This window comes from Anser brachyrhynchus, assembly GCF_964034855.1.
Source record: "Anser brachyrhynchus genome assembly, chromosome: 1".
Taxonomy (NCBI): Eukaryota; Metazoa; Chordata; class Aves; order Anseriformes; family Anatidae; genus Anser; species Anser brachyrhynchus.
The window spans coordinates 141,426,104-141,714,461 of NC_137694.1; the positions used below are offsets into that span (position 1 = coordinate 141,426,104).

Consider the following 288,358-nt stretch of genomic DNA (forward strand, 5'->3'; position numbering starts at 1 on the left):
ACATTTAACCCCAGGCTCCTCTTATTCACTTCACATTTCTACGTCCACCTCCCAGGCCCCTCTCATCAAGATCTCCTGCCTTCTGAGTATGTTCCTCCACACTTCTGTGTGAAAGGGGCACACATCAAGTGATTTGATGATCTGCTCTTTCGCGTGGAAACACGTGATCTTTACCCTGCTCCTTCACACAGAAGCACATGCATATGCATGTACACATACACCACAGTAAAAGGCCAGCTCAGTGACACCTTCAGAAGTGACAGTAAAGCAAGAGCAGATAAAATGGGTAAAAGACATAATTCTACCATGTTCCAGCATTGGACTTTGCAAATGTAGAGATGGCATTTTGAGTTTTATTGATGATGCAATCAATTTGCATAGTTAATGTTTTTAAGATGCACAGCTAGTGGCAAAAACATAGTAGGTGTTTATTATTTTGACTGAAGAGTGTTTCTTTATTTTCCTGACCTTTTAGATGAATCTCTAAGCCAGAACACAGCATTTTTACATGGACAAGACATGTGACAAGTTAATTAGCCACTGAAGAGAAGACTGTGGAGCAATCAGACATCGTTATGAAGTCTGAACTGAGCTTTCTAAATAACCCAGGGTGTTATCTCCCATTCTGGTCTCCGAGTTTCCTAGCTCAAATTCCTGACAGGAGTATACAAAGGGAAGGCCACCCTTACTTGCAGAAATTCCTCCTAGGTTTTTACATTGGTTGTAGTGCATATAATGGACACAATCTCTGGATTTTAGCTAGAACCTGGTGAAAAAGAGTTGCTTCGTAATTTAGAGCAACTGGATAGAAACAACAGTTTGGAAAAATTTGAATTATATAAATATGACAGTAAGATATATATTTGTGTATATATATAAATTTTAGTTTAACAGTAGCGAACAGAGTAGTCCGGCTGAACAACATCATAAGATATGTTAACATTATAAGACCTCTTAGAAAGTAGCTGAGATCTCCAAAGGCAATGTCTTAAGAGCAGGCAACTTGCTGCCAGTGCTACAGACTACTGGTTAAATGGTTAAATGACAGACAAACCATATGTATTTCTTCATCCAGACTGCCATACCAGGACACTTTCCTGTAGAAAGACCTGAAGAAGGCAAGTGGAAAGGAAAGGAATGGGACAACAAAGACTATTCCTACCCAAAAAGAAACTAGGAACCAGCCCATTGCATGACTTTACTCCACTATACATGTTAGCAATTTGATGAAACCTTTAGAGAAGGGCAAATTACCATGAATTTCCTACAGTGTAATAACATGCTTGTGTTATAACATGTTTTAGGAGTAAATTCTCATTCCACCATAATGTGTTCATCTGCTCACATGTTTCTGAAGCATGTTAAAGCAGCATGTTAGACCTCAGATGCCTACACCGCAGCCTGTATCACTTCCCATTTATTTCCGAGTGACCATCAGTAACAAGTGTTCTCCTTAAAATCCTTCCACACCCATTTCCTGCAAAACCATATCCCATGCAAGCCTTCAAATGCATCTTCTTGATCCCCAGCTCTTGGCTCAGACATGGGTTCCTGACCCGCACCAGCACCTAGCTAGCCTCTGGCATCCCTCACCACACAGCCCTTTCCTCACCAACAAAATTCTTACCTAATAGACACCACAAAGGTTCTTCCCTTCATCAAAACTACCAAAGGCAGGATTGCAATTTATAGGGGTTTCTTTTAGTCTTCCTACGATGCATTGTATTCCCTCCTACACCCACCTAGACAAAAGTGGAGCAGTGAACTTAATTTAAGTGCGCTCACAAGTGCTGCATTTACACAGCCTTGGGTTTTATGTTGCACTGAAAGGAAACTGTGAAAGTCCTCCACAACACTGCTGGAGGGCCAGCTGCTACCTAGAACATTCCACAGCCTTTAGTGGCTTGCACACCAGCAATCTCCAGTCTACATGAGTATGGGGGTGGAAAACCCCTATGGAAGTAAGTAAATGGGATAGGATTCGTGTGACTAATCGTTTACACCAATTGCAACAGTAGCATCCCTAGGTTCCTCTTTCTGCCATTGTGAAAAAAAATAACAGGAACCCCCTTAAGCATAAGTGGAGAGAAATAAGCATCCTTCATACTGAAGTAGACACCTACAATAATGCAGACAACCAACTTCTTAAAATATTCCCTCCCTTGAACTGGGAGCAATTATGAGCCGAGAGGCTCAGCTGCAGCCATCAGCGTTACAGATGAATGAAATTAGCTGAGGTGAATCCCACCCATACGGCCTGGTGTACTCCACCACTGTGTATTACAGATCACTCATTGGCAGGCTACTGTTTCAGCACAAGCATAAATGTACTTCAGGGGATGGTATTTCCAATTAGGCAGATGAAGATTTTAATTTCAGTTTAAGTGAACCGACTAGGGAGTTCACTGCAATGTTTTGCTCCCCTGGTGATAAAAATAAATAGAGTAGCCAAAACAATTCTTCAACATCTAAGAGGTACTTCTGAAGCCCTGAACAGAACCTGGGACATGTCCACACGTTTGGGCAGAGAGAGAGTCACCAATGCAGCTGTGCTTTCCTGCTAGCAGCAGCAAACGGTACTTGGCCTAGTTCATTTTTATAAAATGGGAACATGACTGAAATTGTACCGTCTCGCCCCAACAGAAAGATAGGTCTGCGTCGGTGCTCAGAGCAGAGCTGAAACTAAAGTTGGATCTTTTGTAACCCCTCAAAGTCCAGCCAAACATCTCCCTCATCCAAAGATGGGCTGGCCCTGGTTTGGGTTTTGTCTTTTAATCAATTTTACCCTTGCTGTGAGAGTTCCTGTCTTTGTGATGGAGATCTCTGCAGGGCTCTGCCCACTTTTATTACCAGCAGAATAGGCTATTGTCATGCACTCCACATAGGGACTATATTTGGGCAGGTAATAATTGCCGTTTTTGAATGTATTACACCACAGTCTCCTCTGATGCCTTTCCCTCCATGTGGGTAATTCCAGCTCTGGATTTTTCAAAACAACAAATCTCAGTTCCTTAAAGGACAACTTTTGAGAAATGGGGCAACATGCAATAAAATCAAGAGAAACTGGAACTGATAGGCCTGGTGTTAAAACAAGAATCCTGCTAATACGCTGCCCTCAGGGAAGGACCCTTCACTTTGTATATCCCTATTTTCTCTTGCTCTGTCAAAATCTGAATTGATGAAAAGCAGCTGAGAGTCCTTGGCACCACAGCAGTTTTTCACCACTCTGTAAGATGCAGCCCAAAGTGAAAGAAATTATTAATTTTTTTTTCTTCCAGCTTCAGGCTTTTTGAAGCTTGAATATGAAAGAAGAGGCAGCAAGTCTTTAACACGGTGAAAGGAAATGTGTGTTTGTATGGTTTGACAGCTCCTAATTAGTTTTGTAATATTTATACAATGCCCAAAGCATTGCCAGATCCTTTTCTGTAAAAATAAATGGATGCATAAATGAAATCTTCCCTCTGAAATGAGAACAACACACACAAATTGAACAGAAATGTTCTCATCTAGATAGCTGGCTGATTGAAAATTAACATCTCTTTTTAAAGTGTAAATTTGCTGGTCACTCCTCACTCAGGGCCACGCAAGCAAATCTGCATCTGGGAAAGGGCGCCTTCTGGCACTGTCAGCACTTGCATACCCACACATTTCTCATAGAATAATTTTCCTTTAAAAAACAACAACAACAAAAAAAAAAACAACAACAAAAAAAGAACAAGCAAACAAAACCTGGCTTTCCCAGTGGAAGCCTTGAAAATATCACTGAGTCTTCAAGTTAATTGGCTTTATTGTCAATAGCTCTACAGTCTGAAATGGCTATCTTGCTAATGAAGTGTTTCATATAGGAGCAGACCGTGTGCTAACATGCACCCAGAACACATGTACACTTGCATGTGCAATTTTAACGCTCAGTGCTAATGTAAGAAACAGTATTTCCAGCGTAGTGAAGCCTGTGAAACGTTTTCAGAGCACCCAGCAGCGTGGTGATGCTGCCATCAAGTGGACGGCCGATCTACACTTTGCGGAACTGTAAATGTCTTCCATGAATGAACTGTAAAGATAACTGTATTTTGGGCCTGTGCGAAAGATTTTGGAGTTTCTTAACAATGTACTGACAAACGTCTTCAGCTCCCAAGCTGATACAAGATGTGCTTGCAGGTTAATGCTGCAGGTTTAACTGTAAACACTCTCAGATTCTCTGGCAACCTTCAGTTGCCATAATAATATGGGGGAAATTTGTGCTTCACATATATGACCAGGTGATATATAAAATCCCAAATTCCAGCAGATGTCTGGCTACCCAGAGGTAGGAAAGGTGGTATAGGGGTCCCTTCAAAATGTGATGACACAAAAAGATTGGTCAGTACATATAAGCTGTGAGAAAACCATCCAAAACAAAAGTTCAGGTACGGTCCAAAAGTCTAGCTCTTGAGCGTGCTCTACCTCATATATTTTCTGGCAGTAAAGGCAGTCTGGTAGCACTTTTCCAGCACTCTACAGCAAAGTTTATCAAAGCTTTTATCTTTATATAGATATTCCCCATTGAGTAAAAAAAGGCTGCTCACTGAGACATTTGAGTTCTATTAGCCTGAACAGGCTACTTGAATCACTGTCCTTGAAATAGAGTAGTTTTAAGGAACAAATGAGCTTTATGCTTTTTACAGCATTTATTTCTTAACTAAGATATACCAAATATTTTTAAGTATTTGAAGGGAAAAAAAATCTTTTTTTTCCCTCCATTTACAAAGATATTTCTATACAGATAGGTGAAATATGAAGCACATTTACTAGTGCTTTTTACCACAACGCTATTACTGAAAATAAATAAATAAATAATAAAAATGGAGCTGCAGACAATGCTCCCCTCTAGGGGCAGAAAAGGAATTTGCAACACTCACTTCAGCAGCGTATCATTTGTAAACCACATTAGCGAAATAAAACAAGTAAGGCCCACCAAATCAAAGCCCATCGGAATTATTAAGCTATACCCTACAGAGAATATTGCTGCCTACAAAATCTATCTAAAGAGCACATTGTGTTCTTATATTCAGGCAGAAGAGTTTTAATAATGCACATTATAGAAGCCTATTTATTACATTTTCCCAGCAAAATATATCCCATCAACTTCCAACCCAGACAACATATCATCAAACGCAATATGCAAAGAAATCTTTTTTTCTTTGTAAGTAAACACATTTATCATGAAAATATATGTACTGACAAGTGCTAAAGCTGGAAGTTTGCTCCGCTGATCAAACTGGGTATATTTGGAAGTCAAATAAGATGGAAGGTCAGCATTGGCTCAGCTGCTTTCCTCCTCTTCATTCAGGCAGCCAGATGCAAGGTTGCAAAAGCAATTCCGGCATCGCTGTCAATGACAGAGGGTCCGATCCTCCCTGCACAGATTACTCCTACGTACAGTCTGGGAAGCTCGCAATTCCTCCTTGGAAACAAGGGGAACGCAGAGCTAACTGAGGGCTGTCTCCGCAACCCCATATCCTGAGGACCAAGCAAGCCTGGTGGGAGCTGCAGGACATGAGGTGCATGCCCCAGCTGGGACCCAGTACCTCCAACCAGCACACCATCACCAGGACGAGAATCTTTGCCCCCAAAAATCTCCATGGTGCCTATCTTCTTGGGGAAAGCCTCACTGGGTAGTGCTGATGAGCTGGTACCTCTGTGGGGACTTGTGCAGGGCTGGTAGTGGCTTGAGGGGGCTGAGTGAAGGTCATAGACACCATGGTATGGATAAGGATGGGCTTCTCCAACCACCTCTTGGCACTGCATCCACTGCTCCCACTGGTGAAGCACCCATCCTGAAAGACTGCGACCCCTGAGGTAGCACAGCTCTGTGCACCTTACAAAAGCAGTCCCCCGACTTGGGCTTGAACAGAACAGGATATACGCTCTTTTATTTTTAAAGTTATTACTTGCAATAGTGGAAAGAAAGCTATTTTAAAAGCTTTGCGCTCCATTTCTTATCACATACACCATGGTTAGTGGGAATTTATTTCCACACACATGCGCACCCCCACACAATACTCTACCAAAAAAAAAAAAAAGTTACATTTTTTTTAGGCTACAAATGCATTCTGTGTCTTTCTGTAGCCTATAAATACATCAATTCCAAAGAGCCTTAGCCTAATGTTTTCAGAGAGTGAGTATCCATCCCACCTAACTGCACAAGTGCCTCCCAGAGGTGTAAGTAAGGCTGCTACTGAAGTCCTCCCTCGTCACTGCTGCTGTCATCCAGGCTGTGCACCCAGGTTTCTTTTCTATGAATACCAGGGGAAAAGACATGGAGGGGGTGATGATAAAGTCTGGGTCAAGCCCTAATTGCCTAACAAATCAGTGTTCTGCTGCGTTTCTTTAACACTGCAGAACCCAGGGCTTTCCCCCCCAAAAAATCATACCAGCTGCAAATTCGGCACACTGTATGATGTTTTGCTCCGAGTTGACTGCTAGCCTGCTCTGGGCTTCACCGACACAAGTAATTTACACAGATCATCAGGAATCTCTTCTGTGGCAGCCCCTGGTGTTGTACTAGGGCAGTCCTGGCAAGGCTGGCTTTAAGGCCAGCATTAGCTATAGCTATTTTCACTTTCATCCATCTAAACATGTATGTGTTTATCCTCACATTGTTTCAGGAGTTTATTATTGCTGTGAGCAATAACTTGGCAAAAAAAAATGTGAGAAAGAACAGTGATACATATAGCCACAGAGAAAATCAGGGGAAATGAGGTTCTTTTCCTTTGTGATTACCTCTATCACGTCTAAGCCTTTTCAGCACTAGAGCAGTTACAACAGTGACGGTCTAAAGCTGTAAGACATATATAAGGATACCTTACCTCTCCTAAATCTCATTTCCTCTTTTCCTGTCAAGACAAGGGATTTAAGGCTAGAGTCAAATAATAAATAAATAAATCAGGACAACAACACCTGAAATAAAACTGGGGATGCTCTAAGTGCCTGCATACAGAAGGATAATACCCCAAGCCCCGACAGAGAGAGCTTGGGGCTCCCATAGAGCCAGCCCAACAGAGCCAGACACAGCAGGACAGGAGCACTCAGATTTGTTGAAAACCCCCATTTCAAGGCACTTCAGCACTTAATGCCATGCCCCCAGCCTCTTTGATGGGTCTCAGACGTCACTACACGCTCATATAAGACAAGCTTAGAATAGTTTTTTTCTTTCATCTCTTTTCAAGTGTTGTCCGTATGACTACACTTTCAGAGAAAGCCCTGTTGAAGATACACAGCAGTCTTAATTATTACAGCCTAATTACTTTTAATGAGCAAATCACTGTACACTGATTTGGGATTTGGCCTGAGAAGAACTTCAGACAATCCTCTAATGTTACTGATACTATATCTAATATCTAGGTTATGCAATAATGAATCTTGACAGTATCCTCTAATCAGATGAGGAGCACAACCCTGAAGAACTCAGATGCTGATTTGCTTCTATGCCAGTGTAATGCACCAGCTTTGTTTTCAGGAAAATACTTGCTAAAACAGCTCCACAGTGCTTCTAACATACATTGTTTATCCCTACAGTGATTCACCTTTTAGCACAATTAGCGAAATTGAAAAAGTAATAACAAAAGCTTCGAGGGTTCAGGATGTACTGCCCGAGAACAAGATGCCAGTCTCTGGCCTTTGGGATGGTTCTCCTGCAATCAGCACTGCAGCTGCAAACACAAATAGTAAGAGAGAACAGATCTTCACCAAAAAAAAAAGCTGGACTGAATCATCAAATCTGTTGAGAATATGCCTTCCATTTAATCAAAGGAAATATTTAAGCACCAGCAGTATTCAGAAGCCACAAATTAATTGGTACTTGGAGGCAGTGATTATGTTTTCCACTTTTCTTGATATTCACACAAATATGTGTGAAGGACTGGTTGCCTGGCTCTACTATGTGTGGGGGAAGTGGCATGCCCCACCAGTACTTGCAGAGCTAGTTGGGAAACCGCATCAGGAGAAATGAATCCAGGTTATTACCTCATGGTATACAGCAGGGTGCCGTCGTCCTCGAGGCGCAGAAGTTTGTTTGGGGTTGTCATGTTGTGAGCAATAGACTTTTTGCCATTGTGGAAAAAAGTGTCTGGCGTCCAAATCTTGCTGGCGAGCAGATTGTTAAGGGGGAGGCGCTGCATAGGACCTTTGAATCGAAGTCTTTCATCTTTCCAGCTTTGTCGGAAAAAAACATCAATGGTGTATTCCTGGCACAAAGAAACAACCGGGTCATGGCAGGGTCAGAACAGCAGTGATGGTTCTGAAAAGGGCTTTAGCCCAGTAAATACAACCGAGTTGGGAGCCACATGTGGGAACTTACCATCTCTGTGTCTGACACGGGACCAAAACTGGTAACATAGATGTCTGTTTTCACCTGTGTTATTCTCTCTGTAATAAATATAGGCTCTGAGTCAGTAATTGCTTTAAGATGCAATTCGTGCTTCTGATGCATTTCTCTTTTAACAACTTCTGAATCACTCCAAGATCCCCAAAAGATTAAAATTAAGAAGACATTTGAGGAGGAATTTCTTCCACGATCAAATGCAAACATCGACCTTTGAGAGCCCGGGCTCTCTGCTTATGATCAGTGGAAAGAAACAGGCCCTTCAAAGGTGCAATTCCCCTGAATGACAGCTTTCAATGCCTGCCACAGGATGAAACGAAGTGTGCCTTGGAAAGGCCTATTTCCCTCTGCTGAAATGGGTGATTTGCTCAATGGCAGACATCTACATTATAGATGTCCAAAGCTAGGTGAAATTAATTCCACCCTCAGGACTCTTAGGTCTTGCTGGCATCTTTTCAAACCCAGGACTAATTTAATTTAAGAGCAGAAATTTCAGAACTTCGTTATGTAAGATAGGAGCATCGAGCCCTATTTTCAAGTATCTCTGTGTAAAGTGAGAGGAGAAGGAGAGAAAGGAATGAAAGCAATGTGTTGGTCTCACAAGAGGAAGCGGTGGGGGTAGCCAGATTAAAAAAGGGCCAGGAAGAAACATAACAGATGGTTTACACATGGGAAGAAGATGAGAGAAATCTGGGGGAAAGAGAGCTGAGGGAGGGCTCAACAAGGTTAGGATGGCAAGTAACTATTCACATGTTACGGTTTTAAAATAGCTGCTGTAGAGGTTATCGAAATGACATATCAATAGAGATTTGCTGTAGCTGTCTAAATACGGATGGTTTGAGGTTCTGTTTTTAACAGATTTTTGTCGCTGGCATAATTTTATACATGCTGACCAGCTAAGGAACCCTGCAGCAACCTGCTAGCACCCTGTCTCGCTCACCTTAAAAGAGAGAAAAGGAACCCAAAATGCATTCAATTACAGAAAGCATGCATCATGCTTGCTTTCCTCATCCAACCTCAAAGGGTTGATGACTGAAATAAAAGGATGTCAGTGACCCCTGTACGCAGCCCTGCTTGCCAGGAGACAAGTCTGTTTTCTGGGCTACGTTTAGTTAATGAAACACCTCTCTCTGATCGAGGCTGCACCAAGAGCAGGCGCCCATACGTGAGGGTGGCAGGGGTCACTGTGTGGGACCATCGCCCACGTGGTTCACCGGCCACAGTCAACATGTTATTCTACCTCCCAGTCCCGGGCGCAGTCGGTTGTCATAGCCATCCAGCAGACCATCCAAGATCCTGGTGAATATGGTAATGTTATCATTGGCGTCCTCTTTTCCTGGTGCTGTCGGCGTTTGCGAGAATCTATTTCATGCAAAAGAAAAGAAACACATCAAAAGCTGTGTCAACTGCAAGGGACCTCAAGGAAACATCAAGACGAGAGCCTCTGAGCTTCCTGCCCTCTCCCCTCCCATTTCACCTGCTCCTGGTTTTTCCCAGGGTTAGTTCTTCAGTCTCAGGAAACTGTGTCAGCTCATGGCGGGGCTGGAAGAGCAGCACGGGTTTTCCTGGAGACGCTCCCTCAAGTCTGCCTGAAGGCACTCTTTAATCCTTACATGCCAAACAGCTTCTAGTTTCCACATGTTACATAACTTATCCCCAAAACAAAGGACAAATTCTAACCTCATTTGAGGATTACGAACTCCCACAGATATCACTGGGGTACCTGAAAGGAATACTGCAACACCAAGACAACAATTCTTCACGCCTCCTCTCTATTCTGCATAAATTAGCCCCCACATACCTTGTAGTATGCAAATAACAACAACATGTAGTGGGCTTTGCTCCACATATTTGCAACAGATTTTTTTTTTCTGCATTCAGTTTGAACTTTTTTTTTTCAGTGAGTTATGGACAGATGCATTTCAGACAGAGTCCTTCAAGCCAGCAAAATATCAATGATTTTTTATTTTAAACTTGTCTGCTCAGGTACCCAAGGCTCAGACCTACAAAGCTGGCTTGCATAGAAGCACCTACAAGGATTCCCCAGCTTACAGCACAACTAAAACTTGCATTTTAAAATCCATTTCATTTTAAAGACACTCAGGAGAATCCCCTTCCTACTAATGCCTTTGCTTACCTCAAGAACAGATAAAAGACACGTAAGTTTATCCATAAACAGGCTTCACTTGCAGCAAGCAATAAGACCCTCTTAAGATGGCAAGTTTTCTCAGACTAGGTGTGTATTTAGAATTAAATCTCTGCTGAAACCGCCAAAAAATGCTTCATCTGTGAAAGAGGGCACATCACCCCACTGGTAGCCATACCCTACCTTATGCACCCTACTGAGGTACTCTTACACTCTGTCAACCTGACCTCGATGTGAACTAGTGACCCAGAGATAAAAAAGATAATAATCTTTGTTTATTTATTATCAATCCACAGGGAAATAAATCTGCAAATAAACAGAGACTCTCCAAGCACTCCTCTGAATGGATTGCCTTGCAGAATGCCTGTAAAATATGCATGATACTTACCTAGCAGAACAAGATTTATAAGAAAGATAAGGGACCTCAACTTGTACCTCCACAAGGTTTACACTAATGTGACCTTGCTGACACCCATGCACTCAGCCTGGGCACAGCCTGGAAGTTTTTGGGACACAAGACGAGCTGCTGGTGGCCACATAACCCCCCGCCACTAGTCAGACCCAGATTTGAGGACCCACTGTCCTGTGTCTGTCCCCACTACATCTTGTGTGCCTCTGCTGGAAAAAGAAAGTTTTGCAGAGCCTCTCAGGAAAGGGAGCAAGGCCAGGCTGGTCTGATTCCCAGAAATGTTGAAGCACATGGAAACTCTTGGCCAAGAGTGGCTCCTCACAGCATGAGTGAGGTTGGCAATGCTGCCACCCTCAACAAGCTCATCACGGGGAGAGCCCAAAGCCACCATAAAAGGACATTCCCTTTGCTGCAGGCAGATGTGCATCTGTGAATCTCACCCATTTTTTAGGCTGTCCCATCTCTCCGTGGTCTGAAGATCAAACTAATCACCAGTTTGCTCTGCTATGCAACAGCATTGCAGACATGTTTGAATAAAATGATATGCAGTTAATTAAGTGGATGCAAACTGATCAAAGAAACATTATACATCCTTGCACGCTGGGCCATTCAAAACAAAAGAATGGCCCCAAAGAATGGTGGGATATTTTTTTGTCAATCATATCCAAATGGATTCACTGTTTAGTAAAGGTGTTACATACACGTGGCAGCTTAACAAAAAGGGGCAGGAGATGGAAGTCACACAGGTTCTTCCTATGCAGCTATCATAATTAAAGCTTTGGTAAAAGCACTACTTAAAGCTTTTCTCAGTTTCTCTTTAGCCCGTTTTCTTGAGAAAGACACCCGCATCGTGCTGTCTGCCTGTTCCACCGTATCAACATAGGAATACTTTTCCATTTTCCAATCCATCTGACAAAGAAGTGGAGAGATCAAACTTAATTTTGTTCCCACAAGTTTCATGAGAAGCAGTGACTAGACAAGGGGAGAAAGATCTAAATTAGTGCCTCATTAAGTAAAAATGTGAGGTCAGCAGCCGCCTATTCCCTCTGGCTCGCTGACTGGGCCAGTCAGCATGCGTGTAACTCAAAAACAGCCTCAGCAAAACTAGCCCACCTCCTCCCTGCTAATTAAGAGATACGGAGGAGACTTGCAGGGTGATTAGGAAAGATACTGGGAGAAACGGACTGCAGAGGTAAAATGTAGGTATTGCAATGGGAGATGGGAACAAGGGATGCCAAATGTGGAACCTGGGTAATTGTAAAAGTACGGTGCCGAGGACACAGCACACAGAGCTTCACTAGTTTCTCTGCTCTTGAAAAAAGCTTGTTATTTTTAGTGCTTACGTCTGAATTCAAAGCCAATTGAACTCAGAGGAAAGATTCCCATTGAACTATTTTTGGGGAGATGGGACAAAATATATCTAGTTCTCATAAACTCTCTTCTGCATCTAACATGAGTAATTGATGTTGCTTCTTTCTATCTTGACTACACACATCTTTCCCCAGAACATTATACACACCCCAAATACTGAAATACTTGTATAGCCCCACAAGCAAAGCTAATTAATAGATGACAAAGATGGGGAAATGACTACCATGAAGACTCATAAAAAGTCGGCACCTCATCTGCAAAACAGCAATCCAATTTAGATTTGGCAGATCACTTCACCCAACAAAGATGGCATCTGATGCTGAATTTCAGAGAAATGTCAGTATTATGTGAAGTTGCGTCTGTACATGGATTACTGTTTGCCATTAATGCAAATGTTATTTTTTATTTCATAGAAAAGTTAGGGTTTTGTTTGCATTTCTGAGGTTGCAGGTAAAATAGCAATTCACTTTTTCGGTTTAAGTGCTGAGGTTGTCTTTTACAACATCAGAGCTTTAAGACTGGACTGGCAAAGTTGCATGCACCGTTGTCTATTAGATACTATAGCTGTATGAATGGTGAGAAAAGAGGTGATATCCTGAACCAGTTGTTTCCACACATGTAAAGGTTAGGTTTTATCAGCAAATTAGTAGGTAAGCACATTATTGTCTTGCTGCAATCAAAAATGTTTTTGAAGGAGACATTTTCAGTTATGGAATATAAATAAACCTTGAAAAGAACCTTAGGAGATGCTAAGAAAATTCAAAGATAATTAAATTTAAAGCTCATTATTGAACATAAACTAAACCAACCAGGAATACTTCTCATTATATTTATTTAATACTGCAATTTCATGGTGACTCAAAAAAATCAGAAGCTACAGAAAAGGCCATCAGTGTAAAATCTAATAACTCTCTGAAGATGCTCATCTACCTCTTCTGATGAGTTCATCGCTTACCACTTTAAACATCATCTTTTTTGCTATCTAGTCAAAATCGTGACATGTTCTATTCATAGCTCTGTTGTAATAAGAGGAAAATGTATTGTAGATATTTCATGATTTTCTTGAAACTTTAAAAAAAAAAAGTAAGACACTAGAAAAATAACTGAGGAATATTTTGCAATTTAAAACTGTTTTTTTTTTCTCTCTCTCTTAAAGTAAAGTTTCCAAGAACTTGCTTTAATAGGATTGGGAATTATACGAGAACTTGAGACAAATTAACAGTTTGTGGAGAAGACAGTGGAGAATGCATTTGCACACTTCTGGATACTGTCAGCTGGCCAGATATCAAAGGAAATAAATATACTTTTCTGAGCAGGCTTCTTCCCATCCCTTTCTTACAGATTCTTCAGATCTAAAAACGCTGATATTTTGTGAATTTGAGCCCTGAAAATTCAATTCTTTCACAACAGATTAGGATACGGGAAAGAGATGGCAGAAAATACTGAAACAGTCCTTGCAGATGTTTTAGGAATAATTTCATTATTTTATTTACAAGGAGCAGTATTTCACTACCTGCTGGGAATAGGCAATTTATGAGCAGTGTGATAAAAGCCTGCATCCCACAGGGCAGTATCCTATCACCCTCACCCTTCTTACCCCTTAATGTCCATTTCAGCATCCTGAGCTTTTCCCTGAGGTGTTACACACCTCCCAGTACACCCCGTTTCCCCCAGCTGCTGAAATGCAGGCTGGCAGAAAGGCAACACGTGTGGGATGACCTGCAGGTAGCACCTGCTATCTGGCCAGTCAGCCCAACATTGGCAAAATGGTGATGCTCAGCAGAGGGATGAACCTCTGCCTGCCTCCCCCGAGCAGCAACTCCCTTGCTTTTCCAGTTGTGGGAACTGGCTGGCGGGTTTGCAAATCTATCTGGAGCCACGGAGCAGGAAAGGAACACAGGATACAGAAAAAAAAAAAAAAAAAAAAAAAGAAAAAAAGAGCATGACCATGTAAGCATATGATAATATTCAGAAAATGAGTCTTAAAAATCCTAGGAAGAAATCCCCAGCATCTGTGACTACTCAGAAAGGCATAACCCATCAGAACAAACTGCTCAGGGTTGCAGAGACGAACTTGAAGCAAATGCCACAGCCTGAAGGAGAGGTATGTTTAGACTAAATAGCAGGATTATGTTCTCAGTGATAAGGACAGTGAGCTAGTGGGAAAGTATGTGAAACTACAGACCCGCTGCAGAGCGAATTCTCACCGCGCACGGAAAAGTGTTGCGTTGGCTAGAGCTACGTTTAATTGGGATCTTCTGTTTCCCGTGTTTCTACTATTATAAATATTATTAGCAGATGGTGACTGAACTGTGGTTACACCAACAACATCCATCCCTGCTGGTTTAGGCTCTCGGACAGATTTCTGAAATCGCATGCCTAAAACGCAAGCGTGCACAGGGACTGTCATCAGCTTGTCCCCAAAAATGTCCCCACATGCAGCCTGGGGCTTGTAAAAATGAGCCAAGGCACAGTGATGCTGGTCAGCATGCGGCTGATCATGTGCCACCTTGTCCTTGGGACATCTCCTTGCTAACCAGCAGCCTGTCACCCATCCTCAGGGCTGGGAAGGGCAAGATACTCAGCAGTGCCCCAGCACCCACAGCATCTGCCAGGACAGGACCTTGCACAAACTGATTTCCTCCCCATGGGATGCATGACCCCACGAGTTCTACCTCACTACGTTGGTCTTGCAGGGCATCAGTCTGAAGGGGGTGGAATCCAAACAATTTTGAATTTCCACCAACCTGCTGCCAGGAGAGCACCCACTTTCTGCCTGCTTTTGACAGCCTGATCCTTCAGACCTTGCAGGCATGAAACTGTGACTGAATTCAGTGCAACCCTTCACGTAAAACAGATGGAAGGAATCAGACTCCCATCTCATCTGAAAACACTCCATACAATTATATTTGATATCTAATTATTGTCTAACCCTAACGTGCTCTAACTTTTGTTTAGCCCTGAAGTGGTCAGCCAGTTGGACTAGATGATCCTTGTAGGTGCCTTCCAACTGAACTATTCTACTCTACTCTACTCTATTCTAAATAGTTCACAGTTGTCTGGAAGGTACATATCTCCAAATATTTCAGTAATATATCTTAACTCATTCGAGCATGATATAACTTGCGGCTGAAGTCACACAAGCTTGAAAAAGCCTTGACTTGTGCCGGACTCCATGCAGAAGTAGGGTCATAAAACTGTTACACCAACAGGGATAGGGGAGTCACATGCTCTTCTTCTTCGACCTATATCCTTGAATTTTAATTCTGTAATTTTTCCTTAAATAATTTCTACCAACTATGCCTACAGTCCTCCTCTACAGCCTACTGATGAGGATAACACTCAATAGTCATTCCACATTTATGTTAACCATTAATCACACACTTTTGCTGAGATTTCTGAAGTAGCCTAGGAGACTGAGATACATAATTCTTGTTTATTTTACCAGGCATTGTGCATCAAAATCCCCAAAGGTGGCCTTAGCTAAGTCATCAAAAACTGTATTTATGATTTAATATAATCATGGAATGACTATGGTGGATCATACACAAATCTCCGCCTTCATCTATAAAGTCCTGTTGCATTTTGCTTTTTAATTTGTGGTCATTTAACCAATCACTTTTGTTTAGCACATTGCTAAAAGCACTGAAATGTGGCAGTGTAATCCAAACATGGATGAAGATAATAAAAAACAATCTGGTAGCAACAGCAAGTATTATCAGTATTAGGTTCTGGATCATAGCAGTTAATAAAGCAGCCTACATGTAAATTGTACCGTTCCATCCTGAAGAGTCAGTCCCAAAGCACTTAGCAAATTACACTCTGAAACTGCTTCTGCTTCTGAAACAGAAGCGCTGGAGCATCCTCTGTCTTTTGAGCAGGGTCAAAATTCAGCCCTAAGGCAGCATGTGAATGGCGCAGTGGATTGGTGCTGCTTATCTCTGCAGGCCCTGACTACAATTATGAAATCAGAAATTGGGGTTGGGGGGGTGAGGGGTTGTTACATGGTGATCTTGTTGTAGTGCACGGCAGCTTTTTGACTAACTAACAGAAAACGAGTGTCCTACATTCCTGTAACTGTCCTGACAGGTTATGGGCCACAATGATTCAATGATTCCTACCTGGAACTTGTGTTCACAATTTAGTTGGGAGTCAAAAGGGAGAGTTAAGCCCTCTTTGTTTTGCAGTCTCTATTCTTCTGTTTGATGAGCAATGCAGTTATAAGATAGACAAATCCCACACCAAAAGGGTCACGCCAAACTAGTGCAGTTGACACCTTCTGTAGGGATAGGGGCAGTCAGGAAGGACTTGAGGCAACAGTCCTCAAGATTTCCTCAATGTGGTAATACTTGGTTAAACCCTACCGTGTCAAGACAAGTTCAACACCAGTCCCACACCACCTAAGCACTCTTCATTTCTGTCAAGAAGTCCAGTGAGAGTTTTGCCCTAGGCTGCAGTGAAAGCAGGACTGAGCTTTTCCAAGGTGACTAAATCAGTCAGTTTTTGCAGCAATTTGCCTTCCCTGTGGGTGGAGGTCTGCAGCCGTTCATACGTGGTACCATGGTCACAGGTTTCTGAGCACCTACTTAAGACACACACTATAGACAGGGCTGAGTCTTGCTTACAGTACAGAGAGTTGTCATTCAAGGTTTTTGGTCTTCTAGTTCCAATCTGGAAAAAAATACTTTGATTGAAATCAGAAGCTGATTTGCATCTCCATTTTGTACCTTCTTTTAGCAAAAAAGTGATGGGTATGCTTGTGAATCAGCACACTGGGAGGATTCTTTTTTTTTTTTTCTGGTGAAATCATAAATAATTGTTCTCCTCCACAAAAAAGAATCAACCTACGTTTCCAGAGCACTTGCTAAATGCTTCTTCGGGGCTCAGTGGCATAGTCTGATCTTGGAAAGTTCCTAAGACATCTTGTTTTAGGGAAAACATGTAAATAGGGGTTTTCTGTTTGTTTTGTGTGTGTGTTTTGAAGAACTACAGTAGGAGTACTTCTTCAATACAGTTTTCAGAATCTCACCATCAAGAAAGCACCCAAAGCAAAACTGAGAGAGCAGAATTCCTTGCTATGCACCTCAGGGAAATGTAATTTCTAATTACTCTAGCAGGTTTCCAATTCAGCTGTCCTCCTGAGTGGCCATAATCTTACTCACTAAGAAGCCTGTACCAGCTAGGAGCATGCACTGGGTCCTGCTGCTGTTGCAGTCTTGCACTGCTGCCTGCAGCCTGCACCCGCCAGGTGAGAGGGAAGGTGTAAGCCCTACTTGGTGCAACTACACCAGCAGCCAGAGTTGCAGCCCCCGGCCATGCCACGGCCAGCTCAGGGAGCTCAGCAGCTGAAGGCCCAGGCTGAATTTCCCTGTCTCACCCCTGCAAAAGTGATATGAGCATAGGGAGGCGATAGGAGACAGTAAATTGGAGCAGGAAGGCAAACCACTCCTTTTCTCCCGGCGCCGGTACATTCAGATCAAATGCAAAGCTTGCTTGTTTTGTGCTGCTGCTCCACACCACATGGAGCCAAAGCTTTTCATTTCTTTCAAAAAGCCACAGCAGAAATTCAAAAGCGATTGGCAACTTACCCGAAGTGGCTGGCTAAACTCATGGAAACGCAGAAGAGGAAGAAGTTTTTGATCATGATAAAGCCAGAGATCGTTCCATTGTCCATTCCAGAGGAGATGAGTAACGCAGGTGGTTGCTTTGGTAAAGGTGCAGCTGCTCACTTTGTTCTCACGCTGCAACAATACAAAAAAAGAAAAATTATTACACGGAAGAGCAGCAGGACAGCCGACTTCAGCTCGCACTGCATCTTCTCCTCTCAGTGTTTTTCACAAACTTCTCCAGGCTTATGTAAACATCATCTGTTTATGTAAAATTCTATATCTTCAAGGACATGTTTTACCTTCTGCTGACAGCAAACTGCAAAACAGGAAAAATTCTTAGTGGCCCAGTTTTCCTTTACATTCATTCGTCATGTAAGTAACTAAAGAAACATTCATCGCTTCCCAAATGCCAGTTTTGACCATTTACCTATTTCAACAACTTCCACATGCCTGCAAACCCCGGGCTGTGTGCAGCCTCCGCATCCCTTCGTTCCATCGCAATTTTTTCCCATTAAATACCCGGCTTCCCCTTCCAAAATCCCAGTTAAAATGCCAAGAAACACCTACTGCTTCTTGGAATTCACGCTGCTGATGCACGGCTTAGCAAAAAGAAGGGGGGGTGGGGGGTGTAAAAAAGTGACCTTCCTCCCAAAGGCACATAAACCTCACGCTAGCACCAAGAATGCCAGTAACGTTGCTGCTCCAGCGACCGCTGCTTCTCGGATACCTGCCTCAGCCACCAGACCACCAATTTCAGCATCGTGCACTAACGTTTGCCTCCATGCCCTATTAAAGAAAAAAAAAAAAAAAAAAAAAAAGAAAAGAAAAAAAAAAGGCAAGCAAAAGCCAAATAAATAAATAAATAAATAAAAAACCCGGAGGGCAGCCGCCTGGATTTTCCACCTGCACCCTGTGCCCACCGGCAGCAACTCGCTCTCCCCTCCCGGCCCAGAGCCAAAGACGCCAAACCCAAAGATGCCAAACCCAAAGATGCCAAACCCAAGGATGCCCAAGCCAAAGACGCCCAAGCCAAAGATGCCAAGGATGCTAAAGCCGAAGCCGAGCCGCCCCCGCGCTGCCCCGCGGCGGGTCCCGCTCGCTCCGCTCCGCGCCGGGGGGACGCGGCCGCTGCTCTCCCGCACGGCACCTGCCCGCCCGCGACCCCCGACTTTTTCCCTCCTTTCCCATCCCTTCCCTTCCCCTCTCTCCCATCCCTTCCCCTCCCTTCCCTTCCCATCCCTTCCCCTCCCCGCCGCCGAAGTTTGCCGCGGCCGTGCGCCGGCCCGTCGGGGCTGGGGGTCCCGGCTCTTACCGGCCGCCCGCGGGGGGCTGGTCGAGGGCGAAGGGGGGCGGCGTCGGCCCCAAAGTTGCGGCGCGGAGCGGGAGCGCCGCCGCTGCCTCTCCCGCCGCTGGCAGGCGCGGCCCCGCCGCAGCGCCGCGCCCGCGCCCGCACCGCCCCCGCGCGCAGCCCGGCGGCGGGAGCGCGGGTCGGTGCGCGGGGGGCGCGCACCCCCGGACCCCCTTCCCGGGGTCGCTCCTGGAGATGGGGACCGTCCACCGGCCGGGGAGCGCGGTGGTACAAGGGCGGGCGAGGCAGCGGGAGGCTCCCTATGTACCCATAGACATACCCATAAACATGTATAGACACTTATATCCGTGTCCACAACGTGAGTATATCCATAGACATCCCCCTATATGCATATAGACACATATATCCGTGCCCACAACACGGATATATCCATAGATATCCCCCTATATATGTATAGACACATATATCTATGCCCACAACATGGATATACCTGTAGATATCCCCCTATATATGTATAGACACACATATCCATGCCCGCAACCTTTCCCGCAGCCGGTGGACCCGAGCTATGCCATCCCAGGTCTTAAATGGAGAAGCTGAGATTTGTGTGCCCACTCTCCTTTGGCGCAGTCTTTGCTTTGCAAGCACCGGTGTTTCAGGAGGCCTGTGGTGATTTGGGGTCTGGTTCTGTAGGAAAAGGGGTGTGTTGCTTTGACACCTCGACACAGGCAGCGTTACGCTTAGCACCTGCTCAAGCTCGGGCTGCTCACAGAGAATCGTAGCATCATAGCATCATCAAGGTTGGAAAAGACCTCCAAAATCATCTGGTCCAACTGTCCCCCTACCACCATTATTGCCCACTAAACCATGACCCTAAGAGCAGAGCAGCTGGTGCGTTTTGACCCATCCAAAGGATGCGACGAGTGCATCGTGGTTCCTGTTTCCCTGGATTCTTTGAAGTGCGTGCAATACTTTGTAGCATGCACCTTATGTAGGATAAAAGTGATTTAAATGTGTACTGCTAAGACTGTACTTTGAATTAATACTCCAAACTCAGTTATTAAATGAGATAATGTCTAACTTTCAGGCAACTTTATGGTGCAATGAAGCATGTATTTTTCTCATATCCATTAAAAAACTCTGAGAAATTAATCCCACCAACAAAATCAGTGTTGAATCTGTAGCTCATTGCCACCAATGGTCTTGCTATACATACACCTAGTTCATGGTTTGCACAACTTGTGTTGAAACTTGGTCCTTATGAATTCAAATCTTAATTTTTTTTGGTTATATGTTGCGCTTAACTGTGTCCGGATTTTCAAGCAACGCGTGATCCTGAATGCAGAGCCAATGACATGCGCTGTTCCCCAGCGCTCCTCAGTGACTTCAGTAAATATGAAGTTGTGAATGAATGCTGCTATCAGAAGTGCTTTCTGCACGCTTAAAAATATCTAAGTAACATGAAGCGGCAGTACTTTCTCACGATAATATTCTTGCCTAGGAGGGCTTAAATCAGATTTTTTTCAGTGCTTTGATTTCTAGTGCGAACTATTTATATCTCTGTATAGGTGACGTTGTAAAAATATGTTATCTTTAAATAATTTTAGGAAAGAAAGACGGAGAAGTATTGGCCTAGAAATTCCCTCTGAGCGGGTGGGAGCTGCACGCTCTTCCGCTGCTTGCTCCGGTTCGCGGAGCCGAACGTCAGTTCTTCTAACTCGCTGGAGCTTCTCCTCAAAGCCATATGCTGCGGATTCACTTCATAAAAACGAAGGGAGAAGAAGGCATTTAAATCTCCAGGATGCGAAACAGCGACAAAAATGTTAGACCACACATTGGCTTCAGTTTACAGGGGAAAATAAATAAATAAATAAATAAAAAATAAAAGGGAAAAAAAATGAAAAAAAAAATAAAAAATAAAAAAGGAAAAGCTCCCCCCCGCAGCGAAACGGGGAATGTGACGAACACCCTCTGAATTTAGGGTGCGCCCAGCCGACCCCCCGGCCTGCCAGAGCCCTGCTGCAGCCCCCGAAGGGCCGCCAGGGGGCGGCCCCGCTCCACCGCACCCCGCTCGGGGCTGGGAAGGGAACGGTGCTGCCACGGAGCCGGCAGGGAGAGGGGCTGAGGCTGGGGGCTCCCGGCAGCATTTGTCTGTTTCTTCTTTTTGTTTGTTTGTTTGTTTTTTTTGTTTTGTTTTTTTTTTTCCTATAGTCTTCTGTATGGCAACAGCGTAATGCAGACCTGGTCCGGTTTGCCAGCTAATTATAGCTAATGACGTGGTGTCTCTGACACGCGTTGTTTATAACGCAAGGTATTAACTCCCGGGCAAAGGTCCCTTCTCGAGAGCTTGTCAGACATTACTTGTGTAGGTTTTCTAATTGGATCCCTGCAGGATGGCGGCTTTGACCCGTGCTGTTACAAGCCATAGAGAGATCTTCGCTTTGAAGGCTACGGCATTGTGCGTGTCCACCGCTGTGTGTTTTTCCAGGCACTCCCCTGTGATTCGCACTGACCCTATTTGTATTCTTCCTCTCCTTGTTCAGTTTTAAAGGATGTGTTGAATCTAGTATGTGAAATAATTGCTTTTTATTGTGGTCAAGGATATATATTTTTTTTTCTGTGCTGGTGTTTAGCAAAAGCTGGTGTAGCCTTCAAAAAGCTATTTCATACTGTGATTTTCTTCAATATTAAGAGAAGTTTTGCATGGTACCTCTCTGAGATTTCTCCTCCCCCATCATTAAGTAATGTAGCTTATTTGCTGAAATGAGTGCATGTGAGCTAGATCACTCTCTATATTGGAAAAAAAAAAAAAAAAAAAAAAACAAAAAAAACAGCACAGGCAAATTGTGCTGTGATTTTTCCCATGACACAAGGGACCACCTGCACACTGGGGAGCTCACCAGGAAATGTGCACCAAGTCCTAACGCTGTGACGCTTTGTGCTGGGAGGTAGCTGGTTTCTCCAGCAACCACAGGCAGCTCTGTCAGGGACCAAGCCATTCCTTCTCCTCCCTGCAGAGCTACAGAAAGCTCCCAAAGTTGCACGGAGGTGTGATGTGCTGTGGGCACTGACCCAAGCAGTAGGCTCCTAGCAGGCATTCTCTACCACCAACGTTTCACTGGGGACATCATGTGGAGAGGGCTGCCTGTTTGCTTGAGATCTTCTGGCATTGGGCCTCTTAGCCAAGACTCCTCAAAAGGCAGTACTCGGAACCGTGATTTTGGTGATACGAATCCTTTCCCAACAGAGAGCAGTCTGAATTCATCAGTCATTGCATGAACTAGCCATCAGCTAATACTGGTCATTCTCAACACAGAGGCTGAAGGAAGGGTGGAAACCTCGTTTCCACTCCCATTTTTCTCAGTATCTCTAGGGTTCACAGGCAAGTGTTTTCTGCTCATCCCTGGTGAGACCCACAGGTGGTACTGGGTGCAGTGCTGGCCTCCCCCATACAAGAGACATGGACGTACTGGAGAGAGCCCAGCAGAGGGCTAAGAAATTGGTGAGGGGACTGGAGCTTCTCTCTTACGAGGAGAGGCTAAGAGACCTGGGACCATTCAGCCTGGAGAAAAGGAGGCTCAGGAGAATCTTATCCACGTGTATAAGTACCTGATGGGAGCGAATGAAGAAGAGGGAGCTGCGCTCTGCTCAGTGGTTTTGACAAGGGGCAATGGGCACAAATCTAAAATTGTGAAATTCCATCAGACACTTTTACTATGAGAATGGTCAAACAGCAGCACAAGCTGCCCAGAGAGGCTGTGGAGTCTCCATCTGTGGAGATGTCCCAGACCCGACATGAACAGCCTGTTGCATCTGGCCCTGCCTGGCCCTGCCACCAGCCACCCTGTGGCCCCCTGACAAGGAAACGGCGTCATCCTGGGAAACACTCTATTACTCCTCCCAAAATGGTATCTGGTAGTGAAATGATATAAATAAACTCAGTGACATGAGAGAGATCAAGCCTGATAGATTTTGAAGCATTTTCTGTACTTCTGAATGATAAGAAAGGATACTAAAAGCTTCTTTTTTTTTTCTTTTTTTTTTTTTCCCTCTCTCCCCCCACCCTCCCCCCTTGTGCATGCCCTCTCTACGATGCTGTGGACACCTGTAAAACACGATCAGTCCATTACTCTTGTCTGTCAGGCCATGCTGCAGACAAAGCTGCATTTAGGACCTGGTGTTTTGTTTGGTTATTTCATGCTTAGCATCGCGGTGGCAATAGAGAGTTACTTAATGGAGCTTTGTGAAACACAGCTGGGCGCAGCGTAACGCTGGGGAGGACTGCTTGGAGACAGAGTTGGTCCCCTTTTGTGTGACAGAATGTATCAGAGGTACCACGGGGAGAAAAAGGCACGACTGCCCTCTCTGCCCCAGCAAAACTCTAGCTGGCTGTGAGAAGGGATGCCTTTAGAAAGCAGCACTGATGCTTCCATCTGCTATTTGTTCCAATTCCCAAATCTGCAGGTTCAAAGGTCTAAAAACTTCGTCTGAGGCTAATCCTCAGTGGGTTGCACACATTCAGTTTAAAAAAGAACAAAAGGCTGCATTTTCTGCTCATCAGTTCATCCTCTCTGTTGTGGGCAAGCTACGCTCCAACCCATTTCCACGTTAGACTAACAGCTGAGCGAACATTGAGCGTGTGCCTGAACACTGCTGTCATGGATTTATAGGATGCCCTGAGCTTCCCAGTGTTTCAGGAAATCAGACTGGGCACTATACCTTACAGAGGTATGGGATAAGAACAGCCCTATTTCTCAAAAGTGGCTGGCAAGAAATGTAAATGAGTTCGGACCTGTATTAGACACTTTGCCCCATTAGACATGGGAAATGATATGTAGAGGCAACTCTCCCCCTGCCATGGGAGTGGAGAACATTTCCAACATTTTCCAGTCTATTGTAATGTTTTAAACCCTTGGATCAGAGCATTAAAGCAAGGATTGCCTGTTACTTACAACGGCATCCCTGTCGTTCTCTACCCGCACCCCCCTTCTTTTCCCCAAAACCTACCTTGCTGTCTGACTCCTTACCAATCCCCTCCCCCTTCCAGCTCCGGTTCTTCCTGTGGGCTAGCCCATCTGGCTCAGATTTACACAGTTAAGTGTCACTAGTCAGTCAGGAGCATTGGGCCAGGGCCAAAGGTGGAGCTCAGGCCCTGCACTGGCCCCTCGGGGCCTTTTTGGGGAAGCTCTGAGCACAGGCATGTTCCCATCGCTCACTCGTGTCAGTCCAGCTTGCCGATGAGACAGCCCTTTTCTCCTCTGCCCTGGGAAAGAGGCACTTTCCTTTACACCAGTGGACAGCAATGCAAAGAGAGAGTGTGGGTCAAACCTGCTCATGGGTGGTTTTCACATGAAAGAGCTGAGGTATTATCCACATTTCTGCCAGGTTCAGATGTGAAATCCTCTCCCTGTTCATGCAGAGCCTACTGAAGCCTGCCCTTCAGATTTCAAGTCAAAGGGATTTGCAATGTGCGCCACATCAAGAACTGATAGTTCATTGTCCCAGTTTGGGGGAGAGAAGGGGCCACGCAGCAGCAGTCCCATCCTATATCCTGAAATTCCCAGGCAATTGCCTGGGCATCTTCCACTGCTCCAGAATTTAAGTTTTAGGCACGAAATACATAAACCCTACTTTTGCATATAAAGCGGTAATAATGCAAAGGATGAGTAAGTGTTCTTCTAAACATGTAAAATGCTTGTGACTAATGTGTTCAGCTAGATTATGCTAAACACTGGTGATACATGCTTACATCTAAAATGTTGCAGTTTTCTGTGTATGCTTAGATATTTTTACTGCACACAAGTGGGCATCGAATAAGAAAGCTTCTGAGCTGAGACTTCATGATCCTATAATATATAAAATACCTTTAGTTAATTTCTTCAAAATGGCTAAATTTGCTGGTTAGTATTTTAGCTGGCTAGAGTAGCAGTTATGGCTATACTTGAAAAATAATGGGCCATTAAGGTAGCACTGTATTTCATTGTTAAGGCCTCAGTCCTCCCGTCTGGTGGTTCAGGTTCATCTTTTCTGTAAGTATCACAGCACATGGTGCACTTCTTGAGAGGACAGAGTACACCTTCAGCTATACACGTGACCAGAAAAACAACTGACTCTGTATTCTGAAGCATCTAAGAAAGCATTTGATGGAGAATAACCACAGCGATTCAGATTCATGCATATGATTCATAAAGAAAGATTAATCAGGCTTAAACTAGAGGATACAAGTCGTACATCAATATTCAAGTTTTTATGCATACGCTACTATACATGTAATTCCTTCATAGCAAGAAGGAGAGAACAAATCTTAGAAGGAACAACACAAAAATCATTGAAATGAGATGGACAGATTGATGTTGATAAATTCCTCATTAGGCATTTATTCAAGCATCCATAATAGATGGAAGGGGAACGTACAATATAGGACTGAAGTAACATAATGTACTTAGTGATGTTACGAACAGAGTATGTGAAGTTTAGAAATTGGTTAAATACAGACAATTTTATTATATTTACATATGTATGGATGGATATCTCTGTCATATTTAGGTTATAAACTATAAATATTTATGCCTATTGATACATATTTGTACATAACAAATCTACCTGTCATCTGGGTTTTGGCTATGTAAATGCTAAGATAAGATTGGATTAGCATGTTTTAAGTTGTTTTGATGAACTCACATCTTTTTTGCCTGCTATAGTTGCCATATGTACTGCATTTCTCTGTGTTGTTTATACGTGCACTGGGCATATTGACAGAACTCATTATTTCTGTCTGTGATCAACACAGGTAGCTGTCAAAGATACCAGCAAATATTAGTTTCCACTCTTGTAAAATTTTATAAATGCTTTCAAGTCACCCTGTAATGATTCATAGTAATAATTAGCTGCTGCTACAAAAAATACATTAATGCATACCATTTGGAAAGCTGTAGACACAACTTACATTTATTTTAGGATTTGCAATATACTGCTTTTCAGGCTGAATTTATTGGCAAGGGTTAGGTGGGAATAAATGTTCTTAGCACTTCCAAATCCCATTAAAGCTGACTTCTGTTATATAAAGTGGTATAATTAATAAAATTTCAAGAAAAAATAGTTTTTAAATGGTTTGATCTAGAATTACCAGTTACAGAGAATGGAAAGAGCTGGGGAAAAAAAAAAAAAAAAGATAAATTTAATAACCCCAAAATGCCCTGTTTTGGAAAAGATATTGGTAGGGATTTCACAGTGATCTACATATCACATTACAGGATGATAAATATTAATGATTGAACTATATACCACACCAATGCAGGTGATGTCAGTCCTACAGCTTTGTGCAAAATCCTTTTGTCAGTTCCAGTGCACTAGAATTCAGAAAATATACAAATTATAGCATATATTATGTTTATCGGTCAATAAGCCAGATCTTCATGTACTATAAATTGGTTTAAGTGAAGGGCAGTGGAACTAAGTCCATACATCAGCTGAGGTTATGCCTTGAGTGTGACCCAATAACTATGAGTCAGTCAATGAGAATTTGCTGAAAAATGAGATTTGAGCAAATATTAAGTAAAGGTTTCTTTTTCCTTTTCTTTTTTTTTCTGATTTTTTTTTTAATTTATTCAATAAAACATGCAGGTGGCTTGCTCATGAAAAAACTGCACAGGAGTCTAAAATCTGGCAGTTGAATTAGCCACAAGGGGGGGAGGGGGGGGGGAGGGAAGTAGACAACTACTCTGGAGATACACTGGAGATATTAAGCATTTTGGTTTTGATACTTCTAAAAAAAGTCGGAAGTAATTTGGGATGGAAGAGGAGGATATTGGCACAAAAATAGTTAAGAACAGCTGTGAGGAACTGGCAGGCAACCCATGCTAAATATATTCCCTTTGGTCAAGAGAAACACAGATCAACCTTTTGCTATAGGCAGGCATTATCTCTGTGGACTTAGGGAACTTCGTATGGGTGTTCCTTGTTCCTCTCCTGGCAAACCGTTCCACTTCTACAGAACTGATTAAGTTTTCAGTGGGTCAGCCGTCCAGTGGAAATGAACACCTGCATACCAGCCCCTCCAGCAGCTTTCCTTGGCCACTTCTGCTGTAGTTTTGGAAGGAAGAAAAGAGGCATGAGGGCAGGAGGGACAGCGTGGCACACTCTCTTCAGGTCCCCAGGCTGCAAAAATAGGTATCAGGATCACAAAGTACATCCCAGCAGCCCTGCATTGATACACTCATGGTGTCTGGCCTTGTTTTGAAGCCCAAACCCACTACACGAGATGCAAATTTTGGAGAAACGGTACTATTTGCGTAAGCAAGATGAGCTGGATTTATCACCATGCCTTTCACACCTTCAGCAACTGAAAACTAGTGCATTAGATTCAAATTTCCAGCTATATATTTGAATGGATGTCAGACAGTTGGTCAATTGTATACAAGCAACTTCACCTACTTGTCTAAGCAGCATCACCTGTGGATTCAGAGAGCTAACACCCAGATTAATTTTAGCATCTCTATGTTCACACGATAGCAGCCAGAAAGCGGGAATGGTCAATGAACCTACCATCTCAGGTGAACAGACGAGGATCAAAAGAATAGCTTCAAAGAGAAAAAAGTGAACTAAATAAAAGATGACTGCTGGAGTGATTGCAGTTTGATCTACTGGTGTTTTCCCAGTTTGCTAAAGAGACACAAAACAAGAACCACCAAATGCGAATCAGTTGCTTTTGGTGTAGAGAGCACTGGGGCAGAAACCTGGACATGCTCAAGACAGCAGGAGGGAATGAGTTTTAGGTGAATAATCCAAGAAAGGAGACCTCGAGCCTGTCAGTAGATTTTCCACTCTAAATGTGTTTTATCATAAAGCACCATTTTGAAATCAAATCATGGTGCGTGTAAAACAGCTTTTTGAGTTCCAGCATCGTTGCTTGGGGAAAGCAAGTTTGCTTTCCTGCTCATCCTGCTCATCCTGCCACCGCCAGCACCCCAGTCACTAAGGCATTCACCCAGAGGTGGGTCGACCAGGTTCAAGACCCTTTTGTAAACACCCGTCTCAAGTATCAGTTTCTTAACGTGATGATAAACCCATTACTCTGGCAGCTGACTATTAACTGTGTGTCTTATTTCATGGATGACCAGCTTGGGCTGCCCAAGGTTTATAGAGCAAAGATGATCACTTACAGTGGTAGATGAAGTTGGTGAGAGCTGCAGTTTCTCAGCACCTACTACAAGGCAGTGCAGTCTCCAGTAATGTGCATAGGGTTGCAAGCCGTGAATTTTAATCCTTACTCTGCCACTAATTCACTGTGTAGCTCCAGGCAAGTCCCTATCTCTTCAGCTGTAAAATGGGAATAATAATAATGGTCTCCTATCTTTCGACAATGATAAATTCATCTGTGTTCTTGAGGCATGCAAATACTACAGCGATGAGTGGCCCAGAAAAGACCAGGAAAAAATGAATAATTCTGTATTTACTGCAGGCTTTGGGTATGCAGTAAATAAGGCACTACTAACTGACTGGTGAAGATTACTTTTCCAAGTAGCTGGTTATTCAGTAGGTGCCATGTAATCCGTACTTACTTATCCTGTGTAATGAATGATAAAGGGTTCTCTGGAAAAATTTAAAAAAAAAAAAGAAAGGCAAAATACATTTGAAAAAAAAAAGCTTAATACTGATGTACAGGAAAGCACATTTAGGATTTCATCGTCCATTCAGATTATAGTGTTCTCTGACTTTAAAGCACTTGATTTTGGCAGCCATCATAACATACTTCTAAGGCAATTGTCTTCTGTGCCGGCATGTGAATAGGTCTGTAACTTGCACCTTGCCACAAGAACTTTACTCAAAAATAGCATTTTGACTCTGCAAATGTATCCATTCTTCATGTGCAATTATTTTTGTCTGAAAAATAGGAAAAACAAATGGCCTTATTTAAATTTTATTTTATTACTTCTTAATATCTGTTCTGATGACACAAACCCTTTCCTGTTTCGATATTGCATTTTTTTTCTGGATTCTCAGATCCCTTGCAGCGTAGACAACCTATTTGATTTCTTCACACTTTCTATAAAAAGGGATCTTCTTTCAACAAATTGATTTTTGCCATTAAAAAACAGCAAGGAAAATAATGAAGACCACTGTACCCAGTGGTTTGCTTACACTTCAAGTCAGACTTTATTAGACCAGTCTGACCATGTTTAATCTTCAATTTAACTGCTTAGTAGACCATTGCTATCACATCTGTGAAAAGCATGTGCAATACACAAAACAAGCTGCCAAATGTCCCTTCACAATTACATCATTCAGAGATCTGTATTGTCGTTCTCTGTTTTGTATTTGTGTATACGATGTGTCATTGCAGCAGTCCCCTGACAGGGCTCATTTGAGTACAGTCAGAGTCACGTTTACTTTTCTATATATGAGGAGATCTAAACTCTGCCAAGACAGAACTTGCACAGATTTGTTGGGCTTATTTCTGCCCCATTTGTTGATGCTAGATTTAAAATCTGGACTTATCAAATTAGAATCATGATATCTGAAGTAGTCTTGACATAAAGGGGAATCATCCACTGCATAATACTTACAGCCTTTCAGTGTGTCTAATAAAGGAATATGCTTTATTGAACTCTAATTCTACACATTTCTAGACATTTACTTGATTTTCTTATCTGTGGTATCTGAGAGCTACTTGACATAATAGGAACATACTATATAAAACAGAACAATATATGACCCTAAAGAAAAATTTTAAAGGATGTCTTTAAAGCATTTCTTCTTGCTACTTATATTGAGAATCTTCATGAGGAAATATTCTGGAGCAAATTATTTCCATAAATGTCTCCTTCCATGTCCTGATCTTATGAACTGTGCACATGATTCATTCTGGCCATGTGAATTTGTTGCAACTGAACCCACATGCAAAGTTAGTGCTGTGATTAACTCAGTAGAAAGATGTTTGCAACAATCTCCCTCAGGTTTCTACTTTCCACTTTACAAACAGTGCTACCAGTGATGAGCAGAATACAAACAATAGGCACAAAATTATTGTCAGGGATGGCTGCTACCTCTAGTCACTTATGAATTAAACATCTGCTGTCTCACACTGAAAACGTTTTAAGAACATTTTGCATATGAAAAGGATGACTGTAAAAGAGATTTCAGTGAAGAAATCTCTAGGTTGTTCTAAACACAGAAGCCTTGCTGCTCAGTAAAAGTCTGCCAGAGGTACATCACCCTTTGCGTTGCTGCCTGATAGAATCCGATGGCCTAAATTTCTTTTAATATATTTTGCTTAATGTTCCTATGGGCTAGTTTCACATCTTCAGATACACCTAGATATAAGAAAACACAGGAAAATAAGTAGAGTGGGGATCATCTGAACATGAATTTTCATCCAGGCTCCCTCATGACAGAGAGGCCAGTTGAAAATACCCATTTCCCTTAACCACTCATGATGATACTCAGTGGAAAAAGCCTCCTACCACAGAAAAATCCTGGAAAACTAGGAAAAAAAATAGGAAAAAAAAACCTAGGAAAAAAAAAATAGGAAGAAAAAAAATAATAGGAAAACTAGGGCCACAAATAATGCTGCTGTTGTGAGGTAGGGGACGAACATGACTGCAACAAGCAGAATTTCAGCAAGAACCATGCTAAATATAAAGAATTCAGTGCTGGGATATATCAGAATGATTGTAACCTGGCTGTACCTGGAGTTAAAACTCATGTCTTCCTGGAACAGCACCCTGATGCTTGAAACCAAAAACAATTTGAAACTGTGATGTCTGTTTCTTGGTGTCAGGGAAAGAGATTAAGGAGAAAGAGACATCCTTCATATCATGGAATGTACTTTGAAAAGGTCACAGTGAGACCAGAGAAAAACCTGAATGGAGGGAGGATGGACCGTATATCACCACTGCAGGGCTGGTTGCAACGCAGAGCTGTGAGCCAGTACCACAAGCATAAGAATGATGTCTAAACCCAACATAATCTGTGGTGGCAAGCAGTGGCCATGCAACAATGTTTTTTTTTTTCTTTTAATTTTTTATTTAACCCAGCTATGACTGCACACAGGTTGATGTTTTGAAGACTGGATTTTACTCTCAAAAGGAGCTTATGCTGGTTTTTTTTGTTTGTTTGTTTGTTTGTGTGTGTGTGTTTGTTGAGACACACTGAGATAGTTGAGGGTGTCTCGAGGCCACTCACATGACAGCAGGGAGCAATGTGCCCCATTACACAGGAAGACTGAACCGTTCAGATTTTCCATCTTTGCGGGGATAAAAAAAAAAAAAAAAAGAACAGATATGGCTGCTACTACATGACTCTTAGGCCTTCAGATGCCTGCATAAATAATAGAAATCTTCCCTGCTATTCTCTCTGTTGCATGTAGATGCTCCATGGTATTGGTCACTGTGGCTTGGGCAGTTGCTAAAGTGGGTCATTTCAGTTCAGTATATTATTTTATTTTTCATTTTCCTCCAATCTTTCCTTATATCTATTTCCCCAGTGGCTGAAAGATTAACGATTAACCTCCCATTAGGGAGGAACAAGAAGATGGCTGCAGCATTATTTATTTATTATTCTTTTTCTTAGCTGGAAATTGAATCATCGAATCCCTATTTAAGACCCTTCTAATAAAAATGTCAGTTATCATAAACTAAATGTTCTTTAACAGTACCAGTACATAGCTAGCCAGTAGAGCTGAACAGCAAGAGGGGAAAAAAGCAAACTCAGGTTTAGAATTGTGCATATCTACACATGGAAACAGAAAAGCACCTTACAAAGATGAATGGATATATCCTCAGTGTACCCTGGGATATGGTCAAGTCTTTCTGAGTGACAAGAGGGAAATATTAACAAGGATTGCCATGTGGTTTGATAGAGCCAAAATTTAAGTTGTCCTAGATGTGAGATAAATGCTTCTATTTGTAAAATCTTCTGACTTCTCTTAACGAATATATGAAATAAAAGCCCTAAAATATCCCATGCTGACCATGTCTCCCAGAAGATGGTGCACCAAGGTCTTCAAAGATCATTGGGGTTCCCCACAGTTCAGGCTAACCAACTTATTTACTCTAGTTGGTAGATGCTGCTATCCAGTATGGTGGGGTTCTATCCCATACATTGAATTTGTTATCAAAATAGTTCTTGTAAGACACAATACCCATCCTAAGCAATTGCTGCACTCTCCTCCATGTTGGCTTTCCCAAAGTCTGGACTTAATGTAGATTTTTTTGTCCCCTTCTATTCCTCTGAGCTACGTGGGTGAGAGAGAGGCTTGCCCCAGATTCTCTTCACTTGGGATATCATCAGCTCCCTGTCCTCTCATCGCAGTTCCCAATGCAGGAATGGTCAGAGAGCTCGAGCAGTTCCTGACTTCTCTGTATCTTCCTAACTGAGAACCCTTCTAATATCTGAAGTGTTAGGCAGCAATTCAGGGCTAAGTGACAGCTCTGAGTTGGGTTACAGCAGCGAAGCCATGCCCAGACACTGAATACTATTTAGAGAACAGGAGGAGAAGACTTGGGGCCTGTCCGGCCACAGGATTCAACAGTGCATCACCTGGCATTGCACAGGCTCACGTTGCTTTCTGGGCATGGTGGGGAGGCAGTTGGCTTACATTGACCCTTCTCAGCCCAGTCTGCAGTGTGCTTTGAGTATTCGCAGACTAAGCTGCATAAAAGTTAAAAAGAGTGACACCCTGCATGTATGAAAACCCTAGTCACTCTTGGGGTTTTATCACAGTTCAAAGTTGATGGGAATATCAAGAGCTTCTATTCATCCACAGGCATCCATAAGAGATACTTCCTAAACAAACATATGACCTAACGCAACCCTACCCCTGAAATAAGGGGCGGGGGGGTGTGGGGGGGGTGACAGCAGCATATTTGAGGTGTGTGCAGGCAGGGGCACGTGTATGTGTGTGTGCTACCATGTTCTTCCAAGGCAGAGTTGTGCATTTTTCTGGGGGCTGTGTCTACATTGGTATCCCTGGTCTGCCAACCTGTGGTGGTTTTACCCAGCTGGGCAGCTGAACTCCACCACAACCACCCTCTCATTCCCCCCTCCCCAGAGGGAAAAGGGGAGAAAATATAATGGAAAAGACTCAAGGGTTGAGATAAGGAAAGGGAGATCACTCAATAATTGTTATCACAGGCAAAACACATGCAGCATAGGGAGATTAGCATCATTTATTGCCTATCACTAGCAGACTAGAACAGTGAGAAACAAACACCTTCCCCTCCATCCACCCTCTTCTACCTCCTCGCCCCAGACGGCACAAGGGAGTGAGGTTTGCGGTCAGTCCCCAACGCTTCCTCTCTTCTGCTCCTTCACGGTCGCTCCCTGCCCCTGCTCCCCGTGGGGTCCCTCCCACGGGATGCCGTCCTTCCTGAACTGAGCCTGCGGGGGCTGCCCACAGGCAGCAGCTCTTCAAGCACTGCTCCCACATGGCTCCGTACCATGGGGTCCATCCCCCAGGAGCAAACTGCTCCAGCACGGGTCCCCCACGGGCGGCAGCTCCCCCCAGACCCCCTGCTCCTGCGTGGGCTCCTCTCCACGGGCTGCAGCTCCGGCCCGGGGCCTGCTCCTGCGGGGGCTCTCCATGGGCCGCAGCCTCCTCCAGGCCACATCCACCTGCTCCACCGGGGGCTCCTCCACGGGCTGCAGCGTGGAGATCTGCTCCGTGTGGGACCCATGGGCTGCAGGGGGACAGCCTGCTCCACCAGGGGCCTCTCCACAGCCCGCAGGGGAACTGCTGCTGCCTGCCTGGAGCACCTCCTGCCCTCCTGCTGCACTCACCTTGGGGGCTGCAGGGCTGCTTCTCACTCCTCTCTCCCAGCTGCTGTTGCCCAGCAGTTTTTTACCCCTTCCTTACATCTGCTCTCCCAGAGGCCCACCTGGCTCGGCTCCGGCCAGCAGCAGGTCCCTTTTGGAGCTGACTGGAGCTGGCTCTGATCTGACATGGGGCAGCTGCTGGGCTCTGCTCACAGAGGCCACCTCTGCAACCTTCTGCTATCAAAACCTTGCCACATAAACCCAATACACAGCCATACTCCACAATGGGACAATAATACATCACGGCCTTCCACCCTGGCCAAACACACAGAAGAGCACAGGACATAAGCCTGGGAAGGTGCAGCATCTGGTGCATCTCCACTGTGCCTGACAGAACTCCAGAGGTCCCAATGGGCTGCACAGCTTGCCACAACCTCCAGGGTAGGCATATTCACGTGTGGCACAATCTGGCCTGTAGTTTCACATAACTACCTTAATTTAACAGAAAAGTAGAGAGAAAGTTGTTACTCTTAACAATGTTTTCTTTTTCTTAGGATTAATGCTTTTTAAGTATTGTTCTAAGTGAATTGTATGCATAAGCGCCAGTGAAAACAGATTAGGAAAAAAAATTACTAAAAAATATTGATTTATGTTACAAGCTAAATTAATCTTTCCAGGAGAGAAACTGGAAAAGACGCCAGAACATGCCACGCTGGAGCGTAGAAACTGTCAGCCCCATCGGTTCCTCTTTCTGTCTAGCATCAATTACAGTGGAGTTGTAGTGATTTCATTTAATACTGAAGGGATCATGTTAAGGAAGGAATAAACATTGATGAAGTATGTGTTTTGTTCAATTTGCTACTGTTTTAAAGAATGAGGTTTTAAACTTTCTGAAAGTTATTAGATTGTATGCATTCAATGAAAAGCAAGAAAATTTGTAAAGCATAATATGACACTGATTTCTAAAGCAAAAAAGAAATTGGATCTAAAGATCAGTGAACTATAACTTGTTTTCATTATGGACATTTCTACCAAGAGATTGTGCTAAGATTTAAAGCTGCTGCTAAATATACAGACACCTAGTGAAATGGCAAATCTCCGTACAGCTATAACCTTGTAAGAGTGGGAACATTGAATATCCTATTCAGTGGTTTCCTGTAGAAACTTACAGAAAGTGAGAAAGAAGAGGGCAAGTACTTACAAAGCCACCAGGAGAGAGGGCAGTTCCCTCAAGCCCAGCAGTAGTGAAGACCCAAGAAGGCATCGAGATGCTCCCAGGGTCCAGCACACCCTGGCAGCCTCAGTGTGCTCCTGCTCAGCTGGGGCTCCACGTGCCCAACTTCAAAGGGACTCAGGGTGGTGCTGAAAGGGAACAAGAAGTAAGTGGGTTGTTTTGGAGCAATGAAAACCTTTCTGGTGCAGAGGAATTAGTGTCTCATTTGCTCAATGACCAAAATTGCATTCACAGGCACACAACTTTCAGTGGGAAGTCAATTCCTCCGTAACTCTTAAATATCAGCAATTTCTAGTTCAACGTTAATCTATATTTAAACATGTACATCTATAAAAAAGAGTTATGCATGCCAAAATGAAGGGTATCAGAATGTCTGAAGTACTGTAAAATGGATGTTGAATTGATTTATTTTATCTAAAGCACTCTTGAATATAGAATTGCTTTCATGGGGGGAAAGTACCACCTATGTTTCCTAGAAAACAGAACAAAATATTGGGTGAGAGGAGACACATTCTCCTCCTTATCTGCCAGGGAAACCTTACAACTAGGACTCATGGGATAGCATTGACAAATGATTTAATTCCATGATGCTTGACCCATATTCCTTAAGTGGGATTTTTAAATGGAGATAAAATAATACCCACTTTCTTCTCTGAGGTTTCAGGTGCCTCAATATTACATTGTCTAATATATCTACATATATGCAACATTTGAGAGCTTTGAAAGAAAAATGCCAGTTATAGCTTAAAACCACATTAAATCCTTTTAGCCTTTTTACGTGTATAGTACAATTTCTGAAGATGATGAACAAAGCCAGGCAATTTAGAGAATCTAGTGGGTGAATAGACACTGAATGAATATGAACAAATGAAGGAGTACGAATAGATGTTGTTGTTGTTGCTGTTGTTGTTTTCTGGCTATAAAAAAAAGTATGTCAGACTTTTCCAAACCTCTTCATAAAATTCTTGATGAGCTGAGGTATTGAAAAATGTATTTTGGATTTCAGCAGTCTTTTTTTTCACGCTAAAGCACTTCATCGTGTTTTAAAATATAGATAGAGGGAATTTTGAAACATCACTTGAATAAAAATATCTCAACTACTTAATTCTTAAAAGTCAATATTTTCCTTTTTAGCAAAGTCAAGAGGACACTGAGAGTTTTTCGGTGTCACTAGAAGTTCATTTTGCATTTTAAACAAAAGTTTCAGCTATGAAAGTTCCACTGAGCCTTATTAAAATCATTAAATTAGAATAAAGGACTCCTGCAACAGATGGTGGGATGTCCCAGTATATTTAGGACAGTTTAGATGTACAGTCACATCTCAAAAACCTGTAAAATAAAAATGCTGTTAGTTCCTCTGATTCATTTTTAAAGCAAAGACTATTTCCGTGTTTTCTGACCCATCGAACATTTCCAATTTTTTTGTAGCCTGCCATGACTGTTTAACTAAACTTTACAGTTCTCTCACCCTCACACTTGACATGAAGTAGGGAAAACGAAGAGATGCATACACTCTGTTACCATCTTGTCTCTCTTTTAAATCAAAACTTCTGATGTTTAAAGAAGAGTTGTGGATGACAGAAAGTATAGCTCGAGGCTATGATACAATGCACTTAAAGGTCCCAAAAGAAATATTCTTAACAGTTATAACCAGCTCTGAAACATAACCTAGGAATGTAAATGTTAGGGCTGGGCTCTTACATTCAAATTTCCTGACACACTGTGGGCTGACAGCCTTTAAATTTATAAAGACTTCCTACCTAAACAACAAAAAGAGCTAAAGATCACTTAGAATAATTATTTTGATCTGTAATTACAAAACAGTAGCAACCTGTGAGGAAGTATTATCATGCATAGACCCAACTGATTATTTCTTCTGATCATACACATATTCAACATTTTATTTTTTTTTTTCAGTGTACAATTTGGAGGCTAGTTTTGTCTGTACAAGTACATAGTCTGTGGTGTGTGTGTATGTCAGGGCATTCCTAACCCTATTACACACATTTCTGTAAAACAATATGTACATTCACCATGTGGTTTAGAATGGATTGAGAAGTTATTCTTCACAACACTTTTTCAAATAAATATAATACTTGGGTATTTAATGGAAAAACCTTTTCTCCTCTCTTTCTATAATTTTATTTTCAAAACAGAACAAAAGAAATAATTTTTTGGTCTCCTGTGGCTGTCCACAATCCAAGGAATGATCAATAAAAGCCCTAAATTCTAAGGAGAACAAGGGCACCTTAAATTTTGGCACTAAAAGTACCTGAGGGGTACCTAATGGGCCCTGTCAAATGGATGTGCTCATTGGCATGGCTATTGTACAACAGCACCAAGTTCAGCACAGAGCTTGTTAGCAACACTACTTTCATTCAAAACTGTCATAACTTTGGGTCAGGATGAGCTCTACATTGTATAATGCAGGTCATAGAGTAACATTTAAAATCCCCAGCTGGACACAAGGATGAGACTCAAGGCTCCCTTCTGCTTCCCATATACCTTTGCGTGGAAAAGCTAAGGTCCCTCTGTGGGCAGCTGGCCTTTACAGTCTTGACCTGTCCAGAAGTGGTATCAATTATTCTTCATTAATTAATTTTTATTTTACTCGGACTACTATCCCTCATTCTGAAAATGAAAAAATAAAGTAAAATTGGAAAGAACTGAAAGAAATTGAAGAGGTTGAGAGAGTGGGTTTCTTTGTAAGTCAGAATTTCGAATTTCTCATGCTACTGAAGTTGAAATGCACTCCAATTCACATCAAAGGTGCACAATCCTTCTACCGAGAAGTATATCTCACACTTCTTATAATTAGGACACTTGCTGAATACATATATATTCTGGTCTGTGAAAGTGTAGAGAGGGTGTGGGATTTTTTTTTCCCTACAGGATTTTATGCACACTAAATGCATCTGAAAGTTTTTTTCTTCCTTACTTTCTTAAAAGAATGCATGTATTTTGTGACAGCACTCTAATAGTTTGGGAGGGTTAAAAAGGATGTCAAACTTTTGATCATTCTGGCATGTATGCAAATGCTTCAGGTGATGGGAGAACAAAAACCTGAAAAATTCATGCAACTGCATGAATTTCTGGGGTGAAGAACTGCTGACATAAGGACAGAGAAACAAAATCTTTGGTTTATCTGTGGAGAGTATAGTAATGCAAACAGCAGGACAGTTGATGATCTGAAAATTATTTTATTTCTGAGTGACAGTAGAACAAGAATATGTATTTCTGATCACACTGAACATAAAAATTCCCATATTGATTCAAGCCAAAGCTGCATCCAGTTGAGTCTCCTGCATCTGAAAATGGGCAGTAGCACATACTTTGGGAAGAGCATAAGAAACAGGACAGATGGAAGGTAATTCTTTCCTAGGTATAACCTTCCAGCTTCAGGCAGTCTGAGGTTTATGGACTTCCTCAGCCAGAGGGTGCATTCAAAACATTGATTTTAATAGCCATTGATGGAGCTCCCTTTCATGCATTTGTCTAATGGATTTTTGAGCCCATTTATAACTTTGGCCTCCACAGCTTCCTCTGGCAATGAACTCCACAATTTAATTATGCATTGTGTGAAAAAGGACTTTGTATTGCTTGCTTTAGACCTATTGCCTGGCCATCTGAGTGCTCCTTTTTTTTTTTTTTCTTTTTAATAGTACAAGCAATAACAAATAATCATTTATGCAGTCTGTGACTTCAGATACATCTATCATATCTCCCCTCCCCCATCTGCTTTCCAGACTTAACAGTCTCAGCCTAAGTCTCTTCCTTCCTACTGATGCTATTTCATACATCTAATCCTCCCTGTTGCTCTTTCTTGTACCTTTATCTATCTCTCAAGCTCTTTGAGCAGCACAGTGCTAAGTTTACAGGATGTGGGTAGACCACAGATTTATACAATACTGTACCAGTTCTGTTTTTTTCTGTTAATTCCCCTCTTGTTCTTAGCACATGTTTACCAAAGAGAAAGAGAAAGAGAAAGAGAAAGAGAAAGAGAAAGAGAAAGAGAAAGAGAAAGAGAAAGAGAAAAAGAAAAAGAAAGAAAAAGAAAAAGAAAAAGAAAAAGAAAAAGAAAAAGAAAAAGAAAAAGAAAAAGAAAAAGAAAAAGAAAAAGAAAAAGAAAAAGAAAAAGAAAAAGAAAAAGAAAAAGAAAAAGAAAAAGAAAAAGAAAAAGAAAAAGAAAAAGAAAAAGAAAAAGAAAAAGAAAAAGAAAAAGAAAAAGAAAAAGAAAAAGAAAAAGAAAAAGAAAAAGAAAAAGAAAAAGAAAAAGAAAAAGAAAAAGAAAAAGAAAAAGAAAAACATACCTTGTAGAAAAAAAACTATGGTATAGAACAAAATGGATTTGAACTAGAAGTATACACCTTCAAGAGCATCAGTGATTTAAAATGTGATTAAATAGGAGTCTACATCTTGACATATCCTGACTTCATCCTTCCCACCTTGCTCTTAAATGCCAATGAACAGGCTTGCAGACTTGCTAATTCATTGGCATGTTTCTGAGCAACACTAAACTTCCCAGCTCTGGCTGATGTCAAAAGGAGTCAAGAGTGGCTAGCCCTCATAGAATTGGACCTGAAAAGCATTGTTCTGGTAACTGTTTATGCTATGTGACGTTGTCACTTCCATATTATTTGTGGAGCTTGATGCTGGGAAAAATGAATTTCTAGAGAGGTTATGAAAGATCAGGGATGCTATAATGTCATCATAATTACATGTAACTTGGGCATCGGCATTACATAAAAGCATATTGAATGCTTACTTAACATAACATTTGAATAAATCATGTTTAAAATCATCATGTTCACTGAAACATTTATTTCAGCTAGAGCCACATAGTTTAAGCTTCTCATACATAAACATTTTTGGCATTATTTATGAAAACTTGGCTTGCATCCACTTAATTTATACTTTCCGAAATAAAAGATAGCTGTGTGAATTGTACATTTCTAGCAGAAACCTCCATCATCTGATGCTTACTAAGGTTTCAGCAGATCTACAATGGTAATTCAATAACTATGTCTATAATATCCCAGGAGTCTTAAACACAGTTTCCCATTTTTACATTTGGCATTTCAGTCTGTACTTTCTTATCTTGATAGGCTGAAATAATTTGTTAGTGCCTATCATGCTGGGTGACAGTGATGCCCTGGAATATGCAACCCAGTTAGCATGGGTTGAAACTCCTCAGAAAAGAGAAAGTGAATTTTTTGACTCATTGGTGTGGGTGCCTCACTGCTTCTGAAGTTTCTCGAGGGAGGGTTGGCAAGGTGGGCTGAGCAATCCTGAGGTAGAAGCCCAGAAGCAGCTGTTCTCAGGAGGAAGTTTAACCTGGAAGCTTTGCATCTGGCTGTTACAATCAGTAGTTATTGCACCAAAGCCATGTAGTACAGGCTTAGTTTGGACTCTGTGGTGTATGCTGGGTAAATCAACAAAAGTATTTTCTTCACTTCAGAATAAAAAAGCCTCTAGTATAATAAGGTATGCATTCTCCAAGTCTGTGGAGAGGGAGTTCAGCATCCCTTTTGTTTTTTATTCTGTTTGTACATGGCTTGTGCAAGGTGTGCAGAGTTCTTTTTAGAGTAGGAAAGGAAAGTATTCTCAATAGTAGTGTCAATGTTCAGATGCTTTCAGAATCTGAAGCTGAAATAGCTCTTTCTTGTTGTTAGCATTATCTTCTGAGCTATAAATATTAGCCTTTTTATCTATATTTTTATGCTGAATCTTTTTAGTAGATACACAACATCAAGAGTACTTGTTAAGCATTCTGTGATTCACTAACATTGCTTTGTGCCCTGGCCTGAATCCAGAAGGGGCTATTACATTTCACTCTCCTAAAGATTATTTTCAAATGAATATGATATTTAACTTATTTTTTGCTTTTATATGATCTTGTAAGATTTGAAAGGTGTGACACAAAATGACGATTTATGTTTAAAATTTAACTTACATTTAGTTAAAAGAAACTACCAATTCCAGCAATAGAGTACTAATATAACAGCCTTCCTGTTTCTTTGCTGCCTAACTTCCATTAGCAGAGATACTCCTTATGGAGCTCCAACTTAAAACATGTATGACATCTTCATCCGATAAGCTTTTGGAGGGCAATATGCTCAATGTACTGAAACAGATCTAGCTTTCCTTCCCATTAAATCACCATGGGTGGGATTTACCTCATGCAATATTACACACCCATAAGTTAGACATCTAAGTATAGGCTCTGTTCATAGTTACTGCGTAGTTATGAAGGGTGATTCATCTACACTACTTCAGTCTTTTTCAGCCTTTGGAGTTGCTTTCAGTCTTTGGACTGTTGTTTGTTTGTTTGTTTGTTTTTCTTTTCCATTGATTATTAAAGTAGCCTATGGTAACTGTCTGACACATTTAATTTTTGATGTTTACATCAGTAAGGAGGAACCCCAGTGAGAAACATTCTGAATTGTGGTATCATCTAGAAATTGTTCAGGCTTTGAAAAAAGACCAGAAAGCTATTATTTTGTAGTTCAGAAAAGTTCTAACCTTCCAGTATAGGTTGCTCACGGTATCTTTTCCTGTATTATATTGAGTGAGACTTCAAGGAAGCTGGGGGAAAAAAAAGGGCAGAAATATGAGCTACTATTTTTGTTAGTTTAATAATCCTAAATGCAAAACATTAGCTCTTTCTAGCAACAAAACCTCCACCAGCAACAATACTAAAACCATATGCCCTCCATTTGATTTACCATCAACGACTGCCTGGCTGCACACAGAGCCTCTCTGCTAATAGTGGCTCTAGGCAAGTGCATGTATAATATTCAAAGCAGTTTTGTTCTTTTATTAAAGTTGTGATAAGGATGCAAAGCATTTTAATGGGAATAATCAATTATATAATGATATTCATATACAACAAAGTGCTTTTAATATAAGTACTTTTAATGTGGTGCTTTTGTGATGGGGGAATTACTTTTGTAATACTTTCAGAAGCATGTCTTCTACTGGTGCCAGGCAGACAGCAGTAGGAGACTTCTGTAGGAGATGAACTCAATTTACTCATCATTCACAAGAAGGCATTTTTCAATGCAGAGACCAAAGGGTTTTACCACTCTGCTGAATAAGAGAATTTCAACATCAAGATGTGTCTACATTTTTCTATGAGAAGAAAAAAATGGAGTGCATTATCAGTCTGAATAAAAGCCCATTGTGAAACTTCAACGTTTAAAAGATGACATTTGATTCTTTCCTGATACATTTGCCTAACCGTTTTCCCAATCTCCCTTGCTATTACAATTTTTCTTCCAAAAAAAGAAGCTAAGTAAATTCTATCCTGATATTGGCATTTTTGCTGATGGATGCTAAAAGTTATAAGATAAACGGTGGCCATACAAGATGTTTGCACTGTTTTGAAATTTTTTAATAAATATATTAACAGAAACTGTAAATTTATGTAAGCATCTTTTTATCTAATGTGTATGGATATATTTAGCTAAGGGAATCAAAACCAGACACTTCTTTTATCTATACTGTACATGGTAATGTGGAAATGATGCCCTCTTCCACCCATAGCTCATTTGCTATCAATCCCAAGACAGTTTTCTTGATATCAGCTAAGATGCATCTTCATCTGTCATTCCTTTGGCTATGTTTGGGAGCACAGTCCTAAAGGAAGACTAAGGCTAAGCATGCTCCCTCACTCTATATCCAACCTCTGCAAATGTAGAGTGCTTACTCCAATACCTTCCAGCAAGTGGCCTTGTACATTTTGGGAAAGAACCCAGACCTCTTCTCAACACTGACCATGTGACTCTACCAAAAGGAGATATATGACCATAGTCAGGGGGTAAATTTGGGTCAGTCTTGGGGCTTGAGATGGTCCTTTGCTGTCCTTCCTCCCCTCCTCTCTCCTTTGCTAAACTCAAGAAATTACACCAAGCCTACACTGAATCACGGAGGACTGGACAAGAAGTGTGGACACCATAAAAAAGTATCCTTGAGAATGGCAATCTAACCACAAAAGTGTGGTCTCAGGCATGCAATACTGTGATCTTTAAATTTAGAGCAATGTGGCTTGTGAATCCTGATGCCTAGAAATATCAAAGAACAGGATTCACGTGAAGATTAGATGTAGGTGTCTACATGAGAACTGCGTGCTCCCATTGTGTCAACAGAGATCCAGTCAGCTCAGTGAATGGAACCTACATATCGGAAGCTGGGGATCCTTGTCTTGTATGGGATCTGACCCAGGAGGCTCAACTCAGTTCCCAGACACAAGCATCCCTAGCCGTTGAGATGGTCCAAGGTATCCACCTTGGACTTCAGTCACCTCTCCAGAAGAGCGTAAGTCTCCTCTAGGTCCTGTGTTACATCACAGCTCTACACAGTGTCTCAAGTAACTCAGGGCATCTTAAATGGACTAGACGGTGGCATCTTAACTGGAGAGCTGCCCAGCTCCACCAGTTCTGTATTAGATGGCTGGCTACTACAAGGGGATTCACGTCATGAGAGAGACTCCACATGTCCCCACCCAATGTACATAAGAATAAGGCATTCACAATATTCAGCGGTTAACGTCCTTTATCCAGTGCATATTTAATGTGAAATGCATAACCACTCCAGGAACAGGGACCAAACCCAATATCTACCTTTCCCATGTAAGTGGAGCTTAATGCATTCATACTCAGGATCATTTACCCCATGCTTTTAGTTCTTCTCTTTAACTTCTCTAAGCAGACAGGTACAGTAATGCACAGAGACATAAATCAGATTGGAAGATACAAATCAATATTTATTATGGAGTGCCCCTTACATTCATCACGCCTTATCAGAAACTACTTAGCTAAAGCTTATATTTTATTGCTGATTCCAGCAAAGCCAACACATTCCAGACAATATCTCCTTGTGTTCCCTCTTAAACCCCTTAAACCAGTGGCATTATTTCAGGAGAGCCCTTTGCTCCCACATATTCTGAAACAAACAAAAACTGTCAGAAAGAAAATCTCTTCTCTAGTCAAAAAATTCAAAATGTGTTCTGAAAAGTAAGGTGGATTTCAGTTGGAAAAGCTCAGAAATACTGAATTAAGCTTCAAATCCTCTATTTTCCCTTTTTTTAAATCAACCTCATTTGTTCAAACACATTAAAATATTCAAAATCTCACATCTCACAACGTATTTATTTTTATATTGAATATATTGCATTCCACTTCAGTAGATTTTTTTAGTTCAGCTTACAAAAAATAATAAAATAACTGAATTGGATAATGTTCATCTGGATCAATTAGAATTTTTTTTCTGAAAATTATTCACATAGCTTGATCGAAACTATATTGTTGTATCATGTTTTTCACAAAAGCAGTGACTACTTTTTTCCTTTTTCATTTCTTGGCAACCTAGTCATGGATCTATAATTAAAAACCACTTAGACAATTTCCAAAAGATTATTACAATGCTGTCATGCCAGGGGTTGAACAAGTCAATTTAAAGATTTTTTCTTCTATCCCTAGTTTCTACAATGATGGTCTGAAAACCTTTGAGGCCCTAAACTCTGTTTTGGCAATGGACACAGGGCATGCAAATGATATTCTCTCTTTCTCTCTTTTCAGGAATGCAGTTGAAGAAAACAAAAAATTATATGCAATTTACGACACAAGGTGAGTAACAAAAAGTACTTTTAAAATGTGATTATTATCTATAAATGGGATGTTAATTCTTTAACAGTTACCAACTACTGTCAACATTTATTTTAAAACCTTATTTTTCCTGAGCCACGACATAATCTTTAAATTAAAGAATAATACCAAATATTTTAGATCATCATGCTCAAAGTTCTATATCTACCTAATAAAGTTTCCCCTTTATAGAGAGAGATTACCCTTTGTATATAGAGAATATGACAGAGAAATTTACTTACACAGCCATCTTAATTTACATGTTATCCCACAGATGGAATATGGCCCATGATCCCACTCTGTGTATTATGAGCTTAACTGTGGCTGTTTCTGATGCCAGTGCTTTGGGACCGAGAGAGAAGGGCTAGCTGGCACAGGTTGGGGAAGAGGGGATGCATTAAAAAAGACGACGAGGCACTTCCATGAGCACAGTGCTGCGCCTTGGCAGTGAACGGCTGGGGATGCAGCCTCTGTATAAACACACCTCCACACTCTCCACACTCTGAAACATTTCCTTTCCCCCTCCTTAGCATAAGTTTAAAAAACAAACAAACAAACAAACAAAAAAAACTACCTAGACAGCAAGACATAAATCAGAGTTTCACTTTATTCAATCCGTAGCTTTTTCTTTGTTACCCTGTATTATCACTTCCAGAATTCTTCCTAATCTTAGCAAATCAGGATTGATGCCAAATCGTTTCACTGCACTTGCTTCTCATTGCTTATCCTGTTTTATGTAGGAGTGTTTGCATGTATAAATGGCTTGTTGGGTATTTTTGTTTGTTTGTTCTGTGTTTCTTTGTCTTTCAACTTTTCCATTGTTAAAATTCAAAGGGACACTTGGATGAAAATGTCTGGAACCTACATTTCTTAGTGTTTTAGCCAATCCTTATAGAGATACATCAGCTAGAATCCTGATTTGATCTTCCTTTAAATATACATAATACTAAATATAAGCAATTCAAACACTTGTCTTCCTCACTCTGTATAATGTCCTGCACAATAGGGCTTCGGTTTTGACTTGGAATTTTGGCCACTCTAGTAAAAAAAAATGCATAAACAATAATTATGGCAAATTAAATTCATAATGTTATTGCCTAAATATGAAAACACAAAGAAAGGGGCTATAGCATTCTATTTAGTCCAGCCTTACAGAGAAAAGGTAACTGCTTCATATTATTTTGTTAAGAGTAATGTGCTTCCGACAAAGGGATTTAGATGAAAACACTCAAGTAGAAACACTTAAGAATGAAGTCCTATGTAAAATAACTCTTCTTCAACTGCAGCTGCAGTAAAAAAAAAAAAATCAAAACTCAGTTACTTGTTTTTCTAAACACAGACTGTGTCTTCATCAGGACAGAGACTTAAAGAATTGTACTTCCAACACACCAAGGCTTCTCTAATGCATTTGTGTTATTTCAGCGCATAATCATTAATCTTTATGATGAAAAAATGTGAGTTATAAAGAGCCTCTATTATTTCTTCCTCTGCCAAGGTGTCAATGGATTTTTATTTTGATGTCTGACTCATAATGTGCATAATCCAGAGGTTTTGCCTCCAAAGGAATGGAACAGTGCAGGAATGCTATTTTAAATTCATTCAGATAATGCAATTTTTTGTTCTATTTTCTTGAATATGAAGAAAAATAACCATCTGAAAATTAAACAGAAGTTCAAAACAATTTGGGTCAAGCCTCTTATCAAAGGCAGATTTTTGTCCCCATTACTCATATTGATTAATACCTCATTCTTGTGTGGCCCACTGAAACATTAAGATCTCTACTACATCAGAACTGTTGACATAACAACATAAATATTTCAGTATAATTAAATGAAAACCAGCAAATTATACAACCAAAGGAAATGGATTCATGCAACACTGCAATCTGCCTGGCAGAAATGGGGACAATGAGTATAAACTCAGTGTAAACTCAACATCAGCAAATATTACATACACTTTCTGACAAATATAGATAAATATACATTATATACATTATAAATTAGGTAAATATAATACTGTTTTCCTCACATAGCATACCCAACAATCATTGCTCATTATTTGAAGAACCAGAGTGCAGCACATGAAACTGTCCAAGTGAAGAGCATTCCCTAAGCCCTGATGCCGTGCATCCACTCCCCAGCCTCCTGCTGTCACTCTAAAGCTCAGTTTCTACTAAGATACTGAAGGAAGAGAAGCAAGAAAGCTGAGCTTTCTGAAGAAAGCATTAAGTTTCTATTGAATATTGTTTTGGAAAAAATGCCCATCAACTTTTAATTAAATAAAGTAAAAAGGAAACCAGGTTTGGAAAGGAAAAAGGAAAAAAGGAAAAAAAAGAAACCTTGAAAATTTTCTTGTGGATTTTTTTTTCCAGCCAGTTTTATTAATTACACCTTCTCAGCAGGTTAAACCAGCAGGCTATTAAAATTGCTGCAAGGCAGAATAGGTAAGCAGCAGCGTGAGTCTCAGCCAAGTAAGATTAATGTCCTGTGTTCCTCAGAAGACAACACTTCAGCTGTAGCAGCAATTCTTCCTACATTTCTTTAGTTTCTGTCTGTCTCTGTTTTGTACCTCTGAACCCTCTGTGATTGCAGTTTGCTTCAGGATAAGACTGGATCTCTGTCAAAATCGGTTAAATGACAGAGAAGCCAGAGAGGAAAATGAAAAGAAAATGTTCTGATAAGTGATTCTGACCTCAGCGTGTAAGTTGGGTTATGTTCATTTTGTCAGGTAAAGCCTCAGTACCACTTTCCAGTGTAAGAGCTCAGTGATGTATTGCATGATGTGATCAAATACTTCTTCCCTGATTCTCAAGCCAGTCCTTCTCCTACAGTCTGGTGACTGATAGTGGCAGTCCTGCAAATGCATCAGTTGTAAGCAGACCTCTCTCCTTCTCTAGGCATTCCTGTCATTGCCTCCTCTTCTGCATCTCCACTAGTACTGATAGGGATGAACGAACCTAGAATTCGTTCCAAAATTTTGAGTGACTCTTCATTCCACTCCCAATGCCTTCAACAATTTCTATCCTTTAACCAAGGCTGAGCGTGCTCTGCTCTAGCTCCTTCTGAAAGGAGATGATGAGTTCATCCACACAGCACGTTAGGGCAAATCAGGGCTGTGCTCATGAATTTAATTGTTTGATCATTCGCACTTACTGTGCTTTGGTTCACTTCACAGAGCAGTCTCAGAGCACATGAACTGGATTCCTTTCTACAAAACTAAGGTGGATAACACACTCCAGCAGCATACCAAACGTGGTCCAACAGCAAACGAGAATTTCAAACTGTTTCTAAGAAAACACACCCAAAATGTGTATAGCATGGATGCTGGGTCCTCAGCAGCAGCTGTTCTGAGCTACAGAGCAGCCTCAGTACTTGCTAACACCAGCATAGCCAAGGAATCCATTGCAACCCCACTCACCCCAAGAACTTATTTCACATCGAGGCTTGGCAGATGTACTCTTCCACATGTACTTGCATCAGCCCAAGGGCAGTCCTTTTGCTCCTCCACACATAATGCTTGCCTTTGCAGATTAGACTTAATCCATTTTTGAAGTGGCCTTTACCAATATTGGCAATGCCAAGGAAGAAAACAGTATTACCGTGCTTGCCTTATTGATCAAAATTTGATCGGGAGCATAGATCTTAACTGTCCAGCGGCCTAAAGGCTAGAACACTGACCACAGCAGAAACCATGATAAATTTTAGTCCCTGAACTACAACATTCGAAGTCTCATCTTTTACAGGAAGAGTTTTGCTGGGACAGAAAGACTGTATGTTAGAAAAAGAGCACGAGTGAGAATGAATTATGATTGCAGCTAAAGGAAGCAGAGAATCAGGTTCCATTTATTTTATCCAGTAATTACTTCATGAATTACTTGATTATGAAACAATGGGACTTTATAGATAACAGCCAAACCAGTAGGCCACAAACTCATGTTAACTCTTTCCCCCTCTCACCTATTTAAGTATTTGCTGTGAAGTAAAACATTTCAAACAGAGATTAAAACCTTACCCTGATGTCCTGCAGCTCAGGCTGATGTCAGGGACATGTCCTCAGATGTTCTTCGATCTAGCACCTGCATGCTCTGACTGGGTGCTTTGTTTTTCTGAATAAAAGCACCCAAACTCCTTCCTGACATGTTTTGAAATAAGCTTCTTGCTTTTTGAAAAGAAAAGTTTAGGAGCTTAATTCCAGGAATAGAGTAAAGGTGGTGAATTTTGGGGCAGGACAAGGAACCTATTTCCGTGCCTTTTTCTTCCTACTGACCACATTAAACAACTCTCCAAATGTCTTTGCATCCATCATTTCCTTAAATACTCTGTGCTGTGTGGAGCTTGTCTGAGCCTTACCTCCAGACTGGTGCTGCAGAAGATGTGTTCTGAGTCTTTTCTGTGCACAAAATCTCAAGTGCCATTTTCACAGCGAATGTCACATGTACAGAGTAGTTGAGATGATTTTTACCTTTCATGAAATTCATTCTAAATTTCTCATTTGTAATGTCATTCAGTTACTGCTAAGCATAATTGAATTCAAAATCCCAAAGAAGAAACGCTCCAAAACTCTCTACTTTCTTGTCCCATCAGCTCCAACCTGGGTTATCTTTAAAATACCCACAAATATATGGAAACAGTTGCTCTGAAAGCTCAGAAAGACAAATACTTAAATGAAGTGATAAAACGTCAGACTCTACATCACTTTTGATTCATTCATACCTCAGATGTGTTTTCAAAGTACCAGAATAGTGCATTAATCAGAAGTACTGTTCTCTAAAATATTTTATTTCTGTTATAAAACTGACAACCTATTTAAGAAAAGTTATTAGTGTTCAAATACACTTTTAAATCACATTAAATTCTTCGTAAGAAATATTTTCATTGATGTTAATGTTCTCTTCCAGCATTTAGGGAGAGAGAAATGGGTTGGTACCCTTCCCTAACTTCACTTTCTCTGAAGTCTTTGAAAGAACCAGTGTTCAGGACTGCCCATCCATAGTATTAAAAACAAACAAAAAACTGGATCCAGGTTCCTCAAATCAGTTATGTGTGTATATACAGTTGTTTGATGTTTTAGCCCTTGAGTCAGGTATACTTCAAGTCACAACTCTTAAGTTTTTAAATGGAAGCTAGGATTTCACCTACTTTGTAATCATAGTAATTATGGCACTGTTAAAAACAAAACAAACAAAAACAAACAAACAAAAATAAGCCTAACAACTTAAAATGAAGTCAGGAGATTTGGCAACACTCAGTTCCTCCACATTTTTCCTCATGGCCTATAGGCTACCACATTGTTTTCAAAGCTGGGCCTGCTCTCCCCTTTATTGTAGGTTTCTTATTAACTGCAGAGGCAACAAGGTCAGTATGTATGACATGGATTGCACTCATCTTTCATTTTAAGAATTTGTTGGGGGAGAAACAAAAAGCCACCCGTGCTTTCTCACCCTTACACAAAACCACAGCATTGAAGTGTCTGTCTTCTTCCTTGCAGTTTCTCTGAGGGAAGAAGAGATGGATAAAGTAAAACAGGTTGTAAGAGAAGAAATGCAAAAAAGATATATATTGTTTCCCTCCCCTTGACTAGTAAAATTTTGTGCTCTGGGATAGATCGGTGCCCACCGATCCCGGTGTAACAAGAACCCGGAGCTGGCTGGGGACATGTTTACACTGCCGGTAGGGCATGGCAGAGAGGTCCCTGAATTGGCATTGACAAAGAGCTGGCTCTGGAGCCGAAAGCAATATAGCCAAGTCAGCGGGCTTCTGTTTCCACGCCAATTAGTCCTGCTGAAAGGCCTAATTAACCTGGAAGGAGGTTAACAATAACAACAACTGCGCTGCCTCCACCCCAACTGGCATTTCGCAAGGAGCACCCAGAGCCTCGCAGGCAACCCAACAGCCAGCAGGCAGCCCCCGCAACACGCCTGTTTGGCACGGGGCCGCTTCCCTTCATTACCCCGGGGTAATTAACGAAGCCTGGGAGCCGGCGGGTTTGGCCCTCAGGAGACACACGACGACGGCCACCCGACAGGCCGGGTGCCCCCACACGTCCCCCTGCCGTGTCGGGGGACACCCCCGTGCCCCCGGCACCCCCCTGGAGCCCCGGGGCGTTGCTCCTGAGGGGCTTCGGCCACCTAAGAGGCGGCGCGGGGGCGGCTGCCCCCTCAGCCCCGGCCCCACGGGGTGCCCATGATGGGGCAGTGGGGTGGCCATGATGTGAGGGGGGGCTACCAGAGGGCGCCGCGAGCTGCCCCGGCTGCCAGTCTGGGGGCTCGAGGGGCACGCGGGGAGCCGCCCCCCGCCGTCCCTGGCTGCTGCCGGGCCCCGTCCCCGGCGAGCCCCCGTTCCCCGCAGGCGCCCTCCCCTCCCCTCCGCTCCCGGCAGGCGGGAGGGCACCGGCGGAGGGCGGCTTCCTCCGGGGCTCGGCGGCTGTGGGGTGGGCGCGGGCGGCTGCTACGGTGTCTGGGCGGGGGTGGGGGCTTTTTTTGGGGGTGGGAGGGCGGGGTGGGGTGGGGGGGAGAACGGGGGACTGTCGCCTCCGCCTCTTCCTCAGCGGCAGCCGGGGCAGCCGGATCGCGGCGGTGGCGGCGGCTGCTGCTGCTGCGCGGAGGGAGCCCGGGAAGGAGGGATGTGGGGCTTTGGGGGAGGCAGGATCTTCGGGATCTTCTCCGCTCCCGTCCTGGTGGCCGTGGTCTGCTGCGCCCAGAGGTAGGAGGCAGCGTGTCCCGGCGGCGGGGGACCGCGCTGATGGATGGGCTCTGCCCCCCGCCCCGCTCCCCAACCTCGGCCCCTGCCTCCCCCGTCTCTCTCGCCCCCACAGTGTGAACGATCCCGGCAACATGTCCTTCGTGAAAGAAACTGTGGATAAACTGCTGAAGGGCTACGACATCCGCCTCCGCCCGGATTTCGGAGGTGAGTGGCACCGGCCGCCGCTGCCCGCACCCCCCCGTTTTGTCCCGGGGCTGCCCGGCCCGGCCCGGCTCGGCTCGGCTCGGCTCCCCGGCTGACCGTGTGTGCTCTGCCCGCAGGTCCGCCCGTCTGCGTGGGGATGAACATCGACATCGCCAGCATCGACATGGTTTCCGAGGTCAACATGGTGAGTGAGTGCGGGGGTGCCCGTCCTCCTTCCCCCCCTCACCGCCGCTCTGCCCGGGCAGGTCGAGCCCGGCCGGGTGCTGAGCGCAGCCCCTCTGGGTCTCCAAACTTTCCATCCCTGTAGGACTCGCTTTTTCGGATTTCGCTCCTTCCCCTCTCGGTGCGAGCAGAGCGGGGCTGGGGCTGGCAGCGGCCGCCCCCCGCCCGCTCGGTCCGGGCTTCTTGGGGAGGGCGAAAAGCGAAAAAAAAAAAGGGGGGGGGGGGGCTCGGCGGCGGCCAAGCTCCCACCCGAGCACCGGGGAGCGATGCTGACAGCTCCAGGAGCGGGCTGCACGCCGGAGGCATCTCGCCTTTTGCTCCTCCGAGCGGATTTTCGGGGGCTGTCGGGTTGACCGAGGGACCGGCGTGCGTTCAGTGCCTTGCTGCAGCCCGGCCCCCGAGGCAGCGCGGCTGGGTGGGCTGGCGCCGGGAGGTGGGTTTGCCGTTTCTTGTCCTGATCCTGAATCCCAGGTGGAGTTTTCGAGCGTTTCTGAGCAAATTCCCTGTTCCTCCTTCGTCTCGGGTTCTTCCTCCTAACCTTCCTTTAGCAAATCTAAGGTAAAACGAGCGGGCTGCTCCGCGGTTCTGTAGTTACGTTTATGTCATTGCAAATAATCCTCTACATTAAAAAGCGGAGCTCTTTTTCAGTAGATAATGATGCTAACACAAGCTCTACCTCTCCTTCAACTCATTGTTGCAGCGTTACAAGCTGACAGAGCCTGACTTTGTAGGTGATCTGTGTGTTTTACTTAATTCTGCCCCTTCCTTCCCCTGCTTTACCCAAAATGCTGACATAGAAACTTTTTGCTGTGCTTCTGATCTTTTACAGATGGTTTTTGTAGACATACAGCCTGTTTACGGTTCAAGCGCCACCAACATCCTCCTAGATACTCATTTAGGGGGGCAATTGAGGTAGCTCTCATTTGTAAGAGTTTGTTTTAGGCTTCCTGCAAATTCAGGCAGCAGCAGGGACATCTCTTATATTCCACAGGCTCTCCTGTACCTGTAGCATTGCTTCTTAATAAAATGAAAGCTGAGTCCTTGAAGAGTAATTCAGAAGTCTGACTTCACTGTTCTCACTGCAACCTTCCCACCTTTGGCTATGCTTCGTTCTTAGCAAAGCAGTGAATTACAAATTGAATTTATATATAACGTTCTTCTATGTGTGAAGTGCCGCATTGGCAGTAAATATGAGAAACAGACCAAGATGCGAAAGAAAACTACAAGATATGCAGTGATTTTTTTTTCCAGCTATGGGAAGAAAGCCTGTTACATTTAAATAATTTGTCCAACCCACCGTAGCAGGGATATGAAGAAAAATTACATATGCTGCCTGTTATGCTGCTAGACTGAGCATTTAGATCTTAAATGAGACAGGAGCTCCTTGAGAGGACAGGTGAGCCAGCCTAGCACTTGCTTTAGTTTCTAGCAGGGGCACAAGTTAGTGCCTGCTGTTTCCCATGACTTGGCAGAGCTCTAAAGAAATGAAGAGTTTCCTTCTATGTCCTCTAATGGGGCAAGGCAAAGTCTGAAAAAGAGTAATGCTGATCTTGCAACAGAAACAAATAACTGTTTCTAAAAGGAAGTACTAAAGTACTGTTGTTACCAAAACTGTACGTATTTACTTCAGGAAAAAATGAGCAGAAAGGGCTTCTGGTTAGTGAACTACAGCTGGACTTCCAGTTGGTCTTGTCGCTTCTGCCTTGGAAAGAAGTCTTCTATGACTAAGCCTAGCTGTATTCAAGCACTGTCTGAGTTGATTAATTTCAGTTATTCAGGTAACTTTATACTCATTTGCAAAGATTCTTGTGTAAATATCAAGAAGCAGTGAATAAGGAAGAAAAGAAGGAGCTTTTCAAAATTGCTGATGTTTATGTTTTAAGATAGTACTTTGGAGGGGAAAAAAGTCACTGTTAGTTTGAAGACATGTGTCTCTGGTGAACTTCACGCTAGTTACCAACTAAACTTTTAATCTTTGACATATTCTTCTATTTAATGCCAAGCAGATATTTTTAGCTTCGACCTTTAGCCTCATTAACTATTGAAATATCTTACAAGAATCTCTCTGAACTGTGGTAGCATGGACATTAATTCCTTTGATTTAAATCTAGACATTGGTGTAACCTTTTATAAATTAGCTTGTTAAAATTCATCTCTATATTAAAAATAAAATAACCAGGGAATTAACATTCTTCAATTTTATGAATATAAATAAAAAGTTATTACAGCAAGTTTTATTGTACTGCCTTCTAGGCAGCCTGTAATGTAGCCTTCAGTGATGTGATGACAATTCTTTGTAATAAGAATTACAGCTTGTGTCATACTCTTCTATTTTTAATCAAACTGTAGCCTTATTCTCAATGAATCTTTAGTTACTAGGTATTCACTTCACTTTCCAATGGTTTAAAAAATTATTTGTGTATTTTTGGTCTTCCTGTTGAAAATTATTGGAAGTCCTTTGCCCTCCATAAGTCCAGGTTAACCTCCAGCTATGTTTTAGAAGAGACTAATTGAATAGTAATATACATCATACTTAGGTTACATGGAAAAGTTAACATTTTTCTTTACTTATGGTGCTGTAACGCTAAGCTGGATCAAGAGAACTGATGCAAGTATCAGATTGTTTTACTGCAAAGTTCTAAATCACCAGTTTCTATTTGATTTCATAATATCTTGAAAACATCGGGGAGCTTTATTGTTACTTGACCATACTATTTACATCATACTGAAAACAAAATATTTATGAAGTAAAAATAATATGCTTTCATGTTTATACTTTTACATATGTGGTAGCAACAATAGATTAATCAAGTTGAATGTACGAAGTGCATTTTTCAAGGAAGGGCTGCAGTCTGTTAGTGACCTGCATGTATATATATGTGTAAATATATGTATATGTATACATATATATATATATATCTCCATGAGTGCTTTATTTCCCTGCTATACTTATGCATGCTTTCACATGATTATTTGCCTATTTCACAAACTTTACCTGAAATTGGGTACTTAGCCACCTACCTATTTTTGTGCATACCTACAATAATTGCATTTAAAACTGCTGTAAGTGCATGTAAATTGTACGCTAATGTATATCTCTAAACAAAATACTAATTGATAATACTAGAATATACTGAGAAAATACTATAAATCCTTTTACCAAAAAAGAGCGCTGAAGATTACAGTTGTCTTATTACAATAGTTTAGCTTTATGATACATAATTTTACATGATTTTGGTTGATTGTGTTCTGTACTTTCTCTGTTTTGGAGGAATGTTTTCCTTGGATGATGCAAATTGAAAGAGAGTTTTTATGCTTTTTACTAGTCTGTCAGCCTGTTTCTGATCAGACTGCATCCACAATTACTGAATTTTTATAGTCTGTTTTTTTCTTTCATTGTTGTTCAACATTTGGTCTGTGAATCAAACGTGTTAGTTCCAGACATATAATTTCCAAGCAGCCAAATACTCCCATAGCGTTTTATTCCCTAAGAAGTTAAATAATCAATACATTGATTCTCCCAACAACCCCTCTTTAAACTCATCATTGTAGCTCGAAGACTAAGGTGCTGTGCTTTCATTTTCCCATCATTTTAGGATGTGGTTTATAGCTTATGTGAGATAAAGCTATAAAGTGGATAGAGAAAATGAGGGGATCAGTACAAAAATGAACCCTTCTCCTTAGAGATAATGTTTTGCAGAGAACGGTGTGATCTCCTGTAAGCAAGGAATCTTGTGCTACTGCTCGCTAAACTGCTCTTGCATTCTCTTTGTGCATACAGGGGACTTCAGAGCTGTTGATCCAGGATTTTTCAAAGGCTCTAATTTCAATAAAATTAAACCAGGAAAACCCAGGAGGCATCATTGGCTATATAGTCCTCCTGCTGTTTTTGAGAATACTGTACTAAGAAAATTAGTTTGACATAAAGTCAGATCATAAAGCTTATGAGTTGTTTCTGAAAAAGATGTAATCTGTTCTGTGCTAGCACTGTAATTTTTTATTTTTACATATGTTCCAGTATAAAACTTCAAGTACACATATGGACTCCATTGGGTGCCTGCTATTTTCTAAGCAGTTTTGACATCTTTCTGACAAACAGTGTTTTACTTGCTGCTTTAAGGTCAACTGAAGTTCTTACATAGGACAAATATTGTCTATGTTCCTTAGATAGCGATGCATAAAGAATTATTTCTAGGTAAATTAATTCATACTTCACCTGAAGTACTGGAGACACCGAACCTTCATGCTTCCATTGCTGTGACTTGTCTAGTCTTTCTTCAGATGCCTGAAAAATAGGGTGTGACTCAGTTCTTGTAAACTGAGATGTATACAATTAGTTTTCTAAATGTGAGCTGGATTGGTACGCTCTGCGACTATAGTTAATGGAGATGTAGGACAGAATTTGTCTGCTTAGGCAAAGGTGTCTGTTGTCATTCTGTCTCTCATGCATCATACTTGCCCTCCAATTTCCAATTCATAAGTTCTGTGTCACGTCTGCATGCTCTGTGCAGCTGTGTTGGATGTCATACCAGCTGCTGAAGTTTAAACAATTGTCTTATCCTTGTCAATACAGCCAATGGAGAGCTATTTAGCTTAAAATAAAGAGGACACTTAAATAGTACTTCCTAAATATTTCAAATGCCCCAAGGTATCCATTTCGGACTCTGACTACCTGTCCAGAAGGGTACAAGACTCCTATAGGTCTTATGCTGTACCTTCCAGCCCTATGCAAATGTTTTTACACAATCCAGGGCATCCAAAACAGCACCAGACAGCCACATTTAGGTAAGTGAATTCTTTCCTTATTAGGGAATTCCAGCCCTTAGGCTGCACATCCCAAGCTCATCATCCAGGTTCCTTCAAGAATCAGGAGGTGGAGGCAGACACTGAGTCTTCGGGCAGCCGCAGTGCTAGGCATGGCGAAACGTAACCTCTGTTTTCTATCATAAACTTAACCTATATTTCCTGCCATAAACATCTACCTTCTAAATACTTTGCAAGCAGAATATCAAAGTTACCTCATGCAGGAAATTGTGACTGATTTGTGGTGTATTTGCTTTGAAGATTCAGATGGAGAAATTGAGTTGTAATAATAGAGTGATTATGTAATTGTGGCTATTACAAACAAGTTTTCTAGCTAGAAGATTCATGTGTGCAATGCTTATAACAAAGCACAGGAGTTTAAAATAAAATATATAATTTTATACACTTTAAAAATTTATTTTATAATTTAATTTCCATAGGGAGACTAGTGGATCATAGTGAGTAGATATGATATACATTCAAAAATGATTTTTATGATCTGTATGTACGTATTTGATAGATAATACAGGGGGGAAACGAAGAAAAAAAGAACAAACAGAACAAAATTAAACAAAAAGAAACCCTGCCCGAGCAGGGAAGCATATCTTGAGGCCAGCATAACCCTGCAAAGACTGGTGTCACTGTGCTGGTGATGCGCCAGCAAGACAGCTAGGAGGCAGCAGCAACTGGTACTGCTCGAGGAGAACAGCCTATCTCAGCAGGTTACACTGACCTCTACTTGCCAACTGGCAAGAAGAGCATCCTTCCTTCTAATCCTGTGTCTTGGCTCCATGCGTTTTTCTTCTCTCAGGGAGTATCCTTGGGCTCGCCCAACGTGCTTGTCTGTCTCTCTTCACTCCTGGGATGTTCTCTAGCTCTTGCTGAAAGAGGGGGAAGCGCTTGTAGTGGACGGTATGATAGAAGTATGACTCCTGTTTGGCCAAGGAAATTGATGATAAGCTTCTGGGAAAGTAGCTGCTGTGGTATGCAGGGTTCTGGCTGTGAAGGAGAAGAAATACCTGTTTTGGGAGAGACAAGGGGGTAGTTAATGTTGCTGGAGGGTGACAAGGGCTTTTTAAAGGCTAAATCCAGTTGCTAATATTGAATCATCCTGACTTGCATGATAGATATGATCTTCAATGATATCAACCTGAAATACTTGCAAACATTTCAGGGGACAAAAACGGAATTCAAAATGATCTTTACAAATAAGAGGAATGGTCCTAAATAAAGAATGTAGTATTAGTGGCAAGCACAAAGTGCTATGTTTTGTAAGAAAGGAAGAGTCTGGTTCTTAAAATGAGAAAAAAATGGATAGGCAGCAAGACAGAAAAAGAGGATGTGGAGGCTTTGCTGAACTAGAGTCTAAAGTACATGGAAAAAGTTAATCCAAGTCTGAAAAAAGACGCATCTTGTTCTCAGGTACGTGAATAGGAGTGTTACTCACAAGACATGGGTTTCTCTGTCCACTGTTGGTGAAGGCTGAGCAGGAATGCTGTGTCCAGTGTTTTTGCACTGGTTTTCAGGGAGATGTTAATGAACAGGAGATACGAGAGAGGGAAACAAATGTGTCTAATTAAAGTAATTAGAAAGCAATGCGTATGTGGCAATGTTGAAGTAAATGGATTTGTTTAGCACTGAAAAATAGGATGGAGAAAGGACATGCATTTCCTAGTATGTAGGAAGCTGATGGTGAGAGGATGACAATCAATTGCAATTTAGAACCAATAGGAGTAACACTTGAAGAAATTAATTCATTTCAGATTATTTTTCAGCCAGCTGCTTTGTTGTACCATCTCCTTTGTTGCAGTTTTTTTAGGAAGAGACTGGAAAAATACCTCTTTGATGGTGTTGCTCTTGCCTCTAGAAGGGTTAGGCTTTGAGATCTTTTCCAGCAATGTATTTCTGTGAGTTTGTGCTCCGATTTAAGTATTTGTCAGTGTGGGCACCTCTGAGTTGCACACGCAAGCTTGTCTTCATGCTTTTTCAGATGCCACTGCCAGCCTTATGCTGGTGCTTTAGAATACCAGGAGTCTCCCACAAGTCATTTATAATAATATGCAACTGTCATAGGGGTGTGCCAGGCCATCCGAGGTGTCATTAGTTACCAATGTGTGTATAGCTTCATCATGTTCTCAGCATCTTTGCACTGATTGCAACAGGTGTTGAATATATGTTCTTTAAAATATACTAGTCATAAAGAAAAAAAAAGTATGAGGTCAGGACTTCCGTGCATATAACCATAAGTAATTTTTTACTTCTGTTGACAGCCTTACTGAATGGCCAAGTGATGAAGAAGTACATTCAATTAAGTTATGGGAATTGAAAATTCAAAGAAGCTTTATGGATTTATACCCACTATGTCTAGCATTTTTTTCCGTTCCATTGAAGACAGAAAAAGGTAGAGAAAGGAAAGCGTGATATTTATATGAAGATCTTTATTCATGCACTGAATGCTTATTCATATTGACTGTAGTCATACAGAAAGCTTAGCAGTTTCATAAAGGCGCTGCAGACAGTCTCATGCTGGGCAGAAGACAACAGCAAAGATAAGAACATCCCATGGCGCATCTGACTAAAGGTCCATCTGGCCAAGTATCCTGACTGTGATGCTGGCTGGTAAGGGACACGCAGGGAAGAATAAATGTATGTTAATACTTCTCCAGTGTACACTTTTGACCTCCTGTAATTCATGATTTGAGATTTCCTGAGTCAAAGAGAGCAATTCTTCTTTAAGCGTAACCAGAGAATTAGGATCCTTTAGTAATACACTTTTTCTCACAACTTTCATTTTAATACAGATTTGATTATATAAACATTTTTAACTGATGTAATATCAAGTGCAATCCATTAACATTGAAAAAGAATAAAAAGTTTCTGTGGAAGAGGTTGGGTAATATTAAGTTTCCATTAGGGGTTTAAGCTTGTCCAGGACAAACTTTCGTTTTTCTCCCCTATGACGCACTCATAAAAAAAATAGCTGGAAGAGAAATAATTTCAAAAGGAGAGTTCATTTAGTATTTGTAATTGAATTTCACAGTTCCTTATAACTATTGAGATTGCAATGAAAAAAATGCTAAGTCTAGGCATGTCTAATTCATTATTCACTATTACAGATTTGAACCAATAATTTTGGCAAAATAATTTGTTCTCTTAGCAGTTAGGAACCAGTTACAGGTTGCTGTGTTAATGTAACCTGCAATATGAATCTAATATTGCATGCAGCAGAGAGGGAAGGTAGAACAGCTGTGCTGGGAGGTCTGCAGTTACACTGGGTAATTGGCAGCTCAGTAGCAGTTAATGACTTTTTTCTTTATACTAATATGAATGTTGAATTTTCATTAGTTCATGGGTATGTCTCCACGGCACAACACGGCACTCTGCAGAGATGCCGGGGTGCTTGTGGTGTAGCTAGTACGGTTTCTGGAAGCTGTGAAGTGATGCCAGCACAGGGCTCAGTACCGGGTAGTTGTGTCAGGGGGAGCTAGGTGCCAGAATAGGACTTGTTTCTCACATCTCTGCATGGGTTGTATAGCGTCTCATTGGAGCTGCCCCTAACAGAGGGGGCGTAAGATGGTGCCTCTCTGGAAGTACTAGCAGGGAGGTGGCGGGGGAGACAACCAGATTTGATTGTCCTAGGATAGATGCTCAGCGTTTAGTTACTGTTGAGAGGAATTCAGCCTGTTGTTCCTCCTTGTCCAGCCTTTTTGAAGGTAAGTGGAGGGTGTACTGAAGTGGTACATAGCTGATATTCAGCAGCAGCAAGTAACACTGCCCAGCAGTTTAAGACCCACATAAAATTCTGTGTCTAATTTAAACTACTGAGGGTATTTCAGGTAGACTCCATGCACGTTCTGAATTAAAATACATGTAGGACATGGATGATAACCTTTAAAAGCAAGCTCAAATCCATGTGATTAAAAATAACTCATCCTGTGAGTTTTTAATTGAGATGTAGGATAGCCCCGCTATCATTCTGTGCTGGTCTGTTAACCCCCCTGGTACTTGAAAGGAAGAGCTTTATTCTCGAGTCACACGTGGCTGTTTGCTGATAGCATCAGGGATGTTTTAACATCTTCCATTTAGATGCTTATTTATCCATCATGGGCTGAGCAGGGGTCTCATTGCTTAGGTACAACATCAAATGCTGTGGGTGTAATGCAGTTCGTGTGCTACGTGAGCTCTGTTGGGCACGGCCCTCCACTCCTTAGGGCTGGGCTGTTGCAGAGCCCTTTCGGGAGCTGAGTCCTTCTCCCATTTTTAATGGGGAATTAAGTCTGGAGGAGTAAGAAATCAAATCTAATTAGAATACTAAGATGTAAACCAGTGGAAACATTTTTCTGCTTAACCAAAAATAATTCTGTGAGCAGAATTTCTTCTTGGTTTCTTGGTGGTTTCTTGGTGGGTTTCTTGGTGGTTTCTATGCCACTGTAGCTTTAAAAATGCACTGAAATTTTAAAGTTGAAAGTAAGAGATAAAAAATAGACTTAAATATGGAGTTTTAAAATGCACCAACTCAAGATGGGAGAACTGAGTAATACAGAAACTCTTATTATTTGTTACGGATACAGAAGATGAACTTAAGCCCTTTTTTGTAACGTAACACAATTACATTGCTATGTTTCTTTGCAGCAGAAGTGGTTAGCTGTAGCTTCTGACCTCTTAGGCTATTCAGATAATGACACATGGCCTTTCTAAGCGTTTTCCAAACAGGTAATACAGGCTTTCTGTTTGGGTAACAAAAACATCTCCCAAACTAACTGTAATTTTGCATAGCAGAATGTTTTCTGGACTTGCAGAACAGATGTGACTCAAAATTCTTTCCTGGAAGAAGTCCGTGAGCTACAGATCTGCTCGATTTAAGAGTTGCCACTGTTGCTAGTCTCAAAAATGTCAAGACTTCAATGCATGAGCTCGTTGCTTGAGGTCCGGCATGCATTCATGGTCTGTTGAAACATTAGCATGGTTTTGGCTTGGTGTTTCCCCACATGGTGCTTGGGTCCTCTCTAGAGATGAGTGCAGGCTAGGTCCGTTCCCAGCAGGCAGCCTGGGTGCAGCTACTTGCTCTGTGAAGTCAGTCAGTTCATTCAGACAGGAGCAAGCTGTGCAATGCCATGCCACTTGTCCTTTGGATCAGAAAACTCCCTGCTAGCTATTCCCTAGGATAGATATAACCAAAAAGTGCAGTTCATTGCATCCATCCAAAATTATCTAGTCATCCTATGTAGTGGAGGAGAAGTGACTCTCCAGAGGGGGATGCATCCTATCTGGCTGGCAATGGCTGTATTAAAAGATAACTTGTTGTGGAGAGCTTGCTTTTTCCCATTCTTTGTACAGGGAGCATGGCTTAGGCCAAATGCCTGTCTTTGGTTTCTGGAAGCAGTTGGTGTGAATGCCACCTGCATGTCTTCTCGTCTCTGCCTTGCCATCTGAGCTCTTTGTTTCTCCGTGGTAATGTGTTCCTAAAGGTAACGTGGTCAAATAACTCCCTGTGCTTTAGAAAACTGTTGTCGCAAACTTGTTTCTCAGGGATGAGCTCTGCCTCTTGGTCTTGCTTGTCTTCATACCCATTTGCAGTGATGTTTCATAGAATGCTCTGTGTTAAGCTGCGTCACATAGCAGAAAGCAGGTAGATGACCAGTAGCTAGAAATGTGGAGAGGAAAGGGCTTGAGGTGGGATCCGAGCTGGCTGTGCTGGCCAGTTAACATGCACGTAAACCAGATGGAGATGTTCACCTCGGTTTGGGTAGATACGGCCTTTCCATGGAGGGTTTCCAGGGTACTGACCTATCTTCATCAATGCAAACTGAAGGAATGCAGGTGCAAGTTAGTGGCCTAGAGGAGGTGGACTGGGCTTCACCTGAGCTTTGTGTGGCAGAGAAAGCAGTTTGTCCTTGGGTAATAAAGGCCTATGAAATGTGAGGAGAAGTAGTTAGCAGCACCTGCATGTTTGTGTGATGAACGCGAGGTGATTAAGAGAAATCAATTCTAAGGAGGGATGTTTCATTTCCTTTTAATCAAAAAATGGTGTCTCTTTTGGCATTTCTTCCATCTTTTCTTTTTTCAGAAAAATGGTTGAGCTAGTTTGGGAATAGATTAGCTATTTTAAAAAATGTTGATGAGCTGCCTTCAATTCTTTTTATAAACCCTTCCTCTTAAGTGGACAGAAAAAAAAAAAGATGAAGAAAAGGATGGGCAGTGAATTAGAAAATGCATTTAAGATAGTTGATCAGCTTATCTTTCCAGTAGACTCACTTTAGTCACATGCTCATATATTATTAACCTGACCGTAAAGTACTGCATCAAGGTTGAAATGGTATGTCTTTCCCGGCATACCCATTTATGTGGTGTGAGGTGCTCTCTGAATTGCATGCTGATGCTGTAATTTGGAAAGGGAAACCAGAAGTTTGCATAAAGTAATATCGTTATCCATCAGGGAAGTGTTTCTTCATGTTAAAAAATGTATTTTTCAGTTCCTGAAGAAGATACCTTTTGCTTAGCCTTCCTAAAGAGATCATCTAGCCCTAACAGTTGTGATATTATCCCTTTCCTTCATTAGTCACATCTAAAAGGATCTCATTTATAATATTGCCTTATATTGCTCTAATTACCCACAGAGACAAATGCATAATGTCAAGTAACCTGCTGGCACAAAGGTTTCTATATGTGCAAAGTGATTTGACTGGAGGAAGTAAAAAAAAAAAAAGAATTATTCAACTCAGGTTCCTTTTAATTTGACTGCTGGTGCTAACTGAACAGCAATCTTTAAGACAGAAGTCATAGTCATTTATTAGTACTTTTCTCTAAAAGTCCCTGAACGATTTTTTTGAATAGCTCAAGAAAGTGACCAAATCTCATGTGACTCCTGTACGAATCTTTTGCAATTTTTCGTTCTCTTCTCTCTTGACTCATGATTATCTACATCTATTGTGCTTTAAAGCAGGAGGCTGCATTTTTTGTGATCATTGTTTTTCTAGTCCTTTTCCTAAGGTGCGTAATCTAAAAAAGAAACCTGAATTGGGAAAGACAGATCCCTCCCTCTCCCTGGAAACACTGCTGAATTAAACTAAGTATGAATGTAGCTTTCTATTTTCTGGCATGTAATTAGGAAGTCATTATGAGCTTGACTACAGCGCATGCTTGCTACTGCTTGGCATGGCAATAAATGAGTTATAAAATCTTTTGCAATACTCTATGCTGTTTGATTACAGCATCTACAGAGCATCATGTGCACGCTGCTTTGTGTGGCATTGCTGATATCCATACATCTTTTTATACACCAGTACCTTATTGTGACCTCCTTCATGATAATGAAATCAAAGAAAACCTGAAACAAAACGTTACGATGAATCAATACTTAATGGCAGATCACTTGTGAGGAATTCAATTAAAACGCAGAGATAATGCAGTAACAATGCTGAAGATTTAGAAGATGGATTTAGTTAATTGCTTCTAGAGGACACAAAATGAAATACTGTCTTTCAAAGATGAGTGATAAATCTTCAGATACATAGAAGTAATGGGTATGAAAAATTGACTAGATGTAGTGTTGATGAAGGCAATCAAAGGATGAAAGTGTCAGTGTCAATCTGTCATTAAATTGTGGCCATCTATCACAGCAACCATATTTTGTCCTAGCTTCTCCTGAGACTTCTGCTTTATTTCCTTCTTCTTCTCCCTGTTCTCCTGCTCCCATCTTTTTCTCCCTGTTGTCTCTTGCTGAATCTTCATGTCTATTACTGCCTAGTCATCTTTTTGTCAGAAGTACGGCATTTTTTCACCAGTTCTTGCAGCACACCCAACTCAGTGCCACTTAGGCTTTTTCATATTCTTCAAAATGCCCATTCCTACAGGAGGGCTTTCCTGCCTCATCACTCAGCTGCTGATCATTTTCTGTGTCTCCTTATCTACTAGTGTGTTGTGGCTATCAGTACAGGCTTGTTCAGTTCTTTGAAAACAGAAAGTGCTTATTTTTAGTGATGCTGTTTTGCTGTGTTTTACTTTTTTGCTTATTTTAACTCGATTAACAGATGCCACGTAAATAAGTATGAAAAGGGACAAATATCTTTGAAAGACTAGAGTGACAAAACTTTTGTTGAAAAAAAATTCTCTGGCTTACATCTGCCTGTGCACTTGCTGTATTGTGCCATGCTATCAGCTCTGACTATTTCTCAAACAAACCTAGGGAACACAAGAAAGGAAGGTGTGTGGGGGGAATTGTTAAATTTTTGGATTGCTGTAAGATTGTAGTTCAGCAAAAGTTTGATTTAATTTGGTTATCATTGCTCGGCAGGGACAGGATGCATTTCTTGTTTTCCACAGAAAACATTGGTAAATAGGCAGTTACTCACAAGGAGCTGTAGTCTCCACATGATGAAAAACATGTATTAAGTATTCCTCCAAAACACTTATTTTAGCAATTGACTGAAAAAAAACTCCAGAGTAGACTATTTTGGCATATTATGTCGCATTAGACTTCTGAGGAACGCATCTGCCTTTTCTTTCCAGGGAAAACAGTGTCAAATCTGGCTATTCCATACAGTGGTGCGATTTCAGTAGTGTCCCATATCCGTCAGCTGTCACACAAACTGACAGAAGCAAAGCAATCCAGCACGAATTCTGATATACTGACTGCAGTCTTATCCCATTGTGTCTTCATATGATGGCTCAAAAGTTACAGATACACAAATCTTCAAACCAAGACTGAAATTTTTAACGTTAGTTATCATAGACTGCATTATTAGGTGTTTTGAAGTAGCCATGCAGTCCATCCTGTGTAAGTTCCCTGAAAAGCTAGGACCACAGCATTGTGAGTACTGCTGAGCATGTTAAAAGCAGAAGACTGATATGTAATTGTAAGTCTAAATCCTGAAAATACTTTTTCTAGCTTCCCGCTAGGTAGTGTTTGGAGAGGCACTTGTCAGTACCAGCAGAGGACAGATTTGTTGTGCCACGTGGTGTATTTGAGATGGAGTTGACTGGGCAGGGTCATATTTATGTGGTCCTTATGCTGGTGCAGTTCTTGCCAGGAGCTGTCCTAGTTTAGCCACTTCAGGATGAAGAAGAGCAAAAAGCTGATCTAAGACAACTTTTCCCATTTTTCCTTTCAGCTCTTTGGACTGGAAACTCTCTCTAGTGAAGACCCTCTCAGTACATTTTCAAAACATCATTTTCTTAATCCTTTTAAAGCAAAACTCCCACTGAAAAATACTGAAAAGGAATTAAAAAATAAAATTGTTTAGCTTAGTGTGTCCTGTCTAACAGCATGTCCAACGCCGTTTTTTTCCCTTGGTTTCCCTTTGTGGGAATAAACAAACCATAGCCTTAGACACTGATAAAAAGGGAGAAAAACTGTTTTATTAATTATTCACTAATCTCCAAAGGCTCAGTGTCCTTTAGAGTTACTGTACATCCCAAAGAAATTATTAAAGACTTTACAGCTTACAGCTTTACAACTGTTACTGTCAGACCGCAAAAACTATCCCTGGGACCAAAATTTCTTGGACCCCTGTGCCTCTATTTCTTCTGTTCCACCATGACTTCCACCATGACTGCCAGCTTTCCCTCAGCTTCCACAAACAGGGCGCCTGGGCAGACACTTGTGTGAACGACCTACTCCATGCAGGTACACTGAACAGCTTTGGAAAAGGTTCCCGAGTACTGAAACTCGAACCAGCTCTACCAGTAAGTCATTGGAGTGCTTTCTGACTTGGCTTTGGCCTCCTGAGCACGTCCCAGGTACTGCTCAGGAGCTAGGGCCAGCCAGAGACAGGTTCTGGCACAGGGGTAGCGTCCAGCATCCCTTTTCTGGAGGGTGAGAAAGTTTAATAATACGGGCTCGAGTTGTTCTTGCCAGATGGCCTCTGTGCCAGAGAACATGCTTGGTATTCTGGTCGTGTTTAGTTCACTGGTAGAGACCTGGCCATTGAGTCTCTTTGAGAATGTATATCATGACCTGTAGGCCTAATAAATTCAGCTCTTTTTTTGTACCAGAGGTACCAGCTCTACTGCATGGATCCTTACTGAACACCCCCACTAAGTCTTGCCACTTGAACTTCTCAGTGAAGGTGAATTCTCAGCTGGAATTAAATCAAGAGCCGGTAAAAATCACCCACGGTTTTCTGTGGAAACAGCTGTGGCTCCAGTGATGTTTGCAGGTCAGCTTTACCTAAAGATATTTTTTCTGCACCAAATGCAGGACTGTGGACCGATAATTGCTGCTAGAGGGGCAGGTTGCCTCTCCTCAGCTGGCCTTGCCTGGCCACTCTGTAGGTTTGTCACCCACATGCTTCTTATCCTTGGCACCGTCACAGCCTTTCTGTGGTGTGAACTTCCCTTCACTGTCCCTTGCAGTGCTCCAAAGAACAATTCAATATTAGGAGTGCATGAGAGATGAGGGAGAAAATTACTATAAACATAGGTAAGCATTTGCTTGATGTGTGCTAATCAGGCCAAGTATTTGTTTTTAATGCTGTGTAGAATTATTTTGCAGGATATGTAAGCGAAAGTTGTAAGCTATCATCTTGGGAATATGGCAGTGGAGAATAAAACCCTCTGAGATCTCTGTTTATCTGTAGGATTTCCATTAAAAATGCCTTTTCCGCATGAAGCTAATGGGACCTGCCTGTAATCTCTGTAGGCTGGCCTTGGAGCTGCTAACACTGTCTAGACGGTTTGTGCAGTTTGAGGTATACCCAAATGCTTCTTCTTGGTTGTAAACAGACTGACAAGTGGTACGTGTGCAGGGAAAAGATTTACACAGGCAAGGTACAATGCTCTAAGTCTGTAAGCGAATGGATTACCAGAATGTTGTACTAACCATGCATTTGAAATAATTGTTGAAATTGCTTTTCATTGGTAGGTCTCAAAGCACTATGTATAGGCATTAAATACTCTTACGATGTGGGGCCACAGAAAAGAGAGGAAGTGTGTCATGCATCATTCAGGAGATGCGTTCCAGTTTTTGGTCACAAAGGCTAGCACAGTGCAGCACAACAGGTGCAGGTCTGCAGAATGAAGCTGGGTGCCCAATGTCCACATTAAATGCCTTTGTTGGGAGTGTACTTTGTCGTAATAGTAGTTCTGGTTTGGTTCAGTGGACGGCACAGCAATTTATCCTTGGAGCTTTAGGTGTACTTATGGAGGGCAATTCTGGTTTGGAGCCATCCAAAAGGCGGAAAGTTTATGTGCTGCCAAACAGCTTTGCAGCATGAGCCAAAGCATGGTAAGGCAGAATGGTAGGAAGATTCACTTCCAAAACACGTTCTTGATTTGGACTGCAGTGCTAATATAGGTAACGCAAAGCCCTACTGAATCCCATTTTTGGAATGGATTGTCATTTGATTTTGGGACACTGAAGCACATCCCCATCTGATGTGTCGTTTAGTCATCACTTAATCAACATCTAGCTCTGAAGTTATATCTTCATCTTTATTCTCATTTCTCTGCTGTTTATGAGAAGCAGGGGTAAACAGATGTAAGAATTGCTGTATCAGCTCATACCAAATGTCTCTCAGCCCAGTATCACATCTCTGACTGTGGCTAGTAGCAGATGTCTAACAAATAGCATAAAAAGTGGTACTTCCCTGGTAAAATCTTCCAGCCTCCACGATTTTCAGTTCAGAAATACCTAGTTGCAGTTGGTATCTTAATATTTAAGCTAAATGATATTTCCTAAATGAAGAATATCTATATATGCAGTTTTTGGTTACGTTTGTCCTTGTAGATCATACTTTTTAGAGGATGTTGTTGTAGTGCATGTCATCATAGTTGCTGGTAGTGCTCATTAAATCCCTAAAGCTGTCCAGTGTTAATCACCAACATTACAGTGAAATCTCCCTCCTATCATTCACTCACATTTCTGGAAGTTGTTTGCTTTCATCAACCGTTCCCTGTGAACGCTAGAAAACTTCAACATAAAGACAGTGTAAAGTATCATGTGTCTGCAATTTTAAAGGGGAAAAACTAAACTCTCCCCTAAACACTTCCATCTCAGAAATCTCAAAGCAGCAGTTCATTTGCTTTAAACTGCACTAGTCCTCAAAAATCTTTGTGAAGCAATGTCTGAATTATGTTATTGTGAATTCAAGAAGAGAAAATCTGAATGTCTTTGGATAGTCAGTCATGGATTAATTTGTGTCTGAGACTACTTTTCTTCAAGCTCCTTTTGCCTACAATATTGGATTCTGTGATATAAGGTATGGGACTGCGTAAGCCCTGAGAGGAGAGTTTCCGATGACTTCAATGAACTTTAAAAAAAGAAACTGTAGTGCATTTTGAAAGCTATTGAAATCTGTATTTTTAATGCAGAATGGGAACCGAGAGCAGAGATGGGTATTCTTTCAAGAACTTGTGACTTCTCCCTTTCCAATAAGACAAAGGTTCAGAACGAAGTCATCATGAAATCTAGGGCAGAAAGTCAATTAGAGATCAGGATTAAATATTGCATGTCCTGAGATGGACAATGTAATTTTTATTTGCATCATAAAAAGGTGGATGGCAGGATATTTCTCCTGTGGCCAGGGTGTTCTTGAAGTATGGCACCTATAGGCATGCACCCTTATTCTGGAGCTGGCAATGAGATCCCGGGTGTCACAGATCAGACACCACCTATGGTTCCTGCTACACGTGCAGACCTTTCACTGACACAGTTTTAACTGCTCAGCATGTGCTTCCTCATTTTCTTCACCTCAGCATCTCCTTCACTGGAACTGGTATAGATTTTTCCAGGTAAGTCAATCACTGTAGCCTAAGGTATGATAAAAAGCAAGAGGGGAACAGAGGGCGGGCAGACAAAGGGAGAAGCTAATCCTCTCAGCAGTTCTCTCATTCTGTTGTGATGCTGTGAACTGCTCAATTTCTTCTCTGGTGGGTTATTTCACAGTATTCCAAGACTAGTTTGCCAAAACTTGCTGATCAGATGGTGTAAGAGAAGTCCTGAGTGCCTATACGTTCTCCACCCATCCTTAACCATAGCTGTGAGCTGCCAGAGAGCAGCATGGATTCCTGCTGCGATCAAAGAGGCAGACAACGGGCAGAAAGTACCTTTCAAGGAATTAGAGTCCTTAGTCTTGCATGGTATGCAGAACCCCTGTGGAAGACTTCCAAAAGAAGTCTGAAGATTAAGAGAGGAGGACAAGAAGTAATAGACTTCCTGGGACAGACAATCTTCTCTTCAGGCCACTTCCAGATACAAACCATTAATTCAGAGAGCTGTGTGGAAACCAGACTGTCCACCTAATGGCATTTTTATTATTAACACATTTGCTTTGGCCTAGACTCAGCCAAAAAAAAAAATTTAAAATATTTTCAATGGAACATACTTTAAAAATCATTTTTGGGATCAGTCAAAAGGGGTTTTATCATTTTTTTTTCAAAGGAGGATTAATTTTATATGAAGCTGTATGTAAGCATTTACTGAAATGTTTCAACAAAACAGTTGTTTTCTTCAAACATCTTAGTTTTTTTTTTCTAAATGATATTTTGTCAAAATCAATATATTTTGGCAAAAAAACGTGTGATCTTGATACCATAGTGCTTTCAGCAGTGTGGAAGCAACTACAGTACTATTGCAATCTATTTACTATGTTGATAAGTGCTCCCAGCAATATAAAGGTGCTCTTGTAAAAAGACCTGGCATAGGTGTGCCTGCTGAATCTCTTTAGTACAAGTTGGAAAAAGGCTTAGAATAGCCTGTATTTACTTAATACCATGTAGTAGAGTAGCAATGACATCTAGCTCCAGGACTGAAGAAGCATATTGAATCCTGAGCTTTCTTGTTCCTGTCTTCACCATTACTTCAGACTGCACACGTAACACCAGCATTTTAGCACACGATGGGCACATTTGCTTTGTCACCACATTCCATGACATGCTCTAGCAAATTTCTGCTGAAATCGATTTATTACATAGATACGCTTATTTGTTTATTGCTTATCTTTTTTCCCCAAGAGGCTTCTGTGGAACAGTTTAGTCTTTCACAGTGGGATCCAGTTGCACCAGATATTTTCAGAGAAGTAAATTTAAATATGTATTAAAAATTTCTCTGAGGATTTATAGTTACGATTGATTAGCTATACTAATCAGGCAGACTTTTATGATCTTTTGGAAAGTTGCATCCACTCAATGAGGGTCTACTGATTTGAAAGTACTGTTTGTTCTATTAAGTTATCTGAATTATCATATTAAGAATATGTGGGATGATACCTGGTCCTTCGCACTTTGGACAGGGGCAGATGTGGAGGGGCATTAGTGTTTTTTGCCTGATGAAGCCCAGGATGAGAGGTGCAGCAGCAGGACTGGTTATATCAGCCAGCAGCGTGGTTACGGGTATACCAGTGGGTTCTTAAACTGATCATAAGCTGATTGAACTGAAGCAGACTTCAAATGTCATTTTCTACAATGGGATTTTAAAAGTTGTTAACTGATGCATGCTTATATTGGGCTCTTAATTCCTAGGTAAGACCACAGGTATGACAAACTCACAGGATGCCCTAGGCTCTCAGGGTAGACTTACTACTGGAGTCATACTGGGATAGTTTTATACTCCTGAAGATCCTGCTGTCATGCTTACAGTCCAAGCTCAGGAAGGTAGCACCATGTGCTTGCAGTGATGTGGCACTTGTAAAGAGCATGTCATTGCATTAGAATGATTGCTGCTGTAGCAGCAAGTCAGCTTTAGAAATTACTCTTAAATAGAGACTGAATCTTCTGTTTGATGCATAATTTTTCCATTTGTTTTTCCTATGGATTTATTTAATGTTTTTATACACTTAAACCATCACACATAATATATATTCTGTATCTTCAGTAACATATGTACCTATATGTAATAGTGAATTATTGTGAGGGGGAGAATAAATATTGTAACTGAAAGCCTTTCTTGAAGTTGCAGCATATTCAATGCTGACTTCCAGTTTGACTGCTTGTTACAGTAGCAGAGAGGAGCACATCAGTGAGATGCCTTCTTGCAAGAACCTCTTGAATTGCTCAAAAATTCTTCTTTTTGGTGCTGACACGACATGCATATCAGACTCTGCCTTTCTTCCTCTGTCAGGCACCTGATGTAGTTTCTTAGGTGAAATCATCGTATGACCCAATATGTATGCCTCTGTCTAGAATACCTTAGTTTTGAAGTTAGGAATACTGTGTCATTTTACATTAGTTGGGAATTGGTATTTGAAGATGCTGTATAAAATTTCTTCTATACAAATAAAATTGTATTCAACTATGCTACATTTCACTAGTTCAGTTTAGATTCAAAACCGTAGAACAAAGTTAGGGATCTAGTTAATCAATCCTTTCTTTGACAGTCAGGTTTTGTTCGGGCTATTCTTTCTGGCAAATGGTATGTTTTCTTCCTCTGCATGTGATATAACCGAGTGTCTGAATGGTATCACTTAAATTGTGTTAGTTACATATATGGGGAAAATATTCCATGACGTGATGCAGGCTTGGGGAAGAGTGACTGGAAAGCTGCCTAGCAGGAAAGGACCTAGGGGTGCTGCTTGACAGCTGGCTGAACACAAGATAGCAGTGGGCCCAAGTGGCCAAGAAGGCCAACGCATCCTGGCCTCCATCAGAAATGGTGTGGCCAGCAGGACAAGGAAAGCAATTGTTCCTCTGTAACAGGGACTAGTGAGACCACACTGGGACTAGTGACCCAATGCATTAGATTCTCCGTACTCTGTGCATATTAGGGTAAAATACAACTAAAAATTATTCAAAAAATTATTCATTTACTAGTGCTTAGACCAGCTCATAATTAAAACTTGTTGATTGCTTAATGGCACGAGTCATCTGAGTTTTCATTTGATTTTCCATTATATCTCATAATTTTAGAAATAAACAAGCACTGTGAACATTTTACGTAAGTGTGTCCTGGCCTGTTGTCAGTGAATTTTTGAAAATGACATTTTGCTTCTTGTTCAAATCCTGTTTTTGCTTGAACAGCTTATAGGTATTTCTGTAGTGTCTGAACTACTTCTACTTCTAAGGTAGGCATTTGCCTCCAAGGTCCAGTCCTGTATTGCACTCAGTCTTCTGCAAATCCAGTTAAAGTTTTAGAAAGGAAAAATCATGGATAATTCTTCCTCAAAGAGGAGTATGTAATAGGAGCCAAAATTAATGTTTGTTAAAGAGTATCTTTCTTTTAGACCTGCAGTGCTGGTAAAACGAACTCCTGTTTTCATCCCTGCTGTGAACGTTTTTTTCCCAAGTACTTACTTGCATAAGATTTTAAGATTAAAAAGAAGTGTTTATTTTGATATATATTTCCTTTTACCAGCGTTGCTCAATATTTTTAATAATAAAGTAGATGAATGGAAGCAATTTTAGAGGAGCAGCACTGAGGAGATGTACTTTGTCCTTTCTTTCCTGCGATTACACTATTGTATTAAAAGTTTTCAAAACCAGCTGTAGACTTTTCCTTACTAACATGCTGTGGTTAAAATTGTAAGGTATACTTTTTCATAATTTTTACTTCATTCTGATAAAAGTAATAGCAATTTTAACATTATTCCTTCTCTCTGTTATTAAAAATGGTCTTTTATGCTTTGAGAGCTCAAAAGAAATCTCTAATGCTATTGTCAGTGAAGTTTGTCACAAGTTCTGGTGCTGTGGTTGTACGTAGCACATACCATAATGCAGCAGGGCAGCCACTAAAGGAGAAAACCTCTAAATATGCTGTGACTGAGTTCCCAAATCCCAGAACAATCCAAAGATTCTCTGGAGGCACGATGTAGATTTTCTGCTCTGTTAATTAAAAACGATTTCTTTAATGTAGAGAACCTGCCTTGATTATAGTCATAAATTTCTAATCCCTTCGTTGTCATCTTTTAGAAGTATGGATGATTTCTGAGTAGAGTTCTTCATTTTGGCTTAAATGTTTTTATCGTGTTCTTGCATGGAAAAGTGAGCAAACGCAGCATCACCATTTGGGAATAGAAGCTATTTTAAAAGATAAAGCTATCTTGCTATTTTTATTATTTTCTGTATCAGGGAGAAGCAGAGAAATGTGGAGTCAGGAAAAAAAAATAATTCTTCCTTCAATCCTAAATGCACTGCTTCCCCCAGAAATTAGATCTAGTTTGAAATCCTTACTGTCCCTCAGAGGCACTAGATTAAATCAGGCTGGGGTTACTTAAGGCTCCTAGTTAATGCTTTGGAGAGATGGCTGAGGGAGCTGATGACACTCTTGGTGTGGAGATGTGGAGGCCTTGGCCTGCAGCGGGCCCTCACCCCAGGGGACCGGTGCCCCTCATCATAGGCTATGCAGTGGTGCAGCACTTTTGGCCTTTCAGTGCCTTTCCCCTCTTCCTAATACTGCTGCCCATCAGACCTGCTTCAAAGAGAATTGCTTAGGTTACCAGGAAATTTCCTTTAGGTTTATCTACTGAAAAAAAACGCCGAGGTAATGACAGCATTCTGGCTGATTCTAGTCATAGTTTTGTGGGAGACATTTCTGCTTCATTTCTGGTGACATTATGGCACAGCAGTACAGAAAGATGGAAAACAAGGGCAGAGCTTCACCAGAATTGTTAAAACTGGCAGTAGTATTTTAAGGCGTAAGTTCTGCATCACCATGAGGCATACTGTGGTCAGCAGAGTTAAACGCATGCCTAATGTGAAGTGATTTGCTAAATGCAAGTAAATAAACGTGCTTTTCCCACTTGATGTAATTGGGAAAAATGCTCTTTTAAAGGATTTATGTGTGGAAAAGTGTACTAGATACATTTTCAAGATTCATGGTCCTTTTAAAGATACAATTTGATAAATGAATTCATAATTATGTAAAAAAATACTTTATGACTAAAGTCTTATTTTTCCCTTACACTGTTTTCATACTTTGCTAATTTGAGAACAACATCGTTTTTGTGTACTGCATTAACTGGCATCTTCTTCTGTGTCACATGATATTTTTTGCATTTAAAATTTTAAATTGAAAAAAATTGAAGTGAACATTCTGTAGGAAGATGAGAAAACAAAGTTAAAATAATTGCTAATAATTAATTAGAAATTATTTACTTCTCAGTGAGGAAATGCCAAATTGACTTAAAGTTTAGCAGACATCAGCTCAAGCAGAAGAACAGCTTCTCTGACCACCTGATAAATTAACACCCTTATCTCAGGATAATCTCTTCGTGTAGTGCAGAGATATTGAAAAGATAAAGAGCAATTCAGTGTCATTCAAGGAGACATAATGTGTATATATACCATACAAATAATCTATATAGCAGTGGTTCAGAACAAATGTGAGGGAAAGGCTGTCAGTGGGAGGTTTTGGAGCAGATTTACAGTTAAGCAGTGGAAATCTCCGTTTGTAACTGCGTACCAACATACGTGCGTATGAAAAAGCAATTTTGAAACATTAAGTGACCAGATTACTGGGAATACTCAGTATCTTTTGCCATCTCTACAATATGTATGTAAACAGAAAACTCTCTCTTTGTTCTGCATTATATTTTTTTGTTGTTGTTGTTCTTTCATATAATATAGTTGGTCTCATGCCCTTTTTCTCTGTGCACCTGCATTTGTTTTTTTTCTTTCCTTTTTGACTGATTTGTGTGTGCAGGTTTCAGATGAGGCACTGTGTTCTGCACCACTGACAGGCTCTGGCTCCAAGGTCGAGACATCAGTAAATTTCACCTGTTTAATAAGATCTAGAATGAGATCAAACAGAATGAGATGAACAGCAGCAGGCACCTTAAAAGAGAGTTCTGGAAGGATCTGAAGTCATGAGCTGTGTCAAGACCAGAGAACCCCAGGTCGACAGGAGCTCTGAGGGAAACAGATACATGGTGTTTTTTGTAGGTGCGCATCAACGTATGGGAACTACTAACGTATGGAAAAACTTCATAACATTCAGATTTTGTTTGTTTTCTAAACTCATTTTTTAAGTTTGAGTAAGAAATTCGGGATGTACATATCTCATTTGAGTATAACACGTTTCCTCGATACTATTGTGACCCATAGTACTACAAAATGATTGAGAATGTAGAAAAGTTAGACTTCGAATATTTTCCCTTAAGAACCTCCTCCAATGTTTGTTGTCTTCAATAAGTTTTTCAATCAGGATATAAATCATATTGGTGACATGATCTTGATCTCCAACAATACAGCATGGAATTGGGGCACTGCAAAATCTATACTCTGTGATAAATTTCGGAGCCAGTGCTAGAACTGAGAGCTGGGCTGGATGGGAGTCATCTGGCAGAAGGAGCAGCGTGGAGTGGAGGGGTGGCTGTGCTTTGGTTTAAGGCCATGTGCCAGGTGCAGAGTCTAACGATGTCTGTTGCATGTTGAAACCCATTACAAAGGTAAATTGCATTAGTGTTTGTCAGATAAAAAAAAATAAAAAATAAAAAAAAATTGCAAGGTGTTTTATGGAGTTTGAGCAGTGAGAGTTCACATTTTCAAGTATTTTCTCCTACTGTAAGGACTAGAAATTATATATATATATATAAAAGCCGAACAAAAACAAAACAAACAAAAAACTTGCATAATTTATATGACTCCAAAACCAGAGTTTCTTTCCTGTACCTTTCCTTTTTATACTGACCTCCAATCCAAAGTTATGTGTCTCTTCTGTAGTCAAGAAGCCTATGAACCCATAAGCATATAACGGGTAAGAAATCAGATAGGTAGTCAGCACTGAGAAATGGAAGTGCAGGAGTGAACTTGAAATGGTTTCGTGACAAATTAAAAAACAAAACAAAGAAAAAGTGTGTTTTAAAAGTCACAGGAGTTTGATAGGATTTATTTTTCCATGAATTTTCCGTGAAGCACGTGTTGTCTTTGAGTCTTCTCCCATTAGGCTGGTCCTTTAAAAAGACTTGATATAGGGCCATACAAAGTCCTGCTTGACATGAATTTGGAATAATGTGGGTAACTCATAAGTGACTGAAAGAAGCAAGTTATATCACCTCTGTGAATAGTATCTAAATTTCTTTAGTCTGCTGTCAGGTCTTTGTATATCGTAATAAAGAGCTCATTTTTCGGTTCCCCTGGTTGAGGAAAAGTGGGAGGATTTCGTTAAAAAAGTAGATAGTCCTTAATTTTCTATCAGTTTTACTTACCAGGTATGTGTCCAGAGAGCTTATAGGTATTTCTAGCTGTATGTCAACAACAAGCATATCTGAAAATGTTGAAGAAAGGGGTCCAAATTATCTGAAAGATGTCATGATACATTATTCCTCCTCTCAGTGAGACCTCACAGGCTAGACAGCTCTAAAGCTGTCATTTTATTTAAATTGTCAGACAATTTGTAGATAACGGAAACAGGGCAGGTTGCATTGAAATCGTTTTACCTGTATATCACTGAGAAAATGAAATAAATAATCCTCCTATTGGCTTATATTTTAATAGGAAGTCATAATGTCTGCATAGTGTTTATCAAGAGTATAGTCAGCGTAGTTTAGTATCATTATTACCTGAAACCTGGCTGCAGTGTGGAATGCTTTGATTTGAAGACATCTTTCTTTTTATAACTAAGAATTTTACTTGTATATAGGCAATAGGCACCCTTTTTTCGGACAACGAAACCAGATTAAGAACTGATAAATGCCCATGTCATATGCCTACAATATCACATATTTAGAGTTGGTGTTTATACTTCAGCAGGCTCTTCAGTGTTTGTCCACTCAGCGAACTGCTGCTGGTCATTTAACCAACAGTGTATTTGTTGAATGGATATGAAATGATGCAATATGCAGTGGAACTGTGTTAAAAGTTGCAATCTTACAATATTTGTTAATCAACAAAATTACTCAACTTACTTTGGTAACAGTTAATATAGTTAAATTGAAACAGGGTTGCAAAGCACATTTAGGAAAAGCTTTGCTATATAATGAATTGTTTAAGGGAAAGGAGGACAAAAGTGACCTGGGTCATCTGCTACTTTGAGCTTGTGAATAGTTTTAGCAGGACTACTTTATACCATTTACTTGATGTCCATCCCCGTTTGTTTGAAAAATAAGGGATGGAGTGATAGCTGTGGGAAAGTTTGAAAAGACCGTGATTTGTGTTTGCAGAGGTTTCGTTCTATATGGTAAGCTGCTGTCAAACCCCTTCACAGGCTGATGGATTTGGGCATATTTAATCAGGATAATTGGTTACATTTGGGACACAATTTTTGATTTGAAGGATGTAGGAAAAGCTATTTTAAACTTTGTAAGTTTCTACATACCAAGCTGATCAAACTGAAAGTTTATCTCAGTGATCAGAGGGTTGGACTAAGGCTGCTTCTGGAGTTTAGGGAAGAGAACATGACTGTAGACCTCAATTATAGATGCTCCAGTTTTAAAATAAAATAAACCTCTGCTTTTACTGATCCTATCAGTGCTACTGCACACTTACAAGTGATGGATCACAAATCCCACTTCTGATTTTCACATGCCAGGGTGAGTAAACCTAATTTAGTGAAAATCAGCTTGAATTACTGGTGCTCACAATTACAAAACGTTGAAGATCTGTGAAAACAATATATTGAGAAGAAGTTACTAATAAATAAAAATACGTGGGTCAACATTTGGTACGCCATTGTCCATGGCAGAAGGGATACATTTGGTACAGGAGTATAATGTGCATGCAAAATAAATTGTTTACTTTGACAATGGTGGGTATTTTAGAAGGTAAAGGAACAAAAAGAATATTAGTGGTTACAGAGTTCAGGAACAATTAATGCTGATAAAAAATATTATTTTTATTGTCCCTGTTTCTTTAATGGTAGCACCCATCACATCTTATGATTTTAATAGTTTTGTTGTTGGATCAAATGTGTCAAAAATTTTGCCTGGATCTTTAGTACGTAACTCCTTTTTCTGCCTTTCATCATCCTGCTGTGATGGATAGTAGGCTTTTATTGAGTGACTGCATGGAAATAATGCTTTGACTTAACCCTGGTTATACCAGGCTGGGATTTGGATTGGTTAAGATGGAAATATCTTCTCTGCCTTCTTTGCCTCTGTAGAAGAATATGTAAAATAAGGATCAAATGCTTTGAATTTTACAGATGATGTTTGTACATGTTTGTACTCCTTTTAGTAATGTTGGGATATGGTGCCATCATTTATATCTTCAAAAAATGTAATTAGGTTTTGAATGATTGCTTTCATAAATGCTCAGCCTGGGCTGCCTTTTTCTTGAGAATTCTGACAGTGGACTATCAAACGGTGTAGATATGTTCAGTTTTTCTGCTGTATTGCATCCTGCAATGTTTTCTTCCTGAAATGTTTAGTAAAGTTTTAATGTTTAGTTAACAGTTCTTATTTACCTCAGTGCATACTGCAGATGATAGGCAACAACCGCTTACGTATATTCTTAATATATATATATACATGTAATAAAATTCTTAAAAATAAAATAAAAAGTGCCTAGCTCTAAATAACCAGTCTAGGAAGATGCTGGTTGAAATGATATGCCTGCTGAAATGCAATGAATCATCAGAAATTTTTGGTGGAACTTGGATAGAACTTGGTCTCAAAACTCTTTCTAAACTTTATGCAATTATAAAAAATATCCAGTAAAGTAATTTCCTCCACACCTGAAATATGACTACTTAGTTCCATAAGATATAGTTTCTTGTACTGGGCTTGTAATAACTTTTAGGTGAGAGGACATTTCAAATGAACGACATAGTAATAGTACAGATATGGGAAGATAAGTTTTAAAAAAAAAAATCTCTGCTACTTTTGGAACAAACAAAAACTGGTGTTCAAAATGATCTTAGTACTCCTTGCCCTTTGTCTTCATCTTTGTCTTCATCTTCTTTGCTGCTGTCTTCTAGCAGCCAGTTCTTTAGCCAGAATACTTGTCTTACATTTCTGGAGTTCTTCTGCTTTTGTTTCTTTCTTTTCCTCCCAATTTAGTAAAATGTCAGAGTCATCTTCTGCCAGAAATTTTTAGACTTAGCTTTTCTGAACAAGACAACAATAGGGCAGCATTAATGTCCCTTTCCTAAAAATATTCCACATTCAAACACAAAATTGATATGTGGATAGTTTCTGCTCCATTTGCAACCATCTACTTCCATATGGTGAACATCCTCACATTGTGGAAGCCAAAATTGGTTGGGAAAGGGTATATTCCTCCATGAACTTTAATCTCAGTGGGACTTATGCCCTCAGGAACATTTCGAAACACATGATGGCTGAGCTTACTGGTTTACTTTTATCACCATCCTGTACAGCTGTTGTGTTTTCAGGACTCGGGACTTAGCTAGTACCTCTGTGTGATGATGCTGACCTATCTCTGCAGCTTTCAAGCACCATAGGCACAAAAGCTGTTTGTGGGACCGTTTAACTCTCTGTTGTTATTGGCCAGGCGTATTTGTTGAGTTTACTGAATTCCCCTGCGTCTCACCTACTGTGCAGAAAAAAATGTTATGTCTAAAGAATTTCTCTTTTGCAGTCCATCAATTTACTTTTGGAGGCAGACCTGGTCAAATACCACCCATGATGTGAGTACGTAAAAATGCAGTTTATAGCATGTAAATGCTAGAACGGCCTTATCAAGCAGATCACGATCTGCCAAATTTAATCTGTCAGTCTTCACTGATGATCCACTTGGATTTTAAGGATACATGCCCTTTGCACGTGATCAGGAGATTAATGTGGGACTGTTTTAGTCTCGAAGCTGAAAAAGAGGTCCCTACTCAAGATACGTCAGTTTAAATTGTATGTAAGGCCTTAGATTCTGGAAATTACAGTGGGTGATTTGTCCATTTAAATTCCCATACTATAGACTAATGGTTCCATCAGCTGTGGTAGGAAAATTAGAAGTGAGGTTCTTGAGATTTTGGAGAAGGCACTGTTTACTGCACTGCACGGAGCAGGCACTTCTCATATTTATACTACTATTGTGTGTGCCTTCTACAGACATTGAAGCAATTTCTGTTTTACCCATAGAAACGCTCGGGGCATAAGAACATTAAGCTTGCTAACTGGAAGTCATGCCTTTTACATAGTGATTAGTAGTATAGTAGTAAAACAAAGGTTCAGCCAGTCTTAGGCTGATGAACCTTAATTTAAGATCCTGCTTCTGTCTTTCTAATCCCCCTTGTTAGTAATTTGCTCTTAGTTCTCTCAGTGGAGGGAGTTTTTACTCTGTCTCATCCTGTCATTGGAAGGGCTGGGATTCAGTAACCTCAATGGTATTTTCCTTTCTGTGCTCGTATGCTTGTTAGTTCCTTTAGAGTGAAATATTCTATTCTGTTCTATTCTATTCTGTTCTAATCTTTTAGTGGATTTATTTAAATGCAATTAGTATTTTACCCAGTTACACAGTAAAGAACTCCACCATGCCATGTGTGTAACATGAACAGTTGGCAGGATTTGGTCAGTAAGGAGGTAAATAATAATTATAACCTTCAGGGCTAGGGCTGTACATGCCAGTGCGTAGGCTTAAATTATTTGAATATTTGCTAATCTTGCTTAATTGCTTTGTGTCATGAGAAGTGTGCCTTTCCCCAGTGAGACTCAGAACTCCAAAACGCTGAAAATATCTTCATGGAAAAATGTCAGTAGGCTAAATTAGCCTGGACAGTCCTATAACTGCAGCTATAGCCTACCAGTCTTCAAATAACTAGGCAAGAGTTTCTTCAGAGATTGTTCTTGTGTTGTTTATCCCCGCTCATTGTACTGCGCGACATAAAGAAAACACAGTTTTTATTTATTTATTTATTTATTAAAGCATTCTTCTCATACAAATTAAGATTTTCCATTCTAAAATTGATTCTTCTAAGACTGTTTGACTTTGATCAGTCTGATCTGTACAACTTGGGTAACAAATCTTCAGTAGCAAATGCTTCTATGAGCTTTTTGCAGCCAATCCACAGATGGAAATATATGGGATGAACTGTAAGCAGTGATGCTTGTTTAATGACTGCTGTGCGTAGAATGCCCAGGTGGTAGTAAATGAGTGAAACTGATGAGATATGCAGACACCTGTACAGGTTTATGTGTAGTAAAGAGTTTTCACAGAACATCTCATGATGCCAGTCTGTACATGAGCCAGTGTGTGCTGCTCTGTCCTTCACCTTGAACACCATTCCTGCTCCAGAACGTGCTTGCAACTGGGGAACTTTTCTGGTTATCCAGAAAAGAGGTAGAATTTGTAAATCAGACTTTTTGGCAATTCAGTCATCATGTTCCAGCTGGAATGGTAAGGTCAATGCCAGCTCAGCAGTTGCAGACAGATTTTCAAATTAGAAACCAGAGTTTTGACGAGGCTCTGTTCCTTTGGAGGTCTTGGAATTTGTGTTGGGTATTTTGCCGATCAGTACTCACGATGTCGATGGATCCGTCTAACAGATCTTCTGTTGTTACTGTTACCTCAGTATATCATAACACTTCTTTGTGATTTTGGTGTTTATGGTGGCTCAAGTTCTAACATATGTCAGGTAGCAAAACTGTTACATCATAGATTTTCTTCCTCTTGAGCTTCATTATGCTGTGAAAGTCCTGATTCTCTGTGCCCTCCATCCATTGCATGTTTAAGTAGACAGGACTGTGATTGACATGGCCATTGCCATCACTGCCTCTCTGCATTGACTGGAGTCTGTTACAACTTGTCTTACTTTTCTTGTTTCCCTTCCCCTGGCTTCGCTTACTGTATCTAAAATGGTCTGATTTCTGTTCTGTTACCAACTATCTGCTGTAGCATTCTTCAAAACCAAACATTTAACTTCTTAGGGACCAAGAAATCAGACCAGTCAGTACATTATAATACAGGCATTCTATCTCTAATACTTTACCAGGACATTTCATAAAAATTCATACAGAAATAATTTACCCCTCAAAACAAACAAGTAAAAAACAAAGAGAATTATTTAATATCTAAATTATTGCAAATAGCTTGGTTATGTGTTTTTCCAAAAAAAAAAAATAAATTCTGGGATTTTCCTAAATTTTTGTTCATTTTTTTTTTCCAAGTCACATCTGTGTTTTAATGACAAACAGTATGAAATTTCACTATGGAAAAAGAAAGGATAGTGTGAGACTCTGATATTACTACCCTTACCGATCAGTCCTTTTATATTTGGGGTCCTTGTGTGTTAGTGATTGGTTTACTGTAGCAGAGTAGAGGCACTAGTGTAGCCTTCCGTACAGTTGTCCTATGTAACTTTAGCAAGTCTGTAATGTAATATGATCGTTCTGTGACACAATTTGCATTAAAGGATTCCCACCATACTTTTCCACTCTCACATACACCTTTGGTTGCTTTCCCATTCAGAATACAAAGAATGTCCTGATGGTATCCCTCTGTGAAGTGCACTTCCAAAATCCATTAGGAAACTTCTGTTTTAAAAAAATAAAAATAGTTAGATAAATTTTGCCCAGAGAGTTTCAGTCCTGCTGAATGACTTTTTTTTTTCTGCTGTTTAATTTACTTAAAGACAGTTTTTCATAATAAACGCTTTAAGTACTTCTTTCTTTGTATTCAGCCCCTACTGATTCAGAAAGTATCAATCACTGAAATAGTTGTTAAAATTCTTAGTGAGTAGATGTAATTTAAGAGACCCAGACTGTCCAGAGGGCAGTAGACATAGATCACTGCTAAAAATGCAAGACTTGTAAACTAATTTTTGCCAGCAGTTAATCAATAGCATGAAAAGTAGAAAACTTCTGGCAGGGTAGTAAGTTTAATTATTCTCCTTTTCACTATGGTAGATAGCAATTCCTCTTAATTTTTGTTGAAAGGAACAGAGTTTCATATATTACTACAAAATTTTCTGGTCATGACATACCAGGGGTGATCAGATTTGGCTTTTTTAGGTTTGGATTTTTCCCTTCTTTTGGAACTGGAATGCCTATGGTGCATTTGATATCGTTTAATACATGCTATTTAACAGACGTGATAGTGAATATACACTTAAAGAAACATTCATGTTATTCTTGGAATTTGTTTCTACTCATTACAACACCAATCCCTATTTTTCTAATACATGCATGCGTGTAAGTATTTTAAGTGTTTGACTAATCCTTTTCTTATTTTTTTTTTTAACTGATTGAGGGTATTTTGGGATTGCCTACATGTGTCCAAGGGGATTAAGTGGATTGTAAGAACAGCCTTTTCAACCTTTGCTGTGCTACCTGCTTACCTTGTTGCTGATTCCTGGGTTGCAAGGGAAGCGAATAGGTTTCCAATGAAATCATGCTAGGATGCTAGTCACTCCCACTCTTAAAAATGGAAGAAGGCAAGGAGGCAACTTTGACCCTAGAAGATTTGTTGCAGAAAAAATGAATGCTTTTGCTATTGGGATGCAGGAGTATGCATGCATGCCCTTAATCTTTTCTCAGTGTGGAAGAAAAAGATGCAGTCCAGGTAGGTAGTAAGATGATGTATTTGTTCTAAGACTGAAGTAGGGAACCCAAAGCAAAGCAAAACAACAGGCAAGACTTTTACAGCACAGCAGAATGATAATGTTTTAGAGCATATGAGTCTTCAAAACAAAACAAAAAATGTGCCTTTGATTTACGAAGAGCAAAATATAAGAAAATTCTGCATGGTTATCTCTCTGTGGCAGCTAAAGAAGATTGACTGGGTTGGAGCTTCAAGAAGTACCTCAGGTGATTGCAGTTTCAGATGCATATGCATTTTTGCTTATTTCATGCTGCTTCAGCACCGTACAAAATAAAGTCATTGTCGCTTAAGTGAACATACATAATACAACAGACTTGGTTGATGAATTACCAAAGTCCAAAGTCTTCCTTGTGTATATTCACTGGAACTGTGCCACAGATGAAACTGGAGCTTGTTTTTTTTTTCTTCCCATTGCACTAAATTATTTTCTGAGTTATTATTTTGCATCAAAAGGCAAATTCTAATAATAGAAATCAGCTTGCTCAGTCCAACATCCTAAGTGTTTTAGTGGCATAATGATTTCAGCTATTGTGCTTTATCAGCAGTATGGTCGGGGATTTTGCCAGTCTAAGAGTACATGGTATGATATAACACCACTGACATACTAGCTGTAAATTTTTTTAGTGTTCCTTAAATGTACAACATTTAAAAAACTACTAAGCATAAGATTGTTGTCATTCTGTCCCTGAATTGCTTTATTAACTTGCTTAAAGAAATTGCCAGTAAAAAGGTTTGCTTTCTCATTCTTCATTAATCTGAGATTTTACGTGTGGCTTAAATTATACGTGATAGAAAAGAGAGAAAGGTGGAGAAGTTTAATTAAATTAAATGACCAAGCTGTCTCAGTCCAAACACATTTGGTCACAAACCATGCCAGCAATTGCTGAAGAAATGTTGAGGCTGACTCCAACTGAAATACAGCTAAAATGTAATGTCTGAACTTAACAACAACTAAACAAACAGTTCCTTTGGTCTAAACAAAACAGAAACTCCTTAAGTAAAGACCTGGTGGATAATATCAGCAACCTAAATAAATAAATAAATGTCCAGCTATTAATGATTCAAGTTTTGGTTTTGTGTATTGTAAGGACACACACCTCTTGATTCAGTATTTTGCTATGAATTCTATAAATGGCTTGTAAAGTTCCCCCAAGATGCATCATTTTTTTCCACGTTGCCAGACTTTCCAGGAGACCAGCACAGTGCACATCCATTAGTTCCCTTACTATACAATCAGGGGTGTTAGGGTACTAAAAGGTTTTTCCTGAATGCCCCATGACTTGTAAAAACAGGTTTCCCCATATGTGCACAAAGAGCTTATTCAGAGTTTTGTGGCTCTTGCTGTCTTAGGTGACGGTCAAACTCTTCCATGTTTCAGAGCTATGTATCCTTTGTTAAGCTCATCCTTCACCCCAGACTGACTAAAAATAATGCCGTGGAGACACTATTTTTCAGATGAGATGGCGTGTGTATTCTGCATATTTCATCTGTATATTATATATTCTTCTAAATAATATATGTTTTTGTTTGTTTTGTTTTTTAAAAATGCCTTAGGCTTTATTCTTTTCCTCTCTACCGGTTCATGAGTAGAACTGTATTTTTGTTCATTTTGATTCTTATTTTTTCTTCAAGGTTTGCCTCTCTTGGATATTTTATTATATTGCTATTACAAGTGTTATGATGCTTTGGTACATCAATGATATTTGCCTTGGAAGAAATTTTTATTATGAAACATACATAAAACAACATAAGGGAAGATAAATACTCCGTTGTGTATTTGCTATCAAGAGGCTTGAAAATGTTTATTTTAGTAATCTACTCAGTAGAGGTAAAAGCCTGGTCGCTTAACATATATTGCCTTTCTGCTGGTGAAGAAATACCAGGATTTACAAACAGATTTAAAAATTGAGGACAGTGCATTGACATTTTGTTTCAGCAAAAAGTAGACTCACCCTTGTGGGGAACTGGGGATGTGGTATCAGCAGTATTTTCTCCAGTGGGCACAGCTGGCTTTGCTGTTTTCTCCCTCCTGTGGCCCCAGGTACTTCTCTTGCTTTTGCTGCAGCTGTGCAAGGCTCATGACTGTCAGTGCCGTGCTGTGTCCAGTCTTCTTGATCACTGTTTCAGCTAACCTGCTGCACAAAGAAGCTGTATTGTAGTCACGTTGGCGCGACTGAGGGACAGCATGCAATGATAAATACAGACACAGAAAGAGGAAACAAGCTTTTATAGGTGTATGGGAGGATGATTTCAATTTTATTCATAGTTTCTAGTTTTGGTTAGCATGAGACAACTTGCATGAGGTTTTGCAAAGTTTCCCAGAACTGGGATCCACTTTCTACAAGGAGTTCTGGTTTTCCATCTAGAAAGAGTCGCTGTTTTGGGTTTAAGTTTACCCTCCAATATTCCCTTTAAAATATTTCAGCTTTGGATTGTTGTTAGGGCAGTAGATCTTGTTTGTTTGTTTATTGCTCTATTCTTGTCCTTGTTTGAAGGAGATTTACTTTGTCACATAAAGATGCTTTTTGGCTTATGTCATCTGGCTAGCCAGCATTTTTATTTGTCTTGGGCTATAAACAAAGTATTTACACTAAATATCTGTTCCTATTCCTGGCAGAAGTTGGTAGTGCTGAACTGTACTATTATCTCTGAACATGTATGAATTAAGCGCAGCATTTTCCTGAGATAGACAAGCAGAACTGCTCATCACAGAGAAGCATAAATCCAAACAATCACTGTGGCCATCAGTAGCTCTTGAAAAAGGCTGTATACAAGGGTGCACAAACAAACGTGGGGTAGGAGCAGGCTCTGTTCACCCAGCCAGCGGCCACGCTTGCTGAGGACACTGAGCTGCTCTCACTCACGGCGGGAGTGCACAGCACCGCAGTTGGGAAGTGGCTGCTCTCATATCCCTGCCTGCATGCTCCTGAAGTAAGCTTTACTGGTTAAAGACACTTGTCTGGTGTCCTGAATTGCTTTGCTTCACTGTGGGTTGGGCTGAGAGTGTTTGTTGTTGAGTTGCTGAGTAACGCCGGAAATCTCAGGAATTTTACCACTTGTGGTACGCTGCCCATCTTCTTGATAACTGACCCCGTAAGCCAGCCGCTTTTGATGCATCGTTCTCTTCCACCATCCTGTGTCCTGTTGTGCTCCTTCTCCTCTGGCATTTGTGTCTTCTCACCTCTGTATTCTTTTTTCATCTATTCTTTTGTCACCCTGCTGTATGTATTATACACGGGAAGCATGGCACGCTGTCTCCGTGACACTGACATGACTTCCGTGGCTGCCATGCTCTTCACTCTGCTTGCTTTTTCTTTAACTTTCCTTGGCGAGGGAAGTACTTTGGCTTAGGGACTGTCTCAGAGACTTCTGGTGGGGAGTTCAGTTTTCAATTAATCCTGTACTGCAGTCCTAATACAAATCGGTGAAAATAATTAACAGCATCTTCTGAATTCTCTTGTGATGAGAACTGCATTTAAGTACAACGCATTCAGCATATCAAAGGAGTTTTTAAATGGGTGAAGAGAGGCCCTTAAAAGATAAGCTGAAAAAAAGAAATTCTTATTGGGCTACCATACGGTACTGCTGTGAGAAATTGGTTTACAAGGAAATTACATCAGTGTCTTGAATAATCATATTTAACATCACAGAAACATCACTGATTTTTGTTCACAGTGCATAACAACACAATTCTCTTCAAGGAAAACCTTGCATTTACTCATTTTAGTAAGTAGAAGCTACTAAATAAATATTCTACTATCAAGGACAAATTATATGTATTTTAATAAAACTTAACATTGAAGTTTATCAGATAAAATATCAATGCTGTGTGAAATGTGTAAGTAGATGATATACATTATACTTACAGCTGTTTGACGAGAAGTAATTTTTGAGTATAGTGAAAGTGATGCTTTCATCTGAAAAAATCATTTTTCTTGAAATCTAAAAATAGCTTCTTATGCAGATAGATTATCTAGCTATGTTGCATGGAAACCATTTTTCTCTATTATCGTACTTATGTAAGCGTACTTTCCCCCAGACGCTTGCTTCAGGCTGAAGAACACAATTGTATTTTTGTTAAATTAACAATTTAAGGTCAGGTTCTTTCTATTTCTGCTACCTCAGAGATATATGCAAGTCTTCTTTCACGTAACCTCTGTACCTTTATATCACATACTGAGCTTCTGTAACATAATGGAAGGTTTCTCAGTAAGAAGATTTGGAACTCCAGCTTCCATCTTCTGTCCTTGGGTTGATAGAGATTACAACTTCTGTTGTGAGCTCTCTGTGGATCCTAAAAGATGGTATTAGTATAAAAAATTTAAAAGTTGAACATAAGTAATTTGAATTTTTCCTTATCATTGATGAAAACGAACCCATTCTCTTCTGTTGTTAACAGATAATCTCAAGAGGTACTGAATGAGGTCTTATTTTGTTGTTATTGTTCTTGTTGTTGTTCCGCATGAATAGCTTTTGGACAGACCTGGAGCTGTTTGGATAGTGCATTTTTCAGTGCTTTTGCATCTTTGAGTTCCAGTTATATTTAACACTCAATTTCATCTTCTTTTAATGATTATTTCACTGTGAGGGAAATGCTTCTGTATTACTTTTAGTTATTGAAATATAATCTGAGCATATTTTTGTTTCTGAACATATTTGAGCTTAATAAAGACTTCCCTTTAGGAATTTGTTTTCTGTATCTTTTCTGTGCAAGACACTGAGACAGAGCACTTAAAGAGAAATTCTCACAGGTCCATGGATTTTCTATACTACTTCACAATTTTCCATTTTTGTTTCCTCTCCCCCAGCACTTGGACAGTTCCGTGTGTCCACCTCTGCAGTTTCTCAGTGTTCCCACAGTCTGCATGTATTGATTTCTTCTTTCCCTCCTTACGGACCTTCAGAGATACGGAGCCGCAAAAAATAAGACTGTGGTCCTCAGTGTTTATTAACACAGCATCTGTATCTGTCACTGCTGTGATATGCCTTTATTATAGATGAAGAGATAGTTCAGTGTTGGGGTTTAACTGGGTAGGAGTGTATGCCCTCTGAAGAAACAAAAAATGAAATCTTTGTGATATCGATCTTGAAGCAAACCATTTGGCTGAGACACAATGTCACTAAATGGTGCTTCTCTCCGTAAGGCTCACCGTTGCTGGAGTGTAGGAATAGGATGACTGCATACAAAAAAGACTGTGCTGAGAGTCTTAAAGACCTACAAGAGAGTCTAGGCTTGTTCAGAGATCATAAATTGGTTCAACCCTTTTATTTTAAGAGGGAACACTAATGTGCAAATTTTGAGATACATACGTACATATGTTATGTATTTGTGTTAACTGCTGTTTGAAATCTTTTTTTCCACTCTTTCTAGATATCTGTTTTTAGCATCTCCATTAACCATACATTAGGATGGTAATAGCAGGAGTAGAGTTTTTCCTTTCCCCAAAAGGAAAACCATGGAACCCACAGATCCCCCAACTTCACTTAGATGTGCCAGCTATCAGCCATTTTTGTCATATACATCTGATCCTTATCACAGCCTGTGAGCAGAAGTGCTGCGATATCTCATCCTCACAGAAAAGACTCCAAGATATGACTTGAACGCCGGTCCCTGGCAGTCATGTGCAGGGACTGGGTTGGTAAGCACCGATTATTTTCTGGCCATCTTGGCAGCACCTGGGAGAGCACTTGGGTCCATCAGTTCAGACATAAGATGCAAAAGGCTAGATTGTGTGTATTAACGTGCTAAACTTCTCTCAGTTCAGCGGGCTTCCATTTTTCCACTGCAAACTTGAAGGAAGCTTAGCTGATCCAGGCACTTGTGTCCTCCTGAAAATGTCATGCTGTGGCCCTGCTGCCTGGAAGACGTCCTTCCATATTGCCTTGAGAATGTCTGTCTCTGAACTGGTTGGAAAAGAGCTCAGTTCCACCATTTTAACAATCTTGTTAATTCAGTGTTTTCTCCAAAGCTGCGTTAGCCTGTAGTTAAGCATAAGGATTAGGACTGCAAATCTTTAGTCATCTCACATCCTTAAAAAATCTTTCAAAGCTCATAAGATTCTTCTTACTTTCCTAATTGCCAACAAATAACATCCCAGAATGCCTTTCTGCTTCTTCTGATGACCATTTTCAGCTACATCTCACTTCAGAAGAGGTTTATTTGAAGTTTCTAGAACAGACAATTTTTGGAGTTGCAACATGGCAAAAAGTGCTAAGAGTCTCTTCAAAACATAATTAACACCTATTTATCCTGAGTCTCGTAGCTTACAAGTGGCTTTACCAAGGACTCTCAAATTTTGGCCAAGAAAGGTCTGCTAATGAGAAACCTCTGCAATACATGAAAAAGAAACAAGAGCATTTTGTGTTAGGTTTTTGTTGTTGATGTTTGTTTGTGTTGTTTATTTTTTCTTGTCTGCTTTTTTTTTTTTTTTGAGGATTTAAAGACTAGAGGTGGAGTTGCAAACACTGGAAGGAAAACAAAGAACCCAGTGGTGAATGATTGCATCTTCCTCTCGTTCCTTTGCTTTATAGCAGAACATGCTCTAAGAAAAAATTTGCTGTATTTCTGATTCCTGGAAGAAATATGGTATAGGACTAAAGCAACAAATCTCACTGAAATATTTTCCCTATTATTGGAAGAAAATCACAAATGCATAGCTTCCTCCCTTAAAAAATCATATTTAAAATATCAAATCAGTAAAGCATCCCAGTTGTGCACTTTCTTCCAGTTGCAGAGCTTTTAGTCCCCCTGCATTTTCCATTCACCTACGGAGATGCAGCCTGACAGGACTGCTGTGCACAGCTATTAGGTTTAATTGCCATGGCTTTACTTTGCCTTTCTTTAACCAGAACATGTTTGTGGCTAAAAATAGTGCTATTATTTTCTGATGCAGATATAACATATGTAGGAGCTTAACAGGTTGCATACTGTTTGCCAGAAGAATAGTGATTTACAAAATATTTACAAGGGAACAACTCTCTTTGTCAAGAACCTAAGAGTTCTCACCTAGGACATTGTTTTAGATGGTCAAATCATACTTGTGTGTTTTTTCTTCTAATTTTTACTCGATAGGCCTTCCCCTCTTAATCCCTCATTTCCTGTTTCCTTTTTTAAATTAAGCATTTTTATTGGCAAATGATGCATTTCTGCATACAGGAAAGAACAATGCAGACCTCATTAAACATAAATGCTCGGATAAAATTAGATTGTTACTGTTAAGCATTTTATATGCCCTATGCAAAGAACAGAGGACAACCCAAGGACTAGAGGCATATGAACTGTGGTGCCCGGTCCTGCGTCCCTGAATGGGAAACAGCTTTGCTGGCTCACCACTTTGAAAGTGAGTACTTCAGGCCAGCTACCTATAGCCAGCTACATCTATTGCAGTTGACAGACTGTTTCTCAATGGATTTTTTGGCAAAGTGAACTCAAGGTTACTATGCAGTGAACGTGCTCTTACTGAGAGTAAACTAAAATTTGCTAGCAACACGACTCAGTCCATCACCACTTGCCAAATCTTTTTTTTCTTTCTATTTGTTATGGTAAATTAATTATCATATCAAACAGCTAGATTTCTTTTCTTCTCTGAATTCTTGTTCACACAATGTGCTTGATCTCCTGCAAGCTGGAGTGTGCCAGAAAAAGAATGACTTTTGTTTTCTACTAGAATATAACCCCAGTAATACGATGCACAGAAAATAATTTAAAACTCCTCAGGGTAGCTCTGTACCCTGGTTCTCAGGGATAATAGAAATATTAATATTGTCGTCTTAGATATCAAAGATGTGGGCCGACCGATGGGGTTCTCATCAGTAGTATGACAAGTCATCTTCTTGTTGGATGTGTATGTATGTATATAGTTTTAAAGTGCAATTTTCACGGTTTGTGAAGAGAGCAGAACCAGCCTGGAAGCCCTGAGGGAAGGCAGTCTCCTGCTCATGCCCAGGACAGGTGCCAGCATTCAGTCCTGTACCGTTATTATGGATAAACAGGTTGGGACACAGCCTCAGGGGCCTGATTCCTAGGAAAAGCAAGGTACTGGAAGCCCAGGCCTTTGTCACTGCGGCAGGGAAAGGTATGGTGACCCTGCACTGCTGGCTTGGCCTCAGCTGTGTGAGAGCACATGTGTGCTGCCCATCTGCTAATGGACCACACTGTCCTGCAATCAGCCATCTCACAGCTGGGCCTCGAGCTGAAGCAGGAGGCACGTCTTCATTCCTAGCCAAAGCCAACAGGGAGGTGTCGAGGGAGATTGGGGAACAGAGACACCAGGCACTGCTCGGGGTGGCTCGGGCCTTGTTAACATCTTAACATGTAAAGAAGGAGTGGTAACAGGCTAAGGGAATTCAAATGAAAATGTGGGGAGGGAGGAAGCCGTATGCATGCCAGAAATGGCAGAAAGTGGCTTGTGGAGAGGAATGAGAAGATGGCAGAGTGCTGAGGGAATAGGGAATTTGCAAGGCCTTTGACATTAGAAAATGCACTGTTAGGAAACACGCACGTGTGTGATTAGCAAAGTCTGCTGGAATATTTCTGTCTGCTTCTTCTAATGTGCCCCTAAGGAATTTTATTTTATTTTTTTTTCAGCTGCTGATGTGATAGAATATTGTTAGCTGAAAAGAGCTTGTGGCCATAACCCGTTTATCATATGATTAAGTATTTCAAAACAAACAGGTAGCTTGGAAAACACGTGACATTCTGCCAAGTATCTGAGAGCTTAGGATACAATTTTCAGGCAAAAATGATTGAATTGTACCTTGAGACCGGAGTCCTACATGCCAACTACTGTTTTCAAAGGTTTTAGCAGCAGAGGTCTCGCTAGGAGAGTTTCTATCTTCCTACATTGCTCCAATTACAGTAAACAGCACTTCAAATCCTGAATAAAACCAACATTCAGCATTTTGTCTGTGGATTTTCAAGTTTTAATTTGCTTAAAGACCATGATGTTAGCATCCTGAAAAGCAGTGTAATTACACAGAGCAAGAAGAGTCTGGCTGAGACCTGCTCAGGAGCTAATTTCAGAAGCCCAGGACTCCTGGAGTGCCAATGGACGTATTAGAGGGGGTTGCCATATTATCACTCTCCATAGCTTGTGTAGAAAATCGGACCTATCCTTTCACCAATGCAAAATTCTCCACAGCCCCTGCTGATATAATTCTGTTTGTGTCTGGAGGAAGCCTTGTCTCAGGATGAAGTGGTAATTTATTCTCTGTGGCTTTGGCCTCCCAGCTGAGCTTCCTCACAAGGGTGTAATTTAGGCATTATTCCACAAAGCACTTAGGTGTGCCTTCAGCTTGGAGCGTGTACGTTGTTCCCTTTACTTCACTGTGACCTCTGCCCAGGCGTAAAGTTAGGAATGCACTGAAATGTTTTGGACAGTGTGAATTTATTTAGCTAGGTTTATAAAGGAAAAAATGTTTTTAAGCGCCTTTTAGCATTGGTGCCTTAGCCATGTTTGTGATGTTCCTAAGACTTCATTAAGGAACACAAAATATTTTTTTTGTGAGGTTCATAAGACTTCATCGGGGAAAACAAAATATTTTTTATAAGCTTTAAGTCACACTTGATATAGTGCTGACTAGCTCTTGGAACCTGGAATTAGAGAAACGACCTGCAATGCGAAGGATCGGAGCTGTCCATTTTTCAGTCTCTTCCTAAAACTAAACACATTTAAAAGTCTCCTGAAGGGAGCTCTTCAGATGGTTAGCACATTGTATCAATAGGAATGGTGATTGTTATTGGTTACTCCGTGTTTTCTGGAGTGTTTCTACAGGTTTTCAATTTGCAGCTATTACAATTATACTAATTATGCACATAAATATACCCTGCACTCGTAGACAGATTTCCTTTTGTTTGAGAAATGTACATACTAATGGAATCTTTTCAATACAAATTAAGCTAACATGGACTATTTAAGTTAATTTATATAATAGACTTGAGCTATGAAGCTTAGCATTTTGGTCTTGAATATAAACAAGAATGTCTGGGATTGCAGTTGCTACTTGTGTGAAGCCTCCCTACTGTGAAGAGGTAGTGAAGTTTTGTTTAGATTTTTTTAAAGTTTACATTTAGATCTAAGCCTACACAAAATATCTATAGGTGTATTTTGGTAGAAATACTATTCAGATCCACCCCCCACCCCCCCCAGCCTTTTTTTTTCCCCCAAGATGTTAGACCTGTGAACTGCAAACATTTCAGGAGTTTGTTGTACTTATACAAACAGCCTTGTCTATAAGCAGATAAGGAGAATGGACACAAGATACCAGCACAAAAGGCTACCTCCCCTCTCCTCTTCCTTCCAGAAATAGGAAGGAACCCAAGTCAGAAGGAGAGAAATCATGTTAGAGGCCATAAAACTGCCCACTGATCTTAGGACTGGAAGAAGGAGGGACTTCAAAGTAGTTTCCTCTTGTTTCCTTTCATGCTTGACCTCCAAGATACCCACCCACCTCTCTGCCAAGGAAAGGAGGAGGGGAATAGCAGTGTGCAGAGACTGTGCAGAGAGGGAATAGATCAAGGCCACAACAAAGTAGGGTGAACAAAAGATTAGCAGTGGTCTGTAATGCTAGCAGTTCATCATCTGAAACAGACTGGGGTTTCTCTCCAACAGAGGCCTGCACTGAATAATTAATAATTATCTCAGATCCAAGAGTTAGAAAAAAAAAAAAAGAAAAAAAAAGTTCTAATTACACAGGATGTGGTAGACAGGAGAGATTTACTCAGCATTGGCTATTACTAAGACAAGCCACTATGCCTGAATTTCTGTCTTTCCATAATTATTATCAAATATTTCCCTTTGTTTTGATGTATGTGATTGTTAAACACTCTCAGAATTTTCTGGTGTAGGTCTGAACCAGCACTAACTACGGTCAATACATTATGTGATTTTTGGTGTCACTTGGATCTAGAGGTTTTGGTAGCACTGATCAACAATGAGCAATGCTTAGATAAATATGTAGCCCCAGGCTTGCCTTTGCATTCATATTCTGTGTTTATTTAAGATTACAGCTCATTTTATTTCTTCTCTTTTTGCTTGTAACTGGTAATACATCTCTAGAGTAATCTTCCAAGATATGTCCTTGTGTGGTGATCCAAGCTTACTTTGGTGTTCTTTAGTGACATTGTCTTTTCCTTTTCTAGTTTTCCTCGCATCGTTCTCATTTTTTTCTTTCACTTTTTTTCCTTTTTTTTTCCTCTTTATTTATTTGTTTAAGTACAACTCAAGCATTTATTTTTTTTTACCACTAAGTTTGAATTCAGAACTCTCACACTGGGAATCATTCCACTGCCCGTTCTCCCTATTTCATCACTTTAGCTTTGTGCTTTTCATCCTCTGGAAACAGCTGTATCTTTCCTGACCAGTTTGTATTATATCAGATTGCTCTGTACCCTTCTGCAAAGGGAACTATCGTCATCTGCCTTGCCCGTCCGCTACTTAAACAAAAATGTCCCCACCTTTTTTGATATGGTTCTCTATCATCGCTTAGATGATAGAGTTAAGTCTGCTCATGACCCACTTCTGCTGGAATGCCAATGAGACACCTTCATGTTTTAGTGCTTTCAGGTGCATTGAGAGAATGATGGCATGAGAATGGTTGGCTGTTATTTTAATACAAAAAGAGGTCAGTGTATCAGCAGAATTGGTTGCATCTGTATTTCTTCTCAAACATCCTTTTGCATCTCAGTGTGTCTTTTAGAGTGTAAACTCTACAGGATGAAGACTCTATTCATGTCTGCTCTGTACAGTAGCTATCAAATACAGCCTAGTTTAAACCAGTACTTCCAGGTGCTGCTTTAACTTTAATAATAATAAAAGGAGACCATTTGTAACTGATAGCACTAAATGCTATTTCATTTCACCGTTATTGCATGCTGCTATTTTGTCTCCCTGGCTTTTTTTTCCCCACCCATTGTCATTTAAAACAAGGAACACTCAGTCTGTAGGGATGGATGTTAACATGCAAATTCAAAAGAAAAGTCACTTGCTCTGTTTAACATTATGAACTGATGCTTTAAAAAATTATCTGCTTCAGTGCTAATTCTACCCTGTAATGGAAGAAGTTAGGCTTAAAAATGTAAAATGCAGTGAGAGGGCAACAGCCGCTATCAGTAGCCTGGAGAGGTTGTCTTGTTTGCTTCAGAATAATTGCATGACCTGCCTTTCAAAGCCAGCACTGTTCAATTACTAAACTACCTAGAAACAGAAAAGAGCACTGTGGAAACCAGCCAGTGGTTTAGCTGAGGAGGAGCTGCAGTTGACATCTTGCAGGAACTCTGGAAACTTAGAAGGAGCTTGCAGGAAAGACAGTGTCCTTTTAGTTCTCCAAATATATGTTTTTAGGGGTGTAGACACCTAAGAACCTAGAAACTACTGTTCCAGGACTGCTGAAAGATAAAGACCAAGTCCAAAATGCTCAGAAGCTGAAATTGCTATCCTATGAATAATGTGTGGCACAATGGGGAACAGTCTGTGGACAGCTTTACAAGGCATACGCTAACAGTAATAACATCTTTCATGCTCTCCAACATGCGTTCATCAATAAATGTTTTATATTGATTAGAAAGAGAAAGGCAACTCCTAAATTCTGCAGAGGAAGGGCAACAGGGTAATGACTTCAAGAAGAACAAACATCCCTTTCTGCTTCCCCTTCCAGTAGTATTTATGCATAATGGATATCTTTAAACAGTCCAAATTTCATGGTTCGGAGAATGAAGCCTCTGTGGACTGTGCCACTACTACAGCTTAGGTTTAAGAGACCGTTCAGTATCTTTTCAGATAAATCTGTGGACTTAAGCGAAGAAGTCTCTCATTTAAGTAAAAAATAGCAATTGTAGCCCATGCTAATTACATTATACACACTCCAACAGCTGATAGCCATTGACCTGTATGGAACATTTCCAGTTACAAACTGATTAAAAGTGCTTCAGGCGATCGTTCTGCTTTACCGGGAAGCACTGATGCCTAATGTAATGATCTGACCAATGCTAAGCAAATGCAAAGCCCTCTAAGCAGAGTGGTACAAATATAGACAGCCAAAAGGCCATGCACTATATGCTTATCAGCTGTGAATGCTGAGAGCAGGTTTCACAGCCATGAATAATACTCAACTGGCTTAGTCATCTTCAGCACACTCGCATGTAGCTGAATGTACAGTGGCTAATTTATTTCTGGGCTGAACTGGATGCATTTTCTACATTTTAGTTTCCTGGGTGGTGCAAGAAGTTATGTTTACACCCTATCTGAACTTTGTAAGTGGGTGAACAGCATGATTGGGAAGTCATTGCTCTGTTCATGGCAGCTCAATCACTTCATCTCTTCCTCCAGCCCTTTGCTAATCCTGGGTTAGAAAGACATGAAAGACTGGGGACCCTACACTGTGGTTTTGTGTATACAAAAGGTGTTTCCCCTTTCCTGCCAGTAGTCCTTGAGGAGTTTTATGTAAAATGTAGGTATTTACATAATTAGGATACACATTTAAGGGCCACTAAACATGAGAATATAACTATGTTTGACATACTGTAGAGCCCTGAAGGCTTTAGAAACTTAGATTTGCTGTATCTGAATAATGTAGTTGTCATAAATTGATGTTACCCTTTCTGTATCTACATGTACAGATTTGACAGGGTAAACCAGAGATTGCCATATGCTGCATGCCATGCACCAAGACATGAACATTTCTACAGGTTGTTTTGGGTCTTTATAAGCCAGTCTTCAATAACGTACTTTATGCTACATCAAGGTGATGCGTGTCTTTCCCCATTACCAATGCTGCTATGGATGGTTAGAATGCATACATTTATAAACCGTCCTCTAAATTATCTATTCTTTTCAAGATGCCAGTTATTAAAATTCATACATATTTTTTTCCATGTTGTGCACTGCTAAATATTTTTTTTTCCATTTTCTTACTAAACTAGAAAAAAAGAGCACGGATAACAAATGCAGATTATGTAAATATTAAAAACAGGTCAGTAATGAGGAAATCTCCATTATCAGTGTTTGTGTCTGTTTTATATTAAGTGTTAAAACCCTTTGCTTGAAATTTCCAGATAGTAATTATTCTTGCTGGGAAAGAGAAAATGGTTACAAATGATCAGTTTTGGTGAGTGTTTCACAATCAAGCAAATGTAAGTGAGGAGGAGACGGAAGAGCACAGCAATAAACAGAGACAAAGATTCTGACATTTTTGTTTGCAGTTCAATAGTTTCCTTGCTTCCTAGCTCAACGCAAGTCAGATCAACTCCCTCACTTCATTAATCCTTTCAAATCACTTATATTACAGTTGCTGCTGTTGTTGATCAAAAAAGCCAGAAAACAGGGTGAAGGGGTGAGTATCAGGTTGAGAGGAAAAGTTAAACAATTTCAGAGCTGTTTGGAAATGGTCAGGAAAAAGTTAATATCCCCATCTGTTTTTGTCTACTTCTCTTGACCAGCTAGGATTTTATTCTGGTTTTAAGTAGGACGTACACATTTGGTTATGGAGGCTAATGGGTGCTAAAGCCCTAAGCTGAGTGAAGTGAGATATTCAGCCCTCTGTACAAGTATCAGAATGGGGCAGTGTCCATTTCCCATCCCTGTTCAATCAAAACAGATTCTTGATGACATGCATGTTATGTAAACTCTTTCTGTTTGGTTTTGTTGTTTTTCTTTCCTTATTTATTTATTTTCTTTTCAAGAATGTTCTGGCCTGTTGCTGTAACAACTTTGTAGCTTCACCAGAGTAACAAGCAGCTACCCCAGACCATCATAGCTCAGTTCTAACCCTTCTGCTGTGTCCTGGATTTCCTTTCAGCAATAGTTTTACATAAAATGCACCAAGAATTCAGGTTGCACTCCACACAAATTAAAGTTTCAAGCAGACAGCACTCGGAAAAACTGTACATCCTTTGCAGTTTTTCCACATTGGTAGTTCATGATGTTAGAGAGAAGGTTAGTGTTTGGCATATAATTTTAAGCAAAGAACACACATTCACATTGCGAAATTCATTTACATTATTGTGTATTATTTTTTTTCTGTTGTATCGTAAATTATTTAGGCAATCACTTATTCAGTTATAATTAAATCCATAAGCAAGAGAGAATGAGCTGCAAGATTATGCAAGACCCATGCTTGGGACTTTTTGTCATTGGAAAACAAGCAGTGAGGTAACATTTCTGTGGCTGATAGGAAACTGATATATTTTTTTTCCTTGGAGAACCTGTTTGAGATTCCTGAAGTACTATATTTTACTACAAGAGCTGGGAGATGGAGAGCACTTAGCTTTGCATGGCTCCAGAAAATCATGTAGAAGCCCCAGAGTAAGAGACTTGGTCTGTTACTTTCCTTTCCACAGAGGATCTCAGTTTGGCAAGGCAGTAATTGTCTTCTGTCTCCTGACACTGGGGAGAGGCAAGTGCAGGCCATGAACTAGCACTATCTCATATGTGGTAATATATGAATAAACTCAGAGGACCTTCCAGTTAGAGGAAGGTGTCACAGCATGTTTTTTTCCAGCTAATTCCTTCTTTGATGTCATTGTTTTCCAGCGGATGTGGAACATTGCTCTTTATGGGATTTGAAAGTAAGGCCAGTAAAGATCACAGTCTTCTGTAGTATATCCTTTGACTTGTAAACCGGTTGGGTTAGCTTTCTTTCTAATTTTCTGTTCAGTCTCTATAGGTTTCATTTAGAGCATGGTAATTTTTTTTTCTTCTCTAAATAGATTGAAATTAGAGTTGTCTTTTTGTGTGCGTGTGTGTGTAAAAAGTGAGATTGATTCAGAAAGCACTCATTAGTTTAGGAAAAAAGAACATTTTACTTCATAGTCTTTTAGTGGCACTCTTAGGCACGGACATCTGAGGATCAGTTCCTTTCTTCGTTGAAATGGGATTTGACTCATAGACCTTTTGGAGGGCTTAACCATGAGCTTACTCACATGTGGGTTCCTGCAGGTCTCTCCTATTTGATGATGTTGTACTTTGTGTGTAACACCTGAGCGTTCACTGGACCTGGAATTGGAGCTCATTTTGTAAGTGAATATCTTAATCACCTGGTGACAGAATTAACTTCACATTTACTTCCTAATGGCTCCACAAGTATTTGAGTATTTTAAATCTAATAGAAGAACAAGAAGATGGAGTGGCTTAAAGATGTTCCAAAATACCTTTCAGAATACCCCTGTCAGGGACACTTGTCTGAGAGACCTGGATTCAGACTTCTACAAATAAAGCTAGCTATCATCCCTGCTGGATGTCCTACTGGATAAAAAAAGTAACACCTCTCTTTTTGCTTTTCCTGTTTCTTGTACTGGGAACAGTTCAAAGTCTAGCTTTCCACTTCTCTTACTTTGATTGCATTTAAAATGTTTGAAGTGGCAGATGACATTGACTGTTGTCTCATTAGCATCCTCTCTACTGGTCAGTTTATAGTTAGTTGGATTAATTCAAGTTGGAGATGCAAGAGGGGTAACTTGTTGGTCTGTATGTTGGTGTACTGCTGGCATAGGCAGTCTCCCATACATATTGGTAGTGGTACAGAGAAGGAGGCAGAGCAAGACTTGTGTGGCTCTCAGTCTCCTGCACAAGTTTGGGTAGAGAAGAGGAAGTGGACTGAAGTTCAGTTGCAGAGAATAGGAGAAGCAACACAAAGAAGCTGTCTGCAGTAGAGCACGTGCTGCTGAAAATCACTGTTCTTCTCACGTGGAGGTGATATACAGGGAAGAACCTCAAAGATCCCATAAGATTCTTCTAGACAAACTGTTGACGTGTGGGCTGGATGAGCAGACAGTGAGGTGGTTTGAAAGCTGGCTGAATGGCTGTGTCCAGAGGGTAGTGGTCAGTTGTGAAAAGTCTAGTTGGAGGCTGGTAACTAGCAGTGTACCACAGGGCTCTTACTGGATCCAATCCTGTTTAACTTTATCATTAGTAATCAGATGATGGGGCAGAATGAACCCTCAGCAAGTTTGCTGGGGACACAAACCTGGGAGGAGTAGCTGATTCATCAGAGGGTCACGCTGCCATCCAGAGGGACCTCAACAGGCTGGAGAAATGGGATGAGAGGAATCTCATGAAGTTCAGTAAGAAAAAGTGCAAAGTCCTGCACCTAAGGAGGAAAAAACACAGGCATCAGGACATGCTGAGGGCCACTCAGCTGGAAAGTAGCTTGGCAGAATAAGACTTGGGGCTCTTGGTGGATGCAAAGTTGAACATGGGCTGCATTAGGCAAAGCATTGTCAACAGGTTAAGGGAGGTGGTCCTTCCCCTCTACTCAGCACTGGTGAGGCTACACCTGGAGCACTGTGTCCAGTTCTGGGCTCCCCAGTACAGCAGGGACACATGGCTACTGGAGAGAATCCAAGAAAAGGTCATGAAGATGATGAAGGGACTGGAGCACCTCTACTATGAGGAAAGGCTGAGAGAGCTGGGACTGTTCAGCATGAAGAAGAGAAGGCATGGGTGGGATGTCGTTAGTGTCTATAAACACCTGAAGGGAAGGTGCAAAGAAGACAGAGCCAGGCTCTTTTCAGTGGTGCCCAGTGCCTGGACACCTGGGCACAAACTGGCCCACAGGAGGCTCCCTCTGAGCACCAGGAGCACTTCTGTGCTGTGCGGGTGAGGAGCCCTGGCACAGGCTGCCCAGAGAGGCTGTGGGGTCTCCTCCTTGGGGATCTCCAAAAGCCGCCTGGAGATGGGCCTGGGCAGCCTGTGCTGGGTGGCCCTGCTGGGGCAGGGGTTGGGCCTGATGCTTCCAGAGGGTCCTGCCAAACTCAACCATCCTGTGACTCTGTGAAGCTTTTGTTAAGTCTGAGCTAACTTCCCTACACATAGACAGTGGAAAAAGGCAAAGTGGAGCTCTGAAGTAGCCTTGACGTTTCCAAAGTGTTGGTATTTCTTGGTTCTCTTGCTGAGTTGATAATAAAAAACAGTTAATTCCATTGTTGTCTTTTTATGTCCCACAGCAGAAGTGATCTACATTTTCTCATAATTTTTTCTGAATTAACAGATACTGAGTTAGCTTCTGAGTTTTGAAGAAAGACAAAGTAGGGAGAAAGGGCAAAATTGTCTTATATTTAGCATGGCTAATCTGAGCAGAAAAACGCTCACTTAGAATTTTACAGAGTTTTCTAATCATGTCTATTAATCATGTCTGTGTAAGAAAATTTATATTTTTACTTAAAAGCAGATTGCTTGTGATCATGTACTTTGCACAGCTCTATCAAAATCATTTTATGTTTTGTGTAGCTGTATTAATTTTGCCTTATGTCCCTGCTGGGGTATCTTACCACAAAGAAATCGTAGCAATCATAGATAATGAATAAAACATAGCAAATCCTGCCTCCAGGTTTGTTTGTATTTGCTTGTTTGTTTGGTCGGTTTGGTTTTCCCTGGTACTATTTACAAGAGGGTGATGAACACTACCGTGAATTTGTCTCTTTGGTTTGCCTGAAGCATTCAGTTTGATCTACAGATGCTTGAAAAAACTCACTCAGCATCAGTACTGCAAGACTTACTTCCTATGTTAACCTGTTTTCACAGGGAGGTACAAGTGTATCCTAGCTCCTAACTTCATCCTCATATTTAGGCTGGTCCCGGTTTTCTTTGCATGTTTGTAAACAAAGGTACAATTCAGATTCAGTGTTTACAGTTGCTGTTCCTGGCTACTGATGCGAAGCGTATTTTACATCAGTGTTCAGTTTATGCAGTTCTCTGCCAGCCTGCTCTGCGCACTACAGACATAATGGGAACCTTGTGCAAGGGGGCAGAAGCACAGAGGTGGTTAGGGGGATGTCCGACTTGTCCTGGGGTGCTTTTCCGGAACTGCCCTGTACTCTGGGGTGTATATTCTATGTATATTCATTCACGATTTGTTTTCAGATGGAGCAACTTGCTTTAAGCCCTTGTCTCCAGAGAATTGGTGAAAGCCCCCCTATCTGTGTCAAGTGTATGCAGTGTCGGGCAGCAGTAGCTATTCGTGGTATCGTACAGCAGCAGACACACTGTGGCTGCAGTGTAATTACAATTATACTGATATTACCGTATCAAACAGGCGGCATTATTTTCAGCTTGTTGCCTGAATTAGCCTGCATCCACAGCAGTTGAATTACTGGTAGTCTTATAAGCTCTCGCACTCAGCGTGGAGCCTCTTATTTCCTTTGCTACTATGGCCTGAATCCTGCTGAAGTTCTTGCTTTCTGTCCTTCTCTTCTTCCTTCCCTCTTAGTCCCAATCTCCTGGCAGCCACCAGCAGAAGTCAACTCAGAGCTGAACCTGTTGCAAGCCAGAATCTTGTGCAGTCTGTACTGCAGTTTTGCCTATAGATGGCTGCTCTTATGCTTGCCTTCTGTAGCACAGACAAATCTTTCCACTATGTTTATCCTTAACAAATTCCCCCAAGCTAAGATACTCAGGAACAGCTGAGCTGGCTGGAGTGCCTTTTCACGGTTTCTAAAGGTCACTCCCATAGTATTGCTTCTTTTTATCTCTCCTCACTAGACTTCCTCATGAGGAGGCACAGAGTTGATAGTATTGGTCATACTTTGTCCCAGTACTAAATCATATTGCCTTTTTTAAATTCCAAAAGTTCATTCAAGAGCTCTTCATTAATTACTGTCAAAAAAAAATCATCATATGTAAAGGTGCCTTAGTTGGACAACAGTTTTCATAGAGTATAATTTTGCCCTTCTGTTTAAAAGCTTTTCTCCAATCCATCCAATACTTCATTTATCAGATTTTAATGACTACGTAAAATGAGTGATGCCTGACAGATACATTTCTGATATTAATTTGCATAATTAATTCTATGTACAATTAACTAGAATGACTGAATCTTCCTGCTGTTCTTTTTGGCTCTGTTTTGTGGCTTTTCAAAGATTACTTCTGGATGCAAGAGATGAATAGGATATAAACACTCCTGTATTATCCAGATATACTTATGCTTGAATAATTGAACTCATGCTTTTTATGTGTTTTAGGTCATAAAATAGTTACCAACTGTTATATCAATCCAATAAAGTTTATATTTTGATTCCTCTTCACACTTGGAAAAAGCCAGGGTGCTTAAAACAGAAGACCACAGTTGCACAAGCACAGAGGCCAGGTATATAATTCTAGAAGAAGAATTTTGCACCAGGGAAGATGTATTCTTCTTGAAGATATTATTTATAGCTGGTCATTTGCTGTATGTCATAGAGATATTAGGAACTGATAGGCCTACCTGTTCAAGGCATAGGCATTCAGAGAAGGCACTGCCCTCTCAGAAGACTTTGGCAATGAGCTATTCAGGAAAGCAAGTGTATATCCTATCAGTGCATATATTGTCAAGAATTATTTATTTGGAGTTTACAGCTTTGGGAGCTCAGTTTCCCATTCTGATAAGTTATTCTGGGGATGTCTGCGTAGAAAAGTTGCAAGTGAACATCACAGACGTAATGAAAAAGTGTTGAATCAGTTAAGTGTTTCTTGTCATCTTTTATCTCATTTCTCTTTTGACTTATATATAAAGAAAAAAAATGAAACCCTGATAGAGAAACAGCAGGAGCTTTTTCTATGACTAAGTGTGGTGGTTTTACCTTGCTGGGCAGCAGAACTCCACCACAACTGCTCTCTCACTCCCTCTCCTCAGAAGAAGAGGGGGAGAAGAAAGTACGCTGAAAAGAAAAACAAACAAACAAACAAAAAAAAACCTTACAGTTTGAGGTAAGGATAATTTCATTAAAGGGAAGAGGAAAAGGGTGAAAAATAAAAATAATAAATAAAAACAAGCAAAGGCCACGCGGAAGCACTGAGAGAGAGAAAAGAAATTACTCTCTACTTTCCATCAATGAGTGATGCTCGGTCACGTCCTGGGAAGCAGGGCCTCAATATGCACAGTGCTTGTTTGGGAGGACAGACGTCTTCATAACAGGAGTCCCCCCTCTCCTTCCCCTTTCCCACCTTTTCTTGTTGAGTGTGACACCACAAGGTAAGGAATATCCCTTGGGTTGGTTTGGGTCAGCTGCCCTGGTGATTTCCCCTCCCCACCTCTGGCCCACCCCCAGCCTGCTGGCTCTGGGGGGCTTGGAGGGAGTCCTAACGTTGTGCCAGCACTGCTCAGCGATAGACACAACACTGGAGTGATGTCAGCACTGTTCTAGCTACACGTGCAGAGCACAGTGCTGTATGGGCTGCTGCAGGGAAAGGGAACTCCAACCCAGCCAGACCCAGTACTCTTAAGTAGGTAAAATAGAACAGAAAGTGGGAGAAGTTATACAGGAAACATAAAATTTGGTTGACATCAAACTTTGTGGGCTGTGCTTTTGCCTGCTACTTGTAACTCAGCTATTTGAGTCTAATGTATCTGCAACTTTTGCTCATGTCTTTTCCTTTTTGTTTGTTCATTTTAGTCTATATTAATTTTGCAATAGATGGACAGAGTTGAAGTCCCTTGCTCGATTACAGGCATCTAGCATCCCTAGGACCCTTTAGGTCCTTGCATGTATTCCCTCTGGCCTCTAGGTACAGTCCCAGGAAGGGAGTAGGTTGTCTGATGGTCAAGTGTACCATCTGGCAGTCTTCTGCAGAAGTCTTAGATGTACAAGAGGAGTAGTCTTCAGTGTCGTGAAAGCTGAATCTTGCCTACACGTAGCAAAGGGACACGTGAATTACCTTCCAGGCCAGCCAAAGGCACTGTTACAAGGTGTTGTGAAGCACAGGCGTAGATCCACCAAGATCTGCCAGAGCCCCCAGAGTGCAGAAATGTGCTAGCACCAGGAGAATTGATTTTAGTGTTAGAAATCCATTCACCTGTACATATTAACACCTACTGTAATGAATTGCTTGGCAGGCAGTTTATTTTTTCCCCCAATTATGCCTCTACTATGGAAATCCTTGCATGGCTTTTTGATTAATAAGTCCTCCAGACCAAGAGTTAATTTCTCTCTGGAAATAGAGAGAAACCTAGATTGGAAATATGGTCTGGTTGTGAATCTTAATTTATTCTATGATGTTAATTATTTAATCACTGAACTGTTTATTCACTTACCCTTTTTCCCTGCAGTAAATAAAGGGTTTCTAGTAAATCCAAAAGTACAGTTTCAGATAGTCTAACAAAAATAAGCTAATGATTGTTTGTACGAACTAATTATTTACTGTCTTAGAATGAAAATATAGATTGTATTTGTGAGATGACAGCACACAAATGCTTGTCCAGTAATCTGTGAGTCTGTCTAGCAGCTATAACTGCCGGAAACAATTCTAGGTGGAGAAGTTGCATTATTTCTTACTTTATTTCTGGAAGTAGATGTATTGAATGAAAATTTTGTAGAGGCACATGGTCTACCAGAAGAGGCTAGTTATCTTTCTAGTTACTTTCTTGAGTGGTAAGTAGATAATAGATGATCCAATTTACTAACTTTTCAGCTCTAGAAATACATTAAGAGGCTGAAATGGTCAAGCATTGCTTGCTATTACATGGTGAAAATGCAGCAGGAGTAAAACTGCATTTGCAATAGACATACAGTTCACATTCTGTAGTACTTAGCTCAGAGGTGGCTTTGTTTCAATGTTATTTAGTCCAAGGTGAGTAACTTTCTTGGGGAAACTGAATCAGGAGGTTCATATAAGGTGCCTGAATTACGAGTTCATTTGTCTTAGATTGCTTATGCAGTCAATGGAAAGAGAAGTTCACCTCCAGAGGATTCAGCTTGCGTAAGGTCTAAATGGCCCTTTGTCTTTCTCCACTGGCCTAGAGCAATTCTGTGTCTCACTCATGTAAGTGCCTAATATTCAGCAGGGTGAGCCTGGTCCTAAGGACTTAGGCTCTCAAAACAAGTAATAGATGTTTACTTTTTCTTTTCTATGTCATTCCTGAAAAAGAAAATGCAGTAGTCATGCAGCATGTATTCAGAGTTATTATCCATACAACAACATGCAAGACTGGCTACATTTCAGATATTTATTATGGTGTGTAGTATTCCTTTCCTTGGAAGCTTTTGCCTCTTGAATGTCCAGCAATATTTTGTATTTTTGGCTGTGAAGGAGTTTTTCAATGATCACAAGTATTAAGAAAATGCAAGCTGTAACCACAACATGAAATCAGATCTTTCTGCTTTATAAGTTGTCACCAATAAATATATGCTCAGGAGGAGTCCAGGGCTTGTGTACTCTATTACGAATACAATACAGTAGGACTAAAATCCAGCAGAGTATCCTGGGTAAATCTGTCATGGGGTGCCATTCCTGGGAAGTCAGATGTTACCCACCATCCACTTGAGTCAAGTGTCTTGCCATTGCCCTCACTGCATGATGTCTCAAATTTTGAACTTCAGCTTTTTTTGAAAATAACAGAGAACAAAAAAAAAAAAAAAAGAAAGGGAAAGGGAAAGGGAAAGGGAAAGGGAAAGGGAAAGGGAAAGGGAAAGGGAAAGGGAAAGGGAAAGGGAAAGGGAAAGGGAAAGGGAAAGGGAAAGGAAGGTGTAGAGAGGGGAAGAGAAGATAAGGATAAGGGGATGGGAGAGGAAAGAGGCAAGTGTGAAGAGGAAAGGAAAAAAGGTTTGGAGTAGGAAAACTTGAATTCATATTAAGTAGTCAACAACCTACTAGAAGGTTCAGATTTTTTTTTATTTTTTTTTTAATCTGGTTGCCAACAGTTACAAAGCATTCGGTTCATGAGTCATCTTGTGTCAAGTCTCCAGTAGAGTGAAAATGTTCTTTTTCTTTAAAGATGGGAGATTGGTTACTGCATTGCAAGGTTGCAAGTTAGTGTTTGGGTGCCAGATTCTGAGAGCTCTGAAAAAAACAAAATCTTGAGCACTAAATGAGCTATAAGTAACATGCTGAAAGACACTGTATTGTGGACTAGAATTATTTTATAAAGAGTCACTGAAAAAATCCTAAGAAATCCTTATACAGTAAGTACTCATTATTTTGTTCACTCTAGAAAAAAAACTGCTCATCCACTTTCTAAATTAATTTATATCACAATCATTTATATTCCTAGATTTGGACAGGCTTTCTCATACTTGTAATATTTATACTTCAGAAAAAATAGGCTTCCATGACTTCTTTAGAGATTTCAGAAAAAAAAAAACACAACTATTTTACTTTAATTAAGGTATACTTTCAAGTGGCAAACATCAAAGCGACGATGCAAAGGTTATAGATATAGCTAAAATTATATTAAATTTTACAGACTCTAAGTAAACAATGTCTATGAGATAGAATTTTCTTTTTACTTTCATTTGAAATTCAATTTTTTTTCTCCATGAAGAGTCAAAAGGGAAATCTCATAGTAGTCATCGCCACTTATTTTCTATCCTGCTTAAAATGTTATTTATTTTATGAAAGTCAAAGGGAGGACTTGTACTGGTATCGGTTTAAAGGGATTTCCATAATTTATTAGTAGCCTCTCTATTCATGTCTGTTGTCGGATCAGCACTGCATACTAGTGAAATGTATCCTGATTTCACTATGGTGTTTATTGGTGCCCCCAATTTACAAAAGTTATTTGACACTGGAGTGCTGTTTTTATCCTCATCCACTTTTTGGTGAGCTCTTGTGATTATCTGTACTTCCAATAAGAGTAACATCAGCAAACCACCTGCCAAGGACAGTGTGAATATTAGCATACTTTTAAGACAATAAAAATATTCTGAAATAGTTTTCCCGGAGCTAAAATAGTTGATTTTCTGCAAACTTTCTGAGTGTTTTCTAAGGACCGACAGCCCACAGGCTATCAAGGATGGATGCAAATATGCGTGGGAGTACAGAAGGGAAAAATATGAAGTACTTTTGTCATAAGGAAAACTATTTGGCAGGAGCATAGTCTTTGAATTAGTGCCAGCCAGATTATATTGGTAGACAGAGATCACATAATAGTCCAAAACTACCAGAAGAGGCCAGATGCAAGAAAGAAATGTGTTTATTCCATGTTTATGGGGATGCAAATGATGTGCACTTGTGTACATCAGATATCCTCAGAAGCCCATGGAGTTTCGCGTTGCTTCTTCACCAAAACTGCCACAATCAAAATTAGATGGATAGGCCAGTTTGATTAATGTACTTCTTTTTAATATGAAAAAGTTTCTTTTTAATCAAGTTGGCTTTAACATTTTCATCCTGCTGATTTAATTGAACAAGTAGACAGGCAGATAGCAGTTCTCAAAGTCAGCGTGTCCTGTTGCATGCTTTCATTCTGCGGCTGCTAATACTGCCAATTTATGTCAGTGACAAAGTAAAGTGCTGATAGGAAGGTGAGCATTAAAAATGCAAAAACATCGCATCAGTAGTGCATATAAACAGTGTTCCTATTTTTACGAGAAATACAATAAAATCTACATAGCAGGCTGACAGCTCCACTGCCCTCAGCTATCACATACATCTCCCTTGCTTTAGCCAAGTTGTATCATTGCCTTTATACAGATATTCATTGTGTCAGCTGACATTTTACTGCTTTCTATTTTTTGCAGTCTGAAATGGCAGTCAGTGATTCTGAAGGAAAGAGGTGTTTTCACCTGCTACCCCTAGCTAATGCATTAAGCTGAAGAGGTTTGCTGTTTCGGAGCAGACCGCCTCTTTTTTAATTCATTTTGTTTCTAAAAATAACGATAGTGAAATCTTTAAATGGTCCTGTTGTTGGTGTATTCTGGCTCTTGTACGAGCAAGAAATGAGCAAATCTGGGAATTTAACCACACACTTTAGTCAATTAAGCACTGATGTTTTCCTGGATTGGAAACACTGAGATGGTAGCGCAGCTCTAGGAATGAGCTGATTCAGCCCTTGAGTTCAATATACAGGCAATTAGGAACTCGTTTGTTTACTCTTTTTTCTATTGTAAGGATAAATAACACTATCTTTCCTTGTTCTGCATCCACAGGGAGTCAGCTACTTTTATGTCAACACTGGCTTAAATCACAAAAAGTTGAAGTAAAAATTAAAGGGTTTACTAAAACATATTTCATGCATAACAAAAATCTATCAATGTATAAGCAGCCTTTGAGCATGTTTCTTTTCATCTTTTCCATCCATCTGGTACTTAATAATGTTTATTCCAGACAGAATCAATTTTGTAAATACTAAATAATGTAATTGATTTTGTGAATATTAATTAATTAATTATTAAAGCTGTAACAGCGCATGTGTGGATATTACTGTGATGTGATTCCTGCAGTTTGATAACATACAGGGTCTTGTTATCTCTTTGGTGAGAAAGGGAAATTAATGAATTTGGACTTTGGTCCAGTCCTGTTTATTTGCAAAGGAGATGCACACAGTCACGACTCTGTGTAAAGTCCTGTTTTCCCAGTTGCACTGTGCATGAACTGCAGGAATCTCCCTTGTGTTCAGCAGTAAGTCGGTCATTGCTACAAGCACTCTACCCAAAAAATCCACGTGGGTGTTGGCTTTCTCCCAGGCCTACACACAGAGTTCTTCTCATTATTCATGTATTTTTACCCTGGTACTTCCATCCTTTCATATATATCCTTATGCTGAAATTAAAGTCCAGCATTTGTATTTTCAAACTGTCAACAGACTCTGGTATAATAACTAACTTCTCTTGCTGAGTTGAATCATGTGTAAGGTGCTGTCCTCCTAGTATTTTGGCTATTACTAAACAAAAAAGCATTTAATTCCTCCTTTTTTGATCCAAACTTAGCATGCTTGATATACCTATTGACTTTCCCAGGACTATAATGAATTCTTATTGTAAATAGCTTTTAACATAATAAACAGACTAATAATAAACTCTTCTCTATATGCATTCTTGAATGTTTACTTATCCCACGAGCATGCCCTCCCGATGCTGTTTTTGTTCATTAATGCTGTGTTTTCTGTTTCCGAGGGAGCTTCCACCCCTCACTGCCTGGGTTGTCCCACCGATCAGAGCAGTTATAGCACTGTGCAGTGGGGCAAGCAAAACCCTGTCTGCCTCTGCAGCCAGGGGAAAGAAGGAACTGCTAGGGAGAGGGTTGGTTGTCTCCTTCAGGAAGAGGTGAACAGTGTAATGTGCATCTCAGACATCTCGGACAGCATCTAGCTACCTGCCAGTGTGTTAGTGAGGAGCTCTTCCTGGGTTATATAAATCAGACTGTCCCACCTGTACATAAAAAATAAAATAATAAATAAATATAAAACGTTTGGAAAGATTTCCATCCTTTCATCAGAAGTCTGGGTTCTCTGGTAAAAGCATACCCGTGCAAATATTGCATCTCCTTTCAACCCAACTACTTGCCAAGCTTCTTAAAGATAGTGCGTTAGGGTTTGTTAGTTTGTTTGTTTTTTCCTCTGACTTCGGTGAAGGGAAATGACAGATAAATATTTTCAATGGCAATCTGTATTGTGTATGGGTGTCATACTGTGTTCCTTTTATTTATTTTGGTTTAAAATGTGTCAGCTAGTGACACTGTGCCATGTGGTGGTAATAGATAATCAAACCAGAACATTTACTTCTTTTATTGCCCAGTAAGGGAGAGCACAATGCCTAAAGCCATTCTGTCTGACTTCATCACAGCAGAACATTTGTATTTCCAGATCATCTTCATCTCTGCTGCGTAGATTGTCTTCACAGTTTAACTAATCGTACCCGTTCGAATGGTTAAAACTCAGTAGTAGTGTTTTCATGTGAAGTGGTTTCTTCTTGTGAAGCGAGGGCTGCCCAAAATTAATGTGTTTTCGTTGGTGTGGTTGGTGGCCCTAGTAACAACTGCATTCCCATTTGTAAACGTTTAAATAACTGTTAGGGCTGAAGTTGTACAGTATTATGATAGCATTGTTCCTGTTTGCTTCTGAGACAGAAAACAGCAAAGAACTTTGTAAGTTACTCAACCAAGTGTAAAACGTAAACAGAACAACATTGATGGGCCAAGATTTCTGAGGATATTCTGATTAAAATTTTCTGCTAACAATTTCACTGTTGAAGTGATCAGTGAAGGAAAAGTGTGTACACCCCAAAATATTTGTTAAGCATTGTGTTTAAAGAGTATGTTATGAGTTAAGGATACTAGCTTTTTTTTTTCTGTGAATAAAGAGTGAGAGAATAAAATGTTCAGTACAGATGAAATACTCAGAATAGGAAAATGTTTTTTAGCAGCATTTTTTTTAATTACTTAGAAATAATTTGGCTAACACAACTGAAGGAAGTTTGTGCATCCTGGAAAAGTCATAATATGTGCTGCGTATGAGGGAAACTAGTAAGAAAATGAAATGATTGCATCAGAACAGTTTCACTGAAGTCTACTGTGGTTCACCCCTTGTTAATAAATATTTTAATTACTCCCAACAGTTATTTTGAGATGCTTTTGAGGAACTCATTTGAAACCTATATAATTCAAAGAGAAGTCTCTAAATGAGGAAGTGGCATTTCCTTAATGCTATATTTATAACTATTCGGGTAGTTAGGCATGGATGAACTGCCTCTCTCTTTTATGAATGTCTTTTATTCTGTAACTCAACATTAAAACATACAGCAATATCAGTTCGTGAAAGCTGTGCCAGCAAGAGGGGGACCAGTAGCCAAAGTCACCTATTTTTACATGCATGTAAGTCAGGATGAAATACAGAATGCTTTTAGCTGAACTTTGGAAGTCTTTCAGCTTCCTCTTCCTTCTATTTCTGCCTGCTGATTTCATGTACCTGGTATATTTCACAGAATCACACAGAATCACAGAATCACAGAATCACAGAATCGAAGGGGTTGGAAGGGACCTCGAAAGATCATCGGGTCCAACCCCCCTGCCAAAGCAGCCTCCTTAGAGCAGGCTGCCCAGGTAGGCGTCCAGACGTGCCTTGAATATCTCCAGAGAGGGAGACTCCACAACCTCCCTGGGCAGCCTGTTCCAGTGCTCCGTCACCCTTACCGTGAAGAAGTTCTTTCGCATGCTGGTGCAGAACTTACTGTGCTCTATCTTGTGGCCATTGCCCCTTGTCCTGTCCCCACAAACCGCTGAAAAGAGGTTGGCAAAATATTTGAGCCTGGATGGTTCAGATCATATGTGAAAACCTGTTTGTGTTGATAAAATCATTAAATATTAGGTGGTATCAATGATATGTAATTTTTCCAAGGCAGGGAGTAACATCTTCTAGCTATCTAGTTTAGAGAGATTTAGATTAGTGAGGTTTAAACTGGTTGCATCTAACAGTGAATAACATTAATTCACAAGAGGCAAGAGGCAACACAAGCAACCAGCAAAGTTCCCAAGATGAGCCCTGCAGAACTGCAGGGACGTTTTATATTCACAGCACTTTTGTAAGGACGAGAAACACTTATTAAAACATATTCACATAAACACAAATGCTGTCTTGCAAGAAAAAGTCTGATTCTAGCACCTTAAAATGTTCTGTTACGGTTTCTGTACTGTTATATCTGTGTGAACTCTGACTAAATCCACAACAGAAATAAGGAGAAATCTATTGATCTGGTCTGATACTATTGTAACAACAAGCATAATCTAAAAAGTGCATAGGGGCAGAAATAAGTAGCGCAGAATACATTTAGATGAGAAAATATGATTTCCGTAGGAGAAGGAAAGCATCTAAAAGCACAGACCAAATCAGATACACTCAGGAACAAAAATACGGCAAAGAGGATAAAGCTCCAGTGGCATAGACTGTGTAATGGCTGACTGTAGGTGGAATACTAAAAGAACAATAAATTAAGAATTTGCCTGAGCACTAACTCAATTTGTAGAAGGAGAAAGCAGGCAGAAACCAAGAGAAAATGCCAGTGTTCACTCTGAAAGGAGGGAAGCGTACGTGTTTAATTCTGGGTTGTATTCAGTCGTGCATCATAGCATTTTCCACAAATCGTTATTTTATTGTTTACTGGGAGAAAACTACACCTCCTTTACATGAGTGCAACCTCATCAAAATCTGCAGACTTGTAATAGCATAATGTTAGCTGAATCTGGCCCATTATTTATAAATTGAGTTCAGTCCAGAATCTGAAACACACAACAGAAGTACTTTAAAATGTGCAGCTCTTCTGATATGGATCCATTCTAGAGAATGCTTATCCAGGCGTGGACGTGTCATAGATCTGGTGCATTAAACCCACGAAAATGCTCTCATCCTAAGTACAGTAGTAAACTGCACACTGTCACTGTTTTTGAAGGTTTTCAACATTATCTCTTCTAATACTTTCTGTCAAAAGTGGACATAATTCTTGAATGCAAGAATATGTATATTTTAAATAGAACTGTGGTAATGTTAACATGATGATGTGTAGAAATACTCTGAAAGCAGCAAATGCTTATACCCTCGGCTGTAACTTATGCCCTGGTTTTGTCAAGTCTCAGGTGTGCCAAAGCAGAGTTTTACTTCTGCTTTGTGTCTTTTTTCCTCACCAGCCTGTCTCATGAGCTTTTCCCTGTGCATCACACTTGGATCCTGGTACACAGGCATCAGTCTGCTCCTGGAAAACTTCAAGCTCCAGATCCACAAAAGCACAGAAGTCTCTAACTCCTTTTTGCAGACCTATCAAGCTATTCAGTCTACTCTCAATGTGGGCTTGTCTCCTTCTCCTATACTCCTGGGCTTTTGTCTCTTTTTGGTGAAGCAGCCCATCCACAGAGGGCATCAGGCCTCTCCACATACCATAAGCTTGGCACTGTCACCCCTCCTACACCATTAACCCAGTGCACATGGTTTCACACACTCTTGAGGTCTGTTTCAGTTTTGAGGCTCGCATTGATGTATTCACGCAGTGCAAAGCATGCACTTGAATAGGATTGAGACATGTAAACCTCTTTGTGACTTTAGCCCTACGTGTACTTGGACAGGTCCCACAACTTCAGATTTAATTCAGATTTTGTCCTTTTAACACTGTAATCACCTAAAATAAACCCCTTGAATCTAACAATCACTGACAGCAACCAATGAATCATATCAACGTTAAGTAGGCAACTGATGCTTCTAAATATAATTAATACATTTTTTCTTCTAATATTTTTTTTCCCTGATTAATTCCCATTAAAATTTGGCCTATTTATTTGAGGAGAGTTTTGATAATGAGTTTAAGATAATAAGTAATTTCGGAAACCAAGTCCTAACTGCACCTTGGCACCTTTGAAAAAGAAGGACCTGTTGGCTATTTTTATATAAATTGGAGCTTATTTTAGGTTTGCTTGGGAAAGGTTAACGATAACTGATGAGGCTGTGTGGCTGAGTAGTTCTCAAGGCAATCAATTGTAAACTGTCTGAGATTACATCTGAACAACGGGAATTAATATTCCTTCTCTAGGATCAGGATAAATAATCCAGACACATCCTGACTGCTTGTTGAGCTAAGACATAGATGCATACATCCCCGTCTCCTGCTACTCAGTTTGAAAGACATCAGTATATGTGCAGGGAAAGAGTCATGATGTACTGCGTTTTTCATTTCACTGAGCTAAACAAGACAGTGTTTCATTCGTATGACAGGTTCTCTCTTCCCCTGGACTTTTACTGACCCTTCTCTACATCTTTTCCAGTTGAAGTTTTTGAGCAAAGGTGTCAAGAACTTCATAGCATATATTAGGTGAAATTTTGACTTATATCGTATGCAATTTCAAACTGCTTCATAATCTACAGGAAGTTCATATTTGCTGAAAAGAGAATTTAACAAAGTAGGAGTAAGTGGAATATGTCCTGAACATATGACAGTTGATGAAATTCTAGCCTTTATAAAAGGCAGTGGCTATTTTCCTACAGTTTTTGATATCATTTGTATTTGTCATTACTGGAAACACCAAATGACATTACATTTCACAGTCATTTGAAGAACATTCCCACAAAGGAAGGTCAGCCAATTCTGAAAACACAAAGTACGTAGAATAAATTATTGTACTAAAAAAATAATAAATTGCATACTGATATTTTAAAAATTTTAAGTAAATTAGTTTTCTAGAACTCATGGCTTCAGGTAAAGGTTTTGAAATAGTAGCTCCAAACAGTGACTCAGTGTATTTCAGATGGTTTGTGAATGAGCTACAAATTACTTTTTTGAAATGGTAACATTAACTATAAAACAGTAGTTTTTCAAAAAGGTAGACAAGGTAGCTGTGTTACGGGAAATATGAGCAAGTGTGACATGAAAGCACTGAATGTTTCGTGTACACTAGCACAGAGCCAGGATTTAAAGCCTGCATGCCTGCACATACAAATGCATGTGTAATCTATGTATCTGGTAAGAAAGATAAATCCTTTATATTTGTATGTAGCTGTGTTATCAGGGACCCACTTAATGAAAGCAGTTGGAATACTTCTGCCATGTCATGTTATTCAATAATGCACACATTAATACTTCTTAGTAAAGGCCTTTTCTAAGCATAAAATAAATCACTCCACTGGGGAGCAAGGTCTGAATTCAAACAAAGTTAATTTTTTATTAGTGTAAATGTGATTCATAGATTGTTACAGTTAGTTGTAGGAGACAACCAGACAACCATGTTTTTCAGCTCTATCCATTTCTCTCCCTAGGATCAGGGTAGAAGATGCATTTCTTAGTATAGCATCAGATGCTTTAGTGTGCTGGGCATCCAGCAGCTTCCACTCTGAAGGTGAGCTGCTGGATTTGGGCAATAGATAAAAGCTGACTGTATATGAAGGAATTATGTGTGAGATGAAGCTAGGCAAATAAAACAGAGATGATGCAAAACTAGTTTGTATCCTGTGGTACAAATCGCACGTACGTGTAGTTTCTGAGTTTAAGATGTGTTCTACTGATGTGTTCTACTTTTTGTTCTTGTTTTATATAATTAACTATATGGTAATTCTGTTTCAGCTAGTAGCTGATAATTGCAGTTCCAATTAGAAAAAAAATACAAACTTTAATCATCACAGAAACTAACTAATTATGTAGAAAACCTGTCTGCTTGCATAAACAGAACAGAATCAAAATTCACTATAGGACACTAAGATGGATGAATAATTATTTTTAGCTTGTTCACTGATTTATACTAGTGTGTAACCTGGTTTAGGTGCATCTTTTTTTATCTAGCAGAATTTGAACTGTTTACAGGCTTTGTACCATGTAGAAAATTTGATGTTTAATTTGGTTATGAGTAGAGTCACTTTGTCCATATATCGTGAATAAAATAAGGTCATTCTATGGTGAATAAAAAATAAAAAAATAAATTTAAACTGGTAATAGAATATATCTGTGGTTTAAATAGATATTTTAAAGTCAAATGTTGCCTTCTTTATTGCCACGATCTGTGCTGTGCGTATAAGAGCTCATAACCTAACCAACTGTGCACTTGGTGGGAATAGTGCAAGTTCCTCAGCTGCTTGAGATGATGTTGCTCTTGCAACAGCTGTCAGCATTCATTTTTTCCCAATCAAATCACCCTAGAAACCCACGGTGCCCTCTTTCTACCTCAGATTTTGTAACCCCAGAGAAAGCAGAGACTCCAGAGTGCTGCAGTGCAGTTCAGGGTTGCCAGGATCAGGCAGTGCTCTGGCAGAAGCAGGGACGTGCAGCCCGGAGCTACTGCTCCCTTGCGCAGCAGCAAGACCCTGCACAGCAGGCAAACAGCGTGGCCTGCCTGGGGGCTGACAGGTAGCAGCAGGCAGCTGGTGGTAGTGCTTTGTCCCTGGGCAAGGCAGCAAAGTCCAAGAGCTGTGCTGCCACCAGCTGACCCCAAATCAGGGGCTACCCACGTAGGAGAGAGCAGTGGAGGGGCTTCATGAGGGGCCATGAGGTTGGTGGTCCTAATTTGAGGAAACAGACGTGCAGAATAGTGCCTCAGGGGATTTATAGCTAAACTGCTGTCTCCTGTAGGAGACCAGAAATCTTGTCTATTTGTTGTGCTGTGTTGAAAAGGGAAAATGCTGTTTAGTTGGGTTTTTAACTAATTAAAAAATCTTTCAATGTGTAAAGAACGCTCAAATAAAATGTGAATGGTGTTGCAGTTGGAAAATAAGGTCAAGAATATTACCCTTATCAATCAGCATAAATTGGAAAGAACACAGTTCTGACTTCAAGCTCCCAACTAATTTAAATTTCACATAGACTAAATTTATCTATCATCTTCAGACAGTATTTTCACTTTGAATAATGTATCTCTTGTGTTTATTTGCTAACTTCCCAACTATAAAATAGATATTTTAGCTATCTGATTCATTGCCATGTCGTTTGCTTCAAAGGCATTTTACCTCTACTTCACAAAATCCAATTTTTTCATGATCTTATTCATGCTATGCATATACAAGTATCGAAAGGTAATAATTAGACGCATCTGCTTACATTTGCCAGGAGCAGATGTTAGACAAATTAAAATGAACATAACTATCACTCAACATCATTAAAGAAGCAACTCTATAATAATTTCTGAACTTTGACAGGCGGTTAAATATTCTACATTGGCATATTTATGCTATTTGCAAAAACCTCATGTACAAAATTATCTTCACATGCAGTTGAACCAAAAATGAATTGTGTAAGTGTTCCAGGTCACAACTTCTACTTCCGTCCCCCCCGGAACAGTAAGTCGTCTGCCCCAGCAGCGATACTTATTAACACCATAGGACAGCCACATCAGCTCACAAACAATGCAGCAGAATCCTAATTGACTTAACAGTCAGTTCTCTGGGAAGATAAGGATGTAAGAATGGTGTTTTTAAGATAGATCGAAAGTCCGTTTTTCTCAGTATTGCATTTCCAACCATGGCCGATGGTGAAGGCTCAAGAAGAGTGTAAAAATAGACTGAATTTTGGTATTTCTTTGATATTCATCCAGCATCGAACTATGAAACAGCTCACAGGCTTCCCAAGACCTTTGTGTATTTCGGGTGATAAGCAGTGGGTAAGAGCTACCTAGTTTAAACACGCACACCCATACTCATATGGTTGAAAAAAAGAGTATCCTTTCATGTATTTTGAGCCTGATGTCTAGTAATTCCTTTTTCTGCTCTTTTTTATCTTACAAATGAAGAACTGTCGGTCTCTTCCACAACATTTTTCTGTAGAGGACTGTAAAAACAACTTTTTACAGATACTTTCAATATACCTCTTAGTTGTTTCTTTTCCATGAACAAAAGTCCTTGTGTGATTATTCTGTCTTTATGTTCTGGGCATGTTCTGGGCCTTTAATTATCCTTGCTGCAGTTCTTGGGACCTTGTTATGCTTTGTCCTGTTGGGGATGTGGACCAGATGTGCACACAGTATTTAATATGTAAGCATACTAAAAAGTTGTGGCACAATGATTTTTCTTTTTTTCTATTTCTTTCCAATACAGTCTTAAACTTCTGTTTGCTTTTTTTTTGAGTTCACAGAATACTGAACTGATCTCTTCTTAAAACTGCTGATTGAAATCACATTTCTTTCGAGAGTGGTCTTAGCTCAGAAGCTGTGACTCTTTCTGTAGTTAGGATTACTTTTTCTCTATTTGCTTCATCTTCCATCAGCATTGAATTTTATCTATTTTATCACAAAGCATTCAGAATGCTGTTGTCCTTCTACATTTCTTCACACTTACATCTTTCATTTTTACTGTTCTGAGAAATGTTGCAGCAAATATGAGCACCTTAATGTGCATCCCCTAGAATCCTAGAATCATAGAATATCCGAGTTGGAAGGGACCCACAAGGATCATCAAGCCCAACTCCTGGGCCCCCAAAGGACCACCCAAAAATTCAGACCATGTGTCTGAGAGCAGTGTCCAAACACTTCTTGAACTCCGTCAGGCTCAGTGCTGTGACCACTGCCCTGGGGAGCCTGTCCCAGTGCCCAACCACCTCTCAGTGTAGAACCTTTTCCTGGTATCTGTACTGAACTGCCCCTGTTTCAGCTTCAAGCTGTTTCTTCGGATCCTATCACTGTCACCAGAGAACAGAGCTCAGCGCCTGCCCCTCTGCTCTCCCTCATGAGGAAGCTGTAGACCACAGTGAGGTCTACCCTCATTCTCCTCTTCTCCAGGCTGAATAAAGCAAGTGACTTCATCCGCTCCTCATATGTCTTGCTCTCCAAACCCTTCACCATCTTCCTAGCCCTCCTTTGGACACTCTGTAACAGTTTTACATCTTTCTTACACTGTGGCACCCTGAACTGCACACAGTACTGAAGGTGAGGCCACACCAGCACAGGGCAGAGTGAGACAATCCCTTATCTTGACCAACTAGCAATGCCGTGCTTTTTTTTTTCAATGTTCTTATCTGTTTTTTTCTAGTTTAGATGTGACTTCATATTTTTGAAGTGCATCTTTTTCCTTCTAATAAAATTATTTATCCAAAATTTCAACCATTCTTTGTTTGTTACTTAACAGTTATTTGTGATATACAGAAGCTCATGTTATGATGACCGTAAACAATCTTTTCTCCAATATGGAGCCAAGTTTCCTCATGCTTATACAATTTACTTTTTGAAATTAAATAGTACTTTAATGGAATTCTAGACTTTCCTTAGTTTTAAAGGATAACTTCCTAATTCCAGTGGGGTTATGGAGGAAGCGATCTGTAGCAGCATTCTGACCCATGACTTATGCATTACTCACAATCGTGTCGAGAGTGTCTTGTCTTGTTTCAGGTTTCACCAAAAGCTTCTTCATGAATCAGTCATTTGTGGTGTCATTTAGTCTCTGTATCACACCCCAACCTGACATTTATCCAGTCTATGTGGGGGTGATTGAAGTTTCTAATTACTAATTTGTTTTTTTTGCAGCCTCTTAGATCTCTCTTGGCACCTCACTGACACCATTGTCATCCTGATTAGGCAGTGGCAATTTATTTCTAATACTTACATGGGCCTGGCTTCTTAATCTATAGAGACTGTGTAACATTCAATACAATTAACTATCTGATGCAAAGCTTTCTTTAACAGTACACCCTTCTTTTTCTTGCCTATGTGGTTTCTTTTGTGTTACAGGTTTCCATTGACTGCTTGCCTTCTGTCAAGTCTGTGATGTTTGTGTTAGGCCAATATTCTCACTTCAAATTAGGTATCCTACTTCCTTCATCTTATTTTCAAACTTCTAGCATTTTAATAGCAGCATGTATGCATTTGATCTGGTTGCTTATTTTTCTATGCTAGTATTTTTGAGAGTAGAATTAGCTTAACTTGTGTCCTACATGCGTTTTACCATCTTAACCTCTTTCTCAAGGATATAAATGTTTTATAATTTCACCTCTCTATGATTCATCACCCAAGGCCAGATTTTCTTCTGCACCTTTTTTTCCTATCTAATCATCTTTAATTCAGTTCCCTTCTTTAGTAACCTTTCTATTGTTTAGTGCCAGGAGCTTTACCTGAACCCTGTTTTGCTATACAGACTTTGTTCTAAAAGTTTGTCTGGTTCTTGATGGGTCTAAACCTTTCACCCCTAGACTGTTACCTGAAAGACTGATTCTGCTGCCAGCATGAAAAAGCACTGCTGAAACAAGAGCACAGGTAGATGATGGAGGATATACTTTTTATATTTGAAGAGGCCATCTGACTATCATAACTGACATGCTCTGCAGAATACTAATCTCTGGCTGAAAGCAATGTCATATAATGTACCTTGCTAATTCTCCTTCCCTCAGTCACATTCTGGTCACCCAAAGGCCTAGTGGGGAAGATGATTTCTGGCCTCCTAAATGTGCTTTGCTGTGTCTGAGGTATCTGACAATGGCAGATGAATTAAGTAGGTAATCAAACAGTGATTATAGGCTGTACCTGTGGTAGGAAGAATCCAGTTCTTTAGATAACTGGCCTGCATCTGTAACTGGCCTCCTTTTGAATTTGTAGAGCACCACTGAAATCAGCATCTCCACCTGGCACAGCTCTATACAAGTAATTTTGCTGCAGAAGAGGTGTTACCACACAGCACTAGCATAACACCACACAGCATAACTGTCTGGTGAGGAAAAAATAATTAAGGGAGGTATATAGACTGAGTTTTAAGTTCTCAATCTTTTTACCAGATTTCCTAGGAAATAAAAAAACTCACCTTCTGTCCTTCCAATTAGTACCATGTTAGGAGGAATATTGCAGTACACAACTAGCCCTTTCTACATTCAGTTATTTAAAATAAACATACTGCAGAATACATTTACAAATTTTTGTCTGTGCAGGTATCCTGTGTGGCACATATATGCTGATGTCAGAAAGTAGCCTAAAAGATAGCCTTGCAAAAAGTATTTTTATTATAGATGGATGGAGAGGAAAGTCACTAACACATAAACCACAGCAGGATCAGTCTTGCTGTATGTATTTAAAGTAGATATAAACCCCTGAGAGTGTCAGCTGTCATCAAAGAATTCTATTTAAAAAACAAAACAAAACAAACAAACAAAAAACCATGCCTTTAAACCTACAAGTTTGGAAGATTTGTCATGAAATAAGTTTCTTGCTGATCGTTTAGAATGTCCTGTTTGTGGCTTAAGAAGTTGGGCAATGCTGCAGTTCAGAACCCTCCTTCCTCACTTTTACTTCTGCAGTGATATATCTTGCTTCCCTAATTACAAAAGCTATTAGCAGATTTTTGCAGAGCGTTCAGGTCACATGCAGGAGGCGAGACATCCCCCTCAGCAAGCCATTTTCCTTTAAACTCAACTCAGCCTGATTTTTTAAAGGGCATAGGCAGGGGACACTCTTTTTTTCCACTTCTTTCACAAGCCTCTGTATGACAAGAAGTTTGTGTGTGGGTTGAATATCACGTATATTTGCAGTATTTCTTTTTGCATGCAGCATTTGGCTTTTTTTTTTTACTCATTTATTTTGCTTTTTACCAAGTTACATGAGCATAGCTGTCACATGATCAGTTTATCCTACCCGCAGTAATGAGTTTTTAGCAAAAGCATTGTTTTCCTTTTGACTTACCATGCATCCCAATTTTGTTACTGCAGGATGTAAAATTGGATTTAACATTGCTGATAGGGTGAAAGCCTACCAAGCCTATGAAGTAAGAGAAGCTGCAATATAAGTAACTTGTCTGAAGGAAAGGAAATCGGCTGAGCAGTGAAGTTAACTGATCACCTTTCCCACTCTCTTCCACTGCAGAGATATTTATTCTGGTTTATTTCTTTGCTCAAAAATGAACACATTATATCTGGATCCCAGCGAACGTGCCATTTACACATAAAGAGGCACAGTTACACCCTGTCATGGTGTAGGGGAGCCTCAGGGCAGGCTCTGGCGGCCAGGGCTCATCCCACTGCCCCACTGGGAGCAGGCAGCCAGGGGCACCGTGGCAGCCCCATCCCTGGCACGGGGCAGGCCCAGGGGACAGGGATGGGCTGAGGCTGGGCCCACAGGTGGGGGCACAGCTGGGTGGGGGCCATGTCTGGGCAGGGAGATGGGGAGTTGGAGCCCAGCCCTGCTGCGGCCCCACTGTGTCAGGGGCTGGTGGCCCCAGGGTGATGCGGGGGCCTGGGCCTGGGCAGGATGGGGACGGCCAGGTCTGTAGGTACCCTTCAGGCCCAGTGCACCCAGACTTCATGGGCCACAATATTGAAAAGCACACGAAGAATGTTTCAAGTTATGCATTTTAAAAGCATTTGATGTCCATCATGTTCCCACTCACTTTCTCAGATGGCATTTTGTTCATACTGCTGTTCGCGAACAGGATTTCCTTTAGGACTGTTTGGTGGTTCAGATAATCACAGACAACAAGGAGGAATTTGGGCATCAGCCTTGATGCTCTAGTGCCAGTGAGATTGGCTGGTTCCCAAAGTCAGCAAAATAAATAGACTGGGAGGTGAGAAAATTTTAAAAGTTTTCCTCACACCAGAGTAAATATTCCTTTTTTTAACCAAAAAGTGTAGATGGCAGCAGACACGTATTTCAGTTTTCATTCAAGGGCATGTTTTCCTTAGCCCTCTGTTCCTAAATATAGTTTTGTTTTATTTGTTAACTCTGGCGTGATTAAAAAAATATCATACAAGTTCTAAAGTATCTTTAAAAAAGGTCTTTTGATGATTTCATAGTGACAAAAAGACTGTAGAATTTTTAGCCTGAAATACGGCTTTTACTGAAAATTGTTTTGGATGGTTTTGATGTTCAGTGATAGCAAATTAGAGTGTCATGGAGCTACGTATTTATGGTCACAGTATTTAAAAGCCATTTGTGTATGCACAGCTCTTAGTACTTCCATCACTGCTGTCCTGGTACACCTTCCAGAAACTGAAGGGGTTATGTATACAGTAGAATAAGAAATAGGAAGTATTGAACAAATACAACAAGTAAGATCAACTTAAAGAACTTTGAGATTTTTGTTTGTTTGTTTGTTTGTTTTCCTTCCAGATTTTTTACTGATAATTCAAGTAATGCCAAAGAGAGTTATAACCTGATGTATTTCTGGAAAGAATGATGCAGAAGTGTGAGAAGTCCTTTGTTCTCTAAAATGAGTACCTAGTAGATCTCAATTTTTTATCCCAAATATCTCCTAACAGGCAAAACATCCCATAGCTTTAAGATTTTAGGGCACTAGCTCAGTTCTCCAACTCACTGGTGGCACATCCCGTGACTGTGTAGGAGGCACACTCCATTAGTTGTCAGTTCCCATCTCTCTAAGGTCAGCTGCTTCAATTGTGGGAACTAGCTGACAGCTGATAAAGGTTGATTTTTTTCTTCCCCGTAGGCTGTTAGTAGGATTTCAATTAGTGCAATTAAATGTACCTGTTTTCTTGAGGTCCTGTCAGCTCCAAAATAAATAAATTTGTGCTGCAAGCAGCAGGTTCATTGTTTCACTGGATCTAGCGGGTTTTTTTCTTTCTGATAAGTGTTTTTATAAGGCATATATATTTTTTAATTTATTTATTTTTATTTTTCCTTAATTAATCTCTTTTAGGGTTGTCTTTTAGCATAGCATCTAAATATTTGAATTTTCTATTTATCCTCCTTTCTTAATTTTTTGTAGGAGGGCTCCACCAGATATTGAATTTTATGTTTCATCTGTCTGTTGTTAAGTAGATTTTGATTCTGCCATACAATTCACCATACAATTTTGGACAGATCTTGAGGGGTGTAGCAAAAGACCATAGCTTCTTTTAGCTAGCTTTCTGCCACCAGATCAGAGGGTATTATATCCTTGATGTGTAAAAGTGTATGCTAGTTTTCCTTTGATCAGTCCTTTGAGAATAGAAACTCCTGATTACTGTGGCATTGTAATGCCCATGATACTTTTAATCAAAGAAGGAACATTCAAGTATTGTCCCCTTACCTGTTAGGAATTAAATAGCTGGGACTAGCTTCTTCTTGTCCTGACTTATGTCCTTGGACTGATATATTTGCAGAAACTTGATGTTTGGATGAGAGAACACCCCAAAACCATGGTAGCGTGAATTTGTTGTGGGCAGAGGAACATGTAAAGAGAAAAACCAACATCCATCTTTTGACAAGTAAGCTCCCATGGCCATGGCAGGGATGTGCTATGGGGCAGTGCCTACTGACGGCTGCCCAACTACTCCCTCTGTTCCTGCTCCAAAACTTCTTTGGCAGTGACCACCACAGCTCCCCGAAAAGCTGGGGAGCAGGCTGCTTTAGCCAGTTGCTATGTCAACCATGCTCCCTCTGCATGCATGCGGAAAGCCTGGCGCTGGTTGGTATGGCAACCCTCCTCGGAGCACGGAGAGATGCTCGGCGGGGGACAGGCTCTTTGGTGAAGGCACCCTGGTTGCGGTGGAGATGGAAACTCTCGTGCCAAAGAGCATAAGAAGAAGAGGGCAGGATAGACACACGCTATCATATGTTCATTTGGAAAAGTTTAGTTTGCAGTATCAAATGGGTTCTTGTAGGCTAAATATTTCCTTATGCCTATTTATAACTGCATGAGTTTCAGTAGAAGAGGGAAAAAAATCATGGTAATTTGCTACAAAGATACCAAGACAACATGGATGCATGGAGGATCACACTGAAATTAGTGTAATTAAGATACTTGAGCATTGCATTTTCTTAACAGAATAATATTTTAGCCACGTGACAGAGAAAACGTGGTGTGTTTTCAACCTGTCGTTTTGTAGGTGTTGGAGAGAAGCCTGAACGAGGATCTTATAGGTGAGACGAATCTTTAATATAACAGCAGGTTATATTATGTTAAAAATGTTGGAGAATGGTGTTTTGGTGAGGTAAGGTACATGTGTGCTTTCGTCTCTGTGTGTACATACATCTCCTTCGCTTAGGCTGCTTATAAACTATGTCTATCTAACACCAGTTTCAATGCAAGGTTCTGATCAGGCAGTTTTCTTGTGAAAGACTTTGCAGAACAATAGGCTTTGGTGACTTTTTTCCATTCACTGACAACTGACAAAGTAATACATAGTTTAGATGCATTGGGAAAAATCACACTGTCAACAGGTAAAATGTAATAGATAATGTTTTTCTATAATGTGAAAGTTGTTGAATCTTTTAGAACATTTTGAATTCTGAGAAAAAAAAATGTTTAAGTGATGATCTCAGACACCTGAATAGTATTGCTGGTAAAATCTAACTTCTTAAGGTTAGCCTTTCTGAATGTCTTTATTAAATTAATGTTTAAATTAACTATAACTGTGAATTAATGTGTTCATGAATCTATTTCTCAGGTCTCTTCTGTGTATAGTAGGGGAACAGATTTACAGCTGTGTTGTCATGCATAAGATTCATGAGTTTGGCTTTGCAACTCACTTTGGGCTTATTGGGAAGGATGCAACTCAATCATCAATGGTTCAAGAATAGCTCTTTATACTACAGCAGGCAATTTTTGAAATTATATGAAAGGGAAAGAAAGGGACCTTGTAATTATATATAGACTAAGGCATGGATTATCATACATCTTTTTATCCACTGAATAAGCATTTACTTTATTAGGTCAGAAAAACTAAATTATCCAAAAGCTGATGCTAATAGTTGCATTTGTCTGTTGGTCAGGAAAACAACAATGTGAATTTATGTCCAAATGAAAATCTAAGACGGTACTCTGGACCTCATTAGATATAAGGCTGTCCTTCCAAGCAACGGAATAGTTCTTTTTTGCACAACCTTTTCCAGTATTTCCAGTAATTTTCAATATATTTGTTTTACATGAATAATTTAGTTTGATTAACTGCCATATTAATAGTATTCCATCATAAGTATTAATTATAGTGTTCTACAGAGCAGTCGCTCTGAAGAACCACAATGTTTTTACAGCTAATGGGTAACTTTAACGTCCTCAATACATAGCAAATTAAGAATGTAAACAGTGAGAGTCAATTTTAGAGTATAATTGCTGCTTTTAATTTAATTTTGATGAACAAAGTATATATTTAAAAGAATTCTTTCCTTTTTATTGAATAGGAAAGAGAAAAAATAGAGATAGCTAACAAATAGAAACAAATAGATAGATATAGAATAGATAGAAAACAAATTTTTTTGTGTTTAATATTGCATTGTATTAGTATTTATAATTCATTAGTCCTATGGTTTGTGCATAAGGTACTGTTCAGTAGTGTAATACAATGCATTCTGCCTGTTTGAACTGACTTTGTAGTTAAATTTTAGTTGCACTTCCTGCATGGCATGCTCAATCAGTGAAGAGACAAATAACATGTAGGAAACACTGAAAAATTTATTTTAACATAGTTAGCATATATAATATTTGTGAGTGTATAATTCTTGCTTAAGATGTTTTGAAATCATGTATAATACACACAAAAAGGACAGATACATTATGATCTATTTAAGTTGCACTATACACCTCTTTACCATTGCATCAAAATTCTTTCTCATGTATTATCTGCTATTTGAGTTTTTTCTTTTGTTTTTCCCAGAGAAAACTGTGTTTAAAAACAACAAGCTACCTTTATTTGCGCCTCTCCTTACATTAGTGGCATTGCTGCATTGATAAAGGTGAAGGATGCTTGTCATAGTTCTTTACCCTCGTAGGATGGTCCATGGTCTTTGAATACACAGAAGAAAGCTCATGTTGCCTGTGCAGTCAAGCTTTTCCTATTTTGAGGATAGGACATTTCTCCTGTACTTCAGAAGCACTGTATTTGTCCTTCTGTCAGGGCTTCAAGCATGTTGGTTGGTTGTTTTTTTTTCGTTAGTTTTGTTGTTTTTATTTTTTACCATTCTTGACGTGAAGCATCAATTACTGTGAGGAACTGGAGAGGGAAAAAGGGGACCTTGAATGTGGTATGGTATTGTATGGAAAACAAATATGATTTATGGAGGTCTTTGCAGCTGAGGAAGTTGTTCACTGCTCTGTGCAACAGTTAGAATTTCCTAAAGCTGGCGGCTCTGTGTCCTCTTTGACATAATAGCACCTAATGCTGAAGCTGTAGTGGGATTAATCTCTTCTAGCTTTAGACATCTACCCTCTTGACCTCTATATCAGAGCTAGTCATCATAAGCTACCCTGGAGGAAGGTGGCCCTAACTAAACTTTGTAGGCTACTTACCTAGGGGCAAAAATTCATTTTCTCATTTTACCTAAAAGATACCTAGTGCATTTTTTCGAATCCATACTGAAGTCATTTTAGCATTTTCCTCTGGAGTACAGAAAAGGAGAAAATTTCCATCATGGGTACAAAGCCTAGCAAATTAGCTACTCAAAGAATGAATGCTGGCATCTTCATAGGTCATATTTTAATAAGCATACAGCATAGTTTCCAGTAGTAACTTTGGTAGAACTACCCAGAAGATCTGACTTTCCCTGCTCATTCTATTGTTGCCTGCACTACCAAGTAGTTTCAGTGCCATTCTAGTATGTTTGATGATGCTTTTTTTGATTTGAGCTTATCAGAACAAGCGTGATGGTAAATAGCCATGGTTTGTATTCATTCTTTCTATCCCTTCATCTTCAGAGCAGGTCAGTTGGCAGAGCACAAATGTACAGTGATCCATCAAGGTATATGGAGGCACGCAGCCTTTCTTGGGCAGTCTGTTTCTGCTGTGTCTGTTGTTTGAAGTCCAGAGAGTAGGATGAGGCAGACATAGGATAGTAGACTGGCATTGCAGAAGATACTTCTTAAGCATTTTCCTTAGTAGATAGCCAGTGAAGAACTGGTATCGAACTGATATTTTGCATGTGATATGATTTTTAAACAACTAGTTGGAGTATCATTACTTTCAATGCATGCAAATGTAGTCATATACATTAGCAGATGTATAGATAGCTGTTTTTAAGTTGAGATGAAATAAGAAGTGAAGGTTAATTGAGGAAGTGCTAATAAAATGCGTACCTCAGAGGCAGTATTTTGTTTTTCTTTCAGCCAAGATGCTGGAAGTTCTTGCAGTTTGCTGGATGTTGCTGGTTTTGTATGCAGTTTGTAAACTCCTTTCTCTGTTGTTCCCTGCCACAGTAATTTTAGTTAAATAAACAGATAAAATGACAGAATATTCAGAATATTACTACTAGTATTGTTACACATACTTTACGTAGCTAGTTAATTTCTCCATTCATTAGCTGTTAGCATGTATTTTATTTCAAGCCAAAGGAAAAAGGAACTTGCCTAAAGTTCTGGGATATTCAAATGTACTGCTTCTGTTATATTTTAGTGCTATCTGGGTCTGCTTCTTTCAATACTATACATTGCCACCCCATTTCTTTATTTCCGTCTGGTGTTGTTTTGTCTGTATATTGTGCATTTATACTTAGTGAGCTTTGGTTGGTACATTGCGCATGTGTCTACAGCTTTTATAATCCCCAGTTTCTTGACATTGACGTGCAAAGCATTATAAAAGCCAAGCACACAGCAGATTTTAAAATGTTAATAGAAACAGGCTTTAATTAAGCAGTAACAGAACTGGTGGAGGATGTTCACTCTAACGCATCAGTGTCAGAAAGCCGGTTGCATGGAACAGGAGGAGAGACGTGCTCCTCCCGATGGGAGAGAGGCAAGCGCGCATGTACCTCCCTCGCTGATGAGCAGTGACGAGGAGTCCCGCCGAAGGAAGCTTCTGAGAGAAATACTGGAGCATGTTTTCCTGAGCAGTCATGTCAGATTTGAGTTTCAAAGGATGAGTTTCCATTCAGGCAGTTCCACACGGGCTCCTTTCTCCCATCTCTGGGTCCTTTTGTTTTCAAAGGTCTCTTATCAGTTTCCTAAAACGGGAACAGCTTGCCCTTGATAACTGTAATGATTTATTTGGTAAGCAATTAAAATTGATTTCTTAAAGCTATAGCAGCTGCCTCATTAGATAGAACAAATCACTGAAAAAAAATGCAAAGGCTCTGAGTATGAAAGGCGATCTAGAGTTAAATTTGATTTCAATGAGAGGCTTTAGGGGTTGAGGGAAGCAGGGCAGGATCAGTGCCTGAAATTGGGTTGTCTCCACGTGAGACCCATTACAAGAATGGGCCATTCCCAACAGTTGTACTTAGAAACCCTGAACATCCTTTTCCCAAACAAGCAGCAAGCCTGAGGGCTTTTGTATCTCCAGCTTGTAGAACCAGATGCAAATGCAGGTATCCTGTGGCTTGCACACCTGCTGCTAAATATTTAAATGTGTTTGGAGATCACATAAATTTCTCAGTGTTTTGTGAAGAGTTTCATGAATAGTTTTATTGTTTAAAGCACTTCTGTAATTTGAAAATCAGAGTTTTAATGGCCTGTACTTAGTCTCTTTTTTTTTAATGTTAAATACAGCAATATTATTAGACCTGAAAGCAATGTTTTCTTTGACTTTAAACATCTATTTCCATATATAAGAAAGTATTATTTTTCAGTTGCTTACTTCTTTTATTTCATGCATAAAAATAGGCTTCCTAAAAATTGAAATGTTCTTCCACACTTTGAAAGTTATGAGAGAAAGAAAACATAAAGGTTTTTCTTTTCAAACAGGAAATTTTGCTATTTCATATGATTTTCTTTTCAGTTTTGCTGGCACTTAACTTTGAAATGTTCCCATACAGTTTTATATATTTTTATAATAGCATGAAGCTAACAAATGAGGCATATTAGCTAAGACTTCTAGAGTATTTCAATGCAGTGTTATTATGACATGACCAAGGCAAGTTAACAAATTCTAAAATGAAAGGAAGATTTTCTAAATGTATCTTTTAGGCGTCTATATTCATATTTAGGATCTCGAGTTAGCGATCACAGGTTTTCACAACCGCTATAGAACTTTATTGACAAAATTATGAAAACCAAACATTGACATTAGTATGTGTTATATGTAGCCTGTTGATGAGAAAATCTATGTCGCTGCAAGATGTGTTCTCACACAGACACATGTATAAGTGACATCTTAGCAGGTTATTTTTCAGATATGATTTAGAACATTGCTTTAAAATACTTCAGATGTTTTTCAGTTCCTCTATCAGTTTTGAAAGTGGGAAAGGTTACAGTATTTACCTATGCTGTTGTTTATTATTCCACAGATATCATAATTTCAGGTAATTTTCAGAAGGATTACATGAAAGAAAAGGAGAACAAAAGATACTAATAATAGTTGTATTTCTTAAGATTTTGATATATTTTTTTTAATTACCAACAGCAAATTCAACTAGTGGCAGAGAAAAAAGATTGTTTTTCTAGTTATGGCAAGTATGATTGACTGTTGTACTTCTATTTTTTCTCACCAGGATTACACTTTGACTATGTATTTTCAGCAGTACTGGAGAGACAAGAGACTGGCATATGCTGGCATACCTCTCAACCTCACACTTGATAATCGAGTGGCAGATCAACTCTGGGTGCCTGACACTTACTTCTTAAATGACAAGAAATCATTTGTGCATGGCGTTACTGTGAAGAATCGAATGATTCGCCTTCATCCAGATGGAACGGTGCTTTATGGCCTCAGGTCTGTACTTTCATGATGAAGATTTCATAGCCATTGTTATGTATTGTTGATATTTGTTTCCTGGTACAAGGTTATTACAAACAGTGTGCAGCATATTATGTAACCTTCCCTGCAACTCTGAAAGATGCCTGTAGAAAATAAATGACACAGTCAATGTTTCTTAATTTTGCCAGAAGCATCTTCAGTCAGGTTTTATCTGTTTATGTAGAGTCACCATATCTGGAAAGCCCAGTGGCTATAGGAAGCAGAAAGGCAAGCATTAATTGTAAACCTGAAAATTTCGTTCCAAATACAGGCAGTAAGATTGAACATGGGCATATGTTGCCTCTTGACGTGACTTCAGCCTATAAAGAAAAAGAAAACCACAAACAGTTCTGGTTAAATGGAGTCAGCCACTGTTAGGACCATGACTCTGTGTACCTTCGGTGATTTTTTCAAACAGGGATCAACACTGCAATGTTTTACATTTCAAACAGAGCTGCACAGTGGCCTTGCGCTGTCCTGTGCTATACCTGTTTTAGGCTTGGCCTGCGTTTTTTTGTTTTTCGATCATAGCTTCTATGGTTAGGAATGTGGAAAAATCCCTCCCTTAAGACATATAATTACACAAGCAAAAAACTGACTGGAAGACTTGGTAGTATCAAAAAGTTCCTTTGTTTGGACAAGTTATTCTGTATGGTCCAGTGATTTAAACTATCCCAGCAAAACAAGTATTTGCCAATGTAAACTTCATTTCCATCATAGGAAGTTTCTTGTGTTTTTAATTTCAGGATAAAGAGTCCCTAGTTTAAAAATAAACGAGATCTGAAATGTGGTGCAGATGGATTAGACTTATAATATCATTATTTTACCTGCTTTTGTTTTTTATCAGCAGGTGAACTTTTAATCTGAGATGAGTATTGGTCCATCACCTCTTTAACTCCTGTTAGATATCATGATGGGCTATAGTAGGATGAATCTTTCTAGACAAAATAAAAACTGACTCAGCCTATTAAGAAGTTTTAAGGAAACAGGATGTTCAAAAAATGTTCATAATTAATTTAAGCAAAAGGAGACTTTCATGTTGCATACTTTGTACCCAGTATTGAACACTGCAGGTTTAGGATTCTTTCCACAAGTAGTTAAATATAAAAAAAAAAATGATGTAAGATGTTGTTGTTTCCTGTACTCTATCTAAAGAACCATCCCCAACAGCAATGTAATAAAAAAGTGATGGAGATTAGAACTCTTGTGATCATAACAATGAATAAAAGTCTCTCTGCCACACTCTAAAAATATTTGGAATCATTCAGGTGAGGATTATCTGTCATAAAATACCATATTTGAATAAGTTATCTTCCTCTTCTGTAGAACAGAAATGTCCACAAGCAGATTTCATTTCACTTGGCAGGAATTTCACCAGTAGCTCATGTATATCAACCTTCTTTCCATTCCCTTTCCTCTGAAAACATTCAATATTCATGGTCAGATTTTGCTGTGTGTGAAGCAGCTAAGTTACTTAATGAAGAATTATTGTCTGAAATTAAATTTTGGCAAAATATAGGACATTGTGATCAGGGAAAGAAAATATCTAACCCGTAGCTCTGTTGATCTAAGGACTTGAGCTTTGTGTTGCTCTGCCACTAGCCTAACTTCTTGTATTGTGGTTTGGGAGCATCCTGGTGGCCTCGGTCTCAAGCTGCTGTCTGGAGACAATGATTCATCCTGTGGACTGAGACCAGAACCTGGAATTTTATGTGCCACAAAACACAAGGTTGCTGAGAATAATAGGGAAATTTGGAGGGTTGCAACCGATTATAGGATATCCATGGAGCAAAGCAGTTCCTCAAAAACATACAAAAAAAGTGATCCACAGGCCACACTGGCTCTGTGTTCTCTTCTGAACAATGAATTTATCTTGCTTCTGAAGTACTTGACCTTCAGTTATCCAAGTGTTATCTCTGTTCAGAGAAAGCAGTTTGCTACTGCAGTAGAAGTCCATGACTATGGGGGAATGGAACAATAGCTTTTTGAAGTTCAACCCATTTCTGGGGAACTTTTGTCACTGGGTATCATACTGACTTTGTCCCGCCTTGTTCAGAACAATATGCAAACATAAGACTACACAACAGCTTTTTCCATAATAGGCCAAAACAGAAATAATAGCACTATAGAGTGACTGGAGATCAAAAGTAGTCTTTCCAACTGCTTGTATACTTGCCATATATAGACTACTTGTTCTCAGGCAATACAATGTTAAATGTTATAAGTAAAGTGGAGGAATGTATTTATTTCATCTGGAAGGACTCAGGTAGTTATCACCCATGTATAAAGCATGATTGACGTTTGCAAGGTAAAAAGGTTAATTGCGATTGGTCAGACAATGCAACTGGATTTACTTCTGTTCTTTTTTGGATGAACGTATTTCCGAATCAAGATGAAAAGAGGATCAAATTAGCCATCAGGACTGCGACCCAGTCCCATAAAAAGTATTTATATTGCCTAGACTGATTTATATTGTAAATTTTGGGGGTACAGACAACATTCTTCTGTCAGTAGAACATTCTTCTCCCAGCGTAGTGTGGATGGGGTCCCTGCACAATATATCAGTATAATTGAAGGTGATCGGTCCAGTAATAAAGCAACAGGGAAAGATACGAGAAGCTATATCCAGAGGACAGATAACTGGAATAGGGAACTCTAATCAATTTAAAATATTTCTTTTATTTATCGCTTTCATGCAAAATGTACGGGTATCTGTGCACAACTTTATCTTTCTCTGGCTTGTAATTGTTTCTCTGTCACTGCTGTGATGATGACTTCTTGAAACCTCATTGTCCCACTGTGTCAGGCAGCATCCCATCCCATAAAAAATAAAACTGTTCTTCTTGGTAGCATGCACAAGCTTGAGCAATTAACATTTGCTTTTGGTGAACATTTGTGCAATTTAAATTTGGTTGCTTAAAAGTTCATTCAGAAGAGACCTCTGAGCATTCAACTTACTTTGCATAAATGTGGTAAATCTGTTTCTGTCTATATCTAGCTGTATCTTTTTTTGTTTGTTTGTTTATTTGTATGGTTTTTACTGGATATTCATGACATTAAAAACTTATACTTTGCTGTAGTGTAAAAAGGTACTTGAGCAAGAATGTGCAGTTTCTTGTGTAGACCCAGAGCATTTCCCAGCAGGTAGCTGGAGATGGGTTGACCTGAAATATTCTCCTGTTATTACAATACTTGGTACCTGAAAGCTTGTGGGACTTATATAAAGGTGTTCGGAGGGTGCCTAGAGTGCACATCAGCGACAGATCATGCTATAGGTGTGTCTGGGAGGGACGAAGATCCAGAGTATGCCTTTCTCACTGTCTACTGGTAGGAACACAAATGAGAAAATACTCTGAGTAACAGATCGTTGAGGTTTTTCCTCTCCTGACCCATCCATTGCCATTGTGCTCATATACCTGTCTCTACCTGTGCAAATAAATTAGAATATTTTCTTGCAAAAGCGCCTTCGACAGTCATAGAACTTCTGTTGTCCTATGAGATAGTTGTAATGGGTATTACAACTCCCTTCCCTTGGATTTTATGTGAAGTTATCCACTTAAATAAACAGTTTGTTAAGGATAAGCATTCTTTCCTTCATTTTCTTGGAGAATCAATTGGTTAAGGCATACATAATGAAAACAGGTGTGGTTTGTTTGTATTTTTTTTTTTTTTAGCATGTAAGAGTTGAGGAGAAGCACCTACTTCTCTTCCCTTGAAATTCTGCCCCTGAATTTTAAACTAGTACACATAATGCATATAAAAATGCATAGTATAAAAATGCAGGTTCATCAGTAATGAAATGGTTTGCAAATTCATCATTAGTGTGCTAGATTGCCTACACTGGAAATAAAAAAAGCAAAAATATATTGTTGGGGGAAATTTTAGAATTCAATATGGCACTTGGTTACAAAATCCCTTTTAATTTACTTTTGAAAACTAGAGAAATAAACTTAACTTTAAAACAAAGCATTTTGCTGGACTTGAAACAGTTTTTCAACATTTCATTTTTTTTTTCCATCTGCCACAGAACAGTAATTCACACAGCTCTAATAATTCTGACATCTGTAGCAGACTTTTATCGCTTCATGTTTTCTGATATAAAGTCATATTCTTTAATTTCAGCAAAGGTTTTTGTAATATTTGCATATGCAGATAGGTCGAGTCACAAAGGGACTTCTCGCTTAAGTGTAAGTCACAGTGAGTTCTGTTGAACTCAGTGCAGCTGCTGTTGTAAGCTGCTGCTCAATGTAAAAGTATGGACCAGATTCTCAATTACAATAAAGCCGTTGTTCAGTGTCCTCACTTTGAAAACAACAACATCAATTGAAAAAAAAATTAAAAAATAGGATTATTGGCTGTATAGTAATTCTGTACGATGTTTGTGTTTCAGAATCACAACCACTGCAGCTTGTATGATGGACTTGAGAAGATACCCGCTAGATGAACAGAACTGTACTCTGGAAATAGAAAGCTGTATGTATATGAGAAGACGAATGTAAAACCTAGTTCGGATGCGGGGTGGTTTTCCTTTTGTACAACTGTAGAATATTTACACTGGAGACTGTAAGCACTATATGAATCACATAATTATCACCCATTGGATTTTTTGTTTGCTTATTTGACCTTCTTTAAAACATGAAGTGTCATCCATTTCTACATGGATGGATCTCTCCTAGGAAAACAGTTTTAGGACAGAATGAAGCTGTTATTTGTTCTAGCCTGAGTTAGCAGGGGCAGCGACTGGGTGCTTATCTTCAACACAAGAATGAATGTTCATATTTTAATCAGATTAAATTTAAAGAGGGTAAACACTATGATATCATCTTCTTTCAATGTGCTTTTTTATGCACAGATGGTCTTGCTGCAGGACCCCCTGGGCTCTCAGATCAGCCCCATTTGTGGTTTGTAGTTCTGTTCCATGCAAAACCAGATTTTCTCTTCCACCTAGTCATGTTCTAGGACTGCAATATTCAGATGTATATTTCTGCTTCAAGAGTTCCTGCTCCATTTCTGCTACTGGCTGGAGATTGTGTGCTAATACTCTATATTCAGCTGGAGCCCTCCACTGCAGAAGCTAATGGAAATGGTGTGACTCACACTCTTCAGTGTGAGTGGAAAAGATCTGCCCTAACTATGTTTGTCTGTATTTATGGAATAATCTGCATTTCTCTGATGATTATTGGTGTCAATATACACTTGGTATCAGTGCTAGATGTGTTGAATGTCATAAATCATACTAATCTATGATTTTGCAGGTAGCAGTCTGCAATCCCTGAAATTGATAATGGGTGGCAATTTCTATCTCGTAGGAGCCGTTAGTCCTAGCATGAATTTTATGGGGATGATACAAAAAACAAACAAACAAAACAAAAACAACAGTATTGTGTCTCAAATTCCTGTGCAGACTGTAATGGAGCAGCTCTTCAGGAGAGCTTCTAGCAGGCATACAGAACAAAAATTCATACACCACTCCAGCTGTTCTTATTCTTTTCATTGCCACAAATGACAAACCACGTATGCTGGTTTGACGCTCATTCCAGTCCACTGTTGTTTCTCACTTACTCTCCTGCTTTGCCTGCAGATGGCTACACGACTGACGACATAGAATTCTATTGGAGAGGAGGAGATAATGCAGTCACTGGTGTGGAAAGGATAGAGCTTCCTCAGTTCTCCATCGTGGAATACAGACTGGTGTCGAAGAATGTTGTCTTTGCCACAGGCAAGTAATACCATTTGCCTAGTTGGTATTTAATTTCTTTTTGTATGACAATTATTGGCTTTTTAATCATTATTATGTATAGTCTTTGTCCTGTGTTGTGTGCATGGCTAAAGAAAGACTTGGTAAAGCCCAGAGGCAGGAGTCCATGAAACAGTGTTTCTTGTTTTATTTTTTGTGTGTGTTTGTGTGTCATACTTAACCGTACACCTAAATATGTGTGATCTAAATAAATACGAAGTCATTCATGTCTGAATCATCAGTTTAACTGATGTAGCCTACAGGGTTACTGATCATAAAGAAGTATGTTATGGCAAACTAGGTCAAAAAGGCACAGTTTTTTTGAGCACCTCCCTACAGCTTTTCTGTACGTCTCTTGTTTTGTTCTTGTACAGTGAATGTGATGCCATTTATATCTTGATTTTCACTGGTGGGTATATGGTAGTGTATATATAACCAGTGCTATTGTGATCATTGTTAAGATGCTAAAATTAAATCCCTACTTATAAGAGTTAGAGGTTTTTAAGCTCCTAACTCTTATAACTTAGATGTTATAAGAGTTACTGGTAACTCATAGCATTGGATGTCTTCGGGTGGCAAAGTGCATCATTGATTTAGATGTTTAATGTTAGCCCAGCCTAGGAAAATATTGCTGTGTGTGACAAGTCCAAAGCAACACAGAAAGCCCTCAGCAAGTGTGGGGCGACTATTGGGACCTCCAGATTTTCAGTCCTCTTCAGACCACGGAGGTGTTCTGTTCTGTCTGTCCCAGCGCACTCGAGCAAATGAAGCACAGCTCTATCATGTTTGTAAGCATCACTTCACCCACTCTATGGATACAGCATCTGTTTCAAAGTACACAGAAACACGAGTTATATTTCGGAACAAAATGTAAATATTGCTGGGATTGAAATTAATATGAGGGGTTTTGCCAACTGCTGCTGTTTTTGTGTATCACTGTGAAATAGGAGTTTTGTTTTTTTAAAGAGAAACAGATACTCTAATCCTATATCCCTCCATTCTGCAGCCAGTGTCACCTTTGGCAGCTGTGGTTTATCTGCCCCAGAACAGGACCGGATATGCTTTTGTAGAATGACTCTTTTGGCCAACAATGACAATACAGAGAGCTTTGTATTTGGGAAGTCCAAAGCCACCACCTTTTACTTCAGTGTGAAATATTTCCATAAAGACGTGATTTAGTAATTTGGAGATTGAAGAGGTTTTTTAAATTCAGGAAATCCAAAGAGCTGTGAGACAAATGTGATAGAGAATGAAAACTAGGGGTAGAAATGTATATAAATGACTGAATATTCAGAATCATAACAGTTCGTTCCAATAAGTTTGTGGAAGGAATAAAAAAAAAAAAAACATGCTTCAGGGTTTAAGACAGCTTGATATTAGGGAGCAGGATGAGACAGTCGTGAAGAACAGATTATGCCATGTTTTTTGTACTGTTTTCTGAAGCATATAATTTTTGCCACCAATAAAGACACAGTACTGCATCTACTATTGTTTTGGTTTAGGACATGATGAAAATGCTTCATTAATTATGAACTTTTCTGATAAATATTTCCATTGAAAGAAATCAGCACATTTGTTTCTCAAAAACTCATGCCTAATTATGATGCCAACTCTGAAACTTTCCAGTGAATCTGACAGATAAAGTCAGCACACTTTTTTTCAAATTTCTTCTCAAGACCTATATTCCTTATGTTCCTGATAATTAGAGCCAGTTTGTACATTTTTGTGGAAAATAAGTCAGGCATGGGTTTTTTGTCTTTGAGGTTATTAAAGCCTCATGAGAAGATACTAGATTCTTTCCACGCGATATCTCAGTATCAATATCTCAATCTCAATATTTCTGAGATTTCAGTGCTAGTGTGATTTGATAGTGTAAAACTAAACAAGGACTTTAGAGTCGTGCCCTAAACGGCTTTTGGAGTAGTTATTTCTCCTATCCTCCATGAAGGAACAATGCCATCTAACCCTGTGTAACTTATGCAAATGGAATAATCTGTTCCCATAGTTACTACTAAAGAAGCAAGAGTAAGCATGAGAAAAACCCCATAGATAATGACATAAACCTGTGAGGGGCTGCAAGAATATTGAAGGAACTGCAAGCATGTTGAAGTATGTCATTTGAGTTAAAAATAAACTTATCAAACTGGCAAAATAGGCCCGGGAAAAAAAAAAAAAAGACAGCATAGACAATTGCACAGTACAACTATTCAAGTAGTTGTTCCTATCCAAATTCAGTCTGGGCAATACCTGGTTAGACCAGAGTTCTGTGCATAGAAATCTAGGGGTTACTGTTGATCTCAGACTGCACATGAGCCCGTAACATCTTTTTTTGGGGAAAAAAAACCAACATCCTCCAAGGAATTGGACTTATGTTGATAAGGTCTGAGTTGACTATTTGTGGTCAAGGGTAGGATTCTTCAAGAAAACTGGGAAGCAACAGAAGCCTAGGCAAAATTAGTAAGAATGACTGGAAGTCTATAAAATGTAATCCATGACATTAAAAGAGATCTAGAGATCTTGTGTAGTGTGAAAAAAGAGAGTACTTAATAAGAATTAAGTAAGTCTAAGACAAGGAGTAACCTGTTCCCTTAAGGAGTAACCAGGTCTCATTATGCATGATTAAAAGAAGAAAAAGTAGTATATAAATTGCTGTGAAGAAGAAAAATTTGGTTTGACTGTCCTAAGCTGAAGGCTATAGAGGCTACAATAAGACACCTCAAATGGCATTAGACACTTCTGTACAGGCAATTGAATCGCATCCTTAGAATCAGCTCGCTAAAAGTGTAGCTCTCCATGGTTTATACTGAGAGTTTATGCACTATACATGTGTAATTATCTACATGAAAATGCCTGAAATGTAATGCCTAACTTGTGAGCTGAATCTGTGTCCTAAATATTTGTTATTCAGGAATGCTAAGAAACTGGACAGGAATGAGGATGTATAACACATGTCCTAAAAGCTTCAAGATGCATAGCAGTCAGAGACAGATTAACAACTTGTTGATAGGAGCAACGTAGTCTTAAAAGATTTGAAAATTAATTATTTGGCAAATTCTGAAAGATCAATCTGTAAAGTACATTTCCAATTAGCTGAAGAATCTTCCCAGAAGAACAGATTAAAATAAGAATTCTGTAACTGACCAACTGTCTTATCTTGGTTCATACTTGCATAAAACAGCAAGAGACTAATTTAGCCTTGGAGCTAGATATTTCAGCTTGCTAGCGTTTAATGAAATTGAAACAGAAACAAGTAATTACTTTTTACCAAGTGCTCAAACATATGAAGGAGGAATATTTTGATCTCAGTTATTGATTATTTGTTTTCATGTCTTCATTTTCAATACTGTTGCTAGATTTAAATACTCCAGGCCAAATTATGTTATTCCTCTTTAAATTAGCCCATGGACATCAACATGTTATATGAGATGGGAGAAAAGGTAACAAAGCTGGTCCCTGAGCAGCAACACCGTTCTTTAAGCAAAAAACAAATTTTGATGGAATGTTAGCAGCTACAATTTCCTGGTAATTAATCTCTAAATGTACTTAGCTTTAATTGACAAATCATTATAAAAGCATAATCAGGCAAGTAACAGTGTAATTGTTGAGTTCACCAAGAATTCTATTTTTATTAAATAAATTACACAAGATGGTTCCTTCTTACATAAATAAAGATCAGGGCTTACAATTTTTGTTCCATGCAGGTTAGGACCCATACTGTTCCCAGAGCTTTAATCTTCCAGATAAGGAGGGTAGCTTCACAGTAATGTCTTTCTTTCAATTCTTTTTTTTAACCCACAGATTCCTGTGGATTGTTTGCTGGAAGTAAGATAAGATAGCAGGGATTCTAGGCTGGAGGGAGGGGCAATAGGTCATCCGTGAAAGCATAAAATAATACAGGTGAAAGTTACATAAACTTCTTTAGTCTCAGGGAGAGCTACATAAAGGAGAACCCTGTTATCTGAAAATGAGGCTACCAGTTCATGTTTCAATTTCAGCTTGAACTATAAAAAGACCAAATTATTCTGAAATTTCCTGAGATCCAGACATTCCAGTAAATTTTGAGCTTGGAAAATAACCACAAAAAAAGGATGATGTTCTATATTTACTTTGATGAAACTGAACGAAACATCAACTCCAGTAAGCAGCTGTGATGCTGCTAAGACTGTTGGTTAGACTACCCAGGAGCCGTAAACCCCCAGAACCTACCCTGAGACTTGCATGGCTGGGATTCATTCTAGTCAGATTTAAGGTCAGTATAATTAATTTCAGTGTCTGCATATGAATTAGGTGCCTAAGCTCCTGTTACAGTTAATGGAAAGCTAGTCAATGGGACTACAGTTAGTGGATTCTGGAGACAAAATCAGTCCAATAGGAGCTTATTTTAGGAGGTAGTGGGATAATTCTTCAGGTTTCATTTACTAGATCAACTAGATGAACTTACTCTCCTGTAAATGTAATTGAAGCTTAGACACCTAGCTAACATTTATGCAGCTCAATTCAGTTGCTTTATCAACTGCAATTTGAGATGGTGTAGGGCATCCCTTGTAATCTCAATCTGCTGATCAATATGATTTTTTTGTTTTGTAGGGGCTATGTTGTATCTACCAAATGCATGCTGGTGTTTGAGATGTCATAGGGCATTTCAAAAGGCCCAGAGCACCTTCAGATTTGCAAATGCATGTCTATATTACAGTCCAACACCAACACTGCAGTGGATAGGCAAACAGCACTGACAACCCTGGCCCTAGGTATGGTTCTTAAGGTTTTCTCTTGTAACATCAGGACAAAGAACCTGGGGATCAAAACAACCTTATGTTGACCTTTCTGGTCTTGAGACAATCTGTCTGGAGACACTGCCTTTAAGGCTGAGTCCCACTAGTTTCACTAATTGCCTTATCTCATTAGACAGAGACAAGGAGCTTCACAGGTGAAGCATTCAAGATAAATAAATGAAGTTTTTTCAGTTACACTGTTTCTCAGATAAGGATTTCATTACTGAATATTACTGGCATACCTGACACATTACTTCTTTCTGCTGTAGACACATGCCTCCTCCAGCTGCACCATTTTCCCTGCTTTATCATTAGCAGAGTGCTCTCCTTGTTCTTTCTCCGAGGTACCCCAATGTAACAAGGGTGCACTGGAACGGACCAAGATGAGCCTTGAGTGAATCCTTCAGATAATATATCAGAAAATCAGTATTTTATGAGAGATATTCCAGTCATCACCTCTGTCAATGATGTTCCACAGATGCCCAGACCTGGACAGGACTTCTGGAAGCAACAGATTTATAGAGAATCTTTTACATTGGTGGTGTATTTTATGAAGTAATTTTCCTCAACAGAACTTTATGAAGATTTCTGTCTGATGCACTACTCTTATTGCAGAAAGGTGATCAGGTCTGCTACATATTTAATGTATTTCATGATGGCAGAATATGTTCCTGTTTTATTCACATGGTCTGCAGACAAAAGGCCGTGAAAACCATCTCATGAGAAAACTCAATGAAAAAATTAGGCTTTGTTAGCAGAAACAGCAGGCATAGTTTGAAAGAAAAAAATTGTCCTTGGAATGAAACATTGCTCATTAAGAAACTAAGGTGTTAAGCAGAAGTCTAAATGATTTATTTTTTTTTTTTTGCTGAAAACCATGTAGAATGCATTAGACAACAGAAAACTTTGATCTGTTTTTGTATCAGGTTTACGTGGCAATGGTTTTGGTAGTAGGGGGGCTGCAGAGGTGGCCTCTGTGAGCAGAGCCCAGCAGCTGCCCCATGTCAGATCAGAGCCAGCTCCCAATGGCTCCAAAAGGGACCTGCTGCTGGCCAGAGCCGAGCCAGGGAGCGACGCTGGGTGGGCCTCTGGGAGAGCAGATGTAAGGAAGGGGAAAAAACTGCTGGGCAGCAGCAGCTGGGAGAGAGGAGTGAGAAAATGTGAGAGAAGCAGCCCTGCAGGCACCAAGGTGAGTGCAGCAGGAGGGCAGGAGGTGCTCCAGGCAGGCAGCAGCAGTTCCCCTGCGGCCTGTGGAGAGGCCCCTGGTGGAGCAGGCTGTCCCCCTGCAGCCCATGGGTCCCACACGGAGCAGATCTCCACGCTGCAGCCCGTGGAGGAGCCCCCGGTGGAGCAGGTGGATGTGGCCTGGAGGAGGCTGCGGCCCATGGAGAGCCCCCGCAGGAGCAGGCCCCGGGCCGGAGCTGCAGCCCGTGGAGAGGAGCCCACGCAGGAGCAGGGGGTCTGGGGGGAGCTGCCGCCCGTGGGGGACCCGTGCTGGAGCAGTTTGCTCCTGGGGGATGGATGGACCCCGTGGTACGGAGCCATGTGGGAGCAGGTCTTGAAGAGCTGCTGCCTGTGGGCAGCCCCCGCAGGCTCAGTTCGGGCAGGACGGCATCCCGTGGGAGGGACCCCACGTGGAGCAGGGGCAGGGAGTGACTGTGAAGGAGCGGTGGAGATGAAACATTTGGGACTGACTGCAGCCCCCATTCCCCGTTCCCCTGTGCCACTCAGGGGAGGAGGTAGAAGAGGGTGGATGGGGGGAACTTGTTTGTAGCTTGCTTTTAGTTTCTCACTGTTCTGGCCTGATAGTAATAGGCAATAAATGATATTAATCTCCCTATGCGGATTGTGTTTTGCCCGTGACAATAACTGTTGAGTGATCTCCGTCTCCTTATCTCAACCCTTGATTTTTTTTCCATCATGTTTTTTCCCCCTTTCCGTCTGGGGAGGGGGAATGAGAGAGTGGTTGTGGTGGAGTTCAGCTGCCCAGCTCGGTAAAGCCACCACAGGTTTCCATGCTGGAATATGTTCTTCTGACTCTATCTATATTCATCTATTTGTGAAATAGATGCCAGCGCCTCACCACCCTCTGAGTGAAGAATTTATTTTTAATAATCTTTCTAATCTAAATCTGACCTTTTTTAATTTAAAACCATTACCCCTTTGTCCTGTCTCTACGCTCCCAGGCAAAGAGTCCCTCCCCAGCTTTCCTGTAGGCAATCTTTAAGCACTGGGAGTCCACTATAAGGTTTCACCAGAGCCTTCTGTTTTCTGGACTAAGTAACTCCAAATCTCTCAGCTGTGCTTCTGAGTAGGAGAGGTACTCCAGCTCTCTTATCATCCTCATGGCCCTCCTCTGGACCTGGTCCAACCTGGTCCAACAGGTCTTCTTTGTGCTGGGGGCCCCAGAGCTGAAGACAGTACTCCAGGTGGGGTCTCATGAGAGTGGAGTAGAGGGGGAGAATCACCTCCCTTGACCCAGTGGCTATTCTTATGTGGTTTCTTATATAAGAATATATAATCATATAATACTTATATTTTTATGTATTTCTAGATGTTATCTTTCACATCTTGCACCCAGTTGCATCAGAATGGGCAGGTTGTGCTCTAATACCAATAACTGTGCCTTTGTATGTACAGAAGTGTTTTTTGTCGTGTTGACTATAACTAGAGCTTTTAGACCAGCTATTAGAAGTATCATACCTAAGATTACTAATGGAACCACTGAAATCATGGAGCTGATGTTGTATGAATGCGTGAATCTTTCTTGTACAACAGTACTCAGATTTAATCCTATTTGCATTTGGTGAAAAAAGTCACTGTTGTTTCTTTTTTAATATTTGAGCACTCTAAATATATTAAGTATGTTTAGTAAGGTTTCCAATTTTGAAATACACTGTTTTGAAGTTAAAATATGTGTTTAAAAAAAAAAAACAAACACAAACACCTGTCATTGAGATTATCATTATTTCATTGTTTGCTCCAACTAAAACAGTATAGGAATCCTATGTATATAATGTATGTGTATACATATGCAATCTTTATTTTTTTGCTTAAAATATTTTTAGAAGAAAAATTCTATTCAGCTCTAGTTGATTTTAGAGGCCTTTGGATATGATCAGAAGGCTTTTCTTCACTTGGATTCGTTACAATTATATTTTTGACGCCACAGGTAGCATGTTTCTCATAGTTCAAATGTAATTAAGAAGCGCCATATCAAAAACAATTCTTCTATGCAAATACCAAACTATGCACATTTAACACTTGGAATTCTACTAATCCTTTCAATATAAATACTATACATAAAATTGTGTATTGGGATAAGCATTTTACATGGAGACCTAAGCATCTGTTTTTTAAAACTAACCAGTGCTTATCCATCTGTTCAATAATTTAGAATAACTTAATCTCTTTTATTCCCAAATACAAATTACATGGATATCACTATATTCCCTGCAAGGTTTCCTTTAATACAAACCAGTAATACAGTGAACGCGTTTTCCCTACTGTTCTGCAGATGTCATAGTACCCCATAAAATGTGCATGCTTTAGTTTCTACGGAAACTGAAGACAAGTGTCTGCAAGTGTCTCTGCCTCAGTATAAATAATGCTGTTTTTCCTTCCCTTTTCTTAGGTGCCTATCCAAGACTCTCACTGAGCTTCAGGTTGAAGAGAAATATTGGATACTTTATTCTTCAAACCTACATGCCCTCCATACTGATTACCATTTTATCATGGGTGTCATTCTGGATCAATTATGATGCATCAGCAGCAAGAGTTGCCCTTGGTATGTGCTACGAATGAGTGGGACATTAAAATGTCAGAATGTAGCCTTTGGAGTTTGTTAAAGACTGCAGCGTGATGTCAGTGTTTTGATATTCCAAAATCATTTACGTCAAAATCATGTCTTTCAGTATTGCCTCAAAAGTGATAATTTTTCCCCGCATGCAAGAATGTAGCTACCACTAAATCTCTGACATGAGCTGCTCATATGGGTCCTAGACTTGTTTTCATCAAATTTAATGTTGTTGTTGCCAGTCATTTCAGCAAGGGGACCAGTTCCATAATCATACTCTAAGGGCTTCAGCGTGGGCTTTTAGTTCAGGCAAGTGTGGGAAGACAAGTGTGGCTTCAAGCCTCCACCTGAGGTCTTGGCTGCTTTAACTGACAGTGGCAGGAAGAGACCTCAAGAGCCATGTGCTAGTTCAGAGTGCAGGGACACGTCAGCTGTGGACCATGACATCCCGAGGACCGTGACATCCCTCAGAATGCACAGTGTGCTACGTGCATTTTTATGACAGCTTATAGTGCCGTTTATTTCATGGCAGAAAAACATGGATTTAGCACAGGGTGGTGATCCTAGTTGAAGACCTTTTCAGATCAAAGTATCCTTTAGATAAAGGAGGGTAGCTTCAAAATATCACACAGGAAGTATTTCATCTGTTACGGAAACATACTCATGGGTAGCTACAGTCCAGAAAGTTTAATGGATCCACAAATAATCTTTATGGCTACTCCTGCATTTCATCTCACCCCAAAGCCTGTCTTCAGTCCTGTTCTTTCCACTAGCACATGCCTTCTTGCTCAAAACTTGACACTTAGCCTATGCTATATAACATTTGCTACACTCTCTTCTCTTAAAACAGGAGCCTATTCCTTAGCTCCCTTATTTTTGATACGTACCACAGCAAACCAATACTCCAAGACATGCCTGTATGATTCTGCATCTCTGTACCACTTACCTACCAAGATCAAAGGAGGGTAGCTACAGCTGTACCGGTGTGCAGTATCATAATATCCTAGCATCTGAACTTGTGTGACTGAAAATATTGTATACTGGTTGCAGTTACTCTACAGATATAGTAGTTCTACAGATGCTGTGGATTAACTAGTGCATATGTGTGTAGTACTCATGACACAATCTGTCATTAACCACTCAGCAGCCAGTGCATGTTCAGCAAGTTGCAAATAAGTAGTAGCTTCACAGGAGGTGGGACATAGAGTCCTAACAGCTCTGATACATTCATAAGTGAACTATTGATACCAAAGACCCACCATGGAGAAATTATAACCAAATGAGGACAACACTTCAAACACATCAGTCAGCATCTAGATTTTAAATGCCAGTCAGGACTGCAATGAATAAACGGTTAGACAGAAGTTACCAAACCTAATAACATTGCATGTCCTCCTGTAATGGGCTCACACATTTTTTTTCTGTGTTTAGGGGACAGGACTGCCTCGTGTGACCTATTTCTGTGTAGCACAAGGGGTCCTGATTTGTCAAGTACCATACTGTAATAACACAAATATTTGAACGAAAGTCAGAGAATACATTCAAAGCAAGCTCAAGAGCCCAGATGTTCTATTTCCAATTGATAGAAAGTCCTTTTGAGAGAATGACAATCCGTATAAAAGGTTTTTCTGAGAACACAATTAGTGCCTTGGTGATTATGTCTTGTATCATCTGGTATTTGTATAATAAAGTTCAGTACCATGGGCCTAATCCTGTGTTCCTTTGTGTAGCTACTCTTATGAGCCTGAAGCTGATAAGAAATGATATTAGAGTTTAAAGGCAGTGTTGCATCTTTGGACTTAGGTAACTAGCCCTGAAAAGCCTGTTACAGAGGAGAAAAAGGCCAGCTTACCCAGGTCTTTGTTAGAGGAAGGATTCCCTGTGCAATCCTTATAGACACGGTGACAAGATTTTACTCAGCCTCTGCAGGAAGTCTATATTCTCTGAAAGAGCCTGATTATAGTTCATCCACTTCCATGTTTTTCTCCAGTCTCTGGTCCCTTGCTGCACGCTCTGCCTGTGCTCCAGCCTGTATTGAACCAAGAAGTTCCCTTGACAAAGAGGGTGAAGACTAAACTTGGAGTTCTCTCTTTGCAAAGACTAATCACAAGATTATCCCATTTTGATATGATAGGTGAGTGTCAGCTGATGCCCTTCCAGCTGTGCTTTAAAACACATTATTGACCTTCAGAAGAGAGATTTTGATCCTACATGAGCATGATATTCGCCTGCAGGGTGACAGGACCTCCCAGGGGCTGTATTTCTTTTAGGTTAGTGGTGGCCACCTTTCTATTCAGTGTGCCTAATCTTCTGGATTACAGCCTGTGAACAGACACCAAAACTGGGGGCATTATAACCCCATCTGGGTTGATGAACCCTTGTTGAACTAGGCTTTGGTAAGCATCTGTGGGGTGCTAGTGAGATGCCAAGGGTGTATTAAAAGAGAATTTTGTGGAATTTCTCATACAAGATTCAGATTTATTTTAGGTGATTTTCAGAATTCCTTATAGGAAGCAGGTAATCCTGCAAGGAGCAGGTAATCCCGTGGGCTGCAAATATGTGATAGTGTAATGTCCTCCAGCTTTCTCATCCTTGTTCATGTTCTGGCAAAGAGGTTTTCTACAGATCTTTTTAAAATTTCTTTAAAAATAATGCTAATGTGTCAATTGTTTTCCTCATTTTACTGCAGAGTTGAGTGAGCTACACACAAAACATTTTTTAAATACGCTTGTGCTGTGTTCTCCATTGTATTTCAAGCCATGAAACACCTGACATCAACACACACTTGTTTCACAGTTTAGAGGAAAAGCACTGAAAACTGCATGACACTGACCTACTAAATATACAAAATCTCTGCTATGGAACCTCATAGGCTACTTCTGCAGTTCCCTGGAGTGGCACTGCTTATACCAACAGCTTGATTTTGAGTTATATTGTCTCTGTTTCTGTCTCTTCAGGTAAAAGAAACTGTGCTTTATAATATGCAGGCAATTTTTTTGTTCTTTATTTTTGTTCTGCCAGCATTCTATTGACTACCTATAAACTGATGGTATAATTATGAAATCAGAAAAAATTGTAATGGAAGGGGACCTATTAGAATGGTTTACCTCTTTTACCAGTGTAGACTTGTCATACAAATCAGTGTTTTCAACCTTCTGTGATTTGTGATTCCCATAAAATTTCCAGCAGAGATACAGACCCTGCAGTTTACTGTGAACTCAAGCAGACTGACAATAAATTTGCTTTTCTTACCAGGTTTTCAAAACAATGCTTTGTAATGTATTTGCAGGTGCTATATCCATCCTCAGGTAAATAAATGAAGGTTTGACATATCTAATAGGTACTTTATTAATGTCCAGCAGATCACTATGAAAATGCAGCTCTCCCTTCTTGGCTTGTTTTTTCCCCTCAAATATGCATACCTCTCTGCCTCTCACTACTCATCTCACTTCTGTCTAGCCATGTAAAAATTAGACTACTGATCTAAACTAGTCATCTCAAATCCCTCTTCATGAACTGGCTACATTATCTTATCCTGAAATAGGTGTCTCAAACAGACGGGATGAACTGTTCTAGAAAGCTGCCTTCCTCTCTCCATCTACTACAGAGGGACTCTACAGGGCTAACTTCAGCCAACCGTTTAACTCTTAAAAATTTAAAACTGGATGATAAATTTCACCATCTATAGGGTTGCTCTGCCTTAATGTGTTCACATAGTTTTATCTATCCAGGCCCCTAATTAGTTTCGTTACTGTTTAAAAAAAAATCATCTCTGTGGTGTTGATGGCTGTGCAGTGCTGGAAGAGCACATCTTTTAATGCTTTGCAGAAAATTTGCCTTCCTGTCGCAGGTCGATTTGGTCTTCATGGAAGAGATCCTCAGTACAGCTACACTGGCTTCTCTGAAGCAACGTTAATTCACTGCAGTGGTGACACGCACCCTTGTTAGCTATTCCCCCTGGTTGTATGAAGGAAATATTGTAACAGAATAATAATGCTTCAAGCTTTAATTTTGCTTTCAGTTGCGGTGATGTCACCTGAGAGACTTCTTTCACAAATTTTTAAGCTTCTTCACACTAACAAGGGAAACTTGCCAAAGAGGAAAATAAAATTGAAGCATGATCCGCTTAGGTTTGTAAGATGTATGCTCTTTTATTTCTTTGTCTAGGAATTACAACTGTGCTGACTATGACAACAATCAACACTCATCTGCGAGAGACTTTGCCTAAAATTCCCTATGTTAAAGCCATTGACATGTATCTTATGGGCTGCTTTGTATTTGTCTTCTTGGCCTTACTTGAATACGCCTTTGTCAACTACATTTTCTTTGGAAAAGGCCCTCAAAGGCAGAAGAAACTCGCAGAAAAAACAGCAAAGGCAAACAACGATCGCTCAAAGTTTGAAGGCAGCCGGGTAGGATTCTTTTATCTATATTTAGCCTCTTATTTCTTTTATTGCAAAAACTAACTGTATGAAATTAACAAACAAATCATGTGTAAAAATCACCAACCACATCTCCTTTTTGTGGGCAAACTTTGGCATTTTTATATTCAAGGACCTACATAGAAGAATATATTTAGATATGCAGAAATCTAAGAGAGTATGATCTGTTTGACAAGAAACTGTAAGAAAAAGAAAACAATTCTAGCGCAGCTGGTTTGAAAATAAAGGCTCAGCTCTACAAAGGCATTTATTTGCTTAAATGAAATGTAATTTAATTTGCTTAAATACCTACACAAGGAATCCAGGATCTGAGCATACTTTTTCTCACTTCCCTTCCAGCAGACACATTTAGAACGGGAGAGAGCAGATAAAGGATTAGTCCTGCCATGCTAATTAATTGGCCAACATAGCAGTACCGCTGTGTGCGGCATTGGCATCTGCTGCTGTTGAAGGCCAGCAGAAAATTATGAGTCCTAGAGAAACTTTCAGATGGGTTTCTGAAGCACAGTATTGTCAGTGCTGATTACACTCCATCCTATTTCCTTGCCTTGAGTATTATTTTGTGCAATGAATACCATTTTTTCTCCTTTGAAAGAAAAATTCAAGGCATTCAACAATATGTGATATCAGTGAGCCATGTCAGTTCCAGTAGAACGTATTTTCTGGCTAGAATGTTCCCAATGAGGCTTTTTCAGTTGGTTTTGTTGAGTAAGACTGTTTTTTCTATCAGCTATAAATTAGAGGAGTTCACAGAGACAAAACTACTACCTGTTTATTAAATACCAATATCATAAAAGTAATTTCAAGCTGTATTTTATGATTCTAATGATTCTGTCTGCTATGATAGATGTAATGCAGAACTCCACCTAATTATTGACACTCATATCTGTGAAATATTTTTTGAAGCAATCAATTCATTTTTGTCCATTCTATTATGAAACCAAGATCTCATCACAGTTGGCAGCACTGCTTAGGACTAAGCTAGCAGGAAGAATGAGTTCCCTTTCCTGGAAAAATAAATAGTTATAATAATAAAAAAGCAAATGGAAGAAAAAAAAAGAGTATCATACTGAAAGCAATAGAGATTTTAGCTTCAAGCAGGTAACGCAGATGTATGCACTAAAGTTCAGATCTCCCAAGGAAAACCATCTGGCAGATCTCATCCATTTAAATGATTTATATAATTTGCTACACACCCAATACGACCCCATGCCTGATTGTACTTCTATATTGAGATCGATTGGTCTGCCTTGTCAAAAGAAGTGTAGTGCCTTAACTAACGAAAAGGTGGTTTTCTTATACCCAGATCATGTCATTTTTATACTCCCCTGATCATACCATACATCACCCATTTTATCTCACTTCTAACTTACGACCTTTTCTTTCTTTCTGGACCATCCTAAGCAAATACTGTGCGCTGTTCTGACTTTTCTGCTGGTTTAATATTGACCATGTATGAACTGAACTTAAGATATGAGCAGCGCACCAGAGCTGAAAGAACATGCTGCTTTGTCCCTTGGAATCCCAGATGTGACAGGGAACTCTGTCTTCATACTTTTACTTCAGAACTTTTACTTCATAAAAGTGCACCTATTTATACTGACTGTGAATATTTGCTATTTCAATGCATTTAAGTTAAATAATGAAGTATGGTCCCATTCCAGGCTTCAGCTGGTGAAGTCAACAGAGCTTCATTACAGTCATTGATATTACAGAAAAGTAGTGCCAGTGTATGACCAGAACAGGCATTAGGTAGATCAGAAATGTTCCTTTGAAACAAAGATTAGATAGAAAATGCAGATTCAGTGGGGGTAGGATGTCTACTCTTAATTTCTCATGTGGTAAACACTTTCAAATCCAAGGTAGAAAGTATTGCTCAGAGAAGGTCAGAGGTCCCATTGCTTTCAGGATGAGCAGCTCAATGAAAATCCATCTAAACTGCTTTGGACAAAGGTTACCAGAGCTTTCAGAGACCATAGCCCTGAAGGAGGAACACAGCTTCCATAGTTTTGGATCATGCCCACTGTATACTATGCCTTACAGGCATCCATGGTTGTAGCGGGACAGGTGGTCATGATGGAGTTTTTAACACATCTGCCAAGGAAGACAGTATCTGAAAGCTCTGCAGCCTTGGCTCGGACCTCTTCAAGGAGTGGTAAAGAAGCAAAAGAAGCACCAAACCTCTTCTTCGATGAGTCTTGAAGATTGTTGACTCTGATGGAAATAATGGCTGCTTAGCACTTGCTTGCTTCTTCCTTTAGAGCTGGGACTTGGGCTGGATGTCCTGGGAGAGGCTCACAGATGGAAGGCATAATGCACATACAGTAAGGGAGGCTCAGAGTCTGGTTTGTGTGAGTTAAATGAAATTATTGTTTTCATCACTTCAGTGAGGCTTCAGGCTTTCCATTCAGAAAGGCAAGGTTTCTATTACAGGGAAATATTTCAAATCTCAAGTGATTTAGGGCTGACATGCATTTTTAAAGGAAGAGAGAGTGACTAAAAACTGGCAACCCCTTTTGCAGCTCCTCTCACTATTTGGTGACTGTCAAAATGTGTGTGGTGGAAAAAAGGTTGAAAAGGTTTCTGGTATAAAACTGGAAAAAGGCATTACTTTTAGTTTGTCTCTAAGACTACCACTTTGGGTTGATCTTTTGTTTCTGTTTTGTCTTAGTAATTGAATTTGCTTGTATACGAACCATGTGCATGAGTTCCCTGTCATTGATTTAGAGCCCTAGCTCAGGGTGTAGTGACAGAACAACTCCGTGCTATATCAGGTCCAGCAATGCAGCCCAAGCTGGAAACCACAGGCTCATGTTGGAAGGCAGCACTAGGAGAGCAGAGATGGCACAGCACTGCCTGGAGTTCAGGCTCTGAGCCTGAACAATGCTCTTGTGATACCTGCGACTGGCAGCGGTGCTGCAGCAGTGTGTCTTGCTCAGACAGCGGGGAAGGGAGAAAGACGAAGGGAAATGCCGTGTTGTTTTCACTCAGGAGCGGTCTCACCCGTGAAGACCAGTAGCACCAGCATGGAAACTGGTGGTGCTGTTTGTGCCTTACACATGTAGTGACTGAGGTCTGGAAAGCAAGGTAGCAGGCGTGGTTATAAACACTCTTAATGTAGCAAAAGGGTTTTTCATGCTTTCTCAGCTTTATTTGATTGTGGAGCAGGAGAATTTTAATAACAAAAATGTTCTGGGCCACAAAACGCACAGATTTGGGTATGTTTGTGTTTTATTTGATAACTGCTTTGCTTGGTAACTCTGCTGCCTCACACATGGAGTTGCACTGTGCTGTGTCTGAGGTTGTGGGTCTGGAAAACTGCACCTGGCACAGCTACCTCCGTGTAGATGCTGGTACTGCAGACGTGCCTCTCCAACGCCAAGCTTTCAGGCTCTGTCCTCTGAGCTGTTCCTGATGTGCTGTCACCGAGGCTTGCTGCTGCTGAGCTGCCTGTTGGCTTCCCTGCTCCCATCACAGCTTTCTGGACAGCTCTGCCCGTGTGTGAAAGCCAGCGAGCCCAAGAGCTGCAGGGGTAAGGGAAGGAAGAGCCGGCGTAGCATGCAGACTGCACAGCCAGTGTCACCTCTTGCATTGCAGAAAAGCAATGGGGAAGGGAAAACTCTGCCCTATTTTCTCCCATGTAGCACTGCTGAAGGTGGTGTGGTGACGGAGGCATGCCTGAGTAGACCGTATCTCTGGAAACGGTTTCAAAAGAGTCAGAGCTGGTGCTGAGATGAAACCTGAGAGAGCCTTTACGCATGACTCATGTATGGATCAGCAATTGACAACAAAGAGATTTTCACACATAGCTGTGTCTTCTTTTGACTGCTTTTGCATCATATTTTATTTCAGATAGCACACTTTAAATAGTATTCCTCTCTGCAGTCTTCCAGCTTATCCCAGTAAACCATAGCTACTGGAGACAAGCACAGGATACTCCTTTTTTGAATAAACCAATTTTTGCACACATACCAGTTTAGGATTGAAAACTCGTCCTGGAAAACCTCAATAAACTGGTTCATATATAAAGACAAGCTCTAGGGTAAAGGAAGAATGGGACCTTGATTTTTCCTAAAATATTTTTCCTGCCTGTGGTATCAGTGCCTAAATTAAATTCTTTTCTTTGTGGAAGAACTGACAGAAAAGAATAGGTGGCCTGCAAAAATGTTTTCCTTTGAAAATTGATCACCACTGCTATGGATCAATTCTATTTCTCCTGTTTCTGTTGGTAGTTTCAGGCTTCATTTGTAGCTCTCTGTGCACTTTCAGTTTTGCTGCATAAATTGTTTGTTTTAAATAAGGCTCAGATACAGCCTAATTTACAACTAAATCAGCATGAGAGAGCTCTAAGGCAATCCTGTTCTCACTTGTTGTTCCCTCTTGTGATCGAGGCTACTGGCATAATCAGCTGGTGAGCATGTGTTTTGGACATTGCTCCTTCTGGGCCAATCCACCGAGGTTATGATTTGTTACAGTCCCCTGCTAAAAATACTTCTTCGTAGTTCATGCTGTGGCAATTTACGTTTTCGGTTTGGTGGGACCAAAAGTTCAGCCCTGGGGTGTCGATCAGGAGGGTAGCTATCACACAAGCTCATTCAAGCTTCAACCCCCTGTGGCTGTCAGGCATGTGGGAAGAGCTTCCTTTGAACAAAAATAATACCAAACCCGTTATAAAAAGGCCCTTCTACTCAAGGCAGTTGCTGCATGGCTTTTTAGCTCCGGAGGTTCCCAGTTCAGACCCCCGCTGTCGGCCAAGGCAGCGGCTTCCAACCAGGCACTGCTGGGAACAGAGGCTCAGGCCACTTACATCTACTTAGGGCTTTTAAAGCACTGATAATCATAGCAAACGCTCTCGCAAGTGGGATTTTCTTCTGAGAATGAGTATCTTGGCTGCTGTGGTAGAATTATCACTCGGTTTAAATTGGGAAATATGAGAATAGCAAAGCTGGCAGTGCTCTCCTGTGCATCTTCAGCTTTTCTGGATACTTTTTCTGGTACTATTTTGAATAGTGGGATATTTCTGAAACATGAGTGTGATGACTAGGTGCCAAGTTTTGAAAAATATCTTTCAAGGGTGATGAATACAATTCCTGTGGGAAGAGCGCTAGTTCTGTAGCGTTTATGATGGGAACGTACACTGTGCACCAGGGGGATCAATCGTGTGTGTACTAATTTAGTTCAGATACATCAAGGTTAGTTGTCAAACTCCATTCTTACTTGGTGGTTAGCAATATTAGGATGCAGCTTCTAAATTTTTCATATTCTTCATACTTTCCTTTATTTTCAAGATCTTTCCATCTTCCCAGTTCTGCCAGCTACCCTGGGTTCATCTACTCGGTAGCAACATAATACTATTTTTTTTTGTGCTTATTAATTAATATAAGCAATTTTATTAAAGTGCTAGGTAGAGAAGTATCAACTTTTAGATGCAGTGAGGACGCTGAACAATATCATTTTTGTTGTGCTTGCAGTTTTAAATTATTTCTAAAAAATCTGAGGCGTAATGTGGTCAATGAATTTTTGCTTGAGGCACTGATAACACTTAGGGCCAGGTCTCTTGTTGCCCTACGTGTTGGAAGGCCATTTACACATAAGTAAAGAAGATGGAAGCTGCTACCAGGTCGTGTACCCCTTGCACAGCCGTGCACGCTTGCACCAGGGCACACCAGGTGACAATCAGGTGGCTTGAGCCTAGATTAGGATTTCTACCAAAAGTAATTTCCATTTTATAATTTTTAGAGGAGATCTATTTTGTGGAGTAATATACTTGAATAGTAATTTTGATGTAAAATAGTGCAAGACTAACTACAGAGACAGCTTTTCTTGCTGTTATTTAAGCCTGCTATTTGCATTTATATTGCTGCAGATGATGGAAAATGTTTACATGGTATTTAAAAAATTGGGATTGATGAACTCCTAAACAGCAGCAGTGGGGTTCAAGCAAAATGCTTCCTCTTTTTATTTTTTGTGTAGTAGAATGAAAGATTTCTGAGGAAGAAGAAATTTCATTGTAAAGTACTCCTTAAAATTTATGGAATATTAAACAGAGAACTAAATGAACCTGAAGTAATTCAGACACTATCTAATAGTAAATCAAGCCTTATGGTAGTTTTCTGGCCCTAGTTAAGTGTTTTCAAACTGCATTAAAGCTGAAGTTTTCCAAGAATCTTGAAAGGTATTCAATAGCAGCCCTTTTCTTTCATGTCTTTAAAAATATAATACTTAACATCTAAACAAGCCAGTGTGGTGTTTTCTGGAAATAAGAAGTAGGTTGTGGAAGTAGACATTCCTGGTGTAAAAAAGGTGTTGAAGTTTCAGAACTACAATGTACCATCCCAGTAGAGCCTATTGGTGAAGGAGAGTTCCTGCAAGAGTAAAATGAATCAGTTTTTTGATGTATAAAATATCTCAGAGCATTTCATGTTTCTCAGCCTCCAAATGGAGTTACGTGAGGACCAATCCCTTCATGGTGCAGGAGCAGTAATTGTTCAGAGGTGGAAGAGATGGGGTTTGACTGAAATTGATTCTGAAATAAGATCATCAATTTCGCCTGTTTAGATCCATGCTGATTCAGCAGGGAATTCATTAGTGATTTGGTAGTCCGCTGTTTTCGTCTGCTTTGATGAGTTCAGTGGGAAACACTCCATGGAAACAACCAGCCCTGGAAAGCGATGGGAGCACAGCAGTGAGACAGCCGCGGGAAGCGGGGAATGAGGGGGTTCAGGTGGGGCCAGCATCAGGAAGAAAGGAGGCCGTAGGAGGCCAAGAGACTCTGGAAAAGACAAGAAAAAGAAATCTTTAGGTTAAAGTAGGATCATGGGGGGGGCGGGGGGGGGGGGGGGCAGAAATGACCAAATACTGTCATCTCTCCAATTTATAATGAGGTTCAAGAACAAACCTTGGCATTTTGGGGAGAAATTCCAGTGCACAAGCAGTTACATTTCTGAGCCAGGTGATGAAATTATCTCCTAAGGCTCATGAAGAGTAAAACAAAGTTTTATCAAAGACACTGGCCCTGTTTGTCACGTGTAGTCATGTCTGTAATCAGTTCAGCTACTTTTCTAAATCCATATTTGTACCTGGAGTAAGTTTCCCTGGAGCTGCTGAACCACACTCACGTTCACTCCTGGAGGATTTTGCCTTAACGATATATTCAAGCAAACCTGAGTAAACTTGCACAGGATACCCTGCCATTGTCATGCTTCTTTATTCCCTGAGAGAGCTTGTGTACATTAGTCCAAGTCATTTAAATCAGTGCTTAAATCATTCAGAAGTCATGTTATGTACAAATACTTCTTAACATGTTGCAGACATTAAGTATTCATACTTCACAACAGCACCTTCAGATTGTCACAAAGCATTAGCATACATTGCTGTAACTTTGTGGTTTAGCTTTGGTGGTTTATCCAAAACTTCAGAAGGAATCAATACAATTAGTGAGAATTGGTCTCAAGAATATCTGTGGGCCAGAAGCCTGATTTCAGTTTCTGCAGATCTCTTCTCTCCATCTGCTCCTTCCTTGTATTTGGCATGCTTGTCCCTCAGTCTATTAACAAAGAGATGCATTTCAAAACCGGGTTTCCAAATATGTTTCATTGGACATTTGCAGAAAATATATGCTGTCATGCAATTTCATAGGACATAATGGTATGTTATGGCATTTACAGAAACATTGCCACTTCCTTGACCACCTTTCTGGTTTGATTTACAGATGCAGTGACAAACAGTGAAAGGCGGCAGTATCACTGAAAGATCAGAGGCAGAAACTACATTAGGGTGGCATGCAAGGTTGGCAGATAAGGTGACGCAGGCTGTGCAGTGTGATGAAATAAGTGGAATCAAATTAATCCTTTCTCCGGGTAGAAGAAACCTGAATATACACCCTCCAGAGTACAAGCTTTCAACTGACACCTCACTTACAGAAATCCAGGTCTCAGTGGAAGGATGAAGTACCCAGGGACAGGCTAATGTCTTTATGTATGTAGGTGGCAGACAGAATCAGGAGAGATCAGCAGGCACTGAGGAAAAAAGCAGCTGACATCTGTGGTGGTTGAAGGGAAGGTGAGCAGAGACCTGCAAAGAGAAGGCTGTACTACCAAAGTGGAGCGCAGTAAAATGGTCTCTTCTGGGGCATTTTGTGTAAATTGAAGGAACTTGATGTAACATTTCTTAAAGCCTGGGAGGAGATGGGAAAGGAGATGACGTGATGAGTAGGGGCCTGGATGAGAGATTAAGTTTTAATCTTCATCAGGAAGTTACAGGTTGTAGAGATATTTTACACAATGCTATCACAAATCCTGATCATAATTTGTACTGATTGCGGGAGGAACAAAAAAGAGCAAACTGAAGCAGTTATTTCCAGAGACCACTCTATGCAGTGATGGTGTCCACAGTTGTATTTTATAGCTGTGTGTATTCCCTAGTTGCAGATCCTGCTCAACAGCATGAACTAATTTCTACAAACCTCAAGCCCATATTTTTGTACCCAGTAGGTTTCTGCCATGGGAAAAAATAAATTCTTAATCACCACTGAGGCTTCTCCACCCCATTGTTTTGTTTCACATTGTTTATTTTTATTTATAGGCACTCATCAGCATAACGTACCATTGCCTACAGCAGCAGGATTTGTTGGATACCTTAGTAATTTCTTTTTCTACTTGCTTGTATGTGCGTTATGTGTTCATTTTTCCATTTTCAAGAAGCTTGGCAAAGCATTACTGGTATACATATTTTTTTTTTCACAGAGAAAAGATAAGCTGTAGCATCTATAGTTGATGGAGGAAATATACATTTTACATAATTTTAACAGGATTGAAAATATCTAAATGCATATGGACAGACACATAGCAACATATACTTTTAATGCCTCACACAAAGCTTGGAAAAGAGCTGGTATCAGATGAATGTATGAACTTCCAAAGGCCATGACAATAGCATGTTTTCTCAACTACTTTCATACTGATGCTTCTAGGATGAGGTGTTCAGATGTGGCACTGTTAACCCAGATAATGTAGCGGGTTAGTATAAGGTATTAATGAGCAAAATCTCAGGCTGAATCGTAGATGAATAAATTGTGTAAATAGAACTGGAAATTATCCTGGCCGTGTTTTGCAATCCATTTCTGACTCAGGGGGGAACTGGGTTCACTGGAACAGAGTCACACAAACATTAACTAGTTGAAAATACCCAGCACAGAGCATTTATTTCATATCGAGCGGTCAGTTTTCTTTCCCAAAAGCTGGTGGGAAATCAGAGCTGCACCAGCTTTGTTCTCACCAGCATGCAGGGTACAGGGCAGAAAGGGATGTGGTGCTCCAACCCTGAGGCAACCAAGTACTGACTGAGACGGCATCACTTGGGACTTCCTATCTGTGCCACTCGTGGGAACTGAAAGCTTTTGGGGGATGAAGGAGCTGTACCCAGCTCTGTGCTGCTGCTCCTCTGCTGCTACAGGATGGGACTGAGGAATCTGGCCTAAAGCTTGTTAAGGGCTCTAAAGGATCAGAACCGTCCTCTTACTTACTGTAAATGGCATTGTGTTGCTCACCTGTGCTCAACACTGTGCTCACCTGTTAGGTCTGGGGGCCAGAGGGAGGAGTGCCACCTGCTTCCTCAATTTAAGTGTTCTTCCTTGCCCAAGTTCATCACTCTTTAAGATCACTTATCCAAGTGGAAAAGTCCCATGCTTGTGGACTGTGTCCCATGCATAATTTCCATGATTACAAAACAGTGCAAATAACTTTGGAAGGAAAAGTTTAAGAGAAAAGCTGTAGATAAGCTCCGTGGTTCCAACATACAGAGAGTTCATCAGGCCAGCACCATTCTTGTGATTTTATCAAACTTCACCTGCACTTTGTTTTTCAGTTTTTAAAACCTGCATAGAAAAAGAGCTTGTCCAGTTTAATTTAATTTCCTGCTGTAGCAGAGAAAGGTTGCATCCCTTACCCTCTCTCCCTACTGCACTGAATTACTTCATCCTTTAAAACACAGCTGGTTTAGATTGAGAGGAAAATGACTGCTTTTGCCAAACACAGTTTTATACTAGATTTTGGGAGTATGATAACCCTGTTTGTAACAATATCTAAGTACTTGCCTCAATTTAAGCAGATGAGTATTCCTTTTCTTTTTTTTTTTTTTTTTTGTAAGATTACCACATGCTTAAAATGAATACTTCCTTTCTTAAAAGACATATGGTTTTGGAGATTAAAATACACCCACGTTTTGCTGATATATGTCAAATCTTTTGAAACAACGTGTATTTCTATTTTTGCCCCTCAGGTGGACACCCATGGAAATATTCTGCTAACATCGCTTGAAATTCACAATGAGGTGGCAAGCAACGAGGTCACAACCAGCGTCACGGATGCCAGAAATTCAACAATATCCTTTGACAACTCAGGAATCCAGTACAGAAAACAAAGTTCACATCGCGAAAGCTTTGGAAGGCGTTCGTCAGAAAGAACAGGCTCCCATAGCAAGAGGAGCCATTTACGAAGAAGGTCTTCACAACTGAAAATAAAAATCCCTGATCTAACGGATGTGAATGCCATTGACAGATGGTCAAGAATGGTGTTTCCATTCACATTTTCTCTTTTCAACTTAATTTACTGGCTATACTATGTTAACTGAGTGACTGAACTTTTTTAAAGGACTTCAGTTATAACAAGTGAAGTACTACTTGCCTGCAGAGTTTATATATATTTATATATAAATATATATATATATGAACTTTTACTATGTAGAGAATACTCATGTATGTGTGAATACATACAGCAAAGAACTGTGTGTGTATGTAAGCACACACTGAAAAGCAAAGGTATATGTATGCACACATATGTGTACACGCTCATTCTGAGGTTATGGACAATGTAACAGAATGCACTTTGAGGAACTTTTTAAATTGAAAGGCAGGTGTCGTCAAAAACAAGCCTTGAGAAAGTAAGTGTTGTATATTATCACCACAGAACTTCGATTGTCATAGAAATTTTCAAACAGCTGTAATGGTGTATAAAGTCAGTATTTAGTAACATTGTTTGTAAATGTTGCCATACACACTAATCATAAAGCGATAGAGTTACACCGGTAAGTTTAAAATAAGTCGTTTATATTGCAGATCCATCAAGAACAATTTAATCAAGCCAAATTTATTTTTCTTTGCTAAAATATCTTGGTTTTATATGTCATAATACATTTTTCCAGTCCTGAACAAGCATCGTTTTTAATGATCTCTTGCTTTCTCTTCTGCAGTAAGCAGGTTGATCATAGGAGTGTTGCTCTAGGTCTTTGGAGACACATATATGTTCATAATATTTCAAACAAGCATTTTAAGTGTCCATCAACAGTGAAAAGAATCTTTTGTAAGTACTGTAAATGTACAGCACATTTTCCTTCCCTTGGACTGGTTCCAGCTGCCATGTCATTTTGAAAGAAAACAGCACATTTTTAGTGTAATTTAGCTGAGAATTCAACTACTGTCAATGTGTTCTACATCTGCTATAGATTTAAAGATTGTTATTCCAGTGAAAGCATAGAAGATGTCTCAGGTTATTTGCTACTTCAACATGAAACCACCTAGCTGTAGCATTTTTAAATATGCATTCACATTATTTAACATTTCTTATAACATTGTATGTTAATGTAAAATATATTTGCATAATATGCATATACGTATATTTTCTCAATGTTTTTCTTTCCTGTGCTTGCTATCGTGATCGCATGCTATGTCATATTTTTGTTTCTGTGATGTTACAACTTTTATTCTCTAGAATTGAACAAATAGAGCACTTCTGATACTTTGATTCAGCAATGGAGCATTTTCATATTTTATTTATATACTTAAAATATATACGTGTACACTTCTAAAGCTAGTGTGCTGCAGTCACAGATCACAAAAGATAGCAAACAGTATGTTTTTTTTCAGCGTTAATTATGTTCAAGCACATTCTTCATGGAAATGTGACCAGTTTGGTTTTCATTCAAATTCATTCCCTTAGCAGGGCTCCAAGTTTTTTCAGTCTAGTAGGTTGTAGTCGTCAAGGTACGCTGATTTCAGATCTGTAAACTTAATTTGTTATTTATCAGAGCAACCTTTCTAAAGAAAAGAAGATATATTTTTTGTATGCAGTGTTTCTATCATGTACATTCACAAATACCAACAGGTTCAGTAGCATAAGTAGATTTAAATCAAGAATTCAGACCCTGCCACTTCTCCTCAGGTAGGATTCCTGGGGAATCAATGGAAAGCTGTGGCAGACAGAGAGCTTCGAATGCTAGCTAGAGACATCTATGGGAGAAAAATGTGTAGATATGCATCTACCAAAAAAAATTAAAAGGAGGGTATGATACTGAAAAGTATCATCAGTTACAGAGCCATTACTTGGCTCTGTAATGACCCGCGTTCTCACTTGATTTATCTGCGAAGAGAGCAATGATACTTGTGCTGTTGCCCTGTACAGTCCATTGCTGTTTCCACCCCTGATTCTTTGCAGCTGAGCTATGAAACTTTGCTCTGGGCTGAAACACAGCACAGAAAGTCCTGGGTGCCCACCCCGTGGCGCAGGACATACCTGAGGGCTGCCCCGTGAACAGCAGCGCACTCCTCGCAGCCGCCTCGCGGCAGAGCCGTAGTGCGATCCCCACCACCCGAACCTCGCCTGCCAGTGCCTGCAGGATCAGCACCGCAGTCCTGCTGCATCCTTGGCAGTGGTGCAAAGTGGCTGTAACTGAAGTTTTTAAGCACTGTAGCTGCAAGCAACTGTGCAGTATGAAGAGCCTCAAAGGAACCCACAGAGCTGGAGCAGAAAAGCTTGTGTTTTTTTTTAAAAAAAAAAACCTCCTCACTATTAGCTATCATTGGTAAACCACAATTATGGGCTCTTTACTATCTCTGTGAAGGGATTACAGAGCACATTGTCGTCATTATATTTAAAGTAATAAAACAATTAACAGCTCCCCAAAGTATGTATTTAGATTTGTTGAAAATCCCTCCCCTGTTTTTATCGTAGCATCAAAATACGATTAAACAAAAAAAAATCTGATTTTAATGAAACTTCAAAAGAGTAAGCTTTGCATTGGAAAAGTTACCTTAACAAAATGATCGTTGAGCAAGTCCTTCAGTAAGTGCCCTAAACAACTGTGCTGGAAAATGGGATTCGAGAACAGAGTGGTCCCACGCTGATGATTTAATCACAGTTCTCTCTTTTCTTCAAGCTCCAGCTCCTAGAAATTGTCTGATCAGGCAGGGGTCTTTAGGAACAAGAAGAGACCTTTTATTTGTGATACTCCACATCTTGTTGAAGCCACTTCTCCAGAGGCTTCAGTCAGGATTTTTAAGTAGGCTGGCAAATTGCAGTCTGGCCTGAGTGAAGAGCAACATGCATTTTCAGGACCCCGCATGGGCAAAAGAACCAAGTCTCTGAGGACTCTTACTGCTTGCCGGGGTGAGAGGCAGTGTGTTACTGCAGCCCCCTTCATGGATCAGTACTTCCCCCTTTTGTCTCACTGCAAGGAGTGAGCAGTTGTATGTTTCAGGTTTTCATGAGGTTTTGCATTCATCAGTCTAGCTGAGTTCCATGGGGCAGAAAAAGCTTGGTCTTTGAACCGGCTGAAGTCTTGGTTGGACTTGAAGAAAGCCAGGAAATACTCCCATAAGGTTAACACGTCATCCTTAACACGCATTTTTTGTGCCTTTTTTGCCAATTCCCTTCCTCCAGTCCCAGCACCACTTCTTACACACAGACACACACACAACCACGTGTTAAGAACAGTGTTTACCTTGACCTTACATTTTCTGGCTGTTGTCACTTTATGCTAGCTGCAGTGTATGACTTTAACTTAAGGATTTAAGACTAAAAAAAGAAAAAAAAAAAAAAAGCTAATTCCAACCAAATTGCACCAGAGTAATGTATTTATAGCTAATTAACTCATTTCTAACTCATACTACTATAAATAACATTTACATATCATTTGTTTGTAAAAGGCATTAAAAAAAAAAAAAAGAATCTATCTTGTGTTATAGCCCAAAGGGTCAATAAAAAGTAGAAATATTATGGTGATTTAACTCGAAGTTGATTTCATTCCATTGTAAAGATAAACTAAACCCCAGTCTTATTTTGCTTAAGGCACATCTATGTATTTTTGGTATTCTTCAGCAGTGGAAAAAAAAAAAGAATAGTAAAATGGAATGATGAAGAGATGCTTTATGAAAATATTGATGAATGAATATTCATTTATTAAAAAGGATTTAAAGATCAATTGCTTCTCTCTCTTTTTTTTTTTTTTTCTGGGGATGGAGGAAATATGTCAACTAAATTTGGTGCTTGGCTAAATTGTAATGTTTAATTAGGTTTTAAATGTCATGTAACAGTCTTACACAGTTCTGAAGAAAAAAATAGATGAAAGTATTTTTAAATTGACACACAAGTAGAAAAAATGGATTCCCGAGCATTAAACTACTGTATTTCCTAGTGTTTTCTGCAGGAGATTAATGAAGAGGGAAAACTACATCCACTGACTTGGCAAGGTCCTTAATGGGAACCCAACCTCTCTTCCACCTGGGGCGCTGCTTCGTAAGAGCAGAAAGGTTGTCCTCTGCTTTACATGCAACCTCTGCCTGCCTAGGAGACAAGAGAGCCTTTGATATCAAAACAGGAAAGTGAGGTCCTGTTAATTTGTTCCATTAACCTTCATAAATATTTCAAAAATTAACCAAAAAACTCTTTTCCAGCTATGCTAATTGTATCAGGAATGCTAATTGTGTTCATTACACTTTCTATTGCTAGCTGTTAGTAGGTTATTTTGATACTGACAGATTCGAAGAGGGGGGTTAAGTTCATTTTAAGAATCCTCTAAGGACAAATGGAGATTTGGAAAGCACGCTGTCCTTAAACCTGACTGCCATTCTTTGTGTTGTAACAAGCTGCCACACACTTGCTTAAATTTCATGGTAGCTAATGGTACGTGTCACAACTTTTAGGAGCAGGTAAAATATTCAGCACCACAGATTTGATTGCAAGGCCTTTGAAGTCAACAGAAAGACTCTGTTCAGTTCTAGCACCTCTTCCTAGATTGTAAGTAATGTCTATTGTCTATTTACTCTAGTACAGCACATACTGTAGAGCAGAAAAAATTACTGATGTCCCAAGCTTATCTTATTGATGGGGAGTGTCTGGGTAAGAGATATATTTCCTTCTATATTTTGAGGCTAATGTATGGATAGATATTATCAGTTAATATTAATATTAATTAATAAGGTACTACTGATTGTATTAAAAGTTTTCAAGTCCTATTAGATATGTTAGATTGCTCTCCCCAAATAAACATGGTCCTTATTATCAAGGCTATTTTTGGTTTCCCAGTCGCAGCTGTCAGAACAGCGAGCACTACCCGCTAATGGAAGAAGTAAGGCAGACCAGATGAAAATTAAACTAAGCATGGAGGGAATCCCAAGGCTGAATTTTCTTTGAACAAAGACAGAATCTCTCAAAAATACCTCCAAACTTTCCTGCAAATAAAAGGTCTGAGCTTTTATAAAATAATTTGAGGTTCTGAGTGGTTCTTTTCTGTGGTTCTCCTCACTTGTGAGGGCCTGATTTCTGAAAATCAAATCCTTTGGCAGCTTATCCTACACAGTGTCACTTCTTATACTTAAAAACTAAGGCCACAGGGATGGAGTATGTAATAGTACAAAAAGAAAACTACAGTCCATAAAATCAACCAGTTTGAATTCTTGAGTGAATTAACTGAACTTTAGGTAGTACTTAAGCAAGCGCAGTATTTCAAAAGCATAATTTATATGAATGGCGTATCTTACCTTTACAATGTATTACTGCTGCATGCCTTTGCCCCAGTAAAGCAGCCTAATTTAAATCAGTGTTTTGTTGTGTTTTGTTTTGTTTTGTTTTGTTTTGTTTTGTTTTTCAGTCACTTCCCAGAAAGTGACTGCTCGGGCCAAGTTTTGCCTGGGCTACCTAGACAGACCACCTCAAAGCCACTCAGGTCCCTGCTCTGAGTCTCTTTGGAGGCAACAATCTTTCTCCTTTGACTACAGAGGGAGCCTCAAGCTAAACTCTGTGAATTATCCCCCAGCTTACCAGCAGCAGTTGGCTCCTTTCAGATGTTATTGCTCTTGCTGCAAAAGTCTGGAGATAAAATAGCTATTATCCTAGCTGGCAGGAGGCACGGAGGCAAACAGCATGGGTACTCAGGGCTATGATACATCACAGCAATCTTTAGGTTATCTGTTCTAATACTGTATTTAAATGTATTTCAGTTTATGCTTTAGCCTTCAAGTTAGCACTGTCTTCTCCAGGTGCTGAAGCTTTTTATACGTGTGTACCTGAGACACCTGGGACAGAGCACGGGAGGTTTGCTGAAGACTTTATATCGGTTCAGCATGAAACCTCTGGGCATTTCCTCTGTCCTTCACCCATATCATGGGTCAGAGCTTGCATTGCCACTGCTCTAGGTTAACCACACATCTGCAAGTTACCAGGAGCTCCAACCTGCAGACACGGCGACTTACTCAGCTGTGCCAGCAGACAAACCAGCATTACACGTTCTCTGTGTTAGAAACAGTTTCACAGATCAGACGCTGTATTAGTCTAACAAGTGACTGCTGCTTCACACTTCCTCCATCTAAAATGCCAGCACTGCCACTAGAGACTCCATTTTCCCATCCTTTGAAAAATACTAGAAAAAGGGGGAATTTGCAGGCTGTCAGACAATTAAGAACCTCCCTCCATACACCTGGGCTTGAATTTAGCTGCAGGCCATACATTTCATCCACAGGGACAGAACTAATCTGGTACAGAATTCTTCCTGCCTAGGGCAACTCTTAAAAGTATGCAGTCCAAAACAGCAGTAATGTAAGTACACGCAACTGCATTAAAAAATTATTGGCAGTGAGGTCTTCCTGGCTTTTTTCTTCTGGGGTTATTTGATGTCAAGTGCATGAACAACTGCAGGAACAGGGACTATCAGCTTGGGGGAATCTCCACTGCAGACAGCCTGAGAGCTAGACTGGAGTGAGGCTCTTGTGCTCCTCATGCTTTCAGAGCTCTTCTTGGCTGAGCAGCTGGGCAGTTTGGGTGGAAATCCCCGGGACACGACCCAGAGCATCCTTCGGGCAAGTTATCCAGGCACCGGCCTATGGTGTAAAAGCCAGCAAAAGCTCTACACCTGACCATCTTGGAGGAGCGTCCTGTCATGAAAAGGCCTTAAGTCCCAAGCAGATACCTGTGAATGCCTTCGAGGAGCTGTTTTTTTTTCCTGAGCTTTGTATTTCCCATGCTGTTACACACTGGATGTGCTGCTTTACCTTTCAAAGCTGTCTGCCTAATTCCCCCGCCACTGAAGAGGACATGAAATCATCCCATCTCATGTGGCACATTCATCTGAGGTGTCCTCGGTCATTACAGACCTTATTTATAACCGACAAAATAAACACTGTCAACCCATGGGCTACTTGAAGCCCACACTTGGAGTTCCAAGCCCACATTGGTAGTTTTAATTCTTTGACTAGCTGCACAACCTGCCTCCAGAGAAATCTGTGAGCAACAGCAGAAGGAGCTGGGTGCTTGGCAGCACTGCTGCAGAGAGCTCTGCAGCTGGAGTGGCTGTGGTTGATGCTGGCAGGGGCACAAGAGAGACATAAGCACGGACGGAGAGCTAGAAATTATTCTTACACTTGCCTAGGTTTACAGTGTTTTGGACTAAACTGTTTCAGTTGCAGCTGACAGGTCGCTCGTGAAGAAATCCTGTGATGTGAGTGATCTCGTATCATGGTCAACACTGTCCCAGTCACCCCCCCTCCGGTGTCAGTGAGAGCCAAGAGCAGGCTTACAGCGTTGGCTGGGAACTCGGGACCATGTTGACTGTTGTGAAATAACTTCTGATTGCTTACTGAGGTTGGAAAACTGTGACACGAGCTCATTTGCAAAAAGGAAAAATTCCAAGGCACGTTTTCCTGTGAACTTAACACTCCTGACATTGCCTTATTCTAAGTTGTAAGTTACTGCATCGTTAACTCATTTTCAAATTACCACTTACTTTTCCATTATTTAATGTGAAGCACTGAGGTTTTCTTGCTTATTTGTTTCACTAAAAATGTAATGCCCATGTGCAGCAGGAAAGCAATTAATCTGTGTAATAAATACATATGCATCTGGACATAGTGCGATATATTAATAGTGAAATGATCTAAAGGATAACCGTAACAGGCTATTACTGTTTGGGTGTTACCTGAAATACTGTCAGCAATTACATTTACAAAGTAATCTTAGTTTATAGTGACACTGATTAGGTATTCTATATGGGCAGTTAATATAGCATATTTCCAAGTATCTCATTTGCTTTGACACGGCAGTTTTTGGTGAAGCCAATGCTAGAACAATTTCCTAATGACCTCACTGATGTTAAATTTCTCTTGATCATCATTTCTTGAAGACCTGTAACATTCTGAATGCAGATGACAGTTTTGACATTCACAAAGATGTAGGTTTAATTATCATCTTGATTACTTGAGCTGGAAAACCAGATGCCTAAATATCATGAAAGGTCGAGTAGAACAAATCCTGATAGTTGGTATCTCGCAGTACTAGAAACGCTGCTTGGGTTGGAAGGTGACTTAAAGAATAATAACAAGTAATTGGGAAATCAAGGGCTTTTTTCTTGGCACAGCTCTCTTCCTGCATGAAGAGACTTTGTTTAAACAAGAATCTCATCATAACAGATACAGGAATCTGAGCTGGAGTGCTGAACACATGTAAATTATATCAAATAAAAGAGAACAGAAAAGAGAGATATGCAAGACACAAAGATATATAAAGATCTGCTAGGTTTTCCCAATGTCCCATGGTAGGTAACACTTTATTGTTGAGAGACTCACATAAAACACAGCAAGCCTCCTCTTTTATAGGGGAAAATTTGTCAATATTCTTTACTTTTATGTGCATGATTTATAAATCTATTTTCTACAGCAATTTGAGGGTTGTAAAATCATACTATTATTTAGTACACAGCTCCTCACGGACTCTGGTTTATCAACTGCTGGGTAAAGAGTGGAAAAAACATCTGCTAATCACTCATTAAACTAGAATAGATTCAAACAAATGACTGCTATTAAGAGTCCTGATCCAAAGCCCATTACAGTCAACAGAAAAGCTCTCAGAGGTTTCGACAGGCTTTGCATACCACCTGAAGTTAATATTAGCTAGACTGATGGAAAATGTACATCATCTTAATTGATTACATAAAATTCAAGACATAAAAAATGCCAGAACCTAATGCATCTACAGGAAAGATCAAAATACAGAAGAAGACTGAAGCCTGAAACTGATAGACAGAAGGGATAGAAATTTGTGCAATTTTTGTTTAATCGAGTACATTGATAGTGATAAGGTGGCAAATATCCAGGCTGTACTGTTGTTTGTCTACAGATGTTCCCAAAGGTAGGCCTGCCCCTTAACAGCAAACTGCAAAGCCAAAAAAAAAAAAAACAAAAAAAAACCCACAAACAACAAAAACACAAAACACAAAACACAGACAGGGAAAAAAAAATCCAAAAAACAAACTAACTGTCTCCCTAAATGAAAGTGGATCAGTCAGGATCAAAGCATTGACACATCTGCTTTTAGGGAAAATATAGCCATGCTTCTGGCTGGGAACCATGCTGGCTGTGGAGAGGGTTTGTAAGTGAAATCACAGCCATTCCATGAAGCAAGCTACAGGACTTTCTACTGTAATGGGTATTTTTATTATTTATCATAAATACAAATGTTGATATTGTAATATTAATAATATTACTGTTATTTAGTAATTATGTAAGGATTTACGGGCTTCATTGACAAGGAAGGTGTATCTAAGAGTTGACCAGGTAACTGTAGCTTAGGCCATGAGACAGGTCTGGTTTAGGAAACTGCTCTCAGACATATAAAAGTAAAAACAAAGCCTGATTTTGGGGCTGCTTCCTGCCCACTAGCTCAGTCCGACAGTCTGAGGGTGAGTTACTGCAGCCTTACATGAGGACTGAGAAATCACAACAACTGAAACGGATGAGAAGCTCGAACGCTGGCGGATGAGGGGATATACCGCCATGCTGCTAGCAGTGTATCATTTTTGGAAGAATTTCTGTTTAAAATTTACGTGGCCTGTTTGGAATTGGGCACTAGCTGACATGTCAAATGATCCCGTAAAGCATGTTTAGTATCTTCAGCGTAATAAGAAAAACTGTTGATAAAGGCTGAAGCACTGTCTTCATGGATATACACCTTTCTCCACTGTAAAGTGGTTGTAAAACACAAAGGTAAGAGCTTCAGGGCACTGGTTGGATAACGGTAGAAACTGCCACAGAAATTTTCAGTGCGCTCAACCCTATTCATAACCGCTAGCTAACAAAGAGGCTGCCACCGAATCATGCTCACATTTCCATTTCCATTGGCTTTGTGGAGAACAAGACCTGACCCTTAGGAGCAGAAAGTCGTGCTGCTGCCAAAGCCAGGTAGACATCACTCAGTACTGGCCAAATCCACCCTTAAGTCGCCAAGGTTGCCCTGGTGGCTGCAGCCGACAGGAGGTGGAGGGCTCTCGCTGCTCAGGGGGTTACAAGGGTCTCCAGGATGAATGTATTTATAGCCAATTTCCAAACCCCCTCCCCGCCTTTGTTCTTGTGCCGGAATTGCCCTTTAGCTCAAATAGCACTTCTCCATCTGGCATCTACTCTTTTGATATATTTCTAGAGAGAAATCACATCTTTCTCAACCTTCATTTTTCTGAGCTAAAAGGTGTTCTGCTATTTTTAGTTGCATTGTGCTCTTCACTCCCCTGACCACCATCTTTGTCTTTCATCTGTTGCAGATGTACCGTAAACGACCAAAATACTTCACACTGCCCCGTCTTGATTTCTTCTGGCTGTTTCCAGTGTTGCTTGGACACATTCTCCTAATAATCAATGCCAGTCTCTTCCCCTGCCCAGCCTGATATCTCTGTCCTTAGCTCACCACCCGGTTTTGTTCTTCTTTTGTGTCTCTAACTCTCCCCTCCCTGTGCTATCCACTTTCCGAAAGCCAAGGGAGATTTCCTGCTGATGCAGGGATGTGTTTTAAAACCCACTGCCTTCTGGTGTTAGGAAAGGAATTCATATCAACACATATTGCAGGGAAGGAAAATCTCTGAATCAAAGGTGAAGTGAAAGCTTGTATTTCATCTCACTGATGAATAACAGAGAACCAGGACTTCTGTATCTTCCATCAAACGCCACTGACAGGTAAGACAAGAATAGGATTTGAAGTGCAGAGAAACCCAGACATCCACAGGTCATGGGTATTGTCCTAGGGGCCACATTTCTTCCACAATGTCCTGGAGCTCAGCTCTTACGGTGTGAGCACTAATGCTGGTGGGACCTTGTCTGCCAGGGAGACTCCAAACACCAAATTATCTTGGAGATTGAAGCTGAGACCTCTGCCCATGTGTAAAGCATGGTGCATGTGTAAGTGGTGTCCAGGAGGCTGTGGACCGAAACACCTATTCTCTCCAGTTCACCTAAGCATAAAAACTGCTCACAACTGTTGTTCTTGACAGCCACCAAGGGAAGAACAGCCAAGAGCAGCCAAACACCAAGAAGTGCCTTACACTTACAGCAAACTGCTGGCATCTCGTGCTGCCCCAGGCGGGTCATGCCAGCAGGAGTGTTTCTGAAAGCCAGGGAGATTTCCTGCTGATGCAAGGATGTATTTTAAAACCCACTGCTGAATACTAGCTGACATTTTCTAAGACTAGAACTGCCTGCCCTTTCCTGTTATTTTTTTTTATTTTTTTTTATTCTTTCAATGCTGCCGAGAGACCTGATTTCCAAAACATCCCTTCCAATAATCAGGTGCCACTAAAGCCGCAAGACAAGCTGCTGGGGCACTGCTGCTTGCTCCAGGGGAGGCAATGGATGTGTGTCCCCAGGGACCTTCATCTCCCCTTTATCTGCCTCCACAGAGGATGCTGGGCATGTGGCAGAGCATGGGCATCAAGGGAGCAGCAGGATGCCATCCTACCCCATGTGCTGGGAAAACCCTCGCTGTGGCTCTGATGCTGCTCTACAGCAGACCCTAATGGCACCCCAAAAGACACTCTGTACAGGACCAAGCGCAGATTGTAATATTAAATATGCATCTTGTTCGGATTCCAGTCTTTTAGGGTTTCCAGTTATACTGCATCAAGGATGAAAGCAACCTTGAAGAGGCAAAAGTTGAGTGCTACGCTGAAATTCATTCACATCGGAGATGTTACTAGGGGACAAGAGGACTGTTTATGGGTTTTCACGTAGCGGAGTACTTGTCACAGCTGCAGTTGTTGGCTTTTTTAATCTAATTGCTGACTTGAAATGCAAATGACTGTAAAATTTCACAGACACTTTTTAAAAATGCAAATTGCATGTGATGACAAATTCTCACATACTATTTTTCGTGGCTTGTGAGTAGGATTTTTGTTTGTCTGGGAGTATTTTTTTTGGAAACTTCCTGGTTTGGAAATCAGGCAGTTAAAATGCCTAGCTTAAACTCTGGAGATACGTCCTCATACTGACAAATACAAATGCTTGTAATACTGGGGACGTACTTGGCACATATTGAAGAACAAATACACCACAGATAAGCATGCTCTATGCAACCTTCAATCCCATTGCTGTATATGAACTCATGCAGTAAGTTGCAAGCACATATCTGTGTGATTTTTCCTACAGCATCAACATACCACTGTGGGCCAAACTTTTAACAATGATTTAGTTAAAAATTCTAAATATTTGAAGCTGGTGGGGGCACTTGAATGCTCAGAAACATCAGAAAATTGGTTAGAAGTCTGAAAAATTACATTTGCCCCCGCGAGCTGGGACTGGCTCAGTGACTGTGTGGTCAGGTGTGGGTGTGCAGTTTGGGCTAGGCAGCTACCCTGTGGTTGCCTGCAGCTGTTGGATCGGATGCTGTAATGCTGGTGGTCCCTCCCTTTCTATTTTTAAAGATCTTGGCCTTTAATGTTTGTGCTAGAGTGTAGCTGTGTACTCGCTAAACAAGTGGGATGAATCCCAGTTGTTGGAACAAATTGCTCTTGCCGAGAACAAAACCAATCAGTTATTAACATAACATGCCAGTAGGAGACTTGCCAAAGTTGACTTGGGCCTCCAGGCGATAATGCTGTGCAAATAGCATTAGATTGCAACTAAAAGCCTGAAACCGAGGAAAAGGAGAGTCGCAGAGCAGATGTGTAACAAGCAGAAAACTGAAGAGGAATACGTAGGAAAGATCTGTAACAACATAGGCAGTTTGCAGCTTCTTCTCAAAGAGACTTGAAACAAGCTGCTGCATCACTGCCACAAATTTTATATGCACATCCAGTGTTCCCAGGAGGGAATAACTTATTCCCAGAGATAGCCATTCTGCAGTTTCTCCAAAAATCAGGTTAGCAGGATCTGTCTTAGGTTGGGTTATCCAATAGCAGCCCCCCCAAATTGCTTAGCCCTTCAGCTGAGATCGTAAAAGAAAAACCTCAAACCATTTGCACACAAACATAAACTGAAGGGGGATCAAACAACACCCTTGTTATTGGCAATTTAGCACGAAGGTTTGCACCCTCAACATTTTTGTTCCTCCCATTGAATGGGAGCTGATATTCGGAGGTTTTTTTTTTTAGGTTTTGTTCAGCGGGTTCTTCAATACACGACAGTGCTTAGTCAGTGGATTTAGGAAATTGTAAAGATATTTTTAGGAGGCTTAAAATCAGGATTTAGCTCCTGGGTCCTGAAATCTGATATATATATATATACACACAGAGAGATTCAAGCAGGAATACTCAAATGGAGCTCCTGAGAAATCCCTGCCTCGAGCTGCCTGAGACTGCTTACCAACGGGAGACAGCTCTGGAACTGAAAGCTGAAAAACCATGTCTCCACAGCTATTCATAGAGTCTAACAAAGCCTTCTGCGAGGCAGGGCTTACGAGCTTGGTGTCACTTCCTTGTGGCTCTGAGACCCGGAGTAGCGTCTCTAGTACGGCGCAGCTCTGTGCTATGGCAGCACGCAGCCTGGGTCACTGCTACTTCAGGCATGTCTGCACCATTGCATCCTGTAAACATGCCCTTCGTGTCCCTCCTGTTACTCTCTGAATGGTGCAAGTGTACAGTATAATCAGTCGCATAAAGGCAGAGTTATAAATAACAACAACTGATTAGGAAAGCATTGCAATTAATCACAAGAATGCGGGCTCGGTGAACTCTGTTGTCATTTTTAATGAACCATACATTATAATTAGTGACACCCGAGGGGAATTGTAAATGCTTGCCAGTGCAGAGATGTCGAGTACAAGAGTACTGCATAAAGAGCTTGTTCTCACGCCGTTTGTTGGGCTGTTTGAGACTTCTTCAGGAACCATGGGCTGTGCCTCAGTGATGGCCAAAAAACTGTGTGTGGAAGCAAAGAAAGTGAGAAAAGGAAAGGAAGAAAAATAGGCCCAGACCAATTCTTCATATTTCTGTAGGGCTGTGTGTGGTTCCATAAGGTCTGCAAGAACTGCAAAAGTAATGCAGAAGAAATCCCTTTGTTGCATCCAAATTACAGACAGATCTCAGACAGATCTCAAGGGTGGGGTACCAGACCAAACACCAGCAGTAGAAATGTATATCCCTTTAATATTACTACACTAGTGCTAGCATACTTAATTCTGCATACCTGACTAGAAATGCAGTGTCTGCATAGCTCAGAGGTGTATTACAGAGTCTTATACACACAAACTAAGCTATTCTTTATGGTCATCTTTGACGGTTCTTCATGTGATTAACTTATGTGGTCCACACACAAGGTTAATTGGTTTCCCAAAAAAGGTTCCTGTTTTCTTTAATTTGATAATACATTCATACTCTGGACCATCCATCAATGTATGTTTTTTCAGAGAGCCTGTTCTTCTCTGGATCAGTTTCCCAGATAATCTGCTTTCTTGTGGAACATCCACCAAGTCATGTTTTACTTCAGATGCAGATTAACAATATTTTAAGGCATTGTAATTTACTGCTGTTTTCCCAAGTGTTATTCTGGACAGCTTTAATATATTCATGGTCACACATACATCTTTCCTTTAGAGTTCCCAGATTTCTTAGGGTCCCTAGAAATTGCACTTACATAGCAATAGGAAAACATATATGCTCTCGTATAATAATGCTGTACTGCTTACATAAATATATACTATATACATAATATATGTATATACATGTTGTTTCATAAATGTATATATGGATCTTTCTAACTTTGTGTTACTAAATTCTGTCTAATTAGGGGGTAGGTATTATACTTGTTTACCTAAATTCATTTGCTTGCAAACTACAACACCTTGGTTGGCATTTCTAGCAGGTTTTCAATCATATTAAAAGATGTGTTGACATTTTGAAGAGTCGGGGAGTAAAGCTACCTCTGGAATTCCCATGAGATAGCTGGTGGTTTGATTTGTTTAGTCAGACAATATCTATCTATAAGTCTCATGCATATATACTAGTGTTCAGATGAAGCAGAAGATTTTTGAGAGCCTAAAGAGCCTGACAGCATGGTTAAGTGCTTTTTCCCCTTGGAGATTACTGCTTGCATGAAATGTGACACAAACTGGTCTGAGCTAGGAGGGAAATTCAAGAAAGCTGGAGTACAGAAAAACAACACTTTCAAGAGCCTTCTTGAATATTTATCTTGTTCAGGATCTATCTGTGACCATCCTTAGGGTCAAAGACTTGTGTGTATCTAATTCAAAAGGTTAAACATGGTTAAATGTTTTTTTTTTTCCCCTCAGAGGTTTCCCTTTCCTCAGTTATGTATCTGAGAAAAGCCATCAGGCATCACTCAGAGATTTTTTTATAAGCAGATATAAGGAACAGCAGAGTAGTAAGTTTTTGTTTGTGAACGAAAGGCAAATAAAGTTCATAGGTGCACACAGCAGCACTTGAGAAGCGTGAGCCAAAAAGCCACCTACCATTAATCTTCCCCTCCGAATTTTAAGATCTTTAGGCACTTTCATTTGCAGTTTGATGGACAGTCCAAACTGTTCAGATTTAAGCAGTAGGGTCACAAACCTCCTGCCTTAACCTGTTGGCATCCAGAGGTACCCCAAATTGTAATCGGAGAAAAATCAAATCTAGATAAGAAAAGAGAGAAAGAGGGGATGTGCCATAAAGAGGAAGGTGAATACAGGTAGACCTCATGGTCACTGGCAGGCATCATGCCCATGTCTCTGCCTGGCTGTACTGACCTGGAAGATGATCTTGGAATAAATTTCCAACCCAAGTACAACTTGTGCCAAAGAAACAGAACCAGTAGTTGAGTCACTGAGTGGATAATGAAAAGCATTTTAATTTGTACAGATAGATGCTGCTTAAAATGGTGGTCACAACTCCACGTTCAGATAAAGCTTGGAGTCTTGAATGCCTAGTTGTATTTCAATGGGAAAAAGAAAACAAATACAAAAATACAAATTCGGATGGAGAAGACAGTTTATACTAATTGACACAAAATGGCATTTTTTACCCTTTCTAGCAAATGCATATTTTACTAGGGCTTTGTACAGAATTTTCCCTCTATCTCTTTCCCTCTCACACATATGCTCTTCTTCTTACATAACTTGAAAATGAAAAACCTCCCAATGAATGGAAGTTCCCCACAATACTGTGGGAACGGAGCAAATCTGCTCCCACCCAGCTGAAGTGAGTGTTGCTGTTGCTATTGTTGTTTTCTGTCCCTGAGGTGATCTTCATCTGTGGTGACCTTGGAGAGGAAGCAGGCAAAGCTATATGGACCCTTAGGACCAAGAGAAAAATGACCATATGGCTGTATTTTGTAAGTAAATATTAAAATTGCTGGTTCAGAAAATCACTAGCTTCCGCATCTCTGCACAGTTACAGAAGACTGTGTGACAGCATCAGGAAGTAATGCTCAAAGACTTCTTCTCCACTGAGAAAATGCCATCTCCATGCCAGCAAAACACCACTGACTTCACTGGACTCACTATTGATTTATACCCCCATAACTCAGAGAAAAATTTGACCTAGTGGGGCAAGAACATAGGAGTAAAAAATAAAAGCGACAAACAAAAAACAGATGACAAACCACAGAGGAGAACAAAATGTTCATCACTGATGTAAGACAAACAGCTGTTGTCCAGGTTATCCTGAAAGTACAGATGGCCTGATCTTCCTCTTCATCTGGATTTGAAAAATGACCAAAAAAAAAATAATCTGAATTCACTGCAAAAATAGCAATGTGAATTCATTGTGCCCTTTTCCAATATTTTAAAAATCATCCAAATATCATAAGCTGTTGTTATATTGTTGTAAAAGAAAGCAATGATTCTGGTTTTGGATCACAGTTTTTTTGACTCTAGAGCAGTCAGATCCGAGACTTTGATGTCCTTGTTCTTGGTGACATCCAAGGAAACCCAAACACTAGTTAGGGCCAAAGTTGGACCATTCTTGATGCAAGTAGCAATGAAAAATGTTTGGGCTTGTCCCTCTAATTTGTCCCTCTAATTGACTTTGTTCCACAGTCAAACCAGTGCCCAAGTGAGGGTCTGCACAAGGCTTCCCTAACAAGGCTCTTCTGCTCTCTGCAGAGCAGGGTTTTCTAAGGGATTTACTTCAATTTCTCCCTGTTCACCTAGGGTGCTAAAGAGCTCTGTCCTTTACTTTCATGCTATTGCTTTTGTTGATGGGAAGGAAGGTGAATTATTTATTTATTGTTTTGTCCTTCCCTCAACAGTCTAGAGAATGGCTACCAGACTGCAAAAGGTCACCCAAGATTTGAAAAACACAGTGTGCTCCTCCCCATTTCAGTCCACACGTGCTGTCTTGCACAAAAGACTGACAGCTTTTTAAAAACATTACTGTGAGGGAGCAGACGTTGACCTGTGTGGTACCAGCAGTGGGTGGCAGGCCCAAAAGGAAGTGAATCAAGTCCTATGAGGTGTAGGTATGAAGTGCAGATAGGTGTCCTGTGGAGCTGGTCACCCGTAACTGTGTAACATCATGAGGAAGAGTCAGGGACCACCAGGAGAGATGGGGTGAAGGAGTCACTTCCTTGCCTTCATCACCTCAGAGGAGCCCGGCTACCTGAAGCAAACACGAGGACACTTTGGCTGTTGAGGCCTGCTCTCAGAGTGTGGCTGGAAGCTCTCCTGTGCCCTGGTGTACTAGGTCTGGCTGGGATGGAGTTCCCTTTCCCTGCAGCAGCCCATACAGAGCTGTGCTCTGCACGTGTAGCTAGAACAGCCCTGGTATCACACCAGCGTTGTGCCTATTGCTGAGCAGTGCTGGCACCGCGTCCAACCCCCACAGAGCCAGCAGGCTGGGGGTGGGTGGGCAAGAGATGGGGAGGGGACATCACCAGGGCAGCTGACCCAAACCGACCAAAGGGATATTCCATACCATGATGTGGTGTCACACTCAGGAATAAAAGGTGGGAAAGGGGAAAGAGAAGGGGGGGCTCTTGTTATGAAGACATCTGTCCTCCCAAACAATTGCTACGTGCATTGAGGCCCTGCCTCTTGGGATGTTGCTAAAAATCACTCTTTGATGGGAAGAAGAGAATAATTGTTTTATCTCTCTCTTTGCTTCCACGTTGCCTTTGGGTGGTTTTTTTTGTTTGTTTGTTTGTTTGTTTGTTTATTTTCCCCTCTTACCTTCCCCCTTATTTAAATTATCCTTATCCCAACCTGTGAGCCTTTTCCTTTCCCATCATACTTTCTTTCCCCCCTCTCCCTGTGAGGAGGGGGAGTGAACGAGCAGTTGTGGTGGAGTTTAACTGTCCACCAAGGTGAAACCACCACACTTGGGAAAGCAGCAGCAACACATGGCATGCATTTATTTTAGCACTCCAATTTACAGAGGGGGTCTTTGCCTCAGTTTTTTAATTTTTTTCTTTTTTTTGGCCTATTATATGTTACATTAAAATGGCAGTCAGTCATGCTCAGCCCCAGCTGAGGGGGCTGAGTGTTTGTTCGGGCAATCCTGAGCTACCACAGCTGAAGGAGAGGCACAAGATGCTTAGGATCCCCTTGGGGCTAAAGACATTTTGTAATCAAAGCGCTTGCCAAGATAGCCTGCCCTCTGATGCTTCCTCCTCTCCTTGGAGGAGCAGGAGAGGAGGGTTTAACCTGTATTTATGGGGACTCTACTTAGGTGCCCACACTGTTGCAGCAGTTTCCCTAGGCACTGTACCTAAACTGCAGAGGCAGGCTTCCCCTCAAAGAACAATTTAGAGCACCTTAATGACTTTCCTCCTTTTATTTGCCCTCTGGGCATGCCCTACCTACCTCTGTTTTCTTCATAGGAGGCTGGGCTTCAGACTCAGACACCTGATAGTAGCTGTTTATATCTCTGAAGGTCACTCCAGGAAACCACTGATTAAACATGATCTATCAGTTTCATAAACATGCTCCAGTCCCATCTGTATCCATAGCATATCTGTGCCTTCAGTGATAGATGGAAATTCAGTAATTATTTATCTAATAAGTTGTAAGGCCATAAAGGCTAGAATACATCTTAGTGCAGAGGAGACAAAAGATTTTATTGAATAAAAGCAAGTGCAAGATTTAACTGTGTGCAATATTAAAAACATAAAGAAGCCATCTGTCTTTCTTCATGGAGAACGATTTTGTGTGCTATGCAGTCATTAATGATGCATACTGGAAGAGTCTGCTATATTTATTCGAAGTGAAACTAGCACTGCTCCTAATGGCACGCCAATTAGGGTTCCTAGAAGTCAAAAGGCTGTGGAAATAGATGAGTTACCTAGTTACAAAAAAATAAAAAAAAAATAAAAAATGCTAGCATATTCATGCATTCCTGGTATACAGCCACACAAACAGCAGAATGCAAAAGCAACCTTTTTTTAAGAAAAACTTCTATGCCTTCTCTCTGCATATGCATGTTTTAGCATAGGAACATGTATGTCATTCACACATACCATATACAAAACAGTAACAGGGCTCCATTTGTAAGTCACTTGAGGAAGCTGATGGAACAATATTTCATTATATCCATGCACATATACATACATACACACACACACCGACTATATAGACTTTGTAGAGCTTAAAATCAAACATATGCAAGACTGAATAATAAACAGCACCAGCTTAAGCAAAATCTGTAAACTGTTTAAAGAGCATTAATGCTCCAAACTCCTGCAGTAAAAAAAGATGTCATTATGCACCTCAGTGTATAGTGCCTCTCATTAACTTCAACGTTGGCTTATATGGAACACATGGAGCTAAAATAACACAACTATTGTTGCCAAAAAAAGCACTCCAGAGCTGGGAAAACTGTAAATTTGCCTGCGTAATTTGAATTTAACACCTCTCCTCTATTGTGTGTGCCTTATGAGAAAGTCCTTACATGTTCAGAGGTGAACTTTCCATATGACAATGGCAACATTGAGTATATATGTCAGCAAAGACTGATTTGCACCTACCTTTTACATGGCTTATCTTTGACATCATTAAGTCTGCAAACAGCATTCTGAATTTGGTGGGGTTTTCACAGTATCACAGATTTCTAGGTTGGAAGAGACCTCAAGATCATCGAGTCCAACCTCCGACCTAACACTAAGTACTCCACTAAACCATATCGCTAAGCTCTACATCTAAACGTCTTTTAAAGACCTCCAGGGATGGTGACTCCACCACCTCCCTGGGCAGCCCGTTCCAATGCTTAATAACCCTTTCGGTAAAGAAGCACTTCCTAACATCCAACCTAAAACTCCCCTGTCGCAACTTTCGCCCATTCCCCCTCGTCCTGTCACCAGGCACGTAGGAGAACAGACCAACTCCCACCTCTTTACAGCCTCCTTTAAAGTAACTGTAGAGAGCGATAAGGTCGCCCCTGAGCCTCCTCTTCTCCAGGCTGAACAAGCCCAGCTCCCTCAGCCGCTCCTCGTAAGACTTGTACTCCAGACCCCTCACCAGCTTGGTCGCCCTTCTCTGGACTCGCTCGAGCACGTCCATGTCCTTCCTGTAGCGAGGGGCCCAAAACTGAACACAGTACTCGAGGTGCGGCCTCACCAGAGCCGAGTACAGGGGCACAATCACTTCCCTAGACCTGCTGGCCACACTGCTTCTTATGCAGGCCAGGATGCTGTTGGCCTTCTTGGCCACCTGGGCACACTGCTGGCTCATATTCAGCCGACTATCCACCAATACTCCCAGGTCCCTCTCGGCCAGGCAGCTTTCCAGCCACTCATCTCCCAGCCTGTAGCTCTGCTTGGGGTTGTTGCGCCCCAGGTGCAGGACCCGGCACTTGGCCTTGTTGAACTTCATACAGTTGACCTCAGCCCATCGCTCCAGCCTATCCAGATCCTCCTGCAGAGCCTTCCTGCCCTCGAGCAGATCAACACACGCACTTAGCTTGGTGTCATCTGCAAACTTACTGAGGGTGCACTGGACGCCCTCATCCAGATCATCGATAAAGATATTAAAGAGGACCGGCCCTAGTACCGAGCCCTGGGGGACACCACTAGTGACCGGCCTCCAACCAGATTTGACTCCATTCACCACAACTCTCTGGGCCCGGCTATCCAGCCAGTTTCTAACCCAGCGAAGCGCACGCCAGTCCAAGCCCCGAGCAGCCAGTTTCTCGAGGAGAATGTTGTGGGGAACTGTGTCAAAAGCCTTACTGAGGTCAAGGTAAACCACATCCACAGCCTTTCCCTCATCCACCAAGCGCGTCACTTGGTCATAGAAGGAGATCAGGTTCGTCAAGCAGGACCTGCCTTTCATAAACCCATGCTGACTGGGCCTGATCGCCTGCTTGCCCTGCAAGTGCCGCATGATGACCCTCAAGATAATCTGCTCCATGAGCTGTCCTGGCACTGAGGTCAAACTGACAGGCCTATAGTTCCCCGGGTCTGCCCTCCGGCCCTTCTTATAGATGGGCGTCACATTGGCTAGCCGCCAGTCAACTGGGACCTCCCCCGATAGCCAGGACTGCCGATAAATGATGGTAAGCGGCTCGGCCAGCTCCTCCGCCAGTTCTTTCAGTACCCTCGGGTGCATCCCATCCGGCCCCATCGACTTGCGCACATCCAAGCTCCGTAGCAGGTCGCCAACCATTTCCTCATGGATAGCGAAGGCCACGTCCTGTTCCCCATCCCCTTCCACCAGCTCAAGGCACTGGGTATCCAGAGAACAACCGGTATTGCCGCTAAAGACTGAGGCAAAGGCGGCATTAAGCACCTCAGCCTTTTCCTCATCCTTAGTAACTAGGTTTCCCCTCGCATCCAGTAAAGGATGGAGATTCTCCTTAGTCCTCCGTTTCGCATTGATATATTTGTAAAAGGATTTTTTGTTGTCTTTAACGGCAGTAGCCAGATTGAGCTCCAGATGAGCTTTGGCCTTTCTAATTTTCTCCCTGCACAGCCTCGCTACATCCTTGTAGTCCTCCTCAGTGGCCCGCCCTTTTTTCCAAAGATTATAAACCCTCTTTTTTCTGCTAAGCACAAGCCGCAACTCTCTGTTGAGCCAGGCCGGTCTTCTTCCACGCCGGCTCGTCTTTGGACACGTGGGGACGGACCGCTCCTGTGCCATCACGATTTCCTTCTTGAGGAGCGCCCAGCCTTCCTGGACTCCTCTGCCCTTCAGAACCGCCTCCCAAGGGACTCGGCCAACCAACGTCCTGAGCAGCTCAAAGTCAGCCCTCCGGAAGTCCAATACAGCAGTTTTACTGGTCCCCTTCCTGGCCTCGCCAAGAATAGAGAACTCTACCATTTCGTGGTCACTCTGCCCAAGACAGTTTCCGACCACCACATCTCCCACCAGTCCTTCCCTGTTTGTGAAGAGAAGGTCTAGCGGGGCACCACCCCTGGTAGGTTCGCTGACCAGCTGCGTCAGGAAGCTATCTCCCACGCTCTCCAGAAACCTCCTAGACTGCTTTCTCTGAAGTTTTGTTGGTTTGGTGGCTTTATTTTTTGTTTGACAGTAGTTCTGCTTAAACTCTTCATAGCCACACAAATAAAAGAGAAATCCAAGGCTCTTTTAGGTACCTCTTTTAGGTAACATCCTGTAAGCACAGGGTTGGAATTGTTAGTTGCTTTGCCTGGGGCTGGCAGAGGCCCTGCAGCAACGATGCTGCCATGTCCCCATCTGCAGGGACCAGCCACCAGACCTGGTAAGGCACGCACTCTGTCCTTGCGTGTCACAGCTCTGTGTTGACAGCTGGAGAACAGTAACACTCAGAGTTTGGGCCTGTAATTCTCCATTTCCTTCCATACATCAGCCCCCAAACTGAAGCTATCAACACCTTTTTAACTCAAACCTGCTCTCTCCTCACCAAACTCTCCTCTTCCAGCAACCACAGTCACTTCATTTCTGTGGGCTCCCCATCCCTCTTCCCACCTCCTCACCCTGGGATACCCAGTCTTCTGCTCTGGGCCATCAGCCCAGACCCTCCTCCCAGCTCTGGGGACTGCTCCCAGGCTTTGGACCTCAGTTTTCCAATCAGCCTTAACATTTCTGACTGACTCCAACTGAGTTTATACATGCATCTGGAAGGCTTCAAGGCTTGCATTTTCTTAAGGCCAAAGGGTAACAAAAACACAGTTTGTCACTTTTCCTCAAAAAACAAACTCGCAGATGCTGTGACAAACTCATGAGAGGTGGCAAAATTGAATCCTTTACACTGCTGAAGGTCCCTGAAAGTCACTAATACTTAGTAAATACCGAGTATTACACTAATACTGAGTAAATTGCACCATGCTGAAGGATTTTGTGAGCTGACAAATACTCCCCTCCATCAGAGGAAATAACTCATCTTACAGACGGGACAGCAGGACCTTCCCCTCCAGCTCATTAGCCCCACAACGTGAGTTTTGGAGACCTTCCAACCAGCCAACTGAGATAAAGAAGAAGGAAGGAAATGCTTTACGAAAAAGAGAAGAGCTACAGTAACTCTAGAGGACTCGGTCTGACTTGAGGAAACTCTCACATTTGATTTCTTGTTTCTAGTGGTATTACAAAGCCTTGGAGGAGCCTGTAGTGCCTCTGGCAGTTACTCGTCCCAGTGATGCAGAGTTGGGGAAAGCCTGGCTCTTTTTTCTTTGGAGCACATGAAGTCTTAAAGAAATGGAGCTATAATTCATCCTTCTGTTGCTTTGTTTCTCCATTTCTTTCTGAAGAAGAAATGAGTTTCCATTTTAACTTATAACAAGGAGTAAATAAAGAAAAAATAAGCAGAACAACAATAGGAAATAATATCATGCCATTTCAGAAGAAGCTGTGGACCAAATGGAACAAAGTTTCTGAAATTTCTCAGTTTCTTTCTTAAAAATAAATAAAAGAAAATCTGTTCTGGTGTACCCTCTTTAAGTGCCAGCCTATCATTGGTGGTGGTTGAGAAGGAGCCACAGGAGTACAGGATTTTGAAGCAGGAGAGGACAAAGAAGTGGATGAACAAGGAGGCTGGATGAACCAGCAGAGGCTCAGAGAACAGATGGGCCATAGGATTGTGACTCTTGGTCCTAACTGATGAGTTAGGGAGAGCTACCAGCCCAGGAGAGGGCTTACCTTCCTTTGCTTGGCTTACGAGCTTGGAAGCATCAAAAAAACTATGTCTTTCAGACGTAAGGAGAAGCAGATTTTGAATTTCATGGCAGACAGAGTATGGTCAGGACTAATCTAGTTACTGTCAAACTCCATGAATGAGACAAGAGCCCTGAGGATGAATAGAGAGAGGAAACAAAGAAGCATCTCCTTTGGAGGTGGTATCTATCCTTGGGATTTTAACCTCTTCATTAAACCATGACAATTGGAGGTCATCTTTTTTTCCTATGTACTCCCTCAAATTGTTCCAAGAAAAGGTAACCTCTACCTTAACCTGGAGAACTAAACCTTGAGTGACACATACATTTCCAATTATTTTACTTCAAGGCTAGTTCTTGGAATGGTGAAACACCGGCTTCTCAGCTCACCAGTGTGGCTGTGTCCCACTCTCCAGTGCTATCACTTATTTGAAGGCATTCAGCTAGACTAAACTTACCAACAATATCAAAATAAGAGTGGCCTGGAGGTCATATTAAATGTGAGCGAATAAACTGGGGGTCACCTGCTGCTTGCACTGTCTGGCCCAAGGAGGAGCAGTGCCGTGGTGGCAGGATGAAGGCAGAACAGTTTGGAGAACCTGAGGAGAAAGACAGAGAAGCAAACTGGGATACCCAATGTGTCACTATGTCTGTAACATGCAATGGTTTAGGACTCATTTTAATATTTGCCTTCTCCAAAAATATGATGGATCTTCTTTTTAAGTCAGTCTTCTCTTTTTTACTTCTTTTTTGCTCTTTTCTCATGTCATTGAGACTGTGATACTGATTTCAGCCTTGAGTCACAACAAATACATTCTTCAACTTCTGTAGTTTTGATGTCTGGCTTTTGAGGGAGATTCAATTCAAGATTTCTTCAATTAGAGATTTTCTAAGGACTTTGAAGAAATCAATGCGCAAATTCTGTATTCAGCAGAAACCTAACACAAATCCATATCACAACCTCCCTACTGGTCACTTGTGAATGTTGTAAGGGTTTGTTTCAAGACATTCCTCTTCCATGCTGCACCTTTCAGTGCACTGGTACTTCAGCCTGAAATGTTTTCTGATAATAAGAAATTCAGCTAATGTTTTACATTTTGTGATGCACCTTATTTGGTGATACCTTACCAGCATTACTGCAGAGGGTGGGTTCCCACTGATATTCCCAGAAATGGATGATCCAGCTCACGTATCAGAGTCGGGCCTCAGCAGAAACCACGCGGTGATCCTGGGACCCAGACATGTATAATATGTCTCATCTGAGTTCTGCTTAATGTCCCTGTGAGCTCGAGGCTTGCACTTAACAAAGACTGGGAGAGGCAGCTAAAAGTGAAGTGAAGCAAAGCATGGTCTGACCCTGAAAGGCACTATTAAGTATTTTGGTTTGCTTCTGTGAACATCAGAATGACAGGATGAAATATTTTAATTAACCCAGCTTTTGGCTTTACAAGCTTGGTCCAAACATTTTCTCTTTTTTAGAAGCAAGCTTGCTCTCCATCCATACTCTTCCACCAGATGTCTCTCCCCCGGCCTTTCTCAGCCCTCATAACAGTAGCAAAGGTGGAAAAATCTACCTGGCAGACTACTTGCACAGCTAAAAATGATCTCCCCTATGCACCAACCAGGTGGTGCAAAGGCTACTCAAAATGTATACACATTGATCCTATCATTCACATGCCGGGAGTAATTGATCCCACTGAGCATGTTTATAGATCCATACTAACTCCTGATTTCCTCACAGCATGTCAGGACTACACAAAATCTTTCAGAAACGTTCATGGCTTCTGGAGCACACGGAGAGACACAGATGTTTCTGTGGCCAGTCTGGGAGAAGCTGACTGCCTAGGATGGATTCTTCCACCTGTCTGGGCTACGAGGAAGCCTCACAAGGAACCAGAGCTGTAAAAGAGACCCTGTGGAAATGCCTAACAGAATCACCAACATGCTAAGCTCAGCAGTTTGCTCTGCAGAGTGCTTTTCAAGCAAGTTTTTGTCCCCTATGCTCTGTCCAACAGGGACCTGCGATCTCAACCTTTTCTCACCCAGTTATACTCCATGTCAAACCGTAGTTTCCTGTCAGATTTAATGTAGTTGGAAACTCTTAGGCTTTATCTTTTTTTTCTTTTTTTCTCCACCTCCCCACCCCCACTGCAAATCTAGAGAGCTTGTGTCCTCCAAGAATTGGCCTTTATTCTCCTCGCTGACTTCTGTGAACAGCCCCAAGCCTCCCAAGGCCTCTCCCTTCCCTACACTGGAATTAAACACACTTTTCTGACATTTCTTACTGTGGCTGTCAAAATCAGTCTGTGATCTGTTCCAATCCACTAGTAGCATTGTAGTATATTGTAGAGAGCCAGGCACTCTCTAAGTGCAATGCAAAGTGCTGTTCTTGGTGCTTTTATCTCTACAACTGCCTCCCTTCCTTCTCCGCCCTCTCCACAAGTCTCTATGAGCTCCCCATGCTTGTTACTGGCAGAAGAGCTGAGCAAGTAGCATCAAAGCCTGGCTCACTCTGGCTATGTCTGTAGAGCTAAATAAAAGCTCAGGACAAAGACTGAGCCATAGCCGAGTGGGAGGTTTATAGTTCCCTTACAGAAAAATTATTTGGAAGACACCAGTCTGAGCAGGTCAAAACAGGGTTAGGGAATAAGCTAACAGTTAAACAAAAAGCTTCAGAAAATACTAATTTAAATTGGCTTCCTCTTCACTGAATGTGGGTTTGCACATTCATGCACCAATGACCGAAAGAGTCCTCTGTTGTTTTGGCATTAAGAAAGCAAGTTCCCTTACCCTGGCTCTTCTCTTCTGGTAAAATATCTAGTTCTCTGGGGTAGCATGAAACTCTGTCCCCCTTCTCCAAAATGCCTAGAGCCAGAGTAACAAAGCCTCTTCGAACCAACTGAAAACATGTCCCTTAGCATGTTTGTCCCGACTCCCTGAATCAGCCCTTCTCAACAGGAAACACAGGGCATAGTACCTGACATGTTGATGTGACATGTGGCAATCAGACAATACTAGGAAAACTGCCAAAATGCTGCCTGCAACTGTGTGAGCTCTGGAGACACACATTGTTTAATCAGAAATCATGAAGCAGGAACACCTTGAACATTTGATGTCTTTATAGGCATCTCCTTCCTGCCAGACATACTTATATACCATGATCTAACTTCATGTCTCAACTGAGCTCTTAGCAAAGGTTTTGCTGCAGCTTGTAAGGTAGTGTTTAGAATAAAGATTTTACTTGCCAATTACTCATAATTGTTTTTGAAACATGAAACACTAATTGTTGAATTCATAGCTGCCATGGCTGTCTGGGAGCACTGACAAGTGCAGAACCACAAGACGTAAGGAGATGACAGGTGACACTTTGGTTAAGTTCCAGCAGGTGTACTTTCTGCCATTGCTTTTAACATATTCATATTCTATCAATAGGAAAGCCAACTAACCAGCAAGGCACAAAACAAAAGTCAAGAGGCAAGAAGTGAGACAGGTTTAGAGGCAGGAAACTGAAGCAATTGCCCAGGGCCAGGTCTGTTGGGGGACTAATTAACCTCAAGCAATTCTAGTCATCGAGCGTGGGAGAAGGAGGGAAGGGGCTGTGCTTTAGTCTATACTTGAGGCCTCATAAGCATACCATAGTTGTAAGTGAAGGGGTCAAAGCATTAACTGAGAAATTAGGTGGGAGAGCTGCAACGAGATTTAGAAGGGTTTCTACCATCACTGTTTCCAGAGACAAACAGGTCCTGCACTTGTCCGAACAGAATGACCTGCTGACCCTAAGTTCCACAAGTTTCCCCTGACTAAGAAAAGCAATGGTAAAGAATACTTCTCTCAAGAAATGAAGTCTTATTGTGGTGAAATAATACCAAAACACTTATTAAATACCTTACAGTAAAGGCAGTTTTTTTGTTTGTTTGTTTTTGCTAAAAGTTTTTCAGATGAATTGTATCATGTAAATTATTGCCAAATATGAAGAAAAATGGAAGGGCCACATAATCTCATGCTTCTATATTTTGTCTTAAACTATTTTTCCATGGTTTCTGGTGTAGACAACTTTGTCATGTTAACAATGTGATAAGGATGAATGTGGCTGTACTGACAAAAGGTTTACAGGGACAGACAGTTGGAGAAAAGACTTAAAATGCAATAAAAAATGGAAGTATGAAGTAGTTCTTGTATACATGTCATCAGTGAGATGCTCAGAGATCCCCCGGTTTCAATCCCAGTGTCACAACATGCCAAAACAGCTCCTGAAGTGACAAGGACGCTCATGTGAGGTACAGGGTGTGGTGGTTTTACCCAGCTGGACAGCTGAACTCCACAGCCACTCTCTCACTCCCCTTCCCCAAAGGGAAAGCAGGAGAAATATATGATGGAAAAGGCTCAGGGGTTGAGATGAGGACAGGGAGATCACTCAACAATTATCGTCATGGGCAAAACACAATCCGCATAGGGAGATTAATATCATTTATTACTTACCACAAACAGACTAGAGCAGTGAGAACTAAAAACAAACTAAAAACACGTTCCCCCCCATCCACCGTCTTCTACGTCCTCCCCACCCCAAGTGGTACAGTGGAACGGGGAATGGGAGCTGTGGTCAGTCCCTAACGCTTCATCTCTGCCGGTCCTTCACGGTGACTCCCTGCCCCTGCTCCCCGTGGGGTCCCTCCCACGGGATGCCGTCCTGCCCGAACTGAGCCTGCGGGGGCTGCCCACAGGCAGCAGCTCTTCCAGAACTGCTCCCACATGGCTCCGTACCACGGGGCCCATCCCCCAGGAGCAAACTGCTCCAGCACGGGTCCCCCACGGGCGGCAGCTCCCCCCAGGCCCCCTGCTCCTGCGTGGGCTCCTCTCCACGGGCTGCAGCTCCGGCCCGGGGCCTGCTCCTGCGGGGGCTCTCCATGGGCCGCAGCCTCCTCCAGGCCACATCCACCTGCTCCACCGGGGGCTCCTCCACGGGCTGCAGCGTGGAGATCTGCTCCGTGTGGGACCCATGGGCTGCAGGGGGACAGCCTGCTCCACCAGGGGCCTCTCCACAGCCCGCAGGGGAACTGCTGCTGCCTGCCTGCAGCACCTCCTGCCCTCCTGCTGCACTCACCTTGGGGGCTGCAGGGCTGGTTCTTCTCCTGTGTCCTCTCTCCCAGCTGCTGTTACGCAGCTTTTTTTTTTTTCCCTAAATCTGCTCTCCCAGAGGCCCACCCAGCATCACTCCCTGGCTCAGCTCTGGCCAGCAGCAGGTCTCTTTTGGAGCCGGCTGGAGCTGGCTCTGAGCTGACATGGGGCAGCTGCTGGGCTCTGCTCACAGAGGACACCCCTGCAGCCGCCCTGCTGCCAAACTCTTGCCATGTAAACCCAATACACAAACTGATGATTGTGTGAGCATGGCAAGTATATAGCTGCGCTTTGAAGCTACTTAGTAAGCAGGTACAGCAGTGGGGCAGAATATGTATTTATGCAAAGGACGCAGGGCTGGGAGACTTGAGAGCCCAGCAGCTGACCAGCTAGGTTGTAATGGTAATTGCTTGGGCAGCCATCTGTCAAATGTTGTGCCATCTTGCTGCTCACTACATTGCCCAAACAGAGCAAATGTGAGTGGCAGCTCTGGTGTTTTGTTTGTGCTGGGTAAACTCAGGCAGGTACTGAAGCACAGGACAGTAATTTGGCCTAGAGAACTGAAGTGCAGAAGGAATGCTGACATACACTAGTGTGTGTTGTCCTGAGGAGGAGAGAGCATGGGTCTGGAACTGGTTTGCTCACAAGCATCAGAAACTAATTTGTCAACAAATACACAGCATAAACATAGAAGTCATCATGGCTCAGATGCCCAGCACGCCCGGTATGTTTACTGCACAAGTAGTCGAGAGCAGAAGAACAGGGCATGCAGGTGGGGTATCTCCCCAGAAGAACCTACCAGCTCTGACAGACAGAGGTGGAGGAGCATCCTGAGCAAGAAGTGGTGCCTGTGTGTGTGTAACAGACTCAAGGACGTTTCTCTTGTGATTTTTTTCATCTGCTTTTGGGAGAAAAGTAAGCTTCAAGTACTTAGGGATGTGTTCAGTTTGGAGCACAGAGGCAGAACAAACTGAAATACCATGGTGTATCATGCAGTCTTGGTGAGTATTTCAGGCTTTGTTAGAACTATTCCCACATTTGAGGGGCTTGAGCTTCATGGATCAGAACATCCTGAAGCACTGCATGCTTGGATTTATTTATAACTTGTGCAAATTGGTACTATGATAAATGTGTGACTGCAGGAAAGAGCTGAGGTAGGCAGAGGTATTTTCTGTATCTGTCTCCCAACGGAAGTTTTGTATATCTCCTTGTGCATGATTAATTATTGTAGCCTGAGCTCTTATAGAAGTCTTACAGCTGAAGGACTGTGAGGTTATTATATATCCATTTGATTCCACCTCAAAACCCTATACTTCTGTAGAAAGTACTGCACGACATATCTGAGATGCAACAAGCCTAGATTTCTTATGGTTCTGCTTACTCCCTGGTGAGTGTAAATTTGAAATATAAATTTGAAACTTTAACAAAAATAAGTGTGTTTAACAGTTTGGGAGAGCAGAGAACCAGGAGTAAATAAAGCACAGTATTTATGGCTTAACAGAGCAGAAACAGTCAGTTTATTTTATAGTGTAAATAGGAGCTTGTTCTGCCTCCATTGTGTTGAGGACCAGAAGGCTAATTTGTGAGTCAAATGTGCCTTTGTTACAACTGGTGCATGCTATCTTCCCAGGCCAGCATGATGCACCACATTGTCTTGTTATTTGCCTAGAAATACTTTCAAGTCCTTTTCACAAATCTCATGGCCAAAAAATAATGTGTAATATTTATGGTCACAAAGTATGCCTGATGTTTTTCTGTTGTCTGGTCCCTTACACTCTTACTGATTAGAACGACTCTGCTTGCATGCCTCAGGATCCTACTTGTGCTATTGTTGATATATAGTTGATGTAGTTGATTCCAGACATTTTTCCATTCCCTTTGCTCTTTTTCAGTTTCTTATCAGGAGCTGAAAACTGGTGTTTTCTGATTTTGCAATGATCTGCTCCAAGGTTTCCCCAGACAGTTGGACACAGAGGTGCCATGGAAGCAGTCACTGTGGAAATACAGCCAAGCCAACACTAAGCACCTGCTTGTACTGATAACTTGCATTATTGTGCTCCCAGTCAAGACTAAAAGATCCTTCCTAAACACAGTATAAAGAACACCTCCCTGTCCCCAAGAAAAGCAGTTACTGGATTGTGAAATGTGCTTTTAGCTTAAATTTGGCCTGTAGTTTTCACCATGTCACAGCATTTCAATCAGCTACAAAAAGGCAGGAATTTATTTAGCAATTTACTTAAGGATATTCATCGTCGCCATGTCTATTATACTGGAGGTAAACTGGAGCACTGTGTTGACAGAACAGCCCAGAGTGTCTCTCTGTTTCTCAATAAAATTTGTCAATCTTGTCACATAGTAATAAAATTGAGATGTGCAATGGTAAATGGAATTTAGACAGTACACTTTGTAAATGCAGATTTGTGTGGTTCATCTGTTAAACTCCTCTCTCTTTTTCAGTGATAAGATAGTTTCTCTTTGCTAAGGAAAGCTTAAACACCAAATAGCATTGCTGCTTCTTTTGCGTGGACATAAACTTTTCATGTATCCCTTCGGGTCTGAAGGATAGTTGAGAAGAAGGGGATCTTTCCCATTGGTTATGATTGTTTTATTCTTAATTGCCATGGATTTAAGATTGAAACAAATGCTGTGATGTGCTTTTACTAATGTTTAAGTCATATGCATGGGCTAGATACATAAAAGGAACTGCCCATGTGAGGAAAGGACAGAGATTCAGTAACTGGTATTCTGATAAAGCTTATGTTGTTCCATATGGTATGATAATTTGGTCCTGCGAGGGCTATTTCTGGATTTCAAAGCCTGCTTCACATGGCCATTTATTCCATAAACTAGTCTTCTGCCATTTATTTTCTGAACGCAGGTTTTCTTCCAGAAAGCATACAAAGATAGGAAACACTCAGACCAGGACTGGTCATCAGCCTGAGACTTGACTTTCTAGGGTTGGAATGAAGAACCCTGGGGTTCTTCAATGCCTGTTATAACGCAATTCCAATCTGAAAGGTCTGGTGACACCCAATGTCTGTGCTTAGGAAAGCTATTTCAAGTCATCTGTGGAGGTCTTTATGTAAGGCTGTGCTTATAACAGTAGCATTTTCCTTAAGAAATTAATGGCTGTAAGCTTTGGTTTTGAAAATGCCTTGAAGTTATCTGAAATGCTACAGTTCCAGTGAAGATGCAGCATTAAAATACATGATCTTAAATGGTAAATTTATATGTGATCATTAATTTTGCTATTCATATTGAACAGTACAACTAAATCCAGTATCTAATTCTCCTAAGATATCTTATTTTGTCCTTGGAAGAAGTAGTTTGGTAAGCTACACCCAGGAAAACTTTCAAAATGTGTTTACTACCCAGCTTTGCTGGATCCTGTCTTGCAGATGCACAGGCTTTACAATAAACTAAGACTAAATTAAAGAGAATGCAAAGTAAGTGCAATCACACTTTTTTTTTTTTGATAAAGTAAAAATAAATGTTTTGCTTAGTCTTGAAATATTTCAGGTAGAACTCAACAACACTGCATGATAATATACCCTATACTCAGTGGTAGTTGGGTTAAAAGAATGATGTTTGATAAAATGATATGATTTTACTATGAATAATGGTATTTTGGACTAGTAGCTAATCTGTTCAGAAGTTGTGTAACACTGAGTATGTCCTGAATGTCAGATTGTATTATATATGTCCCAAATAAACCGAATCTACAATGGAAATATCAAGATTAGGAGAGTTTACCGAATTAAGTTTTCAGATACTGCTAGATTAGGAAAAGTTACTACGGAAATATAAAGCACACTTTTTAGAATGATAGCCACTTGTGAAACCAGTTTTTTATCTCTGACATAGCAAGCTAAAAGTCACAGTGATAAACAGAATACATATTGCTTACAAATTCCAAATGGTCTTTATTATCTCTATATTGTTAACAAAATTCTCATGGGCTAATTTCTGAGCATTATGAGCTCTCATTTTCTGATCAATTAAGCTGGGTGCATCCAATGAAGTACTACCAAGCTCACACCTGGGATAAATTCTGTATAGGTAATAAATAAAGTGTGTGAGGCTGGTACTGCAGTTTTTCCCCAGAAAACACTCATGACAAAGCCGGTATCTAATTCACCACTCTAAACCTTTACTAGTTAGAAGAAAAGCTACAATTAATCATTAGTTTCAGTTTTTATTTTCAAGTTTTTTTGAGGTCAGACACTGCCCCCCAAAATTATTCATGCAGGAGGTAACTCAGGCAAGGGTGATACCACAAATGTGAATAAACACGACTAAATTTAAACAAATGGTGAAAACACAGTGAATAAATTATTCCTGTATATATTGCAAGATTTCTGATGGTTTAATATGTTATTGTCAATTCGTCTTCAAGTAGTGGATGCAATAAAATGACAGACCATTTTATGAAGGGCTTGCATTATAAATATATTAAAAAAAATACAAAGGCTGTAAGCATAATCCCAATCCAACTAGAATGCTAGAGAACATAGATGAAATGAATGTGTAAAAATCGCTTGGGATATCTGTATCATAGGTGTAGTGCTTGTGAAGACTGGAGCGAAATAATGCAGATGTATATAGAGGTTTAATTTTCTGAATGAAGGTTTGTTTTGCTGCTCCTTGAAGGCCTGATCCAGCGTAGAATTTCCTTCTAAGTTAGTCCCAGAAGATGTTGATCTGGAGGAAGGTACAGGTTCTCATCCCTTAGAAAGCCATGCTGTGCATCGAAGCTGCTCATGGTGAAATGTGACATTCATTAGAGAAGCTCTACCTTTCTGCTGAGTGTACCCGTGTCACTTATGCCTTGATCCTTCCAGGACATCTTCCCATGAAGGAGGTGGGCTATTTGATATGATCTCTCCAGCATCACTGTGACACTGTGACACAGTCGTACAGGACAATCCAACCATCTGCCTCTAGACACCAGCTCATTTAGGATGCTGGTTACAGGTAGGCAGGGGTGGAGGTGGTAGAATGGATTTCACATCATGTATATTTAAATTTCTGTTCTTGCTAAAACTGGTGACAGGTTCTTTATTTGCCCCCAAAGTCCATTCACCAGCCAGTTTATTTGGAGAATAAAAATACTGCAAGGACAAATTTAGTAATGTCTTACATAAATAGGGGAATTCAGTAAACTTGACTGGATATTGTGTGATTGACATGACCTCAGAAAGTCTGCTTAACCCACGTGGGTAGTAAATTCCTGACGCTGAAGAAAGCCCAAGCGATTAACCAGTCTCGGTGAGAATCTTGCAAGCTAAACATGTCTGTGCACGCTTCTTCCAAATTTCTTATACAGGCTGTAGTTTTGCTACTGGGAGCTGGAAAAGACTTGACCCAGCATTTTATTTAATTCAATTCTCACTCCTTTTGGTTAGCTGTAAACAGGTGCTAATCCCTTCTATGCATTGGGCTCATCAGTTAGTCCAGAAACCGTTCTCAAACTAGCTATTACTAGCTAGAAGGGCAGGGCTGAAGTCATCTCACTGATGCCCGTGCATCCCTGCCCCATTCAGAAAAATTTCTGGCTCCCAGAAGAAGGTGCAGTAGTTTCTGGGAGCTCCAGTTCCACTGGAAGGGCTCTGGACAGCGTAGGGGAGATGAGTCGGGGATGCAGCATCGAGTAGGGGTGTAACTGTGGTGACAAAACCATTTTGGTGTCCTTGGGCTGGTGCAAATTGCATGCATTTTTAACACAGGCAACTCCCTGTGTTGTTGTATCCCAAATGTCACTGTATTGAAAATGCAATATTTCACAGCCTCAGAAACATTGTTGCAGAAGGACAGAGCCAGCTTGTGAATCATGAAACTTTATTTGCAAGCTGATCACGGTTTTCATGTAAATGGCGTTCTCTTTGCATTTGTCAGCTTGGTTAAGGCTGAGAGAAAATCATCTTGCCAAGTTTTCTCAGCATGCTGTCTCCCCACTTACCTCACTTGTCTGCCTTCTGCTCCCCTTTATCACAGTGCCTGATTCACTGTGCAAGCTGGATGGAAAATGACAGAGCTGCAGCCATAAGCTTGCTTGGCTGAAGTGACATTTCTTATGAATGGCCATAATGCAAGTGGCATTTACGTGACAGCATTTTGAAAAGGCAACAAATGATTTAGTGCTGTCAAAAAAAAAAAAAAACCACCCACATTTTTTCTTGCATTAAAGATGGACAGTTGCCATTCACTATTTGGCTATCACAATATTTCTGTTTAGAGTAAAAACATCTGCTACCTTTATATTGCTGAAATTTGCAGTCTACTTAGCCCTATCTGATTAAGTGCTTGTAGGATGCTGACGTTTGAAGTGATGTGATTTTATCACTTCATCATCTCCCCCTCTGAGATTCAGAGACATGCTTTTCCTATTTTCTAGTAGGAAGAATGAATGAAGTTTGTTGGTCTGAGGTGGGTTCAAGACTGTTCATTTTAGTCCTGGATGATGAATCCATGTCCTGGATTCACCACAGGTGTAGCATGCTTCAAGCCTTGTGCCCAGCCACTTGTCAACTTTAAAGGAAATCCAGAAAGATTAGGTGAAAAGAAAAGAAAAAAAAAAAAGAAAAAGAAAAAAAGATGAATGGATGGATGGATAAAAATGAATGGATTGGATGAAAGATTGGGCTGAAAAAAAAAAAATGATGCCATGCTCCAAACAGATGCTGATCTGACTTGGGATCCAGGGCCACTATGTCCCAGCCCATATGCATATGGAGAAAAAGTGTCATTTTAGCTAGTACATAACCAAGCTCTGGCTCCACCTCTGTACGTTTAATTCCTTCTCCAATGATTTGGCCCAGTTTCATAGCAAACATGTCACTTTTAAAACTGGAGTCATTAGAAGGCTTGGAGCAGCTGCTGTAAATAGATTTTTACTCCAATCATTTTTCCCCATTACACTGGCAGGCATAACCCCTGCAGAAGGTTTTATCAATCATTGCTTATGACAGTCTCCAATTCTCAGCTTCCTTAACCACTGCTGTATATCATTTTTTGTCATGTAACTAATTAGGACATGGCATGAGAAAGACAGAAGCCTATAACTTGAGCATGTGCTGAGCAGAACAGAGAGGAGTTGCTCAGTTAGGGCCTTAGCTTCTTGATTACATTATATAATCCAGGGGGATTGTAGTCCCTACTATTTTCTATGCAGGGACATGTGGGAGGACCTCTCCTAGTGAAAGCAAAGACTCACAAGAGCAGCCTCACCTGAACTCTTCCTAAACCTGGTTGCTGCATCAAGTCACTTCTACATGTTACAACTCTTACTGCCAGCATGACAGTCACAACTCTTAATCCAGTTCTTTAAACAGATATGACTGATTGGGTTATTCCGTTAGATTAAACTTAAGGGATGGGCATATGAATAAACAGATTTAATTAGTTTCTGGCAGCCTAAGACCACTGCAACTGTGAGAAAACACACCTTAGCACTTAACTGTCATGGCAAAGAAGCTATATGCACCTATAATGTTTCCTTAAGGAATTCATGTTGGGAATGCTTCTCTGAGAAAATGTCTGATGAGAGAGGGAATTGAAGAACTGTTAGAGCTCTAACAATAATTTAAACATAAAATAAGACAAGGTCATACCTCTAAATATTAACTTTTTTTTTTTTTATTTGAATAAATATAGTTCTCTGAGGGCAACAATGTGCTAGGGAAGTGGGGAACAAGATTTCATAGACATGGCAACTGACCAAGATGAGTGACCTCACTGGCATTACCTATATGGCACGACCATATCAGCTATGACCTCAATGGCATTACAGAGACATGATGGGATGGCTCCCATGACTGGAGTGTTGGAATGAAAGGATACAAGCTCTTTAGGAAGGACAGGCCAGGATATGGAGAATGCTGAGGTACTCAATGACTTGTTTGCCTCAGTCTTCACTGTCAAGAGTTCCAGCCACACAGCCCAAGCCCCAGAAGGCAAAGGCAGAGACTGGGAGAATGAAGCACTGCCTGTATTGGGTTTATGTGGCAACCCTCCTGGTTGCAGGAGGGCTGCGTGGGTAGCCTCTGTGAGAAGAGCCCAGCAGCTGCCCCATGTCAGACCAGAGCCAGCTCCAGCCAGCTCCAAAAGGGACCTGCTGCTGGCCAGAGCTTAGCCATGGAGTGACGCTGGGTGGGCCTCTGGGAGAGCAGATTTAGGAAGGGAAAAACCTGTTGGGTAACAGGAGAGAGTGAAACACAGAGAGGAGTGAGAAAATGTGAGAGAATCAGCCTTGCAGACCCCAAGGTCAGTGCAGGAACGCAGGAGGTGCTCCACGCACTGGAGAAGTTCCCCTGCTGCCTGTGGAGAGGCCCCTGGTGGAGCAGGCTGGGGTTGAGTGCACCCTCAGCAAGTTTTCCAATGACACCGAGCTGTGTGGTGCTGTTGACATGCTGGAGGGAAAGAATGCCATCCAGAGAGACCTTGACAGTCTTGAGAGGTGGGCCCATGCAAACCTGATGAAGTTCAACAAGAACAAGTACAAGGTCCTGCACCTGGGCCAGGACAATCCCAAGCACAAATACAGGCTGGGCAGAGAATGGATTGAGAGCAGCTCTGAGGAGAAGGACCTGGTGGTGTTGGTTGATGAGAAGCTCAACATGAGCCAGCAATCTGCACTTGCTGCTCAGAAAGCCAAACGTATTCTGGGCTGTCAGCAGATCGAGGGAAGTGATTCTCTGCTTCTACTCCCCTCTTGCGAGACCTCTCCTGGAGCACTGTGTTCAGCTCTGGGGCCCCCACATGAGAAGGATAGGGAGCAAGTCCAGAGGAGGGCCACGAGGAAGATCAAGGGGATGGAGCACCTCTCCTGTGAAGACAGGCTGAGGGAGTTGGGGTTGTTCATAGTGGAGAAGAGAAGGCTCCAGGGAGACCTTACAGCAGCCTTCCAGTAATCTAAAGGGGGCCTACAGAAAAGCTGGGGAGGGACTCTTTGTCAGGGAGTGGAGTGATAGGACAAGGGCTTTAAACTAAAAGAGAGTAGGTTTAGATTAGATATAAGAAACAAGCTCTTTATTCTCAGTGTGGTGAGGCACTGGCACAGGCTGCCCAGAGAAGCTGTGGATGCCTCATCCCCGGAAGTATTCGAGGCCAGCCTGGATGGGGCTTTGAGCAATTTGGTCTGGCAGAAGGAGTCCCTGCCCATGGCAGGGGGGTTGGAACTGGATGATCTTCCAACCCAAACCATTCTGTGATTCTATGACTCTATGGATGGCAATGTGGTCGCTGAGAATCCTCGGGTCCACCCCCGTGCATTCTTAGTCTTGCCAAGTGGTTTGACATCTGTGTTGCCTGTATCATCTTGTGTACTAAATATCTACATGTGCATTTTCTAGCCCTCATTGTCATAATATTGTTACACCTCACACCAGTATATTCTCATTTCCACCCTTACAGTGTCTGATAGTGAAATGAGTCAGAGAGACCTTAAGATTTTCTAAATAAGGAAGTTTTGCAGCTTTGAAAATTTAACTGTAATAAAAGATTCTGTTTCAGATCTGCCAAGTATTTATGCCAGAATTGCTTATACCATTAAAGGAAGTAAAATGATTTTATTCATTTAAATCACATTTATACCAATGTAGTTGCATTCCCATTTGGCTTTATGTCAGCATATCTATGTGTTCCTTTAAAAAAGCCATGTAGCTGCCTGGCAGTAATACACAGTGGTTAGGAAACCCAATCACAGAAGAGAGCTAAGTCTATAAAGACTGGCAAATACAAGCACAGAACAAAAAGGTAACACTTTCTCTGAACTGTTTGTGTGCTGCATGCAGAAAAACAGCTAACACATCAGGTAAGTGAAACAGCTATACCGAGAAGACGCAGGATGTGTTGGCTCCAGTGCATCAGCAGGCTAGATGCTGTCAAGATCTTTGCTATCTTCACAGAGGAAGAGAAAGTGAAGGAGGGACTGAAGGACAACCTTCATGTGACTTTGCAAAGGTTTCCAGAGTACTCTGTGGAAAATTCGAGTGATGCTGTAGGCTGAAAACAGTTGGAAGAAGTCTTTTTCATAGTGAACAGAGCTGAAATGGAAAGGCACAGATGTTAAGATCTTTGAAAGAGATGACAAGTGGCCTGTATCTGATAAAATAGAAAAGAAAAAGACAGTGAAAAGCTTCCAAGACAAGAGTAATATGATCAAAATTAATGACTCATAGAAGAGCACTTTGCAGCAGCAGTCAGAATGGATATGCAAAGAGACGGATTTGCCAAAGCAGTTGAAAACAATTTTGTGCTAATAAAGATGTAAGATATTGAAAGCCTGGATGAGAGTCATAGTGTGTAAAGGAACTCTTGCAGAAGGAATCAACAATATTGATCCATGGCCAGAACGTGAAAAGCTAGAAAATAGAAACGCTGTGATTGAATTACAAACTTAAATGCTAGCAAGACAGTAGGGGTGGCCAAAATGAGGCAGAGAAACATTGTCATGGAGGAAAGAGATGTGGATCCACAGCTTAGTTTTAACTCTAATAAACTCCAGTTGATGGCTAGAGCTGCCAGAAAAAGGCCTCCGTCTTCAGACAATGTGGTCATGGGGCATCTTCCATGGAGGAAGAAGCTGTCCATTCACTAGTTGACAAGCTGTATGGGCCATTTATTCCAGGTGTTGTAGAACAGTAAACAACAGAAGAAAGATCAGGATTCATTAAAATAAATGCATATTATTTTTACACTTTTTGTGCCTGGGATATTACTAGGATGCAGACATTGTCTGTTTGAGCTTACTCACAAAGATGCAGGCTGTGACATCTAATTATCTTAATGTGTGGTGAAGGGTAGATTTGTACTTCCCTGTGCAGAAATTGTGAAAACAGGCCAACTACAGAAATGAAAAGGAAATTGAATGAAGTGTAATTACCTCAGATGGATTTTATACTAGCACTACCACAATAGTATGGAGAGAGGTAGTTAGAAGAAGGGGAGTTTGTAGAGCAAGAAGTAATTCAGCACAGGGTAGAGTCACTGCAGAGTACCAGTCTCAGCTGGGGCACCCAAGAAGAATCTGCTGTGAGGAGCAATCTGTTTGTTTGGTGCTGGACTAGGGAATGCATCAGTAAGTAGGAATGAAGGGAGAGCAAAGTGAAAGCAACATATACCAAATGAAGAGAGTGAGGAGAGTTTGGGCATGCATACGAACATCTGAATACAAAATCCAGAGTGTGACCCAAGGAGCAGCCTGAAATAAAGGGCTGGGAAAATCCAAGAACTCATAGAGAGGAGGAAAGAGCTGTGACAAAGCCTCTGTCTGTGATACTGTTATCAGTGGTTCCTGGGACAATCACAACAGACAGCAGGTTGATTAGTTGGAACAATCCCTTTTCTGGGATAATAAGGGTTGCTAAGAACCAAAGACCTTTGGTCCAAGTCTCCTCTTCAACAGTTAAGATTGAGGAGCAAAGGGTAGAAGGGTTATTTACTATCTTTTCTCTTTTCTCTTCCTCCTCCCTCTCCTCCTCCTCTTCCCAGAGTTGGAAGTCCTGACACACATCATGATCACTAGGTATGTTAGTGGAAGGAAGGCCTGCAAATGTATGGAGTCTTTTTTCTTAGGCTTAAGCTAGAATTCAGGCCTAAACATCCTGATCCTCCTTAGTGCCTAGACAAAGACTCTCAATTTACTCTGAACCATGAGCAACCCACATGCTGCCCAAGCTTGTGTGCAGGGCTGGACCTTAACTCAGATCATGCTCCTACAGGCTCCCTTGGCTCAGATAAATCTACATAGAAAGCTCAGATCCACACTGTGCTGTGGATCACAAAAGACCATACAGACATGGCCATGGTTGTATGCTTGCTCTCGGAAGGAGGTTTTATCAGAGTAAGGATCTTCTCTTAAACGGCAGCGATATGTCTCAAGAGGTCATGGGATCACCAGAGACAGTCCCTGCCACCAAGAAGGCCTGAGGACATGTTGCTTTTCAGCCTTGATACTTTCCTTACTTATTTGAGGCAGTAAGCAGGAGGTGGTGAGACAAAATTGACATTTACAGATTATATAGATAGATGGAACAAGATTATCTGCCCCCAGACAATTCCAAATTTATGAGGTATCTGTCCTGCTATTCACTCTGAAGTGAAAATGGTTATTTCCATTCCATTTTACCATTTTTATGAAAGAATAGTGTTTCTAATAAGCTGCAGTGAACATCCAAAATTTCTGAGAGGTGCTGCTGAATTCAGTGGCCAAGCTTTTTCTCACTGCCTATCTCTAAGGCATTTCCATAAAGAACCAAGAAAAAGGAGAAAAAAAATGCTCAAAGTGTTTACTAAACACTGATGGGAATCAAAGCACTCAAATTTTAATTTAATCAGATTGTAGATTGTAGCTTAGGGAAATAACTTATCTCAGTTTTATTTTCTTGATACACTTGGCAAATGAAACCTGTAATTTAGTGAATGTTAAACAAATTTATTTAAAATATCAATCATACGAAGCCTGAACTTCCTCTCACAAACCCATCATTAACACAATTACAGTTGTGAAAACTGTAAACATTACCATTTAAGATTAACTTCCTAACAATCAAGAGATGGAAATGTAAAAATTAGCTTCCAAGTTGTCACATGCAGCTACTTTTGATTTGAAGTGTTTTACCCTTTTGTAGATCTCTTAGGCTGTATCTCAGAATTGATTACAAAATACATATACCCTGATTGAGATGACCTACTAAGCATTCCTTCCCAATATATGCACATCCCGCCTCAGGTCTAAGCCACCTTTTGATACCCATAAGAGCAGTTCCTAGGGTAGTTTTCCAGGTGTAACTTAAACAAATGGGAGGTCTGTTTAGTACCATGCTATCTTCAAGCTTCAGAAAGCCATTATACTATAGCCACTTCTTCCTGCTTTCCCCTGCACTCTGTCCTCCACAGTAAAGTATATTTCTCTGGGGGATACGTAAATTCAACATTTGCCTGCACATGCAATGCTTGCTTCTTCTACCCTCTCCCATAGTGGCCAGATGTTGCAGAGAGGATCTGGCTTCTTCTGCATACCTCTGGTGAGTTCCCAGAGCAGCGGGGCCCTGTGCAAAGGGAAGCTGAATTTGGAGATCCTGAAATGTGTGAATGTCCTCTTCAGCCCCACCCTGCCTCTTTTCAGGGATTTCTTTTCAGTGGGCTGAAAACAGAATGAAACCCTGGCATCTGAATCTGCAAATGCTTGTTTTGGAAACCCCTTCTTGCCTAGATACTAAGATGTGGATTTACTCTTAAATGCATGTTTAGCAGCAGCGTTCTCATTGCTGAGTCTCTGTAATTTGGCAAGGGATTCTTACTGAATGAGACTTCATCACTTAAGTGATGGCCTTAAGTACGAGATTGTGAAAAAATGCTATGTTTTTAGCGTATTAAAGGAAAAACATTTCCTTCATTGATTTAGACATTTAACTGAAAAAGTTATGGCTCCCTTTTTATTTAAGATAAATCTTGTTTGTATTTGTAAACAAAGCAGAGGGCTCCAGAACTGTGAATATTTCATACAAGTAAAACCAATTAGATTGTACCTGAGAAAATTAAAAAAACCTTTACACATACTCGGCTTTCCACATAGTGTTTTCTGTATTGCTACACCTCCTTGATGTCCTGCTTGTGGAGTGCAGTCAGCCCCCAGCTACTTTTGCAGTTTCTCTACTGAATTGCAAGGGGCAAATAAGCCTTCTGTACCCTGTGGGAATAAGATGCTAAGACACTACTTTTGGGAAGTGGCTCAAGCTACAAGAAGCTGCTCAGTCCTGTTTAAAGGTTGGAACACCAGAGCTGAATCCCCAGGGTTAAAGAAACTCTATATTTTTCAGGACCGGCAAAGCAAGAGGCTGAGAATAAACACTGCCTGGTGCATGAGGTGTCTGTGTTAACTGGGACTGACACAAACCGCACTGAAACCCTCTCCTTTCACAGTGCTGTAAATCTGGAGTCTTAGGAAGGAACTTCTGTGTGAGACACCTGGAGACTGGTGGAAGAAAAAAGAAATGTGGAAATAAGTGACATTTCATAGACATTCAACTTTCAAAGCAGAAGTATCTCCTACAAAACAGTGGCTGTGAACCTGTGCTACTGTTTATGATTCTGATAACCAGGATAAGGGATGCAGATGGGGTATTTCTTTTTCCTTGGTAACCTGATTTCTCCAGTTTTGCCTCTCTAACGTTCACTGACACCACCAGAGGCCACAAATTTGGCAAGAGCAGGCAGCATTTGCATACCTTAGGGGTGTCCAAGTTAGATGGCTAAGCCTGAGCCAGTCACAGCAGGCTTCTTTTACAGTTATTAGAGAAAAATGGGCACTTCCAGAGATGGCTCACTTGATCTGTCTTGGACAACTATTTTAAGATGCTTCTGGAAGTATTTTTTTTTTCTTTGAACCAACTTTAAAGGTGTTACATGTGTCCAGCTTAGATTTTTAGCTGCCAAAACTGGGGTAGATTAACTTTTTCATTAACTCAGCCAGTTTATGTCACTGAGAATTTGGCCCACTTAAATCAAATATCCTAGTGTGAATTAGGGATATTAAATCAGGATAAGGAATGTGTGTTGTAATCAGGTGCAGCTCCATCCTGAGCCAAGATTCTGGGGACAGCAGTAAGAATGGGAATACTTATTTAACATGGTGAAAGGGAATGAAGGGACCATTGAAGCTATGGATCTTCCAGCAATAAAGAATAGGTTTTACAAATTTCTCCCTCTTCCGCAGAATAATTTGAATCCCAAATAAAATTATATTATTATTATTCTAATATCATAAGGTACTTACTGTTTTCCTTCTGTTTCCACATACTGAACATCTTTTAGATGCTGTTTCCACTTTTCTGAGGAAAACGTGAAGCAGCCAGGAGAAACCCAGCAGAGACCAGCACATAGAGAGAAGTCAAATCAGCATGGCACAGGGCAGAAAGCTCCTACTGCAGGACACCATGACAGACTGGAATTGATGGCCATAAGGCACATCTGATCAGTGGGGATACAGACCTGATCTAAACGTATAGCAGGGAAGCACCATTGTGTGTCGCGTTGTAAGAGCTTGGCAATAGCCAGCACAAATGAGGAAACCTCTTTGTCTCCTAAGTTTGTGGGACAGCGTAGGGGGTATGAGAACTAACATCTCTCACACTGCTTAAAACAATATGCACAGTAAAAACCTTCCTATCTCTTCCACTGCTGCCTCCAAAAAGAAGGATGAAGAAATATAGACTGTTTCAGGCTCTATTTATGTTTGGTGCATGAAGATGTCTGGGAGAACAGTTTGCATTCCTTACATTGAGAGAAGTCTTCATAGCCTTGACAATCCTATATTACTGCTTTAGGGGTAAGGAAGTACGGGGTAATGCGAAAGCCCCTACTTCTTGCTAGCACGTATTGGATAACAGCTGACAATATGCATGTGTGAATGTAAATAGTGTGTGAATACAATACCGACACTGTTTGAGAGGGACTTTGCACCAAATCTGGTAATGCTAAGGAGGAATCAAACAGGGACAAGTTTACTTAAAGCAACCATGAGCTGGATTAAGCAGTACCCAAAAGATTGCCAAGACACTATAGAGAAAAGGAGGATTCCACTTGAAAAGAACTATGCATGCAGCATAATTAGATTTATGCCTGATTAGAAACATCTTAAAGGGTTTATTTTCAGAAAGCCAATTGTATAGCCTATGTCCCCATCATCACCCACTGGGGGTGACCATGTGGGTGCAGCGTGGAGGGACCCACACCTCGGGGTGCACCTGTTCCTCACCAGCAAGGGGGTCCATGGGGCACTGGGAGTGGTGGGGGTCACATACAGCCAGAGCAGCCTCCCCTCCTCTGCAGGGGAGGTGAGCAAAGAGGGGACCACCGTGCCCAGGGGAGAGGGGTTGGCGCTTGTAACCCACAGGGCTGTGAAGTATGGGGAGGTGTGTGCATGCAGCTCTGTGTGTGTGTGTGTGCGGGGGGGGGGGGGGGGGGGGTGTGGTACATTAAATCTTCTTTGTATTAGTTACAGAAGGGTGTTTAGAAATTTGTTCACTAAAAAATTGTAATTGTCTAATATAGTGGTTTATTTGTTCTAGTGCTGATGTTGATCCCGAATATATAGCTTGCTGATTATCAGTTAAATGCATGCCATAAATTAAACTGCTTCAATCCCAATTTAATTTACAGCAACTGACATGAGCTTCTTTTCCATCAGTAGGAGGCTGTGACATGTTCTCTTCACCTCCATATTCACTGTCTCAAGGATAGCTTATGAAAAAATATATACATCTGAAAAGGAGGCTCGGTGCTGTATTGAGCCTTTTTGGTACCGCATTTTCTGACACATGCTTTTAACTTGTGAAATGCCTTACACTTTCTCTTTACGTGCTCTAGTCTGCCTTCATATTGACACACCTTCCATTCCTACTCTACCTTCATGAAGCTTCTTGGAGCTGCAGATTGGCCTTCAGGAAGAGTCCCCGCTTCTGTTCAGTCTCTTTTTCTGCAAATCCCATTTCTCTTCTGACATAGCAGCTTCTGCAAATAGAGCAAGGCAACACTGAATGCGGGCTCCCTGGGTTAGCTGGTGGGGTGTGCTCTCCGCTTAGGCTGAAGGTCTAAAGGAGCTAGGAAATCCCTTCAGATTTGGTGGAGAAGAGAGAGCCTGCCAACTTCTGTTTCTGTGACTTTGTCATTCCCAGCCTCAGGGGCAAGAGACCCATGAAGATGACAAGAAGACAGAGCCAACAGACTCCTATTTCTTGAGGGTGATGTCCATAATTTACACTGAATGGCTAAGATTTTCTGAAGGCAGCTTTTGAATCTAGAGATGCCCTTTGAATATCTTTTGATTTTTTCATGATGGGGACACAACCTATAAAATTATCCTTCTGAAAATAAACTCTTTAAGATGTTTCTAATCAGTCAGAAACACTCATCGGGCAAGCACAAAGGAGCATTTTAAAATATTTGAAAATACTTATGGCAACTTGAGGGTAAGACAATAGCTCTGATACCCCTAGGTGGCATTTGCTTTGTCTTTTAAACACTTATTATCTATGAGTATAATAGAAAAATACTTTGTTAGTAATTAGCATCTTCAGCCAACTTCTGAAACAGTTTATTTTCTGTCTTTCTAAGAGTATATTTCCTTTTCTATCTCATTCACATATCCTCAGCAGGTATAAATCAATACAGCTTGAATTACATTTCTGGAGCTATGCTGAATTCTGTCTCTTGGGGATATGCTCTGCAGCCTCTAAAACTTTAAATGCATAGAATACGGGGACTTCTGGATTATTAAATTAATTGGAAATATAAATTCACTTTAGAAGCAATACAAACCAAAACAAGAGGCAGAAATCAGAATTTTAAATCCTCATGACTCTCTGAAATGATTCATAACTGAAAGAACATGATCGGTTTTCTTCAGACTCTGTTGAAAGTCTTTTTCTTTCCCTCTGTAGGAAATAGCACCGTTTTGTAAATGAAACGTGGAGAGATGGATAACTCCATCTTCTTGTAAAAAGAAAATATTGCTCATAACTCTAGGAAGGTTCTCGAAAGACAACATTTAGAAGACATTGTCCATAAGAAGCTTTCTTTTTTGTTGTTGTTTTATTTTATTTTGTTTTGTCAAAACATGATGTGCTAAGCTGTAGTAGGAGGATAAAAACATAAACAAAGATGCAAGAATCTTGCATTTTTTTACCATCTTTTTTGTCTTCGTTGCCCATTAAAAGTGACAGAATTGGGTAAATCAAGACTCCACACATTAACTGGAAAGAGCAAAATAATTTTGTGGCAAGTTCCAGGACTGTTCTCAACTGGCAGAAAAGTGGAACAGGGGGACTGCATTGAAAAGGGAAGGTCATTGGGAAGTGACTGAGGCAATGACTATCAAATAGGCTGAGGAGTGAAATATGTTATGCGCTGACATTTGCTAAAATGATGCTAGTTACATGAAATAAAATTGACATCCAGGTACAGATGGGGTGATTCCGCTGTGCAGTCTTTGCCAAATCACCAAAATCAATTTTGTGCTTTAAGTCACATAAACCCTACAAGATATTTTTAGTAATAATCTGATAGCTTTTCTTACTTGGTTTTAATATGCTTAAACTTTTTGAAGATGCTTTTGAAATGTTTGTTTTAGTGGAATATTTTACCTTAACTAAAATGTAAACAGATATTTCTGCAGTCCGTTGTAACACATTCAAGTCATTTTTTCTTTCTCCCAAATGGCTATTTAAATCTTGGTAAGATTACTTGTTTGCAGAAATCAGAAACATTTAATATTTAGTGCTTCCATAGAGTTGTTCATCTTGAAAGTTGACAGAAGTTATTAACTCTCACTAAGTTCTTGCGGAAAAATAAGTATATCCTTCAGGAAATTAAAAATAAACACATAAATTCATAATATGTTTCCCTATGAGGGCACACTTTCACTCTCCTGCCTCATGCTCTTACTGGAACAAAGTTAAAATTTTTGTTCCATATTTTCTCAACAATATAAAAAAAGGTGACTGAAATGATGTCTAAGGTGGTCATAATTGCATTAATAGACCTGAGAAAACATTGATTACTGCACTAACTGTCCTCTGGTTCTGATACTGTCACTGAGTTTATCACCTGGTCCATTACTAAGCACTAGTCTGGGAGTGGTATCACATACCTTCATGGGTAACTAAAGTGCAGCAGCTATCAAACAAATAAAATCATTTTCTTGTGTGTAACTGATGACTCTTTATCCCATTAACACAAATGGTATGAAATGTTTGCATATTTTCAGTATTTGTTAATGTGTCAAGTCAATGAGGAAGGTGAGGCTGGCACAGTAAAGACATTCTGTTTGCCCCTTCAGCTATTATCCTATACTTGTGATAAATATAAAACTCTTCAAATTGTCATTTCCTCCTCCCTTCTTATATTGGCCACATTTTCTTTAAAAGAACAGTGGGATTTAGCTACACAGAGGTATAGAAGAAGATTTAATGAAGGAAGTGCCATGTAAGATTTTCTTCTGAATGAACTCATTTTGCATTTGCAATCTGGTCTATCCATAAAGCTCTTTGAAAGCTAGGTATGGGATAGATACGCATTCATATTCAGTGAGATCAGGTTTCTGGACTGTTCTGTTTCTTCAAACTTTTTGCTGTCCCTTTTGCATCTATATTCTTGTTTGCATGGAAGTGGTAGAGGGAAGGAAAGGATGTGGCAGGAACACCTTGTTCCAGGATCTCAGAAGGAGATGAATGTAGAAAACTGATGACTATTCAATGACAAAAAAAAACTACTGGAAAATAGTTATGCTTTTCAAGAACTGAGTTTGCAAAAGCTAAATTAATTTAAGAGGTGATGAGCCTAACTATTGATGTCTGAACTCTAAGAACAAATTGGAGCTCCAAACCTGAAGCACTGTGCCAGAAGAGCCCTGAATTACACTGAATGGAGAAATATGGCCAGGAGGAACGTCTGTGTCTGTCAGTGTCCTCAGAGAGTCCTGGTGGACTGAAATAGGGTCCTGGGCTGTGGGCAGGGTGGAAGAAGCCCTTGGGCAAATGAGAAAGGACAGCGAGAGCTGTGGGGGCACTCAGGGACCTGGTACAGGTCCAGAAAGTACAAAAACACAAGAAACCTCAGTTTTCTACCCTGGCCAGAATTACAACTTCACAAGAATATAAAAAGGAACAGATCTTTAAAATGAATTGCACTGTACTTTTTTTTTTCCCAATAAATTTTATTGTATTGTATATCTTTTATACAAAATTGTATTTTACTGCATTTTTTTTTCAAGAAATACTTCATAGTGCCAAATAGTGCCAAAGCAATGACTGCTAGTTTAAGAAATATTGGAAATGAGACTTAACATGGCTGACACTTGTGAATGAGCCTGGAAAGAAAAGCAGATCCAACAAGCATCACTGGTCAGAGATGAGCAACACCCTCTGATCAAGCATTATAGCAAATAACTTCAACTAGTAATACAAATTATTTTATCTTACTGAAAACTATTTCATGCCTGAGCTATAGTTAACAACAACTCTCCTTTAAAATAAGACTGAAAACCTGTCTACTTTTCTTCTGTTACAGTGGCCCTAAAAACTTGGAATAAACATCAGCTATTACATCTTGAATGTAGTCAGATCAGGAGGGGGAAAAGCATCGCACCTGGAACAGCCAACCACATAATACAAAACAGGAAATATATATCCAGTCACTGAAGGTATTTAAAAGGGGTCCCTGGGTGAATAAAAACCCGGACTGCTTCTGGGGCAAAGCCAGAAAGGGCTGCCTGATAAGGGCAGGGAACCCCTGGTGGCCATGGGGCCGTACGCTCCCTGAGCAAGGCCTGTTCGTAGGACGCAGCAAGGGAACAAGCCATGGGATGGTGACACACGGTCAGTGACCATGTGGCCGCTTGGCAGAACCACGGTGTCCAGGCAGGCTTGAGTTCCAGCTGGGATTCAAGCCTGTAGATCAGGGTCAGCGTCAGTAACGTATGTGTCCAGGTATAGCCAAACCTACGGCAATAGCTCAGGCAAAGACAAGAAGAAAGGGCAAGAACACAAATAAAGCTCTAGGAAGGAGAAGCCCATGGTGAAGCATATCTTTCTGTTTCAGTTCTTTCAGGGCAGTGTGATCCCAGGTTACAAAGCCAAGCCATAGGAGAGCAGGCCTGAGCAGACATAGCCAGACCCTGAGGAGAAGGAAGAGGTTATAGAGACTGTATATAAAGAGGTTATAGAACCTGTATATAGAGCCTTAAGAGCACCGATGGTTACACTAACAGGAGTTTTTGACTCAAATGTGCAGATGAGTCAAAATTTTCATTCTAGTTAGGGCACAGTGAGGGTATTAGATCTACTTTGTTCAGCATATTTAAGAAATTGGAAGGTGAGAGAAAGTGCTCAGTAGAGAAACAAAAGTGATCAGATATCTGGAAAACCTTCTGCATGAGGTAAGATTGTCAGAGTGGCAGTTTTTGATTCAGAAAATGTTCTTCAAACATGTAAAACAATACTTGCAAAATAAGAAGAAAATGAGCAATCCATGGAGCATCCCAGGTGGCTGAACAAGAAATGGATGATAGCAAATACTAGATGCAAAATTAAGTGAAACATTAGCAGACATTTTTTCATCATGCAAACTTATGCCCTGGAACTATATGTACTCCAGAATGGAATTTCTTTTAGAAATAGATGGTCTCTTGAAAGCTTTTCAAGGCTCTGATCCTGTATTTTCCCTAAAACCACTCTGACGAAATGCTTTCACCTAGCTCTGAGGACCACTTGGGTATCCATTCTTCTCTCCATCAGGTGCTAGAGATTTACCATGTTTCCATAACTTCAATACTAGGCGTGTGCTTTACGTTTTGGCAATTTGTGATTGGAAGCCCTTCAGTGAGTCATGCTTTTAGATGCTAATACTATTGGGTGAGCTGAGGGGACATTTCATTCTAAATGGAAACTCCCAGCATTATAAGCATGTTGAGTTCAAATGTCATTTTGGCACACTTATATGTTGTAATTCTGCACCCAACAGGGTAGGGATCAATAGCTGCTCTCATTTTCTACTTGTTTGATAACACAGAACGCATCCCTTAAGGGTGTGTTCTTAAGGTAAATGATGTTACTAAGAAACTCATTGAAGTATGTTGTTAATTGACAACAAATAATCAGTCTCCTAGTTGTAGGGAACATTTCTTACCAGTTCAGTTTCATGTGGTGTGCAAAGGATACAACATGTCCTAGTAGTTGCTGATGTCAATAACACTGGTTACTTAGGAAGAGCACACAGCAGGGAATGAGAAAGACCACAATTATCAGATGAGGAAATTGCCTTTGTTTCCTTTGATGCTGGTAATGTTGTTTGGCTGACATCACAAAACTCTTTGTGACTGTAAAGAAGCAAGTAAGAAAACAGAAAGCACAGTGAGGTGGTCTGACTTTTTGCAGTGTGCATTTATTTCCTTGCCCCAGTCTCAGGAGCAATAACTGTTCTCTCTCTAGTTGCTATTTTATTCTTGGAGCAAGGTTCTGAACATAAGTAAATGCTCTGGCTAATGTTAATTTTTAAATATATTTTCAGCCATGTCTCCAAAGTTAAATACACTCAGAACAGATTTAAGTAGGATTTGTTGCCATGATTGTCCTCTTCTGGATAGAAATGTATGATGAAATGCACTCCATTAAAAATAAATCGAACATAACAGTTGGTAATCTCTTGCTCATTTCAACAGATATCCAAATGCTTTTCCATGTGGCTTTTAAAACCATGGCCAAAGTCCATTGCATTCTTCTAAGTACTAGGCTGCAAACAGAAAAATTGAGGTTATCAGCAAAACAAAGGGCAACATATAGAAGAACAGAGGTGCTGAATGCTGCTGTAGTTAACGGGATTTCTAAAAAATACTGAAAAGGAAAGGGCTTTATGGAAAATTTATGTTGTCTGAAAAGGGAGCAGCAGTGTATTTTGCCGCTTTTCTGAGTTTCTTGCTGTTGAAATGCTATGAACTGTGGAACAGCTTGCATAAAGACTGATTAATGAATTGTGCTGTAGGAGCTCTTGCAACATATCCTCTCCCTCAACTAGTTTTTGCTGAAAGTTGGGCATATGCCTTGGTGTGGTGCAGATTATGCTGGCCAAGCATCCTCTTCTACACTGTTATAAAAAGAACAAAAAAGCAAAAAAAGAAGTTCCCTCAAAAGACCAGCTGTTGTGGGCATAAATATGTGCCCAGAGGTGTTCTAGCAGAAAACGCTGCTGTGTCCAGGTCCCTGCATAAAGGGTAGTGGCCAGTTCTGAAGTCAAAGCAGCTGCCATCAACACAGGGGTTGCTCAGCCATGAGTGAGACTGCATACAGTAATAGCAGTATTTGCACACATATTTTTTGTATGCCTAAAATACATCTGCTTTTCACAAGTTACCTCCTACATTCTAGTTTTAATGTAAGAGCTGGTCACATAATATGCAGTTTTAATATTTTCACAAACTCAGATACCTACCTTCATTTGTTCACCTGGTCTTTTGTCTGGTGAATATTCACCAAGCCCAAATTTTGTTCCCAAAATGTTTATAGGTTTTAAATTGTTGGATAGTCAATACGGAGTTAACCCAACAAACAATGCTGTTAATCACTGTTCATTGTTATACTTTCAAAAGACTTACAACAGTTACACAAACTAGAAGCAAAGCAAAGAATGGGATTTAAATGAAACATGACTTAAGTTACATCCACGCCTGGACCAAGGTTTTTTCATTTCATTCAACTAATCTTACAGTTTTAAAAATATCCTATGTCTATCTCATCTATCTCAGGACTTGTCAGGCAGACTTGTAAACATGTCCTTAACACTAGTTTTAATTCACGTGAAATGTTTATTCCAACCTCATCTGTAAGAAAGTGCAGTGAAAGAAATAATATAATGCAAAACACTTCATTTGAATCTTTTCAATCAGAAAATATCATGCTGAGGAGCATTGGAGAACATAGTTGTGATGATGAAATCTATTTCTGAAATAAAATAAAGCATTATATTGGTGCAATTTATTACAATCTCTCTCAAAGGGAGCTTCATTTTCTTAGACATTTCTTTAAGTTTACAGAGATTTAAAAATATTAATCTAAACTTAATAAAACACTTTATTCTTTCAGAAATCATGGATTTTTTTTTTGAGATTAGTTACATTTTAATGTTGGAAAGATTTGAGTATTTGGGAAGAATTCGTTCTGAATGTTTATGTGGCTTACTTAAGTGCTGGCCTAGGAAAACTGAATCAGCATTGAATGGAGGATCCTTAGTACATGGAGATCCTGAGCACCTTCAACAGAGAAACTGTTGAAGGGTTATTAAAATCTTATTGGTCATTTAGGCTACTTCTAAACTATTGTTTTTTTTCTGCATTATAAGTCCTATTCTCAGAATATACATTTGTAGGGTTGGACCTTCAAAATATACCTAGAAAACTGATAAATTATAAGGTACTGGACTCATCTTATAGAATCCACTCAGTTCTCTTCCTTATTGCAAAGAAAAAGGGGACAAGTGTAGTAAGTTCAGTATTTCAAAATAAAAAATAATCATTGGTCAAGAATTCTCCAAGAAAAAGAGCCTTTATAACTCTTCCCTATGATAAATTTATTGGCTAAGTGTGTCTGACTGTCTGTCTATAGAAAGTAGAGGTTTCTGCATTCAGTAGTGTCTTACAACACAGCAAAGGCAAGGTCAGAGTCACCTGTATCTCTGCACTCAGTCACTTCAGTTAGCGTGAATTTTCTGGGTAAAGTCTAGGGAATGAAGGGGCTTCTACCACTGAGTTTGGGCACAGTGCCCTACTTAGTGTCTCAGATGTGTAGGATTTTTGTTTGTTTGTTTGTTTTTATACAGAGAGAATTAAAATGATCCTCGTTACTATTTTTATTATGTTTTATTTTATTTTATTTTGTTTTGTTTTGTTTTGTTTTATTTATTTTTTATTTTATTTTTATTTTATTTTTTACTCTCCAAAAGACATTTTTCTGATTTAGAACTCATAAAAAAATTTTGTCCAGTGGCTTTTGGTTTTGTTTCTACTTCAGGCAGAGAAGAATTGCATCACCTTCAAACTCAGGGGCCGGCAATCTCAAAATGGACACTGCACATAGAAGGCAATGGTCATATGGGCATGTAGCTTCATGAAACTCTTTACATGAGTTTGTATTAACTCCAGAAAACCGCTAAAATCTACTTATCAGGATTAATTGTGATTTACTTCTTGGACAAAGTAGTTTATTGATTAAACTTGGTCTCAAAGCTAACATTCAGTCTAGAGTAACAGCCTGCGGTAACCACTTCCCACAGTGAGAAATTTGTATTCCCATGAACACATAACTAGAGACTTTGCAACTGAAAGATACTCTTTCCATTCCTGTGGCCTCTTCCCCTGAAACAGATCTTAGAATATGTGTATCAGCCCAAGTAAGTCATTGTCCTATTTAATCAAAGATTAGAAGAAAAATTAATTTCATCATCCATCTCTCCTCAAAGATATCTCTGGGTCAACATTGTAGGAAACTAAAGCTATTAACTAGATGATGAAGGAATTCTGCCAAGAACAGTACATGACTGCTCCCACAAGATCTCTAAATACCACTAATACTATCTTTGGTGAAATTAATCCCCGTTCATTAATGCAAAATGCTCAGCAAAATCTGTATGCCTTAACCTGACAGTGGAGCCAGTTTTGGCCACACAGCCCGTACTGCACGCCAGGCTCGGAAATGTGGGGGTTTGGAAATTTGGCTTCTTATAAAAGTATTGTCAGTCCTTCCAGTTACTACCTCCTGCTTCCTGATCATGGAAAAAAGACCCATTTTCCAGAGGCTGTGAGGAGACAGACACACACACGTGGCACCGGGCTGGGAAGAAGGGAGCAGTGGCTGTTTTCTGTGAAGACGGCTTTATCTGTCGGGAGGCAAAAATGCTCTGCCAGTGTGGCTGGGCAGGAGGATGCAACATGAAAGGTTCAGACCATCAGCCCGAGTCCGTGGGTTTCCTTCAGTCCTGCTGCGGGCTGCTCACTGACTATGGATTTTTTTCTGTGCTTTTCTTTTCGAAATGGAAATTTAAGAGGTAGCTTTAGAAGGGCACCTGATGCCCATTTAAATTAACTCTGACACTCCTGGCTGAACTGCACCTCAGCTGATGTGGCGGAGTTATGTCGCACTGAAGATATTTCTTTGCAGTGAAAAAATTTAGTCTTTCTGGGTCTGGTAATATCAACTTGCCTACAAGAAGTCAGTGAGGAGAACTTAACTGCCTGAATTCACACTTGACATTCAGGTATATCTGAGAAAATGACAAAGGGGAAAAGATCCATTGAGTTCCATTGCAGTGTAAAAATATTTATACATACATACATACATACGGACATATATATATATATATATGTTTTTTTTTTTTAACAACTACCACAAGAAAGCTTTCTTTACTATTTTGCTTCTTAGGGGAGTAATGTAGAGCACTATGGAGACAGTGCTAAACTAGATTGAACTGGGAAGTGGATGCCTGTGTTTCTGGTCAAGCTCCCATGTTGGCTTGGAAACATCTGTTGACTTTGGAAGGGACATTTGGAGATAACATTCTCAAGGGCATCTAAACTACTTAGGCTTCTAAGCCTTAGTTTAAGACATTCAATTATATGTTGGGATCTGAAGTCCCTTCGTAAGTCAATCATGCCTAAAATCCTAAGTTCTGGGCCTAAAAAAGGGATTTGTACGTCACAAAGGGATTTGTAAGAGCTGTAGCAAGTACAGGTGACTTAGGTACGAGGCCCTTGAGGTTGGAAACATGAACAACATATTAAGAATAGTGGCTTTTGCTCTGGGAATGAAAAATGCTGGACGTGGATGGAGCTCAGCAGTTCAGTGGCTGGATGGCACCTTATCCAGGTTATCAGGAAAGTCCATCCTGGAAGGAACTGCTTCTAGATCCCTCTGTGGCATCCAGCTCATTTGTTAAGGCTGTGCCACTGCAAAGCAGGGATTAAGAATTCACCTGGTTCGGACAAATCAAGACGAGCCTTTCTCCAACGTAATGGTGGGACGCTGTTGGAAAGGAGAGAGTCTGACCCACATAGCTGCTCCCTGTCTCACTTTCAGTTATCACACAAGGTGTGCAGAACAACTCCTGGCACCTCACCGGGACCCTGGAACACTTTTAGGAACAGGGCGATATTAGCAAAGCACCTTCTTGCACAAACATGTCCAGTGAATGAATACTTGTACAATGACTTCTTTGAACAACTGCACATACACCAAGACAAAAAGACAAAACTTGTAGCAAAAAGGAGGTGTTTGTACAAGGCCATTGGCCTTGCCTGTTCCCATGGTACCTGGTCTGAGTCAGCAAAGGTAGGGTAAAGTGTGCTGTGAACCCAGGCTGGCTGGAGGATACCAGCTGATACTGAAAGGCTGGCTATTCACTTTGTATCCTTCTTTTTTTTTTTTTTTAATTTATTTATTTTCTTTTGTTAGCTCTAGAGCTCTCATACCACTTGCAATTTTTCTCCCCTTGTTTTCTCCACAGCTTCCAAGAAGATTCCTATAGGGCTGAAGCTTCCCTACAAGCAAGCTAGCAAGCCACCGACCAACTTTTCCACTTCATTCTTCCCTTCCAATATTCTTTGCCTCACGGTCTGACATCTTGCAAGCCCTTATTTTCCATCTGTACCTCAGAAGAGCCAGTGAAAGTCAAAGCGTGCAACTCACATGGCTTTGACACTGCATCAGTCAACTATACACAGATCCCTTGCACGCTTCTGACTTGAATGAATGGGTAGTACTTGCTCTTAAATCAGCTAACCCACCCGTATTTTGGGAAAGGAGCCTGTGCTTAAAAATGCAATGACCTACATCTTTGATGGTTAGGATTTAACTGTTGACAGTTTGCAGTTATGTTTTGCTTCATTTGACAAAGTTTACATGTGTAGGAGGATGATGAATTTAAACCTGTTCTTTTTTAGCCATTTCTATTTATTTATTTTATAAATATTTGTTTTCAGAATATCATTTGCCCTCAGATGCAGCAATTCAAATGAAAACCTTTTTTGTCCAGCCGCCTGCCACCATTTGGCTTACCAGACCTGTAGGACTGTTTCATAAATATAATTCAATAAAGTTTTCTGCTACTTCATATTCCCTCACCTTATCTGTCAGGTTGTAAACTCTTTCTAGCAGTAATACTCCTTTGCTATATGTAGCACCAAAGGCTGTACCGAGGTTTGCTGATGCTCATCCTGGCACTGTCTGTGACTCTGTCCCTCTGACTCCACCACCCAGGAGCACGTCATCACATCTGCTCCGCCCCCACAACGGGCTTTCCTCCCAGCATCAAGAGGCAAGTGGGACAACATGTGCCTGATTTTGTTCCATCACCCAGGTAGGTGACTCTAGCCTGCATCAAGAAGCTATGGTAATAACAATACAGATGCAGCCAAAGAAACATGACCCATGCAGGTTCCCCAGACACTGTCAGCAAGAACTTACTGATTTCCAGTGCTGAATCTCTCAGCCTTAACTACTTTTCTCCTCTCTTTTAGAACTCCTTGTCTATGAAAATGGACTTTGGAATTTTGGGGAGTAATGATGTTAAAATAAGTAATTAAATAAAAAGGATACATAAACATGTTTTGTTTGTTTGTTGGTGGTGGTGTTTTTTTGCTTCATAATGTTTGCTATGGGTATCACTGCATTTACAGATGACTTCAGTAACTGGCAAGATTTGTCAGAGAAATGTAAATGTTACTGGGTGAGCATTTTCACCTTGTTTTATTATTTCTGTTTTCTTAATGATGAGTAGTGGAAGAAAACAGGGCTGAAATTAAGTGCAAAAGAATTATCAACTTTTGAATCTGTCAATGTTAGTGCAAGAGAGAAGTCAGACCTCCCCTGTTACTTACATCAAAACAAAGCAATGAATTTTTCATTAACCTAAGAGGTTAAATAATTCACCAGGAGGAAAGAGATGCAGGAGAACAACCTCAGCTCAGCCAAAATATTCACCCTCCCCACCGCAAATCTTCCTTTCTACTTAACTCATTTCCCAGGAAAAGATCCTTATCCTCCGACAATGTGGTGCATAGCATGAGGCATGCTCCCCACCTCTGCTGAAGCCCTTCAGATAGGCATAAAACGTGTAATTCTTTGGGGGCTCTGAGTTTACTCTGTGCAGGCAGAGGTGGAAAACTGCACCATGGTGCTGAGCTTACTCTCCTGAGAGGTCAACAGGAAGGATCTGAGCTGTCCGGAGAAGAACTGCAGGCCTCAGAGGACATTGGAATAGCAACCTCATACCAAACAGTGAAACCCTGATTAAACTGCTCAGCAAAGGCAGCACCAGCCTGACATTAGAACAGCAAAAGCATATAAGTTTTGGTGAAGAAATGGCTCACTAAAAGAAAGAAAAAGTTTTCACTGTAGGGCTGTGGGGAAGCATCTCAGTAACATCTTGCCTTTAAGACAGCACTGAAATACTTGCATGTGTATCTCAAGGGGAAACCTTCTTTTGGAAAGATTTGTTGGACAGCCACTGGGATAATCTACGCAGTGTTGTGACTGCAATCACGTACATCAGGCATTATGCTTTTTCTCGCACCCCAGATGCTTCTATTTTACCTTACAGACTCACAAAAGGTTATTGATTTAGAGCCTTTACTAGGGTCCACGAGAGGTTAATGTGATGAACTTCATTCAGAAGAATGTTGTCATAAACACTTATTAAAATCCTGGTTTTGGTGCATGCATTTGTCAACCGGAAATTGGCAAAAATACAAAAGGAGACGATTGAAATTAATTTCTCTGAAGGAAACATTAAGTCTCCCTCCTCCCTTTTCTCCCCCCATCTGCACCTCCCTCCTACTCCATGGGCTCCAGTACTGGAAGCTTTTAATTGTCTAGATTGTCAGTTTTTGACATCTTAATCTCCCCTGATGAGCCTGGTGTCTTGGAAATGTAGCATCTGAATACTAAACATTGCACCTCCTGGACAGACGTAATGCACAAAACAGCTGCAGCTGGGCCCCAGTTTGCTTCCATCCTCCAATTTGCATGTCCTAGCCTCTTTCTTGCTCTATGTGGTGCAGAAATGCAGCTCCATCAGCTTCCTCAAAGTCATCCTCTTCTCTCTGATTTGAAAATCAGAATGTCATTCTCTGCCAGATCATGAAGAGTCAAACCCAACAGTGTTTATCCTGAAGGTTACTAACCAAACCTAGATGCCATTGTGTTATAATGAAATCTGCACTGATCAAAATGAACCTGCAAAATCTCCAAGACCAGGGAGGCTGGGAACAGAATGGTTTTACATGTGAAAGGAGGTGGGCACCCGTGGTCCTGCATCTACTTTCATGAAAATGCTTGTGAGAGGGGGATGTAGAATAGTATCCTCAGAACAGAGAAGAAAGTACCTGCTTATATTTGGAGGACAAAATGCAGGGGTCCATTACTAATTATGCTGCTTCTTTGGCAGGTACTGTGTGTGCAGAGACTGTGCACCAGCTGCACCATTATGAGAATCTGGAGTTTTCTTTCAGGGCTACGCTTGGGCAAGTGTACTGCCATGTGAGGTCATTGCACTGACTGTCTCAAACCAAGTCTCCTTAAACAGCTCTCACATAGTCTTTTTAGGACAGATCTGACAGGAAAGTGCTAGAAAAGACCCAAGGGTTTCCTTCTGCAAAATAGGGAATATAAAGATTTGAGTTGTTCCTTCTGCTGTAATTTTCCTGTAGTTCCACAGATTGTTGTTATATTATTAAGACAATTATATCATAGCTATTTCCTGGAAAAGACTGCTACCAGTTAAATGTGGCCACAAGATGCTGGAATGGCTGCTGGCTGGGCACCTATGTTCATTGCAGAAACTCCTGGACAACAAAGTGAGTCCTGCTCATGTTACATTTTTCTTTCAAAATTAATTACAGGCAAAAAAGCAGAGAAAATAATATAAAAATTGATATATAGGATGTTGAAGCAGTGATTGTTAATGGTGCCTTGCTGAAAGTGGGAGAGATTGTGCTCATCACTGGTTCAGTCCAGAAGGATGCCGCAGCCATACAGAGGCACCAGAATTGTTGTGTGTCTGGGTCTTCACCACCCAAACCAGACACTTATTAATAAAAAGCTGCTGTCAATCACTTTCAGCTGTGGATGTAGATCGTATAGATGACAAGGCCACTGTTAGTGCATCCATAAGGGCTCTCTGGTAGCAGCCCAGGCTTGGTGGAAGGAGTCATTCAAGGAGCTGTTAGGCATGCCTGGGGAGAAACAGGACACATTGGTGATAACAGTATAGATAGAAATGTTTATTTACAGATACTGATATCACAGGGAAAAACAGCCCAGTTCAGACCATTTGAGTTAGATCACAGCAGAGACAGTATCTTGATTTTGTATTGAACAGATATTTTTATATCGAACAGATCATTGACTGGCAGTCTGTGAAACATATATGCAGAATGCATGCTGGTAATGTAACATACCACAAAACCAGACAGCTACAAAATGTTAACAAACACCTAGAAATTTCTAATTGTCTTTCTAGAGCAGATCCCAGAAGTTCTGATCTCACAAATGCACGCACACACACACGTGCGAGAGATATGGCATGCGAGAGACATGGCTGCTCCAGCTGTGTGTGACCCCCTGCTTCTCCCAACGCCCCATGGAAAATGGGGGCCATGTGAGCACTGTCATGCCCAATGGCATAAATTGTCTTTCCCTTCTGAGCAATATTAATGTTTTATGATTCAATTATAATGCATTAGTAAATGCAGACTATGTTTTTTTGTTTTGGTTCGTTTTATTCCGCCCCCCCCCCCCCCCCCAATATCTCTTGTTTTACAAATATTTTTCCCTTAGATCTGGACTGAATAATTCATGCTCGAATAGCCTGTTTTAGCTGTGTTAACTATCTTGTGAAATTTTTCAGTTCCATTTTTCTGAATCAGTTTGAAAATACATAGAAGACATTTTGCCTAGTTAGAATATTTGGATTCTAAATGTTAACATTTAAATAAGTCAGTTGCAAACTTTTTTTTTATTATTCTGAACAGAAAATGAGTATAAACTTTTACCTGAATTAAAACTTGTAGCTGAAAATGCAACCTCTACATTGAATCTCAAAACTGAACAGCCTTTGATTTCAGTAGCTGAGAGGACTCGCTGTGTCTTACAATAGTTTTCATTCTTCACTGAAAATATGTTTGTGCTGGTTTGTTTTGACTCATTGCTGTATTTAGTTAATATTTCAAAGCAAAGGAAAAACTGCATTTTTCTTCCTGTCATCCCGGTTACCACTGAGGGTAGGGAACAGAGAGAAGCCTTTCAACCAGCTCCAATTACAGTTTCACATGCTGTGTGGGACTCACCTGACCAGATGTCCAGATCTACACCGTAGATTTTCATGTCCTAGGCTTGTCATCACCAGAGAGAAAGCAGTCTTTTCTGTGTGTGATTTAATCCATCTTAACATGAATGCTTAAAATAAGTCAGAGGAATCAAGCCTTTTTCTCTAGTCACTTTGAACTGAGCCTGGGAAGAGATGGTCGCATGTGGACATTGACACTGCAGGCTTAAAAAAGTTAGGTGAGATGAGTCCAACTCAAAGTGTCAACCCACCACAGCTCACATAAATTATCACCATGGTGGAAGGAAGGAATGGAGGATTTAACAGATAATGAAAGTCCCAGCAGCACTCCAGAGGTGAGCAAGGTCTGTTTGAACACCAGAAGAATGTAAGCAACATTCATGCTAAGCCATACACTATTATCCCTCGATATCTCATAAATAAGAGTCTAAGTCACTGAAGTCTCAGAGACTTTGCCAGTAAAGGTACAGTCTGTTTTCCTAGCACTTCATTTACTACAGCAGATTTCTTAATCTCTGTCCTTCAGAAGACGTATGTTTTATACCCATCACTAGCATAAACATTTAAAGAATTATCACCTTTTAAAATAGAACCAGTTATGTCTGGTGCCTAAATAGGGATGGTGAGCTTGCAAATTGCTAGGTTCTTGTTTCATAGTTTGAATGTACTGGAGCACAGCAAGGATGTTGTATTATTTGGAGATAAAGTTGAACACTCCTTTATAATGTATGGAAAGAAAAAATATGGCCTTCATTGGGAGCTTCAATTTGGAGATTGTGTCTTGGCAATTTTATATAGCCAGTGATTCACAACAATTTCTGGAAGGCATGGATTAAATTTCACGTCCAAAACATATTGCACACAACATAAGGTAACTCTTCCAGACCTTCTTGTGAAGGTTAAGGTTGCCCAGAGAGGTTGTGGAGTCTCCTTCTCTGGAGATATTCAAAACCCACCTGGATGCCATCCTGCACAATGTACTCTAGGTGATCCTGCTTGGTAGGGGGGTTGGACCAGATGATCTTCCAACCTCAACCCTTCTAATAGTCCCTTCCAACCTAAAACATTCTGTGATCCTGTGTCCATGTAAGTGTAAATTCACTACTGCACTAGGCGTTGGTAGCTACCGAGTACCTATGGTCATGACCTAATGACATTTGGTGGGAACACAGAGAAGTACCAGCTACTCAACGATTCTTCACACATTACCGCTAAACATCACATGCTCAAGTCTTTCTGCTTCATCTGGAAGAAAATATAGCATCACTACTGATGCATTTTGTGACTGCTATAGACTTTTAATGAAAAGAATATCACTGTATATATATGAGCAAATGAAAGGGGAAGAAACAGCAAACCATCAGGTGTTTACTTTGTAAAATGCTTGCAAGAAAGTATGATGGGTCATGCTTACCTCATTTTAGATGCCTGCCAGTTCAATACATCAGAGCTTGTCACCCCAGCTACCTTTACCATCAACATAAAGAATACATCATTTAGGGCGTGATTTCACCTGGCTGACTTAAACACCTTTCTCTGGATAAGAATGGCAGGGCCTTAGAAATGTCTATACCTTTGTATTTTAAGTGGGAGTTCAGGTGTGGGTATCTACACTGTAAGTATAGATTTGATCAGAATACATTTGCTCAGGTGAATGCCCCCTGAGAATGTGCATTTAGGGAGAAAGAAGATAAATCTGTATAGGAAAGAGGGCATGATAATCTAGAAATTAAGTATTCTCTAAAGTCTTCAGGTAGAGTGAAAGAAATGCCACTGTGAAATGTTGTGAATAAAAGATTAATATGATCTTTGTATCAACACATAAAGAGAAGTGAACAAGAATATGGAAGCAGCCTTCTCTACATCAGATGTGAATAAGACAAAGAATAAGTCTCCAATTCTGGTGTGAAATAAAATGAAGAACTGGAAAAGGCTGAGGAAAAAAATTGTTCAAGAGACTGAAGCAAAGGTCTGTTAGGATGAGATTTAAAAAACAAGTACATAATAAAGTGACATATGACCAAAAACTTGTTATAAAGAAAATTAGAAGTTAACTTGATGGTAATATTTAAGAATCCCCTGGGAGGAAAAATGTTAGATATGAAAATATTCCTTAATCTAACAGAGAGATGTGTAGCAAGTACTAGTAGCTATGTTTCAAACTAGCAGATCAAGCCCTCTATTTCTGGAATAAATACTTTGGTTAAATACAGACTGTATTTTCATTATAGGGACAATAGGATGGAGTATAATAACCTTCTCTCCAAGAAGACAAAGCAAGGCTAGTAGCACCTTCCGGCTTTAAAATGTCTGAAGCTCATTAGAGAACAGACAAAGCCAAATTTTATGAATTTACAAAGTGTTTTCAGCTTCTTTCAGGAAGCCTGAGGGAAAAAAAAATGTTTTGCAAGTAGAAGAACATCACTATTTGCAAAGTAAAGATTACTACAGTTCACCTACACATCTGCAGGAGAGAAAGAAGCAGGAAAATGGTGCATATTCAGATGGCAGATCATGACATTCAGCAGGAAAATAGTTCACAGCTAAAAATTTACTCTCGAATTTCAAATTTGATGGTGTATTATGGAAGGGAATATTAAGAAGACAATGATTATTTAGAAAGATTAAGATATTCATGGTAATGACTCTACAAGCTATAATTTAAGTAACAAAAAAAGGCTTCAGGTTTTCTGTGTAGCATTTTTTAAGCCGTATTCAAATGTAAAATTAAAGGAGACCTCGTTTTTCAGATTGTTCTGCTCTTCAATATAAAATAATTGTTCCTTTTCTGGGGAATAAGAACGCACTCTGGCTGTCAGCCTGCTTTCATGGGTGCCATTCAGAACTTGTCACTGTAATAATACCTGTGTTTCTTCTTATATGCCTTATCTCGTTACATGTAAGCCTTTCTTTGTTAGGTCCATTTGCCACTTTTCAGCTTATTTGGATCTTTAAGAAGTGGAATGAGAAAGACCTAAAACTGAAAACTGTATCTTGGGAAACTCATTTATTCAACAACGAACGTACAGAGAGAAAACAACAGATAAAGCAAAGTGAAAAAAGTAATGCTAGGAGCACAGAAGCATTACAACCAGTTTTGATTGCAAACTACTTTGCTCATCAAAGAACCCTGATTGTCAGCAGAATAGGCACTGAAAGTAAGGGAAATTAATTAGTAGGACTGTAACTTAATAACAGTTGCTAGTTTTGCCCAACTCCTAGGTACAAGAGTTTACTCTATCCAGTGCTGTTTTCAGGGAAAGGGCATGCTCTGACCCTTTCCTCTTTTCACCACACAACAGAATAATTTAGGTTGGAAGGAACCCTTGGTGTCATGTAGCCCAATACAACACTCTCAGCACGTTGCTCAGGGCTGTGTCCAGCTGTGGTTTGAATATCACCAGGGATGGAAATCAACAACTTCTCTTGGTATCCTGTTTCAAACTTTGGCTACCTTTTTCTTGAAAATTTCTCCCTGTATCTAATTGGAATTTCCCATGTTTCAACTTGTGTCCATGGCCTCTTGCCCTGTCCTTGTGCATCTCTGAGAAGAATTTGCCTATGCCTTCTCTACATTTTTCTAGTAGGTCAGGAAAAACAGCAATAAGATCCAGTCACACACACATACACACCAAGAGTCTAATTTCCAGGATGAACAGGCCTTTCTCCCTCAACTTCTTTTCATCTGTTTTGTTCTCCAGCCTCCTCCAGCCATTATAGTGACCTCCACTGCACTTGCCCCAGTACGCCAAAGTTGCACAGGGGAGCCCCCATATGAACAAATTTCTCCAGATGCAGTCTCACAGATGTTAAAGAGAGGGGAAGGATTCATTTCTTCAAGCTTCTTGCTTATGGTATGGTTTGTGTAGCCCAGTATGTGGTTAGACTTCATCTCTGCACACTGCTGACTCATGGCCAATGTCTTGTCTAGCAGGATTCTCAAGTCCTGTTTTAACAGATGCTTTCTGGTCTGTTGTCCCCAGACTATATTGATACATGTGTCTCTTTGTTCTTAATTCTTACACTTTGGTTTTCTCAATTCACTGGTTATTTATTGCTAATCCAGCTTCCAAAACACTGAGAAAAGCAAGGAGTGACCAGGGATGCTCACTCCATGTTGCAAATGGCTGTGACATTCTGGGAACAGGCACAAAAATTTCTGAAGATCCAGCTATCAAGGTAATAAACAAGACATTTTAAACATGAAGTATCATTTAAAAAATCAAAAAATAATTAAAAAAAAAAAAGTCAAATCTGGAGATAACTGTAGATTCCTTTCGTTTTTTGTTCATCCTACAAAATATCAGTCAAAAAGTTTCTGGCAGTCATAGAAGAATAATAAAAAGATTCTTTTATGTCCTTAGAAACCATCCTATTCCCTTCATTTCTCTTAGCAGCATATAAACTTTCTGGTGCTTTAACATCAAGGTACATAAAGGTAAATACCCTTCTGAGTAAAATCCTTTCATTATTTTTCTTTGTACAAATGATTCATGTTCCCTTACACACCATGACTGTAGAACTTCAGTTCTTTTAAAACTTTTTTTTATAGACTTAACTCCAAGGCACAGAGACTAGGTTAATGAGACTCATAACTAGCACTAATGTGTTTGTCATCATGATTTGTTAATGCATCAGGTAAAAACTTTGACGTTAATTGGTTCACATTTAAACCATGCTTTGAAAATACAAAGCTCAATGATGTTTTTTTTTTTTTCTATAACGACGTCTATTTCTTATACTGACTGATAAGCAGTCACTATAAAATGATGGGCTCTTAAATCCATGGGAATTGTACTTAATGAGAATGACTCTGATTCTCATTATATTGATTTCAGTGGGAAAACTTTCACTTATTTTTAATGGGAACAAGACCGACCCTTGCTGGGGATTTGGAGTCAATCCAGAAAAGATTATAAGTATAGGAAAGGGAGGTGCAGCTGCACATTAGCCCAGGCTCTAGTTGTCAGACTTTGCTGCATGCTAACATCCCTGCCTGAGCGCATGGCAGGAGCTGGGTGCCTGAGGCTGGCATATACAGGGAAAGCATTTGAGCACAAATGGGCTTGACGACCCTGCTTCAGAGTTTGGATCCCAGGTAAGGATTATTAAGCTCTGCCCATGTAGAGTCCAGAGCCCCAATTTCTTCCTAAGAACAGGCTGCTATCAACAGTTTTCTTAAGATCTGGGTAAGATGAACTGCTTTCAATTGCAGGGGCTACAGATCCCCTTTCTTGCCATAGCTAAGTAGTTAGAGCAATTAATTATGAAATGGAAAACCCAAGTTCAGTGCCTCACTCAAGCATGTCCTGTTTCTTGGGCGACAGGCCAAAATATACAATGAAATTTCTCATATCTTCTACTGATTATTTGTAACTATGAAGTGAACAGTACAAGATTAATGAGGGAGGGGTGGCAAAAGAAAATACAAATCATTGTAAGCCTGTCTTTATTAATGCTGTTTTTCTGTTCCCCAGTATTTTAAAATAAAACCTATCTTGTAGTTACGAAGACAAGTTTAAAAGGACAAAACAACATGTTCTTAAAAATTGTCATTTCCCAGAATTTATGATAATGACAGAAATACAAAATTGCAAGATAAAAAGTGAACCTTAATAGTACTTGTATTTCTCCCATTCTCCTGTTAGTTCTTAGATATATTTCAAAGCAAGTCACTGCTCTGGAGCGCTCTGACACTTTGGAAGAGTTCCAGGAGCCAGTCATAGGTCTTCAATGCCACTTAGTTGCCATGGGATAACCCCCTGGTCTCCATCTGCCACTCCAAAGGCAGAGCATCTCCTGTGTTAGATCTGCCAGTCCTGCACAGATGTCACAGTTACATCAGGGTGTCTAAAATGGCTTGCTGGAGGCCAGCATGATAAGGCAGGTAGGATGAAAACCCACATTTAGACAACTAAATCCCACCCTCTACTGCTGCCAGTGCATTTAAACATGTTCAAAGCTTGATCAGGAATCATAGCTATGGCCATGTGGAAAGTAATATTTGTGCTGCATCTCCTCAGAAGTTCTTGAGCCTCTCCAAGAAAAAGAGTATGTACAGTGTGGTGCTGTGCAGAAATGCCAGCTCAGGTCCCCAGACCAGTGTGACTGTACTAGTGTGCCTCTGTGGTTCAAAGCCAGTTAGCCGAGCTTCTTCAAGCCACGTGTGTCCGGATGGATTTCATGGTGCTTCCCTCAAATCTTCCTTCACACAACCTGTGATTTAGCCTCAAATGTGGCTACTTAAAATGCCTTTAAAGCTATTATAAATAGTTGTGTTCAACAAATTGCAAATACATTTTTCCCCTTACCTTACCAAAACAGCAATTACTGTTTTGAAGGGCATTCCAGTGCATTATTTCCATCAAAGGCATTTGATGCTATGATTACCAATTCCTTTCTACCCTGAGAAAAACAAATTTTATGATATTTAAAGAGAACATGAAAATTGTACATGATTTAATGAAGCTTCAGCTTTAACTGAAATACCAGATAAGCTTTGAACATCTTGGTTTGGATGCCAGTCTGAATTACCTTTCTCCTACCCTGGGTCTATCCTTCATTTCTTTGAAAATCAGTCTTCGTTTTATGGATTTAATTCTCCAACTTGTATTACTACGCTTACCTACAACATGTGTCTTTTCAAGAGAGAAGTGAACAAAGACTTTTAACACTGAGTAGCTGGGACTGATAGGAACATAAACTATTTGTAAGATAAGATTTTTTTTTGTTTGTTTTTCCCAGTTGACATTAACTTGTCAATGTAGCTGTGCTAGCATTTGTTTAGGTAGCAATCCACATTTGTTAATACATTTACAGCCATACCCAGTTTTCACTGTACTGGTAGGTCTCAAGAGTTCTACATTTCTGCAATGAGATGTGTGAAGAGATATTTGCTGCCTTACTATAAGCACTCCCAATAATTGGATCAAAAGAAGCCTAAATACTTGCCTACAGTTTGATTAGAAGACCTTCAAAGAAAGAAGTGGCCTGAATTTTTTCTCATCATCCTGAGACTCTATCTTTGTTGGAGCCTCTAGAAATAAACTCAACAGTGGAGCACCCTGAACTCAGAGCTTCTGAGTAACTTAGTAGCTTCCTGCACACTGGTGCGTCTTCTGAATTTGATTTTTTTGAGACTCTATGGCATCATTTGAATCATTTACTAGGAATCAATAGTAAAGATTATCTATTTGGTTTCATATTCATTTGGATTATTTTTTTCTTGGAATAAAACTCAAGCAAAGTTCTTTCTCAGACATGTTAATCATTTTCAAGTAGGAAAACTCTGAGTAAAAGCCCTGAAGAAGTGTGACTAAATCAGCCTGCACAAAATCTTTACATAGCCTTTTCTAAGGAGACCAGGAGGAATTACATGCATTTTTGATAATGAAGTCCATCTTTTTGCGAAATGTATATGGTTTTGCATTTATTTCATACAGGTGATGTGCTATGAAGATATGGTACTTGGTTTGGTCACATCCAGTTGTAGCTCATAGAACCCATTCCTCATCTGAATGTCAGTCTGATGATCTTTTCAAGATCTGGGGTTGATGATGCTTGGTTTTCTCATTAATACCATAGTAAGACTGACTCAGACTGAAAAACTGTAAGTCAAGCACTAGGAAATCTGACAAAGATGGAACAGATGACTTATCATTGAGGGATTTTTTTTTTCTTTAATCACCTACAGTTAAAAATGAACACACAAAGGTACACCTGTGGTGCCAGTAAATGAGAGCTGTTGCAGTACAAATTATGAAGAATAGAGTGTTGCCAAAAATTCATGCAGAGAAATGAATCTCTTCCGGATGGGCATCGTTTTCCAAATGGGCTCTTGCATGCTGTTGTGGTTTGAATTATGAGTTTCATGCAGATACAATCTGCAGTTCAAGTGCACGGGCTGGTGAACAGTAGCTGCTTGTCTAGGAAAATGAAAACAAGTGATAGCCTAGCAAATGATTATTGTAAATTTAAATTAACAAAGAGGTTGTCTGCTTTGGTCTCTGGGTGAAGGACACATTGCTTTCAAAAATATCTCAGCGCGAGAAATAACTCCAGCAGAATTGTTTTTGACTTATAAGATCTGTGAATGTAACTTTGATAATTCAAGGAGTTAAATCTTGCTCATTGTTGATCTATCAGCAGCAAGGGAACTCTCTTAAACATTTCATTATTCACAGAACCTGTGAAGTGTTTCCTGGGTATAAGTCTTGGTTACTAGCTCCTGTGTAGGCTGATCAAACTGTTATAATGGTTAGCTAAGGCCAGATGGTATACTTCAGGATCTGATAAGATTAATTAGCCATTTGGGAGAAGGTGAGTTTGAAATTGATTTTGCACAAATTAGACCTTGCTGATTTTTTCCAGTCTTTACAGAAGAAAACACACTTCTTGCAATGCCCAAGTAAATAGTTTTCTGCACTATGGCCTCATGTCTTTCTCAGTGGGGATTTATCAATATGGTATGTATGACTTTCACAGCTACCAAGAGTACAGTCATCTCAACAGGAAAAGCAAAGCAATAGCATGGCCTCACCTGTATGCACTGCCCAAAGTTCCTCCTTCATGCTGCTATCACTGCTGATGGTGGTCACTGCTTTTCCTTGAGACCTGCAACACTGCAAACCATCCTCTGCTTCCCTGTGTATTGCTTCCCCCACTAGGTAATTTGCACTTTGCTTTTGTTTTGTTTTTCCTGTTTTTTTTTTTTTTTTTTTTTTTTTGTGCTGGAACCTTTTATTGGACAGCCTTTTAAAAATGATTAATGAAGCATTTTTGTACAGTTACACTTTCTAACTTTTTTTCTAACTTTGTTTTTCAGTACCGTACCATCTGAAGTTTTTTCCTTCATCTTCACAAAAAAAAGGGAAAGGAAGATGTGCCATCATTCTCACCTTACAGCTGAGGAAGCAATGCCAAGAGGGGCCGAGTCCCTGCTTTGTAGAACTACTGAGGTACCTAAAAGAGACTCTGACAATATGTAGCTGTATAAGTTTAAAACTGACCTACAGAGTTCTACCTAACCTCTGGCACCTGCAGAGGTTGAGGTGTTTGCTGGTCAAGTCTGCTCTTGGTATAACACTCCTTCAGTGGTTATACCTGCATTATAATTTTAGTGCAGATAAACAGGAGTGCATTTCTGAAGGTGATCTCCAATCACTGTGCTTCATGGAGCCATCTATCAGCACTCAAGGTAGACTCTTTTCAGATGAAACTACACTGGGAGATGTATTTCCAAAATGGATCAAATGCTCTTCAGCTGCTGAAGAACATTCAGTCCATGGACTGAGGCTAAATCTAGTATAAGGAAGAATGTGTATATACTATGGGCATCAGGTACTTCACACCACCTCTTTCGCTGTACAAATAAGCTCCTTTTGGATTGCTCTATTTGGTAATGTAGACACAGTCTGTAATGGTGATGGGTGCTGAGGTCTTTACAAGGCAGGTCTGACCTTATCTGAAGTCATCCCATGATACCCAGTTTGATATACACACACAGCACACTCTGACAGCAGTGTCGGTGGCACAAAAATGAAATATTGTGCTATAAAATCATTTTCAGAAATGTGTGATATTTTATCTAACAGTGAACCTATTGTTAAGATGATCCGGGAAATGCTGTCCATGGGCCTTGTGCCCTCTCAGTCACACAAATTTATATTTCCTATTTCCCAGACAAAAATCCCTTGTTGATTTTTATTACAGACAGAGCTGGAAAGTGGTAGCTGTGGTACTAATAGTTTCCAGCCTTTCTGTCAAAAATGCTCTACTATTCATGACAGCATGTTTGTACATTTGATTGTGACTAGGACAACCTCATTTCTGAGCCTTCATTCAGGAGCTGGACTTTTTTTTTTTCCTTTTTTTTTTGACCCCAATGGAAAAAATATGGAAATGCTTTAGGTGATCAGATGCCAGAGAAGCTCCCCTCAGACAGCAGTCCTCACCACCTCCCTGTTGAGTTGTGCTTGTTTTTTTTCTAGAGTGAGTTCTTAAATTCTTTGCTGCACAGAGATGTAGCTTCAGCTGGACAGAGGACGGAAAAATCCTCACCTCTTTTTCATGTCCACAGCTTCTGGCTGCTATACTTTCTTGGGGAGTAAAATAAGCAGGTTTCAAATGGTTCAGCTATGCTTTTCATCAGCTAAATCACACCCTGCTATGTGTATGTATATGTTTGTATAAAAAAACCTTGTGTGCAAAACCCACAGAACAGGTTCATCACCAATACTGTTCCTCATAACAGAATTCCTCTCAGAATCCCTGATGAGGTTATTAAATATTTTATCACTCCTTTTTTATTATTATTAATTATTTTTGAATGATATGAAGATGTGTTTTTAACCTTAGTCATCCTTAGAATTCTCAAAAAATATCAATCCGACTGCCACCTGATGAAGTTTGACTTTGGTTTTTGAAACTTCAAGCTATACCAAGCAAACATTATCTTTAGAAAATAGTTACCTTCATGATACTTGTCTCCTCTGCAGCCTAATGGTGTAATTATGATTGATTTAATTTTATTAAGTCACCAAAGATTCTATTTCCTTTCTGAATAGCTACAAAAATGCATAAGGTTTTAATGTGTTGGGACACAGTACAAGCAAATCAAATAGAAGAACAATTCCTGAGATTTATGAAGCTGTGGTACTACTTTAATTTTAATAAAATATAGCCAATGACAAAAAAAAAATTAAAAGTATATAACTAAAATTATATAAAATGTAATTGTGCACATTATATAAATATATAATTGCATTAAAAAATGATGGCTAAGCTAGCCATATAATCACATATCCTCTGAAATAACCTTCACTGGTAAAATGGAGATGGCATTCCAGACAGGAATATCTCTTTTCCACCAGCACAGTTAATTTTAAACTTTTTTTTCATAGTTTGATTCTCTCATCCTCTTTTCATAATTTATCATTGTCAGCCTATTCCTCTCCCCTTCCCCATTTTTATTTTTTTTTTGCATTTTTCTTATTTAGCCTGATTAGGTGGACGATATCTCACATTAGGGACTGAACTAATCTCACCTTAACCTCATTAGTTACAATGCAAATACCTACATGTGAGTTAGTTGGTATGGCTCCACTCTAGTCAATAGAGATCTAGTCCATGTCAGTCAATAGAGTCTAGAAAGCAACTTGTTGCTGCCTAAAATAGACCCTAAACTTTGACCAGGTAAATATTCCTTTATATTCCATTTTTTGCCAGACCTTTGTCAGCAATAACAGGAATTAAGACAGCTCAGAATTACCTGACAAAGTTAACCAAGAGGAACTCTATCCTAAACACCTATTTTTTTGGTCCATTACACTCATCAGCATCTATGTGCATATGTTAATCCTATCTATAACATGTTTTTTATTTTTGTTCTTACTGCTGCAAATTATCAGTTCTGCATTATCCCTACTTTTACAATGACTTTCTGGTCCAATGTTTTATGTGATTTTGTTTCACACCTTACTATAAACCACGTGACATGAAATTTATGTAAATTACTGTACTATAATGATAGTACAAGTCTTTATACCAGTAACCATATTTAAGTCTATGAATGTCTTCCAAGACACTAAAGTCTCAAATGCCTATATAAACACTCCATTACTGTATTGAGAAAATAGTTAGTGACTTCAGTTTGCTAAAATGCATATAGATTTTTGTAAATATTTGAACTCTGTTTCTGGCTTCCTTCTGGCATTTTGTATTGACCCTGTTTGGGAAATATTTATGTTTTGAAGGAACATGCAAGAACTTGGAAGCTCAACTTTGTCTTCTCTTACAGAGTGGTTGTTTTCTCTTCTTTTAGTACTTATGAGCCCCTGATCTATCCCTGATCTTGGCCACTCAGGCTTCTTCAGCTCTAGGGAAAAAAAAAAGAAAAAAAAAAGAAAAAAAAAAAAGGTTGAAAAATACAGGATGAGAATGACTGCCAGTAGTATTAGTCCATACACAAAAATAAGTTTCAAATTAGAACACTAGTATACATTGCACTGACCTCAGCTCACTAAATTGTGCAAACTATCCTCATATTCTTCTAGCTTTCTAGTCATTGTCAGAGGAAAATCTGAGATCTCAGTCTGCTTCCAGGAAACACCCCAAAAACTTTAGCCCGCCCTTTATAATTTAGATGGTATATATGCCTTATGGAGAAGACTATAGTTTTAAACATATTAATGTTAAGAGTTTAACTATCCTACTCGTTCCTTGTCAAGCAAGGAGTTAGCCAGCTGATGATCCCTGTGTTTTATAGGCATAGAGACTGGAGAAGCAAGTGAGTCAGAAAACCCGGTCATTCCACTGGACTAAACGAGAAAACCATGAAATCAGCTTACCTCACTGACAGGAAGAAATCATATTAGACAGCAGGTAATAGAGCAGTAACTTGTAGCCCAGATAGGGATTAGAGTTGTCCATACTAACAAGAGTCTGTTGTTTTCTTCTTATTGACTGTTTGTGCTAATTTTCCTAAAAAGAAATCCCCAGGAAAACCTGTGTTTGATAGGACGGTTGGTGTTAACAGTTAATGTTAGACCAGGTAAATCTATCATACAACTCACAATGCCTTTCTTCCTTAGATTCCTGCTTTTGTCTTCTCTGTGTTCCCTAACACAATGCACTTAACTTTTTAGCACCCTTTCTAGCCCTTATTCTCTGGAACCCCTCCAGTTTGTCCTTTTTTTTTTTTTTTTCCCCTTTTTTTTTTTTTCCCAGCAGTTTGGTGTTTAGTTAGAAAACAGTCAAGGTGCAATAGATGAAAAGACTGCTTCATTAATCCTCTGGGTACACATCTCCAAAATGACACTGGATTTTTTATCCAGTCATATTGCATTAAGGACATGGGTGTAAATCTCTGCCCACTACTGGCTTCCATTTTTCTGCATTAGAGTACTCGAATATCTCTTCTCACAAAGAGAATATTTATGATGAAGCTTACAGTTATACTGCTCACTGTATTTCAGAATTACATTTTAAATTGTGGGTGAATAAGAAGACATGAAGTAAAGAGGGGAAGTAATGTTATGCCATTATGCTTATAACCATGTAGGCATCTGCAATAAGTAACAATCACTTCATATTTGGTAAAGCTTTCATATTGGTCATAGAGCAGAAAACTGTTTGCTTGAACATGCAATTTTTATAAATGCAGCAGTCCTGAAAAACTACAAAAGAAAGAAAGAAAGAAAAAGAAAAAAAGAAGAGGTCTTAGATTCCCACTACAGAGATTATAGGGGGACAAAACAAAGTATCCAACTTCCCTAGGGTTCATCGCACCCATTTTTAGCTATCCAAAAATGTATGCATCCATTCTAAACCAGCTTTGGGTCCCTGTTGTAACCTTTAGAAAATAGAAGCACCCTTCTAAGATGTGGGGTAAATTGCCTTCTAGAAGTGTCTAGCTTCCCTTTCGCTGTAGAAATAGTCTGTTGTGCTGAGTCATCTTCCCTAATTCAAGCATATGATGGTTGATCTATGTCTGACTTGCTTGCTCTGTGATTCCTTTATGGTCACTGTAGAGAAGGAAGCCTCCTCCACATGGCAGTTCATCTCATCTTTACTGTCTGAAGTAGATTGGATGAACCCTTCCCTTCAGGTGTCTTTTTCTTTGAACTGATAAAGAAGAATTACTTATCAAGAACTAGCCAACTAGAGTTTAGACATTCCAAGTCTGGCCAGAATAATTTTGTTTGTTTGTTTGGGTTAGATCCCCTCAGATTGTTCTCCAGTGCTTACAACTTGAAGTGAAGGCATCCATGTTCAGAGGACCAAGAGACCTCTGTGCCTGCTGGTATGCGTGGCACAGCGCCTTGCAACTCCCAGAGCAAATCAGCTTCAGAAGCCAAGCCCACACTCTGCTGAGAAAGAAGCAGGATTAATCCTGGTGAGAAGACGGATTAGTTAAGCAGGACAGCAGCACACTACCTATAAGCACAAATACACTGCTTCCAGCATGTCCTAACTGGCACCGTGGTGCATGGCTGGCACACAAGCACTGAAGCAGCTTTGGTGCCTCTGTCTTGGAGCAACACTAGGGAAAGAGACTTCTGCTGTTGGAAGTGAGAAGTGCAGCTATTCAGGCTTTCACACTGTACTCATTGTTATGCTGTTTTAATAGCCCCTCAGGTAAATAATCCATCAGATGAACTCGCTGAGAATACCCTACAATTAAACTGTGCACTATATAAAAAACAATCTTCCAATTCTAAGATAAAGCACATCAAAGAGCTCTGAATTATTTTTCAAAGTTTTTCCTGTGGCAACTGAAGTTCTTTTAAGTACAGTTCATTCCTATCCTCTCTGTGGTCATCCCTCTCAGAAAGACCAGCTAAGACATCTTTTTCAAGAAGCTCTTTTCATTTTCAGTCTTTCGTGACTCAGTTCTATTATAATTCTCCTCCACCATATATTTTTCCCTTTGTCTTTTTTAAATAAATCTTTTTTTTTCTTTTTTTTTTTTTTATTTGACTGTATGACGTCCTTCCTTTTCCAAGCTTTCCCCATCTGATTAAAATCACACAGAGGCTGGATACAGCCAGTGGTTTTCTAATGTCATCTGAATCTTCCCTGCTCCTCCAGAAGAACCTCTGACCCTCCTGCAGAACGCTTTGTTTCATTGCATCTCTTTCATGGTCTCTCCCCTGCAAGGGTTTGCACTGACTTTCACCTTTGAGCATATTCTGAAGCTATAAGACCACTGTTGGCTTGAATCTTGTTTTCTTCTTCGTAAGGGGAACTTCATAAACTGAGCTCTGCAGTAAAAACAGATTCCTAGCCACTGCCCTACAGGTTTTGGCAAAGGTGGAGAATGGACTAAAATTGATGTCCCTCTCCCAGATCCACCTTTCAGCCTCATTAGTGGAAAGGAAACGTAGAGCTGCTGCCCTGGAGGTGGGAAGCTGTGCTACCTGTGACCACGGATGGAGGCAGTCAGGCCAAAGAAGTGAAAGTGCAACTTGGGAGCCTGATTGCCACGAGAAGACAAAAGCTGCCAGGAGAGGTATCCCCACTTCTCTGCACCACATGTCCCAGCCCTTTGCAGCTGCCTCAGCAGCCAGAAGGCAAAGTTGCTGCTTTTGAAATGTACTGGTGCCACTTCCCAGGACTTCTAAACAAAAGTTTTTTTCCAGAATATGTTGACTGTGAAAGCAGAATTAGGATTTTGTTTTCTTCCCTTTTTCAGACATTTATTCTGTATCTGTATGAGCACTTGTTTAAAAAAGCTCCTATTTATTATTCTGGGCAGACCAAAAAAACAGCACAAATAAAAGCAGTAACATCCATTCAAATACATTTTAAAAACTCTCAGAAGAAGGGAAAAAAAATCTCATCAGTTTTACAAACCCAAGCCAAGATGATAAGTTTTACAATAGACTTTAAAGCCCCATCTTTTGCAATAGACTTAAAGTCCGGGAAAACAAACAAACAAACAAAAAACAAAGAGCACTGAACTGACAATTTACCTTGCATATTTTGGAGCATGACAGAACACAGTTCTATTCAGTAAAAGATGTAAAACCCTACAAATACAGTGTATATAGAATAAAATCTATTCAAGCACTGATTTCCCACAGTGAAAACAAAAACACTTATATAATTAATATTGTCTCAATACCAAGTTTGAATATTTTGGGGATGTTTGTTACTCTCTATACTACTGAATTCAATCAGCTTTTAAGGCCGATCTCTTTGGGTCTCCTCATTTGCCTGATAAATTTATTACAGTATCATTTACTAGCAGCAGCCAAAAATACTGTAGTAAGCCTATTGTAAGTTTTTATAGCTACAATTATTCTACAACATTTTCATTTTGATAGTAAGAGTACCTGTAGTTCTTTACAATTAAAAGCTGCACTGGATGTATGTTTTCCCTTTAGAGCGCTATTGATTTCAGTGCATTAGTGGCAGATCCCTTATCATCTCCTGCCAGTTTGTCTTTTTTTCTGTCCTCAGGTTCTACTACACCTACCTGACGCTGTCTGTTCCAGTGCAACTTCCTGGAAGAGGTTGCATCTGCCAACAACAATGGCAAGGTTCATGAATGCAGTAAGATCTGATTTGAGAAACTCCTTGCATTTCAAGCATCTCTTTTGGGTGTTGGCAAAATCTTTGTCCCCTTGGAACTGCCTGCATGGACTTACTTATTCAGTAATGGTCTGGTTTTAGAAAATTAATTCCCAAGGAACATTTCATACACTATATATCATGACTGCAGACAAGTATCCGGCTGCTGATGAGAGAAAAGAAAGTCTATTTCTGTAAATCAACTCTCTGATCATTCTCATATAATCTGCGGACAAAGCCTCTTTCTGCTGTGCTCCAGCAAATGCTGTGACCCTAAATCCTTGCTTAGAGTTTACTCCATGATTTTATTCCTATCATTGCCTGGGTTACCTGTTTCTGCAAGGCAGCAGCAGTTAGAAGCTTCTTAAGACCAATTCTGTGCGATGACGTGTTGCTGTCTCTTCATTCCTCTCTCCAAGACCTATGGATAAAAGGCCAAGCTGATCTTAATTCTTGCTAATTGAGAGAGCTACCTATTTTGCTTAGATAATTGGCTACTGCTACTGTATCATGCTTATATTCTCACTTTTATCTGCTTTCCTTCCTTGTCTGAGATAACACTTGCCAGTAGAATTCATTAACTGTTTAGCTTGTCTTGAAATAAGAATTACTGACAGGTCCCCATGACCCTTGTGAGTGGCAGTCTTTATGAGTAAACTCTAAAGGTTCAAACCCTACAAATGCAAAGTACATTGCTTGATGAAATCATATTTTTAGCCTTTTACACTTCAAGAGTCAATCTCAACAGTAATTTATTTCTAGAGTTTTCTCTCTATGTAGCAACACTGTGGCAAGCTGAATAAACCCGTCTCCCATAAACCTTATAGCTGCTGTTCATTTATTCTCTTTCTAGAAGATGGAAGAAGTTGGAGGGAATATTACACAGGCACAACTCTGCCAGAGACTCAAAAATTAGTTACAAATACTTCCTACTTTTCCAGTAGTCATCTGTTCCATTTCTGGGTCCCTCAGACAGTGTCAGCCACCACAGCGTTCACAAGGGAACCATATGGCAACCCAAGAAAAAGGGAGGTAAATATGCATCTTCTGTGTATATATAAGCTCCTCATCTAGATATGCAGTCCAATAATCTGAAAATCCCTCTGAATCTTTTAACCAAAATGGCATTATACCGCTATCCTCTTTTTCTATTTTTCCAATTCTAAAGAGGAATTATTGTTCCTTGACTCAGGAGAAGATATTCTTCTCTGTCAGCAGTGATTGAACTTTAATTTGAAAAAAAAAATAATTAATTTTAGTGCTTTAAACTTAATATTTCTCTAGTTGTAGAGGACAGTGTAAGGGTCTATGGATCCTTTCAACTTGAACATATCGTGTATATTAGACCACTTTGTAGCACTGTCTTATTGTACATGAGAATTCAGTTCTGTTACTTTTAAAATAAGAGAACAGCATATTGTATGTAGCATCATGATTAATGAGGGAGGAAATGATCCTATTCAGCCAAGTGTGATTCTTTATATTTAAATATGCTTAAAATTACACATATACAAATTAGTTGCCAGTCTTCTTAGTCTCTTACAACCAAATTCCAGGAAAGAAAACTGATCCAGCTGACGAAATTTTGAGTGTAGTTTTTATTTTGAATGTAGGTGAAGAAGTCTTCTGGCACTGATTACATCCCATTGCTGCTGCTCAAGCCTTTGTTCATGGGATTGGAAAGAACATCAAGTGCACTTCATTTCTGGCTGATCCTGATACTTAAATGAGGTTCTGCTGCAGTTCCCTTGGCTGAACAAAATGAAGCAGAGATTTTTTTTTTTCAGCTAACTACTGTGCTATTCTGCCAAGAGGCCTGTACCATAATAAAAGAATGTTTCTAGTGTATCTCTAGGATACAATTTATGGATGAATTATTAGTTTGAAACTCAGCCTGCTTGACAATTATGTGTAAAGTGACTTTCTAGTTACCTGATTTGTAACTTCCAAGAGCATTTTCCAATTTGAAGTGGCAAAATAGTACAATATATAGTTGTGTATAGTAATAACTCATAAGCCCAACATCTACAAGGTTTTCCATGATTTCCAGATATTTCTTATGAAATATGGTAAAGGTTTCTGATGATAAAGACATTAGAGAGATTTGATGTAGATGATCCCTTTCCTGGTAAAGACTAAGCACTCTTTTACAGAAGGTTGTGGGGAAGAGGAAGAAAAAATGTTAAGGTTCAAGAAACACTAGAAAAATGCTGCTTACTAGCTCTACCGCTTTTCTTACTTATCCTGATATAACCAAAGTAGGAAAATACAGATGTGCAAAACAGCTGAATGTCAAATCTATAGTATAATACGGAGGTACGTTTTGTAATGTGGGTAGTATATTGCTTCTCTAGGATCCAGCAATGAAGTGAGAATAGATTGCTGTCAACAGCAGGACTAGTTCAGCCATGCATCCAGGGCTGGGGCACTAGCTAGACGTGATTAAAATGTGCACTAGGTACCTTTATTTTCCAGCAGGTCGTCTTTTTAGAAAAATTAATGTTACAATATGGATTAAAAACTGATACATATCCTAAGATTACCTAATTATTTGTTAGTGAGTAACAATCAATCCCAAATGCACTAAGAAGCAAGAGGCAAATGGTCGGGAAGAAGTGGTAGACAGAGCAATGGAAAGAAAGAGAAAAGGAGGTTTAATATGGACTGTAGAATCTGTTTCATAGATTTTCCTTCACTTGAGGTATGTATTCACAGGAGGCATTGTTGGATACACATTCTAGATTTAAAATTTCAAATTTCCACAAACATGTTGTTCATGTAGTGCACCAGAATACTTCCAAAGAAGCCTCAACCCAGACAAATCCAGAATTAAGACCTTGGTGGAGTGGGAAGGTGAAATACAGGAGCAGGCTTCTGCAACCAATTTTGTAAGAAGTCACAAAGCTCAGCTTGTGAGCCAGTGAGGTAGGACACTACTCACTAATTAACAGCACTTGCAAAATGTATCTGTTGCAGCTACAAGCACAGCACAGACCAGAACTTTTGGAGGGTAAGTGTATAAATTTATACCACCTGGGTATTTTGGGGCATTTTAAGAACAAAAGCAACTATCCTGCAATAATTAGACAAAGAGAGCCTGGACCACTATTTTTTCTCAAATATTCTCATCTGGGACAAAATGGGCAAATAATATTATATGGAGAATCTTTGCATTGCCTTTAATGTTCCCTCAGGCTTTCCTGTTCAACAAAGATTGATTGTGTGGTTACAAGTGAGTTATATGACAAGTAAATATACTGCAGATCGCATCTGGGCTGAGATTTTGGAGGTGGCTATAGAAGCTGATAAATTATTTTCTGTACTGGAGAGCAATACACGATGCAATCCCAAAGCATAATTCATAATGTATTAATATGTAAGTCTTAGAAGTGAGCTAGTAAGAGATTTACAGGCTGAAGCTGCTCCTTCTGCTACAACATGAGACAGCTTCCAGAGCAGCTTTTGTAAACACAGTAAATGGTAGTGCAGTCAATATTGACTGACGGGGCCCAACATATTCAGTTTCAAAAGGATGTGGAATACTGAAAAAATTGTTTGGCTAACAACTAAGTAGTGGAAGTTTTTCTAGACACACAAAAAACAAAACAAATTAATTGCGTACCTGGTGGTATGTATAGAGTGCTGGGCTTTTAATTTCATCCACTAGTCTATTGTAGCTCTAATAACACGCCTGTGTTTTAAAAGACACATAATGTTCTTTCTTTCACTGGTTTTATTTAGTTTCTGGGCAGATCTGACGTTGCTGGTTTTAATTTTTAATTTCCTGAACAGAGTGTTCATTTGTATTTAGAGTATACATAAAATGCTACACATATGCATTTCAAAACAAATTTTATTAATTAAAATGCCAGTTTCATCTTTCATTTAGCACTGGGTCATATATTAATATGCAGGAGCTTTACAAACGTTTAATAAGAATATTAAGAGTGAAACATTCTTTATTTTAACATGTCACTGTTCCATCACTAGCTTCACTGAAATGAAAGAGGACCTTTCAGTGAGTAATTTCTCAACATTATGAGAGATGAGTTCTCAGTCTAGCTTTGGTCATTTCTCATTTTTAAGTAACAGGGTATTAGGATGCTCTGGGTATGTTTATGGTCTAAGCACTGATTCTTTGGATATTATGCCAAGCAAATTTAAAAAAAAAAAAAAACTGGAAAAGTGGTGTAAAGAGAAGTTGAAAGCTCTTACTCTTGGTTAATCAGTCAAGAAGCTGAGCTAAAAGGAACTGATGCTATCCAATCCATTGATTACATTTCCATTGATTACATTTCCATTGGACTCTCTGTACTAGTAAGTTAAACGACCACCATGAATCACTGAGGCCAAATAGCACAGGAGAGCCAAGTACACACTAGTAACTGTCTTAGTGCCCCAAAAGAGGTGGTTGCATGTCTACCGCCCTTCAGGAATGGTTGTTGGCTATGCAGTGATCTGAACAGTGCCCAGGAATTTGGGCAGTACAGTACAATGGGTCTCATTCCATTGTTCTTCATTCTATTGTTGTTCCAGTGTTCTCTGTCACTCATTAATTTGCTAATGTAGATGTAGCTTTGTTGCACGGAGACAGTAAGGAAGTAAGTGCAGTGTTTGGGATGCTCTATTCCCCATTCCGTCACTAATGGTCATGACCTCCAGTTTCAGGCTCTCACCAAATTAGGCACCAGAAATCCTATCCCCCGGCCCATATGCAGATGCCTTATTTTTCTGAAAAGTCACAGAGGGTTGGAGCCTGCCTAGAAACTGACACCCAAATGTCTTGGAAGGACTGAGCCGAGATCACTAACCTGGCTAATCACACGACAAAACTAACGAAGCAGAAGGATTGTGATGAGCACAAATCCTGAGCAATGCAGAAAACAAAATAAACATTTTAAGGCCAGATGAGACCATAAAAACATTCAGTTTGTTGTACTGAAACAGGTGTGCCAGCAACATTTTTTTGCTGAAGGACTTCAAACAGGTAGTGCATACAACTCTAAACATTCTCATGAGCAAAAACTGGCAAAGTGACCGAGTACTTAGTTCACACGTGCAATATTTACTGTGTGATGACTGCAGAGAGGTTTTCCAGGTCTTCTGTACTGTGCTTACACATATTTTTGGAAACAAGAGGGAAAAAAAAGGATTCCAACTGTGAGTTGTATAACAACGTGAAGAGCCTCTTCTGGTTTCACTCAGCTGTATAATGAGATGATCCTGTGTCTAATCACAATAGAAAGAATGAAATGTACCTACGTCCTGTTATGTAAGATGCTTTATGGCTGATCAGATATGTGAAAACAGCAAAATCTGCTTTCATCTGCTAGAATAAGCCATTGCTTATATATGTTTGAAGTTCTTCCTCAGTGTTTTGTACAATGATGAATGTTTAATTATCAGGCAGATATTACTGTGTCCTGCTTTAGTAGAAAATCATCCTTAAGGGCTGCAAAATGTTTGTACTAGAGTTTTTGTATTTTTTTTCAAGCTTTTAAAATAATGCTGTGAAGACTGCCAGCTTATTTGAGTACTAAACAGTCTATCTTACTCATTATTTTCTATGTATGTATGTACACCATTTTCTTAATTATATACAAACACATGAAGTTCAATGAAATTGCACCCATGAAGCCAAAGAGATATTTCTGAAAGCATACTCCTACAATCAAAATCTCCAGAAAACTGCATCAGCTTAGGGACAACTGGCTATCTACCAATGGATATTGAAAAAATAAATAAATTTTAAAAAGACTTTCTTAAGTGCAAAAAAAATTGATATAATTTTTTCACAACATTTCATTCATTTTTTTCTTTTTTTTTAACTGATGTGGGGGAAAAAAAAAAACTTTCAAAGAGAAAACAGGGAAAACAGGTAAATCCTATATCAGCAGGCATTGCTATTAAGCTAATGCAGTTAAGCGCAGGCATTAGCAAGACCCCACAATGTGAGAGCTACAGCAGACAGAGTACAAATCACTATTTTAACAGTATGAAACTAGTTATGAACTGACAACATGTCACTTAATGTGCTTTTGCATATCTAACGTTTTTGAAGATTGATTACATAAATGAGTGAAAATAATGATAATAAGTGAAATTCATACCCACTTGAAATTTTATGTTTTTTGACAGAAAGTCAAGACAAACATTTCATTTTTCTGTGTCTTTAAAAATGAAGTTCATGACAAAGTAAGTTTGACAGATATGAAAGAAGTCATTATCCTCGTTATTATTGGTTTGTTGGATGACACCATGATATCCTATGACACTCTGCAGAGGTTTTAAGATGTGACAGACACTGTCCCAAATTATTTCCTATCTAAACAGAGCCTAGAGGAAACACAGCAAAGAAAGACAAAGGAATGGAGCAGAAATAATGTTTACAACATCTGTGGCCAGCATAACAAGAAAGGTTTTAAAGGAGGTGGCATCATGGTGGACTTAAAACTACTAGAGCAAAAGAGGACATCAGCAGTGGTGTACAGTGAAATAAAATCAAGGGTGAGGAAAGACAAAAAAAAAAAAAAGCCACAAATTCAAAAGAAGCCACAATTCAAAAGAGGAATATCTGGACACAAGGACACAGCAGGGAAGAGGGAACATCCAGATGCAGATGGCTTGCAGCTCATCTGGGAGGTCTTGTAAATAACTGCTGGCTGCAGTGCCTGCACTAATGTGAAAACCAGCCCTGCCCTGATTTGGGGCTGGACCAAATGACCTTCAGGGATCTCTCCCAGCCTAAATTATCTTGTGATTCTTGTAGCCTGTCTGGTAAGGTCTGAAAGGCTGGTCTGTCATAAAGCAAAAGTTTGCAAGACATAGTATGGTTTGGGTTGGCAGGGACCTTAAAGATCGCTCAGTTCCAACCCCCTGCCCTGGGCAGGGACACCTCCCACCAGACCAGGTTGCCCAAAGCCCCATCCAGCCTGGCCTTGAACACCTCCAGGGATGGGGCACCCACAGCTTCTCTGGGCAGCCTGTGCCTCACCACCTTCAGAGTAAAGAAATTCTTCCTAACATCTAATCTAAATCTACCCTCTTTTAGTTTATAGCCACTACCCCTTGTCCTGTCACTACACCCCCTGACAAAGAGTCCCTCCCCAGCTTTCCTGTAGGCCCCCTTTAGGCACTGGAAGGCCGCTATAAAGACTCCTTGGAGCCTTCTCTTCTCCGGGCTGAACAGCCACAAATCCCTCAGCCTTTCTTCATAGGAGAAGTGCTTCAGCCCCTTGATTGTCTTTGTAGCCCTCCTCTGGACTTTTTCTAATACATCCACATCCTTCTTGTGCTGGGAGCCCCAGAGCTGAACACAACACTTGAGGTGGGGTCTCACAAGAGCAGAGCAGAGGGGGACAATCACCTCCCTCACCCTGCTGGCTGCACTTCTTTTGATGCAGCCCAGGAAACGGTTGGCTTTCTGGGCTGCAAGTGCACATTGCCGGCTCATGTTGAGCTTCTCATCCACCACTACCCCCACGTCCTTCTCCTCAGGGCTGCTCTCTATCCACTTATCACCCAGCCTGTATTCATGCTTGGGATTGCCCTGACCCAGGTGCAGGACCTTGCACTTGGAAGTGATGTGATGTTGGTACAATGTGATGTTGAAATACAATCCTTTTTCACTTGGCAGATCCTGTATAGCTGAGTTTCTTGCCACAATGTACATTCAATATTTCTTAAAAGCTTCTGAACACCTGATAACAACTAAACATAGTTGTTCTGCTCTGATAATGAGGTTTGCCAGCATCCAAAGTTTGGCAGATTGATGTGATACACAGCCCTAAAAATGCAATTGGATGCTGTCATGAGTGGAATAAACAATATTTGTCCATTGATTGGCATATCTGGAAGGAGAGAGTGGGAGAAGAGAGGGAAAAAAGAAGAGAGTAAGCACATCTTAATCAGTTTTGTAAAAGAGGATGTAACTTCGAAGGCTTTATAAATGATTCTTAATCATTAATAATCTCAGCCTCTCAAATAATATGCAAAACCCTCATGCATAATTGTGAGAGTACAAATCTGACATGGAAATCTCATTTCACATTCTCTGCACTGCAATATATCTGTAGGTCTGTGAGGTTTTTAATAGCCGTTGCCTTATAACAAAGAAAATTAATCTCCATTTTGCATCTAGAGAGAGTTGAATTTTAGCAACAATTTGCTCATTAGTTTTGCACTGCAGCCTGCCTCTGTCTGTCACTGCCCTCCCTTTGAATTTTTATTGTTGTGTTATTTATTTGGTTATAATTATCTCATCTCTACCTAAACTAGCCTGTCAGAGAAAGTGCTACTTTTTCTTTACTGATTTGTAATCCTATTACACAGTCCATCAGCAGCTTGTTGCTTCTTATTGCAAGCAGTACCCTCTTCTTGTAGTAGCTAATAGTGGCCCCTATTTTATTAAGCAACAGGTATTTGTTTCTTGCCCACAATAATGTGGAGCTAATAATGTCATCCCTGGCTGCTTCCTGGGAAATTACATTCTCCCAGTCCCCTTTCTTTGTATAGGATCGGCCAGGTAGTTAACCAGCTGTTTAATATATCAGTCATCCGGACAAGTCACATGAAGAGAAAAGGCCCAAGACGCATGGCAAGAGGGATGCCAAGTAGCAAAAATTGTGTTAAAAGCTCTCCAGCGGGTTTCATAGCCTGTAACCAGCAGAACCACATTAGACAACATGCTGCCATCATGGCAGCTCTTTACCAAAAGAATCACTGCATGGCTTTATTTTCCTTCATTCCCAGCACATGCACCCACAGAATCACAGATTCACAGAATCACAGAATGGATGGGGTTGGAAGGGACCTCTGGAGATCACCTGGTCCAACCCTGCTGCCAAGCAAGACCACCTAGAGCATGTTGTGCAGGATGGCATCCAGGCAGGTTTTGAATATCTCCAGAGAAGAAGATCCCACAGCCTCTCTGGGCAACGTATTCCAGTGCTCTGTCACCCTCACAGTAAAGAAGTGCCCTCTCCTATTCAGCTGGAACTTGATGTGCCTGTTGCCTCTCATCCTCTCGCTGGGCACAACTGAAATGAGATTGGTTCCATCCTCTCGACACCCTCCCCTCAGATATTTGTATACATTAATGAGATCTCCCCTCAGTCTTCTTTTTTCTAGGCTAAACAGGCCCAGTTCTTTCAGCCTGTCCTCATACGACAGGTGCTCCAGTCCTCTCATCACCTTTGTAGCCCTCCTCTGGACTCGCTCCAGTAGCTCCATGTCCCTCTTGTACTGGGGAGCCCAGAACTGGACACAATGCTCCAGGTGTGGCCTCACCAGGGCTGAGTAGAGGGGGAGGATCACCTCTCTTGACTTGTTGGCAACACTCTTCCGAATGCACCATTGGCCTTCTTGGCCACAAGGACACATTGCTGACTCATGGTCAGCCTGCTGTCCACTAGGATTCTTACACACTGGCATTGCACTTGTCCTTTCCTCTCACCTTGACGCCCCATGTGGAGTCCCTCCTGACAGCCCCCATCTGAAGCATTCTTGCAGGGACTTCCCGCTGCCTGCAGAGGGCTTGGCATCAGGGTGCAAGAGTGGTTTGTCTGGCATCTGGCCACCTGTCCTGCCCTGGGGCAGCTTCTGAAGGCACTGCTGCACAGTGTTGGGACACCCATGACCACAGCCAGCCAGCTGGAGCAAGCACATGTGCCCTCAGGTGCAGGTACAGCCCCGGACAGATGCAGGCCTGAAAAACGCACACATGGGGGAAGTCATGGCTCATGCTAAGCAGGGGGATGTTGGCATCGTGGTGCAGCCAAAACCACGGGTGTGCAGGACATCTTTCAGACTAGGGGGTCCCTCAAGATACCTGATGAAACGGATGTTCTGAGAGGGGCAGTGCTAGTCAAAGAAAGTTGTTTCCTTTTTAGGGTAGCAAAAGGCCTAGAGGGAAAATTGTACAGATTGTTCAAGTATTGGCAAGCCACCAGTTCCTTTTTAAATACATTTTTTCCTCTTTCTTAATCAATGTAATTCTTTAGATTCTTGGAGGATCTCACCCCCAGACGCAGAGAAAACCACAGTCTCTTCTTCATTGAGATACCAATTCCTGTTAAAAAAACAGCACTAGTGGCTTCAGACAGGATTTCATCTCTACTTCTTCATTCACAGTTGCTGTTATCACCTTTGAAACTGAAGAGTTTGAAGAGTATTTTTACTAGAATTTTCAAATTCTTGACTTTTAAGAAATATCTGTTCACACTCCAGACATCGGCAGATGAGGGATCTCGAGCTAAACTACTGAGATTGTTTCTAAACTTCTTGTTTTTCTAGGGTGCAGGAACCTTTCAAGTTATATTCTTCAAACTTATTTTTTTTAACATTATGCTTTGATAGTGTACAAGTCAGTGAAATTGATGCAAGTGTTGATTTGAAATTACTCAATGCTGGAAATATCACGGATGCCTTCTGGCTGAGTGTCTACTTTCCTTTTCTTCTTCCCCCTGTCTGCCCACCAGCCCAGGAGGAGCTTATCCAGGTAGTGATTTTCACCAAGGAAAATATCTATTTGTATTAAGACCTACCTCCTAATTTTACACATCTTCTAAGCATTCTTGTTCAAATGTCAAGATTTTAAAGAAGAAAATTGTTTGTTAAAATTGTAGGGTTTTTTTTGTGTATATGTGTGTGTGTGTTTTTTTTTTTCTTCCCTTCTCAAAGGCATTAAAGTATGGATAAATCCATTACATTAATCATAGTTTATATATCTGAAGTTGCCTTAAGCACCTTTTATGTCACAACCTCAAGTACTCTCCTTTTCTGACTGTGGTATAAAACCATTAGAGGCAGGAGAGACACCTGTGCGAGCTATGAAACTTATGGTTCTCAACACTTGAAAATGGGAAAATGAATGAAAAATGGCATTTTGTCCCTGTCTTCAAGTAATGAGTAACATCTATTAGATGGAAAGTATCCTTTCTGGAAAGAAAAGAACAACCAGGTCAAGAGACATATTCCCAAATGTAACTATGTAGTACTTTTGATTTTGAGTTGCTCTCTTCCACAGAGAGCTAGAAGTGTGGGATAGATAAAGAAATTCAAGAGCATGAAAAGTGACAGTGGCTCTCACTGTTTCCACTTGTTAGAATATTTGTTGTGTTTGTCCACTTTTGTAGCATCAGTCCCAGGAGATGTGGTTGAGGGAAAGCTGAAAGTGATGTGGCTGCCTAAAAATAAGAAATAGCCAAAGGCTGAACACTGTGTTTACCAAAGTGCTGAGATCCAAGCAACACCTGAGGTCATACTCAGCATTTAGGAGAATACTAGCCTCCAGTCTCAAAAGACTATCTTAATGGAGCCCATTCAGAAAATCTTGCCCTAAATATAAAGACACATAGAAATCAACACTTTGTGTTTTCAGCACTGGCGGTGCTTGCCATAGATGTAAGTTGGAAGGGGGATTTTGTAAAGTGGTGGAGGCTTATAGCCAGGAGCAGTGAGTCGACACTAGAGAAAGAAAAGTTACGGTGCCTGTCGCCTAAGGTCTATTAGACGCGGTTCCTGTGGGAAATGGTGGAAGATCTGCTTTCTGTGAAACTTGATACTGGAGTGAACTAAACTCAACTGCTCTAGGAAATGCCTTCTGTTGTAGGAAATACAGCATTATTCACATTCACAAGACTGAATAAGACTTTGCAGGGTCCAATTGCAATGCTTATATGAAATAGCCCACAGAAGGAATGACAAAAGGAAAAAAATGGATGACAGAGAAGGTGCATGATGGAAAAGTAGAATCTTTCATCTAGCATTTCTAGACTTTTTTGTAAAGATTATTTTTTTTTTTAATCTTTACCTAGGGGAGAGTGTAGCACCTCTGACAAATGAAGTTGGAGAACTGGTAACAATAGATGTGGAGAAGGCAGAAGTACTTAACAACTTCTTTGCCTCAGTCTTCACTAGTGCTCAGGCTTCCCACATCTCAAGTCCCTGAACCTCTAAGCAGGGGCTGGAAGAGCAGAGCCCTACCACTGTAAGCAAAGAGCAAGTTTGGAACCTCCTGATGCAACTTAACAACTACAAGTCTATGGGCCCTGATGACATACATCCCAGTGTCCTGAGGGAATTGGCTGATGTAGTCATCAAGCCCCTCTCCATCATATCTGAAAAATCATGGCAGTCAAGCGAAGTCCCCAGTGAGTGGAAAAATGGAAACATAACTCCTATTTTTAAAAAGGGTAGGAAGGAAGACATGGCGAATTACAGACTGGTGAGCTTCACCTCTGACTGGAAAGATCATGGAATGAATGAGTCCTCCTGGAGGCAATGTTAATGTACACTCAGGACAAGGAGGTGATCTGGGACAGCCAGCATGGTTTCACCAAGGGTAAATCGTGCCTGACCAATCTGGTGGCCTTTTATGATGGAGTAGCTTCATCAGTCGACAAGGGAAGACTGACAGATGTCATGGACATGGACTATATGGACTTCTGTAAGGCCTTTGACACAGTCCCACATGACAGCCTGATCTCCAAACTGGAGAGATATGGATTTGAAGGGTAGACCATTCAGTGGATAAGGAATTGACTGGATGGCCACAGCCAGAGTTGCAGTCAATGGCTCTATATCCAGGTTGATATGTTACTTGGGTAGATAATAATAGTGCAAGGGTGGATGGTCTTAAGTTAAAAGAGGATAGATTATTTGGACTAGACATTAGGAGGAAATTCTTCACTGTAAAGGTAATAAGTCACTGGCACAGGTTGCCCAGAGAGGTTGTGGATGCCCCATCCCTGTAGGTGTTCAAGACCAGGCTGGATGGGGCCTTGGCCAGCCTGATCTTGTGGGTCGCATCCCTGTCCATGGCAAGGGAGTTGGAGTTAAATGATCTTTAAGGTCCCTTCCAACCCACAGAATCACAGAATGGCCAAGGCTGCAAAGGACCTCTAAAGATCATCTAGTCCAACAACCCTGCCAAGCAGGATCACCTAGAGCACATTGTGCAGGATGGCATCCAGGTGGCTTTTGAACATCTCCAGAGAAGGAGACCCCACAGCCTCTCTAGGTAAACCAAGCCATTCTGTGATTCTATGATTCTAGGCTAAAACCCATTCCTTATTTCAAGCTAGTAAAGAAAAAGTTCCTCCAAATGAGTTTATTTCCTCAGCATTTTAGGATACTAAGGACTATAATGTTTTGCCGCTCCACTTCTTTCTGGTGTATTATGTGGTCTCCAGAATTACTGTACTCCATGAGGTTCTTCTATCACTTGCTAATAAAAATTCTTAAAATAGGGTCTAGACCCAGTACTTTCATCACACTTCTTCAAGTGTCATGTTAAGTATTTACGAAATAATTAATTCAGCATTTGGCATCAAGACACAAATGGTTATGAATATGCAATAAAAATGTTAGTAAAGCTATAATTTGGATTAAAAAATCTCACTTGTAAATATTTTTGAAAAGAGAATTCTTTAAGTAGTAAATAGCAGTATAAAAATGATAGGATTTTATTTGAGAATGTCTATTACATCACTATAATAAGGACAGGTGTCACAAAATATTCTTAATGATCTTAAAATGCAGGTAAGGATATTCATATATTACTGTGTAATAGCCATCTGCATTTCTACGGATTCAACCTGTCAGCCTCTCTAAAACAGTCAGGTGTTTACAACAGGGAAAAGTTTTCCTGAGAATGCTTGGTAATGTGAGATTTCCAGAAAATCTACTACCAGGACAAAAAAAAATATTTGTTCCTCGGGTTGGCCCTGAATTTTGACCCAGTATAAGTCTTCTGTTATAAGGCTTATGTTATGTTATATAATTTTATGATCACAAATCTTATGAAACAGTCAAACTAGGAAATGTGTATTCATCACTTGAGCTCTTGGGATTGTAATTTCTGGAGACTGAGGTGTAAGGGATGTCAAAGAGGCACATAAAAGCCATATCAGACAGAGAATCAGTTCAAACAGGGGAACATCTCTACAAGCTAAATTCATTGTCCCTGAACTGATTTGTAAAGGCAGCTTTTCTACAAAAGCCTCACATTATTTTTTTCCATCCCATTTTATCAACCCATGATAAAGTTTCTGTCCTCAGGCTTCTTGGCTATGATTCCCCATTCCATTTATTGTTGGACATCTAATTTAGTCTCCACTGTGAGAAGCCCAAGCTCCCAGACATGCCAATGAAAAGAAATGATCTCCTTCAGAGGTTATTCAGCACTTAGGAATGGATTCAGCCCTCCACTAAGCCTGGGTGACTACCCTTCTTACTTTGGCTTCTCAGTAAATTGCCGAAAGCTGAGGAAACATTAACTCAGAGGTGAAATTAATTCTTCTCCTTCCCTCTGCTCTTGCCCTCTGTGTGCTGTAGGAGGTTTCGAGTACCCTTGTATCCCCTCACAAATGAATCTTCTTAGCTCGGAACAGGAAGACTGTGAAGACAATTTGCAGGATGCTGTATTTCCCCTGGAAATGTCCTCATGTCACTGTCAAGTGTCTGACACGTGGAGCTTGGAGTAAAGCAGATAGCAAGTCCTGTAGTAGTTTGAGTCATCATTCCTGTTAAATATTGCAATACCTGGTATACAAATATTTTGACAAGACTTGAGTAGTATTTGTTGGAAGGTGATGTGATGTAAGCAGCATCCAGAGAGAGACACAACAGGCGTCTCAAGTGGAGAGGAGCCATGCTGACAACAAAGCTTCCAGAACAGGTTCTCAGAAATCTCCAAGACCTGCTTACTCAGCTGTGATATGGTACAAGCTGGTGCTAAAAAACTAGCAAAGATCTCTCAGGACATGTGTGTAATTAAGAGCTCTGAATTTCTAGTGAACTAAAATCTTGCAGTACTACTTTCTACTAGCTGACCAAAACAGATTCAAAAAAAAACCCTTTATCTTGTGGGTTCCCCCCACATTAAACTGTCCACGAATTACAAAAACTAAAGTAAAACCTTTAAACAACATGGGTTAGTGGTTTCTGCCATCGGTTTTCTCACCATTTCACAGTCTTCATGACATTTGGGTTACCTACAAGACAGGTCATCCTTAATCCTTTCCCGTCTGACTTACCCAAAAAAGACAGTAAGACAGTGTGGGCTGATGCTTTTTACAGCCTGCATTGCTATTTTTATCCTGAGTATTTGGTCCATTTGGTAGCAACTTTTCTCCTGACCCTTCTTCACTGGGTGGGAGACGGGCTTCACAAGTTTCCCCTTGCTCTGATTGCAGTGCATTGCTATTAGCCTTCAAAGACTGCCATGCTGAGAGTTTATGCATAACGGGAGATGTTATGGAAATGGCTTTAAGTGTACTCTGCCGAGGTGTCCTGAGCCTCTCTTCACCTTTTTCAGGAGGAATGGGTTTCTGTTGTCACTAAGCAGAGCCCAGGGGAACCAAGAAACAATGGGAGATTGAAACAGCAACCATTTGTTAAGAATAGCGCATCTGAAGCTAATAATTATGTTCAGAAGTAGCATGTGGCTGCAAACAGCAATAATCAAATGAAATAGTCCACAGTAGTGAATGGTTTTATTGCAAGGAATAAATGCAAGGCAGCTGTGTGGTAAATAGGTGGGAGAGTGCCTCAGCTCTTTAAGAGCAAGGTAGACACCATGGGGGACTTCTGCAGTTGTCTTAAGTTAGTTTTATGTTAGCACAACATGGTGTCACAAAGGAAGGACACATATCCACATTATTATTATCTGTTCAACTCGCTGTCTCACTGAGAAAGACAGTGGCAATGCTGAGTCCACGCCCTTCATATGCCTTTTCATCCCCTCCCCAGAAGGAGGATATATACATGAATCCTAATTCCCTGTTTATTTTCTTAATACTATAAAGATGACAGGAAGTCTTTAGAGAAACAATGTGAGAAGGAAAGCAGAATGAGAAATAAATTAGACCTACATTTCTCTCATTCTGTTTTCATCTCACTATGGAAATAGGCGTTGGCTATTTTGAAAAGTCAGAAAAGGGTGCAGTTAATTTATCTTTTTCTTAATCCACTCTGCAAATTAGCTATGAAACAGATGTAGATTATTTAGCTATATATGGACCAGATGTGAAAACTTGTTCTAAAATTACTCTCCCCCTCCTCTTTTGGTATGTAGCAATCAGAAACAAATGATACATACTACCAAATCTGAAATTCTGATTAAAGGAAGTAGGAAAGGGGTCAGTTAACAAATACATCAAAGTGCTTCATGTGAATTTGTTTTCTCTCCCTGACAAGAGTGCTAGACATTTATTTATGCGTATGGTAAATGATTTGTATAAAAATATTTCTTTATGCATTATGGACAAATATAAGACTCTGTTGAGTGGTGTTTTTTTGTTTGTTTTCATTTTTTGTTTGTTTGTTTTCAAAATCCATCCTGTTTTAGACAACTTTCTATCACACCTACTGTTTGTAATGTCACAAAATCCAAGCCACAGACCACAATTCACCATGCTAGGTGCTGTCAGACAAAGTTGAGATGATTCCAAACCCATAATGTTGTGTTTTCCTATTTGAGTGGGCAGACTCTTTCCTTGACTGTTTAGATAGGGGGAAAAAAAGGAAATTCTGGGGGAAAATGCCACCATTTTGATCAGCACAATAGACAGATGTCTTGATTCCTATGTACTTTATGTTGGATATTAGGAAAGGTTTCTTCACTGAAAGGGTTGTGAGGCATTGGAACAGGCTGCCCAGGGAAGTAGTTAGGTCACCATCCCTAGAGGTCTTCAAAAAACGTGTAGATGTGGTGCTGGTTTAGGGACATGGTTTAGTGTTAGACTTGGTAGTGCTCGGTTAGAAGTTGGACATGATTATCTTAGAGTTTTTTTCCAAACTGAATGATTCTAGAATTCTATGATTCTACTCCCTGAAACTTAGAAAAGGCAGCAGGAAGTGAAAAACACAGAATTGGTGGAGCAAATGAGCATAAGCTCTTCCTTGTTATTTTTAGAAGAAAGCAAGAAAGCATTTTTCAGAAGCAACAAGAGAAAGACTGTCTTCCCTCAGGGCTTGAACTGTGGGATGGACCACTGGAGGGCAGAAATCCATCTCCACAGAGCTCACTTGTGTTTTCAAACACAAAAGCCTTCACTTTGTTTTGCAACAGCAACCTCATTCAGGGCACAAAGGAGCAGAGCACATCGATGCATTCATTACTCCCACTGCACTCAGTCATTTGCTCAATAAAAAAGGATCATTGAATCAAGGCACAAGCCTCTTTGGTACTTCTCTTTGCAATTGTTAATGTTTTCTTGTTTCTTTTCAAAATTTGTTCATAGATGGAGAGATTTTTCCTTTTAGGTCAAGTTTTTCAGAGCCACTGGCATAAGAGGTATCAAGACAGAACTTCCGTCAGTCCTTCACATGTCCAGTTCCTCCCAGTCTTCAGAGAAATGTTATTTTGACAGATTGTGATTAGTGCAACTAATTAGATAAGCTAAGATATAAGAGGTATCTTCATGCTCACTAATGTGTTTTAGGCTCCTAACGTGGGCTTTGTCTGAATTAATGACAAAATTTCTAATGATTTGAGCTGTGATTTCAAACTCTCATTTCAAATCCAAACTATGATTCAAACTGTGATTTCAAATCCAGTGTTTATATCTAGCACCTGAAAAAGAAAACTCATATAAGAAGCATAGAAAAAATATGTAAGTCTCATCGATCAGACTGGGGATCTCAAGTTCACCAGAAGAAAACAAAAATGGCTGTCCTTGTGACTAAAGATTTTCAGCCTATGTGAACATCAGTTTTATGGTAACAATTCTTAGCAACACAGGAAGATTTGGTGCAGTACAGTGCTTTTATTTCTGATACCATGCAACTTTTCTAGAGTAAACATTTGCACAGTACTACCAGCAGCATTATAACCCAAATAATGTTCACCCTAACACCTTTTCTACAGGTCTGTAACACACTAACCTGCTGTAGTTGCTTATTTTGTGAATGCCTTTATGAATTCAAGTCTCCAACAAAGAATTAGAAGTTAAAATTTATAGCAGTTTACTTAAGCTACTCTTCTGGAAGCTCTGTTCTTTGTGGACCATAAGTGCTTGATGGTCAAAAGCTTAGCGATGCTTTTGGAGACTATATAGGTTATGTGGTAAAAATAAATGGTTCCATTATAATGGTTCGTTTGGGAGAGCTCTAGTCACAAAACACCTGCTTCTCCCTGTTTCCAGATGGGTTTGCAGATGTCTGAAGTGTCTATAGAAAAGTGGAAATAGCTGTAGCTGGAAATATTTCAAAAATGAGATATTTTTCCACCAGCAAATGTAGGTTCACTTATAGATTATTTTCACAGAAATGTGAGTAGTGGACAAAATGATGTTAAAGATGGTTCTTAGGTCCAGTATTACAAAAAAATCTTTGACTGATTTTGGTGTAAAAAAGTAGTTCCAATGTAGAAACTGCAAGATTTTGCTCCATTACCTAGTGTTGCAGAAAAACTTGAAAATAATTATTTAATATGTAATTTACTGCTCATGAGAGCCCAAACCAGCATTGGCATTTCCCTTTACTGACCAAAAGTTCCTGGGGGAAATAAAAAAATGACAGATTTCTCACATATTATGCAAACAAACAAACAAAAAACACTGTTGTTTTGTTGTTGGGTTTTGGGGGGGGGGGGGGGGGAGGGGGGAGAGGGTGTTTGTTTTTTCCAGTCCAGTTCTGGCTAGCATGGAACAAGGAGCTGGTTTTGCTGACTTTCAATAGGAGAGAAAAGAAAAGCTTCTGTCAAGGATACTGGTCAAGAGAGGAACTGGAAATACTTAAGAAATGCAGAAGGGGACCTAGCATGTTTGTACATAAAACAGGACAAGAGAAAAAAAAATCAATACTATTGTAATCAACTCAAAATAATAAAAAATATTAATCCAACACATAAAATACATCACTGTGTAAGCTACAAATGCACAATTTAAAATGTCAATTTCTTGCTCAGCAATGTTATGATGTCTTTGTCCCAGGGAACTGGACGTGAAATCCCAAGCACCTCAGATATTGCCAAATACACAATCTGCCAGTCAGTTCTCTGCATATCTTCAGAATAGGTGTGAATTTCTCCAACCTTTTTCTGCTTACCTTACACCTTCCTTTCCTGGGAATGGTGACATCCATCATTTCACAGTCTCACTTAACCAAATTGAATGCCACATATATTTTCTCATTCATTTCCACCTTGTCACTCAGAGAAAAATCAGCATAGCCATTATGCAGGTAACTTCCTCCCAGGTTTCAAGTATGAAGTTTCTTCAGCACTTCTCTATTATTTTTTTTTCCACTAATAAAGTTACCACAGAAGTGTCTCATGTAGAGAGAAGTGTCTCATAGAGACAGGTTTGTATTTGAGAACTATTCTGTAAAATGCTCTTGTTGGATGTTGTCTGTATTTATAAAACATAAAATCCTGAATAATAAAATAATGCAGAGATAAATGAAGCTTCTTCTAAATGGATAATTGTTCACATAATAAGTAATAATGACTTATCCTCATGCCTTAGATCAGAATATTTATAGAAATGTGAAAAGAACATGATATAAAATTCCAGCATGCCAAAAGGAAAGTGACTTGATAAGTGACTAGAAAATTGACTTGATAAGAGTTCTTCTGAAGACTTGTTTTGTTAAATAACTGATAAATAACTTGTCTTTTAAATCAGTCCTCCATATATTGAATTTCATGAAGACCAACTGAAGAAAATGAACACAGATAGTAATGGAATAACAGTTTTAAGCAACTGCAGTCATTTGGTTTCAGCAGTATTATCTTTTAATTATATTTAATCTATATGACAAGCAGAGAAAGGAGACCTTGAAAGACTGATTAAGACAGATAAGTTGTGCTGCAAATACAATGATTGATTTCTGAGGTCTACAATGTAATGAAAATATTGATGTCTCTGTATAGGTATCTATGCATAAACTCAAGCAATTGAATTAGCATTGGTGAAAAAGTTGCTTTCCTTAGCAAGAAGCTTCTTTTTTTTACCTGACTAGGATGTGGTATCTTTCTTGTCTGTAATACTGTGAAGTAAAATGGTTTGCTTCCTCCACTGTTGATTTAGCCAGTCTCACAACATCTATTTTGCTTGACGTGCAATTTTAACGTGATTCAAAATGTGAAATGTTGCATGTCACAGATGGCTGAAAACTGATATTCCACGAACAGTCCCATTAAGACAACTGTTCATTTAAATAATTGATTTTACTTTATCTTTCAATGGCTTTTGAAGGCCATCATGGTCAGTTGCTACATCTCAGCTAAGGAACAGTATCTTCCAGCTATGAGGTGGTATCTTGACTACTTTTGAGTGAGCATATCTCAATTTGTTAAGACTTCAGTTACTCTTCCAAAAGGGTAAAGAAAGCTCAACCAGTGACACAAAGAAATTGCAGAAAAAACCCTAACAGAAACCCCCTTGCAATCAATCCAAAGGCTTACTAACCTCAGAGAGCTTCAGTGTGTTCCTAACAAAACTGTCCATGTGAAAGAAAAAAAATAAAGGGGGGGGGGGTAGAGGGTGAGAAAAGGGGGAAGGGAAGTGGAACCCACTCCAATTTAAGTAATTCTTTCCACTGCACCATGATTCAGCATTGTCTTCCTAGCCTCCAAAGAGAGAAATAAGCAGGATGTCACCAAGAACATCAAGAAAAGTGTAATCTCAGGCAGGTGTGCAGGTTTTCTTCTAAAATTAAAACAGGTTTTTCTTTCCCTAATCAGTCCTACGTAATTCGTGTGTTTTTTTTTCTTTTGTAATTTATATATCTAACTCAACTGCATGTGCTAAAGCCATTAAATATTTAATTCAGATTTGATTCTTCTCTTATGGATGATGTTGATCAGATACTCCTTTATTGATCAGATGTTCCTTTATTGGAGCAGGGTACTAATGCTAATACATGATATGCATTTAAGGGAACTCTTCTGTAGCCTTGTTACTGGAATATGAGTAATTATTAACAAACAGTAAGGCCAGTTTTCTTTCTGCTTAAATATCATTTGGGCTCAATTACCTGATACTAAGATGAACAGGTCATTAAGTTCGCTACTCTATTGATTCTAGTTTTAGCTGAGCTCTGTTCATTTTTTATTTGAGCTCATTTTCTTTGGCTTGAACTTTGACTGTGTTATTTGATTGCAAGTTAGCTCCCACGGAAATTACTGAAAGGATGAGACCTTACACTCCTGCATTCATCCCTGAATTCAATTTGAAGTTGACTTTTGCAGGGCTTTTTTTTTTTTCTTTTAGAATACTGTGCCATGGCTGCGGTGTTCAGAAGCACCCACGAGTCTGCAGGACTCTGCTCTTCTAAACTGTATTTATGCTTTTGGCCTGAAAGGGAGCTGCTATTAAGAGGAAAGACTTAAAAAGCAGTCACGTACACAGGCTGGTGGGAATGGAGAGGCCAGGGGTCATGTGCAAGGAAGGATCCCATGAGCTGACAGCTAGTGGGACAGCACCACTGGGAGCAGGGGTAGGCAGACAGCAGCTCATCATTACAGGTATAATTCAGCCAAGGGCAACTTCATGGGGCTCAGAGACCATGGGACTGCTTTTGGTGAGATGGTTATAGGAAAAGCCCCTGCATCCCTCAGAACAGTTCCACAGCCTCTGGGAGCAGAGGGGAGATAAGGGTTAATGGGGGAAGCAGAGCCCTGGTGCCGTGCTCATTCCTAGCATGGTAAATCTAACCTGATGGAAGGGACCCTGAGATCACCAAGTCCAATCTCTGGGCCAGTCTCCTAATTAATTTAATCTCTCATTGCTGAGAGATTAAATGGTATATAGTGGGGGAAAAATAATAATAATTTTAAAAAAAAGTAAAACAGAACATCTCTAGCAAGGTAAAAAAGTATCATATTAGATTGCCTGGAATTGTTACATTGCTTGTTATTGTTTGGGAATGAAAAAAAAAATGTGATCCCAATGCATTTTTCAGCTAGCTTTCTCAGGCAGAAAGTTTCTTACATGAACTACATAAATTTTTACCATAGAAAGGAGTAATGCTTCTGGGTAGGAGGGCCTGCCATACTTTTGAGTTAAAAACTCTACATCTTTTCTCTAAAAGGAGGAAATGATTGCCTGGCTGAGATAATTACACACAGTGTCTTTGCCATCACCATGAAATATGAGTGTCGATGATGTATGTGCCGGATAGGAATGTATAAATAAACACTTCCCAAATAAATCACTCAGTGGCCATCTGAAGTTCCCTTTTTATCACTGCAATGACAGGCTGGATATGAACCTGCAACCCAGAAGGGAATACTCCTTTGACTCTTTGCAGTCAACTTATACCCTTGGACCTGTGCAGAAAGTGCCAGCACCCTCTGACAAAAAGCAGAAGTCCTAAGCTATCTTTCTGATCATCTTTGCTCATCTAGCCAACAAGGTATGCGAATTCAACTTACTTTTAGCCTCCAAACATTTTTGAGCACTTGCAGTTTAATTTGACTTGTCCCAGAAATGCTCTTGCATTGACAAATCTGAGCAGCTTCATGCCTAGTTCATACCTGGGTCCAAACAAGATATAGACTTTGTCACTCTGTACTATGTTCATTTCCTATATAACCCTATTTGTTATTTTATTATCCCTAGTATCATTATTTTTATTGTTACAAAATGAACACCATCCCAGCTGAGTGTCAGACTAGAAATACTATGTTAGCAGCTTGCATTAGTAAAATGCACTCCAGAGGAAGAGCTGATGGTAGCATCTTGTCATAGAGCACAATGATTGTGAGAAGGGGTAAGGCCTACACAGGCTATTCTTACATGGTATTAGAGCTGGAGACAGAAGGAAGAGCCATTCCCAACCTGTCTTACTGTAGAGGTGTCCCCTTACAAGAAAAAATAAAAATAAAAAAATCAGGCCTGGAGGAAGAAAGCACATGCAGTAGTGCAATGCTTTCACTGCTGTTGGGCCATTCTGCTGGGATGTAAAGCTGAAGTCTTTCTGGGAGAAAAGGGATTTGTTTGCTCTCACTTTCATGCTGAGGTCTCTACTGAGCTGCTATATAGATTGCTATTTCAATTATTAAACTACCATATGAACAGAGGTTCTTTCCTTTTGCAGCCATGAGAAACAGAGGGAATCTACCTCCCACTCTCCCCTTACCTTGCTCAGTTCTTCGAACAAAAGAATACAGCTACTGCCTCCAAGCATCTGAGCTTTCCAGCCAGGGCTGGCAAAGACAGCTAACTCCCAGAGAGGACCAGGATTTCATCTTCTCCCTTAGTGTTTCATATTGGCTATGCCCACCGGTCACATAGATTTTATGCTTGCTACAGAAAGCTTGCTGCCTAGATGTTTTCTGACACCTCTGTCTCTCCCCTTGCACAGCACAGGCACGTGTGGCATGCTGACCAGGAGGCTGGATCGCACTGCAGTTTGTGAGCATTGTCACACCTCACTTTCAAGAGTCCAGGTGTTTTTTGCATCTGATTCTAAAGCTTCATACCAGCAGGAAATATTTACTGGACAATTTCCAGAAGCAGTTACAAATAAGCCTTGGTACCACCAAAGATGATGGGATGGCACAGAGACACTTGTATAGAAAACTCCGATTTTGTGTTTGTAGGCTTAAATAAATAGAGAGTGAGAAGAAAAAGCGAGAAAACACCGAAAACAACACCCTAAAAAGGACACTTCAGTCAAGGGGCACACTTAATTTGGGGAAAGGAAGGAAGCTCTCCCATTTTGATCACACTGTTTCAGAGAGATGTCACTTCAGGTGGCTCACTGAAGCAAGCAAAAAGTACCTGTCTCTTTTTGAGGGCTCCACAATCCCTGCATCCCTCTCCTCTCACCCTCCTGCATGATTTTGCTCTTTCCCACGGAGAAATAGAGCAGCATGTAATGAGCCATGTTTCTCATCTACTACTAGCCCTAGGAACCCTATTGATCTCATCAGTGTTAAATTAGCCTTGATAGTGATATGGTATTTTGGACACGACTAAGCTGCAGCACTGCCACTTCCTAAACAAGCCGTAGGCTTTGTTTCAAATGAATACAGCAACTGATTAATCAATACTGAAAGGTTATCAGAGCCTGCCTTCTGATAGCAGGCTTTCACAATGCCCAGGGGTTGCTTTTTTTCTTGGTTAAACAAAAACACACTTATTTTTAGTGCTTTTTCTGCCTTCTGGAGCATTGTTTTCTCCCTCTGACAGCCCATCCTGCTCCCACACGGTGTCCTGGGTCTGGTGGAACTTCACCAGTTCCCACACCCAGAAGGATCCCAAAGCAGTCCAGATCCCCATGGAAACCTTAGCAGGCTGACTGCCTGCTAGGGGTCTAACTAAGTGTCTGTGCATGACTGGCATGCACAACATGTTCCCTGGTCTGGGAAGGGGTCTCAGCCACCGGGTCCCTGCTTGCCTGCGTCAGAGAGCAGAACAATGACGCATGCAGCTCCTTGAGGACTTCCTAAAATAGACATTGCCATGGTGTGCTTTCACAATCTGCTGTCTCTACTCAGATTTTTTTTTTAGGTTATGTGGTAAAACACTTGTCTCCATGCTTGAAAAGGAGCAGGGAGGCCCAGGAGTTGGCAGGAGGGAGGAAGGGAAGGGCAAAAACCCCTCAGGACCCACTGAAGCCCCCTGCCTTGTCCCCTCCTGGTTGCCCCTGGGGAGCAACCACCCATGGGTTAGGTGAGACCCATCAAGATAAGTCAATGGGTGAAACTTTTCCCAGGTCACTTCACACATGGGGTGAAGGTATGAGTGCGTGCAGGTATGAGACTCAGCATGGGATGCTAGAGAAGAGCATTTTGGATGGGATATTTAAGGGAGGGAACAAAGGTGGTGAGAAGGAGGGATCAAAGGGGTCTGGGGAGGAACAAGCATGAAAATATAAAGGGAAAATGGCTCTTGGCAGGTAGGCAGGTGCTGGTCAGTGTATGTGTCTGGCCATGCCTGCGCTGACCAGCACAGTCTGTCCTGCCTCCTCATTAAACTATTTCTAAGGGTTTTCATGGGCGAGGGCTCCTCATTTCCCGTGCCCACGCACAGACTAGGGGAAGCGGTGTGCATGCAGGTGTGTGTGTGTCCTGCCCCTTGTCGCTGCTCCACTACCCTACAAAATGAATCATACTCAAATGAGAACAAGCGTATGTTTCTACAAGCTAATTGCTAAAGCCATCCTGTGCGAAGGAGGACTTGTGTTCTGGGCTTTACTCTAATGAACATGTAAGTACAAGTTATAAATCAGAAGGGCTTAAAAAAAAAAAAAAAAGGAGAGTCCCTTTTATCCTACAGGGCACAAATAGGTGGAAACTGGAGCATTGCTTGAAACATCCATCTCCCTACAAGCATGGATCAAATTTGGACTAAAATCTCCAATATCCAGTAAATGCTGATTTAAAAAGCAATCCGTAAAAGGAAATCTTATCTTTAAAAAGGCACAAAGGAAATTCTAATGTTCTCCAGCAGTCTCAGGGCTCTTAAAAGAAAGATCCAGCTGCTCTTGTACTTTATAAGGAAAGGCACTAAGCACCTGCCTGTAGATGAGGTTTGATGCTGTCTATCCCAAAAAGCTCTAGGTGTGTTCTCAGAGCCCAGCAGGACTGAAGTAGGTTTCCCACCTCTCCTCAGCTCTCTCATGGACACTCTCTGCTTTGCATTTTCTGTGGATCCACTGTTCAAGCACCTAGCTCTTCCTCTGTGTTGAGCCATTGCTCAAACTGGCATTTGTGGCATGTGGGGAGCATGTGCCTGGGAAACTCATCACAGAGCAGAAACAGTTTTTTTCCCAGAGGGAGATTCATATCACCCATTCTATGCTCTTGCTTTGGCTCACCTTTAGGGAAACCAACTTTTCTCTATGAGCTGTAGAAGGAGCCACCTCCCACGGGTGAAGTTGGACTCCTGTGGCAGATGGAGTGCCCAGGTGCTCTGTGTGTGGCTCACAAGATAACCTCCCTATAAGCACCCCTAGCCAGAACATCACCTTTTCTTTATTTCTTGATTTTGCTACCAGTTTTTCTTTGCTATAAATTTTGTGGGTTTTTTTGTTTGTTTTGTCTTTTTTTTTTTTACAAGGTGGCTAATCCTTGCTGTGACTTTATTATTATTATTATTATTATTATTGAGAATAAAAACAGTTTTTCCTGGCTTTTCTCAGTTAAAGGAAATATTAGAGAAAAAAATACCTCCTCTTGTTTACACATTGGGCTGAAGTTTATGTTGGTTCTTTCTTTGTTAATTCTGGTCCTAAAACTTGCTGAAGGGTTCTGTCCAGCACATATAAATATAATATATAACAAGATAACTTAGAATATATGGAATATAATGTAGGATGTATGATACTTGATAAAAGATGTATTGTACATCATACAACATATAAGACTATATGAATTAGACATTTATATCTTATACTATACATTAGACTATGTATTACTTAATACATAATATGCATCTATCTATATGTTATTTTTATTTACTCAACTGACATTTGTAGAGATTCGCTCTTTGATGTCTACCTTATTTTCTTTGCTAATTCTGAATATTACCTCTTTGGAAACAGGCTTATGAAGCCAATCTGAATAAAGAATCACAGAGCCACTTTCACTTACAGTGAAAAAAATTTTAGTAAAGGGAGGGGAGGAGCTATCCATTAAGCTGTCCACTGTCTGTTTCTGCTCTACTGATACCCTACACAAATTGTTGTTTTATTGCACTATCATCATCAGAACTTCCCTGTTCACACAAGCTAGCAAGTAGCTGGTCTTCTGCACAGAAGCTTCCTCGTCTGTCCCAATTTATTGACTCAATTTTGAAGGTAATAACACACATTTCTAAATACCTCTCTGCTGATGAGTCCTCTTCAGTGTTGACCTGTCAAACCAACAAACCTGTTTTGTGGACAAAGGTTGGGTTAGTTACGATGTCAGGGAACTAAAGTGAAATTTTGCTCCATCAGGCCCTGCTCACTTTGCTAGAGAGTAGTATGCCTCATTAGTTACTTCCCAAGAAACAACTGCTGAAACAAGGTGAAGACAGATTCTTGTTTCAATGGAAAGAGGCTTAAATGTTTCCTAAATTTTGTGTTAACTTTAGACTCCACCTTATCACACCTTACAATAAACCTTCTTTTCAAATAATGGAGGAATTTAGGTATGAAATTTCTTGAGGCAGAATAAAACAGTCTTCTCCATCAGTACCTGTACCTCTAGCCTTCTAAAAATGAAGAAAAGACTTATCTGGATTTTCTTATTTTGATTTAATTATAGCTCTTAGAAGCATTTTTTTCTGTAGCTGTATAAAAAGTTAAGCTTAGCATTACCTTGTTACAAAAATGGGGGAACTGTAAAGCTGAATCAATATGACTTTAAAAGCTACTATTTAATTAGTATAAATTGATTAGAAAGACATTTGATTTTATTGGAGTGTAGTCTGCTGGGATTAAGGGCTAATAATACCTGGATATACTTTCTGATAAGAGTTTTGCCCACCTATGTATTATATCTATTGACGGCACACAAGAAAACGAAGCTATGGGAGGATGGTGAATTTACCTATTAAAATTATGAAATATGGCACAGCACTTCACCTTTTATATGAAGTGGTCATGTTGGTCTGTGTTATTGTCCTCTTTGTACAGCTAATGCAAGAGGTCTTGATCCAAGCAGCACAGTGAGATGAGTCATTAAAAAGGTAATTCTAATACTTTCCATACTACAACTTTGTGATCCATGAAATAAATTCAACTTCTACTGTTACTCCAATGAAGTTTTTTTACAATAAACATTACTTACAAACAGTGGTGAAATTTCCAAACGTATTATACTTGAGGAGACCACTGAGATCTTCAGTCGTTGCTATGATGTTCAGAGTGGACTGATGGAGCAATATGAAAGAAGACTGACCTTTGAATAAATAAGAGGGTGAAAAGAATTGTTTAGCAGATTTTTCTCAAGACAGAAATTTAAGTTTCGCTTACGAAGTGCTTGTATGAAAAACAACACACGGGTGTCTTTTGTATCAAAGACTTTTCAAATGTAAGATGTGGTAGCAGCTGGACAAATCTGAAAATGCAGCCACTGCAATTTTTAAATTAGTGCAGTCCCCAGTGAAATACAAGCCCAATGATTTCATAACAAAAAATGCTATTTTATGGGTTACCTGACAGTAAAAATTAAAACATGGAGAAAAAGCATTATCCAGGACAACCTTCTTTTATCTTGTATGAGGTGGGGACTTAGAGGCTTTATCCTTAATTCCCTTTTATGCAGATCACCTTCTTAAACCAGAAGCCTTGTGATGCTGCCATGTTGCCAGAGCCTGTGCATGCACTGTATTTCTTTCATAAAACTCTTTGATTTCAGCAGGAGTTTTACCTGAATATGAATGACAGAGTCATCTTTGACCCCACTTTACAAGGGCACTTTTTGTAGTCTACTAAATTCTTTTCTAGGTTAAAATAACTCAATTGCATTTCTAACAAGTGCTTGATTATGGAGGCTGGAAATGTAACATCCATACCAAGCAGACAAAATTGAACTACAGTTTCAGAGAATAAACACTTTCAGCTTTAACAGTTTGCTTTTAACATAAAAGATATATTCTAGGAAATCCAGATTATCATAGCGAATGTCTGGGAGTTGGAATTATCCTTAAAAGACCCTTGCCATGAGGCTATTCAGGAGCACAATAGGGTGCTGTTCCTGAAATCAGCTCAAGATCCTTTCCAAGAAGTTTTAGAGAAGAGAATTTTTCATTAGTTTGGGCTTCGGGGCACAAAAACAATAAACCTGAGGAACACATACTTGCAATTCAAGTCCAATGTCAAGTCTGGGATTTCACCCTCATATTTTCCCTTTCTCTGAGACACAGAGTTCTCTGAGCTGCCCTCTCTCCTGTCACAATTTTGAGATGAGTTTTTGAGACAAAAAGGCATTCATAGCAGTTACCCTGGAGGCCAAAGACTAGAAAGAAACTCAGTATAATTTTGGACGGAGATCTCAAGACCTGTTTAAGAAAGAACGCAAAGGGAGCAAGGAGAAAATCCCACCTTAGGAGGTGGACAGGACAGAGATGCCACCTTTTTGTCTAGCACAGGGGCAATTACTGTAACTGTTTCATGCTATATTCTTATAATTAATAATTACTTCCTACAATGAAGGCCACTATGGGCTTTCAAATGGGATTTGCTTCAGGAGTAAGAAGAATTTCCACTTCAATTGCTCTTCTGCTCTCCTCTCTAACCCCCTTGTCATTCAAGACTATTGCAAGAAAAGGAAAAAACTCTTAAACTTGCAGTTGATGCTACACATGTAGAAGTGGCATTGCCTGATATAAGCTGAACAATGTGTGGGAAGGAAGAGACATCTGCTGCAAAAGTAAAGATGGAAATATTGTAGGTTTTTTGTGTTTTCTTCCTTTTTTTTTTTTTTCCTTTCACACTGGTTTTAGCTTTAGAATTGTGGAAGAGGTAATCAAGATATTAATTCCATAGTAATTGCAGAATTTCTGATACTGTTGGTCCTTTACCAGCCTTTTGCTTGTGGAACTGTAAGGCAAAGACAAGGTAACACAAGTGCGCTTCTGTGGCAAAGTTTTGCATCTCAGTTCCCCATCTTACTGGAAGGCTACAGAGTACAAGAGCGTGTCTTGAGAAATGGCAGGGAGCAGAAAGGAGAAAGAGAAGGCTCCCTAATGCTACTTATCTTCAGGATGGAAATCATCCAAAGATTCCCTGCCAAGGCTAATAAAGAATGAAATCTAGTGAGACATAGAGGAAAAGAGCCTTGCACCAAACCAAAGGATGTTACAATGACACTTCACTGAAAATTTGAGTAAAGTGACATTTGATGGTACTATTATCAGTGATTTAAATCAGCCAATTGGATTTGAATTCAGATGACTGAAATTAAACATTATCACTATCCTTATTGGGCTCTCCTCTACGTTGCCATGTAAACAGCATTTTTGGGAAAGGAGCTAGTCAATGCACCACTGAAAGAAAAGTGATCCTTGGCTAAAATAGTCCAACGTTTCTCTATTCGTATGCAGCTGTTGAAGAAAGAGACAGCAATAATATAATTCCAGGTCAGAAATTGCCTTGTTATCCTGGGTGCAGCTTCCTTTCAAATAACCTGCACCAGCCCTGCAAAGCCATCAGAAATTTTAGCCTGCTCCAGACTAAAATTCTTGCAGTGTTCCTCTTTCCCCGTAATGAGGGCCTCTTTGAACATGCTGGCATTCAAACTGTATAAGCAGTGGTATCTTGTCACTCTTCCAGCTAAACTGTTTCCGCCACCAGTCTGCAACTGTTTGTTTAGCTATCCAGCCAAGTGGGTAGCCAAACTGTCTTGCCAGTTAGCCTCCCAACGCTTAATGGCCTCAGATGAAATGCCAGTGGGCACAGACAGCCCATGTGTGGCCAGTGGGAGGAAAGCCTCAGATCGCCTGCACTGTGTATATCAAATTGCTTGATCATCCAGCTTCCTGAGACACTAAAACATGAGACATCAGCCATATTGCACTGTCTGTTAAACACTTTCTTTGATTGATCAAGTCTTACTTAACGAGCATAAATATGTCTAGCTGACATATTTATGAATAGCTTGGGTTTTCAAGTCATGTGTCACAGTGATAGCCCCAGCAGACCTCTGCAGCACTTTTTGCCATTATTCTGGAAACCTTAACACTGCCTGTGGATAAACGACAACATGTCTGCTTGACCACTGTATATCATCCAGCGCTGACAGCTGATTTGCTGGAGTCCAATGGCAATACTAGCTTGTTTTTTTGTTTGTTTGTTTGATTGTTTGCTTTTTCACTGATAGGCCTACTTATCTGCCTGACCTCAAAAAGAAGGGACAAAACTAAGTCCAAGAAGTTCTTTCTCATAAAGTGCACCTGCTGTCACAGGTGGTTTTTTCAGGTCCAGATGTTTCATCTCTCCCAATACGTGATGCTGGGAGAGCTGAACACTCACTCAGTAGCTCTGAGATCCACAGCTACAGAGATGTTTACATCTTAGACCTACAGCTACATGACCTCCTTAGTAGGGCAGGTAACCGTCTTCTTGGGAGAATATCCTGGAAATGCTCTCCGTCATGTATCCGTGCAAGGCTATGGCTGCAAAGCATGACAAGAATGAATGTTAGCTCATACTTGGGTGCCCACACCTAAGACAGTCCTGGTACCAATAACCACATAGGCATGAATTTTTACAGGATTTGGCAGCAAGTGGCTAAATCCCATGAGAATCCCAGACAGAAAAAGTAAGCCAAGAGTTTTAATAGCATAGCTAGGGAGGTAACTCATCTGAAATGTCAGTAATGTAGGGAGTCTCCAAGACTTAATCGCTTAAACATTTACACTACATGATTTAAAAATAACAATAAGCATATTGCTAATGTGAAGAAAAAAATGTAATGCCTAAGTTGCCTAACTGCCTAAATACTTAGTTATGCCCTGACAATAAAAACATCATAAATAATATTGATAGTCATGCATTACATCACCCTTGCAGGCAACAGTGGGGAATGGAAAGCCTGTTACTCTAGGGTATGGGTATGGGTGGGATTTGCTGCACAGAAATGTTGAATCACCCTTCCAGGATGTGCCCAAAGTGCAGCAAGGGCATATGCTTACTGAAGGGGTTAGACAAACTCAAGCCTTCTTTACTGGTGAACAACAACAGTGGCACCACAACAACACAATACAGCAGCTGTGGCACTAAAAAGGAGCTCAGCACAGGCAAAGTGAGACCCCTTATCCAGTGATCCCTGAGAATTGCTCAGGTACTTATGCTACAGCTGCAACGATAAGGCAGCACAAAGATCTTGTGAATCCCTTGGGGTCTGCAGTGGTGGTGTTCAAGGAACCTGTCTGTTTTATACAGATTATAGCTTAGACAGAAGCTTCTTGATGAGGTAGGTTGTGAAGTGTCAGAAAGCATAGTGCAGCAACAGCCCTACTACCTGGATTTTCTGTGCAGAGGACCATCATTTATGGCATGCTTGTAACCTAATAATCAGTAGCAACAATTCTACTTTTGTCGTGTCCTTGAGAAGTAATACAATAAACTGCAAACAAACAAGGTAAACCCCCCTCCTTAAGAAAATGTGATTTGGACATCATATCCAAATGAATAAATCATTCCTGAAAGGCAGAAGCAATATTACTGTTGAATTAGTGCTGGATGTTCTTTTGTTAAATTGTATACAATCAAAGCAAGGTGCCAAATTGCCACCTAACTGTCTGGAGGTCGATTTTTAAATTCACGGATGAGCTAATGCATTTGTGGCAGTGATCATAAAGGGAGGAGTTCACCTTGCATTAGCCTTGACTCATAACTATAAATCTACAATGTTACCAGAAATAGATGTCCTATTTCTTGTCATTGATCTGCAAGGCATAATTTAAACATTTACATGTCCCAATGTTGAGCCTTCCAATTGCCCGAAACATCTCTCTCCAGGGAATGTTCACCACAAGGACAGGGATTGTAAAAATAAGAGCATCTTCACTAAAAACTGGGAACCTTTGGCATCTTGAAGTTTATCAAAAGTCTCATAAGTCAATGAGAATCAAAGAAGACCAATAAGGACCAAATGAGGACGTGACAGAAGTAAAACAAATGTATGCTAGATTATAGTTTTGGTGGGCACAGGAAATTAGAAGAGAAGGGATTCTGCATGACTATTAAGCAAAATGCTGAAGACATTGCTATAAAATTAACTGATGCACTGTCTTGTCTTCTTTCAGCAGAACTAACGTAGTTACTATAGATTCATTCTCATACAGAAAGATCCCAGAACTGGGAAAAAACTAATAGAAAAATCTGAGAAATTTTGTTTAGCTTGAAGCAATGCTATGTGTTTCCCTGAAATTGGTATTTTAAAGACAATATGTATGAGAAACTTTCTTGAATTATGTACTAGTTATGAAAATATGTATTTAGGTGAAGTACATGGCAAATTTAAAGATTGTGTTCTCAGGACCCTAGTGTTACTGAACAATCATGTATAGGTGAGATGGGAAAGTTCATAGATTAATTTCCAGACAAGTTTGCAGTAATTTGTAAGTGCGTATGCAAACTTCATTCCTTTTTCTAGTGAAGTACTCCATTTCCTGAAGTATGAAAATAGATACTAGATAGCAAAGTAAACCTGTGCGGTATGTCCAAACTTCAGAGCAAAAGGTCCAGATACTAACATAAGGATCTTTGAATGTTTTGAATTCTATCATTTGTTCATTGTCTGAAATGTAACTATTTCAGACACCAGTTCAAAGAACAAGAAGTATGAAAAATCCTGCAAGCAGTTTACTCCAGTATCTTAGTGAGGTCTAAATCTCATAGTTATTATATCAATTTGGATATTCATTACTCCTTATAATTTCATTTTTTATATAATCTGCAGTAGAAGCATGCTAAGAAGACCAGGGCTGTTCATTTAGCTGAGGCCAATAAATAGATAATGATGGAATATTTGAAAGCATCATGAAATTCAATAAGATGTTTGTGGTGTTTCATCATAAGGTCAGTTATGAAGAGCTGTGCTGTGGGGCTAATGCCTACTTGACTTCATTTTCTAGTTTGTTTTTTGTAGTAGTGGCAAATAAGCAGAACAAAACTCTCTGCCTTCTTTCAGATATACCTGGAATCCAGCACTCGTGCCTGTCAGCTTTTATCTGCTTGTTATTTTTTATTTAATTACTTGTTAGTGGTTTCTGTTTTTCTACTTCTTTCACACAGTTCTTTGTACAAAAAAATGAAGAAATAGTTATGTATGCAATGGTACATCAATCATCTGAATAACCCTCTTATTCGTTTAAACTCCCCTTGTGCTATTTTCAGATGGAAGCATCTATGTAAATTTGCTGTTTTTAAATTCTCTGATAAACTAAATAACAATTACACTACTTTCATATTGGAGGAAGGACTAATTCACAGAGATTGGTCTTACCTCCAAGGTAAATATGCTCTAGGGATCAGTCCTTTAGTGGTAGTCTTGAGGCATCCTAGGGAAGGGGGGTAGCTTTGGCAGCATGCCCTTATCTTTTTTTGCCCACACACCTGGATTCCATCTAATCAAAGCTCAAGCTTAAAATAACTGGGACCTGTAGCCAGGAAACCTAGTCCTAGGGTCTGTAAGCTACCCTGGCCATGGAGTTCAGGTGGAGTCAGTAGAAGCATTTCTCTGTAGACAAGGTACACAGCTCATTTTGGGAAAAGTGAAGTACATGCTGACAAAAGGTTCAAGTGTCTCTGATGGCCATTTTTGCAAGTAGTACATGTCATTTTGGTGTAGTTTGGCAACACTTGTGTTCATGTTTCATAAGAAAGGATTAAGGTCTCAGCACCACCTTAAGATAAAAAGAGATTTCAGTCTTTCATACTAATCAATTATTTAATGGAAAAATGAAAATTTCTGAACATTGATGTTAGCAAGTAATAAGAGAAAACATCTCTGATTGTTCCTTGCTGATGTCTATGTTAATACTTTGAGTTGTCCATATACTTCATAGTTTTGAGTATCATCTCTTTCTACAGGAAAAGCTTGATCCAATTTTACAAAGCTTTCATGAATTTTTCCATTGCTCTGAAAGGGATTGCTTAGAATTTCCTAAAATATTAATTCCTGTCTGGGACAGTTGAACAATCTTCAACAGCAAACAAATGAGGTCCAAGTTTCCCTGATATAGACTTTATGTGTGTTGCAGACAGTTAGAACTTCTTTAATTCCAAAATATGGAGTCTTACTGGACTTCTAGCTTCTCTTTTTGTAGCACTATTAACTAATACAGCTTTACTTATTCTACTTTTTCCTATACTCTCCAAGCACCTGTATAAATCTTTTAAAATTCTGACTTCACTGTTATCTAATAATTCATAATGAAGAAAACTCTGCTTTTATTAGTTTTGAGCTTACCATCTCTTGTTTCATTGAATGTCCTTGCTTTTGTTATGAGATGAAGAGGAGAAAAGCTCCCCATCCATTTTCCTTAGGCTATTGTTATTTGGTACACATTTATAATTTCTCCTCATTGTCTTTTTAAATATCACTGCTTTTGCAGAAACTTCTGTTAGTTTCTGGCTATTGAAGGATCCTCGTTTTGTCTAGTAATAATGTTACTTGTCGTTTTGATTTAGTTAGAGTCAGAGCAATTTCTGTTGGAATGGAGTTCTGGAGGCCGCCTCATCCAATCCCTTGTTCCACACCATGCTGGCTTCAAAATTAGGTGAGGTGGATCAAAGCCTTCTTTTCCCCTCAGGTGCTGCAAATCTCCATCCTGCTCCACAACATCCTGAGACAACCTTGTGCAGTGCTGAACCACATTCATGGGAAGAATTTTTCCTCCTATATCTGACTGAAATTTCCCTTACCGCAGCTTGTAACCACTGCCTCTTGTTCCTGCACCTTGTCCTTGCACCTCTGGAAAATGCCTATCTCTCTCTTCCTATACGCCCCCTCTACATACTAAAGGAAAGCAATTAGACCTCTCTGCTTTCTCTTTTCTAGGCTGGACAAGTCCAGATGACTCAGTCTCCCCCCACTTCATCATGTGCTCAAGCACCTGAGCTGTCACAGCAGCCCTCCACACTCTCCTCTGCTTATTGATGTCTTTCATGTACAGGGAAGTCAAAACTGGACACAATATCCCAGACACACCTTCACAATTGCCACGAAGAGAGCAACACTTGCTTTGACTTGGTGGGTATATGCTTGTTCATACAGCCCAGTCTGCAGTCATCACAATGCTGGCCTATGTTCAGCTTGCTGTGCACCAGGATCCTCCAGGTCTCTTTGGGCAGAGCAGTTCCTTAGTCCCTCACTCCATGGCTGCAGTGTTGTGAGGAGTGTTCCTGTCCCAGGTGCAGGATTTTGTATTTTAATTTGTTGAATTTCATAGCTTCTTTAAGCCCATTATGCCACCCTGTTGTGATTTCTGTGAATGGCAACTCCACCCACCAGCACATCAAACTCTCCTCTCAGTATGGTGTCATCTGCTAACTCAGACAGTGCCCATTCCTCCCCAATGCACAGGTCACATATGGAAGCAATCAACACTGGCAATCATAACATCAACTGCTGTTAATGGGCACTTACTATCTTTAAATTCCTGCCATAAATATCTTACATTTTTGACTTCAGAGGTGTAATAGTCAGACAGTTCCTTCTTTGTGAATTAACAGTGTGCGTAAAACAGAAGTATCTTGACCATTTATTCAGCTATCTTTGAGACATTATGGTATCAACATACACAGGTCCAGCCTAGCATTGGAAGTTTCAGCAACATGTTCTTCTCCCAGGCTCACCTGGGAGAAAACTTTGTGGTTTACGAGAACTTACTGCTAGATTTTTTTTCCTTTGCCTATTGTTTTGCTTGATGTTCTTGAGTTTCGTCTTGTATCACCCTAAGTATTTTATTTTCCCCTTTGTTTCAACCTTTGAGCATGCATTCAGTTACATAGCTACTCAAATCCCAATGTATTCAAAATACTTCTCTGTGCCTGAGGAATGCAGGAATATAAAAAAGAATGAAGCTTTTCAATAGCCTCAGATATATTTTTGGTTCATTGCTGTTGTGGCCTGCAAAAGAGTTCAAGGATCTTTCAAATGTGAGAGCTGAGTACCCTAAGTTCTCTATAACCATACAGCTGCTTTTATTTTAATGTTATACTTCATGAACATAAACAAATTTCAGTTTTAGCCAGGCATGAATTCTAATTCAAGGGTCCCTTCCACAACTAACACATAATTAGTTACAAAATTCATGATCCACTTTGGAAACAGAAGGCTCCATTCCTTAAAGGCTATTCAGTACCTCATATTTAATGCTCTATGCATTGCTTATTTAAACAAAAACAGAACGTACCCTGCTTGCATACATTTACCTAAACTTGATCAACTTTGAGTTTCCTTTGAAAACCACAATGTCTCATGATTCCACTGCAACCAATTAGGATGACATCCTTCAGCTTGATTTTGCCATTCAATAAACAAATCTGACGTTTAAATGTTTCCAGACCTCACTACATTCTGAAACTAAGCATGGCCAGCAGCAGTTAGTATTCCAAAATGTAGTGTCCAAACCCACTGAAATGAATTGGCCTTTGGACAAATAGCAGAGAAGCATTTTTTCCATTTTTATCCTTTCCAGATATGGTAGGTTTCTAACTACAATTATCTTTAGGGTGATATAAGCACCACCTTGATCATGACAATTAAATCTGATGCTATAAAGACAATAGAAAAAAATAGAACCAGGCTCAGTTCTAAAAACGTGCAAGATAGCTCCAGCAAAAACAATGATAAGATTCCCAAGACACTCACTTTTAAAAAGTTGTCAGCAAGACACAGGTATGCTACTACATGGCCATCCATGTGCAGTGATGGGTCGGTTTGTGGCTGATGCTATGTCCAGAATGAAGCACCATATAGCGATTCCTGCTAACATTTCATGCCTGCTACCAACAGGGACTGCTGACACAGGAAGCCAAACATTAAGTCATGGTTAAGACCAATACTGAATTCAAAGGACCCCTAGCAACACAAGTGGCTCAGAAATCCAGGCAGTACTTAGTATAGTCAAGATGATTCCTATAGCATTTTACCTCATACAAAAACAACTAGGCCAGATGTATGCCTTTCACATGTTTATGTCAACTTGACGAAGGCTGTTGAAAGTGAGAAGTCTATAGCAAATACTGTTCTTCCTCCTTCAGGCACTGGCTATGTTGTTGCAGGGAGATGTTTCTTCCAAAGGAGGTTTGAAATGGGGTTGTTAAGCTTTCCTTCAAATCAAGTAGTTCATTCTCCTACCAGTGATTCTGTAGCTCAGGGTGGGTGGGTGCACACAGTTCAGAGGCAGAGGAAGATCAGCATTAAATTATTCCTTTTGCCAAAGCTGCTGGGTGAGCCTGCAAAGGGCTGGAGCAAACCTGAATGCCCTAAAACAGTACCTTTTAGTCATCTGCTAAGGCACTTGCAAGAAACTCTTCCAAAAACACTACACCACATCACATGAGTGCTTGTTGCTTCTGGTCTTTTGGTTGTGTTTTTCTTCTAAGTCCTCTAGAAAAACTGGATAGAATTCTACCGTTTATTTCCATAACAGGTATACTAGATAGACAGGAAAAAAAAAAAAAGAAAAGAAAAAAAAAGCCAAAATGAATCACCCAAAATGTTCATCTCATGGCTCCTGGTGGCCCACAGAAAGCTCTGCTTCATCCGAGGATGCCAGCAGTACTCCTCCTGTTCTCTGGACACATTTATTTTAGGTGAGACGAAAAATTAATCTACAAGTTTTTTTCTTTACCTGGCTATAAATTATCTCTGTTTTTACTGTTATACAATTGGTTTCCTTCATAGTTCATGGTATGACTTGATTTATAGTATTTATAATGTCACTAAATTGACCTACAGCTTTGACCTATAAATATAGAGGCATGTGGCTTTTTCATTTATAAAGAGAGTCGGTGATGAGAGTAAATTGGATAAAGTGTTGTGGGCTGCAGGAGGTGTGAACTGAAAGGCTATCAGTCTGCCTTCCTAATCTAATCTTAATATTTATCACTGTGCTAGAAAGTCTCCTCCTTTTGCAGTATCTGCGTTGCAGAGCTTTAAATATGTTAACGTTTTCCCTGAATGTTTGTGTTGTCACCTTATTTACCATGGGAGGTGATGGGGAGGGAAGAAGAATGTAAAAGTTGACCAATCTCAATACTTTGATATCATTAATTTGAATGGGGAGAAGAAAGCCCCACATAAAAAGGCACTTTCCATGACTTATTTCTAACTTTGTCCAGAAAGAGAGAAGCTCTTATTTTTGTCAAGATTTACTTACATTACATTGTATGTTCCTATCAAAAGCACAAGAAATAGCTTTGATTCCCAGAAAATGGCCATTGCATTCATCATTGTCAGAAGCAACTTCATGCTATAGTGGTAGCCACCCCTTGCCTGGTATCAGTAAGGGCTCCAAAGTATTTAAGAAATGAACAAGAAAAAGAATGAAGAAAATCTGGCCTTACTGGATTATAACACCTGTTTTAAAACCTTTAAGGACACACATTACACAGAGATGTGAAGGTCTGTAAAAGTTTTCTTACTACTGCCTAAGAAATGTCAGTAATGACTAATGCAACTATCTCTAACATGCAATAAAGAATTTTACAGCAACCCATATCATTATAGATTTTTTTAGCTACTTATCTGTATTGCTTCAAACCATCTGCAAACACTGAAGCTCTAGGAAAAGTGGGTTTGTAGGAATAGGACTCCACTCAGCACTCTTCTGCCAGCACCTAGTGGATGTAAGAAATGACTCCACACAGTAGGGAGCCATCTCAGAAACATCCTGTTTGGATATGTGCTTTGGTCTCTTAAAAACTGTTGGTACTTGAGAGACTTGGTTCAAATTATTGCTGTCCCTAATAAACCTCTTTAACCCTCGTTTCTCCATCTCCCCCTTGCAGCAAAAATAGCAGGATCATTAAATGCCAAAAGGAACTTACTGCTCACGGAAATGGAAATCTTCTGCAGAGAAGGTTCATCTCTAATACAGGCCGGAAAGCACACTTTGAGGATGGTTTTCAACACAGAGTTAAACAGAGCTCATGGGTTTCATATAACTTACAGAACATTTGTTTTAGCACAGTCTCAATCCAGGCAAGAGCTGAGAAATATGTGGACTAGAACATGCAGTATAAGTAAATTTGGAAAAAAACCTTCCTTGTCTCCTCTTCCATGATTTTGTTTCTTTTTTTGAGAATCTGTTAAAAGTTCAGAAAATATAAGGAAGAAAGAAATGTTTTGAATTTTGAATTGTCTTCGGCTGTTCTCTTGTCAAAATTTAGACTGGCATATGGAGAGCAATTTTTAAGGCTGTCTCTCTTTAAACATTTTCAGGATATACCATTTTCCCTTTGAAAGCCACTTAAGAATCTACGTTATTTTCCAGCTCTTGGTGTCACATCAGTCAAGAGCTGTTCTTTATATGCTAAGCTAGAACACCCCAATGTTGTTCTTCTCATCCCTTTCTCTTCTCCTCACCCTGCCCCGATTTCTGCCAGAACTTCTGTGCCAACTGAGAGACAGTTATTACTTTTATAAAAGTATAAAGCTTAAAGTGAAATAAAAGGTTTTTAGAGTTTGACAGATAGAGAAAAAAAAAAAAGTAAAATAATAACTGTGATAAAGTAAACCCAGAGAGAATGCTATCAATTACTGCTTACAAAGTAGCTATTAAATGGGATCTGGTCAGCTAGCCCAGTCAAGGCTAACAAAATTTTCTTCTCTCTCTAGGCCAATGCCTAGAGTCATCGGGTCACTGATCTATCAGATAGTCTAGAAAAAAATAAAATTAAAACTAAAACTAAAATAAACTAAAATAAACTAAACTAAAATAAAATAAAATAAAGATGTGTGTAGGCAACAGTTTTCAAAGACATCACTGCTGGAGAGACATTGACGTAAGGCTCCAGGAGTTTCCTACGTTTTCCTTACTGGGGTTGGTGAATTTGGGTCTCAGCTGAGCAGAGCTCCCAGAATTGAAAAGAACTACAAAAGCAACACTGTTGAACACTCTTCTTCTGCCTCTGAATAAATAATGTATTGTTTTGAAGAAACTTGCTTGGTTTTCTAGTGATGAGTACTTGGACAAGTCAAACGCAGGTAAGCCCACAGGGGTAAAGCGGTCAAAAAGCAGGGACTCCAGCAGTGGTGAAGTCCCACATTAAGAGGCAGAAATAACAACATCTGCAGCAAAAGAATGATCCTGGAATTAAAGAGTCCAGATCAAGAGAACCACAACTTTTCGTCTCTCTTCAAAATGTCCCCATCTTAAATGATGTTGTCAAGTGTGTTTGGCTACCAGTACTTGACTTAAATAACTTTATTTTAGTAGCAAATGTAATCATATCCATAAATAAATCAGACATTGGCCTTTCTCACTTAAACACATAAGGCTCGACCAAAGTGAGCACTATGATATTTCAAATATGGGCTAAATTTAGACTGTATTAATGAGACTGAAAGTCTTTTGCAGCATTTTGGGAGTTATTTCTTTCAGTGATTCTTAAATTGCTCATAAACAGGTTAAGTAAGGAAAGGGAAATTACCATTAAATCAAAAGATGATCCGCACATAGAAACTTGTTAAATAAAACCAAACTTTTGTGTATAGGTAGACATATTTTATTATGACATATTTTAACATTTAACACCAGGAAAATCCTCTGCTATGTCAATTATCTTCACAGGATTTTTAATACCTAACTGTGGGTTCTGAATCTGTAATAGCTCTGTTTTCCTTTCTGGCAAGAGAGCTGTAATAGAAACAGACTTTATCCCAAATTTGTACATGTGTGTTGTGACACTACCTAAGCACCTTGTGAAGAAAAGCACTATTTTAAATAGGTATTTCCTCTGCTTTATTTACAGAAAGCCATGTACTCTCAACTCCTTGTTAACCTCCATGGTTGATTTACGTCTGCATAGATGGTCAACCTTTCACAGCACCCCAGAGGAATTCACCTCCTCAGTTTTTAAATGGATGAAATCAACCAAAGAAACTGCCTTTCCAGCTGGAAAGAAAAAAAAAAAATCATGAACATAACACAATGAGAACTTCATGCCTTGTGGAATATAATTATAACTGTCAGGAGCCTCTTGTCATGTTCATAGGGTTTGAATGTTTATTATATAACATCACTCCTAAAAAACCAAGGGACTGGCTGTGCCAGTCCAACAATGAGGGGAAGCATGTCTCATGACATGTACAAGTAGAGAAATATGCATGCATTTATGGAAATAAAAGCAAATTAAAATGAGAGGAAGGGAGAACAGGCAGAAGTCTTGTCTGTCAAGACATAAGACTAGATGGTTTAGTGAGACACTCATACTAACCAGAAATGCCCCTTTCATCTGCCTGTGAAAGCCTCTGCATCAGTAAGCATGGGGATAGGGAGGCTATGGACATCCCTTAAGGAGGCACCTAAAGGGTCTTGTCAGGAGGTATCAAGCATGACATGACCTGGCATTTTTAGGCCACCTGCTGGCCCCAAGCATGGTATTTTGGTACACCTAAGATCTGTCCTAGGGGTTGCCCAGAATAAGAATAGCATTATGCAGTGGGGCCTGCTCATCTTGTGTAAGACTTAAAGCTGGCACGGGGGAAGGGATACAGCTGGAACTCCTTGATGGCTGCATCTGCACTACAAAATTTGTTACCTCTCAGAAATCTTCATCTTCATCTTCAGTGCCTGGCCAAGTGGCGTGAAGCAATTCAGAGCAGAGTGCCTTGGAATCCCCTCCAGGAAAGAGTAGCCAGGTCCACCCTGTAAAACACAATCCCCTGGGTCAGTCCTTGGCTGTGTGAGGCATACTTTTAGCCATCAACCACAGCAACTTTTTTTTTCCTACTTTTTGCATGCAGTTTGTTTTAGATGTTTAGTTATAAAATGACTTGGGCTGTGTTTCAGCGCTCCAAGCTGATATTTTTCTAACAGGGTATACAGTGTATGTCCTGGGACCTGGTGTGAGGGCAGGTGGGTATTTGGAGGTGCAAAAATTGCTATGGTAGTGTGGAAGTAGATGGGCAGAAGAAGCCACCGTGGGGCTGTCTCTTCCACACTATCCTTTAAACAAGGACAATAAGACAACGTCTCTTGCAAGTACCTAGCTGCGCCCTCCCTGTCTGGGCTTGCCAGCGTCTCTCTGGTTTTCCACACCAAGACATGATGTAGTTCTTATCCAGCACTCAGCAAACACCCGCTGGTTCATTTCTGGAATGAGATACTCTAATAACGAATCAGGACAGAGCTGAGTTGTGGACTAAGACCAAGGAAGGAGGAAGGGTTCTGATATAGCAACAGCAGCATTTTGTACCAGCGGGAAGTTCTTAAAACAGTTTGCCATCAATCAAATCATGCAATCTCCCCCATGATTTATTTGTGTTATGTGATGCAATAATATTTTCTTTCTTTAGGAAAAAGTTTTAGCAGAAGTAATGTTTGGTACTAGCTGCTTTTCTAAGCCCAAACATTCATTAATGTGAAAGCAGGAGATATTGGGTCAATTTGTAACATAGAAGAACACTATGCCTTTCTTCTCTGATATTACATACCATGCTCTACCACATGGTTCACCTTCCTAATCTTTTCAACCACATACACTTTTTTCTGTTGCTGAATAATAATATAATTATTCTAGGTTATTTCTTAGGTTAAATGCGATAATAAAGTCAGAAAATAGTTAACAAGCTAGTTAATAAAGACAAAATAACATTGTAATGGAAAAAAGAAAAAAAGGTTCTTAACACATCTATTACATTAAAAATAAAAATAAAAATTCTGTGGCACATCAGCTGAGACATGCCAAGCATTTGATGGTTTCCAGGCTGTTGTATCTGTATTATACACTATCCTTCATTAAGAAGGCTGCATTGAAAAGGAGAAAAGAATAATATAAGAAAGAAGAGGATGATTAGGAGCAACATACAGCTCTACCTGTCCCTTGAAGGAGTCTATGCATAACAATTGCTGCATAGCAGCCTCCCGAGAAATCTTCAAAGACCTCCACACGAAGCTCTCCTACTTGTCTGTGGCACAGGCAACATTTCAGCTGGATAATTAGGGGGCAGCATGCTGGCAAAGAATCTGTGTAATCTATATAACAATAACATTAAGAAAAAAGTCAACTTTCTGGGGACTATGCCAGTGATCAGGGCAATATAATTGCTATAATTAAAAGCAAAGCAAATATTGCAGGGAAAGTAGGTCAGTCTTCAGACTGTTGTATCCCTGATGCAAATGGAAACAAGATAAAGAAGATTGTGTAATGTGATCTAAAGCAGACAAAAATTCTGTTGTTCTGGGGTTGTGGGAGATCCTTCATTAAATACCTTTGGTTTCAACATGTTCTCCCAGCAAGTGTCATTTCTGCAAACAGAATGATGTTGCAGGTTTCAAGGACTGTCGGAGGGGTCTGTCATAAAATCCAGTGAGTTAAGCATAATTAAGACACATTTTGTAAAAGGGTGGCTTTACGGAGGCTATGTTACTTTTTATTTCAGAATCTGTAAATTTAATTGTTTTTCTGACAGTGGTCTTCCCTCACCAGCCATTGAATTTTAACATGTGGCTTTGCACTGTCATAGACCTTGAGGCTTAAGTCAGTATTTGAAATCCATATGAGGCACCTGGGAATGAGTTTCTGAGGAAAGGACAAGCCACTTTAAGGAGAAAACGGAAGTTTGCTTCCTTGCATCATCTCCAGCACCATCCACGAGGTGTTAGAGATCACTGTCTCGTGCTCCATCACTGCCTTCCCTTCTCTGTATACCTCCCTCCCACTAATTTTTTCCCTTGCAGGGAATATACACAGCTTTCACAAACAAAACAAAATGACAAACAAACAAACAAAACTCAGAAAAGGGAGTAATTTAATCATGCAAAGAGGGGTTTACTGATTGCTGTGGCCCTGCTGCTCAACCTGTGTAGCTTACATCTCCTTTTGCCTTCTCCTTTCTCCCCTAAAACCATGTCTCACCACTTGACTTCTTCCCCATGTAAGTCTACCTTCTATCTTATCCATATGGGCAGGTAATTTGTCCTGATGTGTCAGAGTACATAGGCACCAATCCAGAAGCATACAAATGCTGATGGACCAGATATCACCACCACAAAGCCTCTAACACCATAAGCCCCACCTCTCCATACGGGCTTTCTAGTGACCCCCTTCCCCACCACTTTATCCTGGGTTCAGGATACCCTGGGCCATACATAGAGAATTGAGCAGGCACTCTGCTGACAGCAGTTTTAACCTCCCCATGTGACAGACGTTACCAAACAGTGTGTGGGAGACGTCTGCATGCATTTCACTGGGAAAAAAAAAATATATATATATATATACATAAAGGAATTTGAAATATTTATTTTAACTTTTCTGTAAAAATATCTCAACATTTCAAAAATCCTTACATATTTCTCTGCTTTCCCATGCCACTGCAGAATGAATTCTACACTGAATCCAGGGTTACAAGAATTTTGCAGTAAGAGGAGGGTATAGTTATGTCTAAATTGAATTAATTTGAATTAATAAGTTAACTTGCAGCTCTGTTCTTCTTCATTGTGAAGATGCATTGATATCCTTGGATTCTTTCTCTCCTTAGCTATCTTATTTTAAGTATTTTGAACATTTATAGTTTCTCCCTATTTGTTTTTTGGAGTAAACATAATGCTTCCCATTTCCCTAATATATATTACCTAACAAAGTGATAGGAGTCACAGGCCAGTTTCAAAGTGTAGAGACATTTTAGCTTTGTAAATAGAACAGCAAAGTCATTGCTCTGGGTCACTGTGAAACAATGGGCCTGATTCAGTTAGCATCCTTTAATGAAACTATTTAGATAATCAATTCAAATTAAGGTGTGGAGCTTCTTTGGTAAACTACTGGGTTATTAACCTTAATGATGTTAATGTTTGGGGTTTTTCTTTTTCCTGCTATCAAACTCAACTTATTAATGTCTAAGGTAAAAGTCACAAGGGCGATTCACACTGAGAAATGTATTAATGTCCCTAATTAAACACAGCAGCCATCAAGCCCGATGTGAGGGAACTGGGAAGTTGGCTAAAATTTAGAGATATACCGCAAAGACAAATTGATCCTACTGAGCTTTTTCTAAAGGTTTCTCTGCTGTGATTTGGCTTAACACACACTGAACTTACACGAATATGCAAAGGCATGGACAGAATTGGTAATTGCAATTATTTTGACTACACCTGTGGAAATTATATATAGAATCATAGAATCATAGAATATCCAGAGTTGGAAGGGACCCACAAGGTATGTTGCAATGCCCTACAGTAAAAGGCATCCATATATAGAAATTGAAATTTGTAGCAAAGTGTGGTAAGTTAATTTTGGCTGACTGCCAGACATCAAACCAGCTATTCTCTCACTTCCCCTCCTCAACAGGAAAAGGGGAGAAAATAGGATGAAAAAGCTCATGGGTTTAGATAAAGACAGGGAGATCACCCATCAATTACCATCACAAGCAAAACAGACTTGGCGGAGATTAATTTCATTTATTGCCAGCTAAAACAGAGCTGGTGATGAGAAACAAAAACGAAACTAAAAATACCTTCCCCCCACTCCTCCTTCTTCCCAGGCTCAAATTCATTCCTTCATTTCCAACTCTTCTAAATCTTTCCGCTGAGCAGTGCAGGGGAATGGGAAATTTGGGTTGTGGTCAGTTGCTGCTCCCTCACCGCCACTCCCTGCCCCTGCTCCCCGTGGGGTCCCTCCCACGGGATGCTGTCCTGCCCGAACTGAGCCTGCGGGGGCTGCCCACAGATCTTCCAGAACTGCTCCCACACGGCTCCGTAGCACGGGGTCCATCCCCCAGGAGCAAACTGCTCCAGCACGGGTCCGGGGCCTGCTCCTGCGGGGGCTCTCCATGGGCCGCAGCCTCCTCCAGGCCACATCCACCTGCTCCACCGGGGGCTCCTCCACGGGCTGCAGCGTGGAGATCTGCTCCGTGTGGGACCCGTGGGCTGCAGGGGGACAGCCTGCTCCACCAGGGGCCTCTCCACAGGCCGCAGGGGAACTGCTGCTGCCTGCCTGGAGCACCTCCTGCCCTCCTGCTGCACTCGCCTTGGGGGCTGCAGGGCTGCTTCTCTCTCACTCACATTTTCTCACTCCTGTCTCTTACAGATGCTGCAGTGTTTTTTTTTATCCTTTCTTAAATTTGTTATCACAGAGTTGCAACCATTGTCACTGATGGGCTCAGCTCCGTCCAGCAGGTCTCTGTTCTGGAGAATGCTGGAAGTTGCTGTGTCTGACACGGATGGAAGCAGGATCTGGGCTGCTCAAGAAGGCCACCTGTGCAGCTCCCCATTACCAAAATCTTGCCACATAAACCCAATGTCCTTATGCATTTTCCCTAGATATAATAAATAAATAAATAAATAGATAGATAGATAAATAAATAAATAGATAGATAGATAAATAAATAAATAAATAAAGGCATGGGTTATTCCTATTGTTGGTTGCAGTGCAATGAGTTAAATAGACATATGTGTTTCCACTGGCAGCCACATACCACCTGACTATCTTCTGCTAATGACTTAGAAGAAGTTTAAAATGCATCATCTTCTTCTGTTTTTCACGACTATTTTCTGACTCGAGCTTTTACAACAAATTGGTTTCACTGTGGGAGTAGCTCTTGTTATAAATCATCTTCCCTATTAAATATAATTCTTGGAGTAAAATGGACACTGATAGAAAGATATTACCTGCAAGAATAAACATCCAGAATTGTTACTACTTTATACTAAAAAATTTAGTTATTTCCACTGCCTACATTTGCACTTATTGACTAGAGCCAGGAAAAAAAAATAAAGACTGGTGGTTTAAAATAGGACAGTGGAATAAGACACCAAATATGATGTCCCTTATTGCTCAGGAAATAGAACTTCACAGGTCCAATGAAGAGCCTGGGAGCTCATGTTAGAACTAGAAAATGTCTCTAATATCTGATAATATACTATATCCCTTGGCAAATGGATTTATTGTTAATTGTACTGTACCTTTCTAATCATATCCATTTGAATCATGTTAGCTACAGCAAGTCTTTGTTTCTTGGTATCTCTTTTCTGTTAGATTAAAGAGTAGTATATTATGTACCAGCACTATATTATGTTCCAGCACAGATATTTACAGTGGGTGATTATATTGCCTCATAGCGTCTTTTTAGTATCTCACTACATGTCATTTTTTCCAGATTTTGATTCATTCTTGTAACCTCTCTCTGAACGCCATACTATTTTTCAGTGTCTTTGTTAAGTTTCAGACACAAAACATGACAGGACAAAATTATTTGGTTAAGAGGCTGTCAATTGATAGTCCTGGCACCAATCAATGAGTATGATTCAACGCCAATGTTTTTGGGAACCAGTCAGTATCAATTATGTCTTGGAGTAGCTGGATAACTGCAGTTCAGAGCATAGCAGTGAATCACTGAAGAGTTTTTGCAAAGGCAGTTTATGTAGGAAAATTTTAACACAACCAATTTTCCTCTGATTTCAAGAACGAGATATTCGTAGAAAGTTTGAGAATGTCTTCATGCTGCAAGACAGTAGACAGGGATATTGATGCTCCTTCCAAACTCAGGTACAAAGACATTAACATGCTGATAAAGGCTTGGGCTGGTTTAGCAGCTTCTGAAGATCATCAATTGATTTTATGCTACATAAATTTGGCATCATATAAATGAATTTGCTGCTTGAGGACGCAGCATGGAGTGCAATGTAGGAAGAAGTATTCAAAAAGTAAAGTAAATGAGGAATCACACAGAAGGAATGAGAAAATATCTTGAGACCTGCAGACTGTGGTATAAGGACTCATCTACCTTTTGCTAAATTGGAAAGATTAACTGTTGGGTTAAATGCACACATCCTTCTTTGTAGTAAGCATTTAGCAGGGCATGGCAGTTTAGGAGAGGCAGGTATATCTAGAAGAAAAATATGAAGAAGCATAGTCAAGGTATATACCTTTTCAAGGCTGATGCTCACAAATTTCAAAATTGCAGATATGTGAAAGTCTGTCAAATACAAAATCCTATTCACTTGACTAGTCCAACAGGAACATCCATCTGTTTGGCTAAATGGATTTGTGTTTTCTAAATATTAATCTCCAAAGTCTGACTCCTGTTTAACATCCTTTCCATGTCATATTAGTTATGTGTGGGTATTTTGTTCTGGAGGAAAGCTGCGAACAGGAGCTCATGACTGATTGTATGGAGGCTTATATATAATCATTGCCTTTGAGAAACGGAATTAAAATTTTTCAGTTTAAGTCCAATACTTTTTTCATATTCTAAGGCTAAACAAGAACACTTCTTTCTCTGACGCTGCTCTCTAAAAATCAGTCCTTGGAATGAAGGATTCTATTTCTGCATGAATAAGGCATCTATCAACCTATTCTGGTGATGACCAACACCCTCAGCAACAACAACAACAACAAAGAGAAAAAGCAGAAACAGTAGACAGATCGCAATTTGATGTTAGTGAAGCTTTTGTCACAGCCCCTCACAACAGCCCCAAATCACTTGCTGTACCATAGGAATGGCTCAGAGAGCAGATGTTAATGACACACTACTGAAAGGAAAGCATCTGCTGAGACTTCAGAGAAACTGCAGTATATACTTACGGGCTATACACTTAAGAATATATAAGTATATAAGTATATAAATACTTATAAGTATATACTTAAGAATACTTATTCCCAACATCAGCGCCAAACTACATAAGGCAGTACAGACAATTCTTACTAAAATTACATGTGATGCCTGCTGGGGAGAACTGGTTTACGCTGGAGAAGCTTAGGCAGTCAGACAACAGTAACCTGTCCTCCTAAGAATCTGGCTGACTGTGCTCAAGGCCATCTCTCTGCTCTGGGGCAGCTGTGTGTTCCTGAATCAGAGCTGTGAGAGACTGAGCCTTCAAAGGGGCTTGACGCTCTTTATCTCAGGGGCTGCATTCAGGATAAGGCATTCCTCCTTGGTCTTTGCCTGAGCTCTGTTCCAGCCATACCTGTACCTTGCCATGTCCCTTGCTGATCCTGACCTTCAGCCTTAACTTCTGACTTGGCCTCAGACCTTTCTCATTGCTGTGACATTTTTGGCAGCTTGGACTGTTGTCTGACCCTTATTAGTGTTGCCTGACCTCCTCTGCTCCACCTGCTCGTCACCGAGGCCATGGCCATCTCCTGCCCTCCCTTACCTTGAGGAGCAGCCACTCTTGCTGCTCCCTGGCTTTGAACAGCTGATCTTTACCTTCTTTATTTTCTATTGGGAAATACTTTAACAGTAAGGTATCCGGTTTCCATAGACATTCTTCAAGAATAACACAGATCAAATGGAAAGAGCCTAGAAAGGTGTAACAAAACTATCACAGGTCAAGAGAACCAAGCTGGCAGGAAGAAATGAGAGAAACAAGGTTGTTTAGCCTAAGGACAAGAAGTCAGAGTAGTAGTCTAACTATATCTCAAGGACTGCCGCGAACAGGAGGAAATTATTCTGTCCATTTCTGTGATGGATAGAAGAAGAAGTAAGTGGTCTTAGTAGCAGTAAGGAAAATACAAGCTGCATTTGCTAAAAAGTGTTCTAATGACAATGACAGCAAAGGAGTAGAATAGAATGCCTAAGGAGACAGTAGAGTTTACGTTTCTGTAGGTTAAAAAAATACCCAT

General features: G+C 40.3%; 3 protein-coding genes and 2 long non-coding RNA genes across 16 annotated transcripts in view; 3 read left to right on the forward strand and 2 right to left on the reverse strand.

Moving 5' to 3' along the window:
• The window catches only part of GABRA5 (gamma-aminobutyric acid type A receptor subunit alpha5), a 57,753-nt gene extending 38,409 nt beyond the window's left edge, over positions 1–19,344 (reverse strand). The window contains exons 1-6 of one of the 4 annotated variants that reach the window (XM_080593156.1): positions 19,210–19,344; positions 18,629–18,683; positions 17,877–18,029; positions 9,603–9,724; positions 8,339–8,406; positions 8,005–8,225 (exon numbers count right to left, since the gene is read on the reverse strand). In XM_080593156.1, coding sequence (XP_080449282.1) covers positions 8,005–8,225; positions 8,339–8,406; positions 9,603–9,724; positions 17,877–17,962 — 497 coding nt within the window. In that variant the 5' untranslated portion in view covers positions 17,963–18,029; positions 18,629–18,683; positions 19,210–19,344. Of the gene's footprint in view, positions 1–8,004; positions 8,226–8,338; positions 8,407–9,602; positions 9,725–17,876; positions 18,030–18,464; positions 18,604–18,624; positions 18,684–19,209 lie in introns of those variants that run through there. The other 3 variants (XM_080593157.1, XM_080593158.1, XM_080593159.1) reach the window with 3 other exon arrangements.
• Positions 19,345–43,503: 24,159 nt separating this feature from the next.
• On the forward strand, positions 43,504–164,775 carry GABRB3 (gamma-aminobutyric acid type A receptor subunit beta3). Of its 4 annotated transcripts, none has more exons than XM_080593116.1 (10): positions 43,504–50,793; positions 51,652–51,743; positions 51,860–51,927; positions 131,531–131,751; positions 136,166–136,248; positions 137,357–137,494; positions 145,919–146,071; positions 148,071–148,214; positions 150,248–150,492; positions 160,801–164,775. In XM_080593116.1, the coding sequence occupies exons 2-10, from the start codon at positions 51,671–51,673 to the stop codon at positions 161,149–161,151; spliced, it is 1,476 nt and encodes a 491-aa protein (XP_080449242.1). In that variant the 5' UTR covers positions 43,504–50,793; positions 51,652–51,670; the 3' UTR covers positions 161,152–164,775. The 4 variants fall into 4 exon arrangements, with proteins under 4 accessions (XP_080449242.1, XP_080449241.1, XP_080449243.1 ...); XM_080593115.1 differs by lacking the exon at positions 43,504–50,793 and adding an exon at positions 50,802–51,539; XM_080593117.1 differs by lacking the exons at positions 43,504–50,793; positions 148,071–148,214 and adding an exon at positions 50,802–51,539.
• Positions 164,776–227,505: 62,730 nt separating this feature from the next.
• LOC308188554 (uncharacterized protein) lies at positions 227,506–239,933 on the forward strand. 6 transcript variants are annotated; one of them, XR_013945570.1, is made up of 6 exons: positions 227,506–230,559; positions 230,653–230,760; positions 230,919–231,051; positions 234,360–234,475; positions 238,058–239,200; positions 239,782–239,933. XR_013945570.1 is itself a non-coding variant. In XM_080577755.1 (5 exons), the coding sequence occupies exons 1-5, from the start codon at positions 230,529–230,531 to the stop codon at positions 239,896–239,898; spliced, it is 540 nt and encodes a 179-aa protein (XP_080433881.1). In that variant the 5' UTR covers positions 227,506–230,528; the 3' UTR covers positions 239,899–239,933. The 6 variants fall into 6 exon arrangements, 1 of the variants encoding a protein (XP_080433881.1); XR_013945571.1 differs by having other exon boundaries at positions 227,506–230,413; positions 230,579–230,760; XR_013945569.1 differs by having other exon boundaries at positions 227,506–230,760.
• Positions 239,934–264,949: 25,016 nt separating this feature from the next.
• On the reverse strand, positions 264,950–272,116 carry LOC308188555. The gene is made up of 3 exons (XR_013945574.1): positions 272,067–272,116; positions 265,902–266,012; positions 264,950–264,998 (listed from the first exon to the last, which is right to left on the reverse strand). It is a non-coding gene; the product is annotated as an uncharacterized lncRNA (long non-coding RNA).
• Positions 272,117–272,243: 127 nt separating this feature from the next.
• On the forward strand, positions 272,244–275,613 carry LOC308189555. The gene is made up of 3 exons (XR_013946434.1): positions 272,244–272,311; positions 273,254–273,342; positions 273,624–275,613. It is a non-coding gene; the product is annotated as an uncharacterized lncRNA (long non-coding RNA).
• The last annotated feature ends 12,745 nt before the right edge of the window (positions 275,614–288,358 follow it).

Coding starts and splice junctions, on each gene's coding strand:
- GABRB3 (XM_080593115.1), top strand. CDS start 51,460: ATGTGGGGCTTTGGGGGAGGCAGGATCTTCGGGATCTTCTCCGCTCCC. Junction 51,540..51,651: donor GTGGTCTGCTGCGCCCAGAG/GTAGGAGGCAGC, acceptor TCGCCCCCACAG/TGTGAACGATCCCGGCAACA. Junction 137,495..145,918: donor GAATGTTGTCTTTGCCACAG/GCAAGTAATACC, acceptor CCCTTTTCTTAG/GTGCCTATCCAAGACTCTCA.
- LOC308188554 (XM_080577755.1), top strand. CDS start 230,529: ATGTCTTTCTCAGTGGGGATTTATCAATATG. Junction 230,560..230,918: donor AGTGGGGATTTATCAATATG/GTATGTATGACT, acceptor TTTGTTTTTCAG/TACCGTACCATCTGAAGTTT. Junction 239,201..239,781: donor GCAACCCAAGAAAAAGGGAG/GTAAATATGCAT, acceptor TTTTGAATGTAG/GTGAAGAAGTCTTCTGGCAC.